This window comes from Drosophila takahashii, chromosome 3L (genome assembly GCF_030179915.1).
Source record: "Drosophila takahashii strain IR98-3 E-12201 chromosome 3L, DtakHiC1v2, whole genome shotgun sequence".
Classification (NCBI taxonomy): Eukaryota; Metazoa; Arthropoda; class Insecta; order Diptera; family Drosophilidae; genus Drosophila; species Drosophila takahashii.
Window position 1 is genome coordinate 3,478,993 of NC_091680.1, and position 283,637 is coordinate 3,762,629.

Here is a 283,637-nt window from a genome sequence, read left to right on the forward strand (position 1 = left end):
TATCGGGATTTATCGATTATTTTTGAAAGTGGGCGCCAAAAATGGCAGTCCGTCGCCCCGAAAGATAGGCAACACAAATTTGCACTGCCATTCCAGTTGGAGTTTATTTTCCAATTGAGCTCATTTTTATACCCTTGTAGAGGGTATTATAATTTCAGTCAGATGTTTGCAACGCAGTGAAGGAGACGTTTCCGACAACATAAAGTATATATATTCTTGATCAGCACCAATAGCCGAGTCTATCTAGCCATATCCGTCTGTCCGTCTGTCCGTCTGTCCGTCTGTCCGTTTCTATGCGAACTAGTCTCTCAGTTTTAAAGCTATCGCGATGAAACTTTCCCGAAAGTCTTCTTTCTATTGCAGGTAGTACATATGTCGGAGCGAGCCGGATCGGATATCTTAAGGCTCCCATAGGAAAATTCAAACAAATATAAGAAAATTCATTGGAATTCCTGGAACTGCACCGAGTAAGCATTACTTTATCTACAAGGGTATATAAGCTTCGGCTGGCCGAAGGTAGCTTCCTTTCTTGTTTTTAAGTTTATTTTTGTAAAACGTTAAATATCAATTAAATGAAAAACACAAATTTAACCACTTCCTAAAAACAATAAAATCGATTGGTAAACATAGATAAAAAGGTTATTTGCATTACCCAACCATTATTGAAACTCGCCTCGACTTATTTTTTTGTATTTTTTTTTTTAATTTTGAGATTATATATATATAATAATTAGATTTACATTCATTTCTGTATCATTTTACTTGTTTTATTTTAGAAATAAAGTAAGCATTTATTACTAATTCTTTTAATTTTTTTTGTTTTGCTTTAGATGTGCATTTTAGTGAACTTTTCTTTTCCATTTTGCTTCGATGAACAATATTAAATACGGGGGCGTACAATCATTTTATAACACAAAAACAAACAATATTTTAAATATACTTCTTAATGAGTCGTTTTCCTTTCGTTTATCGTGTGGAGGGTGTATGGTGTTTGGAAGAGTGGGAGTGGGACGAAATCACGCAAACAACACAAAATAAGGCAGTGTGCCAGTTGGGGAAAGGTTCAATATGCACTCGATATAGAGATATTGCAACGTGACCACTTTTGATATTGAAGCTAGTAAAAAACACAAAGAAAATGCACACAGTACAACAAGCGGAGATGGTTCGTTAATGGTTATCAATTTTAACATGCTACGATTTATAGAATTTTGATTTAACTTCCCTCCTCGATTCGTTTATCCGTATTTGTTTTTTTTTTGTTATCATCATCGATCGTCATTCTTCTCTTGGCTCTGTATAAAAGTTCAGTAAAAAATGCAGCTTAACTAGGTTCTCGTTTTGTAATTCCCTCCAATTTCGTTATTAAGGTAGCTCTCCTCGCAAACGTGGTTTTTCATTTATTTCCATTAGATATCCTCAATTGTTGCAAGCTTGCTTGGGTTTGTTTGTGTTGCTTTCGGCTTTATTTTACATTAATCAATTATTTATAAGTGATAAGAAATGTGTATGGTCATTTCTGGTGTTTAATCAAAAAATTTACAAAGTTGTTGAAACTTTTTGAATGGTGGTTCCATTTCTATCTTTTTCTTCAGTGCAAAAATAACCCCGTCTAGATACTAATTGAATCATCTTTCCCGAATTCTGCTGGAACAGGGAACTGGTTATTGGAAAATATATAAGAGAGCACTGCGAACCTACCTCTCCATGAGCAGTTTTAGGGTGCTGCGCTTAAGTACAAGCAGCATAAAAACGATAATTCCAAAACTTTTATTAATATAGGCGACAAAAAACCAGACCTGGTGAATAATGCTGACGTTTTGCAAAAAATAAAAGAGATCCCAGATCCAATACACGCTCATGAGAGCAGACAACCGCAAAAACATTAGATACCTAAGAAGAAAATTTTAAATGTATATTAGACTGCTTTCCAAATTCTGAATAGGATAAGTTCTTACGTCTCAGTGTCAAAACTAAAGCATTGTATAGTCCTCTCTTCATCTCGTTTAAACTTTCTCAGTTCGCTCTTAACTGTCCAAATGTGAATGACCGTAAGAATAAACATAATCACATTAAAAAGGTTTAGAATCAGTGCTGGTCCCTTTAAAAATATCCAATAAGAGGGCCCACGAGCTGTAGACGAAAGGAAATATATATTTAAGGCTTGGATGAATGTTTCTTCAATTCAAACCTTCCAGCCTGCATGCAGAGTATCCAACTAAGGGCAACCAGTTCCATTTATGGAGATCCTCCTCCCAAATTAGATTCACTAAATAAATTACTCCTGTTGGGAAAGCAGCCATACTCCAAATGAAGGCACTGTATTTAAGAAACGATGAATGCTGACTTCTATTCGTCAATAACTCCCACAAATAAAAGCTTATGACAGAGCCCCAAAAAATGATGGCTATCTCGAAGAAAAAAGTAATGTAACCTGACGAAAAACCGCGAATGTTATTAGTATGTCCTATCATTGAGATCCAATTTGAATTCAATATTAACAGCTTACCTGCTAATAGGCAAATGCGGTTTAGTAAATTAAATGTATCCAGAATGTAAACAATTTCCCCAATGAGCAAGCAAAATATTTTAGAAATAAGACACTTGCCGAGGACATTCCGAAGCTTTCTAACGTAAAGATACACACACAATGTGAGGATGTAGAATATTACGGATATCGCAGTTACTGCAAGTACAGAAACAGAGAAATTAAGGTAACAGCGGTAGTCATAAATTAATACATTTCATTACGCTCGAAGTCCGCTGGCAGCAAATATTCAATGTAAGTGTATTTAACAACCCAAATGGAATTGGGAGAATCCGAATTAATCTGGGGATACAGACAGTAAAGGTCTTTTGGCAAGATTTGCTGAACGTTGTATAAAAATAGGAACCCGTCCTAAAGGGATTGCATTAGAAATGTAGATACTCCTTTTAGGCAGAATGACAAACCTTCAACATTACGTAATCATACTTATTAAAGCTGTTCATCTCAACGCAATGTCCGAAATGGTCCCTTAACCTGAAATACGTAGCAATCCACACAAGGTTCTGGATATTGTGGGACTTTATGTCCCCTAACGTTAAGTTTAGTATATTCAGGGTAATCTCTTTATTAAAGCCATCGTTACATGTTCCGTTTGGTAACATATTTTTTCGCAGGCAGCAGATTCGGACACACGGCATCACTTTACAGACACAGGCTCTGAGGTGGGCTTTTACAGGTTCTGTGGATCCAAATCTTAACTCCTTATAATTGTACTCCGCAATAAGGTTAGAAGGAATTGCGACGTCCTGATATATATAAGTGTCGTTGACTCTTTTCAAATCCGAAATAGCAACGGTATCGAAGTAGTCACAGTTTGGAATATCGGCTGTTGACTTCCTGACACTTGTAAAAATTACTATAATAACGAAAAACTTCAAATGGAGATACATTTTTTATGTAGAAACTTTCAACTCGGAGAGGTAAACTCGACTGACTCCGAAAATACAAGGCTTGGAGCATTTAAAGGGTTGCCCCCAAAATTATTTGCTTTGACAATCAAAAGCACAGAATCTCAGCCATCGAAGTCGCCAAAAATCAATCTCGATATTAGCAAGGGAATAAATATAATCATTCAATTTTCTCTTGGGGCAACGTTCTGAGAATCCGCACATACCAATAATATTGAATAATTCCCTATGCACCCATTTTTCCCCAGACCTAATTCTTACTTATTCCACCTACATTTATGAAAAAAATATATTTTATCAAAGGCAACAGTGCGTATGAGAGATAAGTGACGTTAGAAATGACCACACAAATGTGGAACGTTAATCTTTAAATATCAAATAAATAAAAAACACAAATTTAACCACTTCCTACACACAAAAAAAAATCAATTGGTACATCTAGATAAACATTTTTTTTGCACTACCAAACCATTATTAAAACTCAGCTCGACTTATTTTTTTGTTTTTTTTTTTTAATTTTGAGATTATATATATATAATAATTAGATTTACATTCATTTCTGTATCATTTTACTTGTTTTATTTTAGAAATAAAGTAAGCATTTATTACTAATTCTTTTAATTTTTTTTTGTTTTGCTTTAGATGTGCATTTTAGTGCACTTTTCATTTCTTTTCCATTTTGCTTCGATGAACAATATTAAATACGGGGGCGTACAATCATTTTATAACACAAAAACAAACAATATTTTAAATATACTTCTTAATGAGACGTTTTCCTTTTGTTTATCGTGTGGAGGGTGTGTGGTGTTTGGAAGATTGGGAGTGGGACGAAATCACGCAAACAACACAAAATAAGGCAGTGTGCCAGTTGGGGAAAGGTTCTATATGCACTCGATATAGAGATATTGCAACGTGACCACTTTTGATATTGAAGCTAGTAAAAAACACAAAGAAAATGCACACAGTACAACAAGCGGAGATGGTTCGTTAATGGTTATCAATTTTAACATGCTACGATTCATAGAATTTTGGTTTAATTTTCCTCCTCGATTCGTTTATCCGTATTTGTTTTTTTTTTGTTATCATCATCGATCGTCATTCTTCTCTTGGCTCTGTATAAAAGTTCAGTAAAAAATGCAGCTTAACTAGGTTCTCGTTTTGTAATTCCCTCCAATTTCGTTATTAAGGTAGCTCTCCTCGCAAACGTGATTTTTCATTTATTTCCATTAGATATCCTCAATTGTTGCAAGCTTGCTTGGGTTTGTTTGTGTTGCTTTCGGCTTTATTTTACATTAATCAATTATTTACTTGTTTATCACTTAGTTTTTACAATGGCGTTTTATGTGGGTTTTTGTTTGCTTTGCTTCGCTTCGATTTCCATATTCATATTCATTATCATTTTCATTCCCATTAAAATGTATAAATTTCCTTGGCTCTCTCTGTACTAACATGTAATGTAATCATCATCATCATCATTGGAAACGCACAAATAAATTCTATTTGATTTAATATCAAGAACAAAAACTAACTGCATATATTTTCTTCTATATTTTCTGCTTTGTGTAGAAAATTCGATATACTCGTACATATATATTTTGTGGCTTTCTGCTGCGCTGCTGCTGGTTTTATTATTCAACTTAAGTTTAACTTGTAGCGAAATCAAAACACAATTGTGAAACGACATTTGAAATGAATCTGAATCTGAATCGTGTGGTGTGGTGGTGGTGGTGTGTTATGTAACGTCAATATACATAAACATCGAAAGGATGGAGGATACGAATTGCTTTAATTGCGGCTGTTTTGCGTTTTCTGACCAGATCTCTGACAAAAAACCTCGACGAGTGAGCTTGAAATGTTCGTCTCTAAATATTAAGTAGATTATTTGTTTTTTTTTTCATATATATATATAAAGGCTCGTGTTGATCGAGTTTTCTTAGCACATTTACTAATTGAAACGTTGTCGTGGTGAATTTCATAAGCACAAGTTCATGATCTCGGGTTGTTTGTTGTGTTGTTGAGTGGTGTGTCTGTTTTTTAGGATATCTCACTTAATCTTTATGCACTCTCTTCACTTAAATCAGCTAATTATCTTTTATGTGTTCGCTTTAGATACTTTCTTTTTCGTTTTGCTTGTGTGGTAAAATAAGAAGAAAATGTTTATGGGTTTTGCTGTTTTGTTGCCGGTTGAGCAAATCGATCGCTGGGGCGTCGATCGAAGGCTGCCTGCCAAGATCATCGATCATCTAACGTCGATTGGTTTTGCGGTTGGATTACCAATTGGCCATGCCCGGTTTGTTGAGCGTCATAAAGTAGATTTGACACGATGAAGCACCTTTGGCACTGCTGAAGAATACTTTGTCATTGCGCTCGCAAAGGAATTTCAAGCGCTGCGCCTTTTTGTGCATGAACACACCATCCAAATGGCCGCTCTCAACGGAACGTATCTGGAAAATAAATATTATAAAATTATTATAAAGGGTTTTTAAGGCAAATATACCAGTTAACCCACCTCTATTGCTTTATTGCCCCAGCCCATGATTTGTCCAGTGCCAATGTAGGCCACCGATGTGGGCATCTCGCCCCACTAAAAGCGATTAAAAAAATATATATTAATATACCAGTAAAATAATTATAGAGGGGATTATCCCCAATGACTTGCCTGCAGCACAATGTTCTTGGAAACCCGGCCCACAGTGTTCACATAGACGCCCTCATTGTCGTAGCACAACAGCAATTGCATGCCATTCGAGTTCGGAAGCGCCACAATACAATGCGGAATGATTGCACCCTGAGTCTGCAGAAATAACAAATTACTTAGCACATCAATTAAGACCCTTAAAAGCTAAACAACTTACATGCTTGGGAAGATATATATCGTATACTTCAGCTGAATCTAAATCAACCGCATGGAAACCCTCGGCGGAGCCATAGATCACCTTCAGTCTCGACTGATCCTCAATGGTGAGATCGACCAAAAGCGGGCGATGTTCCAGTTCACCAAAATTCTAGAAAAAATTAAAGTTTTAAAATTCTGCAAAAAAATATCGTGAAAAATTCAAAACCCACCTTAAATGCCATAAATTTGTGATATGGTTTGGGAGCCCATGCATAAATTTCAATAGAGTCTTTTAATGCAATCACTAGGAACTTAATCCTCTCGTATTTGACAATCTTAAAATGTACAGCACCTTGTAGATCACCCACGTTAATCCAACCGTTGCGACGCTCCACTTGCTGTGGGTGGAGATTATTAAATTTAAATATATATTGGGGATAGACTATTGAGAAAACTCACATCGGAGAGTCCATCGGTGCGCAAGATCTTCGACTTGAGCCAGGACAAGTAGTAGACACGCACTCGGTTCTTCTTGCCGGATATGGTGACCAATATGTTCTGGCCCTCTAGCACCTCCATTTGTTGGAAACGGCGTCGCGAGATGAGCTGGTAGACCTGTTACGGATAAACATAATAGTGCATTAGATACTGGGGTTTTAAGAGGCTCAATAAGAACGCGAATTCTTCAGGATAGGTGTTTAAATCAATTTAAAGGTTCCCAAGGAACGCGAATTCTTCAGGATAGTTAATTCAGTCAATTTAAAGGTTTCTTAGGAGCACGATGTCTTCAGGATATTTAATCCACTTATTTAAAGGGGTTATTAAAAACGCTAATTCTTCAGGATAGTTAATCCAATCAATTAAAAGGTTCCTTAGGAACGCGAATTCTTCAGGATAGTTAATCAAATCAATTAAAAGGTTACTGAAGAACGCGAATTCTTTAGGATAATTAATCGAATCAACTAAAAGGTTCCCTAGGAACGCGAATTCAGGATAGCTATTCCAATCAATTACTTACCTTGCCCTGACCGGATCGATCTAGCAGCATTAAACCATTCTCCGTACCGATCAGCAGGTTGACGCCCCACAGCGCCGCGCACAGGATCTCCGAGTTGAAGCGCTTCTTATACTTACGTATCTCGGGCGTATCGTTGGCCGCCTCATGGGAGGTGGGCGTTACGTTGACATTGACATGAGACTCCCGGCGCGAAGGACCAGAGCCGCCGGCACCGAAGCCAAAGGTCAGGAAACTGCGCTGCTTCTGTTGCAGGGCGTACGCGTGCGGGGGCAGGGGATTGGAGATCGAGGCCGAGGACGTCGAGGAGCAGGGCGTCAGGTGGTGCAGGTTCGCAGAGGAGGAAGAAGCAGATTTGTGCAAGAGATTAGTAATACTGCTGGAGGAGCGCGTCTTGCTGATCGAATTCTTGGGCGAATTCTGGCGCGAATTCGAGGACGAGGAGGCGAGCGATATCGTCGATTGGGGCGAGTGATTGCTGCTGATAATCACGCCGCCCACAACGGTACCGCCCCCCAAACCGAGACCGCCGCCGCCGCTTCCGCTGCTAGCGATAAACGATTTCGATGGCGTGGAATGCACGGATGAGCTAATGGCCGCCTGATACTGGTTAATCGATAGGTTTCGATTTTTTCGATTGTTTGTGTTTTTTACATTTCGTTTTATTTTATTTTATCCATTTAGTTTTATTTTTGATTAAGTTTTATATTTCGTTATTGATATATTTCGATTATTTCGATAGTTTTAGTTTTTTGTACATTGGATTTGGTTGGTTTTGGGTTTTTTCATTGTTTTTATTATATAGAGAAAAAAGAAAAATAGAAAAAGTGCAAGAAAAAATTTAAATTAGTCTTCAGATGTCAACTAAAAGTAAATAAATTAAATAATTTAAACATGCAAGACTTTGGGTGTGTGTTTTGGTTTATTTGTGGGCATTACAATATTGATTTGTGTGGTTGTGTGGATGGGTTATGTGTGGTATGCTTAAACTAACAATAAAAGGAAATATAGCCGAAACTCAGACAATGTTAACAGTTGTGGAAAAAAGGCGAAAATGTGTTAGGATTAACAAAAACAAATAAAAAGTCGATATGTGATTAGTCTTTCCCCAGAGGCCATTGGAAAAAATAAATTAAAATGTTGTAAAAATAATTTGTGTGTTTTTGTGTTTTGATAAACTTTGAGAAGACTTATTTACAGTGTATATGTTTGTATGTGGAGAATGTGTGGGAATTAATATAGTAGCACTGTAGACGAAACGTTAGCGACAAAAGACTGACTGCTAAACAACGCAGAAGACAGTGGATCGCATTGGAGGCTCCACAGGTAAAATTATTTAAATGATATTTACAGAGAAAAATTGAAGTCATTCCTAGTGCTAAGGAAAAAGATGTACAGAAAATGTGTGAAAAATTATCTTCTAGATATCCATATCCTTTAAAAAGAAAACTTATCTATACACATACAGAAAATATGGCACACATTGTGAAAATGTGATGAAAAATCAAAAGGTGGAGGAAAAATAAAAACTATACACAAAAGTATTTTCTTGTTTTGGTAGTCGTTTGGATTTGGTTTTTGGTTTTATAAGAGAGCAAATTATACAAAATAAATAGCATTTTGTCGGTTTTTCGGTGGGGACTTTCCATTCATACTTACTATTGTAATGTTTTGTTTGTTTGTTTTTGATTGGTAATTTGTAATTTGTTAAAATATATCGTAGTGGCCATCAGCTCAAACGTTGCGGAAAGACAAAGCACAATTAAGAAGAAGAAATTTGTTTTAAAACGTTTTTGGTTCTTAACTTTTTGTTGTTTTTTATCGTAAATCAGTTTTACTTAGTTCATGCACTTGGTAAGAGCTTCATACGGGCATGCAAATTATTTTGTACTCTCAAATTTTGTCGACCAATTCATTGTTTACCCTCTTCATAATGAACTTTGCTCCACGTCAAAGAAATATATTTATGCTAGAGATGTTCTTTAACTTAGGGATTAGTCACATATATATTTGGGGTTAGGGATAAAATAATAAAATAAAAAATAAAAACTCAAAGTAATTTTCTAAAAAAAAAAAAAGTTTTTAATTGGTAAAAAAAAATTTATTGAAAGATTTTCAAAAATATTCTTAGGTGAGTATTATAAAACCTCTGATTCACTCAAAAATAGATTGGCAAATCAAGGTGGTATTGTAAAATTAATGACTGATAATGGATTTCTTTATGATTCAGTTATCAAACCGGAAGAACTTGAAAAATTCTATTTGCTGAATAATATTCTGATTCACACATTATTAAATATACTTCCAGGTGGTATTGTAAAATTAATGACTGATAATGAGGGTTTTTTATGAAGAACTTCAAGTATTATTTTCTTAACCATGAATCCTAACAAAGATAATGGAAATGAATCGGCCTGAACGACAGACACAGCGAAATATATATTATCACAATAAATAAACTCAACGTGGACACAAGGGTTACGAACGAACGAACGAAAAAAATCGATTAAAACGAGTAAAAGACAAGAGGACGAAAATGTGGAGTATTTATTGGTCATATTACTCACCTCCTCACTGGATGATTTATCATGGCGTGGTGGCGTTGCCGGCGACGCCTGGCTGAGTAGATCCGGCAGGACGCTACTGGTCCTGGTCCCAGGAGTTCCCAATCCAGTGCCATCGGCGCCCACGCCTCCGCTGCTTCCACCACCGCCTCCTCCGCCGCCGCCGCCGCCTCCTCGATTCTGTGTGTGGAATATATATAGTACAGATTTAGCATATCAAATAAATCCAAGTTTAATAAATTAGAGACAGAGAGTCGGAGAGAATAAATGGGGTTATAGAATGTATAGGAGGAGTAACAGAAATAACAACGAAATGAGTCAAAGAACGTACAAGAAATATAAATTCAAGATTCAAGAGCAGCAGCACAAAATAAATGAATGCCAATGAGACACATTTTGAGGTTGCCTAATGATGACCCCTCCACTACTAAGCCTCGAATTTTAGCCGCAAATGGATAATATAGATACAGATATAGTAGATAGTATAGTGGGTGCGGGGTGTGTGTGTAGTATCCTTTTTTCATTTACAGAGCTTACAGACTATAACATTTATATGGATGGTATCGTATCGGTAGTATCGAGTCCTCTGTGTTCCTCAAAATTGTTTTAAAGCTAATAATAACACAGACTTAAAGGTAATAAGCAACATTTCAGTTTCAGCGCAGCAGGCAGAACGTGGCTCAAGTTGCAAAAACAATCTCAATCTCAGGTTCAATGGGGGCGTTGGTGTATTATTTATGTTTCTTAATTAAGTTTTCTTTCTCTTTTTGCTAACCAAACCAGCAAACTTTTTTAATTGATTTCGAGTTTGTCTTTTTGTACAGAGAAAAGCTTTAAAACAATTTTGAGCGAAAGCAATAGAGTTTACAGATGGTACAGAGAGCAGCATTCTAATTTACAGAGTTACAAGAGAGGCAGCATGAGACAGTAAAAAATAAATAAAAAAGGAGATATTAAAAATTACAAAAAAAAAAAGGTTTAATATATTTTTAAAATATTTTTTTAACTGAAGCTAACTAAATAAAAAATCTTTTAAAGTTTAGTATTTCTTTATATTTAATTAAAAATGTAAATCATTATTTAAGAACCAATTTAAATTTTTATTATTTAACTGCTTTTAAACGATCCCTGAAAAAGCTTGATAAAATATCAACCTTCAAGACATCGATATAATCAAATAGATAGTGTGAAAATATCGAAAATATCGATAATATTCAAGCTGTAATCCCTAAGCTGCCTCGCATACCAAAAATTCGATTATAAAAGCTTATCGACACCATATTATTAACATTTAAACAGAAAGTTTAGGATAGCTTCAACCTGCACTACGGGTATTAACTTGAGATCTCATTAGCATTCGATACTTTTGCCTCTTCTTTTTCGGGGTTTATTGTTATATACATTAGATTAGATTACCGATTTTCGACTGTCTACCGGTTATTTGCATTTGTTAATCGTAGTTCTTAAGCATTATTTTAGATGGCCTTAATTACGGTTGCGGTTAGCTTAAGACCTAAAATGGCGTGGGCTTTGATTGATTTATAAACGAAATTTAAATAAACGAAAACAAATGAGAATGCAATTAATTAAAGATAAAAACCAAATAAAACCAAACATGCTCAAGCGATGAAAAGAAGGAATACATATTTTTTTAGTTTAGCCCTAAATGTTTTTTACATCTCCAGCTGTATTTTTTTGATTAGCAACAAATGGTGTGTATTATTTTGGATTTTTTTATTTACGAGCTATTAGTTTTTAGAGTGCGTGTGTGTGGATGTGGTGAGTATGGAAGTAGCGAGCCAAATGGTAAATTTCAGCCTTATTTTTTGGGTAGTTTGGGTTTGGTTTACGTTTTCTGGCGCCAAGACAAAACACAATTTAATGGGATAAATATTTTTGCAAAAAATATTCTTTTTGGTGAGTTATGTTCGCAGCATTTGTTTTTTTGAATAAATGTTTTGCCTCTCTGTTGTTGATTTGGTTGTTTTTTGTGCGAGCTGAGAACGTTTACCTGCTGCTGCTGTTGCTGCTGCAGTTGCTGTTGCTGCTGTTGCTGTTGCTGCTGCTGTTGCAGTTGCTGTTGCCTTTGGGCGCGAGTGGCAGCATTTTGCAGCACAATGACGGATTCAGTCTTTTCGCGACGCGGTCGCAGGAAATTAAAGCTGGCCAGGGATTTGGAGGGTTTCGGAGCAGCTCCCTTGGTGGCAGTAGAAGTAGTTGGAGTAGTAATTCCAGCAGCAGTTGCTCCTGGTTTTCCACTGCCAGTGGCAGTGGCAGTTCCTCCTGGTAGCGCATTCTCCTTGCTTTTACTGCTGATGCTGCTGCTGTTGTAAATGCTGTTCCTTTGGTACACCACACTCGATCGCTGGGCGGGAATGGGTTGCGATGAAGGCGACACCACCGTTCCCGAACCTCCTGAAGTTCCGGAATTACTCGTACCACTCAGCACCGCCGAGTGTCGCTTGGTGAGCGGGAAGAAATCCGAGTTTTCTCGTCGAAAGCCACGCACAAAATTCATCGGCAGTCGGGAATCCGAATCCTGTCGCTTGTGCGCCGTGGATCCTGCTGATCCTTGTTCTTTGGCAATACTTTGGCTGGCACTTGGTTCCGCCGCCGTCGATTTCAGCGGCTGATAGCCCCGGGGAACGGGTCTCGTAATGGCCTCCGCCACACTGGCCCTCTGCAGCTTCGTCTCCACCTTCAGCGTACTCAGCTGGGAGCTTCGACTTAGACTAGCAGTGGTGGTGGGACTAGCACGTCCACTGCCCCTCAAGGCATTGTTTCCTCCTCCATTCTTCGGGAAGAAGCGATCAAAGTCCCAGTCTCTCAGCAAATTGTTTTCATCACCGACAACTCGACGCGATGGAGTCACATTTGCCTGCGATGTGGAGGCGGACTTTTGCAGGCGATTTATGTTCTGTTCTAGTTTCTATTTGTTTTTTTTTTTTTGTTTTGGGTTTTGTTGGATTTTTCAGGTTCAGGGAGTAGTAGTTGTTGTTGTTGTAGTTGTGAGTACGCAGCAAGAGAAGAATTGGTGTTAAGTTGGTCTGTTTTTAATATATATACTTGGAGGAGGAGGCTTCTAAATTTAACGATTAAAAGAGAGAGAGACCTTTTGGAGGTTCGTCCCCCACCCACCAAACACAGCATGGAAAGTTTTTCATGAATTCTGCTCTTCACATTCCAGTAGTAGGTTACTAAATATTTCAGATTTTCCAGAAATATTCGAATGATATATATATATTTGGGGTGTGTGTGCAAATGTGCATATATTCAATATATGTATGTACAATATTTATCGATCGTGTCAACATTCTATGCACCAGTGCATTATAATGTTTATAATAGATGCAACATCACACATGGCTCAATCAGAAAAATATACAGAAAAAACGTAGGTAACTCAGAATTTGGAAAATAAATTTGTACAAAAAAGAGAAAGGAAAAATTCACGAAAAAGATTTCACACTGTTACTATAAAAAATATATATCAAGATTAATTTGGAATTCAAATAAATTTAGTAGGAAAATCAAATCATATTTTAAGCTAGTCTTAAGTAACTCTTTGTTTAATTTAGAGAACCACAACCAGGTTGAACTTAGTTTATATTACTCTGTTTTGGATTTAGTTTAAATCTTTAGTTTTGTTTTTTTTTGGTTTGGCAGACCTTAAGCCCTACAAAAGCTAGTTTACAGTTTTTTGTACAATGCATATAATATTCCTATCCTAATTTTCACTGATTTGCATCTCATCGGAAAAAGTATATCAAAAAAACTAAAAACTAAACTAAACAAAGTTTCATACGCATATGTAAGGATATAGAAGTTGATTTCTGGGGGGGATCGAAGGATGTACTACTTACGCGCTTCATGATCAAAGTTCGATCTCCGGCCTGATCGTCGTCATCGGGCGTGGGTGGCAGTGGGCGGTTGGGCGGCCCACCGCTGCCATGACTCAGGGGCGTTGTCGTATTGGCGTCCTCGGAGACAGGTCCCAAACCGGGCCTATATGAAAATTCGGGTCTGAACATAACGAAAACCAAAGAACGCAAAAGGCAAGCCAAAACAAATCGAAAACGAAAAAAGGGGCGGCAAATTGTGGTTGTCAAATGGAAATGAAATGGGTGTAGGTGTAGGTAGTTGGGTAATTAATGGGGTGTTCAAATAAGTGAGAGACAAGAATGTTGTGAAGTCGGGTTAGTTTTCAGAGAGAGAGAAAGATGATGTTTTGTTCCTAATCACGAACCGCAAATAGGTTTTTTACTTTATATTATAACAGCCTAATCGCGGACATTAAATGTAGTATACTACTAGTTATTTATAGCTATAAATAACGATAATCTTATGAACCGAAATTTAACTTAAACGGAAAATAAAGATTCTTAGAAATTTTCTAAAGTGAATAACGGTAATAAAAACTAAAACCGAGTTGGCAGCTCTGCCACTGTTCTTTCAACACAAATAATAAATTAAATTCTTAAAATTTTTGTATTTAAAAACCAATAAATCTAAAAAAGAAATTAACAATTTTATTAAAATATTTTTAAAATCCCTAATTGCGGTTCCTGTCTTTCAAATTTTCAACTGTGAACTACTTTTGCATCTTCGATTTGTGGAATTTTGCTGCAAACTGCCACGCCCCTTCTTTGTGGTTCTCTACTTACAGCGGTTTGGGTGGATCGCTGGCCAAGAGAGTTCCATCGTTCCGGGCCCGATCGTTGGGCTCGTCCGGCTCGCTGTCCGAATCGCTGCTGTCCAACGGATCCAGCGGATTAACCGGCTGTCCCAGATGATTGTTCGACTGCTGAGGCAGTGCGGCAGCGGGCTTGGATCCACCCGATGCCGACGATCCGCCGGAGGAGGACAGGCCGCTCGACCCGCGATTGTTTCGAGGCGGCGCCTCCGGCTGCGCCTGCTGCTGCTGCTGGGATCCCTGGCCACCGGCGGCTGTCTGCGGCTGTGGCTGTTGGGAGAAGACCACGCCCAATTCACTTAATTGTGCTGCTAACACATCCAAATGATCCTACAGTTTTACAATACATTTGTTTTTTTGTTTTCAGGGGCAGGAGGATTTGTGTGTGTGTAGTTTGTTGTGTGTTGTGTGTATATTTTGTTGGAATTGCACATGATACCACAGGTTTTTTTTATCGATTGGGAATGGGAACGAAAAGTAAGAGAGCATTAGATTGGTTTTTCCTCCGATACACGGTACTTAAAGATAAAAAACGATCAAACACATTTGGATCCAGCAGAGCATTACATTAGAATCGGTTAGAAAGCTCGGTTGTTAGTTTTCTTTATCTACGTTAGTGGGTTGTTTTGGATATTTCCATTTCGAAACAGCATTAGAAACGCATCAATCAAGTAACTCTATGCTCCAGGTATCAATCTACTTTTGAGGTAGGGGTTAGTCAATCAGTTGAGTTAGGGAACCTTTAGAAGTTTAGTTAACAAGTGGCACGTGCAAAAGGTGTTGATCTTGGGGTTTGGAGAGTTACAAAGTGGGTTTTGTGTACCTCCATTATAGTAATTTTGACTAAGGTCCAAAAGGGGGTTTTTTCAGGGGGTTACACAAATGGAAAACAATCGATACAGAGTGCGTTGCAGAACTTTTAGTTAATAAAATCTTATAAACATATTTAAAGCATTTTTATTAGTTCTGAAATACACTCTATATTTATTTTAATGTATGCAAACTTTATAGGAAACTCAAGCAGTTCAACAAAACAGAAAAGATGCGACAGGCTTCAAACTGAAAATCGTAGGACATACCTCAGGTCTCCTTGGTGGTAACTGTTGTCATGATTGTTGTTGTGTTTTTATTATAATATCAAGTGTTTCGTTTTGTTGTTGTAATCGTGTGCGGTTCGGAAATCATACGTTGGTTTAACGGCGCAACGGGATGATGTACACATGAGTCAAATCATATAATATACGGGTTTATCAATGCATATTGGTATTATATGGTATATATATATATTTATATTTATAGATTATGTAGGCGCACATAACATGAAAATAAAAGAGATATAAATTAGGATAAGATATGGTATGGTATCGACATTTACATGGTTTACAAAATATGGGTCAAAAAGTATAATAATCAAACTACAACGAGGGGGCGGTGGGTTTACAAATTACGGGGTACAGAAACACAGAGCATCCTTGGGGGATATACCCCTATAACCATAAGTAATATATGCATTTCCCCTCCCAACACAGAAAGTCATTGCTCTGGAGACCTCCCCTTGGAGATCGGATTTCCCGATTACCGCCGCCGCTGCCTTATCGGCCCTGCCCTTTCGCTGTTGTTAATCTACGCCCGATACGCACCGATGGCTTGAAGTTATTCTGCGAGTTGCGCTGCTGCTGCTGCGGCGTCTGTCCCGCCGGCTCGCCGCACTTGGGGGTCGGTGGCAATGGCCGATTGGCGTGCGGCGGATCCGGCACCACGATCAGGCGCTGTGGCGGCCGTGCCGGCGGTCCGGGCTCCTCAACCTGCTGGCGCTGTAAAGGGAATTTTTTAATAAATTCATTTCTTTTTTAAATAAAACCCTCAAAATATCCCAACCTATGACCTGAAATCGTTTTCAATTGATAAATAAATAGGTACCATAAAAATAATACAAATCGCAGTACAAATAGGTAATACTTTATCATCAAGATCTAAAGAGTTCGCGTTTTCCTTATGAGTATACCCTTTAGAGTGATCGAATTCGCTGTTTCAAATATTTGTATATTTTTTTTAATTTATTTCGGGGATACTTTTTCATAAATATCTAAAGAATTCGCGATTTCTTATGACTATATTCTTGTGAGCTGCAGAATTCGCAGCTTAAAATATTTGTACATTTTTTATATTTATTAAGGTGATGCTTTTTTATCCAGATCTAAAGAATTCGAGGTTTCTTGTACGGATATTCTTGAGACCTGCAGAATTCGCAGTTTAAAATATTTGTATAAATTATTATGTGATGTCTAATCATTCGGGACTGAAGAATTCGCGGTTTAAAACATTTTAATGTTATATCTAACCATCAGAAACTAAAGAATTCGCGGTTTTAAACATTTATAAAAATACCTATGTTAGTTTGACTATTGAGATCTGAAGAATTCGCGGCTTATCTTTATATCTAACAAATTCTTACCGATGGCGGTTTCGGCTGTCGATTCTGCTGCGGCTGCTGTGCCTGCGCCTGCTGCTGGGCGGCCTGTTGGGCCTGCTGCGCTGCATGGGCCGCCGCTGCTGCCGCCGCCGCCGCCTGCTGTTGCTGCTGCTGGAGTTGCGCCTGAGCCTGGGCGGCGGCATGGGCGGCAGCCGCCTGGGCCTGGGCCTGGGCCATCAGGTGATGCTGCTGCTGCTGCTGCTCGGCGGCCAGGCGACCCTCCTGGATCTGCTGGAAGTTGCGGCGCAACGTATCGCCGCCCGGCTGCTGGACAATCGAGCTGTGCTCACCGGCCAGCTGCGGCTCGTCGTCGTCGTTGTCGGAGCCCGAGTAGCGATAGTCCTCGCGCTCCTTCTCCTGCTTGCGCTTCTTGCAGCGATCGATGTGATCCTTCAGCTGGATGCGCACCTGGCGATCTGTGGGCTGGTCCTTGATGAAGGCATGCTTCAGCAGGTTTTCGGTGTAAGGCCGCTGGTGATAGTCCTTAACTGGAAGTAAAGAAATAAACGGGGATTAGTTATGGGTTATGAGTCAAAGAATACCAAAGATGACTCACCTAGCACCGTGTCAATAAAGCCGTGGAACTTCTTGGACCACTTCTTCGATTTGAGCCTGGGCGGCGAGTTGCGCGGAATCAGGAAGAGGGCGCGCATCGGATGCAGATCGCAGAGCGGGGGCTGTGACTCAGCCATCTCCAGGGCGGTGATGCCCAGCGACCACAGATCGGAGCGATTGTCGTACGTGGCGTCGGGATTCTCGTCGCAGGCAATGACCTCGGGGGCCATCCAATAGGGAGTACCTATAAAGCGAGAGACAGAGACCAGTTTAGCAGGTAGGATTGAAAGGTGACTCATTCCACTCACCGATGAATGTGTTGCGCCGGCCTATCGTGCGATCCAGCTGGGCGGACACACCAAAGTCCACCAGCTTCACCTCCGCGTTGTCCGTGAGCAGCACATTCTGCCCCTTGATGTCGCGATGGATGACTTTGTTCGAGTGCAGGTAGCTCAGACCGCGCAGAATTTCGCGACAAATGTAGGCTATCCACTCCTCCTTCAAACTCTGACCCTTGGTGGACTTGACCAGATCCGTAACCGAACCGGCGCCACAGTACTCCATCACCAGCCAGAGCTGATCGTCCTTACCGGGCGGTGACTTCTTGATAAAGGCTCCGTAGTAGGTGGCGATGTTGCGGTGATTCGAGTACTTCTTTAGCACATTGATCTCCAGCTTGATCTCCTCCTCTTCGTCCTCGGTGACGTCCATCACCTTTATGGCAGCCAATTGACCAGTCTTCGTGTGGCGGCCCTGTAAAATAACAAAAAGAGAGTATTGGGTGAGTAATCTGTTAATCTGTGGTAATAAAATGTTAATAAAATATAATTTAAGAAAATTGTTTCATTTCTATTAGATTATCTCTCTCCCTCTTAAAGCTGTTTCAGAAAACTTAAATATAAATGTTTTCATTCAGTTCTTATTTTTAAGAAATGTTTTTTACATGAATAATGTTCAGTATTTTTTAAACTTGTTTGATAGAGAATTAATCTTCACACAAAAATGGAAAAGCAAATGACGAATTGAGCTTGTTCTTATCCATTAATAAACAAGTTTCTTAACTATTTCGTAAAATCTTCAAGAGTTTTCTATTTCAATTAAGGTTTTAAGTTAAGTTAACATTAACTATTAACTTTTTAAAAAATGTTTAATAATAGTGTTTTTTATTATTTTTTTTTATTTTTATTATTTCTTTAAATAAATTAAACGAAATGACGAATTTTGTTTTTCTTATCGGTCTTATAAGTCATAATACAAAACTTACTGGGAAATTAAACTAATTCGATGTGTGCATCCTTATAAACTAACACAACAAAAATAATAATAACAAAAATGTTAATAACAAAAATAATAATAACAACAATAATAATAACAAAAATAATAATAACAACAATAATAATAACAAAAATAATAAGATAAAAACCGCCGGGAACTTAAATTCTTAGAACTAATCCAAATAATTCTTTTATTTTTCCATATACGTACAATGTACTTTTACTGGATAAAGAAAGGCGGAAATGGCAACTATAATTATTAAAAAAAAATATTTAAAAGCTTAGAACCTCTTTAGTTGCAAGAATCTGAACCGATTTGGTCTTGAGCATTGGCAATGATCGAGGTCAGGCCTTCCAGAACTCGGTTCATTACGGCATTGAGGCTGTTTAATGCACTTCAGCACCCTCCATTATGCTCTCTTCTCGACGACAACAAGACGACGACGACAGCGATGACGCTGACGGCGACCATGGAGGCGTTGGCTAGTGCAGCGGAGCCATATAGATATTCTATATATTTTATATAGTCTGTGGGCCTCTCTGCCTCTGCCGCCAGGCGTCAACCAACTGCGACGCATAAAAAGTGATTAAGTAAACAAAAGCAGCCGCACCAGCATCATCGACGACTCCAATGGAATCAAACAATAGAACGCAACGTGGAGTAGAGTGTAAAAGCTAGTGGAGGGCAGGGAACTCTGCCGTCTGGAGAGGAGCATCAACCTCGAGTGGGGTAATGTGTCTGCTCAATCAGAGTGTCAAGTAGTTAAGGTAAACATGCCGCAAATATCTATTCAAGAGCGCCACAAAGGTGACTAATTCAAGGCCTGGAAGGGGGTGACTAAAAAAAGATTCAAGGCACTGAGAAAAAATCATTTTAACTCTAGAAGTGTTGTATACTCTAATTTAAAGAACACTTGAGATTGACTAAGGTCTTTAAGGTCACGTAAAAATAGTATCTTATGAGAATTTGAAAATAACTTTATTTTTAGCACTATAGTTTCATTTCAGTAAACATAAAGGAGCTGCCTTGTTCTTAGTTTCAAATAAACAATCTAAATTTAAGATTGTATATTTTACAATAAACTATAAAATTTGTAAACCAATAAATGAAAGGGTTCTTGGGTTTATTGACCTAAATAGAAAATCTACAGTTAAGAGCGCCTTTATTAAGAACTCTACTCTCTAATTTCTGGCTTTTTCTAGATCCTTGATGAAAACTTCTTCTCTCTAGAGATTTAAGAGCTCCAATTATTTCCCTAAAGTTTTCCAGTCACGTTTGCATCTTTGGTGTTTAGAGCTGGTGTTTAGCCCAACCCCAACTAGTTTCAATTAGCCTGCCACTTTAATCAAACTCGCAAATTGTTTTTTATTCTCCACCACTACTACCCCCTTCTTCCGGCCAAGATTGAGTTGTCCTGACCAACCGGTTACTGGTTTTATTTCAAAAAAGTGCTCCCAGCATCTGGGAGATGCCATCGCATCTCCGTTGCGGATGGCTGTCTTGTGTCGCCTAAGCCGCTTTTAAAGTCATTTTACATTTAATACAGTTTTAATTGAGTGAGCAGGAGCATCGCATCAGGCTGATGCTGCCTGCTGCGGCCCCATCCATAAATCAAAATGCTTAACGAGAGATGATAACAATTTAAGTGACGATAGTCAGACGATGACGATGCGGCTATGAGATGCTAGATGGTATGAAATGTTGCCCGTCGGCTCTTCGATGTTCTCTTTAAGAGGGTGATTACGATTTGGTTTCTAGTTTGCCAGCCCACAAGGGGAAAACACTTTGGAAACTCTATCGGTTCGCTGATTTATATCTGTAATGGCTTCAGGTTGATGGCTGTATTTTTAGGAACTTTTTATGGAGGTTACCTAAGTTTTTGTAAGGTGTTGGTTTAATACTAGGAAATAAGATTCGGAATTCCATTGGTTTTTTACATGAAAATAATACTAAAAGTATTTTTTTGGTATTCTACTTTTTGTGAAGCTTAAGAATTCGCGTTCTTCAATTAAAAAGCTTTTTAAGATCGTTTTTATAGGATATAAATTTTATAAGATAAGAAAACATAAGATTAAAACATAAACAAAAATTAACAGATCTAAAAACCAATCGAAATGATCACACCCCATTATTTCTAGTGTATTCCATAAATCATTTTGCAAAAACCTGTCATTTTCTTTCCGCTTATTGATTAGTTAGACGAGGCGTTACACCATGGCTAGATTCTATCAAAATGTTATTAAAAACCCCAAGCGGGAGGAGCCGGAGAATCTCTTGGCCATCATCGCATCATCATCAGATTCTAACTGTGCTGCAGATTTTATGCAAATTAATGACATGCACTAATGGAGCCTGACTTGTGGAAAAGAACGAAATTGTGCAGAGAGAAATCGATTAGACAGGCTAAAAAAAAATTATGGCAGGAAAATATCTAGCAGGTATTGCATGTACATTTTACCAGGAAATTGTCGTCTTTGATTTTTGAGTGAGTTCAAAATATCTAAGTAATCGATGAAGAAAGATGATTGCCGCAATTAATACAAAGAAAAATATTTGTGAATCACTAAGTATTCAGTACTCAGTGCAGTCGCACTCTCCCCAGGCATTTCTCCACCTCCCTTCGGTTTCTTCTTAAAAGCCCAAAAGCAAATAGAGCTAAACAATCCGCAGAAACAAATAAACAAAGCAACTGACGACGACGACAAGCCTTTTGCCATATAAAGCCCCCGACCGAATGAAGAAAAAAAAAGAAAAATCGCTGAATTTGTAATATAATCAAAATGTGAAAATGTTTTAAAGGTAAAGTCAACAAAGGAATGGAACTCAGTTCGGTCGACTGGTGCTGCAGCTGTCCGATGTTCGGGCTTGGATTTGCCTACCTATGCACAAGAGATGGTTTATGATTACCACACCGAGCACGAGTATCTGTCAGATATACCGGGCGCACATACAATATTCACAGTCACAATAACACTCACAGATATAGAAACAGAAACAGATACGGATACGGATCCAAGCGCAAATAAAATCAAGCGTGAAAAGAAACCCAAACAATAAAACAATCAACCCGATGATATGCCACAAACATACAGATACTTGGGTGCTAGAGTGGACCTTCGTAGTGAGAGATTTCCAGATTTTAATAACAAAGTATTTAAGAAAATAAACAGAACGATTTTATCTGCTTTCTACAGCAATAACACTATTTTTCCTAAGAGTTTCTAAGAAAATAATAATTAATTTTATAAATTTTATAAATTCATAAATTTCTTATTAAAGAATGCTTTTCGTTCCTTGGTCCCTATAAAACCCACAGGTCCACCCTAAAACCCCTTAATGTCTTATAGGAAAACAAAAAAAAATGCATAATCAGGTCGAAAAAAATATTCTCATAAGCATTGTATATAGCAGATCGTAAAAAGTGTACGTAAGAAAAGCATTTGCAATATCTTGTTTTGGAAACTCCACTCCTACCTTATCCCACCCTACCCCCAATTCGGAAACTATGCGAGTCGTGTAAATTGTCGACAAAAATCCCAGCGGAAAAAAATGCAAGAAAAATTCGCAACAGACGCTGACAGAAAAAATATGATTTTAGTCTGCAAGCTGGCTGATAACAGAAGAGGGAAAAAATAAATAAATATATAAACGCAAGTCGGAAACTGACGTTGCATAAGAGGCAGAAAAAAATGCAGTCAAGTCAAGTGCCTCCCCTATAAAATGGCCCAAAAAGATCAACTTTTCGGACATGTTTTTCAAGTTGCCTCAACTTGGCACGCAAATCGCTTGAAACAAAGAGGAGAAAGGGAAATGTATTTCATATATAGAGTGTATATGCACGGTGGAGAAAAGTGAGATAGAGAGTTAGCTGGAAAAAATTGTGTTCTGCCTGCGATAAGGCCAGAAATCCCCACTGATGTTGATGAACCGGGCAAACATGTGTTCTATACGATGATACGTATATGAAATACAAAAGAGGAAATGGAAATGTTTTAATAGATTAGCCGAGAACTGCAATCGAGGAAAATAGGAAATGTAGAAATAGGTCGCAAAAAGGAAATAAATAGACATAAAAACACTTTAAAGGAAAGATCACAGGGGATCCTAGAAGGAAATCACCTGAAGAAGATTGAATAAATGGGTTGAAAATAATATTAAAGGGTCGCAAATTAAAGCTTTAAAAAAATTGATATTCAAGACTATCTATTTTGCCGATTGTTTTTCGATAGACAACGATATTAACGAAAAATTGCACTTCTTAAGAATTCGCGTTTTTTTATTTCTGATTTACAATTTATTAACATAACCTAGACCTAAAAAGCTGATTTAATAAACTAGAAACTCTTGCAACTTCCCGTTCCACTTCTCCCATTTCCATGCAAATTATATCGACAACGAGATGGAGCCACCCACCTGCCACCGGTGGTATTGAGTAACCCAAAACCATAAAGTTCCAACCACATCAAGCCGAAAGGAAACCAAACCGCATTGTACTACCACTTCTTTTTTTCACTTCTTGCCACCTTTCATTGAGCTTTGTGGGCATATTAATTGTGGCAACTGAATCTTGGAGCTCCCACACAGCCACACAGAGGCAATTCAATTACAACACGAATACGATTCCGAATACGAATAGAAAACCACAGCACCACGCCCGTGCGATGCGTCAAGTGAGTAAGTAAGGTTCATATGTGTATGGTATGTGGTATCATAAGTAACCCACCAACCCAAAAACCCACCGAGTGGCAAAGCAAGGCAGCCTCCAATTTGCCCCACTGGCCCACAGAGTTGGGAACCTCCAGTATTTGAGCACCTAATGCAACTCACAGCTGCTGCGTTTGGCCAACTTACGCAACATTTGTGCATAGTTTTTATAAATTTCGCTATTTTTTTCTGCTTTTTGCCAGTTGATCAGTGTGCAAATTTGTAGACTCCATTTGAAAGGTGATTAGGTGGGCTGCTGTGGGGTTAAGAGGGCAATGGCGGGGGAAAGAGGGGCATTGGGAAGGTTAGCGCTCATCAATTACCAATTGTTGTTAGTTTCGTTAATTAACTCGGGTAATCAAAGTTTTTGTTGTGCTGCCCCGGCGAGCAGTTTAAAAACTTTTAAGTATAACCCTCCCGTGAGTGGAGTACAGTGGAACATCGATAGGGTTTTCGTTGGATTTTACAATTCTACTTAGTTTGTTGGTTAGGTATTACTGACTGGATAGACTTAATTATTATACTAGAAAAAGATAACGGAAAAAATTATTTAAATGTATTTTTAAATATTTTATTTCGATTTTAAGTTTCAGAAAGATCTATTAAAGATTTTTCAGATTTTTAATCTTTTAACCTATAGAGGTTCCACTGTATTTGGAATCTGGATCCAAGTTTCTATATCTCGTTTGGTGTGCGAGTGTTTGCAGCTGGCTCATAAAACGCCAATTGAAGGCGAAATAGTGCTTGAAATTTTTGTTTAAATTTATCCCCAGATATATATGGCTCACAATTGGTCAGCAGCGTTCGAAGTGCTTTCCTATCCGCTGTGGGTCGGTTGTGGTGTGGGTCAAAGGTTAGACGGGCCAATAGTTGCATTTACCCTGCTCTATCCCTCTCGCTCTTTCATTGAACCACTTAACAGGCTTTTTAGCACTTGGCTGCATTTCATTAAATTGAATTTTCCCAGCCGTCAGGAAAAGGAGGAAAATGAGTAGGAGGAGTGTGTCTGAGTGAGTGAGTTCGAGTGGAGCAGCACAGCAACGTAGCGCCAGGAAAACGCCGAGTTCAAAGTGTTTGAAAAAGCTTTCCATTTTGTATTATTGCCAGGTTTGCGCTGCTGTTAGCCTCTCCACCTGGTTAACCTAGTTAGTCAAAGTTTGTTGTTTGATGTGCCAGTTATTTTTCGGAGCTAAAGTGCTAGGGTAAAATGTAATTTTGGCATTTACCGTTTACAAATTTATAGGACATCGCAAAACACAGATGTCTAGACAAATTGGCGGAGAATAAATCAAGTTTTACGAGGGTTTAAAGAAAATTTAACCTATTTGGAATACCAAGAAAAGTGATTAAATTTTACGAAAAAAAAACAAAAAAGGCATTCACAGAGAACAGACTTAAGTAAACAAAATTAATTTTAATTGTGTCTCATTTATCAATAGATTGAACGAGATAAGATCCCCTTCTTACAAAAAGAAATAATTTTTTTAAGATTTTCAAACCTCTCAATCTAAAATAATATAATGAGAGCCCAAAAAAAGGGAAGGTTTATACTGTAGCCAAAACTGCTAGACATAAAAATCGAAACCAAATTTCTAAAAATCCCCAAACCACTTCTTATAACCATTACCATTACCGATTACCCACATTCGTAATCAGAACAATTTTCCCCTATTTCACAATCAATTACCAGCACAATTATTGGTTATTCATTAGATTTACCAAGCATTAGTCGTCGACTGGCAATCACAAGAACAATTTGCATGGGCAAATTGTGTTATCAGTGGAATATACCAATATACCTTGAAAATTGAGTCATTGAATCTATTTTCATTGTTGACAGCCCAAAGTGTTTATTTGCCAAGAGATAAGCGGTCGATGAAATTGTGTCAAGAGATAATTTTGGCAAACGTGGAGGGATATTTAAATGGGTGGGTATGTTTGTGGGTCTATAATAAAATACAAATAATGTGTGTTGTTTAACCGAGATAATGACGTCACTTTTGCGTGTCAACATTTTCCGGTTTCCTTTATTCGAAAAGTTCTCATCATATAGGGGTGGGTTATTACTTCCCGGTTTTTTATTCTAATTAATTGAGAGCGAGAGTGTGCCGTCGTCCCTCTGGAGCTGTCAAATTGCGATCCCCATTTCGGTAATTGGAAATTAAATGAATTAAGCGGAAAGATAGAAGGAAACTTCCAACCGCAACACGACTGCGGGTCAACGGGTTCGCTTTTTATTCTCATTTTGTAGTTCCCCCAACAGATCGAGATTGTGTGCACAATTACATGGGACAATATACAATACTATAATGCATATTCCGATGTCACATTGTAAGTCAATATGCAGATAAGGGTTCGCTATTCAAGAAGCTAAGGCTACAATATATCTTGAGTTAGATAAGTTCAATTCCCTAGCGGTTGGGGAAAAGACAAAGGCTTTTCATTGTTGCCTGCAGCAAAGCAAATTATGCATGCAAAATAACAAAACTTTCACTCATAAATTAATTGTTCAGCTACAAAAAGTAGACGGGGGGCGAAAAACAAAACTAAATATGCCCCAAAAAAGTGGCCAACGAAATCATCATGGAATTCCATTAAAAACAATCTCTGAGTAATCAGCGAAATGTTTGCATATTTAATCAAGCCATAAATATTAAAACATTTGCTTATTGCCAAAGTTAACCTTGTAACAAAAAAAACAGGCATACTTGTGGCAATTGCTAAATAATGGCCAAACATAAAGATAAAGAGAGTTATCTCATTTGCTGATTTGTGGGCGGTAATTTGGTCATATGGGTTTCAAAGTTGGTTTTTCGGAGAAGTAGGTCAATTGTCCATCAACTATCGAAATTATAGATCCAATGCTTTAAACGTAAAATGAGTTTCTTGGTTAATAAAAAATTTAATTAGATTATTTATGATATTATAAAACTAGGCGTAGAAAGATAAGATTTTTTAACAGTCCGTATATCTTACAAATTTATTATTGTTTTAAAAGATCTTATGATACCAGATACAACGCAAAAAACACCTAACCATTTACTTTATTAAGTGAATCATAGACTTTTCGATAAACAAATAATAAAGAAATGTATTCCCCTGTTAAACAGAAATCCATAAAATACATTTCCAAATATTTTGCTAAGCTGTTTTTCCTGGTATTCTAAATGAACCAATTAGCAATTCAACATTTGTTTTGCTTTTCCTAATGCCCACAAAACCCCGACCTTTGATCAACCTTTTTTTTCGCCCATTTTTTAATAGACTTTTTTGTGGTTTCACTTTGCTGGAGAGAAGGCAGACCACAAAAATTTCACACGCCGCCTTCGAAAGTGATAAATTTTCAACTTCCAACATGCATATATAATTTAAGCCAAAAACAAAAGCTGTTAAAAAATAAAAAAAGAGCAACCCACGCAGGCAGATTATAAAAAATGCATAACTTAGCAACTTCGACACCAACTCACCGGGCGTTAAAGAAGAAGGGGCAACTTCCCAAGGTCGTTAGTGGTTGCCCACACACATCTGCATATCTATATCTCATATGCTATATATTCCAGCTCTTCGAAACCCCCTCAACCTCAACTTCAATTCGAAGACTTTCCCATCGTTGGTTTGCTGCGGCTAGCAAAATATGCCTTTTCTTTTTTCGTTTTTCGCATTTTGCGAAAACACTCGAAAACGCAAAACGTAAACCAAAAATCTCATTTATTGTTTTGGCTCACAAAAAGTGCCGGGGGAAGGGAGCCGGTTACATACAGGTTGCCTTGTCAATGAAAAAAGTGTCAGGGCTAGAGATTTAATTAAGCGAACAAAGCGAAGCAGAAAGCCCGAAATCAGAAATCCGAAAAGCTGAAAACTGAAAACCGAAAACTAAAAAAAACAGAGCAAACGCAAAGTTAGTGAACCTCTAAAAATACAATGAGCGAGAAATAGCGCAGAAAATGCAGGGAATGGGTAAAGATACAGAGAGGAATCATTTAAATATTTGTAAAGCAGGGAAAGAGAAAGGAGACTAATCTACACTAATAAAAATAAAGAAGCTTTCATCTTCAATATGTAAAAATAAAACTATACAAAATTGACAGACACAACTTTTTTATATAAAAAGTAATCTTAAAATCTTTTTAGGATTCTCGAACTTTAAGATATAATTTTTATAATTATAAGGCTATCAAATTTTCTCATAAAATTTTTTTTTTTTAAATTCGAACATTAAAATATAAGTTCTAAAATCTTGAAATGATACTAAGTATAATCCATTTATAAAAGAAAGTACTATTATTTTCTCAATAAATGTTGATCCCAAAAAAAATTAAAAATCTGGTATATGTATAAGAACTAATATTTTAATAAATATTCCGGAAAAAAAAATCCATACCAATAGGTATTAATCACATTTCAACCATAAGGTTATTAGAAGACTAGGATTAATAAAGATTAGATTATTGTATCATAAATATATATAATTTTTCTTTGCGTGTACCCACTGTGGGAACGTGTCAATGACTTGTGTTTGTTGAATGTGTTTTTGGAGCCTGCCCAACAAATACTATTTGCGTAATAATTAGTTTTTATTTCTTTTTATTTCGGCACTTTTTTAGCTCTGTGACATTGAGAGAGCCTTTTATGCTTTTTTGGGTACTCGTGCACTAATTGCTGCCTTTTTTATGGGTCTGAAGTCTGTGAGTTTCTTCTCTGTATTTTTCTCTGCCTTTTCCTATTGCTTTTTGCTTTAGCTTCCTGCTTGATTTGTTTATTGGCTTTAATGTATTTTGCATGTTTCGCTTGTCGTGTTTTATTTTTATTGACTGCCCTGCAATGCAGTTTTTTCAGCTTCAGCTTCTGCTTCTTCTTTCTGCCTGGCTGCGCCTGCGCCGTTGGTTAATTTTTGTATTTTTTCTTATTTTTCCCCCATTTATTTGCTTGCGTGCTTTATTATCATGTCTCGCTCATAAATATGTATTGTGTCTTGCTGTCTGCACTTGTCTGTCTCCAACTGGAAGCCCCTCCCCCTTTTTCCTCCTACTACAATCCATCTTACATACCGCTTCCTTCTCGAGTTCCCCGTAATTGGGTCAAAGTTCGCCCAGCTATGAAAAATGTTAATTATAATACGACAACTGTGGGCGACTCGCTGTCTCGTTGTTTTTATTGTGTGGGCGGCAAACTAACGGGAGCCAAGCCCCAAAAATAACATTTATAAACATTGCGGAAATTGTGCTTTGTATTTTTATTTGTTTGTTTGGATGCCAACACGTTTATCATATAAACTTTATATGTACTTAGATCATATGAGATTTGGGTTCTGATATCAGATTGACAAGAAATAATGTTGTAGAATTAGTGTGTCGACTAAAAAACTTAAAAATCAACTCACAGACAAAAGCGGTTTAATAACTGTCTTAAAATGTCTTACCATTTAATTCTAGCATAACAAAACATCGTAATTAAGAATATTTCTCTTTAGTTTTAATCCCTTAGTTAAATTTGAATATTTTTTCCCAACTAACTTTGTGTAAAATAAAACCCACAATGAACTTGGAAACATATGAGACTGCAAGTAAATTTCTTTCGGATTTTCTAAACTTTTTCCAAGATTCTTTGTCTGAACTTTGCCTTTTGGCCGCGCTGTTTCCACAATTTCCAGTTGACCACGTTTAAAGTCAGACTTCTCATTATAAGAACCACACCCGAACACCCCCACTATCAAAAAAAATCAGTGCACATGGCACAAAAGCCGTTAACACGTTGCACTTGTACGTGTTCCCTGGAACCGCATGTGGCTAATGATTCCCTACCCCCGCCACTCCATTTCAGTTCCTCTCTGACTCACTCACGGCGACAGTTTGGCCAGCTTATTAAGTGCGATAAAAAGCAAACAGCGCAGTTGGTGCAAATATCAAGTTATCAATAAAACGGAAGTGCCCTAAACAAAACAAACACGAAAGCGAAAAAAAAATAACAAAAAATCTGGAGGAGACGGCAGCAGATAGTCCATAAATCAATGGGGTTTTGGTTTCCCAGAAATGAAATTAAGTCATGCTAAAAAGATCGTCACTGAAATGCTGTGCGAAATACCCAAGAAGGCGAAAAAACCAAGCCAAAATGAAATTATGATTAAGCAGGCAGGCCAAATGGCAAAAATTGGTCAACACAACACTGTGACGTTTGATAAGCTGCTGGGGCCAAAAAAAATGTATAAAAAATACAGAAAAAAGGTGCTTCTCAATAACCAAAGCGAATGTAAACCGGTTGACCAGGCCAGTAAAGTAAAGTCGGCTAAAACCACAGCCAAATAAATGCCAACGAAATGAGACATAAACCGAGCAAGTGGATGGACACCATCCGTTACTTTTCAAGTGCCTCGACGTTCTCTAGTCACATGCAGATACAGATACTTTTACAGATACACAATCAGCTTCAGATACACAAAGAATCTGGGGGCATTACTCATGCTAATTTCACACAGATGATGCTCGGCCACTGTGGAATAACGAACTACTTAGAGCGCCAAAGACGTCGCCGAGTTGAGTTAACAAGTTTTTAAATAACTGCGGGTACACAGTAAATAAATGTTAGGACTAATTTGTTTAGAACAAAATATAAACAGTAAACATTTGTCTACTTTATGTGATGGATTACATATATTTTGCTAAAGAATTCGCGTTTTCATCAAAATTTTTCTGCTTTATGTGAAGGATTTTAAATTTTGCTAAAGAATTCGCGTTTTTATTTAGTTTTTTTTTTTAATTTATACAAACAACAAATAATCTATATTTCCGACAAGTGTATTAAAATTTGATCTGCAAAACCTTAACAGTTTTTAATTGTGTGGGCGAAACCAATTGACAGGCCTTTTTTCTCGCCAAAAATTGCGGCCATAAACATATGAAATTAAAGATACTTTTGAAAGCTGCCAATTGATTGACAGCACAATTTCATGAAATGGTGTAACCGATAGAGCTTAATCCACCTGGAGAGAACCTTATAAGGGCAAACGTGAAAGAGCCTGGTCATTCCGAGAAATTGAATAAAAAATAGATATGGAAATGGAATTACTTAGGCAAATTTCAACTGACGTGCTCAAAACCACTTTCAAATGGAAATTCACCGCCTTGATTACTCATTTCGCAGATATTTAAACTCTGCGATGATTAACTTAGTGCATAGCTTATATCAGATGGGATTTCAAGGAAAAGATGATCAAGTGATGATATGGAAATGAGGGGCTATGTCTTTATTTAATAAGATTCTTATCAGTAAGATATTACAGATTAAAGTATTACAACATTTTACGTTAGTTTCTTTTACAGAAGATTTTTCTACATTTTTTTCTTCCATGAATTGGGTTTTACATCTTTTTTATCCAAAGTGGTAAAACTTTATTGCTTGGAAATTACTCCTTTCAATTCAGCTTCAAACCTAATTCCCAAATCAAATTACCCACTTCGAGGGTATAAAAATACTTTAGGATCTGTACAAGCGATAAACAACAACTTGAGGCAAATCCAGCAGCGGCGGCAACTCAATTTGGTTGCATTCATCACAGAGATGCCGTCGGCGACCCCCACAAAGTGCAACAGCAACATGCAACACAAACAACAACACCCAAGCACAAGAACAACAACAACTTGCCGTTGGCCTCCCAAGCGGTGCATGCCACACTTTTTCCGCTTTTTCTGATTTTCCAAACAGCTAACGGTAATTTACAAAAGCAATGTCTATTTTTGTACCGCCGCCGCTTCTTTTGCTGCCGCTGCTGCTGCTGCACAGTTGTATCTTGCAGATACATTTTAAACTTATAATTTAAATACAAGCACAAAGTCAAGGCATTGTTTAGCTGTGTGATTATGATGATGACTGTTGTGTGGCTGTTGTTTTCGAATACCCTTTTATAGTGTATAAGCTTGAAAATTATTTTTAAAAAAATAAATACATTTTCTTGTCATGATTTTCAGATGATGCTGAAGAATTCGCGTTTAATTTAAATTTTGTGTTTGTTTTATCTTTATAATAATATAAATCTAGTTTTATCTAAAAAATGTTTACTTTAACTAATATGCATCATAGTTAGGATTTTAAGCTTGATGCTGAAGAATTCGCGACTGCATTTAAGTCAAGTTGAAGGTTAGGTTACTAAAATTTTGCCATAAAAATTAAGTTTTTTTTTTAAACTTTAGATAGATGCCTTTGAAGGGTATTTAAACTTCTACTTTTTCACTTAGCCCTCGCTTCTTTTCTTTTTTATTATTATTCCTACTATTATGTACTATTACCCCTGCAGGCAAAAAGCAAGAAAAATGTGTTAATGTGTGAGAAGAATCTGTTCTCGGCATTTTTGTTTTGGCTTGTAGTCATTTTTTGTTTTGTTTCGCCGCTTTAAGTTATTAGACAAGATAGCGGACACAAACTAATTAAAGCGACCAGAACAAGACGGAAGATGAGGCGTCACCCTGTAGATACAGATACTCGTAAACATTTGGTTTTTGCAAAAAAAAAAATAAAAACAACAAAAAAACATACTGCAAAAACTTAAGCGAAACGCAGTCAAGCATAAAGTCTAACGATTGCTAATTATAACGAGACTAAGTGACTCTCAGAAAATGTCTGAGATCATTGCTCTCTCTTGGCGAAAATTTGCTTATGAAAAGAAAGCCATAAAAACTTCACACGAGCGAAATTTGAACACGAAAATAGCAAGTAAATAACAGCTAATATAATAAAATAGAAGGTATAAAAATTTGCTTACCTTGTAGACCTGACCGTAGGTGCCATTGCCCACAACTTCGATGAGTTCAAAGATTCCAGCTGGATCCTGAAAGAGATGGGAAAAATAAGGGGAACATGAGAGATGAGCTAGGGAAAATCAATGTGGAAACGCCCAAATAAAAATCCTTTTTATTTTTTTGGTTTGCCCTGCTCAGCTGCCAAACCAGCAAACAAAGAACCCCTTGAAATCCCCTCTTAAATCCCTCTTGTTTTTTCGGAACCCGCAGCACTTAAACAACCTTTAAACACGAACCAGAACCAGGCAGAGCGATTTCTCTTTGTTTTTCGTATTGTTTGTAAACAAATTATTAAGGTATAACAATACAAATAAGGAGAGACAAGTCCGCAGAGGCACGGGCACTGCCACTGCGTTAAAAATACAAATCCTCGATTTCCAAATTCCGATTCGGAATCGGTTTCCCACTTCCATGCCCATTCTCGATACCAAAAGCCATACAAATTGCATGTGAGTTCATTGACACGCAATTCGTGACACGGGGCGTGACACGAAAACAGAAAAAATAAAAGAGGAGGCAGTTCTCAGTCCTCACAATGCTTTCTATTTTTATTGGAGCACGCAGGTGATGGGGAAAAGGGGAAAAAGGGGGAAAGGGATTACAAAGACGTCCAGAACGACAGGTAAGGCAAATGCCAATTAAAATAACAACAAAAACAAGAACGCCGGCATTTTCAACAGGTAACTGACTTTTTTGACAACCCCAGTTGACGCTTAAAGGTACGAGAGAGGTTGTGGGTTAAGAGCCACGAGGCGCACATAAAGAAATTGTACCCCATCAATATTGATTTAATAGGCTCTCAGCTATTCTTGGAATTTTATTATGGCCTTTTGATAGGCTTATTATCCTGGGGTAACAGAGATAATATCAATATCATACGCCTTATAAATAAGGAAGGAAACTATTTTGGGAGTAAATATTATTGTTCCTAAATTTTTTGATTAATATATATACTTAAAATGAACTATGAACTAAGTATCATATTTATTAAATTAATTTATTATACCCGTTACTCGTAGAGTAAAAGGGTATACTAGATTCGTGCAAAAGTATGTAACAGCTAGAAGGAAGCGTTTCCGACCCCATAAAGTATATATATTCTTGATCAGGGTCACTAGCCGAGTCGATCTAGCCATGTCCGTCTGTCCGTCTGTCCGTCTGTCTGTCTGTATGAACGCTGAGATCTCAGAAACTACAAAAGCTAGAAGGTTGAGATTTCCCACACATATTCTTTGGCTTCCTACGCAGCGCAAGTTTATTTTAGCCGAGCGCCACGCCCCCTCTAACGCCCACAATCGCCCACTAACGATTTTAAAATGGGTCCTGCGCCCACATCTTTAAAGATTTCCGAGAAGTATAAATGCAATTTTGTTGTGTATATTTATACCTATCGAAATGTAGAAGACATTTTTCAAATCGGACCATTCATTAAAAAGTTATACGCTTTATAAATTGTCAACATATATCTATCTCCCTCGCACTCCCTTTAGCTGAGTTACGATTATTAGTCGGGACACCAACCCGACACAGCGTTCGCACTCTTTTTAGCTGAGTGACGGGTATTAGATAGTCGGGACACGAACCCGACTATAGCGTTCTCTCTTGTTAAAGACTATATTTATTATAAGACATATTTCTATATTATAAATTCCGTCTTTTATTATAAAGAACTTTTTTTTAAATTCAAGATCATTCTATTTTTGTTACTATGAAGTATTATAAGAAATCTTTGCAAATTAAATATCATTCTTTTATTATAAGAAAGTATTATAAAAAATCATTCTAAGTTTAATCTCATAAATATTTGGAAATACTTTAGTTTCAGTGTAAAATTCAATTGATGTTCCGCAAGAAAAGGTGGATAAGAGAAGTTAGTAAACTGCAGCTACTGCTCCAAATTCAGTTTGTGCAAAAGTTCCCCAACAAGTTATGCAGAAGAACTCATCGAAAGAAGGTTGATTGAAGTCTTACAAGTTTCAGTTCTCACAAGGGATAAGCGACCAAGGAAAATCCATATATTATTAATAGGAAAATGGTATTAGCCAAAACCAAATAACAAAACATTACTATTGACACCCTGAAACGATTGATTTATGGCGTATCATAAGTTGTCAGCTTTATTCATCTTTAATCTCCCCATCAAAGGAACTGCAGTTTTTCAGCCTACAGGGTGAATTTCTTCATAATTTCCACCCCGCCAACGTGGAAGCTCCTTAAGCTTCAGGAATTAGAGACCAAAAAAGACAAAAAGTCAACAGGCAAAAAAAAAAGAATATAGTAAAAGTAAAATAAGAAACCACGAAATAAACAAATAGGGGAAAATCCAAGGGAAAAGCTGAGGAACTATGGAAGCCGCTTTAAGTAGATTTATGGCTGCACCCCCAGCCCCATTTTCTACCACTCGAAACCCAGAAAAGTGTGTCAAACACATGCGATAAAGGGAAAGGCAGAGGAAAAGGCGAAAAACCGAAAAAAAGAGGGAACAAACAGCCCAGAGACAAAGGAAAAACATGCTGGGAGTGCGGCGGCAATTACTGCTATTTATGGCTGATTACTTCACGTTGTAAAAATCAATTAAAAATTCACGAAAAATGAACTCACTGAATGGAGAGAAAAACGACAAAGAAAATCGAGAGAAAAGTATCTGCTCCAACCGCTCCATGACTCATTAGCGTTGACATGTTAAGCAAAACAAAAAGTAAAACAACAAGAAAACCAACCAAATGAGCAGTGCAATGGGCGAGTGGTTCACTTTGGAGGAGAATACCTGTACAGGTAGCCGTTAGAAGAAAAAAAAATTCTAGACGGTGGTCAACGATCGTACATGGAGAGAAAATGTCATAAAAATAAATGTATGTCGTTATGAAAATCCTAACTTTGAGATCTTGAAAAAATATTTGTCATGTTTATATTCATACTTTTATTTTTGAAACAGTTTCAATATATTTGCAAAATAAATATTTATGTTTCCAATATCATTTTTCGTAAGATCTTTTATAAAAATGTACATTAATTTTGTGTGTTTTGTTAAAATAAATAAAATATTTTACAAAAAATTGCATTCTTATAATTCCACATATAATTTAAATCATTGGGAACTTCTTTCAGTGTAAACGTCTAGTCACAGATGCTACATTTGATTTTTTTACAGTGTAGATTTGGTTACAGTTATCAGTTACCAGCAGGCAAAACAGGCTGGTTCGGATGTTGTTGTTGTTACTTTGGCTTATTCCTGCCGCTCTCTTTGGAAATTGTCCAGCTGCCGCCACATGTGTGCCCCTGTAAGCCCCTCCCCCCTTCCCTACCCCTCAACCCCTTTCCCCTTTGATGCCTTTTGTTTGACTTTAGTTGTTGTTGTTGTTGTTTTTACTCCGGCCGCTATTTGTTTTTGTATTTGTCCAAACGGGTACAACTAAAACTAAACAACCCGTTGGAGGCCGAAAGATCGAGTCGCGGACCAACGCAAACGCTAGAGGTACAATGGAGCTTGGTTTAAAGAACTTGGGAATTCATTAAACTCAAGATTTAATTTGTAAAGTTAAGGTTTCAAGGTAGAACTTAAAGTTTTGCTATTAAAAATGTATTTCCAAACTTCTTAACGATTATAAAAGTTCTATTAAAAAATTATAAAAATACTACTTTATAATAAAGGATTGGTGTTCTAATCATCCCATTCTATTGTTAAAAATATAATACTAAACGAATGATTATTTTCATTTGAGTTCTTTAAATTCCAAACGAATTTTCCTTATCGACAATCTACTGTCTTTAGCCAGAAGTTTGTCGCCTTTAGTCTCTTCGGTTAGTTGCTTCATTATTACAGTTTGCTTGGCCTGGCAAACTGGAATTTTCGTTGTGTTGTTTTGTTTTGTTTTGTTTGTCTAAAAGCGCAGAACTCCCTCCTCCTTCCTCCAACCCCCTGCCATTCCATTTGACCCCTTTCCCCCTCACAAAAAGGCTTGGCCCAGTTAGCAGCTAAAAAAATGCAAAGAGCAGGAGAGTGGCTAAAAACAAGACTGACTGCATATTAGGACGCCCATGCAATTCAATGGAGCTCTGGCTTATGCAGATTCAGTGACTCCACTGAGGGAAATATTATTAAATATTAAAACATATTCCAAAAACCTCTATCGAATTTAATGCTCGGTAATATAATTATTAGTAATTTTTAATCCAGAAATATTTAATTTGTATTTATATTTATCCTTAAAAATTATATATAATATTTCTCTCAGTGTTTCTAACTGTCTGCTTGGTGGCTTAATTTGTGTGGGTCGCGTGGCCAATGCGATTAGAAATGCACTCCGCTGACGTCACAAAAAACCCATTTACCTACATTTTGGCTATCAGCAGAATGAAGCCAACTTTGATTAGAGCTGATAATTTTTCCGACCAATTTCCACATGGAATAGAGAAGATAATTTCCCAATACTCTGGGGAAATTCGCTTCTATAAACACACTCGCTAGCTGCCTCTTCCTGAACTTTATAAAAAGTATGTATTTTCCCGGGGCCAATGTTGTTTTAACCCACAAAAACTGAAACATGTGTGGATTTTTTTCCACTCTTCTGAGCAAATTGCACCACAGACGGACACATGGAAACCGAACAAATGTGGGCGAACACGTTTTTATCGCAGCTAACGAAATGCAATAAATGTTGATTAAAATAAACACACACTGGGGGAAAACAAGAGACTTTTTAAATATGAAACGACCATAGAAATAGCACTACTTAAAAGTCCAATAAATACCAACGCGAATTCTTTAGAAACAACATTTATATGTTGTTTCAGGACGTATACAACTGTTAATCTTCAAAATCTTTTAAAATTTCTTTCGAAAAAGCACCTCTTTTTTATTAAAGTTCCATAAACACATTCTAAATCGGTTTTTCTTTCAGTGCTCGAGTAAAATACACAGTAGGAGCCACACTAAAAAGAAGACAAACCGCGTTTGAATGCTTATCAAAGGGAGAATAAAAGAAACTGCACTGCAATATAAATAACGGGGGGAGTCGTAAAGAAGAAACCAGAAATAATTAATGCAATTTCGCTGCTGATGAAATGCAGTTTGCGGTATCTTATCGGACGAGAAGAATGGAGTTCTTATCGGTTGAAGAAGGAAAAAACCAGAACGGAAGCCTCATAAAACATGAGCCAGAGTGGCGAAAGAAAGAAAACCCAAAGCTTTAAGGACTCTGACCTTTTCTCGTTTTCTATTTCGGGACATTCCACAGCTATCGCATCTCTCCTTTGCCCATTGTGTTTAATGACCTTTAAAAGCCACGCACAGACAGGTCAGCAGAATGTGGCAGACATGCAGACGGGCGGGACTCCACACCCCCACGCCCACTTTCACGCCCCCCTACGCTCGAAAGGAGAAGGCCAAACAAAAATAAAAACAACACTTCAAACAAGAGAAGACACAACACACAATTCATATATTCTCATGCCTGCTGCCATTTTTGCTGATTTTGCTTTGGGTTCGTCGTCATTTTCCTTGGCAGCCAGTGTGTGTGCTCCATCTTAATCATCATTTTCATCATCATCATTATCATTTGAATCCAACATTATCGCCATCTTCAAGCTGTCTGCTGCAGCCAAGATACAAATACATAAATACAGATACATGCGGCTCACATAGATACAAAAGCACGCATGGTGTTGCTCTGCTCGCTTCTGCCTGCCGCCTTTTAATAAAGTAAACTAAACAATTTTCATTCTTGTCTCGTTTTTGTCTCGTCTTCGTCGCTCTGCCATCGACTATGGACAATTTTTCATAAACACACACGAACATGAAACAGCTGGGGCCAAAATAATAGCAATTCGAGTGCTTCTTAAGCTGAGGAAATTGCTCATCTTTATATTAAGAGAACAATCAACGACTTTAATCAGGAGCACATATGAGTCAATGGTCTTTAGTGAAATATGTTGACCTCATTGCTTATAATCTTGGGAAGGAAAATAACTTTTATGCATTTTATTTTTAACCATATTATACTAATATGGTGAATATTTAACTGATCTTCATATTATTTTAATCAATCTATTCTGAACTAGAGATTTCCTTCCCATCTTAGTAATAATTTCCGATTTATACTTGGTTCATCAAGCTTTTAGGAACATTCCCTTTTTACAGACACTAATATTTTGGCCTCATATGTGTGGGGCACACTCACAACCTCAGTGGCGCACATGCCGTAGCAGCGAGGCGACGACCCAAGCACCACCACCACCCCGTACTTCCCATCAACCCTTCACCACCCCCTCTACTTCCAGGCAGAGTCAACAAACGGACACTCACACACACACACTTTCGGTGGGTGCGCAGGGCAAAAGAGATGGCGCCCAACGTGGGGCCGGCGGCGGGCGTGGTGAGTTCCGTTCCGCCACCAAAAGTGGTGAGAGTGGTGAGTGTTTGGTGAAAGAGAAAGGCAACAAACGCATGCGGCAGTGCGTGTGGATGCGGGCGAAAGGGGGGTTAGTGGGGGTTAAGGCGGCCAAAAGGGGGTTAAGACTCGACAAATTCATTGAGAAACGAAACGAAACAAAAAATAGCTTGGCAAAGCGGAGAAGATGACACCGGCCGGTCAAAAGTTGCGCACACCACTCGCACATACAAAAAATATAGGGTGGGTGGCGTCGAGTTGGGTGGTTTTTTGGGCTTTCTTCTATCAGGCAATGAAATCGAAATGCCAATATGCATTTATCAACTCGATTATTATTGTGATTGCTTTAAAGGGGAAATAAAAATGGGGGGAGTGGAAATGCAAAAAAAAGAAAGGAAAAAGGCTTTTTCTGGTTGCCATGGCAAAGTGCGAAAAAAAAACCAACGAACACAAAGAAAATGTTCGCTTTTGTTGTACTTTTAAACAATTTGCATAAATGTGCGGGGGAAACCTTCAAGGGTTTGACGATTGCAAAGGCCAATCGGTTCGGGTTGTATAAGATATTCTGGGGTATTTATGGAACAAAGTTCCTTACAAGGGGGGTTCTTTTCGAATCGTTAAGCTTTAATGTTTAGTACTTCTTATAAGAGATGTTAAATTTGTAAGCTTTTTATGAGTTTTTCGTTTTAAAATCCCAATCCTCAGGTACTGTTTTTTTTTAATATTTTGCTTTTACTCAATTCATCTTACTTTTATATTATAATTTTGATATATTGATATATTTGATATCAAGGTAAAGAAATATAATATAAATTTTATTTTCTTTTTTCAATCCAACTTTTAACTAAAGAAACAGAAACGTAATCAAAGAATTTAATAATTGAAGAAACAGGAATTACTATAATTAGTGGAGAGCTTTTATTGTTAAACAATTTTTTAATTAATTTTAAACGATTTAACTTCTTTTGTATATAAAAAGGCATCGAGGAATTACGCAAACATTTAAATAATTTATATTTAGTAGTTTACTTGAGTTGCTGATAGATGAAGAATGCTAAATTTATAGTCACTCCAATTAGTTTGAATTATAAAAAACATGAAAGAAGATAAGCTAGATTTATGCTTTGAGGATTCGAGATAAAAATTTATCATTTGTTTTTTTTTTCTTTTTAACTAATTCAAGTTAAACAAGTTTTGAATTGGGATAAATAAAATAGCATTCTATAAAAAACTGATTTAGCTCTATAAACCGAATCGATACTGGAACATTTTAGATTGTGTAAATAGTTTTATGAAACGGAAATTGGAGTGTAAACGAACCACACCTGGAATAATAATAATCACGGGGGGCGGTCACTTTCCCGTTAATCGGGCGAGGCGTGTTAATGAACAGAGAGTGGGGCAAGGGGAGGGGGGCAATATTTGGGGCTCTGTTTACAGGGGGTTTCTATTTCTAATAAACCCAATGTATAGACTCACTTTTAGGGCCGTCAGATCGATATCGTCCAGTGAACAGTTGACCGATGGAGCCAGTTGTTGTTGCTGCTGGTGCGCCATTTTGATTTGCTATTTTTTGTTGTTCTTCTGGATCTGGAGAATTGCTGCTGCTTCTTCGCACGCAGAAAGAGGAGGAGAGAGGAGAAATGCAAATGAAATGGGGAAAACAACAATAAGAGCGAAGAACGAAAAAAAAGTAATCTGTATTTCGAATTTAATTTTAATTTAAATTTTATTTACTTCAAGTTTAAGTGACGAATAAAAAACTAAACCCGTGCAATTAACAAACTATTTGTTGCTGTCATACAACTTTTCTCTTTTTGCTTCTTCGCTCTTCTTCTCTCCTCTCTCTCTCTCTCTCTCGCGCTGTCTCTTTTGTGCCTCCGCCACTGCGTCCGTGTGTGTGTGTTTTTGTGACGGAGTGTTTGTGTGTGTGTGTGTTAGTTAACGTTTGGCAAACGGGGCGCGGCTCTTTTTTAATTCCCCAGCACTTTTAAAAATCGTTTTTCGCCTTTAAAAACATTTATTCATCACTGCTTGCTCCTCCTCTTCTCCTCCTTCGCACTGCACAATTATTATTTCTTATTTAGCGGCGCTCCGATAGACCACACACACACGCACACTCAATCGCACACCCACACCAGCGCAGCAGCACAGCCTGCGTATGTGTTTGTGTAGGTAGACAGAAAAATCTGCCACTTCGATTTTCGTTTCGTTTTCGCGCAGGATTCGCGATTTTAGCCACCGGAATCCCGGTTAATTCGAGCTCTACGTACTCTTCACGCACAGCGATGAGCGCCTATCGCTTTTGCATCGCACAATCGGCAACGGTGAATCTCTATTCTATCTAAATCAGAACCGAACCGTGTTGTCTTTTGCGCGACGAGAAAGTAATCGACCGCTCAGCCGAGGCGATGAAATAATAATATTGTTTTCAGAGGTGGCAGCATCGGTGGAAACATCGGTGGGGGCATCGATGATTCTCCCCCTATTAATTACAGGTTTTGAAAGTAGCGTTTTAAGAACAATTTCAAGAACCATTTAGAGTATCATTTAAAGGTATTCAAAAACAATCGTGATGTCCCACAAAATAAATTAAATTTCACTATAATTAATGGGAGAATCACTTTCGATGTTTTCATGATTCCACCTCTAGTACGAGCATCTGGCCACGCTTTTTACTTGGCGGTAAAACTTGAAAACTTGTGACGGTAAGTTATGTTTAATCAGTTTAACACCAAATATTTTTTTTTAAATATAATGGTCTTACATTTAGTTTTACTAAAATAAGCTTTTGTAAGAAATTTCAAGTTCTGTTGAATCTAACATTTGAGTGGCTTGTTTTCCTTGTGTTTTCGTATGGCCGTGAACAGTGCGCATGAAATGGAGTGAAAAAGAGATCCAATGAGAAAATAATCGACCGCACGGATTCCAATTCAAGTCAGATTACGATTTACATGGCAATTTTAGTTAGTTAGTAATTTAAGTTACTAAAAAACTATGGGGGAAACTCACCATATTGGCCGACTCAACGGGGTCCCAATCCAAGGGTCGGGGCTCAGCTGAGTTTAAGCAGCGACACAATCCATTTAAAGCCAGAGTACGGTCCTACGTGAATGTTAGAAATCGCCTATGGCATCACTGGCGAATTCCCCGAAGAGAATCAGAGTATGGTCACACACTCTTCTGGACTTAATGGTACAACTATATAATTGTAGTTATTGATAATAACTCTCCAGTAGAATCATAGAGTAAGAAACTATATAGAGGCACCATTTGCTCTGCCCGAACCTCTGCCCAAGCTCTGCTGAGCCAATTCAAGGCCAAGTTCGAAGCGAACATTGATTTCTCACCGCATCCAACATGTGCGAAGCAACAGCAATAGTGGTGAGAGTCCACATACAAAAACAAAACAGTGAGTGAGAGCGGTGTAGATATATAAAATCCCATAAAACTCACCATGGGCCCAACATGCATGTTTGAATCGAACATATGAAAAATTAGGGAAATTTTCGTTTTTCGCCTAGGTGGCATCATTGGCGAATTCGCCGAAGAGAGCGGCAGAGCAAATGGTGCCTCTATATAGTTTCTTACTCTATGGTAGAATTAATTATTAATGCTGGACAATTTTTTTTTTCTTTAATTATTATTTTTTATTTATTCGCAGCATCCACTTCTCGCTCAGACTCTCTATAAGACGGATCTTGGCCAAAGCCATGCCATGTGCAAGTTGTATTTACTGCATATTGCGTTCGCATTTATTCTATCCATGAGTCTTTAAACTCATTTCGTCAAAAATTAAAACCCAACCTCTATCGTATTCTTTCAAACTCTTTAGATCCTTATGATCCTTTGAAGCCAGTGACTAATTTATTTGTAGGCAACCAATTATTTAGAAATGGCTTTTCAGCATTTGGAATAGTTCCTAATTTTATTTCTGGGCAAATATTTTTGGATTCTTCTTCAAATTCTGTTCAGGGTACAATTTTACATTTCTTTTAGTTGTTTTTTATACTCTCATATTTATGTAACTTTTCGTTGTCTTTTACTTTAATATTTTGTAAGGAAATAGTTAATTTAGTTAAATTTTGAATGTCTTTGATATTCTTTATTAAATCTATAACTGGAAATTGTAATACTATTTTTTTCCAAATAATTTTTGTTGCTCAGTTGTATATTTTGCATTTTTTTAAAGGGATTTAACTTCATTTTCAAGTTCCTGTATTTTTTGTTTTAAATAATGAATCTTCAAGAGTTATAAAGACGTCTGAATAATTGAAGTATCTTCATCATTCTGATTATTTTCTATTGTTGTACTCTCATTGCTAAATACATTTTTATAATGTGCTTTGCAAATTTTTCCAATAACAGCGCCAGTAATAACTATTACTTTACTTTTAATGTCAGCTATTATAGTCTGGCACTAAGGGTCTACTTTGAATAGCCCAATTTTACACTGCATATTTCCCCTTGATAATAACTAAACTCATTTTTAAACTCAGGCTGCCAGGCTGAGGGATTGAAAGGCTGCTTCCTTCTTGTTCTTTAAACACTTTAAAGATAAGTGCTATCGTAATGACGAAGCGGTTTTATTTCCTCGCTGCTTCAAATGTTATTTGGAACAGTTGTCGACATACAAGTCGTCCATTTTTTAATTCCCTACCGGGACTACGATTTTGGGACTCACCACCGGCACTAAGACTGCCGGAGCAGGTTGTTGTGGTGGTTCCTGTACTTCTCGTTTTGCCAAACAAATTATTTCTTGCACTTTTAAACAAGTGGACATAATCGTGTATGACAGTCATACGTGAGGTATTTGAAAAGTTTTCTGTATCTATATGAACTATTTGTAAGGCCTGGGAGTTGCACATATTCTGGTCGCAGACTAAGCTCTGTACTTTAAGACCAGCTTTTGGGCAGGCTATTTCGACAGGCTAGGCTTTCCGTCTAGTTGGCAATCACCTTGAGTTGGTTGACACTCGTCACAAGGATTGATCCCACTAAAATGTTATAATTGGATAATAATCCGCGCGCCATGAAAGCAATCAATTTAGTGGCTGGGGATGTATATTGGTCTTTGGCAGATAGACCGTCTTCAAGATCGGCAAACCCAATGGCTCGGTCGTCGGCCTTATAAACAATTTGAGTCTTAAACTCATTTCGTCAAAAATTAAAACACAATTTCTATCGTATTCATTCAAACTCTTTACAACTCCTTCAAGATTATTATAATTGGTTCCTTTGAAGCCAGGAACTAATTTTGTAGGCAGCCAATTATTTAGAATTGGCTTTTCTAAGTTTGGAATAGTTCCTAATTCTATTTCTGGGCAAATATTTTCTGTGTTAGCAGCTCTAAAGTACTAAAGTAGTATTTAAAATTTCGGTATTCCCCAAACTGTTTAATTGCTCGGGTATTCCCGGTTTTGAAAGTACCATTTTAAGTAGTTATTTCCTGTATTCTTAGTGAAAACAATGGTGATAAATCAGAAAAAAATTATAAATCACAGATAATTAGAGAAACACTTTTAATGTTTTGATGCATCAATTTATTTATGTTTAATCCAGTTTAAATACCAATTATTCATTATTCCGTAGATGTACGTATTTTACATTGGCGACGCAGCCCCTAGGGGCAATCGAGGAGGCAATTGGAAAAGGAAGAAATTCCTCGTGGCGCGGCCGCGGGGGAACCGGAGGGACTCCAAGTCGAGGAAGACCTCAACGTCAACGGGCAAACGGGACTGTTGAAGGACGAGGACGCGGGACTCTCAACCGTGTGGAGAGGGCACGGATCGCCAACGAGCTGGATGCCATGCTCCCAGCCGCAGAGCGGCCATGCTCTCAATGATCCTGCAGCCACCATGGCAGGATGCAGATGCCGATAATCTGGAGGCAGCAGCAGATAAATAGCCTTCCTGGCTGCAAATTGAGGCGGAACAGATCAACGCGGGACAGGAGCTCTTAACAGGGGGGAGCGGGCAAGGATTGCCAATGAAATAGCTGCGACGCTCCCAGTTGTCGAGCGGGCAACGCAATAAACAGCCTTTCGATCCCTCAGCTTGGCCATCAATAAGGCAATCGGCAAGGCCAGCGTCTCCCCAGAGGACAGAAGGAAGCTGGACAGGCTGCTCTTCAGGACGCAGCAGAAGCACCGTCACATGGTGCATGACTTTATTTCTAAAGCCAGCCCAAGTCGCCAAACACAGTTGCGATAAAGTCCTTTCTTGCTGTGTTTGCAAGGAAAGGAACCACATAAAAACCCACAAAAGGCCTAGAATAAAAATTTTAGATATATGCCAAGAAAGTGAATTTATACAAATTATTTTATATATGTGTATATTATTTTTATTATTATTTTTTATTTATCTATTAATTAATTTATTTACTTTTCTTATCTGAAATGCCTCATCTTAGGAAAAACTTAAAAGTTCATAGTGTTAATCTCAGTCCCGGCATTGACGACTGAACTTTGATGCTAGGGAAAAATGCTTTTCAAAATATATTTTCTGTGTTACCGTTATTGAGTCTTCCACGAAGTCCCAAAGCTTACATTGTCTGCGCTGGACAGTGTGGCCAGCTCTTCGTGCTAAAATCATGTAAGTATTAAATTAGTATTTATATGGCTTACATAGTACTCAGTACGACGAAAACTGCTAGCTAAGCATAGGAGTAAGCAAGAGGCAAATAGGTAGCTAAAGCCTTTAGCCGCTGACTTAATTCACCGCGGTACTCAGATAAGCTTACGAAAAGGTAAGGAAATACCAACAAAATACCAGATTTAGCGGATGAATTCCAATGAAAGCTTAGTACTCAGTTTACGGTATTCCCTAAACTGTTGAATTTCTCTGGGTATTGCCACGTGTTGAAAGTTCAAAAGAAAATTTGAGCAATTAAGGTGTTACATCTGAAATTTTACGCAACATTATAAATTTGAAATTGTATTTTGTATTGCTTTTTACTGTTTAAAATTATGAATTACAAATATACTTTCTAAATTTCATTTACAGTTTTGCTAATGCTTTACATAAAATAAGGTGACAACTCTGATTTAACAGCACGCTGTAAAAGTACGGTGTTTTGTGCTGTTAGGCGCAATGGCGTTGCCACTTTGTCATCCGTTCGAATCAGTTAGAGTATTCCAAAAACTTTTAAATGGATAAAATTTCTGAAAAATTTAATTTGTACGGAGCAGTTGATAAACTGCTGACAGAAATTCAACAACTTGGCTATTTAACAGTTCAGAGAATACCCTAACTGAATGAAAAAGTGGCGACGCCATTGCGCTTAACAGCACTTTTGTGCTGTTAACAGCGTGCTGTTAGGGCAAAGTTATCGAATTTCGCGCACCCCTACTGTCACACTACATCTTCCCTCTCTTTCTTTTCTTTTCCAACGAAATTTTGGTACGAAACATCCGCTGCGGAAAAAATTTGTATTGAATCCGTCAAAAAAAAATCGGTCAATTTAACAACATTTATCGCAACATCCAAAAAAAATGTCACCCGAAATGATAAGACCTCCAAAGGTGGCGCTTGATTTACCCCATATTTCGTGGCGTGTTGCGATGGACGGGCGTTAATTGAAAATCTAGCATTTTGCACAGTGTATTTCCATAGTTCGGATTACTAATCTCGTGAATTTCTACTTTGCAGCAATGGGTCGCGTTATTCGTGCACAGCGTAAGGGCGCTGGTTCCGTGTTCAAGGCGCACGTGAAGAAGCGCAAGGGAGCCGCCAAGCTGCGTTCCCTGGACTTCGCCGAGCGTTCCGGCTACATTCGGGGAGTTGTCAAGGTAAGGGCTATACTCTACCTTTCGGAGATGAGCTAGAACTACAGGGTAACTAGTAATCCTAGGTAGACCTCGAGTTCCAAGATATACCCATCTGTTGCATCCCCAAAGAAGCTAGAGTTGAGGCATATCCAATGTCAGTTTGTAGATTTATCAATTGCCACATCAGATAGTTCAAATCAGTGTTCAGTGTTTTTGAAAATGTCATAAACAAGCGTTTTTAATATCTTCCGCAGATTTTACAGTAGAACTAGTAATACAATGTTCCCTCAACTTGCTAGAGAACCCAATCATTGCGTGTCCTATAAAGCCACATTAGATAGTTCATATATAGAGTGTCTCAGTAATAGCTAGTTTACTACTAACAGTCATAAATCAAATATCCACGTTTGGTTTCCATATTATACATATTTCTTACATATTTATTGCTCGACTTTGGTGGGAAGATCTAAGTCTGCAGTAAAACTAGAAAATCTATACTCATATCTTCATATTTCCTATTTGGTATGTCCAATAGAGTAATATCTAAGTTAAATTGTTTAAGAATCCCAATGCAAAGAGGTAACAAAAATGGTATTAGTTTAAATTTATTTTCTTTTTTCATGTTCCGAACTCCCTCTATTCATATTTGCCGTTTATTTTTTATTTTGTTACAAGAAATAACCATCGAAGACTATCTATCCTATTTCGAAATAATTACTATCAATACCTATTTTATACTATACATAACTAAAACTCGCCCCTTGCCTTTTCCAGGACATCATCCACGATCCCGGCCGCGGCGCTCCCCTGGCCGTCGTCCACTTCCGCGACCCGTACCGCTACAAGGTCCGCAAGGAGCTGTTCATCGCCCCCGAGGGCATGCACACCGGCCAGTTCGTCTACTGCGGTCGCAAGGCCACCCTCCAGATCGGCAACGTGATGCCCCTCAGCCAGATGCCCGAGGGTACCATCATCTGCAATTTGGAGGAGAAGACCGGCGATCGCGGCCGTCTGGCCCGCACCTCCGGCAACTACGCCACCGTGATTGCCCACAACCAGGACACGAAGAAGACCCGTGTCAAGCTGCCCTCCGGCGCCAAGAAGGTCGTGCCCTCGGCCAACCGCGCCATGGTCGGCATCGTGGCCGGCGGCGGTCGTATCGACAAGCCCATCCTGAAGGCCGGTCGTGCCTACCACAAGTACAAGGTCAAGCGCAACAGCTGGCCGAAGGTGCGTGGTGTGGCCATGAACCCCGTGGAGCATCCCCACGGTGGTGGTAACCACCAGCATATCGGTAAGGCGTCCACCGTCAAGCGAGGCACCTCCGCCGGTCGCAAGGTCGGTCTCATCGCCGCCCGTCGCACCGGTAGGATCCGTGGTGGCAAGGGCGACAGCAAGGACAAGTAAGCCCGGGCTGAAGCAGGATTCCGGCGTGGCGCAGGTTCCGCCTGAGATCTGGATAGTGGCCGCTGTGCTCCTCTGCGCGGCGCTGTCGGGGAAAATGCTATTCTACATGGAAAATCTGTATGTTGTAGGCATACGCTTGACACGGCGGAATAAAACTTATTTGTAAAAAAATATTTATGATTGGATTTCTGAATTTTATTTGGTTGGGTTTTAATTGGTTAAAAGTTTGTTAGAACTGTGTAAGCTCTATTTATTATATTTGTAAAAACTGTTGAAAAGCTCAGCTGGGAAATAAAGAGCTATATTAATATTCAGAACTGAACTAATATTATGATATGGCTATGTTTAATAGAGATAAACAAATCGAAGACGTACTAAAAAAACTACAAATTTAGAATTAGAAGATTACATTTTTTTTGTATATTGACTAGATTAAATTACGAGAAACGAGTTCCATAAAAAAGGTTACGTTCAATTTATAGTAGAATTTAAATTTATAAATAATTAAAAGAAAGAATAAATAACTAAGATTCTTTGCAATTTAAATTAATTAACTAAAAATACAAAATCGTACTAAATCTGATTTCTGTGGTACAAAAATTTATTGTCTAACTAACCAATTAATTAGAGAAAATAATTTTTAAAGAAACATACATTCCATTAACAAATCTGAAACTTTAAACAGCTTTTTTCTTGATTTAAAAATGTATGTAAATTAAATGGATAAATTGCTCAAGTATTTTAAAGTATTATTTTGCTTACAACGTGTTTCTACGCAAATTATAGACCACATAATTATTTTAAATTTTTAATCGTCTTTAAAAAATATCTTAACTTTAGTATTCGGTATTTAACAACCTGCTAAATACGGTCCCACCGCTTGGTATTCAAAGAAATCCCCCAAACGGTCAGCCTAAATGTTGTTGGTGTGCGCGGAGTGAAAATAAATCGAAGTAATTTCCGAGCGCTGCAAAATAATGGATCGCACTTTCTACGAAGGCTGGCTAATTAAGTCGCCGCCCACCAAGCGCATTTGGCGAGCAGTAAGTTTCGCCCCAAGGAAGCCCCGAAATGGGGAAACTTCTGTACTGTACGGGAAAAACCCACACAAGTCCAAAGGAATTTTCCTGGAAATCCCAGCTCAAAAAATTCCAATCTAATCGAATCAGAAATTCCAAGTGATTAGTGAAATGTGAAGAGAAAAGAAAACCGCAATTGGCTAACGGTAAACCTAAGGCCGGAAGAGAATTACCGTAATCTGTGTCCATCGATTGAGTCACGAAAAGATAAAAAAAAAGAAATGGATAATGGAAGTGGCATTTTTTTTTACAATTACACTAAGCCTGTATTGGTGTGTGCATGTGTGTGAGTGTTTGTTTGCCGTTGTTGTTTGTGGTATAATTCAATTCATTATTAAGCCGAGGGATTTGGATTTGCGTTGCCATTATTCCAGTCGATTGGAATGCAAACAAGCTGAAAAGAAAACCGCAGCAGAAATTGCGAAAATGTGAATGAAATTTTACGATGGCTTCTTCCTCTGCGCTGCGTTTTTCCTCCTGCTCTTTCTCCTCTTCATCCTCTCCTCCTCCTCCTCCCACTCTCTTTCTGTTTATGTTTGCTTTTCGCCTTGGCGTGGGAACGTGTTTTTGGCGCTGGTCTAAATTTACGCTTAATTAATTTTCCGTTTAATGTTTACTTTGGGGAGTCGTTTGTGTATTAAATTACCATTACCGCCAACTGTTGCGTTTAATCAAATTTATTTTCTCCCGTAATTCGTGTACACACGTACGTACATATTTGTATGTATGTTTTTATGTGCATATGTAGCTTGTTTTTTATGCCCACAGGCGATAAGCCACATCGGATCAAGCAGAAAAACAAAAAAAATGAGCAACGGGAGGCACAAAAACAATGACGCACTTGTCTTTCCAGATCCTTGTTGTTGTGTAGTTGCTTTCACTAGAGATGCACATGATTCGTGTCACGTTATAGTTTAAAAACTAGTTTTTTATACCTTAAAAATTAGAAAAAATGTTTTTTAATATTTCTACGCTTTCTGATATATTTAATTTTTACCCTAAAATAATTATTAAATTTCTAAAATTCTTAAAACCTTCGTGACACGACTCCTTGCTCACGCGCCCACCTCTAGTGCGTACATTTGAAACCACTTATAATGGATAAGTTCCAAGAACACCCAAAACGTTGATCAAAAGGTCTGCAATACAGCATTTTTCAATTACAACAAACCCAATTTATGGTTTCACTGTACTCGTTTTGTTTGCTTTTGCTTGGTCACGCAATAGCGGTCAAAATAGTAGTATTAATGCCACTTACATTACAAAATCTTTTAATATTAATATTTGTATACAACGAAGTATAGAGACTATTAAAGAAAATATATTTCAAGGTTAAAAATCTCATTTTTTTATCAATCAAAAAAATCCTATCTAAAATTTTAAGGGAACAATAGAATTTCAAAGAACCCCCAAAAGCATGTAAACAAAACATCTTCAACATTTTCAAAAATAGCAACTTACATTGTCGTTTCTATTATTTTGAGCACCGTTGTATAAACAAACAATAATGATGCCTCAAGAAAATAAGCTGCGTATTTCCAGCGCCTCGGGGTGCCAATTTCTGGCTTGTGTGCGGCATTATGTTTATTGTTTATAATTCAATTAAGCGTGATATTATACAGTCCGAGGAGAAACCCATCCATTATCAGCTGGAGTTTTCGGTTTACAGTTCTCAGCCGGGTTTCGAACCACCCAGCTGTTTTGGCAATCACTTAACGGTAACGTGGGCGTGGGGTGTTGATTCGTTGACGTGTGTGTGTGTGCTTGTCTGCTGATTACCCAAGAAAATGTCAATGCAAAATATGATTCGCGGAAAAGCAGCGCCGCCACTGCAGTCTCTGTTGACTCGGCTTCATCACCCGCTTACTCACCACCAGTTAATGTTGAAGCAGATAGTATAGTCAGTCGTTGAGCTGATCAGCCGGACTCTACCCCCATATCACCATCCATAAGGGTATCTTAATTCACAACACAAACAATATTAAACTCGTGGTGAACATTTATTTCCAACTCATTCTGTAAGCATATCGTAAGAAATATTTTTATAGCCGATACTACCAAGGTATTTTTTATTACTTCACATAATTATAACAATAATAATAGTGTATTTGTGAGCGTGATAAGTGTTCAAAATAAATAATATATTATTAAGATTACTCTCCATATTTTTTTTTTTGTCCATTAATTCTTTTCATATGTATGTTTCAAATTCATTTGAATTTTATTTAGATTTCCAATGAAAAATACATTTTCAATATTATTAGCTAGAATTTTAAATTCTACGAATTAAGTTTTAACATTTTACAAAAGAAAAAAAACAACATTTATTTATGCCATGCCTTCAAATTGTTTTTTGAGCAGATGACTAATTATCTCTATAAGTTGGTCATCATCTTTTGATGTACGAAAGATTAGAATTATAAATAGATTTTTCCACTGGGAATGTAATCTTGCTAAGTTATCACAAACAGCCTTAATTTTACTACATAATTTTACTAACATAATAAAAATGAAAACTGTAAATCCCCTTTTCATTTAGCTTTGCTTCTTATAAAACTGATAATTCAAATGAAAGGGGGAATTTTTAGTGATAAACGCCATAAAAGCGCTATTTATGTTCTATGCTTTATAAGAAACAACAAAATAAATACTATCAAGTGTTTTGCAAATTTAGGTAATACCCAAATATAAAATAGACATGATACGGTAGAATTCATTAAAATAAATGCCATGACCTAATATGGTACATTAAACTATTAAGCAAGTCTCTTATCTGTAAAAGAGGCCTTTTTAAAGACTTTAAGAACTCTGGTTTTTCAGGCCCTTCTACCATCCTTCATTACTTACTTACTTACACCCTTTTTCCCCCATTTATCTTTTTGCAGCGCTGGAGGCGTCGCTGGTTCACGCTGAAGCAGGGCGAGATACCGGAGCAGTTCTGCCTCGAATACTACACCGACCACAACTGTCGCAAGCTGAAGGGCGTCATCGATTTGGATCAATGCGAACAGGTGGACTGCGGCCTGCGGCTGGAGAATCGCAAGCAGAAGTTTCAGTACATGTTTGACATCAAGACGCCCAAGCGTACATATTATTTGGCTGCCGAAACGGAGGCGGATATGCGCGATTGGGTGAACTGCATCTGCCAGGTGTGTCATCTACACGATACCAAGCAGTCGAATGAGTTGCCATTGGGAGCAGTGGGTGCAGGTGGGTCTACATAGGATTTAATTTAAAATTTCCCCCCTTTTAATGTATATTTATTTCTTGTTTGTAGATGAAAACCGCACCCAGCACACGAGCTCCAGTGGCGGGCTGAGCAACTCCACTCAAAATACGACCACCACTTCGCTGCACTCCTCCGCTGGAACCACAGCGGCCCAAGTTACTGGAGGAGCGGCCCAGCTGCGACGCACGGCGGTCATTGAACAGCAACCGTTGCCCTCGCTGCCCGGCAACAACAACTCGGACTCGGTGTATGTCAACACCGAGTACAGCAATCGCGAGACGATGCTCTGCGATGCCAACTTTGACCAGCAGGATCTGCTCTCGGCTGCCCAGCAGCAGCCGCCTCCATCGCCGGCCACAGCGCTCTATTTGAATCACAGTGCTTTGATCCAAGCTCAGGCAGCAGCCGCAGCCGCCGAGCAACAGCAGCAGGCTCGCTTAGCTGTAAACGCCAATGGAGTGGTGCGTAAGCTACCCGAGCATCTGGTGCTCACGCAACAAACCCTCGCGGAGGCTGCGGCCCAGCAACACAGCAGCGTACAGGCCTCGCCCGCTTTGAGCACCGCCTCCGGACCGTATATACCCATCAGCGAGTGCTTCTCGGGCAGCCCGCGATTCCTGCCCGGAAGTGGAACTCCCGGTGCCGATGTAGCCATACCAAACAACCCCACCACGCCGCTGAACAACTTGGACCCCAAGTTTTACGATACGCCGCGAAGTCATAACAACATAGGTCTGAATCTGACCAACGATCAGTCGTACTCACCGAAGATCACCAATTTGAGTCTGGTGAGTGGGAGGAATAGGTTTATATATATATTTATTTGTTATTAACTATTGTTATGTTCTTTTAGCAACAATTGGCCAGCACCAATGCTAGTAAACAGCGTTCAGATTCGGATTCCGAGAGCGTTTTCACCGATGACGACGAGTGGGCCCATCCTTTGCCCCTGCGCGAGAATGTGGATCGCAGCACCCGACCCTCGGATAGTTCCATTGAGAACGAATCCTTTGTGCTGACCTACTCGCAGCGTTTCTCTAAAATGCCCGAGGAAGGTGGAGGATCCATAGTTCCTCCGACTGATAAGCATACCAAGCTACCGGGAGCCGCATCTCTGGCAGAAGCTGGTGACCAAGGAACGCTGGACAAGCTGGCCAAGGTGCTGAAGAACAAAAATAATCTCATATTGGACTTCAAGGAGAATGAAAAGTGAGTGAAAGTCAAATCCTTCTATAACTTAACTAATAGTTACTATGTTTTATAACAGAATTCCCCGAGATCTGCCTCAACTGTCGGACACGGAAAACACTTCGCCGGCCATTGTGGCCCGTCGCCATGCCCACTCGGCCTTCATCGAGGAAAGCTACGACATTCCACGCTCCCACCAGCAACCGTACTACAATGTCAACCAGCTGCTGGGCGAGCGACCTGTGACCAGTCCGCACAACTCGAATCCCATTGCGGCCTCCACACCGAATCTCATGGCCGCCGGCGATTTGCCAACTGCCATTTTGACTGCAGCGAATCCCGGTGGCGCCGCAACGGCCAATTCATCGCCCACCAGTGCTCGAACGTTGCCCCGGCATTGCTACACCAATGCAGCGCCCACCAAGATGGAGGGCAATGTGTTTCGCTACGATTTCATGGAGCAGGCCGACTGCCCGCCGGTCAATCGCAAGCTGAAGCCGAAAGGTGCGACGGGAGGATTACCCTCCGTGGAGGACAAACCGCCGGAGGAATTTCCGGCCAAGCCGCCGGTGGGCGTGGAGCATTTAACCAGCAAACTGGGAGCGGCACAACTGCAGCAGCAGCCGATTGGCCCGCCCAGTGTGGACAGAAAGTGCAAGCCGAATGCCTACAAGTTGGGAACTTCGGTCACCATGTCGCCGGCAACGCGACGCTCCTCGGGGGCCCCACTCTCCATGGTGCTGCCGCATGAAACGGAGATCCATTCGCCGGCTGCCAATGCCTATTTTCACGAGACCCGCACTCTGCCGCGCCAGCAGCATCGGCAGCAGCATCCCAACAGTCCCGGCAGCATGTCGGTGCAACATCAGCGCACCGCCTCGGCAGCGGCGGCCATGGGAGCTTTAGCTGCTGCATCAGCTGCATCCAAGCAGCAACCAGCGGCGCAGGCTGAGCACAAGTTGCAATATTTCGATCTGGATGTGACTAACAAACCGCCTCTGCTGAATAGATCCAGCATGAGTGTGGGTAATTTGTACTCGCAGGGAGGAAACGCCGCCAGTGGAATGCGACTGGCTGGCGTCGAGAGCGGAGGCGGAGCACGGGCGGCTCCGGTGCCGAGTAGCGTGGTCTACCGATCGGTGGACTTTGTCAAGACGGAGGCATTTAAGAGGATTCGCGAGGAGCGCGAGAGCAGCGGCAACAAGTGAATCGTAGAACACACATGACAACGTGCAATAAGGACAGAGGATTCGAAAACTTTTGTAGTGCCTATCGGGGATCAGCTTCTCAGCCAGTTCCCCATTCAAAAACAAAAACAAAGTGCAAATTCCGAGTGGCTTTCACATTCGTAAAACATTGTCGTCAAATTCACAGCCCATTTATCCACATATCTAGCTCGTAAGTCTGTAATTCTCGTAACGTATCTGAATCCATGTCGTTCGTATTTAAATCGTGCTTCCAACACTTCCATGTCTAATTGTTAAGCTTCCGAAATCAAAAAAAAAATGTAACCATGACAAACGATCTTAGTGCTAATTTTACAATGCAAAACAGTTATTTTATACACGCAAGCGAAATATTTATATACACGAATTTTATATGGTAACAAATTATTTACAATTTATAAATGTAACACACGTGTGCGACCCAAGCTGTAGCTTGATTTTGTGCTTTAAAGAAAATATATATACATTAATACCAAAAGTTAAACGAGGGTTTCTAGCAGGGTTCGTAAAAAACCACACACTGTAAAAAACTGTGTTTTAATAACATGCTAAATGTAAAAAAGCTAGGTTAAAAGAAAGTTATTGACTTGTGTGTAAAAAATTGTATCCTACAAATGTTAGAAACATAAATAACACACACATGTCATTTGTGATATTTACACGACGTGTTATTAACTCGACTTATTTTTTACACAGCGTGTTTTTACCACGACGTGTTTTTTACACAGCGTGTTTTTTTTCATCTTTTGAACATGTGTGTCAATTTCCGAACCCAGGTTTCTAGAACGAATATTGAATTTCAGTGGTTTGAAAAGTTTTTAAACTACCATAGCAACCTTTGTTTTGAGTTGAAACAAAGTTAGCCCAGAAAATCCTGGCAACGCAGTAGTCGCCACCAAACAAACGGTCATTATTATACGGATTAGTCAGTAAACTAGTACGCTTTAGAGTTCTTTACCTTCAACCTTATTATATATTTGCATTGCCACAATGTCGCTGGTCTATATCACCCATCACGATGAGAATATTCTCGGCTGTGAGCAGGAGTTTGAGAAGGCCCAAGGACCCAGGGAATCCATTTTTGTCTACAAGAATCGTGAGGATATTTTTTTAAGGATTTTTCTTTTATATATTAATTTACTCTTTTTTTTAAGCTGTTGTGGAGCGGGCCGCAAATTATGCCAGGAAGTTGCGCGAACGCCTGAACGATGAGGACAAGAAGCTGTCGGTTGTCCTGCAGACGGATGGCACTCGCGTCCTCACGGAGGCCAAGAAATCGCTGCATCGCACCATGGGCTGTGCCCACACTCCCATCGATCCGCCGTGCGCCTATTTGCGCAAGAATCAGGGCATCAAGTGGCGGCGCGAGAACACCCACAAGTGTCCCAAGATGCCGCCGATGCCCCCGCTTCCACCACCCGGCAGCGGTGGCCACAAGGCGAACCTGGCGCCCAATTTCATCAAGCGCAACAAGATGTGCGCCGCACAGACCATTCCCTGTCCACCGCCACCGCGCTACATAGACACTCCCGTGGGCACTCGTCACAATCTACTGAATTCGGGGCTCGTGCCGCAGTTTATTTGCCGCAAGGATTTCGGCAAGGTTCCAGTTTACCTGAAGAAAACCAAGCGCATGCTGGCCGACATGAATGCGGTGTGTTCGAAGGAACAGGCACGTTTGCTGGAGCTCTGCCGTGGCATTAAGGGCTTCACCAGGACCTCCGTGGATCTCGGAGGTCCCCCACCGATGCCGGGAATGCGGGTGATGGCTCAGCCGGAGCGCAATGAAATCCTAGAGGGCCTGCGGCTGAGCCTCACCGACATGACCAAGCAATATCAGTCCATGTCGCTGCTCATCGACAGCATCGCCAAGCGGCAGCGCAAGAGCAAGCTGGAATCGGACCTGCGCCAGGTGGAGCAGGATATTCTGCTCATCGAGACCACTCCCATTATCTATGTTTCCGAGTATTAATTAATAATCTAATGTGTGTTGGCTTCTAGTGGCCGAGTGAGAGGGATTCACTTGCTCCGCTTTTAGAGGCAGACACACAGGCACAACAAAAAAAGCTTGATAGTTTAAGGTTGAGAATAAATTTAACGTTTATGTAACTAAAATTTCCACGGCGAAGCTTCCACGGCAAACGGGGCATGTAAGATTTCTGTCGGAATCGTAGAGTTCCTGCAGGTTTTCCAGTTCGAAGAGGATTGGTCTTTCGCACAGGCTGCAGTAGCGACGCTCCAAGCTGGGGGAGATCTTTAAAGGGATTAGAGTTAGGTTTTTACCATCATAAAAGTAAATTCTTACTAGAGCCCTGCGTGAATCATTCAAATGAAATTTCTGATTTGTTTATTCAATTCTATGTGAAATAAATTGAATGTTTTTCTAATTCATTTCGAACTGAATGAATGAATTAATAGGTTTTATGAATTTGACAGATTTTTTTTGTGCTTTCTTTTGAGAACAAAAAGTGGAACATTTTTAACAAATTAATTTTAACTGCATAGTAAATAAAATTCAGGCAGATTTAATCACAAAATTATGGCCCTTTCTTCTTCAAAAGAAATTGTCGTTTTATTTATTTCGGAATTCATGCCATTCATTCATTCAATTCTATTAAACTTAATAGCTTAAGGTCCCGTAGCTATAGCTAAGTTTAAGTTCGTCTGTAAATTTTAAATTATAGTCGAACACTTTATAATAATAATAATATTAAACTCAAAATTCTAATTAATTAATTCATATAAAAAAAAATTCAAAAGAATTCATTGAATTTATTTATGCAGGGCTCTAATTCTTACCTAATTCATTCATTCAATTGTATTAAACTCAAAATTCAAATTCATTCAATTCTATTAAACTCAAAATTCTAATTAATTCATTCATATAAAACCAAAAAAATTCAAAAGAATTCATTGAATCTATTCATGCAGGGCTCTAATTCTTACCTCCATAAAGGACACAATGCAGCGCAAAGGTAGCTTCTCCATAGGATCATCAGCTATTACAGGATTTCCCAGTTTGTTATGCAAAACCTGTAGATGTGTTTCTATTTGCTCCACAAAAACTTTGCTGGTGGCACCCAAAACATGGTCCTCAGTAAACTCAGCCTTTAGTTTGTTTATCACTCGTTGGGCTTCCTCGAACATACATTTTATCACCTGCTCTTGGAAGGGCGTCTTTTGAATCAGTAACCCCAGAAACTGCAGCCTAAGTCTCACGTGTGTGATGAGTAGCATCGCCAGAAGCAGCTGCATTTCATCCTGGGTGTTCTTTATGTGAACTGTAAGCTGGAGCAAACCCGACTGCAGGTGAAGAACGGATTGAAGCACATGGTACTTGAGTTGCAGCTGCTGAAGCTCCGTTTCAGTGGCCTCCTCCTTAAAGAGAAACGAATCCAATGGAGCAAAGTCCATGTATCTCTGCCAATTCTCCTCGGCAAAAACATGAAGACGGAGTTCAGTCAATAAATCTGTGTGGTTATTAATGGGTTCATTGGTTTTCAAGGTACTAAGCTGTTCCAGGGCATCCTGTTTGCCCACCTTCAGCACTTGCACAACCAACTGCTGCTTCTGGGAAACAGTTTCACACAAGTACTCTTTGTTGCGGTAGAGAAACATGGTCATTAGGTTCTTGTTCCTGCTGGCGGAGAGTCCCATCACCTGAAAGTCCTGCAGACCATCTATTAATATCGACTGCATCCTTAGGCTCAACTGGTTGTTCTCGTTCTCGATTTGAATGCGTTGCAAGAAGCTGCTGGCGGTTCCAGCCACATAGCTACTGTTGTCTAAACTGCAGAGTCCTGTGATTTTACCACCGCCTATATAGAGCCTTGCTGACTGATACTCCTTATCCGCCGATCTTGGCAAGCACCAGGTTAGCAGATGCGCCGCCTTGCAGCAGGTGATGTAATAGCAATCTTTGGCGGGACATTCGGTAATCACTGCCATTTGCAAGCCCAGGCGATCTGCCTTTTCCCACAAGGGTTTGGCTAAAGACAGTCCAGAAGTAGCTTGTGTTGAGAGGTGATAGAGATGAATGAGTCCATTGATATCGCCCACTAGGAGAAGGTCCTTAAAAACGTGCAGGTAGCAAATGCGACCCAGCGAGGTGTCCGTTTGTCGGTGACTCACCACGCTTTTCACATCGTGGCTCAGGGTGAGCAACCACAAACTACCAGAGGCGGTTCCAAGGATCAAAACAGCCTCCGATTCAACCGGCAACCAAGTAAACATGGTGATCCAGGCGCGATTTATAAGCGCCTGATACTTCTTAAAGTTCGTCACCTTGGACATGTCCATTGCGGGCAGCAGGTTATCCCTCAGCAGCACAGCGATATTCAGATCCTCCAGTCGATTCCAGCGGCTGTACTCGGCGGGTTTGCTCATCAGGCTCAGGGAACCATAGGTATTAAGCGAGCCGAGTAGAAGATGTCCATTGGCTAGCAGCTTGGGTGCTCCCTTAACAGCCACCAATCTTGCAGGTGGCACAGAAAGCGAGCAGACAGCCGTGTAGCCCGGATCCAGGGACAAATGCTGGGCCTCCAGGACATCACAGCTATCGTATATGGCCACCAGATTCAATTGGTTGGCCAAAGCGTCCAGGGGTCGCAGTTCCTCAGCTTTGGAATCCAAGACAGATACAAAATAGGGAAAGGGATCCACGACCATGAATTTGCTGTTCAACTCCAGGGTAACCACATCCGATTTGGAACCACTTAGGGCCACGAAATCCTTGACCGAATGGCTGTTTACAAAGTCGTGTACGGAGTCCTGACGAACGAATCCTTTGGCCAGGACCGGGAATTCCAGATTAGCTAAGGGAATAAAATGAAGGATATTAGTAAAAAGTTTTTTAGAAAAGGATTATGATACACAATTGATAAAAACCTTATTTTATAGGGTTAAAAAAATATTTGATACTAGCTTATTATTATAGTTTTTTTAGATATTAGATCAGAATCTTAACAAAATTAAAAAATGTATAATTTTTTAAACTTTTTTGCTAGTGATATTACATTAAAATCTTTAAACAATTTACAAATTTCTTATTGAATATAGATCTTAATATATAAGCATATCATCTTTGTATTATTAAACATTTCTATAACTTGAGGTACTAATTAATTAAATTAACACTATGTTTAAACATAGGTCAATTTTTTTTAGAGAAATAAAGATTATTATTTAAATTAAGTATTATGCTGTTTTAGTTACTATTACATTTCAAACTTTATCTTTACAAAAATTCAGATAGATTTCAGTTACTTTTCAAGTACTTTGTTGGTGCGAATAATGCGACCAAAACAAATCGAAAAATCGGCTATCACTATCTTTGCCGTGTTGGTGTGACTATATAGCACTCATACACTCACATTTGCCGACATCTTCGGCGCCGTCTGAAATTTCTCCCTCAGTAGTTTTTGTCATTTCGTAGCGCTCAGTTTAGTTGAGAATCAAAAGTCCAGCGGAATGGCAACCAAAAAACTTGGAATGGTGAGGACTCCGTGTAGAACCATGAAGTTTCCCAAATAACTGCGGTTTTCTCTTTAAGGACTTCGTGAAACAGATGTCCGAGTACGCCAGCGGGCACAACGGATTCGACAGAGTCTTGAGAATGGTGAGATTATAAACAATAAGTGCAACAAATTGAAGAAGAAAAACAGCTGACTCTGCCGCCAGTGATGGTATTATATAACATGGCTGCTTACTATCGATAAGTACGACTTTGAAATGCCCATCTCTCTTGGAGGCCCGTAGAAATTTTAAAATTACATATTTAAAACTATTTCTTAATGGATTTGAAATAGTTTATAATACTACTTTATTAAGTTCCATGAGTTTAACTCTTATTTTAGTGATTGCTTTACCGGTTATAATCTGTTATAGTGAAAAGTATATTAAAAAGTATATAATTCTGTGAGTTATTTTCCAGAATTATGAAACTAAGAGAGTAATAGGTTTTTTAAAAATAACTTAAAACTTTATCCACAGATCAAAATCACTGGTGGAGGCGATGGTCGCGCCGTGGGAGAGTTCACTGTGGCCGAGGAGCACTTGAATCGACAGGGAACACTACATGGCGGACTAACGGCCACAATTGTGGATAATTGCACCACATACGCCCTCATGTCGAAAGGTAACATACATTTCATTTTGTACTAACAATTTAAAACTAAAATAAACGAAATATTTTAAGGATCCCATCCTGGAGTTACGGCTAATTTGAATGTCAGCTATATTGCGGCGGCCAAACCTGGAGAGGTTATTGAAATCGATTGCAATACTGTAAGGGCCGGCAAGAAAATGGCCTATTTGGATTGCCTGCTGAGGCGTAAATCGGATGGCAAGATCATCGCCAAGGGAGGGCAAGTCAAGTACATTCAATTTGACAAGGAAAAGCTGGATTTTTAAAACAATTTATCGACCTTTATGGAAAATAAATAAACTATTACAAAATTATTTACGTTACTTTCGTTTGATATGTTCCATATAGCAATCCATACTTTTGATATCATTCATTGAAAAGCGGATCACAGCACTCGACGATAAGAAAATCAAGTTGGTGATTTGTTGTAGAGCAGCAAAATAAAAAAATAAAAAATTCGATAAAGAAAAAATAATGGATGAAATAACATTTAAATCCGGTGATTACGCCATGAGCGTGCCAAAAAGTTTTTTTGAGGGCCAACCAGAGGAGCTGAGCAACCTACGGGAAATTCCAAGGAAGCGAGTGCTGGTGACACTGTTCAGGAGAAAGAGAAGGTTTCCCAGGAGAAGGTTACCAGTGTGGCTAGTGGAAATCATGGTGCTGATGAGTCTAATGAGTCTGCTGATATGAACGGTAACATGACGAATGAACAGGATGATTTAACATATTGAAGTTTTCCCTTTCAGGGTTGAGTGCTGTCGCTAAGCCCTCGGGAAGTTCCACTTTGAAGAGGAAAGAACTTTTGAAGGAGCTGAAGGCTGCCAGTGGATATGAGTCTCAGTCCAGTGAATCTAGTGAAGTTTATTCTAAGATGCTAAAAATGTATAAAAAGCAGCTGGAGTTGGACAATAACACTTCCCCGCTATTTCCTGTGCCTGGAAATTCGACTTTGTATAATGATATCGACTTAGACGATTGAGAAAGCAGTGAAGGAGTATTAAAGATTTTATTGGAACAATAATTGAGTAGTTATTGAGCATTAAATATTTGTGGACTATAACACAATTTTAAAATAATTTCAAAATAACTGATGGCAAATTTAATTTGAAAAGACTAATTTTATCGATTTCTTGCCGGTTGTTTTTGACAACCTTTCGATAAATCGATTGCAGGCTAGTCGGAAAAACAGCTGTTGTTTGTTTTGGAATTGTTATTGTTTTTTTTTTAGGTGTTACGTTATTTTGTGCGATTTGTAAGCTGATTTCGGAGGCATTCCGGTCGAAGTTTGGTAGTTGAACATTCCTTTACTGTTTCATGACTTCATTTAATTTGTGTGTACATTTATTTTGATAATTGTAAGTGGTTTGCTCTCATCAAAAGGCGGAAAACTGCACTCGAAGATAAAGAAATCAGATACTGAAATAAAATCAAAGCAATCCATTTACAATCTACATCTACAACTTCTGCTTCTGCAGCAATCTAGTCTAAGTACTTCCATAAACGTATATGTATTAACCCTCTATCAAGTACCTAATATAATCTTTCCTTGAAAAAACTATACAATAAAAATGGATTGTTCTGAAATTCCTTGCTAAAGAGGACTTGACACTTAAGTGCCCGATACGACTATCTATCTATCTATATCAATCAGTCTATTTACAAAAATGTATCTAGTATTTTTCTAATCTTTCCGAAGAAATCAGAATTTCTATTGCAGTTGAATAGAACCCAACGGATCGTCTATAGAGCAACATCCATCAAAAGCAAAAAATATGGGAACTCGCAAAAAAGGAGTCGAATTTGCCAAACATATCACCGAAATTATAGCCAAATCAACGGGTTTTGAAAGTCACCTTCAAAAGGTAAGATCATTAAATACCTACTATCTAATCTTTTATCTGATCTCTCCTAATAAAGGTCAAGATTGTGGATGGCGGCGATGGAGCCTGCACAGCTGAACTGAAAGTGGACAAGGATCATGTGAATGTGTACAAGTTTATGCACGGTGGCTATATTATGACTCTGGTGGACATGATTACCACCTACGCTTTAATGTCGAAACCCTGTCATCCCGGCGTTTCGGTGGATCTTAGTGTAAACTTTTTAAATGGAGCCAAACTGGGCGACGACGTGGTGATTCAGGCCAATCTTTCCAAGGTGGGCAAGTACCTGGCCTTCATCGACTGCACTTTAAAGCACAAGAAGGACGACACGGTGATAGCCAAGGGCACCCACCTGAAATATATCAAATTTGAATAGACTGTATATTGCGAAGGATTTTTAATTACAATTTTTGTAATATCGGGAGTTGCTTTAATAAAGTGATATGGCATTGGCATATTGTTAGATTATTTTAAAGCTATTTTGATTTATAGGTATTTCTAAAACATAAAAACTTTTCGAAACTAAATTTGTTTTAAAACAGTCTTGGAATTTAAATGTTATTTGTTAAAGATTTATTTTAAATGGATTTTGAATATTTTAAATAGTTTTGTCTGTTAAAAAAGGTTTTGATATTATAAAGATTTTTTGGGTTGTTTAATACGGGCAAAAGATAAACTTTTCTAAGTTTCTAAATTATTTTTTCCAGGTGTTAGGAAAATATTTCAAAATTCTTAAGGACTTGTAATTTTTTTTGATTTTAGTATTTAATACAAACTTTTCCAATTATCTGAAATATTCCAAATAAATTCAAAACGACTCGCTTATTTATGGAATATTAATGTGCTTTATTTTATTACATGTGTAGCAGTACATTGTTAGTTAATTGTCAATTAAACATGCTCATTGCGCAATTGCCGGTGTGTTTTTTTATTTTTTCTTTTTTTTTTTGCGTTTTGATTAGAGTGAGTGAGTGGCTACTACGGATAAACGTGTACATCGATATGCGTATTTCTTGCGGCTGAGATCCTCACTTGACCAGAGACGGCGGGCAGTGGGGGCAGCAGGCCTCGGGGGGCGTGAGGGGGTCAACTCCCGGGGGACAGCTGACCTCGCCGCATCGTTCCCTTAGACAATTGACCTGACCGTGGAAACAGTTGCACTTGGTGCAGACATCCGGTGACCAGACTTCGTTATTCAGCCGCGTGGTTCCCTTGTCGTCGACGCAGTGGCTCCTCTTGGGCTTGCTGATCACTTGCTGCGGAGCAGGAGCCAATTGAACCACTTGAGCCACCGGTTCGGTATCAGCGGAATTGCAGGATTCCTCCACTTTACGCAGCTTCTTGTGGAGTTTCTTCAGTTCCTTCTGGAAACTGCCAATTAGTTCTTCTAAACCGCTAACCCTTTCCTCATTCACATCGTAGAGGGATTCCAAAGGACTATCATAGCTTTCAGCAGTGGTGGTGATATCCTGAAGATCCCTCTTCTGCCGGCTACTCCTCTTTGTATAAGTTTGTGGTATATAGGAATCAAAGATGGCCGGTCGACTATTCTCACATCTTCCACACTCCTGCCACAGATAAAGATTGATCCCAGCTATATCCTCGCACTTCTTGTAGCCACCCTGATGTTTGGCCAAAATGAACACATTCTCGGTTACCTCATCGAAGTTATCACCCACATCGCATAAAACTCTACCAAAGTTGGCCTGTTTGATTTGGCTTAGCTGCTCGGGTGAGAAGACCCCAGGATTCTCGTAGTACAAACGATCGCCATCCCGCAGGCGTTTGAATTGTTCGACCAGGAGGCACTGGAAGAGGGGACCCACCTTGCCACCCTCCACCTGATCCTCTAGTATCCCACCCAACCAAACATCCACATTATCCGGATGCCCATAGAGATCCTTCATCTTCCCGCGTATCTCTGCGTTGCTGATCTCACCTGCTAGATCATCGAAGGTCTGGGCCTCTGTAAGATTGCAAAGCTTCCGGTAGACATTATAGCCCGGCATTCCGTGATCCCTGCCCCGCTGGATATTTATGGCAGCCAGATCCAAGGCTACAGCATGAGCTGTTTGGAATAGCTTCTCGGTGAGTTCCGTATTGAGGTTCTGATCGGGGGTCTTCAACTTGGCCGGCACAGCCAGAAAGCCCCTCATCAGGGGATCCACTCCGCCCTCATAAGCCAAACGCCAGGGGGCAAAGAAGGCCTTGTGGAGGAGCAGGTGACCCTGGGGAATGGGCTGGTAACTCTCATTCAAGCGATGCAGTATAGGATTGATAATAGTGTGACCAAATCTCAAGGCAGCCGTGGCAAACTCATTGGCTATACTGGGATTCACTTGGGGATCGTAACCCTTGTACTCACCCATCATCTTCAAGCCACTCTCACCAATTATCAGGGGTAACCACTGCTTGAAAGTGATATGTTGCATCTGGGCACCGACTATCTTACGGGATTCCTGGTACAAAGTATCACCATCCCAGTGGGAATTGATTTCCTTCAGCTTCCTGGCTATCCTATTGTGCTCCCTCATCCAAATGGTGTGCATGGCCAGCAGGCCCACCTGCTCATTTACCCTTATGTCTCCCGAGACAAAGCAACTCATCTGGTTCTCATCCAGGTTTCTCCTACAATCCATGCCATCCTGGGGCGCCGCAAAGGGTAGCATGTCCTTTTGCTTGGGAAAGTGAACCCCCACCCTAAGTAAACCCTCTTGGAAAGTCAGGTTCCTGAGTTCCTGGGCAAAGGGCGTACTATAACCATAGACCTGGGAAGCATCTATATACGAGGTCAACTGATTGATTTGCTCGCGATGTTGAACGCTGTCGAAGAAGAGGGAGGTCATCCCGGAACCACAAATGGCACTGGATCTCACAACATCAATGCAACGACGATTTCGTACCCTGGGATCATTGGGAGGCACCTCGATGGGATAGCAGGGTGGCGCCATCTCACAGCTCTTCTTGCAATCGATGCCATCCCAACTCTCCGAACTCACCGAGGGTATGGCATGATCCAGATCGTGATCGAGGAACTGACCCCATTGCATCACCATGTGCGTGATCCTGGCATCGGGGGTAATCTCTTTGGTGGCCACTATCGAAGTGGAAACCAACCGTGCACTCGGTTTCGCATGACCCGAATACAACATACCCTTGGTCCAACCTACGGGCATGCTGAAACCATTCTCATAAATGGGTTCCGCCAATCTCCTAAAGGCAGTGAGTGAAGCTCCCCACGTGGGATGCTGTAGGTTATTACAAGTACCATCGATACTCCTGTATCGCGAATGGAAACACATATCCGTGCAATTTGGCATCTCACGGTGCTCCATGCAACCCGATAGCTCCGCCACCAGATGCAGGTGCTCCCTGGATAGCAGATCCCTGAACTCGTACTCCTCGCTCTTCATGGTCAGATTATCACCCTCCTGAACGTGTTTCCGGATATTCACCAAAGTTCTTTCGTAGATCTCCGCCGCTCGCGCCAATTGCCTGGCTTCGCCGGTGGGAAAGCGGAAAACCCTCAGCAGTTCACCATAGTTGGGTGGAGCCTTATCGGATCGATTGGAGAAGAGCATGTCCAGGGTGTTGTTGATGGCCAAGTCGATTTCTTTAGCGGCCTCTGCGAAGGCAATGCGTACGTAACGATCTCCTGGCGCCAGATCCACATTGTTTCTGAAGGGGGAAGAAAAAGAAAAGGGTTAGGAAATAAGATTAATCAAAGAAGCAAGTTGGTGACCCCAATATTTAGTTTTGCATAAGGAAAAACACGTTATTAAAGTGTGCCAGAGATAGAATTTAAAATCCCTTATGTTATGTGATAAAGATAGCTTTTGGCGACCCCAAACCGAAAGTTAGATCTACAAAAAAAAGTTATTGGTGACCCCGATACCTAATATTTATGATGTGCTAAACGATGAGTTTGCAGATCTTTAATTATGCAAAAAAATACCTTATGGTGACCCCGAACAGTTCTATGCAGACACTTAAATAAATAAAAGATTTAAATTGGTGATCCAGGTTTTCAGTTTTGTTAAAGTGCTATGTCATTTATATCTAGTTCTTAATGTAGAGTTTAAAAACTATTTTATTTTGTGATAAAAATGTCTTATGGTGACCCCAAACCATAGTTTCCCTTGCCCATGTAAAGGACATTACTCTACCAGTTTGCGATTTAATTTCTGATTAATCTTTATTAAATGCCTGAAGGCCCAAGTTGACACCCCCAATGGAGAGAACACAAAGCGTTGAAACAATCAAGATATCTTAGGGAATTTGCACATTTTAATTACCATAATGCCAGCGCCAGGAGTCGCCCGAAATGGCCGCGTTGTCTAATAAAAATGCCAGCCAGTCTATTTCCCTGCCTTTTTCTTTCCAAGCACAAAAATTATGCTGAATTCTTTTTGCAAAAAAAAAAATCCGCGTTCTGTGCTTTTTGCCTTGCAACTCTGAGTGGGGAGGAGCGGGAGGAAAATGGGCCCAGCATTAACAACAATTCATGCCTGGCATTCTGCTGCCAAGGAATGCTCCTTTAGGAAACTTTCGCCTGTGCAAACTTTGGCATTGTGCAGCGGAGGCGACGTTGTAGGTAATAACTTAACGACCATAATACACCCTGTTGCACCAGAAGTCTGGCACTATCAGTTGCCACTGGTTTTGGTCCTGGTTTTAGTCCTCCGCCTTCAGGCAGTGGATATTTGCGGAGCCAAGGACTACATATTTCCACGCTGCCATTCTGCGGCTGCCCTTTTGCCTGGTCCTATTATTTTATTATTTTTGTTGTTTTTTGTGCGACTCGACGGGGTGTCCGTTGTTCTACAGTTGACAATTGCCCACGGTATTTTGGTCATTGATAATTTTGCACAAAGTTTTGGGAATCATTCTTGCCATTATTTCAGCAGATAATGGTTTTTGGTGGGGTTCTTCAAAAAGTCTTAAAGTCAAGGTGCAAAACTTTAAGGAGACTTTACTATAGAATTTAAAATTGTGGTAGTAATCTTTGTTGAAATTAAAAAATGTATTTAAAATTTATTGAAAAAATAGCTACTTAATAAAAATTGTTGAAAAAAAAGATGTTGATGAAATTTACACTGGAAAAATGAAATATAGCTTGTTAAATACAAGAAAAAATATGCAGCCAAATTAAAAACTATTTTTTCAAATTATGCTATTTTTTATAACAAATATTCTAGGATATTTAGTATTGACATATTTTTAATAACGAAATGTTTTGTTATAAAATGATAATTTCTTTAAATATATAACTTTAAAATACATTTTTCAAATCCTTAAATCATATTCGGTTTTTATTTATATTTAATGAAAATGTGAGGTATATATAATGATTTATTATATTTTTTTTTATTTAGGTAATAATATTTAAAAAAAAAATGTGTCACATTTACACCTCAAATAAACACGTCTTAATTTATTTTATATTTGAAATTCATCTTATTACATATATCTTATATTTTATTTTTTGTATGAGTAAATAAAGGGATTTTTTAATTTAATTTTATTATTTTAATTTTAAATCCAATTAAATTAATTTTATAGGAAGGGTATCCTTTCAGTCACCTCTTTTAGTTGCCTAATTTGGTGCGAGGTTTTTTCGTTGGTCCTTCCGACTTCCGACTTCCGCCGACTCATTCTCACTCTCCCTTTTCGTTTGCCACATGCTGCGGCGTACGGCAATGTATTTCCGTGGTTAGCCTTTTTGCCAGCAGCAGCAGCAGGATCACAGGAGCAGCGGTGGCGCCACCTCCTCCTTCTCCTCCACAAGGAGCAACAACAAAAATTGCAGTAACAGGATAAGCTTTTGTTTTACGCCCAGCATTACCCACAACTTAGGCGGATTTCGGTGTGTTTTTGTTGTTTCTGTTATTTTTGTTGCAGTGGTTTTCGTCGGGGTCTTTCAGCGGTTTTCGCTTTTCGCTCTTTATAGAGGGGGTTAGGGAATCCGCCCCCAGATCCTTCTTCCAACATAGTTTTTCACTTTTGGCGCGCTGCTTTCTCACACTTTGTCTAGTTTTTTTTCTTGATGGCAGATTTTTTCTTTATAATTTTCCACCCCCGCTGCTTTGTTGCGGTCTGGCGACTGGGTTTTCCCGGCATTTTCCCGCCGTAATGAGTAAAGTTTCTAATGCTGCCGGCGCAGAACTGTAAGCCGATTCAGCTTCCGTCCTGAGTCCTTCGTCCTTCCATCCTGACACTAAATGCTCCATGCACACAGCCCGCACACACATGGAAATCCCCCAGATTTCCACCATTATCCAGCAACCGCTTTTCCTGTGCTGCTGCATTATGCATCTGGAAAATGGCTGTGCAAGCAGAAAAGTAAGCCGCCATGGCGGTTCTTTTGTGGGCCATCATTGGTCTCCAGTTATTCGCCAGTCGGCGGTTAATGGCCAAGTTGGTAATCCACCCTTTTTTTTCACCACCTCAAATTGATTTACGGCCTGTGGCGAATGGATGGATGCAGAGACCATTTGCTCAATAAATTCACATCGTGTCGCCTTTTGCGGAACAAACAATTTCGAAAACTTCTAAGGCCGCCAAAGGAGTGTGAAAGTTGAGGTACAAGATGGGTACAAGTTCTAGTTTCGATGCACCTTAAAAAACAATCTTTTACCTGGAATTAATGGGCCACAAAATACCGCCTGCACATTAATAAAAATGTCTTAAAATTAAAGTGCATTAAGAAAATATAAACTAAATATGTCAAGTATCATTTTAAATTAAATAATAATAAATTGACTTACATTTTCAAATTCTAGTTTCTCTGCAGAGGGATGCTAACATTTTAAATGAAGGGGGAATTTTGTGAAGATTACCTTTTAGTGTATAAAATATTTAGGTGAAAATCAATTGAATTGAATGAATTCGTACAAAAAGATACACTAAGAAAAAATGTATTAAAAGTATTTAACTATTTTTTTGATATAAATTTATTTTCTACAAAAAATTAAGCTGACAAATTTAAGTATTTAACAATGGTATAATTTAAATCATGTATTAAAAAGTTATACAGATAAATTGATTACTTTTTTATATTTATGTATTATAAATAATTTTTTTTTTACCTTGAAAACATTTTATTTAAAACATATTTTAGTGTCCCATAATCATAATTATTTTATTTATAATCTTGACTTTAATTTCCACCCTTTTTTTGTCTTGTCCCAAATGTCTTATCTCAAAATCTATGTTTTATTTAGTGTGTAGCATTTCTATTTCTTGTTGCAGCCAGCAACTTGTCAACTCAATTTCAATTTGGGCAATTTGGATAACTTGTGCGGTTGCCTCAGTGAGGAATTTCCACTGCCTGCCTGTGTCTTTTGCAATTTTCTCCCCGAATTTCCCCCCAGAAATTTCCCGCATGTAAGTGTGAGTGTGGCACGTAGCTCTTCCGGGCTTAGCACGTTTTTCAGTTTGGCAACTGGCAACAGGAAAACTGAAAACTGGCGATGGCGGCGACAACTTTTGTGCTTTCCTCCGCCGCCTTTTGATGTTCTTGGTGCATATTTTATTTGCAGTTTAGCTGACAACACAGTGGAGTTTTAGAGTTCCAAAGCTAGGAGCTTGTAGATTGCAGCTTGAAGCCTTTGCCTTGGCAACTGGAGAGGATTAGCAAGTTTGTGCAGCTGTTAACTGCTTCTGATAACAGCCAGTCGGAGTTTGATGTTTATCCTCCTCGTTCGGTCGTTCGTTCATATTCTCTCTGGGTAACCCTTAAAAATTCCCAGGATTTTTCCTGGTTTCCAACCACTGTGCAGCAGCAGCAGTTTAGCTGGCAGCTTTATTTTATGGTTTTATGTTCTTTTCATAGTTTTGCGGAGAGTGGTTTCCAAGCAATTTAGTTCAGTGGAGCTCCGCAAGGATTAAGAAATCATTTGAGGCATGCAGAGTCCAAAAATATGCCAGCAATTGTAAAACATTGCAGTCTAATTTTAAAACAAATTTTGTAGCATTTAAAATAGATTTTAAAAATTAAATAATTATAACTAATATTTAAATATTCAAAATAAATTGTAAATAAAATTGTTTCAAATATAATAACACATTTTTTAAATAAATATTTGTTTTTCTATACTCAGAAATACAGGAAATACAGTAAATACAGGACACCAAAATCATACATTTAATTTAAAATGCTTTAGCAAGTAAAATTAAAAGTAATGCTGCCAATAAAGATTTTAAAATATATACTCCACTTACTTTCTCACATCTCCAGCAGCATCGTTAAGTTAATGTTCAGTTTTTCTGCGGCTCAACTATTTTTCAATTAATTAAGCAACTTTACCGCGCACTTAAACGCATTTTAAGTGCGTCCTCTGTTGGCAGAAGCAGAGGCAGAGGCCTTTTCTTGCCACGATTTTCCCCCACAGTTCTTTCTTTCCAGCCTTTGAGCAAAAGTTTTCCCTTTGATTTTAATGGAGTTTTATGCAATCCGCCCTTCACACCGCCGACAGCGCAATTAAAGTTGCGGTCGCTGCTCAAAGTTGAGCTATTTGATTTTGATTCGGAATCTTCCGTTCCGTTTGGCTCACCTGATGGTAACGAGGGCGGAAGCGGAAACGCGGCCAAACTGATTCTTCAGCTGACACTCGTAGCGTCCGCCATCGGGGATGGTCACATTCTTGACGAAGAGACTGCCGGCGCCGCTTATTTGATATTTCTCCGTCAGCTGCACATTCGGATCAATGAGCCGGCCATCGTGGCGCCAAGTAATCTGAGAAAATGCAGAGGAAGAAATTTTGGTATATTATTGTAAGTCTAAATATAATATAATAATATTTTTATGAAACATCTTAAATATAAATAAATTCAATTTAATATACTTTATTACTAGTATTTTTAAAGCTCTTTAAAAGCTGTCTAAAAGTATGCAACGAAAAAAAGAATTTATTGCGACGGATTTTCGAATTTGTAGGTGATTACAAAATGTTTGCAGATATTTATTATTAGTAATACTAATTCAGTATACCTTATCACTAGTTTATTTTAATCTCTCTGAAAGCTTTTTAAAAGTATGAATCAAAAAAGAATTTAATGCAAAGAATTCCCCAGTTAATAAATATTATTGCATACTTTTGGACACCTTTATACAAATTTACTTCCAAAAATAAATAAGACTATTATTATTATTATGGAAATCTTTTAAGCCGCTTTGCCAGACAGTTCTGATGATGCAACCAAGCTATAAAATCAATTTTAGGGATATTTTTTCCGATGGCCAAGCGGAAAATGAGACCGAAAAGGAAACGTCAACAAGTGGCGGGTAAATAAAAAAGTTTCCGATTCCGTGGCCAATCTTGGGTAAGGTAAGTATGTAAAGGTTTACCTGCAGTCCGTCCTCCGGCTGATCGGCCTGGCAGGGCAGCTCGATGGTGGTGCCCGTAATGGCCGCCAAATTGGTGGGCTCGATGGCGATATGCGGTGGCGATTGCGACCGTTCCACAGTGATGGTGGCCTCCATGCTCGACTCACCGTTCTCATTCCTCGCAATGCAGCGATAGACACCTGGGATAATGTCCAAGGAAAGGAAGGTATCGAATTGAAATGAAATGTAAACCGTTTTTCGCGTGGAAAATCACTTTCCCTACTTACCGGCATGCTCCTGGCGGGCCGAACTCACCACCAGTTCGGTGTTCTCATTTTCCAACTGCAGCTGGGGCGTATTTTCCGCCAGCAGAACGCCATTGAACTCCCAGTCGATGGTGGGCAGCGGATTGCCATCGGCATCGCACTCCAGCACAAAGGCCTTGCCCAGTTTGATTGTTTGGCTTTGCGGGGCAGTTAAAATTTCGGGCAATTCTGCAAGAGTGGCAAGCGGTGCAACGGGGCGAATGAGTGATTTTCGAGCAATTTTACTGCGCTCCAAATGGCAGCAACAAGCGGCTAAAAGCGAAGGGGTTTTTGGGTTTGGTTTCTATGAGTCTTTTGTTGCCACGGCACCACCAAACACCAAACGACCACCACCCACCCAAATTCACGCCCTTTGACCCGCTTTAACCGCTGCGCACTGGGAATTAATTTTTAAAAACTTTTTTAAAATCACAAAAGGGTTTTTATAAATAAATTCACAACTTAAAACCAAATTTTAAAAGATATACTTTAAATAAATACAATTGAATTTTATACTGAAATATTTTCATAGCCATTTTAAAATTAAAATTTTGTTATGAAATTATTTGGTAAAGCAAATATTACGAAAACGTATTTCTAATAATTAGGAAACACAATATTTCCGAACCTACACATACTACCTTATTTAATATCAATAAAATCAATATGATTAATGTCAAATTAATTTTTAAAACTTATCAATTAGATATTTTTTTTCATTTCAATTGTTTTTTAACTTGTATTACTTAATTACTTAATTACCTATTTATGTTTTTTTTATTTACCTATTATTTTAAATATTTTTCTGATTAATTATTTCTCACCTTTTACCTTTTTACTCCACTGCACTATAGGCTGGATGACCATTTTTTGTGGCCTTAATTAATAACTTAAAAACGAAGCAACAATTTAAAGGTATTTTTTTTTAATTGCATATATAATATTAAATTTATGTTTTTTATGAAAAAATGGGCATGGTCACGCCTTTTTTCAAAAAAAAAAAATTTTTTTTATGACAAAAATAAACTTTAAAAATTATATTTTTTTATTGTTTTGCTTATAATAAAAAGTATATAATTACCAAAAAAAAATTGAGTGCCTTCCATTTTTTTGTTAAGTGCAATCGAGTCTTAATTATTAAAATCAATAAAGGAAACAAAAAAAATTCAAAAATACTTTTTAACAAAGTTATTCTTTTGAAAAGATGGTGTTAAAAAATTTTTTAATTACTAATATATAATTAGAAAGATACCTGTATACCGTTCATTAAAAATATCATCGCAATTGAGATTTGTGCACCAATTTTGCGTGTGTTTTGCCGTTTTAGGTCGAGGCCTTTAAATACATATTCAAGAAAAAGTGCGCAAAAGTGCACCTTCAAATAACATTGATATGAACAAGAATTGTATTCCCTACAACCCAGTATAAATATTAAGGTGAAACTAGGTCACATTCTCTTTGTTTGTCTATTTAAAGATGAGTTTTTATTTCGATTTGTTAAAAGTTAAAGGGGTATAAATAAATTGTCAATTGCAAAGAAACCGAATTATATTTTAACACTTAAAATATACAAATAATTAGTTTAATACACTCTCTTTCGATGCCGTAAAGCACCGGTTGTTATAATCGTTCTAAATTGCTCTTTGAATTAATTTAAAAGTTCTTGTTTTTATTAAATTATTTGATCCACGTGCGCCCGTCACTGCCAACAGCTGTTCTAACAGCCTGTACCTTAACAGTGCGAGACTCTGTTAAAATTTCTGGTATGTAACATTAAAGTCTGATGTTATCCTAACAGAATGACATCATTGGATCCTAATTTTAAGGACTTTCAAAAAATTACTTTTGGCCACCTAAAGTTGTCATCCAGCCTATAGTGCACTGTACTTTCGTCGCGGCCCTGGGGGCGTATGCGTAATATGAAATACAAAATTCTCGCAGCATACTTTTCAGCGCGGCCGCCATATTTATTAATATACGAATGTTTGTGTTTGCTCGAGTGTTTGCCCGTGTCTGTTTATGCGTTTGCCGGGTTAATTATGCTGACCAAGCGCCATGCCTGACTGCTTAAACAGTTCATCCGCCCCGTAGTCCCCTCGGAAACCCCTCGAAACCCCTTGATCCCCTAATCCCCATTCACCGTTCACCATTCACCATTTTTCGCAAAACCGCAGTGCATCGCGCGCAATTTGTGCGTGCCCTCGCCGCACATAATAGTTTATAATTTTTGCACTTAATTCAGCAAAATAATGCATAAATTTCGCACTTCATTTTGTGCCGACAACCACAAATTATAATGAGCCATTGTGCATTGTGCGCTGCATCAAGGCGGCGGTGGATGCACTTTTGGCCGTCTGTGATCTCCATTCCCCTGGGGCAATATTTAGGAAGTATATATATATTTCACTCCCCGTTGGCCGTTTCTATTGCGCCATAAAGTACAGTCACGTACAAAACGCTCTCGAAATACGGCAATAACGAATGGAAAAACATAAAGAGCTCAAGTGCCAAGTTGTTTCGGGGTTAACCTCCTGCCGGGATGCACTTCTTCGGTTATTTAATGAGCAAGCAGCTAAAAGCAAGAAGCCAGTAGCTGCGAAGCGAGAGCGCTTAATGTGCGCCAATCAAACCCAGAGCAATTTATTTACTATCGCATAAAGTCACTGCACTGAAAAAAAAAGCAGAGGCCAAAAAAAAAAACAAAAAAAAATCGCAATCACAGAAAAAGAGGAAAAAAATGTTTAATGACTAAAAATTCTCTGGAATAATATTAATTACAATAAAATAAATGTTATATTAATAAGGCAATTTTATATATAATCCAATTGAGTAACCTATAAAAAATATATATCTGGTAAAATATTACCCCATTTCTCCCAAATAAAAATCCTACAAATTAGTTACATTTTTGTTCCCAAAAATCGCCAACTTTGCCGAGTGCAAAAATACAAAACTTTTGCGATTTGATTTGTCTACATGAAGTTCCATCCAATCACCGACACCACCTGCTGTCAAACTTGTCGCAATTTTCCTATTGGGAAAGTGGGGTTTCCACTAGTATTTTTTCCGCCGGGGCAAACTCATCTGCAAAGTCCCAATGCCCCAATATCAGTTGAGTTTGGCGTGGTCAGTCTCGATGGCACTCCCCAGCCTCCGGAATCGTTGCCATTTCCCATTCCCAGACGAAAACAAATTAAATCGACTGCAAATTGAGTAAAACGCGACAGTTGTGACTCGTATTCCGGGTGCAACTGTGTGGCTGTCACAGGGCGATGGCGATTGCGAATGAGATGGAGTGTGGCCTTTTAAAGAGGGGGGATTCCATTTGGAAGAGGACCCAGGAATTCTACAGTGATGGTTAGTACTTGGGTACTAATTTTGTTAATAAGTGGTGGGATTCTTTGGCTTACTTTATGGGTGTAATAAATAATTTTTCCAAAAAGCTTATATTTTATGCTAAAGAATTGGCGTATTTCGTTTTTTGGGTTTAATTTTCTAGAACAATTTTGTGAAAAATTCAAAATAATTCTAAAGAATTCGTATTTTCTTTTTATTGATTTATAACAATTGAAAAACCTGGAATAAATAAAAATACCTCAGTAATAACTTAATTTGCTGTACATAATGCTAAAGAATTCGCGTTTTCCGTTTTATTGATTTAGAACTGGTAAAAAATCTTTGAAAAATCAAAAATTAAATCAGTAAACTCTAAACTTATGCTGTAAAATGTAAATTTAATTATTTTGTTCATGCCAGCTATTAACCACTGATTTCCACCCCATTTCTCTGCATGTGAGCAAGTACCTTTTTTAGCAAATATATATCCCACTCAAAATGTAGCATCTCTATAAAATGTACTCACCCTTCAGTTCGATGCGGGCCGAGGCCTGGACGCTGCCCAAAGAATTGCGAGCCTCGCAGCGATACGTGCCGGCGGAGAGTTGGGTGGGCTGCAGCAGGAGGAGGCTGCCATTCGCCTGCAGTTGGAGGCTGGGCGTCGACTGCAAGAGTTGGCGGCCATTGACGAACCATTGTATGTCCGGCTGTGGCCAGCCGGAGGCGGCGCAATCGAGGAGCACGTGTCCGGAGCCATGGAGGGCCACAATTTGGTCGCGTGGCTGGTGGGTGAAGTGCGGTGGCGATGGTAATGGTGATTCCGATGATGGCTTCGCCTCCGCCCACACCTGATTGCTGCGGGCATCCAGAGGCGAATCGAGTGGGTGGCTAGCGCCATTAACTACCAGGCGGACAGGTTGGGAGCGCAGTTCGTCCATCTCATTGATAGCCACGCACTGATAGATGCCCATGTCGCTGGGCTGCACACTGCGGATGAGCAGACTGCCGCTGGGCAGGATCTCCGCCCTCCTCGGTGGCTCCTCTTCAATCTCCACCTCCTGGGTGTTGTGCATCCACGTGATCTGGGGGCGTGGCAGGCCGCTGACCTCGCAGCTCAGCTCCACCTGCTCCCCCACCGAGGATTGGGCATCTTGGGGAGCCACCAGAAACTGCGGCTTGGCTGCAAAGTAATACCATTTCAGAGAGGGGCCATCAATGAGGCATTAAAATGCAGCTGCGGCGCATATCAGAAATCATGCTTCGAATCGTGTCTGGGGCTTTCAGGGAAATTCGTTCGACTCAATTTAAAGGAAAATTTATTGAAATTGAAGGTGAGCTTATGTGTTTGAATAGTCAATCCAATTCATTTTTTAAGAGGTAAATTTACAGAAATATTTGTTAAACTTTTAAAACCTGTATTAAACATTTTTTTTGTTTTAAAAATAAAAAGCCACTTTTTAAAATATTTATGTTTTAAGCTTTTTTGAGAATTTAAAGTAATTTTAATTATATTGTCAAAGAGAATTCTTAAAATGTATGTGAAATTTTTTACAGATTTGACATAACTTTTAAATGCATCGTAGAAGATGTTCTATAATTTATATTTAATTCTTTGGCACCATTTAAAGTTTTCACAGCATTTGAAATTAACTAATGATTGGCATCATTGTACCCGTCGGACAATGATGCCAACTTTCTAAAAACCGCAACTAAAATGCTTAAAATGTTTTAAAATTTAAAATAATTTTTACAATTTCTACAGATTTCTGTGATCTAATAAACAATCTATAATAATAACCCAACGATTTATATTTTTCTTGGTATCCATGAAAATCGACCCCTTTTACTAAAACTTACCGCACTTGAAGTGATGCTCGCCCAGGCTGGAGAATCCCTGATGTTGAAGCAACTGGGGAGCGGAGCAGGTGAGCGATATGGACACCAATTGACGCTGGACATCCAGGTGCCAGCGGCGCCAGAGCGAGTAGACGCCACAATTGCAGTCGATGGCATTGCCGTCGAGTCGCAGGCGCTTCAAGTTGTTCAGCCGATTAAAACCATCCACGGGCAGTTGGGTCAGCTTGTTGTTGTACATGATCCTGAATGGAGAACCAGAGGACAGTCCAAAAAGTTAGTGACAGGAGGCGAGACACCCACTTCCAAAAAAAGGGAATCATCATCGACTTACAGGCGATTCAGACGCGGCAAGTTGTCAAAGAGGCCGGCGGGCAGCTGCCAAATGTCATTGTTCTCCAGGAAACTGAAAGGGGAAAGGGACGAAAGTAAGTAAGGCGATTGCTCGAACGGGGATCCTTAATTAAGGCGGGTTCACTTACATCGCCTCCAGGCGTGGCATTCGCTGGAAGATGGCCGTGGGTAAGCGGCTTAGCCGATTATTGTTCAGATAGAGGAACCTCAGCGCCGTCAGTCCATTGAGTGCCCCATCCTGCAGGTAAGCCAGCTCGTTGTCATTGAGGAAGAGCGTCGTCAGCTGGGCGAGACCACTGAACGCGTTGGCCGGCAGCTCCTCGATGTGATTGAAACGCAAATCTCTGCAAAAATGTTTCCCATGAAAGGGGGAACACAAGAACACAGCGGAGAGATAGAGCGTTAGTGGAGTGGAGTGGACAAAGGGGGCTGAATGCGAATGCGATTCCCAGATTGCAGATAGCAAAACGTTTATCTGATGGATGGATGCGAAACGGGTACAGAGTGAGCGAGGAGGAGAGCATACTGCACTCAGGAAAAATATATTACCCGAATTTAGTATTGAAATTTAACAAAATGTAATTTAGTACGAAAAATGACAAATGATTGGCATCATTGTTTCAAACTGACAATGATGCCAATGCTGTAAAAAATGCAACTCGGCCAATGATGCCAATTTTCTTAATAAGAATGAGGGAGAACAAGGAATACGGGGATTCTTAAACATAATTTCTCCCAGTGCATTGAAACTGGAAGACTTGCAGTCGAGGGTAAATCAATTTTTGGTTCTGGCAAATTGCTGCAAGTTGGCAATGCCAATTCTCGTCATGCGGTCTGCTCTTCTGCTTCACTCCTTCTTCCCTCTCATTCTCGCACTATGTGGGTGTTTTAATGGGTGTTTGGGTGGGTTTATTTTTTGAGGGTGCCAGTCAGGTGGGTGGCTGGGATATGGATTGTGTTATGCAGCATTGTCATATGCAATTAGTGCAAAGAAATGCCGTTTGAGGAATTAAGAGCCTGCAAGTCTTGGCTCGCACCCCCTAGTTTCAAGCGAAATCCAATTATTTGCGCCAGCTAAACACAAACTTAAATAGTATACATATAAAGTATATATTCCCACACCGGAGCCGCAGTTTATCCGCCTCTTAGAGCGCTTGATAAACCGTTCTAACGACATCCGCTTGATATGGCGAAGCTCTCGCTCTCCAAACAACAACAACATACTCGTTTACACAAACATTTTGCACACATTAAAAATTAATTACAAAAAGTTGATGCTCGCATAGTTTATGCGACAAAGCAGCCAAGCGATAAGCCGGCAACCCCGGCAACCAACTGCTATACGGTATACGTATACGGTACACCATATATAGCATATAGTGCAGAGTTGGGAACGGGAACCTAAGCCACGGATTGAGGTCTCTTCGCATATGCCAAGCTCACGAGCTGCCATTAGCAACCAGTTCACTTAGAGAAATTATATTAAATTTAATAAAAAACATAAAATGAAATATTTTTGACAAAAGAAATACATTTTTAAAACATATCTTAAGAGTACATACTTTCTCAATAGAAATAACTCTAGTCCTTAATTTGATAAATAGATTTAAGAACATTTTTCATGATAAACAGGAATCATAAATAATTCCAAAAATTATCGAAAAATAGGATTAGGCTTTATGTACAAAAATCTAAAATCTATAAAAAATAAGGTCATACAATTTAAACAAAATATTAAGGAAAGTTAAGTTTTAAAAAAGTAAAAAATTAAAAAAAAATTTTTTAAACTATACAAATTGTTTTAAAGATATAAAAATGTTTCACAAAAATATTTTCTGATAACCAAAAAGCTAGAATATTATAATATTAACACCGAATTCCTTTTAATGTATTTTAATTTCTTAATTTAAGAAAGCATGCTCTACCCCAAATTGCACTTTAGAAAAGCCATAAAATATTTTATCCGAGTGCAATATCTGGTTGAGAAGCATGTTGGCTATAGGATTTCAGCGGGTTAAGGATGTAGCTGCAGCGAGCGGTTAAAAAAGTTTCTAATCAACTCATGAACTTTGTTGCTTTTGCTGTTGCTGCTGCTGCTTTTGGCCGGGTTTTAGCTGCTAGCTGGTTGCAAATTCAATGCGGCAGCGAAAAAGTTTCTTGGCCAAAGTGAAAATTATACCGAAAATTCAGCTGGTGTTGCCTGCTGCCTGCTGGCAACATCGTTTACCGCTGGCAGATGTTGCAGCTCTCTTTGTTGGCGCAATAATTATGACCCTGTTGTTCTTCTTCTTTTTTTTTGTTACCCCTACCTTACCCCGTTTTTTTTGCAAAGCTTTTGGCCAGAAGCTAGTGCAATTGGAGCTGGGGCTAAAGTTGTCTAAACAGAAATTATGTTTTGTGGCCACTGTAAACATGCAACGCACAAAGTGCAACCAAACTAACTAACTACCAACAGCAACTAACGGCGGCAACAACAACAACGGCAACAACCTGCAACCCTAATTGGTGTCAGCATTTCACAGTGTGTCTGTGTTTCCTATGTGTGTGTTGGCCAAGTGCATTCGTGTCTGTTTCGGTGTTTGTGTGTCTGTGTCTGTGCCTCAAATTGCAACTAAAGACGAGGATGCAACACACACAGGAAAAAAGGCAAAACCTCGCACACAGGACAACAAAAAAGGCAACACAAACAACCTACGACAACGAAAACAACTTAAAAATCCAGAACAAGATAGAGCTTTTAAGTCGAGGGGTACGACTATTAGGTACCCATTAATCATGAAAAACATCATAACATGTAAATGATTTAAAATCACTAATAAATCCTATAGTTTAATGTTTAGATTATCGTAATGTGATGTTTTTATATTTTCAAAGGACCTTTAATGGATAGATATAAAATCATGTGTGTCTAAAAGTATTACAAAAACCTTAAGAGGTTGAAATCAATATTTTAAAAAAATTTACTTTTAAGGTTTTTGGATAAGTGCCGAGATTTTGTATCTATATTTTCATGGCATCTTTTTAGACACCTTTTGTTGGGTAGTAATTATTAAGATTATTTTTAAAGTATGAATATTTTGGTATATATATAGCGATTTAAGGATAAAACATTTAATTTTGCATTCTTTTAGACACCTTTAATAAAGATTTTAGTCCGCTAGATACTTATTATTGCAAAGGAACCAAACTGAGATGAACAGATGGACTTGGTTATCGACTGATCAAGACTAAAAGCACCCATATATTTTAACACCTTAGAACCCATACTTTCTCTTTTTTTGTATACCTTTCCTCTCTATAAATAAGGGGTACAAAAATCCAGAACAACACTAAAACCACTCACACGTAGAGCTTGAGGCCCCAGCCCAACAATAGCAGCAACCACAGGATGGCGGTGGGTGGCTGGCTCAGATGGGTGGTTGAGTGGGTCATGCATACGCCCAAATGGAGCCACATAAACAAAGCAGCCACCGCTTTTCCACTTCTCACTCCTTGGTTTCAGCTTCGGTTTTGGTCTTGGCTCCATCTCTTGCACTCTGGCTATGGCTATGGCTATGGTTATGGCTACGGCTCTGGCTCTGGCCTGATGAAAGACCCAAGTCCTGAGGCCAGTCGACCCACTGGTGTCCATGTGGTAACCCCGCTTTCAGAGCTACACTCGAAAAAAATGTTCCTTAACTTCAAGAAAATTTAACTATCAAAATATAAGGTCCAAAATTAATTGTTCCTGATTTTTTTGGTCCTGAACAAGATACATTTTCTTATTACAATTAAATAATATTCGAAAATTAATAAAAAAAAAATTTTATTTTTTTTAAATTTAGGCTTTCGAAAAAATTTGAATACAAATAGTTAATTTTTACTTTTTAATTCTTTACTAAATTTTAAATATAAATTCTTTTATATTTGTAAAGTGTTTCCTAAGTTGTGGTATATATTAAAAAAAAGAGTTGCTCCCTTATTTAAGCATCTACTTTTATAATAGAAAATGGTTTAACCTAACGTATTTTACAGATACATTTTTATAAAAGTAAAACAATATTAAAACAAGAAAGGAAGCTAGCTTCGGCCAGCCGAAGCTTATATACCCTTGCAGATCATTCCTATTAATTAACAAATCGCAAAAATGTTCAATTTTCTAATATTTCTCATTAATTTTCCGATCGTTCCTATGGCAGCTATATGATACAGTCGTCCGATTTTGATCAAATTAAAATTGAAATTCGGAAATATTTAAAAAGAGTCATATCCTAGAGTAGAAGATAATACAATAAAAACCAAAGAAGCTAGAATTTATTTCCTATTACTTTTCCATTAATTTTCCGATCGTTCCTATGGCAGCTATATGATATAGTAGTCTGATTTTTTAAATAATTAATTCGAAATTCAGAAATATTTAAAAAATAACATCCCCAAAAGTAGAAGGTAATATTTCAAAAAACACCGAAGCTAGAATTTTTTAAAGTTTTTTTTTTCCGATCCTTCCTATGGGAGCTATAAGATATAGTTGTCCGATCCGGTCGGCTCCGACATATATACTACCTGCAATAGAAAGAAGACTTTTGCGAAAGTTTCGTCCCGATAGCTCAAAAACTGAGAGACTAGTTTGCGTAGAAACAGACAGACGGACAGACGGACGGACAGACGGACAGACGGACAGACGGACAGACGGACAGACGGACATGGCTAGATCGACTCGTCTTGTGATGCTGATCAAGAATATATATACTTTATGGGGTCGGAAACGTCTCCTTCACTGCGTTGCAAACTTCTGACTGAAATCATAATACCCTCTGCAAGGGTATAAAAAAATGGGCAAAATAATAAATAAATAAATTAGTTATTATTAATTAAAAACTCTTCTTTAACCCATTTGAAAAATTTCCCAAATATTTTTTAAGTGCTTTCAAAGTTTTGGTAAATATTTTTCTTGGTGCAGCTAGTTGGCAACCTCATGCAGTTTGCGGTGGGTCCAAGGAAGTGGGGCAGCAAGATGCAGGCTGGGATGCGGGTGGCAGCAACAATTTGCAAAGTTGCTCGCATTTCTCTTTTGAAGGAAGGAGTGGAAAATGGTGGTAAAAGGAGGGGGTCTTTGTGCGAATGCGGCTGCTTGATCCACATTTTTGCCCACTTCTTGCAAACTCCATTAGCCCCGCCACCAACAGTCAACAAGGAATATAGCCACATCCAGGGCCTCAGCCGCAGCCACCAGCCACATTCAGATTCACATCCACAGTGGGTCAAGCCGAGAGCTGTCGGGCAGATGGATCAGTCTAATTTGAATCAACATCAACAAGGAAACACGGCTTCTTTTGCCCTTTGACTCAGACACCGCTATCGTATTTGCACAGCCGACGAGTGCTTTAAAATTCCCAGCCACTTGGCGAGTCCCTTTCTGCATAGCCAACACCTCTCCACTTTGCACCACTGTGCTGCTGCTGCCACCACTTGCACTTCCACTTCCCCCACTCACTCACTCTACCCAGCCTCTTCCGCACCCACCACGTGTGACAAACGATGGTCCACTTCAATGTGCACACACGCTGAGTGCGTGTCCGGGTTCCGGACTCTCCGGACTGTGGACTACGGACTCTGGACAGTGGACTCCGGAATCCACAGTCCGATGCCTCATCGAGCCTACCCAAATGTGGCACACTGCGAAAAATTGTGGTGTAGGAAAAAAATACAGGCCTTTAACTTTTAAACTTCACAAAAAATCCTAAAAAGTAAAACAAATAAGTATATTACTTTGTTTTAAAAAAATAGTGAGTTAATGCGAAGATTTTTCGAATTTAATTTCAAAGAAAATTCAAACGTAGAAATAAATAAACAATTTTTTAACGCATTCCTATCATTAAAATTATTATTATAAAAAAAACCAAACTTAAAATCTAAAAAAAAATCTACTTGTAAAAGAACTAAAACCATTAAAAAATTAATTTTCGTTAAAGTATAAAGAAACCTATTTATAGAGCCAATCTGTACAAATGTTTATCTATAAATGTTATTTAGGCATTCTGCCAAAAGTTTACTCCACTATCTGCTATCTGAAATAAAAGCAGTTTACTCTGGGTTCCAAAAAATATTTTTCTTCACTGCTCTTTATTTATAGAATTATATAAAGATAAGGAAGTATATACAATGGATTTTATGACTTATCTAGAAGGTTTGTGTATTTTATTTATATAAGTTTGTTCAAGTAATTCTAAAATATAAACAGATTGGGCTTTTAAAATATTTTAAAAATATGGAAAAAATGTAGATTTGATAATAATCTCAAATTTAATATTTAATTCTTAAAAATAAGAAGTTATGTTGATATTTAAAAGTATAATATCAAAGCAAAACAAAAATATATTAATTTCTTTATCTCAATTGCCCGAAATAATTCTCCATTTAATTAAAGGAAAATTATATTTAAAAGAACTAAAACCTAACCCTTTTGTTCTCAGTGGTAATATGCCGGAACGGAATATCCCACTCCTGACCAAGTGCGTGTTGGAGTTGCTGCCTGGATAAATGGGGATTCAGCGGGGTGCCCGTTGCAATGGCCTCATAGAGCACATCATGTCAGTTGCGCAACTATTTACGGAGCTGCTAAAAAAAAAGCAGAAAAAGGGAACCAAACGGAGACATAAATAACTGGGATGCTCCGGCGCAGAGAACTCAGAGCCACGCCCCAAAAAGCCCACCTGCTGCGATGCACACGTCATTTTATGTGCGCGTGTGTGTGTGTGTGTGTGCGGAAACGGAAATTGAATCTTGAAACTTCTTTTCAGCGCATGAGACACTTCCGCCGGCCTGAATTTTGATAATGACATTTGCATTTTCGCATTATTCGATATTTTCAATTAAATTTCAGCAATATGATGGTGAGTTATCTGTATATATATTCGAATATACGAATGTCCTGTGGCGCCGCGAGTTTGGGGATCCATTGATGCGCCTCGAATATCCTTGGTTTGATTCCGATTCCTCTCTCGCTTCCATGTCTGCACTTAATTAATGCATATTATTGACAAAGGCATGTTCAACTCAACTGGCATGTTTGTCTATTCACGCATGCCTGCACACCCACACTATAGCACAAACAGGACACGCCACACATACACACATAGTAGCGGTGCACACATTGCGTATACGTAATATGTACGCTTTGATGTCCATGACGAAAATTTATGGTTAGCCCAAAACTGAAGCCAAGAGCGATATTTTAAAGCGGCGTGCAGACAGTAAATTGAATGAAAACAATTAGCATTGTGTAGGGTTTATGGTTAACCCATTGACGCCCCCCTTAACCCCTCCTCACCGCCCTGAAATTTCCCTCGCCGAGGTGGAAAATTTGGTTCGTGCTCAGCGAGCGTTAAGCTGTTTAGTGGCTTCACTAATTTGATTTCAATTAGTTGTCACAATTAGTGAAGGAAAAACCGCAGCAAGTAAATTAGTGGGGATTTCCTAGAGGGGGTTTTGGGGTATTTGAGGAAAATTCGGCATTGCATGTTTGTGGTGTCCGCTTTGAGATTTCAGTTTGATTATTTCGCCTCGAGTGTGGTTTTTCAGGGGATTCTGAATGCCTTATTAAGGAGGAATTTTGGCTTAGTGAGATTCGCAAATTTTACCCATTGAAAAATAAAGGCAGAAGTCATGATTTCTGTGATTTGAATTTTAATCCTACATAAATTATAATTAAAATTAATTACAAAATAAAAAAAAATAACAAAAAAACGTAAAATATAAAATGTCTTAGATTAACTTAAAATTCTAGCGCTCCTTAAAAAATTGCGGAATTTTCCCAATTTTTGAAAGAAATTCATTGAATCATCATAAGAAAATCCTATAAATAAATGATCAACTTATAAGTTGATAATTATCAATAGATCACCTCTTAGCCACGTTATAAATGCCTTACTTCAAAAATGGTTTCCTGATTCTTTAACCTTTTTCACCCCCACTTCATTTGTTGGCCCTTTGTGACTGGTTATAAATGCATTAAAGGTTTAATTTTCTCCCTGGAATTGGTTTCTGTTCTGCTAGCTTTCAGCGTCAGTTAGTTTTTATCATTGAGTCAGTATATTTTCCAGTTCATTGCATTTTCATTAGAGTTAACGCTTACGCTTCGCTTTTTTCCGCGTTCTACACACAGGCACATACGCGTTTACCCCATCCTCGCCTCCTTTTTTTGCGCCATAAAGTATGCAACATAAACAAGGCCATAAAGGTGGGTAAAAAGAGAGGAGGAAAAGGCTGCCTTATCAGTGGCATCAGATCAGCTGGCACTCCCTAAACCCAACACCCCATCATCCAAACCCCATCCCCATCCTTGCCAGGTTGTTAAGGTGATTCCGGCTTTGTTGAGCTTGTTGCCTTGTGCTCTGATTATGATTTGTCTGGCTTACCCACCTGTACACCTAACCTCCCATTCCATCCACCACCTCACGTGTGCCTTGCAGCTTAGGCAGCATCTTATGACGCCTCCTGCTCCTCCTGTGCCAGTATAAATCCTTTTACGGTCTGCCTGGTCCCCTGGCTGCCTTTATGGCAAATGTGACAATAAAAACATGATTTAACTTTGGCCTGCCGCACGCTCACATCCGCACCCACGCCACCACAGAGACCGCATTCGCCAAACAGAGAGAGAAAAATGTAATCTGCCCTCAAAAATAAATTACTAGAGTTTGAAAACCTTTCATAGAGGTGTTAAAAAGTATGCAATGGTTAAACAACGTGATCTTTTGTAATTAAAATATATTATAATGAAATTTGTTGTATACACTTAAAAGCACTAAACGTCTTAATAAGGTGCTAGGATACATATCATTATTTTCGATATTATGAAACAAAACAGTTTTCTAACGGTTTGAAACTTTTATGTAAGCACCCTAAAAGTATGCTTTATAAACCAATATAAAATATAATACTCCCAAAAATCTTTAAAAGTGATTGTATACCTCCATAAAATTCTGTAAAAACTTAAAGCCGCTTAAAAAATCTAAAAATTAAATCTATAAAATCATAAATATTTTTTACACTCTCTTTTCTGACTCGTATTTTTTTTTCAGTGCCCCATCACAGACTCAGATTGCACATTATTGTAATAACATGGCTTACAAACACGCAAGCAGCAGCAGCAGCCGGAATAGCAGCAGCAACATGGCCAGCAATAACAACCAAAAGGAATAAAAGTGCCTGCAATGGCAGGGCGCATCCTTGCATGCCAGCAGGACGACTCGCATTCGCATTTGCCATCACATGGCCAAGTATCCTGGGTTGCCCAGGTGATTTGCCAGTGACGATAGTCCAAAGGACTCATGACAATTGCTCTGTATCTCAGTGTGAGTGTGTCTGCATCTGTGTGTGTTTTTTGTGGGAACAACTTGGTAATGTAATCCTTCAGCCGCTCGGCTTCTCGGCCGTTTATTTTTGCCCAGTGACATTTTATTATTATTAAACAAAGGACACCCCCTCCTCTTAACCCTTGACATTGTTTATCTGTGTGTGTGTGTGCGTAAAAGTTCAGCTGTCAGTCAGCCAGTCACTTTGTCAACCTGACAGTGTGTGTGTGTTGTGGGTTAATGGAGATGGGCGTTACGGGTTAAGGGGTTTAAGTTAGTTACCCTGCTGTAGCCGTTCTTTCATTTATTCCTTTCCAACTCCTTTTTGCCACTCGGACTTATTTTCGAGCCTTTGCAGCTGTGATTTAATTTTCGTTCTGTTTGCTTACCCCCAATTTCGCTCACTTCTGACGATGGCTCTATATCTCTAACCCTTTATCCCCCCGGAAAATCCCCGAAAATCCCCGGATATCTCCCTGTTCTCTGCTATGTGCTAGTCTGTGTGCTAAACTGTTAATGTAATTGTGTCCAGTTAGTAGGACTGTTTGAGATACTTAGAGCACTTTGCGTAATTGGCTCGGAGTGTGCATGCATAAAACGCTTTGTTTAGCCCCAGATGGAACAACAAAAGATTTCGGCCCAAAGAGTTTAGAAACTGTAGATCAGAGCTTAATGAATTTTACCTGCAACGGCAGCTCCAAAATGGCTGCAATAAAGTGAGCTGTAGTTTGGAATAATTAACATCTTTAGAGGGACATTGTATTCCTTGGGGAAATTAATATTTTAAAATCGGGTTTCAATTTAAAAATTTGTTAACTTGTTTTAAATGCTTTTTAAAGAATTTGGGAATATTTTTTAGGTTTCTATGTCAACTCATTTTTGAAACCAATAGAACTTCCTGATTAAAAGAGGCCTTCTTTTATAGGTAAAGATTTTTTATAGAAATTTTGTACTAATTTATATATTTTTTAAAATTATTAGATTTAGTTTTATAATTTCTATAGAAAATTGTACTTAATTTTATAAAAAATTTCAAATATTAAAGTACCTACTTAAGTCAAATAAATTATTTTAGTAGAAATTGTGATTTCTTGAATTCTTGAATTTTGATTTTTCCTAACTAATAATAAAACATACTTTTTTTCTCAATCTTCACAAGGACAACAAATAAATCCCAGCACTTTAGAGCCATACTTTATGGCTTAACGGATTTCACCTGTACCGAAAAGTCCAACAGTTGAATCAGTCAACCGGCATCCGAAAAGTAAACTGCAAAGCAATTAACATTGTTTCCCCGAACTGACAAAGAAAGAAACTTTTGCTCCGACAAATCCTTTGGGCTAAAGCTGTGCAACTTTAAGGATTTGGCAGGCGGACAAAAAACTACAAAAACTACGAAAAAAGCGAAGTGCGACTAGTGAACTGTGTTCGTGGTGCGGGTGACTCGCCTTTGGCCAAGTGTAAACGATAAAGGATCCGCCCCGTCCACTGACCAGAACACAGCCAGGACAATCAGGACAAGCAGGACATTCCAGATTCCGGAACTAGGACTGCAGCAAGACCAGTTCGTCCGCTCACACGGAATTGATATGTGGCTTGGCTTGGCTTCCCACCGATTCAGCTTCACCGAGGAGCTGCATCCGCCGCCGTGGCTTTTGTTGCACTTATCTGACGCTGCCGTTACGCACAAGTGGCTATGGTGAAGATATGTAAGTGCACTGAAACAAATCAGGGCTGCATTTCAACAACATCCTAACTTTAGGGGAGTTGAAAAAAATATCTAGGTATTTAAAACGACTTAAAAAGGTGTCTAAAAGTATGCAGTAAATATATTCAATATATATTATAAAAAATATTACAATTTTAAAAATAAATTGTTGCATACTTTGAGACACCTCTGAATTTAAGCTTATTTGAGTATATGATTTTTGTATGTTTTCGCATGCATAACTAAAGTTTAAATAAAAATGTAAAAATTCTAAAATTAATATATTGCAGCTTTTTTTAAACATCCTTTCACTTAAAATTACTGTCGCTTCAGTTCTTTTTTTATCAATTTGGTTTTTGTAAAACAAAAATATTCAAGGTTTATAGTAATGAAATCTTAGTAAATTTTGTTTAATTTGTTATTAACTCAAATTAAGTTAACGATTCCCTCAAAGAAAATAAAAATTCGTTTAAAAGAGATGCTATATCTTGATATAAAATAAGTCTAGGAAAATATTTTTAAAAAATGCTTAAATGGAAATAAATGAAATCTTTAAAAATTCCATCTGCCCATTTCTCTCACTGTCCCTTGCCACATCCTCCCCGTTTTGGGGGCCACCACAGAATTGTTATATTCAGTAATTATGTCCAATAAGCGACGAAGCGTGAAGCCAACGCCATCCTCCGGATCTACCAACACCCCACCCACCGAAACCAACCCACTCCCTCTCCCACCGGAAGGAAAACGTTGTCGTTAATGTTGTCGTTATGTAAGCTAACCCAGTTTTAGCGTCGACATGGCATTTCCTTCCTTCCTGTTCCTGCGTTAAATGCAATCCTTGAGCAAAAATCCGCAAGGAAAGAATGAAAGGCGCCCACTCAAGTTGGGTGTTTTTAAGGCATTGGGCTTTCGGTTTTGGGTTTGGGTTGGATAAAGATTGCTGACTGCATGACACGCCAGAGCAGGCAGCATAAGTTAAGCCACGTGCAGAAAATTCACTTCCGTCCCACACACACACACGCACACACACACAAACTCTCAAGCAAAAAGGACTCGGAAAGAACAAGAGGCATCTAAACTTGCATTGCATACTTTTGGGCTGCCACCGAAAGAAAAACTCCTGACAGCCGAGGGAAAATCAAAAGAAAAAGCAAAAGCGGCAGAAAAAACCCCTTGGAGCATGGAAAAAATAGGAAAAACCTAAGAGAAATGCCCGGGCTACAAATTTCTTCTGCCTTCAAATTGCTGTCTCACTTCTCTGCTTTTTTTGCAACTCTCCTGTTCTCAAGTTTTTTTCAAACACCAAAAACCTATCACTAAGATTGGCCATCAGTATGGTGTTCTTTAACAAAGCTAAGTGAGTATAAAATAAGTGAAAAGTAATTTAGTTAAGTTTGGTATAAAAAATAGGTATTTTAAGATAAAGTTTAAACCATTTATTACGTTTTCTAAAAGTATGCTTTAAAATATTTTCAATGAAAATAATACTTTGTGTTTTTTACTGCATACTTTTAGACACCTTATTAATTATTTGCTATTTTTCAAGCTTGATATGATTTTATTATTCTAAAATTATATTAAAGTTAATAGAATTATATATTTAAAAATCCTATAACTCCTAGTTACCAAGTCTTTATTTCGAGATGATTGTTTTTCTGACATTGAGAACGCCTTTCGAGCCTTACTTTTTTGTTTTGCTGGGCTGCTAATGTGTTGTGCCTCGAATGCTCCTTTAACTGCAGCTCATCCTACTTCCTACAACTCAGAATGCTCTTCCTGATCCTGTCCCTTGGTTTCAGAAAACCACCTTCCCATCGACATTTCCACAGGTGTAAATGTCTCACAAGTGCACTTTCTACACATGCAATTGCCAGCCGTCTAAGGGAGTTCTCCTCATCGTCGTCCTCCACATCCTGCTAAGTCCTTTCCCTCCGAAAAGCCCACCCTCATCATCATCCTGGCTGCTCGTTCTGGCATGCTTAAGCTGCTTCCAGTTTGGCCAGGCAAACACCTTCATGGTTAAAAGTGGCCACCTAGAGGAGCTTCGGCTCCATTTTCCCTACCATTTCGCCCTTCAATATATAATTCTCACATTTTCAGGCAGCACACACAATTTTTTGCCACTTGTGTGGGTGTGACTGTGTATTTTTGTTGAAATAAATTTTATTTAAACTTTCGCTGCCGCTGGTTATTTTACTTTTTTTTTTGTATTTTCTGCACCATTTTGGTATTATTTTTTTCTTTGCAACGTGTGAAATTCAATTATACAGCAGATTTATATGTCGAGCATGGAGCTGGTTGCATGAGCAGCTCTTCGTTTTTATTTGAGGAGGAAAACTGAGCCCACACACACAGCATACAATATACATGTATGTGCGTTATAAAAATGCAATGAAATCAGTTCGCCATTCAAGTGGAAACGGTTTAATATGCGTATAAAAGGCGAATATTACCCAAAGCCCTTTTGATGCAGTTTTCTATTTCAGCTTTCGATGGAATATACGAGATAAATATTTTTGGTTTGGAGAGGTGGATAAAGGCCTTCGTTTTGGTCCCAGGAAATTTATAAATATTTAATAAAAAGTCATATAAACCAGACAGAAGTAAATTAAATATTTTGTTACTAATTGATATCTAACGATTTTTAAAAGAATAAAATTAGAGGAATAAAAGCATGAATTAGGTCGTCTAAAAGTATGCATTAAAATATTTCGAATGAAATTAATTATAATTAATTGTTTCAGATTTTAATAGCTAGATATTTTACTAGCAATTGCCTAAATATTTGTAAAAGAAACTAAAAATATAGAATTTTTTATTTTACTACTCTATCAACCAACATTACGTATACTTAATATTAATTTGCAACCAAAGGAGCTATTATTTTTTAAAAATATCTGAAAGGCTCTTTACCAATTTGAATAAAATAAATTTTAAATTTGCCAGCTTATCATTAAGTGCACTACGTATACCTAATGTTCATTTGATGATTTGGCTTTCACCTCACAAACACACAGCCGAGAAAAGCTTCAAATTTGCTAGCATATTACGCATACGCCATGCTGTCCGCTTCCCACCGCCCACAGTCGCCAGCGTTTACATTAACATTATTATGCATCTGTCTGGGCCAAGTTCCGTATTCCGTATTCCTGACTCTGACTCTGGCTAGCTGCTTGTGCTATCTGCTATCTGCTGGTTACGTGGTCCGCCACTTGGCTCGGACTTAAACTTGGAACCCCAACCCACTTGGTTTGCCGCCTGGTTGAGCAGTGAGCGAGTCGGGAACTCCTTTTCCTTTGCTTCCACCTTTAAATACCCTTTGAGAGAGTAGTGGATTTTTTTAGAAAACACATACAATAAATAAATATGTTTTAAAAACCTAAAATTAACTTTGGGCCGTGAACCACAGTAGTTAAATAAAATGAAATGATCCTAGTAAAAAAATTTTTTAGATAATAGCCATAAACATTTAAATACATTTTATTGGCTAAACTAAAAACATTTTTTTTAATTTTAATAAATAAAATACACCTTTACACCTTGTTTTTAGAAAATAAATTGAATCTGTCCTGTTTTCTATAAAAATGTGAACGTATCTTCGAATTCGCTGGATTTAATATATTTAAAAGAGCATTTCTTATTCCGTTTAGCAAATTGGCCTTCTTGTTTTTTCCTTGTCTTGGCCAGCGCCTGCTGTTGACTGTAGCCTGGGCCACATGACGGTGGCATTGGCATCTCACCTGGCCAGGTGGTGGAGCTAAAGGGGTGGGGAACGGGGATTCCGCATCTACCAGTTGTTTTGCTCCTTTTTTATTTGCGCTCTTATTCCTTCGCTTTTGGGCTTCGCTCTGTTGCCATAGCATACTTATGGGTAGCTGCTCCTCTTCTCTTCTACTGCGATTCTACTGCTACTGCTGCTGATGCTGCTTGTTTCTTATGCTTGACCGCCAGTTGCCAGGCTCTGCACTGCGAGAAAAATCTATGTTCTTCTTTATATAGATACAAAATCTAAATTTTTCTACAGGTTTTTTATCATTCATTCTCTTTTTATTCTTAACATTGGAATAAAGTATTTTATTTTTAATATTTAAAAAATTGTACAAATTTTAGAAACATTTCTAGAATAATTCTAATAATAATGAAAGGATTCCTTTTACTTTTGACTTCACTTTAAACCTATAAAACTTTCTGATAAAATGTATTGTTTATATAAATTATTTTCTTTAATCTCAATACTAAAAAAAAAATTTGTAATGTTAAAAATTGTATTAAAATTTTAATTTCAGCGAAATCGATAAATATTAAATTCTATTTAACTGCAAACTAACTGACTACCTATATTTAAAAGCCAATAAATCTTAAACATGTCTTGGCAGTTTAGAACCTATTATCCTTGACTTTTTCTCTCAGTGCATGCCTGTTTTCCGTGTTCAGTGTCCTGTTCTGTGTCCGTTGCACATGCCGATTGCTCCACTTTGACATGTTGCTGCTTGCCACAGCCCCGCCCCCTTTCTCCACAGCCTTTCTCCATTTCTCCTCGGTGGCAAAATAACTTTGCTTATAAATTGTGGCATGTGTTTGTGTAGCAGCGATGATGTTGCTGCCACTGCTGTTGTTGGTGTGTTTTCCACACAGCTTTTGCTATCTTGCTACTTTGCATTCTTTGCTCCGCACTAACGAGCATGCGAAATGACAAAGCTGGTGGGCGTGGCATGGCCCCGCCCCTCCTCCTTTCGCAGGATCTGACATCCTAAAGGAGAAACTGCTGGCAAATGAACCAAGTGGCACTTTGTAGCATTAAAGAGAGGGGATGGTAAGCAGAAAAAAACATGCAACTTTAAATGCAAATTGAGGGGGAAGGAGAAGGGAGTTTCGGGAAATCAATAGCAGATTTTTCTATGTCAAAGTGAAGCGACTCGACTGGCAGACAGATTCCTTGGCGGAATATCTCTCGAATCCTTCGAATCTCGACTCTGGAATCTCGACTTACCCATTTTCTACTTCTGCCAGTGACAGTGAATTAAAAATGCATACGCTTTGATTGGCAAAAACTTTGCCTTCGGGGATTTCCCTTTGATGTTCGTATGCTATACTCGATATATATGCGTTTTCCCTCAATCGTTCAGCTTTAATCAGTCAAAAATGCAACTCCCCATTTTCCCATTTCGAGTGGCTTTGCTGGTCTACCGCTTCATTTGCATAATTACAAATCATATTACAGATTGGGCGACTGAAAAGGCAGTAAAAATCATCCAACCTCCCACATTGTTCACATACGCAATTTAATTTTATTTCCATGTTTTTCCTTTCTTTTTTTTTGGGCCTGCAAAAAATATGGCAACAATTGAAAAGTCAAACCAGACTGAACTGCTGCTAGGGCACAAAAAGCGTAACAACAATAATATTATATTTCACAAAATCCTGACAAGTGGGCGGGGTAAAAAAAAAGAAAGCGAGAGAAAGAGATGGATGGTGGGAAAGCGAGACAGCGACGTTTGAATGCTCTTTGATTGATTGGTAATTGAATTCGAAATGCATTTAGAGGATTTATCACTAGACAAACGCAGACTGCCTTTGATTGATGGCCCCGGCGATCTTAGGAGGATAGGTTTTTTAGATTGCAAGCACCACTTTGGGAAATTAAATTCAGGAAGGATAATTATCTTAACACGTTGACTTTTTAATTTAATTTAATTTATTTGTTTTCAATATTTAAATTAATTTACCAACTAAAATAGTTTTAATAAATAGCTATAAATGATTTATTTTCTTTATTCACCTAGAAAATTATGTAAATGAATAATATCATAAATCTTACAACACTTTTTGTTAAAATGTTTTTCTGTTTTATTATATTGTACTCACATCCGTTCTGTTATTACTAACAATGTTTTCCTTGTTTATGACACTTTTTAATTATAAGCCTCATAAAGCCATAAATGTCATTAACCAAATTAAATGGTCGCAAATCACTAAATTAAGCCAACCATAAATACAGAAACATCTTTATCAAGACACCAAATGTATGCATTAATATTTTAGCCAGAGGAGATTAACACAGTATTTAATAAATTTGATTTATCTAATGAAAACAAAACATTTTTATAGCTCCGAATTTATCAAAGGCTCATTCTTTTTCATTAGAAACCACATAAAATAGACAGGAATAATTTATTTAAATATCTTGCATAGAAAATGGTTATAGAATACAATACATATTAATAATTAATCTCATTAGCAAGTTATTTAGAGTTTGACGAGCTGCATAAAACTCACCATAACTCAACACCAAATCACAAATCAGACAGAAATCAGACAGCAGAAACTTGCACCGACAACTTGCCGGCTGTTATAATTATCCCAACACCCAACCTATAGATATATATAGCCCAACATCCTGACTATTCATCCACACCTGAAGCCCGGAGATCCGCCTGCCTTTTCCCAACCGGAAACAAGTTCTCTGGGCTGTGGAATCTGCTATCCATTGGTAACAATTTCAATATTTCCACGGACAAATAAACAGCAAATGTAAATGCAAGAGAGAGAGTCCTGTGCACAAAAAGGAAATTTATGCATATTTAATAACAACATGGCAGGGAGGAACCAGGATCTGAAACAGGAACAAGGATATGGAGACGACGACCGGCTACAAAATACAAGGCATTTCTCACGCATAAATGCACCCGACGAGATGAGAAATTCAGAAAAGTATGACGGTAAAATATGGGGGTTTTATGAAAAGGGGGTCTGGAGATCCCCCTATAAACAGGCTGAGAGAGGAGTACACAGAGGGAAGAGATCAGATTAATATGTGCTGGTCAATTTTATATTAAAAATCAAGATATTCGTATCATTTTGATATTAATAAAGATTATTTTTATCTTAGCTTACATTATTTGTCCAAAAAATACTAAATTTGGTATTCTATATGAATCATAAATCAATCATATCGGCTTTTTATTGATATAAAATAATGTTGATGGGGTCAATTTCATATAAATTTTTTTTCTGTGTAGAAAATACTGGCCGAAATGAAATAAAAGCAGGAGCAACAGGGGAGTTGAAACATTTTTGCTAGCAAAATAGTTTTCGCAAATAGTTGATGCCCAAAAAAAAAGCCATGGCAAATATTCATGTTCATGTTCATATATATATATCTCTATATATATACGCTATGGTATATTGTCCAAAAGGGGCGGTGCGGCGGGCGTGGCAGAGCCAGCGAACTGGACGCTAATCAAACTTTTTAATATGCCATGCATGCAACGTGCGGCGACTTTTGTTTTGACACACCGCATTTGTGGGCGGCAAGAGGGGAGTGTTGGGAAAGGAGGGGGCGTGGCAAGTCAGTCCAGCAATATATGAGATATATTTCATATGTGCATAATGCCCGAGTTATTAGATGGCATGTGTGGCAGAGAGATGCTGCCGGAGAACAGATTTAGTTCATATGCCTTGACTACATCTGCGTTTTATGTGCTCGTCTTTTCAACAAATTGTGCAGTGAGCGAAAAAGTGTCTACGAAATAAATATATAAAAAACAGTTTAAAATATACTTAAAAAAAAATGCAGATGATTTTTATTAGATCTCTGGGATATTAAGATAAACAATTTTAAAAATCTTTCAAAAAAGTGCTCAAAAAATATTTGGTCACAAACAAAATTTAATCAGATTAATTTAATATCCTATAGGATATTGTATATTGTATTGTAGTGTATACACTTTATTATTTTTTTATGGAAAAAAGTAATATAATTTTTAATAAATAAAGGAGAACAAACAATTATGAGATAAGAAATCCAATCTGATATTAATATCTATATAATTTTTTTCCCCCACCACTTTCTTTTCCATTGAAAACCAATTTTTCTCAGTACTTAAAAGCAAAGTCGGTTTGAAGGGGGTTCTGGGAATAAAAGTGGGTAAATCCACTGGGAGAGCTCCTCAATCCCGGGAATAATGACAAAGCAACTGCCTCCACGGCGGAGGAAGAAGAAGAAGTAGAGGAGATGTGTGCTTTATGGGAGGTCAGCTAAAAATGCATCATCATGAAATAAAATCAAGTGCATTTATTTAGCTCACAGGAAAAAATGGGAGGGAAAAAGGGGGTGCTGTTAGAAATGCCCCCTAAAAAACGCCCCTTTTAACAGCTGCCATGTGAGTGGGCGTTTGGAGGCGGTTGAAGGCGTGGGGGCGTGGCAAGATGAATGATTCAGGCGAATGGCCGCCGTATGTTACACAGTTTCGACTTCCATTTAGTTGCCAGTTTAAATACACACGGGATGTGAGGGCCAAAAAATGTTTGGGCCTTCTTTTGTTCGAGGCAAGTCAAGGATATAAAAAGGATGTTTTTCGGTGGGTGGTGCAGTATTTTTTATGACCCCTCCATCTCCATCCCGCAAGAGAACTTTCAATGGCTGCTGCGAAGGCAGCGACTTTATGCCTGATGGATGGACACTTTGAAAGAAGTGAAATGTGGCTTAGGCCTTGAGAAGGTTTTCAGCTGCAGCAACATTAAATTGAAGCGAAAACGCCAACGGAAGCTGAAGTGTGCAAAATAGAAAAGGAATTTGCTGAAAAGGTTTTTGAACGTTTGACAGCGAATCTTTGAATGGAAAACTACAGGAGGCGATCTTAAGGATCGTTAAGAAAATGTACAACAATTTAAGATATTTTGGACGGAGAAATAGTAAAGAAAAAATTATATTCACATCCATGGAGTCAATACATTTTTTCTCAATTTTTTAATATTTAAAAAAATATTTTATAAATTTTTTATGAAAAAGTATTAAAATATTTGTAAAAAAAATTAAAATATTTACGAATAACATTAAAAAATCTATTTAAAATATTTATACAACAAAACTAAAAGAAGTTAATAGAAATTTATAGAAACGAAACACTTAAAAATACCCATTTATTCTTTTGAAGATCCATTCGAAAATTAATTTTAATTTTTTGTGAGAAGATGAAAAATTTTAAGTTTTATAAATTATAAATCTTAATTAAATAATTCGTATTTTTCTCAGGTGTCTTCGTTTCACTTAAAATTCCCCTATTTTCGCAGCTCTTTTTTCCTGCATTAACTATTTTCCACAACGTCTCTTTTATGTTTGGCCGACATTTATCTCCACTGACCTCCGGACAGAAATTGTAAACAAAATTTGCGCCATTAAGAAAATGAAATCAAGAATATTTTCATGAAGACCCGAAAGCTGGCATGTGTGAGCCATAAAATGGTAGACTGTCTCTGCGCCTGGGAAATTTGTTGTGTTCTCATATTTTTGCGTCGACTGCCGAAAAAACATTTTTGAGAATTATGGAAAGAAAGCAAAGGAATCTGAGTAGACAGAGCAAAATGCACAAACATGTGCTTAAAGGGGGGAAAAACAACGGGAAGAGCAACTTTTAGACACATGCAGTAATAAATGAAACAAATTAATTAAAAGTGTGCAACGGGTCGGCTGCGAAATAAATGAAAAGCGAGTGGAAAAGTTGTTCTCTCTCTTTTTTTTCAGATTTTTTCTATTGTTGTGTGCGGATGCGAATGCTGTTGCTCTCGAGGCATGATAAATTATGCAGCCATCACCTTATTTAAAATGAAGATTAATTTAAGTACTGCCAAATGCTTTTCCTCCTCCTCCTCCTGCAATTTTTCCAGACTTTTCACCCATTTTGAGAAATTGTTTGTGTGGCGAGCCAAACAAATGGCAAAGGATGTGATTCTCTGAGTGAGATTGCAAATGGATGTGAGGATTCTTTGGGGGAAGTGCAGGCAATGATATGCAAATCAGACATTATACAATAGAATATTTAACTACAAAGGCATTGTTGTTTGTTGCACATAGTTTCGCTTTGTCCCAATACGTTGGTTAACTCAATTATTAATGGATGCAGTGGTTGCATATTATTTTGTTTTTTTTTTCTATATTTTAAATTGCTAACGTTAGCTAACCATTCAAACTTTTGGCACCTGTCAAATAGGAAATATAATAAAATATATTTATTGCTTTGTGTCAATAGCCAATCAAATGAAATAAAAAGTGTTTATGTGAAAGGATTTAAAATGTTTTGGCAGCTGCAAATGTTTGTTCCACATTTAATCATGCAATTTATGAGTTCTGCCTGTTCAATATTAAAATCAAACACTTTACCCCTTTGAATTTAATGGATACAATTTTGGTTTAATTTATAAGTTTGTAAGTTTAAAAAGCTCTTCATTGCCTCATTAATATTTAATTTTGCTTTTTTTTCAGCAGTTTATATACAAAAAGTCATACAAAAATAAAATAACAGTCACTTAGATAAAATTAATTAACAAAATCGATTTATTTGGGGACTCCAAAATCGTTGACATGTGCAGTAATTGGTTTCACCTATTTTCCCCAACAAGAGAGGTTTTTATGCACCTGTCAGGAGTTTTAAAATCCTCCAGTAGGTGAAAAAGGAAATGCTCTTTGATAATATTATTCCACCATTTAAAATGTATTTTTTACAGCTATAAATTCCCCTAAAAAGTCATTAAATTATTTTATACAAGTTTTCATATTTTTACGAAAACACTTTACCACCAACTTATGACAACAATCTGTAAATAATATTCCCCCGTTTGAGTGCTCTTTGGACTTGTCAAAAGCCCCATAAAATCGATTTATTTAAGGCTATCCCGAAATTCGTTGACACGTGAAGTGAGTGGCTTCACCTATTCCCCATTGGTAAGGATGCATTTTGCACCTGACAGTGGAAATCCTGCGCTTTTTCCCCGCATTTTCCCGCGTTTCCCAGCTCAACCCACCGTGGAAATTGAATTCTCCGTAAATACCACGAAAATCTTGCTTCGGATTTCTTGTTTTTCTGTCCGTCTGTCTGATGATAACTTGCCGCCGGCTACGGCAGCTGGTGAATTTTACCAGGATGCGAGGATGCGAGGTTCGCAAGGATGTTTCGCCGGGGTTTTTGGGGACATGCCGCACGACGGCCCGGCCTACATAAATATGCATATGCTCCACAAACATTTGCCAAGTTGTATGCGATGGGTGGTGGTTTGCCCCGAAAATTCATGCGAAAACTGCTGACATTTTCGAAAATAAATGCAACGTCAGAAATATTGCACATGCATGCAAATACGCGTCAGGCGGCAGCGTGATAAATATACAAATCCCAGTCAGCTTTCGCCGGTTAGACATCCGTTTAATTGAGTCAACATAGCGTAGCTCAGCGGAAGATTCATGGGGAAGGAGGTGGATTCCCGAGGAGGATTCCTGAGGAGGAGCTGCAGAAAGGGGGCGTCAAATTAACGCTGTCAACTTTTCGCAGCGTGCACAGAAAACATTAAAAACTAATTTATGGATTTGCAAGCCAACTCCCGCGTTGATTTATGTACACTCAACGAATAGGAAGGAAAAACTAGAAGCCAAAGTTGGGCAAAGAACAAATATTAAAAGTCCATTTGGCAGTCACGTTTTCTACTTCTGATAAATGAATTCAAAATGCTCCCTTTACTTAGCCAACTTTTTGGGACAAATTATGCGTTTTGAATTTTACAACTTTTTAATTTTTGTTTTAATAATTAAATGTTATTTAAATATATTTATATTGTTAAATATTTATTTCGGTACAACTTTTAATTTTGATTTGAATATTATAAATTTTAAACAGCTTTATGATTATTTTGATGGCAAAAATGTTTTAGGTCATAATTTTAAGTTTTTTGTTTAAATATGAATTGAAAGAAATAAATTGCTGATAAATTAATGAATTAAAATTCAATTCGCATTTTTAGCTTTCATAACATGAAAAACCTTTTAAAAATGTTCATAGAATTTTAAATGTAACTTTACTTTTTGGTTTAAAGTTTTACGATATTAATAGATAATAGATATTAATATTAAGTTGGATTCCTAAGAAATTTTCGGGATATATTTTTCTTTATTTACATTTTTATGTGAAGACCTCCTCCCGAAGCTAATGGATTACTTACAGCGTTTGGGTATCCTGGGGCACTTTGGGCACGGCGTTGAGTTTGGCGCGGATGCAGCGCACGGTTCGCTCCAGGCAGTTGCATCCGGTGGGGCAGTAGGCGGACTGGACTCCTCCGGAATAGAGGAGGACCAGGCCGAGCAGCTGCAGCAGGAGCAGCGGATATCGCATTTCGAGGGCAGTCAAAACTCACGCACTTCTCACCAAAATGGATATTATTATTATTTCAAGAACTGTTCAAGGCAAAACAACGTCGCGACGATAATCGCCTTCCACGGGCGGAAGTTTCAACCACTCGCTTATCCACTGGCTGTTTATCACCGAATGTGGTCCCTAAAACACTGTGTTCTCCAGTGCGGCTTACATATCGCACACAAAACTCACACAGCTACACAAAGAGAAAGCCAAGAGATATCAGTTGGTATCGTAAATAATTTGATCTGATTTAGCATGAAGTCCTATTAAACTTGAAAATATTTTGATGTGCTCCGATAATGTGTTAAAGGTCATTAATTTATTTTAAGACATTTTTAAGATTTTATATGTAATTAAATAATAACTATTTAAAAAAATCACTGTTTTTGCCACATTTGTAATAAATGTGTATTAAAAAAAAATCCAGTTTATGAAACTAATTTTTGGGATATTTGAAAAAGCAATTTAAATAATCATGATAAAGGTTTTTTACTAATAAAAGTATAAGTGTTGCCTTGATCATTATTTATGCTATGATACATTTTTAATTTTTTAAATATTTGAATAAAGATCTAAACAGAATAGGAAATATGAAATTAAAGTTATATTTTTAAATTTTTCACAGGTTTAAATTTAATTATTAAAAGTAAAGTTGTTGTTTTTAAGCAGTAACATTTTTTAAGTATTTTTGATTAACGTCTGGCAAAGTTATGTATAAAAAATATTTTTAAGATTATTTGTATTGCATTTAAAAATTCACTGGTATTTTGATTTGAGTTCACAAAATTTGAAAATGTCTTCTCTTATTTGCTTTGAAAAATTACCAAAAAATGTCAACGATTTAACTGATATTTTCTCTCAGGGCCTCCGCGAAATGTTTAATTTTAGAACGCTATTTTGTTATTAAACGAGTCCGGGGAATTTCCGAATTTTCGACCGAGTGAAGTGAACTGCACGCGCCAAATGCCGACTAGCATCTGAGCGCCGAGGAACTGAAAACTGAAAAGCGGAATATGAACCGAGTCGCCGAGTTGCACTTCGGCAGAGGCGGAGGCAGAATCACAGGCGGCAGCAGGGGCAGAGGACTCCGTGCCGGATGCAGACTGTGATAACATTTTCCTGAGGCTGAGGCACTGGGTTCTTTGGGTTCTCAAGAGTTCTCGATATTAGTTGGCCGGCAGCATGTGATTTTTAAGCCTATATGAGGCCTGCATGGGACGGATGGATGGCGCTATATCCCATATGGTATATACTATATACTACCTATATCGCATATCGTATCAAGGCCGAAACACTTGTGTGTTGCACCGGCATTTTCAATGTATTTTCAATGCGGACGCAAAGCGAGCAAAACAAAACACAACAAGCATACGCCACGTTGCACTTGCACAGCATCAAATGCTCTGCCATCCTCATTTTTAATGCATGAGTGGGGTGGCGGTCCTTCATCCCTCATCCCTGCTACACTCCATTTGTTTTTCTATCCATAGAGCGGTGAGGGGAGGGGGGTTCCGATAGGGGGCGTGAAGTCATAGAGGGTCTCTGCACATCCGAAACTGCTCGCTTAAGCGGTCGGTGATAAGACGCGAAATCAAATTTAAAAGCTATCAATTTGATATTAGTTCGGGGACCGGCGAAAACCCTTTGGGGGGGAGCGAAGCGCATTCAAAGCGTGCCAGAATGCAGAAAACGGAGTTTCATTTTTGTTTCCGAGCGGGATTCCCCCACAGAGAAAGAATAATAGAAGATATTTTAAATATTTTACATACTAAAAGCTTTCGATTTTATATTGATGTTTGATAAGCGTAATTTGGTTAATTAAAAAGCATTTATTATGTAGATAATATTATGCATTATAGATCATATATGAAGAGATATCACATCTTGTGTATTACAATTTATGGATTTATATTAATGTATTAAAATATAGGTACATATTGTTTTTATAAAAATATAACTTTATTTTTGTATGCAAACAGATTTAAATTGTTATATTTTTGGTTTTCCATTTATATTTTTAATACATTTCTACAAATATTTTTAGGTATATGGAAAAAGTAAAATATAAATATAAGAATTTATGTTTATAGTAAAGGTTAAAGGATTTATGTAATCTAGTAATTTTTCAGAATAAATAAATCAATTTTTGTCACTGTATCCTATTTGTTTTTTTTTCGAACATATGCTGCAGCTCATAAAATTTCTCCGTTTTGCTGCAGTTTTCATTTTGCCTCTATTTTTCGGCAGCACTTTTTTGGTTAGCTGTCGAAGTTTTGAAATCAATTTGCAGATGATTTATTATGTTCCATAGGAGGAGGGGGGTCGGTAAAGGGGATCAAATGGGGAGGAAGCTGTGCATACGACATCGCAAAATGACGTTGATGAATGCCGCTGTGTATTGTTTTGCTGTCAGTTGCGATCAAATTTCTGTTTCGGGGCATCGAATTCCAGGTGAAGCGGAAAATTTGCAAGTTATGCGACAGTTTTATGCGCCCACTTTTTCGATTGGCCAAAAAAGGAAGCGAAAGGAAGTACAAATCTATTCGCAAATTGATTGCATGTCTGGGGAAAATAGATTTTCTCGAGGAATATTTCAGTTGGGCAGGGGAAACAAATTTATTTAATGATAAATTCAATGAATTTTTTTAGTTTTTGATACTTAAATTATTTTAATTTTCTTTTTTTTAATTTCGAACAATAAACCGTAACAATCAGTTCTTTTTGCCCATTATTTAATTTAATTTAAATTTTGGCGCCCCCGAAGCGCCAGTCCACAGGGTGTTTCAAAGCTGGTCTACAGGGTGCTTCCACTTTGGAAATAAACTTAAGAAGGTTCTATCGAATTATCGGCGCCATTTAACCATCTCTAGCACAGCTGTTGGTTATCGCTGTTATCGATAGCAAACAAACAATAAAAACATGGGCTTTAAAATAATAATAAAGCAAGCTTATATTTAAAATTTACAACTAATAGAATTGGACTTACTAAATATATTCATTATTCTTTGTACTCTCTGTGTTTTTACAAAAGTGTTGTTAAGGCGCGTTAGCCAACACAGTTCGATAAACAGATGTTTTTCGTTTGCCTTATCAAATAGAAATTGTATTTTTGCGAGCCGAAAAGTGCAATGTTTAGCAGCTGAATACTTACTGATATGTCCAAGCGCAACCAAATATCGTACGTTAAGCCGCAGGAACCGAGTTTTTTGAGGAAATTAAAGGAGGAGATTGGCTACAAAGAAGGACCCAGCATAGAAACCAAGGTGAGTTTTCTGGTTTCGAAAAGGGGGGAGAAATCTGTAATCCGGGCGGAATTGTAATGTAAATCCCGTAATAGCGCCAGCGTTTGGAGACCGACCAGGAGGATTACGATTCTGGGGAGGATTCCCGGCCGGAAAGGGAGGACGAACTGCCGCAGGTGGTGGTCCTCAAGCCAGGAGATCTCTCCGCCGAAGAGGCCAAAACGGAGAAACTGTTGGCCGCCAAAGGTCGGTACATACTTACGTACATACATATCTACGTAATACATACTTACACGCTCGCACACATACAGACATACATACAAACAGCCAGCGGCAGTTGCACGTGTGTGCGTAGGTAGGATGTTGTAGTTTGTCTTTCAGTTTAACTTTTCAGTCAGAATCGAGCGGTTGTCTTCTTCTGCCCAGCGTTACATATATCCAATAGATATACATATGTACGTTTGTATATATGTGCGCGCGTGTGTTTGTGCATTTTTGCCAATGAAAATATAACGGTAGTGCATGAACAGCCGTTTTTTTGCAAAAAGTAGGTGTGTTTTTTTTGAAAGGCTGCTTAAATTTCCCTTTTTTTTAAAGCCCCCGTTGCCATGGTAATCGAAGTAATTTCCGTCCCAAAGATTCCCTTTTTTGCCCAGCGGAGCACCCCTCACACAGACACACTCACACACACACACATAGAACAGCTAGCCGACGAGGCATACACACTGACATTTTCATTGGGGGCTCCGCTAAAGCAAAACATGTGATGAAAATCGTTGGCAAAGCGGGCGGGCCGATAAAGCAGCCGGCAAAGAAGTTAACAACAGCTGCCGCTCTTCCGCTCCCCCCCCCCTGCTCCCTCCGCCCCTGCAGAAAATCGGGTGAAAACAACGTGGGCAAGAACGAACGGATGAAGGAGGAGGCCAAAGCGGAGAGACAATGATGAACGAAGCAGAAGCAGGCGAGCAGAGAGAAAAAGAGCGGGCCAAAGTGGCTTGACGACGTGGTGGAGGCGAGGGAGGAGGAAGAGGGGGTGAGGGGGAGGTGAAGGGGCGGATGAGGAGGCAGTGGCGGGGGCGGCGGAGCAGCGGGGGCGGGTTGCGAATCAGTTGGTGGAGCAGCAGGAGGAGGAGCGGCGGAGGCGGCGGGGATTTACCAGGGCCGAGAAAAACATCTTGTGGGTGCTGCTTGGAAAAAGGGGGGGCTAAAGAGGGGCTAGGGGGGTTCAGTGGGTGGTCTGTTCTGATTTTCCAACCTTCGTCATGCTGCAATTTTTCAAACCCAGATACATTTTTCGATCTGTTAAATCGTTAGAAAAACCAAATACTCCACACTTCTCTTTTTATTGAATCTAAAAAAAAAAATAGATTATAAATATTTAAGATAATTTAATTTGTTAAAATTTTTGAATCCATTTTCTGAACCAATTAATAAGTGAAAGCATCTTAATCAGCATGAACTTTCGTTTTCATAACACTTTATGCTATTCTAAAGCCCAGAAACATTATCAGATCGAATAATGTACCAAGTTCAATGCAAACAACCTTATAACAAAATATAGAATATTAAAAGATTTACAATTTCAAATCGATTAATCCTTTATTATGCTTAAAAACGTTAAGATACTTTCAACACATCTCCAAATAATACATCTTCAGTATAGAATGATCACTGACATGACAAGATAATGTCAATGAACTTTGTAAAAATTCTCAATTATTCATTTAGAAATATTGTAAGTTCTCCAAGCTTTTACTAATTACCTTTTTCCATCTTCTCCAGAATTAGCCGAAAAGCGTGCGGATCTGACCCAGCCCATAGTCTTCAAGCAGCGTGTCAAGCAGACAAATTTCGAGGAAGATAAGTCGCCCTCCGGAAGCAACAAGAAGTCGGAGAAATCCGGAAAGAAATCAGAGAAATCAAAGAGCAAGAAATCCAAGGCCGCCAGCAGTAAGCTGTCCTTCAACGAGGACGAAGAGGACGAGACGGCCGAGGATTGAAGATTATTCGGCCATAACTTCCACTAGCCAAGTTAACCCGCAGCGAATGATTAAGGTGAGAGATTTAGGGCAAAAACTGTAAATGATTGTTAACTTAGCTTCTAGTTTTTCTTTGTTGCCATGTGAATTTTGTAGGTTAAATATCGAGTTTTGCATGTGTATAGTATCAGTAGCCAAGTCAGAGTGACGCAGCCATTATGTTAAACAAAGGTTTTAGATTTTGCATCATAATTTCACCGAAAAAGTTCTGAGTCTTGCAGTAATTTTGTTATTTTTAAAAGCTGGACTGCCCGTTATATTTCACATTTAAGTCCAAATTACATTGTATAATTTTAATCTGAATCTTGTATATGTCTCTATTTTATATACATTTTACTGTACTACCTATTAATGCTTACGAAAAAGAAATAATTTTCTTACTAATCATAGATAATTATTGAAACTTTTAAATAAATCTATGAGATATTAGATCACTATAAATTTTAGACATCAAAAATGCATAAATACTCCTACATTAATCCTACTGTTTTTCAAACAGATAAAATAGTATTTTCAAGCATTAAAACATTTTTTAAAAATCTTATTTGACTTCTTAAATTAATTGCCAATTTACATAATCAAGATAGTCAGAGAAAATTGAGAAATCGCTTTAAACTAATCCTACTTTGATGCCACTTTTTGTTTAAAATACATTATTGACTCATTTTGAATCTCTATTATTTTGCAAAGTATACATTTATCGTTAGTCATACAAATTGGCACAATATTCTTTTAGTGAGTCACGCCCTAATATCTTTATGCAATTTCATACAAATTGCTTTGTTCTTTTTTTTATGTAAATAAGTTTGATTCCGAATCTGGATTTTACCCAAACTTGTAATTAAATGGTTTTAACAATTATTAATTTTTGTATTAATAATTGTAATGCAATTGGAAATTTAAAAAAATTTATATTAAAAAAAAATAAATAAGATTAAATCAATAATTTGATTACCTAAATAATTATTATTTACTTCAAAATAAATTAAGTACAGATCATTTAAATTAATCCAATTTAAAAAATTATTGACATCTTAAAAATAATATTGTTTTTTAGATGTTTTACCAAACCTAAAATTGGCAAATTTACTTTCGATCAAACTTGATGAAAATGTATCTTTAGGTTAGTTCTAAATACCTAGGATCCAAATTTCGGACTTATCGGCTATCTTTTAATTTCATGCCCAAGTTGGTAATTACATCTCAATTTCACGATCAAACTCATTAAATATGTATCTATTTATCTTTAGTTTCGTTCCGATAGACCATCTTTTAAAGATTTTTAAACCGAACCGTCGCAGTAATTTTCGCCCAACTTTTCAATCTGAAATATGAATTGGCTAATTTACTTGATATCGAAAAAGGTCACGTGTATGTATAACATAAAGTGCGGCGATAGTTGGGTTCCCTGGGTTTGGGTTTGGGGGTCGGGGGTCTTTAATGGGGATTGGTTAGGTCACTTACTCCTCCTTACTCCTCCCGGATGCCCTTCGACCTCTACAGACCGATTCGATGATGATGATCGAGGGGGGTGGGGCGGGAAAGGGAAGGGGATGGAAAATGCGCCACAAGCGGGTTACTTTCAAATTTTGTACTTGCATATAGACCAAATCGCACAGACATACACACACACCTACAGACTTACTTACATACAGAGCCTTACATACGGACATACATATTTAGTTGTATGTATACATATAGATAGGTATGTACGGTTGTATATATGCCGGTGGCCGTGGGTGCGAAAGAGAGGGGCAGCGTAATCTGAAATAAGTTGGAGGAGAAAGAAGAAGCATCAGCAAAAGTATCGTGATGAGTATACAGTTTAAGACGCTAGTATGGGTTAGTATGTGTGCGAGTGTGTGTGTGTGGGGGGCGAGGGGGCCGGGCGGCGGGATAGCTGCAATTTGCCATATTCATTTGCGATATTTAAAAGCCATTTACGAATTTTTGCGCGCGCTCTATTTGAATTTCTGCACATGCCGATTCGCATAAATCCATCAAAGTAAAACCGGCGACAGCAATGCCGTTTCAGTTTTGTTTTGTTCATTTCGTTCGTGGCGCGCGTACAATTGTCAAATTTGTTTTCCCTCCCATTCCACGCCGTTCCATTCATGCACACACACACACGCAGTCCTGGGCACATGTGTGCGGGCCATGCGCCTCACACGGTTATTCGCTATTTTAGAGAGGCCATTGAGAGAGAGCTCTCTCTTTCTCAGCCGGCAAAGTAAATGTTTTTGCGGTTTTCTTGTAACGAAAAATAGGCAAAAATGTAATTAAATGCATGTAATTAATTGCCAATTCGGCAATCGCCAGGCGTTATCGATGACCGATAGTCGATAGCCGATTAGGTTGTGCAACCCTGCGCGCGACCCGGCTGTTCGTTGCAACTCTGTTTTTGCTTTTTCGCCTCACACATTTCCAGTTTGCCTTGTCTGCTTGTTCGTTCGCTCGTCTCTTGTGTCTCCGCCTTCGGCGTTCTTTCCACTCAGTTTTTTTCTCCAACAAAAAAAACCCCACGCAAAATTTTCGAATTTTCCCCGTGTTTTTTCGCCACGAAAACGATCCTAGATTTTTCGGCCAGTATTTATTTTGTTTATTGTGATCAAGGGAGCAAAAGGGAGGCGAAACAAAACAACAACCTGCCGAGTGTGAGGGAAAATGTGAATGTAAGTGGCGGCTGGGGAAAAAACAAACAATGCGAAAAAGCTGTAGGAAAATGTTTTCACTAGTTTGAATAAAAAGTATAATTTTAAAAGTAAGGTGAGATCCAACATAGAAGCAGAAAAACACACACACAAACGCAATCAAGCGCCGCACACACACACACAGACAAACACTAGCGCAAAAACACGCTCCTGTACCAAAAAAGTACAACAACAACAACGGTAGTATACTCCACCACGCCGCCAGCCGAGCAACAAAAACAACTAAAAAAAAAAGCTAAAGCCAAACGTCGTCATCCGTGCCGCCCCCCGCCCTCCGTCCCTGCCCCTTTCCTTCCATACAAACAAACGTACATATATATATTTATATGCCGTTGTATATATAGATTTGTATGTGCTAGCGTTGTGTGTGCGTTTGTGTCTGTATGTATGTCAATCGTTTTGTTGGCTCTGCTCGGTAACTGTTCGTTTGTACATACAAACATTTCATATAAACATATAAATATATATAAGTTTCCATACTTGTATGTATGTATAGTATATAGGTAACTTACATATATATCGGCAAACAATAACTCCCTTGCCCTTTCCTAGTTTTTCTCGCAGTGTAAATCCATTTACATACTTACATTACATATTAAATTGTATTTTAGTTTTAATCCAATATGGCAGCCATTTTGTATTAAACCATTCTTTGAACTTCCCCTTCCTCCTCTTTCCCTTCTTTTGTTGTTGTTGTTGCTGGCCCGCCTTTTATTTGAATTCACCTTTTTAATTCACCTAGATTTTCAAATATTTTTCGGTGATTGTTAATTTTTTTTTCGTCTCTTGTTCTTCTTGTTCCGCAGCCCCTTTCTCGCCCTCCTCTTTCTGCAGTTTTAGCTCTTTTTATTTTTACTCTTTGCCCGCTGCGCTTTGTGCTGCTCATTCGTTGCTTTTTGATACTTTAGTTTTCTTTTACGTGCCAATTTTTCCGGTTGGTCTAAAGAAGAGCTCCCCATTAAAATTTGTTTCGAAAACCCAATTTATAAGAAAGAGATCCTAAAACTAAGTTTTTCCATTTCCATATGATTTCTTGCAGAAACACAAACAGCTGGAAGATAAACCGACTTGGGCACATTCCACGGAGCAGAGAACGGACCTCAAATGACTGAAGTCGATGTCGTTTTGCCGGAGGGCGTGGCCGAGCCCACGACAAAGCTTGCCAGCGCATCAAGTTCCCCCAAACAGTCCAAAAACAGTCCAGATGACGATGATGAAAAGTGTGAAAAGCGAGTGGTGGCCACAGAGAAGCTAGCGGAGGAGGAGGAGGAGGAGGTCAAAGAACAGGAGAAACCGCCTTCCAAGGAGAAACTTCAGCTCGACAAGGACATCGCCAAAGAGGATGTGGCCCAGGCCTCTCCACAAGCTCCTCCTCCAGCGCCCGAGGAGGAGATAATGGAGGTGGACGAGAGCGAGGAGAACGAGGTGGAGGAGCATGATGACGAGGACTCACAGATCACCAGCACAAGCAGCTCCAAGGAGCCCAAGCTGGACGAAGAAGAGGAGGAGGAGGAGGAGCAGCAGGAGGAGGAGGAGGCCACCACAAATGGAGACGGAGATCATGAGCCGGAGGAGGAGGATGAGGCCGAGAAGATCGGCAGCACGGCGGAGAACAGCTGCGAGGCCGAGGATCCCCTGGGAGCGGCGACAGTCCAGGAGGAAGACCTCGTCAGCGGGAAGAAGCCACAAGCAGATGGCGAGGAGAGCCTGCCCAGCGAAGCAGAGGAGCCCAAGAAGCAGGAGAATGGCTTTGCCAGCAGCCCGAAGCAAAAGGAGAATGGTCAGGCCAGTTTAGCAGAGGCCAAGGCGGCTGCTGCCTCCTCCGATGGAGGAGCAGTGGTCAACCTGGACGAGGACAGTGACGAGGAAATGGAGGAGGAGCCGGCCAAGCCCACCGAGACGGCAGCCAAACCGGCCTCCTCCTCCGCCAGCGGTGGCGAATCCTCCGACGATGCTGTGCTGATAGCTTCCGATTCGGATACAGAGTCACCAGCTCCACCGCCGCCAGCTAAGAAACTCAATCCAGTAGTTAAGGCCACGCCGCCGCCGCCAATGCAGGAAGATGATGACGATGACGACGACGATGACTGCGTCGTGATTGAGGATGACACACCGCCAAGTATTTCACCCAGCGGCAAGCGCAAGAGCGACCTGGATGACCTGCAGCTGCAGCCGAGCCACAAGAGGCAGCGCAGTTCGACGCCCTCGGGAATGGGACAGCTGACGATCAAGGATGCCCGCTCCCTGATGCCACACGATGGTAGCTCGACAGGCTCGGGACCACGGGATAACATCTATCCGGTGACCATAACGAATGCTGTGACGGGAGCGGCCACCAATCTGGGTGTTGTGCCACCCAAACTGGTTCCCATGAGCGTGAACCCCGTGCAGCTGAATCCCCCAACGCTATCGCTCACCGGAGGACTGCCCAGCATGACCAACAATGCTAATCTGCTGCCCGGTTTAACCGACGACATGTTCGTCCTGGAGGCGCCCTCCTTCATTGTGCCCTACATCTACGAGAAGCCGCCGCACGAGAACATTTGCGAGGTGGTCAAGGCCATTGAGACCAAGTATGCGCTGTCCGCCGAGGATTTGGCCGAGGCGGACAAGGGCGACGAGTTCGACATGATGACGGAGCAGAACAAGGAGGACAAGCCAGCGGATCAAGCGGCGTCCTCTTCTGCAGATGGCAAGAAGAAAAAGAAAAAGCGCGGCGACGACGAATCCTGGTCGGAGCAGTCGGACGATGATGATGACGAAGACGATGACGACGATTCGGAGTCGGGCATGCGCACCAAGGTGCTGATCAAGGAGGCCAACGACGACCTGAGTGCCCTCAAAGTGGCCATCAAACCCGCCGCCGCCTTGGCCACAGCGGGCGGAGTGGCTTTAAATAACCCCGGTGGCAGTAAGCCAGGTCAGGAGAACTATTTCGAGAGTCCCTTGGGCAAGTTCTTCATGGACATTGGCGTGGGTCTCGTCCAGGAATACGTTCAGGCGGATCTCCTGCGTCTGCAGAAGCGCAAGATGCGCAAGGCACAGGTGCAAAATTCCAAGGAATTCGAGATGGCCATCAATGCGCTGTCCGGCAATCTGCAGGCCTCGAAAACGAAAAACGCACCCTTCAAGTTCCGCATGAAGCGCTGCGAGTTCTGCAACTTCAAGTCCGAGTCCGCCATGGCGATGGCCAATCACTACGAGACGCCGCACATGAACGGAGTGCTGTACAAGTGCAATTTCTGCACCTTCGAGATCCGCAATGCCACGGAAATTGTCTACCACATGGAGGCGGTGCATAATATTAAGGCGCGCCTGATAAAGCCACTGCCCTACCATCAGTGTCCCAACTGTGGGTTCGAGGACAACGGCAAGGCGAAGCTGGCGCGCCATCAGCCCGTGTGCGCCAAGAAGTTCCGGCCGGAGTTGAACTTGGCGCCGCCAAACGACTGGGAGGCACCGGCCAAGATACCGCGCATCAAGCCGCGTCACGGTCTTGTGGGCACCGCCACCGCCTATCAGGTGGGTTTCTTTAATGAATTCTGTTGAGATTTGTATTTTAATCTTAATCTTAATCTCTTTCAGGCCATGGCCGCGCAGGCGGCGGCACAAAAGGCCGCTCTGGCCAACATCCAACAGCAGCAGGCGGCGGCGCAGGCCAGGAATAATCTGCAGGCAGCCGCGTTAGCCGCCCAGAATGCGGCCAAGATGCGACAGCGAGCCCCGCAGCCGCCCAAACAGAATATGGTGCGCAATCCGGCGCCCGTGCGAGGAGGCAACTCGATGAATGCGGGTCTCTCGTTGCCCAACAGCTACCAGCTGGCTGCCGGTCAGCTTGTCCAGGTGAGCTAAGTTGTTAGTCTACAACGTTTTATTTATTTGTAATTATTTAAATGCTAAAACTTAAATTAAAATTGATAAAACTATCTATATTGTTAAAAATACTTCATTATTTTCTGTTATTTTTCATTTTCTACATAGGTTAAGGATCTTTAAAACTTGTTTTTTATTTTCATATTTTTTTAATAACATTAATTCTAATGAAGTTATATTTGTTTGTTATTATTTAAATGCTAAAACTTAAATTTAAATTGATAAAACTATCTATATTGATAAAAATACTTTATTATTTTCTGTTATTTTTCATTTTCCACTTAAGTGAAGGATCTTTAAAACTTGTTTTTTATTTTCATATTTTTTTAATAACATTCATTCTCAGAATAATTCTGCATTTAGTCATTCATTAATTTTTGCATCATATTATTTTTCCATTATTCATCTTAAATACATTTCCGTCAGTCTTTTGTTTTCTATACCTTAAGTATTTTGAATTAAAATTCCTTCCTTTGTATTGGTATATCAACATCTACATTGTAGTTACCTCTTACAAACCGGTTTTAATCGAATAACTATTTATTAAAGCAGGCCTCCAAGAAGCCAATGGCCGGACAGCCCAGCATCTCGATAACGCCATTACCTCGACAGAGCTCGGTGGGCGCCGGAGCGGGTGCGTCGTCCAGCAAGGCGCCCCAGGCGGCTGCAGGGATGAAGCCCGGCCAGAGTCCCAGCGGCAACAACAAGGCGCAGTTTGTCATCTGCGAGATCTGCGATGGCTACATTAAGGATCTGGAGCAGCTGCGCAACCACATGCAATGGATGCACAAAGTGAAGGTACAGCTGAGTTTCAATTTATCCCGATTTTCTACATTACTAATGAAAATAAATTTTTAAAACAGATTCATCCCAAGATGATCTACAATAGGCCACCATTGAATTGCCAAAAGTGTCAATTCCGGTTCTTTACGGATCAGGGATTGGAGCGGCACTTGCTGGGCTCACATGGCTTGGTCACAAGCTCCATGCAGGAGGCTGCCAATAAGGGCAAGGATGCCGGACGCTGTCCAGTTTGTGGAAGGGTAAATAAGACTCATTAATATTTCAATTGAAGGAGCCATTTTTAATCACCTGTATTTTCCCCTCCAGATGTACCAATGGAAGTTGCTGAATCACGTGTCGCGCGATCACCACATGACCCTGAAGCCCGCCCATCTGTCCTACAAGTGCACCGTCTGCACGGCGACCTTCGGCATGTACAAACAGTTCGAGACGCACGTGTACACCGCCCACAGTACCGTGGCCAGGAAGGCGATGGACAGCAAGAAGAACAGCGCGCAGTCCAGCGGGTCGGGATCCGGAGCAGGGATGTCGCGCAGTTCGTTGGGAGCGGCCAACGACTCGCTGCTAAAGCCGCTTAAGATCAACGATGAGATCACCATCATACCACAGCCCGCATCGAAGCCACGCATCACAAATATGGAGAGTCATGTCATAGGTACGTGATTTTCTAAATCAAAAACAATTGTAGAACATTTTAGGCTGTTTAAACACTATAAACTTTTTCTTTTAATGATGTAAAAATACTTCTAAAAAATACCAATTAATATTTTGTTTGGTCAAAACTAATATGTATCTGATTTGTAATCTTTTGTTGATTATTTCTATTTAAAATCGGTCAAAGTAAGCAACTTTTCTTACAAAGTTAAATCATATAACCTATAAAAATAGTTATATTTATGACAAAGCAGCTTGGAATTTTCTAATGATTAGTATTATCTTTAAAAATGTTCTGGCTGGCATTTCCCATAATGGACGTCTATTTATAAATTTTTTTTTATCTTTGCAGATTAAAATGAGCGTGTTGGATCAACCAAAAACCTAATCTCGCAAAAGTTTGCAGCATTGACAGCGCTTTAACATTAGTTTTGTTTTTAAGCCGAACGCGACCTTGCCGCCCAAGGTCACGCCCTTTTACTACTGTAAGTCGAATTGTATAAAGAGCAAGATTATAAAAGGAAACTGAAGCGGATAAGGAAGAGAAAAAGGAGGAGCAGAGTGGAAGGCCGGAGTGTGTTGACCACCTGACCTGTGACCCCTGACTAAACTAGAGTAGCCCGTATTTTGCTGCGGTTTAATCACAAACAACCAACCAACACATCCAGCTACAGGATACGCGATACACACATAACGCTAACGGCATAGATACAGATAGAGATACTAGTTACGGATTTTAGTTACATACGTTTTTGGAGTGTGCACATAAGTTGAAGTTGTAGCTACTACTAAAATATACCACATACACCATACATATATATATTTAATAATTATATTTAAAGCATATTATGAAGAAGCCGCCAGAGCGCATCGTCAGCATGATGACTATGTAAATTAGTTAAAAACTAAACTATTTATACGAGAACTACGAGTATCCAAATGTGTGTTGCAGTATGTATATACATTTTGAATAGGTCCCTCTGCCCCCCAAAGTAATTGGCGTTCGGTTTCGCTTTCGTTTCGTTCTCCTCTCAAATCTTCTAGCTTATTTTTGCGCGTAGGCGAGAGAGTTACTCGAATCGAATCGAAACGAAACGAAGCGCACGGGGCAGAGGACTTTTCTACACTGATCTGAGAGACGTTCGACATTTTAATTTTTGTGTACAAGTTTAAACTTATATTTATATTACACATTATCTATTAATATTAAAGTATATATCATCTATTACCATCTAAGATCCCCCATGTACTACAGTTATAAAGCAAAAACAACCACACACAACCAACAACAAACCAACAAACTGAAAATGAGAAAATTAAAAACCTAGTTAATATAAAAAATGCCAAGATCATGGATGTGATTTTCATTGCACTTTTGATGAGAGGAGGAGGAGAAGGGTTCCAGACGGGCCTCTTAGTTTACCGATCCATCCGCCGACGTCAGAGGTGAGAAGTGATTGGAATGCTTTTAGCATTCGCCACTCACATGACTACGATGACCACCTCGCACCGACCGGAGACCAGATAACACCAGTTGGAAAGACAGACGCCTCATTTACCTAGCACTAATGCGAAATTTATTTTTACTTTACAATAGAAAAGTGAAATTCCAACCTTGTGATGTCCGGTTCTTCTTGTCGTCCAGTCTTTTCTAGCACTGTAGTTTTACTTAAGTAAGTAAGTCTGTGTTTGTGAAGCCATAAAACTAAGTATATCTATAGTATATTTATAGGTTGTATGGTTGTTTTGAGAGAGCAACGCACTGCATTACGATGAGAGAATCCTAATCCTCGGGCTCCGTCACCTCATTATCGGTGGCCGGATTGATGGGCACCGACTGGCCGATTTGCGACGATGGCGGAAACAACTGAGCAGCATGCGTGAGCTTGGCCAGCGCATCCTGATCCAGGATCTGTGGCTTATCGGCGGCACTGGTGTTGGAGCGGCTCAGCTGGTAGAAGGCGGTGTCGCTGTGCGTGATGTTCACAATGCTACCGGTGAGGGGCAGGGTCTCCAGCAATTCCTGGGGGCTGCTGAAGGCACCCAGATTGACGGGTGCAATTCCGGTCAGCACTTGGCCGGTGACGTTCGTCTGGATGGGTAGCGGAATGTTGCCCAGATCGATGTGGCTCTTGTTGCTGTGCGTGTCGTAGAAGGTCAGATCCACGCGCTCCTGGCTCTCGAAACTGGTGTCATTCTCGCCCACCTCCGTCAGGATGCCAATCTCATAGACCACCGCCTTGACCACATAGCTAAAAAAGAGGAAAATAAATCCGAAAACCAGTTAGAAACCTTTCTACGTGGTAAAAATATCTATTCAAAGTTTGATAATAACCAATTCTGGTTATTTCTAACTAACAAAAATCTATGTTTTGTGTTATTATAAGTAATTAACACTATTTTGGTGATGACGAAAAATCACAATAAATTAATATGCGTACTAAAAATGCTTTCAGCACTATTTTGTCTCCTTTCATAGGGTGTAAAGTCCATAATAACCTTATAAATAGAGTGTGTGTACCTAGTAAAATCAATTTTATAATTATGTTTATAAACTATGGTATTTAAATTATATTATAATGTTTAAATACTACATTCGGTTGTATGATACATTGTTTGTAATAGTATTTAATCCTATTAATCTGTACTAAGTAGTTATTTTTATAAATCTGCTATTAAAATTGCAAATGTTCTACAATATTTTATACTAAACTGTATACAATAGTATTGAATCCTCTAAACTTCTAATAAAACCCACAAAATAATTATTTTTCTAAATACTGATATTAAAATTCTATTATAATGTTTTAATGTTCTTCAATATTTGATATTAAATTGTTTATCATGGTATCAAATCCTATAAAACTCAAAGTTCTAAGACTAAACTATATTTTCTTTTCCAAAAATTGATTGAAATTAATATTATATCATTTGTGGCTTACAGATTCTTGGGCGTATCGTTGACGCTGGCCCTCAGCTCCTCGATGGTGGCGTTATCGATGCCCGAGCTGGCATCCAAGACGGGCAGGGAGGCTCCGATGGCCAACAGCATGCCGAGCACGGCGGCTCCAAACACAGCCTGGTGGACCTGCATCTTGGGACTTAGGCTTGGAGGCTTTTTTGGTGCTCAAGGAAGACGACGACGGCCTGTGCTGTGTAGCTCTGTGCTGGGATAGTGGCTCCGGTGCCTCGCCTGACTTTCGCGCGTTTAAAGTTAATTAGTGCAGATCGGAGCGCTTTTATAGCGACGGCCGTTGAGCTGGGAGCTTCGGCTGGCGAGGCGCGATTCCGCGTAATTATCGGCAACTGTTAATTGCCCGACAGGTTTGCCACTCTCCGGGGCCTCCAGTTCGCCAGTTCTCCAGTTTCTAGGCACTTGGCTTCCGTTTCGAACTGAAACTGGCGATTGTTTTTCGAGGGACTCTAATTAATTGCGCTCGTTTTGGGAGCGTGTCCCAGGGACTGTCCCCCAGACGAATCCCCACAAATATTGACCATTGGCTACTAAGGCTGCCTACGCAAATCTCAGGCTGATGTTTACTTCTCGGATGTGGCCAAAAATAAGTCCATAAACATTGCACCTCACGGGTGACGCATTTGTCGGGATTGGAGTATTGGGATTATTGCATGTGGCCTGGACACGCGCCCGTGTATTCACATTACGCATACGCCCCGGCTGACGTAGGCATGTGCTTTGACCGCAAAATCTTCCAAATCTTTTGCATTTTAATATGCAATGTGAGAGTTATCTTCGCATCACATGCTAAGTTAATATTACGCATACGCCCGGTATGATAACAAAAGAAATATCATCAACCTTTGGAAGATCACTTTGTGCTAGAAACTAAAGATGGATTTCATTTCAATTTCTTCAAGCTTAATACAGTCAAACTTCAATGTGTAGAAACAATGGATTATTTTAAGTTATCTATGAATATAATATTTAAAGTTTTTTAGACATTTTTTTAAAATGGATTTTTGAAAAATATTTGTCTAGATGTTTTGAAACTTTGCGATTTTATAAAGTAATATATAAAGATATTAGAAATTAAGAATAGCCTGGTAAAAATTATATAAATCATAACTGAAATAATCTTTAAATAAATGAATTAGATAATTTTTTAAATATATATCACTATGGACGGCAGTCCATGTAGTGACGAAGCGCACCAGGAGAGTGTGCGAAGGCGACTACTATTATATAGCCGCAAAATTGAAAATCGGCAGTGATAGTCCGATCGTAATGAGTAATACACCAATCGAAAGGTATTGCAAAAACTTAAAGGATTGCATACCAAGACTTTAAGAAAATCAATTGGCTTGGGAGAGAGAGCGGTGAAAGTGAAAAATTGAAAATTTCGAAATTTGGAGCTGTTGGGGCCGGTGGGGATAAATGCCCCCTCGCAATGTTTTAGTTGTATTCCTCTTGAAAATACCCGTCGAATGAGGGGTCATTTGTCAAAATCCGACTCTCCGTTCAAAAGTTATAGCCAAAATAAGATTTTCTTCTTCTTCCCAAAATGAAAATTAATTTCTGTTTGTCCACTTGTCCACTTGTCCACTTGTCCACTTGTCCACTTGTCCAAAACATGTTTTTTAAGTTTTGAAAATTTTATATGACGTTCATCACATCGATATAAAAAACTTTTGTTCTACCACTTTTGGAAAAACTCGCTAGTTTAGCGGGAAAACAGCTATAAATAGCTAAAATTCGGAAAGCCGTAACTTCTATACTACTAAAGCTACAGACTTGTGCTGCATCTCGTTTGAAAGGTATTTTTAAATGCTATAAACGCCTTCTATATGCAATTTGTGTAAATGTAATAATTAAAAAAATATGAACAAAAGACAATTTTTTAAAACTTTTTTTTTAGCTTTTTTTTATTTTTCTCAAAAACGGCTCTAACGATTTCCTTTAAAACCTTAAACTGTATAGCCCTTGAGATTCCTTAAATTTTGGTATATAACACATTACTGTAAAAAGTCACGTTTAAAAGTTATTTTTATACGAAAATAGCCACTTTTGCCAGCTCGAACAATTAACGCTCCCTGAGTATTGAATTTTGTGGGAGGGTATCCGAACTGTATTTTAGGGTCATAGAATCAGTAAATTTGCACTTAAGAGTTCCATATAGGAATCTTTTGTTCTACGACTTTTGGAAAAAGCCGCTACTTTAGCGGGAAAATAGCTAAAAATGGCTAAATTTCGTTAGTTTTTAAGTTCTACACTACTAAAGGTACAGACATGTGCTATACCTCGTTTAAAAGGTATTTTGAAATACTTCAACGCCTTTTTAACTTAATTCGTTAAAATACAATAGTTTAAAAATTATGATTTATGACCAATTTAAATTTAAATGTTTATATTAGCACCTATGAGAGCAAAAGTAAACAAACAAAAACTTCTGATATCAAATAAAAACACCTCTTAACGAGGTAAAAAACTAGTGACGATCGCACCTTCAACGTACAAAAGTTCTGATATCAACTTTTGTGACGAAAAATGATTTTAGATGCGACTAAATAAGTACGCTACCTAAAATTTATTCATTCGGCACGCTACAACAGAAAAACATTCGTGTAGATATTAAATATTTGCTAAAGCGGGCCGAACGAGTAAATTTTAGGTAGCGTACTTATTTAGTCGCATCTAAAATCATTTTTCGTCACAAAAGTTGATATCAGAACTTTTGTACGTTGAAGGTGCGATCGTCACTAGTTTTTTACCTCGTTAAGAGGTGTTTTTATTTGATATATTTGTAAGTTAAATTCAATTAAACAGGGTATGACGATTTTTAATAAATTTAACTGACACTTAGGAACTCGCAAAACTCCAAAATCTGTTAGATATATCATACAAATTCAGTCCCCTATTTCGAAATTCCGACTGTACCGAGAAAATGCTGACTCATAGCCAGAATTAGTGTTCAGATGTGGAGATATTGCGCACATCCCCCGCCTCATGCCCCATAAATCTGTAATCAAATTAAAAATTTTGAAGATTTTTATAACCCACCGGGTATACGAGTTATCCCACACTAGAGTTAACCGCCTAAAGCCGCCCAATCTCCGGCATAACCAGCCAGATCTTGACTTTCATTCATGACTGCCTGGATTCTTCGCTTTTTTTTTGGTTTGGATCTGCAGTCTTTCTCCGGCGAATCGAAGCGGCAGTAAACGTTTTGCGGTTTTTCGATATGGAGGCAAATATCGGTTTCCAGGCACGTTTCTTCAACAAGTTTTCACCTCAGCATTGGACCTTTTGTTTCAGCGGAAAATTTTCGAAATTAATTTGCACATTTCGCATATCAACTTTGTGCCCCGGTGATCTCATGGCGACCGCTCTAATTATGAAGTGTTAAAGAGGCGCAGTAGTAATTGTAATCCAAAGTGCAGTAAGTCCAAGGAATGCAGAAAATGAACTAATGATATGATATGGTATATGATACAAAATATCATATCTATCATAAATATTTTGCGGTTTATAGCGCGTGTTTTTCGAATGGACATGTTTTCTTTTTTTATACCAATTGTTTTGGCCTTTCAAAGTCTCCAGACTGCTTTTGTTTTTATTTTGATCGGCTTCTTGGAATTATATTTGGCGTTTGTTTTAGTAAATATATGTTAATTCCCACAATTAAGACAATCAACTTGGCTTTAACATCGGCGCTTTCAGATGAGTCTCAAAAACTCCTGGGTCATATAGCACATTTGAGACGCTCTCCAATTCGTAAATCCTTGGGATCACTATGGACGGCAGTCCATGTAGTGACGAAGCGCACCAGGAGAGTGTGCGAAGGCGACTACTATTATATAGCCGCAAAATTGAAAATCTGCTGTGATAGTCCGATCGTAATGAGTAATACACCAATCGAAAGGTATTGCAAAAACTTAAAGGATTGCATACCAAGACTTTAAGAAAATCAATTGGCTTGGGAGAGAGAGAGCGGTGAAAGTGAAAAAGTGAAAATTTCGAAATTTGGAGCTGTTGGGGCCGGTGGGGATAAATGCCCCCTCGCAATGTTTTAGTTGTATTCCTTTTGAAAATACCCGTCGAATGAGGGGTCATTTGTCAAAATCCGACGCTCCGTTCAAAAGTTATAGCCAAAATAAGATTTTCTTCTTCTTCCCAAAATGAAAATTTAATTCTGTTTGTCAGTTTGTCCACTTGTCCACTTGTCCACTTGTCCAAAATATGTTTTTTAAGTTCTGAAAATTTGATATGACGTTTATCACATCGATATAAAAAACTTTTGTTCTACCACTTTTGGAAAAACTCGCTAGTTTAGCGGGAAAACAGCTATAAATAGCTAAAATTCGGAAAACCGTAACTTCTATACTACTAAAGCTACAGACTTGTGCTGCATCTTGTTTGAAAGGTATTTTTAAATGCTATAAACTCCTTCTATATGCAATTTGTGTAAATGTAATAATTAAAAAGATATGAACAAAAGACAATTTTTTAAAACTTTTTTTTTAGCTTTTTTTTATTTTTCTCAAAAACGGCTCTAACGATTTCCTTGAAACCTTTAAACTGTATAGCCCTTGAGATTCCTTAAATTTTGGTATATAACACATTACTGTAAAAAGTCACGTTTAAAAGTTATTTTTATACGAAAATAGCCACTTTTGGCAGCTCGAACAACTAAAGCTTCTTGAGTATTGAATTTTGTGTGAGGGTATCCGAACTGTATTTTAGGGTCATGGAATCAGTAAATTTGCACTTAAGAGTTCCATATAGGAATCTTTTGTTCTACGACTTTTGGAAAAAGCCGCTACTTTAGCGGGAAAAAAGCTAAAAATGGCTAAATTTCGTTAGTTTGTAAGTTCTACACTACTAAAGGTACAGACATGTGCCATACCTCGTTTAAAAGGTATTTTGAAATACTTTTTAACTTAATTTGTTTAAATACAATGGCTTACAAATTATGATTGACCAATTTAAATTTAAATGTATATATTAGCTCCTATGAGAGCAAATGTAAACAAACAAAAACTTCTGATATCAAATAAAAACACCTCTTAACGAGGTAAAAAACTAGTGACGATCGCACCTTCAACATACAAAAGTTCTGATATCAACATTTGTGACGAAAAATTATTACACTCGTCATTAAATAGACTTTCTAATATTTTTTCATTCGGCACGCTGCAATAGAAAATGCCTGTGAAGGGAAAAAGGCTGGAATAGTCTGCTAGGGCGGGCCGAATGAGAAAATATTAGAAAGTCTATTTAATGACGAGTGTAATAATTTTTCGTCACAAATGTTGATATCAGAACTTTTGTATGTTGAAGGTGCGATCGTCACTAGTTTTTTACCTCGTTAAGAGGTGTTTTTATTTGATATATTTAAGTTTCAAACTAATTGATCTGAATTCGCAGAAAACTGAAGGCTTAAAATATTATCATTAATTAGGATTTTTGGTAGAAAATGGGTTCTTAAAAGGATATAAGGCTCCATATAAAATAAAACGTTTTATTTTTAATGATACTTAAACTGTATTATAAAAAAAGAATTGTATTTTTATTATAAGGAGAAACATTTAGATAACTCATTTCAGATAAGAACAGTGGAAACTTTAATAAATTTAATGTTCCTTGATTTTTTTACGTTTTTTTTTACAGTGTCGAATCTCAGGAGTTGGCCAACAAACAGAACACGAAGGAATAAAAAATAGAATAGGTTTGAGCCCAAACATCGAGGGAGTAGCACGCGCAGGCACCAAAACAAGTTCGGCAAACCAATCTGCTTTTAAGTGCTAACTGATCGTTATAATAAAGCTTAGCCGCAACTTTCGGTCGGCCGTTCATTCGGAAAACTTTAAAAACTCGCCGGCCACTGGGCCGTAAACTTATTTCCGATCTGAGCTTGGAGCCGAGCACAACGCATCCCAACCGGAATCAAACAAATCACCAGCAGCCAGTGGCCATGAAGTGCACTTTGCTAACCACCGTGAGTAGTGATATTTTCAGGGAATTATAGATGATATTATACTGGAAATATATAAGTGGTGTATCTGAAACTGATGTGATTTCGATTATTTAATAATCATTATTATGAAATAATCCAACTGTTTCTAATGATTCATAGAGATATTTTTAATTTTAATTGAAAAATTCAGTTAGGATCTCTTGAATTATTATAAAATCCCCTATTATTTCTTTCAGTTGCTGGCATCCCTGGCGGTTTGCTCCTTGGCCGCCCCCTTTGATTTGGGTGATCTCTTCTCGGGTTTCCAGCCGCTGGAGAAACAGGATGTGGTGAAGCGACAGGTGCAGGCCAATCCTGATGCCGAGCTGAAGCAGATCTCGTTTCATGGCCTGATTGGAGATCTGGAGGATAGTCTTTTCCAGTCTGCGTTGAGTCTTCACCAGGCTAGTGCCCCGGGCAGCGAAGTGGAGGAGGTGAAACCGGAATCCCAGGTGGCTATCGCAGAGGATGAGGAGCATGCTTTGACCAAGCGATCGGATGAGAGCACACCAGCCACAGATGCTGCGACATCCCCATCCTCCGATGACGGCCTGTCCCGCAAGATCCTGCTGCAGACCACCAGGAAGGTGCCGAATAGCGACGATGGTGTGCCCGCCCATCTGATCATCGATCATGTCTCGGTGCAGCCACACAATGGTGGTGCCCTGCCGCTCATACCCACCTTCCAGGTGCACCACACCAAGCTGATCTCGGCCACCATCAAGGAGGATTCGAGCAGCGACAGCAGTGATGGCAAGCAGACCAAGATTAGCATTACCAAGACCTCGATTACGTCCACGGCGCCCATTGAGAGTGTGGAGGAGGCGGTGGCTCTGGCTGGAGCTGCCACCAGTACCACCGAGGAAGCCTCTACCTCTAAGGCGGAGGAGAGCACCACTAAGGCAGCGGAGAAGGAGGAGGGCTCCACCACCATCTTGACCCTTGTGAGCAGCTCCTCTTCCTCCTCCAGCACTTCCACCACCACCACCACCACGGAGGAGCCCATCCAGAAGCTGAAGAAGGACGAGGAGAAGCTCAAGGAGAAGGTGGCCGAGGTGGAGGCCGATCCCGTCATCCTTTCGGCTCGCGTTTAAGCCAGTCGACCCCTTGAGCCCTCTAGTTGTAACCCACACTCTCATCCTCCTCATCCAACCGCCAATCTCACATATTTATGACACGCCAAGTTCAATTAAAGTCATGTGATTCGATCTGATGCGAAGCTTCTTTATTTGCATTTCAAATTCACACACAACGCGGGAATCTCTGCCAAATTTGAGGCTCTAATTGCTCGGATAAACAGAGGTCTTAATGAAGCTAGCGGTTCAGCCAGGCATGAACGATTCATTCCCAGAATCTCCGGCGGGAAAAACCTTATAGCTTACCTTATATGCAAATATTACTAACTGTATATATATTTTCACCAAGTGATCTTCAATTGGGTTAATTAAATATTGCCAAATTTCTGAAAACTATCCAATCAATGTGTTAATCAGCCTCGATGACCAACATCATTAGTCAACAAATTGCGAACCAATTGTTTGCTTTCTGATTATAAAATTGTGGTGAAAGCGGAATGAGGTTTTATTTGCCTTTGATAAAGTTAACTTCCTAAACAAAGTACATATATAAGCAATACCTTTTAAATCAACGACCTTGTATGCTTAAAATTGTCTTTGGAATAGATTATAAATTTTATATTATTTTAGGTGTGAATATATTTTTAATTGTTTGCCTATTTAAAAGAAATACGAAAAGGGAGTGTTTTTTTGGATCTCTTAAAATAAAATGCACCTTAATAAATAATATTTCTTTTAAGCAATATAATACTTATTTTAAAGTTTTTATCTGAAAGTTTAGTCTGTTAAAATGGCAATATGTGTATTTTTTTTTACTACTTCTTAATTGGTACTTTTTTACCTATTTCCAGAAGCATTTATAAAAAATGTTTACACCCCTGAGGTCATAAAAATGGTAGTTGATTCAATAATATTTTGAGGTGTGAATTATTTTTAATGGGTAACCTTAAATTTTTCATTATTTTTCAGAAGCATGTACAAAAAGTAAACATTGTTTATCAAAATAATTACCGTTGTTGTTGATTGTACATTTTTTAGGTGCTCTTTTAGGTGTATTATGAATCACCACGCGTGATAAAGAAATCCCCTTTACCCACACTCAATCACTTACAACTTCTAGAGGTGATAACCCCCTGAAAACACGAGCCAAAAAGCTGAGCGTCCAAATATCAAGTATACGCAAGGTGAGCGAGGGAAAATTGATAAGTGCGACAGAACTTGGCGTTCTGATAAACTCATCATCATCAGCTGTGAGTTTAAATTTAGTTCCTGCTAACTGGGCGCATGTACCTTTTATTTATTATTTACCCAAACTGGGGGCAGGTTCGCCTATATTTGCGCTCTGATATATCTATGTTTTCCGAATGATAAAGCTAAAAAGCTCGCTGATAAGGCGGGGGCATTCAATTTGTATTACAAAATAAGCAAAATATTTGCACATTGCTATTGTGCAATTGCGGGTAGTCAGAGCGATCCATGCTGGTGCTTTTGATAACAGGTGTAACCCTTAAAATTTCATTAGGTTTATCTTATCGCTTTTGAAAGAGCGAACGGAGCGTTTTGGAGACCCCCTATTCGATGGCCATTCGATGGAAGAGCTCAGTTCGAAGGAGGCAGCCGGCGGATTCACATTTTCCACCTCCAAAAAATAGAAAAAATCCCGCGAATTGAGTTTCATCGGTGAGATAACGATTTTTGTGATTTGGTGTATGTATTGTTTATGGCCAACATTGCGTATACTTTATTGAAGTGAAGTGAACTTAAGTGAAGTGACGACAACGTAATTTCCTTTTCGGTGATTCATCCAATCGAGAGATTAGACAGTAGTCCTCAAGTTTCGAATGTAGAAAATGGCCCAGGAATGATTGAGCTATCCCGATTTTCATATGCTAAATACCCCGAAAAAACTAATCAAGCTGATTAGATATCTCTCGCAATTGACGAATTGTAATTTCAAATTGAATTTATAGCCCCAAAGCGTGCGTTGTCTTATCGAGTAGGCAATTGGTTGGCCCAGCGATCACAGGTTGCACAACCCCCGGCTTTATAGTATAGAAGAACCTCATCAAGATGGCGAGCATGGGCACTGGGTTTTCCAAGTGCTTCATACTCTTCATGGCGATTGTCATACTCGTGAGTACCATAAAGATTATTTTAACATTCCTTTCGGAATAGTCGAACGATGGATTGATGGATGAATGTATTTTTCAGGTCCAGGGAGTCGCCTATTTGGGCCTGTCCATCTGGGGCATCACCTTCCGGGAGTGTCCGGATGGGGTTACTGACTTCAGCTCAAATCCCTTCAAGTATGCCATGGAACTAATCTACTTTGCACGTGAGTTACTTTGGGATCTTCGATCTTAGTACATACATATGTATCACAATTTGTAAAGGTAGTTCCAGATCAAAGAATATATATTTTAAACTTTTTCGATTTTCCTAAATTAAATCTTTAAAATATTATCTAATAATAAACTGATATGAAAAAGTAATATTTTCGAATGTTAAATCTGATAGATCTTTTTTTATAATAGTTTGATATTAAGAGCTCTAAGACTAAAATACCTCATTAAAAATATTTATTACAAAGAAAAAGTTTTAAATATAACTTTTCCGATTTATCTAAACTGCTACTAAAAAAATAATAAAAAAAAAGAAATAATCCATACCTTTAATTCTTATTAAACAGTTTGAAAAACTAATGTTTGAATCTGAAATATATTTTCTTATAATAAACTAATAAGATCTTTAAGATTAAAATACCACGTCTGATAAATAAATAACCTATTCTTTAAATTCCCATCAAACCATTTCGTAACAGAGCAGGACTGTGGTGATCCGGTGCTGAAGATAGACAAAGTAGAAGTGGATTTAAACATAGATTGGGGAAAGTCCTCCGCCATAACCGACAGGGAGTTCATCTTCATGATAACCTATGCTGTGATCAGTGGCCTCTGGGTGGCCACTTCGGTGTTGGTGATAAGTGAGTTTCTCCAGGGTCAAATATATATGGGATAGTAACTGAAGTTCCATTCCAGCCACTTTGTGCAATCGCACCACCAAACTGATCTCGGGAGTCGTCTACTGGCCCTGGTTTCTGTCCGTTCTGGCCGGCAGTATCCTCGATGTGGTGGCCTCGGTGTATCATGGACTCGACTTGAGTCATACAACGGTAGAGAACACTCATTATACATATATCATAATCTTTGTAAATTATAATCCAATCTTTTCTAGTCCATGCAAGAAGCACTTGATTACATTGGAGTGGCCTACAGTGATACCACCAGCGACATTTGGACCTTGATGGAGCCCTTTGGAGTCTACTTCTCGACGCCAGCAATTGTTCTTTTGTGCCTGACCAGTCGCGTGGCCATTATCTGGCTACTGAACATCATTGGCGCCAGCTTCTGTCTATCCCTGTCGGGCATAATGGCCCAGCAGAATGCCGCCAAGGCCGCTTTGACCAGCAGTCAGGCTCCCACTCGCCAGCCGACACCTCAGCCTGTGGTTGCGCCAATCCAGCCAGCTTTGGTCGAAACAATTCAGCCATCGGCTCCGCTAGAGAGCCCTCAGTATCCGGAACAGATCCTTCCCAAGCCGCTGCCCATTTTCGTTCCCTCGGAGCAGCAGCAGCAGCAGTTTGCACCCGGAGATCGCACCACTCTGCAGTCGCCGGTGATGGTGCTGCCACCGATTGTTCCACAGCAGCAGCAGCCGCGGGATGTAGTCTCGCCGCAGCCGGACATCAACACCTATCGCACCACCGAGGCTCATCCCGATCGCCTCAACTATCCGCCCTCGGAGCCATCAACACCGCGGGCTCCTTCGCCGGCTGTCCAACAACTGGCGGTCACTTCGCCCCTGAACAATCGCTACAGCGAGATGTATCCGGCTCCGGTTAATCCGCGGGTCAGCGAGGAGCTGCGCAACCAGATGCCTTGGTCGTACACCAGCATGGTGACCAAGCCACCGCCGCCGCCACGCAAGCCGCAGCTGCAAGTGCAGATCTATCCACAGATTCCCGAGCCAGACTACGCCGATCACTAGATATTTTGGGAGGAGCGGCTCGGAGCTGATTAGGCTTTAATCAGTCTGGAGGCGCGGTTGTTGTTGGAAGAGTTGTGTGTTATTGTTAACTTTATTGCATAAAGCTAAAGCTGATGGCCAACTGATTGACTTTTACTTTCATCTTTGTCGGGTTGAAAGCTTCCTTTTAGAAGGCTTTTCTTGTAGTGGCTATGTTCTGCTACTAGTTTCAGGGCTTCACTAAGATCCAGCTCAAGTTTTTCGCCTCTACTGAGGTGCACTTCCAGTTTGGGGGCATCCTGCTGGACTGCCTTTGCTCCCACCACAATGATAAGAGGATGACCCAATCGCTTGGCTTCCAGCAAACGTTTGCCTATGGTCAGTTCCTTGCGGTCGTCATGCAGCAGCTCCTGGTGGCCACACAGCTCGCCCACATTGAGCAGCAGTTCGTTCTCTATCACCTCCGCTGCCGGTTGCTCCCGGCTGCCTTGCTTGGGTCCTATAACGCACACATCGTAAGGAGCCACCAGCATGGGCCAATGGAGTTCCTGGTCGGTGGAGAGGACCTCCAGAGCTGCAGCAATAACCCTGGTGATGCCGATGCCAAAGCAGCCCATTAGCAGCGTTTGTGGCTTGCCGCAGGTGTTCAAGAAGGTGGCGCCCAGGGGCTTGGAGTACTTGTCGCCCAACAGGAAGGTGTGGGCCACCTCCACTCCGCGTACATCCTTTAGATCCCTGCTTTTACAGCTGGGACAGCTGTCTGCCTGGCTGTCCAGCACTTCAGAGTTGCCAGCGAAGCCGCAGGAGCTGCACTGCAGCAGGGTATCCTCGCCCACGGGCGAAACATAGTGGTATTCATGGGAAACACTGCCACCCATCATGCCAGTGGCGGCATTTACTGAAAATGGGATTCTAGATTAACAGGATTTTCTTTACTAAATGTTAAGTATGGCCTACCCTTGACAAAAGGAACCTCTAGCTGTTGAAACAACCTGTTGTAGGCCACACTAACTATGGCGTACGTTTCCCTGGCTGTTTCCTCGGAGACATCAAAGGAGTACATGTCCTTCATCAGGAATTCCTTGGCTCGCATCAGCCCGAAACGTGTCTTCAGCTCATCCCGGAACTTGGGACCGATTTGGTATAGCCTCAGGGGCAGCTGGCGATAGGAAATGGGCGAATTCGTGGCCAGCATGGCAGTCACCGCCTCCTCGTGGGTCTAATCAACAGATATAAGGTTAAATTTGAATGGGAAACTGGATAGTAAACTACTCACTCACTGGACTCATGAGGAACTGCTTGCCACTGCGATCCCGCACCATGTAGAACTCGGATATGTCGCCCTCCAGTCGTCCTGTCCTCTTCCAAAGCCCCGTGGGCGTCAGGATGGGCAGGGTGATCTTCTGGCCACCGGCCAGTTGCATGTTCCTCTGCACCAGGTCAATCAACTTGTCCACCGATCGCTGCGCCATGGGCATTATCTGGTATGTGCCATTACTGCCCGACTTCACCAGTCCCAGTTCGGTCAGGAGCTGGAATATTCAAATATTTAGATAATACTTCTTTCGTAACATTTTGGAAATGGATTACCCACCTTTTGGCTGCGGGACAGCTGCTCCGTGGGCTTGACCACCGCATTTTTGGGCGTAATGAGAGCCGGGCAGAAAATTCGCGAGGCCTTATTCATGTTTTCATTTAGTTTACCAAGTTAATTAATTGCTATTATTCCATAAAAAGACCGGTAAAGTAAATGTGTTTGAGCAATTCGATATAAACCTATCGGAAAGCAGCTGATCGACGTTTGCTATTCATCGGCGCGTTCACACTGCCCGATAGGTTTCGACGAATAATCGGCCCGTCAAAAATCGATGACAGTCTTGTTTTTGTTTTGGTTTTTCAAGAAATTCGCATAAAAATGAACTCGAGCTTTCAGGACCTGTACAAGAAGGGTCTGGACATGGGCGAGCAGCAGAAGCAGCGCCAGAGGGACCTGCTGAAGCAGCAGAAGCTGCGCCGCCAGCAGGAGCAGGATGACTCCCGCCCGCTGCAAAAAGCCGGCGAGCAGAAGCCGCCAAAGAAGAAGAAGCACTGGAAACGTGCTGGCCACCAAAAGGGAATCCCCTACAGACCGCAGCTTTCCGAGTGGCTGCGCCACAAGCCCGAGGATCTGGGCGAGTGGCTGCTTGTGCCATGTCCCGTGGGCAAGCGATGCCTCGTGGTGGCCAGCAGGGGCATCACAAAAGCGTACGCCAAAGGCGGCTGGATGTTCATGGATCTGCGATCCTCGCTGCCCGGCGACTGGCAGCACCAAAAGTGTCAGACAATCCTGGACTGCGTTTATGTGGCGGATGCGGACACCTTCTATGTCCTGGACGCCATCTCGTTTGGCCAGCAGGACCTGCAGCAGTGCGAGGCATCCTTCCGTTTCTATTGGCTGCGCGCCCGCTTCGAGGAGAACGACTTCGCCAAGATGGGCGAGCACAACGAGAAGCCCTTCGTGCTCCTCGATCACTACGACTTCGAGGACACCTCCGCCCTGGAGCAGCTCCTGCACAAGTACCCGATTTTCCCCGAGAATAAGCCCGCATTGGATGGCTTTCTGTTTTACCACAAGGAAGCGAGCTATGTGTGCCAAGTGACTCCCTTGGTTTGCTGGCTGTTTCCCTTTATGATGCAGGACATTCTGGGATTGCCCGTGAGTGGGAGCTATGCCACTCCCGAGGATTACCAGCCCGGCCAGGCTCTGCAGTACATGGATGAGTTTGACCGCAAACTGGAGGAGCACAGGAAGCAACTGAAGGAGCAGAAAAGGGTTGTAAAAGCTAGGGAGCAGCCTGACAACACCATGGAGGCGGAGGAGGCGGAGGACAGCGATGAGTATGCCAGCCTAAAGGGCGTCCTCGATCATCAGAGGCGCCTGGAGCTGGGTGAATTCGACATGGACTGCGCGGAGTCGCCAGCAGCAGCTGATGGCTGTTAGGCGGTGTGGGGGTGGCTTTCCCGCGCAGGCGCTGTGAAAACGCGGCCCTGGACAAACAGCCTCAGCTCGCGCCCAGGAAAAGCAGCCCAGATTGCAGCAAATAAATTTTTATAAATTGTTAAAAACTAATATCTAACCAAAAATGGTCATTCAACGCAGTTGGAAAATCCCCACCGATGTGGGGGGCTCCCTAAGCAGCAGCGGCAACAACAACACATCAGCAGCGAACGAAGTGCAGCAGCGTTCCTCTCCGGGCATCCAGCTGCAGGCAGCCAACTCCTCCTCCGACGACTCCGACTGCTCCAATCAGACCACACATTCGATGGACACACGGGTGGCCAGTCCTCCGTTGGAGGGCGTGAGAAAGCAGGCGGAGAAGGAGGCGTCAGCGGAAGGCAACACAATCACCCTGTCACTGCTGGGCGAGTCCACATCCTCGGATGCGGAGGCCTCGCAGGTAACTAGGAGCCTAAATTCATATTCAAGGGGGAATCTAATATCTATTTTTTGCCACAGAAATATGTAACCACACCGGAAATGGCGGAGAACATGTTGCAGCGCATTCGCCAAAGACTGGGTGGCTCGCACAACACCGAGAGTGGCGGCAGTGCAGAGTCCGCCATGCGAGCTTTGGAACTCTTGAGAATCAGCGTACAGCAAGCCTTCGATGCGGAGGTCAACGAGATAATTAAACGATACATGCAAGTAGGTGTTTAAGGCTACTATTAAACCAAAACTCTCCCTCTAATTTTGTATTTCCTAACCTAAACCAGAACTACTTTAAGCCCGCCTTTGGCAACATCAAGGAGAACCTGGGCCAGCACTCGGTGAATGAGGAAACGCTGCAGAAGATGTCATCGTGTGCTCTGCTGGAGAATGCCAAGGCTCAGTACACGAACTTTGTGCGCCAGCAGCAGCGCCAGGCACTCAAACGCACAGCCAAGCAGGAGATTAGCCCAGTTAACAAAGTGTTTGTGGCCACCAAACCGATGCCCTGCACGGCGACCACCGAGAATCAGAACCCACAACCTGCAGTTCAGCCTCAACAGCTGCAACAGCAGGAGTTGCAAACAGTACAGCCCCTGCAGCAAACACAGGCGCCAAACCAACAGCCACATCGCTCCACGGTTACTCCGCTGGTGGGTGGCACTCTGCCCACTCCAGTGCGCCGTCAGATATTCTGGAACACCGCACAGATCTCGACCACCACCAAGTTCGTGCTGGATGTGCAGGCCAACCTGGCCTTTGGCTTTGGCACCGACGGCAAGGAGCGGTTGGCCAGCAAGCATCCCGAATTGATACGCTACCTGCCGGATGGCGAGGACAGGGAGTGGCTGGCCACGCGCGGCATTATTCCCGCCGAGAATCGCAGCTCGCGGTTCTTGTTTCTCATCTACGACGAAGTTTGCCGGCTGCAGCAAACGCACGATCTGTATCGCCACAAAAGCAACATTGATCTCAGCATGATGCTCACGTTCAGCGTCACCGATGCCATGATACACAAGATGCGGCTGTTCTTTGTGGATCTGAATATCAAGAGTCGCGGACTCATAACCAATTCGTATATTATGCCCAGCCAGCAGCAGTCGGGAAATGCCAACAACAGTCATCTGAGGAATGCCCTGCTCCAGGGAGCCTCAGCTCAACAACAGCAGCAGCAGCAACAACAGGTAGCCACGCCGCCGTCTGAGGAGGCTGTGCTCAAGGACCTCCCGGCTGCATCGCCCACTCCCTGCCTGCAGGGTCAGGTGGTGGGCAGCACAACGACGCCGCTGAAGACCAAACTGGGGGCCAGTTCCACGCTCAGCTCCTCGCATGCCACACTCACGGCCTTGCTGAACAACGGAGGAGTTGTTGTGGCAGCGGCTCCGGCAGGCAATTCCGCACCCAGCACCATTGGGAAATTTAGAAATTAATACAAGTCAATTAGATTACGTTTAATACAATTCCTTTGCCAGTTGGTTAACAGTTAAGAGTTTAATAATTTAGGCTGCCCTTTAAATTAAATGCAATATTTTCATTCTGTACATTTAAATAGAAAATATGAGCAATAAAGAACACAACTTCAAATAAATATTTGCTGTTTATTGAAACTCAATTTGATATACATATAATGTGGGTCTCTTTTTGGTTTTTCTACAGTTATTTTTTAAATATAATAATATATATATATATAATATGTACGTTCATATAGTTCACATCTGTGTGTATATTGTTTTACATAGTGTACGCAGGTAATGGCTAAGTTATTTTCTTTAACAAATAGTAGATTTGTATTCTTATAAGCCTTGCTACAGCCCCAATCGGCACTTTTGAAGCGCAATCCTCCCCAGATTCCAGATATGGTGTTATTTTTACAGAGTATTTTCCAAAACACTCGATACCAAAACTCTCTCTCGGCCAAGTACAATAAGTAGTCGTAGTATTAGAGTTATCTAGTAGTAGAAAAGACCGAAAAATACCTAAGAGTAGTTGATAGCAGCTGACTTTGCCGGAAAAATAGCTCCATCAACGAGTAGAACATTAGTGAGTAGTTTTCTTTAATTTTGAGATAGCACAACCATTTTAGTTTTCGTTTACCCTTTAACTAGGTATATAAAACAACAGCCAGATTGTGAAGAGTAATTAGCCAACCGAAAAAGAACGGGAATATATATATATTTCTTTTTACCCTGACTACCTTGACAACTAACCAAGTACTTACAAGATACAACAATGGATTATCTGGTACTCTAAGTATTCTTTTGGGTTTTCTTTTTCTTTTAAAGCAACATCTAACAATAAGAAAAGCCCGCAGCTGCCCTTGAAACAGATATGCGGATATTAAAGAAAGTCGTTAGGTTTAAGGACCTAAGGACTTTTTTAGCCATCGTGACTGGCTTTAAAAGTGTTTAGGACAGTAAAAGTTCCACAATGTCCTCTCGTTGCAGCTTAAGTACTCAGGTGTAAGCGTTGTATAAATAAATCTAGATGTGTTTGTAACTTTAGTTTGAAACTCCAAGTCGTTAGGCTGAACCGCTGATTAGATATTAGATATTCGATTTATACACAAGTTCCGAAAATGTAAATTTTTCACGAGATTGTCCTGTTCTGTGTGTGTGGCTTTCTGCTGAAAAATCTTCTTTGATAGTTTTTTCAAAGAGCGTGGGAAAATGGAAAGAGGAAAAACAGGATTAGAGGGGGTTGTCCTTAAACTCTGCTCTGTGTTGCAATCAAATGCCCTACCATAAAATGACTACAGTAAATTCGTCTTAATCACGCTTTAATCGCACTCAATTCTCACACGCACACACCCATAAAGATTGTCGATTTAAACTAGATTTCATTTTTGAGATTTGGGGATTTTTAGATATTCAGATTTTCGGATTCTTAGAGGCTCAGTTTTATAGATTTCGTGTGGAGCAGTTGAAACCTTGGCGGGGTTATCAGCTGAACGGATAGTGATTTTTCTAGACTGCGCAACATTTAACTAACACTTATTTCGGTTATAAGTAGGCCCTTTTGTTTCGCTACCAAGCTTTAAATCCCTCTCTCTGTGGATTATTCATTCACTTCGTTGCCTCGAAATTTCAACATTATTGTTTTGGTGCCCGTTTCGTTTCCATTCTTCAAACCCACCTTCCATCCATCCATTCAAATTGCGAACAACATTAAACTTTCATAAAACACAACAAGCAAAATATATATACTATATGCTTCTGGTACTCCGATTCCTCAATTATTGTGCTGTCTGTGATATAAGGGTACTCCTCGTACTCCCCCCATTTGTAGTGCTGCATTACCTGTGTACAAACATACCCTACTTACAAAGCTCTCTCACCACGAATATATAGTGTTTAGTGTAACATAACCTGCCAGCCCGCGCTAAGCTCAGTTAACTAATAACTAATACATACAGGGAAATATTATCTCGGGTTAACAATATGTGGTATATGGTATATATATAATATATGGTGTCCATATCTTAGGCGCTAACAAATTGAGCTTGCAGTACTTCCGAGGATTCCAGGGGACTTCGATCTCCGCACTGCCTGTGAACTGGGACTACTACTACCATCGGGTTGTTCGGTCAGGGAGAGTTGTCAGAATCGGAGCCTCCGTAGCTGTGCATCGGGAAGAGCGGATACCAACCGTTGATGGGCTGCCCGATGCTCACCTTGTCCAGATTCACCTCCGTGCCGCCCAGTCCCTGGTTGTGCTCGAAGCCCACGCACCGCTGCCACACCATGATGACGATGTTCCGTCCAAAGACGTCCGAGCTCTGCATTTGCATGGAAATTCGTTATCGTTATGCGTTATTCGTTTGGGTAATTACATGGCGACGGCGGCCAGTAAAATTATGGCGCGTGCCCAACGGGGCGCATCCACCTGTGACACCTTAACCCTCTGTGTACCCAGGGATCTTTAAATTATTGTAAAATAAATACATAAAATAAAACAAAATATTACATCAAATAAATAGGTACATATTTTTTCTGGATTATAGTTATATATTATTTATTTATATATGTTATACCTTTAAAAAAAATAAAAAGAATTTTAATAAAATATAAAATCTTCCAAGGCAGAATTATTGCTATGAACTATAGTCTTAACTTGAATTCCACAAAGTCCATTAAACAATTTGTAAATCTTAAAATAGGAAAAAATAAGCATAGAACTTTAAAATAATTTATTCTTATACCTGTTATTATTGTTCATAGAAAAAAATGTGATTAATTTACATCAGCAAATCCTTTTGATCAAATTTTCCTCTATTTTTTAGAATATATAAAAAAACTTTCAACTAACAATATTTATATATTTAGGGCCGTTTTATCTTCCGTTTGTTAAATTTAAAGTAGGATTAAATCCTTGAAATCGTTTGGACAATCAGAGTTTAAAACTGTTAAATTTAATAGGTGGAGGGAAGAACGGCCCTTAGTTCTGCGAACCTTTCAAATCCTGCAGTATAAGTATTTTTAGTTGACTCTAAGGAAATTCCATTAAAAACCCATTACTCAGTAAACCCATGGAAAAATTTTATAATTCAAATGGAATTTGGGTTTTTAGCAAGGGACTTGAGATCTCCGCGGTATACAGAGGATTAAGGTGGGCCATCTGTCGACCACCTGCTGGTCGCGGAAATTGGCCTTGTCGATGCGGTCCGGCCAGCAGCCATTAATCGCATTACAATGCAGGCAGCAGGTAATAACATCCTGACGTGGCCATGGTCAGGCATCAGTTCGGTGGCATCGCCATCCATCCACCATCATCATCCCCGCGTCATCATCATTATCATCGTCACCAGGCGCTACAACAATGGGCCATTTGCTCACCTGGTACTTAATGGTCTGCCGGTAGATGGGCTCCGCCGCGTGGCGCACAACGCGCGTCTTCTTCTTGTGGCGCAGGCGGTCCCCATCCTTGATGTAGCACTTCACATAGGTATCCGGCGGAGTTTCGCAGTCCTCGTTGACGATATTACGGGCGCAGATTAGCTGAAAACGAGGTACAGTAAAAACGGGGCAATAAAATATGTGTGTTTAATGGTCAGCTCCCAGGGACTCATAAGCTGGAACTCAACTCCCTAGCTCATAACAGTCGAATTCCTATTGCAAACCCTTGTAAGCTGGGTTATAAAAAGGGTATATCAACGTTCATAAAAAGAAAATATATCTTAAGGGAACTGAAAACTATTGAAGAAATAATGGAATTTAAAAAGCTGAAGACTTATTTAAAAATGCATTATTTTAAACCATTTTTTAAAACCTTTTAACATACTTATTTATCCCATTTTTCCTAACAATATTTATTGTAATATTTATTGCGATATTTATTATAATATTTATTGTAATATAATGTATATATAATTTACAATATTTATATATATATTTATGATCTAGTCCTTGAGCCAATAACTTTAAAATAAAAATCTGATTTTAAAGTAAAATTTTTAAAATATTTATATAGAATGAAACCCCTATTAATGTTGCTAAAATTGCTTTTATATGAACTTAACACATCTAAAATATATTTAAGAAGTTCGCTAATCAATTGAAATTAGGTTAAATTTACATTAAATAAAATAAAATTTTCTTTTAGACTATAAAATAAATTTAGTTAATATAAAAAAAAGAACAAAAACAAAAAAACATACAACATTTTATAAATTTAAAAAATTTAAAAAATTTTATACATTAAAAAAAATGTTTTTTAAATGTTTTTAGGGATAAGTTAATATATTCCTTGTAAGTACTCTCGTCAACTCACCTCCACCTCCACATTGCCCTTGATCTTGACGAATCCCATCTTGAGTTCCCCGTACCGCGCGGTGGTCAGGCGGTAGCCCTTCGGATGGATCTGCGAGGGTCCGAGTTTCAGGCCGTAACTGGACTCCCCACCGGTGATGGGCGAGGTGTTGACATAGCTGCCGCTGAGGGTCTTGACCACACTCTGCTTTCGCTGCGGACTATCCATGCCGGGATTATCCACACCCAATCCCAAACCCACGCCGCTCCTCTGATAGACGCTGCCCTTGCGAGTGGGCGTGCCGCCCATGGGCGGTGTTTCGGTGACCTTGGCCACATACATGCTGCCCTTCCGCTGCAGAGTGGTGGTGGTTGTGGGTGGGGCCAACGGAGCCTGGGATTCGCTCAACTGGAAAACGCTGCTCTTGCGCTGCTGCGGCATTTGCTGCTGGCTGGTGGCCATCAGTTGACCCTGTCGACTCGAATCCTGGGCCACATTCGACACGGAGGCGGCCTGTTTGAGCCGCGAGAGCACCTGCTTGGGACTCTGGGGCGGCAACTGGCTACCCGATCCCTTCCAGCGCGGCCTGTAGCGCTTATCCTCGTCCTCGGATGGCGGACTGGTGTCCGCCTGGCCCACTCCCATGGGCAATTGCTGCTGCAAGTACAGCTGCTGCTGCTGCTGCAACTGCAACTGCTGGAGTTGCTGCAACTGTTGCTGCTGCTGTTGCGACAAATCCAGAACGGAACTCTTGCGGCTATTCGGTCCGCTCGGCAATCCAACGCGACTGGCACCTGAACAGGTTGGAAATCACAGGTTAGAGTCTTTCCTTGTGCAATCTTCAAAACGCTTTTGAACTCAACTCAAATTATCAAGTATTACTGGCAGTGATGGGAAAACTATAGTACCATTAACTATATGTCTACCTATCTAGAAGGTAGAAGGCAAATTACCGCTAAAGTATATCCCGATAAGGTGGGAATCCTAATTCTCAAAGACTTCGATAAAGTATTTCATGCATTCTATTGTCATATTGAAATTATCTAAATATATTGTTACATTTTTAAGGCTAGTAAATAAATATTTTTTAGAATGACGATATTCACTAATACTGGGTAACTATCTAAATAAAAAAGTTATTTTTCAAACTTCTTATGAAACCTTATTTTTTTTAAAAGTTACACTTTTAAACTGATTATTATTATCATTTAGATGAAATACTTATTTTATTTACATTTAAACTTAAGCCTTTTAAATGTTTTATAATTTGTTAACCAAATTTCATTTTGAAAACAGCTTTTCCTCAATTGACATTAACATTTTCATAGTTAAGTATTAACTTCTCCTAATTTCTTTCTGAGTTTTCCATCACTGCTTTTCCGGGGACGTAGAATGAAAGGGTGTTACAGGACTAGGACTAAGAATAAGAATAAGAAAAAAGGGAAAGCTACACTGAACAAAGCATGCAGCTAAACAACATCTAAATCAGTATTGATTTTGAAATTCAGTCGATTTCTTTTGTTTAATTGCTTATTTTATAATGTTTTCAAGATGCCGGCAATGGATTTGGACACTGCCCTGTTGACCATGGGTAAGGAGACTAATAACTATTATATTCCATATTCCATTTAAGAGATCAATCTTAAAGGTTACGGCTGTGGTCAGGTGATAATCTTCGCTGTGAGCTTCTTCGTCTACTTTTACTCTGTGTCCGAGTCCATGAGTGCTGGTTATCTCGTCATTCTGTCCTCCTGCGATTTTGCAACTACCGGAGGTGACAAGACCCTCTTGGCCAACTCCCTGCTGGGAGGAATGGTGGCCTCTGGCCTCTTCATTGGCCTCGTGGCGGACAGATATGGCCGAAAGTTCACCATTCGGCTAGCATTAATTGGTGCCCTATGCTTCTCGTTTCTCTCGGCCTTAATGCCGGAGCTCTATTCCATGGCTGTGATGCGGATGATTGTCGGCATTTTGTAGGTTGAATGGATCGCTCAAAAGGAGTTCGCGTTCTAATTCAATCCCCTATACCATCCCTAGCCTCTCGGGAGTTGCCTCTTTGCAGGTTGGCTTCCTGACCGAGTTCCATGCCCCCAAGTGGCGCCCTCTGGTGGTCACCCTTTGCAGCCATTCCCAGACCGCTGCCCTCATGTACTGCCCCCTGATGGGCATGGCCATTTTGCCCACAAATTTCAGTATAACCCTGAGCAGCAACTACGATATGCGCGCCTGGCGATTCCTAATGATGGTGATCGAAATTCCTGGCTGGATAGGTCTATTGGGCATTAGTCTTGTGCCAGAGACCCCGTACTATCTGATGTCCGTCAATCGTGAGGATAAGGCCATTATGGCCCTCAAATGGATATGTCGGATGAATCGGAAAAAGTGGGAGGACTTTGAAATATCGGTAGCCGAACTTCCAAGGGCCACCATCGTTGCGGGGGGCTTCTGGAAAGAATTGTGGGACGAGAGTATACGGCTTTTCAAGCGACCATATGTCGGCAGATTTATGCTCTGTCTGTGGTTAATTTTCGGAATATTCTTCGTGTAAGTGCTTTAAAACCCAAGTCTTAGAGATAATTAGGTTCTGTATCAAAAGTTTTGTAGGTATTTTTTATTAGGACATGTTTGTTTGTAAGTTAAGGTTACCCTAAGAAGTAGTTTCTAAGTTAGGGTAACCCCAAAAGGTAGTTTCCGAAAAAGGGGTACCCTAATAAGTAGATTCTAAGCCATGGTAACCCAAAGAAGTTTTTGAAATAAGGTAACCCTTAAAAGTAGTTCCTAAGTTATGGTAACCCAAAGAAACAATTTTGAAGTAGTTTCAAAGGGATTTCGCGAGGTTTTCCTTTTTCAGATGTCAATCAATATCGATTCTGTTTAACTACTTCGCAGAGCCATTGGAATGGGCATCTGGTTTCCGGTTATCCGCAACATGGACAACTCGGGCCACCACCGGTTTTGCTACCTGATCCATCATAACCCAATAATAAATAAGCATAACATACGGACGGCGAACGGAACGGACACAGGGGTGCCACATTGCCACGATGTGATGAGCAACTTCATCGATCCCATCTACTATGCATTGGCCTACATGAGCTGTTTTATTCTATCCTCGCTTTTGTTGCAGTGCATGGCGAGGAAGTTCGCGATTGCCGTTCACATCGCGCTGGCCTGTATCCTTGGCTTATGTCTTAATTTCCTAAAGCAACCGACCATGGTGCTGATCTTCTTCACGCTCATGATGGTTCTTCCCGGGGTCCTGATCCCTCTGGCCACCTCGGCCCTGGTCGATTGCCTGCCCACCCATCTGCGAGGCAAGGCAATCTGTATGGTGCGATCCCTGGCCCGTTTTGGTGGCGTCTTGGGCAGCACTCTGGTTGGAATGCTAATGAGGATCACCTGCGATGTAACCTTAAACATTTTCAATGTCGCTCTGGCTCGTAAGTTGAAGGTTCTGCCTTTCTGTCTTAGTTTCTAAGGTTTGGATCTTAAATTAATATCTTTTTCTCCAGTTTGTGTCGTGTTGGCCGTCTTTCAACCCAAAGGCATGCCTGCATCATAGCAAAATTACGTCTATATATATATATTTTTAAGTTTCTTAGACGAAGTTGTATATATCTTTAAATAAAAATCTTAGCCGTAAAGAATTTTAATTTGTAACACATATTTTTAAGACCAAAAATTTCATGGCATAGCAATCCGTATTGAGGTTTCAATTCTTAATTCTTTCTTCTAAATCTTCTAAATTATACATTTATACACTTAAAAATGTTCTAAGGATAAGTGACATCGATGACATGTTCGCCGAATGGGGTAAGTCCTTCCCCATCCGATAGATTACTTTAGTGATTCTGATACTTCTGATCCCTTAGGTTATGGCAAGATGCAATACATTGTTTTATTTTTAAAACAGCTTTCTCACAACTAGGAAGTCTAAAACGGAATGTATTTGAATTGGTTATATTATCGAATTGACATTAATAGTTTCATAAATTCTTTCTGGATTTCCCGTTACTGGCTTATCGGGACTAAGAATAAGAATAAGAAAAAAGGGAAAGTTACCCTGAACAAAGCATGCAGCTAAACAACATCTGAATCAGTATTGATTTGGAAATTCAGTCTATTTCTTTTGTTTAATTGCATATTCTATAATGTTTCTCGGTCATTGTTCCTAATTAATTTATTGAGTTTTCAAGATGCCGGCAATGGATTTGGACACTGCCCTGTTGACCATAGGTAAGGAGACTATAAACTATTTAATATTCCATAGTTTTTATGTTTGATCTCTTAAAGGTTACGGTTGTGGTCAGGTGATAATCTTCGTTGTGAGCTTCTTCGTCTACTTTTACTCTGTGTCAGAGGCCATGAGTGCTGGTTACCTCGTCATTTTGACCTCCTGCGATTTTGCAACTACCAGAGGTGAAAAGACCCTGTTGGCCAACTCACTTCTGGGCGGAATGGTTGCCTCCGGCCTCTTCATTGGCCTCATAGCGGACAGATATGGCAGAAAGTTCACCATTCGGCTTGCATTAATTGGTGCCCTATGCTTCTCGTTCTTCTCGGCCTTAATGCCGGAGCTCTATTCCCTGGCTGTGATGCGGATGATTGTGGGAGTTTTGTAGGTTGAACGGATCCTTTAAAAGGAGTTCGTAAGAGGTCTAACCAAATATCACCTTTAGCCTCTCTGGAGTTGCTTCTTTGCAGGTGGGCTTCCTGACTGAGTTCCATGCCCCCAAATGGCGCCCTCTGGTGGTGACCCTTTGCAGCCAATCCCAGACCGCTGCCCTCATGTACTGCCCCCTGATGGGCATGGCCATTTTGCCCCCAAATTTCAGTGTAACCATTAGCAGCAACTACGATATGCGTGCCTGGCGATTCCTAATGATGGCCATGGAGATTCCTGGCTGGATAGGTCTATTGGGCATTAGTCTTGTGCCAGAGACCCCGTACTATCTGATGTCCGTCAATCGTGAGGATAAGGCCATTATGGCCCTCAAATGGATATGCCGGATGAATCGGAAAAAGTGGGAGGACCTTGAAATATCGGTAGCCGAACTTCCAAGGGCCACCATCGTAGCGGGGGGCTTCTGGAGAGAATTGTGGTACGAGAGTATGCGGCTCTTCAGACGACCATATGTTACCAGATTTATGCTCTGTCTTTGGCTTGTTTTTGGAATATACCTCGTGTAAGTTTTTTAAAATCCAAGTCAAAGGTTTTGTAATCATTTTGTATTACTTCATTTGCTATTCATTATTGCTTGCAAGTTAGGGTAACCCTAAGAAGCAGTTTCTAAGCCATGGTAACCCTTAAAAGTAATTTTTACAATATGGTAACCCTTAGAAGTAGTTCCGAGTTATGGTAACCCAAAGATGTAGTTTCGAAAGGATTTCGAAGGGGATTTTTTTTCAGATGCCAATCAATATTGATTCTGTTTAACTACTTCGCAGATCTATTGGATTGGGGATCTGGTTTCCGGTTATCCGCAACATGGACAACTCGGGCAATCACCAGTTTTGCTATCTGATCCATCATAACCCAACATTAAATAAGCATAGCGAACGGTCGGTGAACGGAACGGACACTGGGGAGCCACATTGCCACGATGTGATGAGCAACTTCATCGATCCCATCTACTATGCATTGGCATACATGGGCTGTTTTATTCTATCCTCGCTTTTGTTGCAGTGCATGGCGAGGAAGTTCGCGATTGCCGTTCACATTGCGGTAGCCTGTATCCTTGGCTTATGTCTAAATTTCCTAAATCAACCAACCATGGTGCTGATCTTCTTCACGCTCATGATGGTTCTGCCCGGTGTCCTGATCCCTTTGGCCAGCTCGGCCATGGTCGATTGTCTGCCCACCCATTTGCGAGGCAAAGCAATCTGCATGGTGCGATCCCTGGCCCGTTTTGGTGGCGTCTTGGGCAGCACTCTGGTTGGAATGCTAATGAGGATCTCCTGCGATGTAACTTTGAACATTTTCAATGTCATTCTGGCTTGTAAGTTGACCGTTTTCCCTTTAATTTTAAGGTTCTGGGACTTAAGATCACCTTTCCTTCTACAGTGTGTGTCGTTTTGGCCATCTTTCAACCCAAAGGCATTCCTGCATCATAGTGAAATTACTAGTAAATGGAAATTACTAGTATTAATGGAATAGAAGGTATGAACTTAAGGTATGTATGAGGTTTGGTCTATTTTATGTTTCTTAGGCTTCGTAGGTACCTCTGGACGTGGTTGCGACTTCTCCTGGCTGCTAAATGGTACTAAGAACATTTCTACTTTGCTTTATGTTTCACCATTAAGCTTTAATCAGGAGAGTAAGAAGTCTGTTTGAAGACGTCCAAGATCTGATAAGTCCTTAAAAATTAACTAAAATTCGATGTATCTTTAAATAAAAATCTGATCCGAAAGGAATTTCTATATGTAACACTTATTTTTGAAGGCATAGCAATCCGTAGTTAAGTTTCAATTCCTAATTCTTTCCTATCTTCAAAATTAAAAAGTTTTTATACATTTATACACCTAAAAATGTTCTAAGGATGAGTGACATTGATGACGTGTTCGCCGAATTGGGTAAGTCCTTTTTCATGCGGTAGATTTTTATAGTGATCCTGATCATTGTGATCCTCTAGGTTTTGGCAGGATGCAGTTCGTTGTTTTATTTTGCTGTTTTGTACTGCAAGTGTGGATAACCAACGAGCAGCTGGGCATTGGAGTGGTACTGGCAGGAGCCAGTTGTGAGCTGGAAATCCACGATAAGCGGCTGGCCTGGCTAATGGCGGGAAATTTTACAGCTCAGCTGGTATCCTGTTTTCTATGGGGCCAATTGTCGGACGTTCATGGAAGACGCAAAGTGATTTTGCTTACGGGAATCTGCTCAAACTTATTATCCATTCTTTCGGCTTTTATGCCAGAGTTTTGGGGATTCTTTGGCCTGCGTATATTATCAGGTTTCTTGTGAGTGGGAGGTACTTTCCCAGATTCTAAATTTATTAATCTTTAAAACCTTTCTTTCAAAGTCTCTCAGCTTCGGTGGTCAGTTGCCTGACCTACATGAGTGAGTTCACAAAGGTTTCCCTGCGACCCAGAGTGCTGACCATTATGAGCTATGCCATCGGTTTCAGTCTTATCTATGTGCCGGGTAAGAATCGCTTTGCTAACCTCTTCGGATGATCGAATTTCTCATTTTCTAAGCTCTGGCTGGTGGCATTTTACCGCTGGATATCAAGGTCAGTGCCTGGCGTATCCTGCTGTTGCTCAACCAGTTGCCCGGAGCCATAGGCATCATCGTTTTGATCTTCCTGCCCGAGAGTCCCAAGTACTATCTTTCGGTTGGCGAACAGGAGAAGGCCATGAAGGTAATGGAGAGGGTCTGCCGGATGAACAAGGGCAAGAATGCTACGCTGGAAAGTTTTGGGGTGTCCTCACTCACACAGCCTCGCTTGCGCCACAAGTAAGGATTAAGATTTCAGTACCCACTTTCGAATTTTAATAAATTTCCCATGCCTGCAGGTCCATGTTTTTAGGCCCTTGCCAAGATGTCAAGATTCTGATGACTAAATATTCAAAATTCATGTGGATTTTCGCATTCGCCTTCTTTAGCCTGTCTGGACTGTGAGTTGAAAATGTATTAGTAAGGCTTAAGAATTCGCGGAATCTGAAGAATTCACAAGTTAACTTTTGTGATTATTATGAAAGAAGAATTCGGAAAACCAATTTGAATTTATTTTTTATTTTTAATTTATTTAATAATATTTAATTTTATTTTATAGAGCCTTCGCTCTGCCTATTTGGATGTTGCGGATCAGGGTTATGACGAGTCAAGAGGAAAAGCCGGAGACGATATGCAATCTCTTGCAGGAGAAAATTACGAGTCCAAAAGATGTGAAAGTTGGTAGTGGTACTTATAGTACGGGTAAAGACACTTCTTACTACTTTTTGTGTTTCTTATAGTGCCATTTAACCTATGATGAAATGGAGGATCCTCTTATTCATGGTTTCGTTGTCCTCAGCCTTTTCATTGTCACCAGCCTTCTCTTGATTTGCCTTAATCGACGAACACTCGTTTTGCTTTTTATTTCGATTGCCATCCTGGGATGCGCTTTATTGAACTTTGTGAAGGCGCCTCTCCTCATATTAATTAGCTTTATGGCCGTAATCGATCCACCAATGTGCTGCATCAGGTTGACAAGTTCCCTGCTCATAGATTTCATACCCACTCATCTGAGGTAACATCTTTATGTTGTTATTATTATAATATATTATTATATTATTTGCAGGGGAAAAGCCTTTTCTATTACCCTTATGATGGGTCGTTGTGGTGTCCTGATGAGCAACTTGTATGTGGGCTACACTTTGACACACGTCTGCTATGCCACCTTCAATAGTTTTATTCTATTGCTCATAGGTAAGCTTTGACTTCTTACTAAAAATTATAGCTAAAAATTATATCCCAATAGTTTGCGGTATCCTCGTGTTCTTATTACCAGCCGAATATAGAATGGATAGTTTTTCAATGTGATGAGGACTCTTGTGTAAATTAGTAAATAAATATACCAGATGTGAATTAAAAAGGCATTCCTCTTACTTATCTTTAGGTATTTGGGAAACTTTTTGGAAAATAAAATGATGATGGGTTTTCCCTATCGGCCCTGCCAATCAGTCAATCAATCATTCAATCAATTGGGCGCTCACAGCACGAAGTACAAATTTGACGGCAAAAAGGATTATGGCCAAAGTTCAAATATTTTTGTGCGCCAGCCAAAAAAATAAAATAAACGTCAAATAAACTTGGCGACAGCTGCGTTTATATGGTCTCTCGAGTTTTTATTTTTCTGTGTGGTGTGTATTTGAGCCCAGCGGATATGAAAGTGCGTAAAAGGCAAAACGGAAACGGAAGGCAAGGCAATCGCTAAGCGGCTTAATAATAACTGTCGAGCAAAAGAAAATCGAATCGAAGGAAAGGCAAAGCAAAGTAAGGGAAAGCGAGAAAACATATTGGCAAAGACAGCCGAGACTTTCTTTTTTGCTGAGCAAGCACAATAATAGGGACATCTTGGCAGCCAGGTTCCCCAGCGAGTATAGAGCTGTCAATTCCGTATACAAATGGTATATATGGTACATATGTATCCCCAAGTTTGTAGAGGACTTTTTCCAGACACAGACGCTGCTTATTTTCATATTTAACGGCTTGTTTGTGGCTCTGGGAAATGCGAATGAGAATTTCGGCTTTGTTCTGTTATCGCGTTTCATTTTTTTTTTTTCAGTCTCTGTGACTTTTCATATTTCGCTTCGCTTTTTTGGGAAAAGTTAATTTCAAGGCTGAGCTATTTCGACGGGGCGTTGAAGGGTTTATGAGGGCGGCGAACTGTTACCAACAGGTAATAAGGGGTTTTCCCCTTTTGAGCTTTGCATTTTAAACTCAAATTTGCCAGCGAGTTTCGGGCTTTTGTTCGTTTTTTTCGGAGGGGGGCTGTGAAAATAGCATCTATAAGCTTTAATAAGCCCCAGTCTACACAGGGGAGAAGTTTTCATGTCCCAGGACGACGACGACGACACTCCTCTCCACTGGATTATCAAGAGAAGTACGTGAGCCTGGATGAGTGTGTAATGAGATTTCGGCTTTTTCGCTTTTCGGCAGCTCGCAAAACATGCATGCGAGTACGTATATAGACGGTTACTACTAAGTAATTGTGTGTAAAAGTGGGCGTTAATTAAGTGGCATGCATGCAGCTAGCTGGAATCAAGAATTCCAGTTAAATGGCGCTAATTAAGGTTGTAGAAAATCAAGAAGCTGAAGAAGTAGGCAAGCTGAAACCAAAATGCCAAACGCAACTCAATCTCAACTCAAGTTCATTTTGCATTCTTACCAGTGGTGAGTGATGGTGTTTTCTATAGAGTGTGTGGAACATACTGTAGTTTCTTACTTTTTTGTTTAAATATTTTGCAGCAAAGCTCAATTTGCAGGTATTCCTATTTTTGGTTTCTTGTATAATTTACAAAAGGTTTTAAGGTTTAAGGTTTTTGGTTTTGCAGAGTTTGCTGGTTTCTGTTTTCTGTATTCTGGATTTCTACCATTTGTGGTTGCTCTGGTTGTGGTGCAGTGTGAAGGGTGAGCCCTTTTCATTAGATTAAGCAAAAGAATTACGAGTAACTGACAGGTGCTGAGGGCTTTAAATAAGTGGCTTTAGTTAGTGCTTTATGCTTTTGTTTATTTGATTTTGGATTTAATTAAGTTTAAGTTTTGTGTGGCTTGCTGTTTGGTTGCTGGGCATTTGCATTTCTAGTGTTTTGTCCAGTTTGTGTAGGGTGTGTCAAAGCTTTGATAATGCGACACCGATATTGTGGCTAATAGTGGGAAAGATATGGAAGAAGTTATTAGAGAGAGACAGTTGTAAATATATATGTAAGAAGTAGATGTGTAAGATGCAATGTCAGGTTTAGTGGGTGTCCACATAGCATAGAGCAGCAAGGCACAGTTGGGTGGTTTTTTGTGGGGGATTTAAAAGAAATGCAGAGAGAGAGAGACACAGGAACATAGCGGAGAGAAAGAGAGAAGGCAGCAAGAGATCTCTTGCTTTGAAGTATTCCAAATCATAATAATATAAATAACTTAGGGTTCCCACACAAATTCTGATGATATCAAATAATTTCCATGAGCATTTAGCTTATAGCATAATTAAGCGTGATAAGCTAATAGAAAATATAATTTCTTTAATTAAAGCTAAAAGTAGTGGACAATTTTGAAAAAGTTTTAAGTCTCTCTTTGATTTCTTCGATCGAGCACATGGCGCCCGAGCAGGGACCTTTATAACATGAATGGACATGTAGAATCAGTCGTCTAATTTTGCTATTTGCCTTGTGTTCTTGGGCATTACGTCATATCATCTTTGATAGTTCTTCCAAATGTTCCAATTTTTGTTTAAAATCCCCTCTACTCACGTCTCGATCCCATGCGCTTGTGCTGCTCGGTGCCCAGACTCATGGTACGCCCCAGCTCGCCGCGGACAGCCTTCAAGGATTTCAAGATCTCATCCGGATCGCGTCGAGCCACGGACGAACGGCGCCTGCCCACCAAATAAGAGGTGGGCGGCGTGGCCATGGCGTCCTCCTCCAGCCGATTCTTTTCGGCATCCTGGAAGCTCGATCGACGCGAACCCGGCAATGAGCGCGAGAAGTCCTTGCCCAGCTGGTAGACCTCCACTTCCATGGTTTCCGACTGCGAGGAACCGCGTCGCGAGCCAGCTATCCAGGCGTGATCCGGATGCAGCAGCGAGGTTCCATCTCCGATGGAGTCTACGTCATCGGAGTTGGAGCGGTGCATATTATAATCGCGACGCAGCAACCGGGTCACATCGCCACTCGGAGCTCCGGCGCCGGCTGCAATGGAGCCGCGAGGCGAAACACTTGGCGATTTGCTGATGCTAATGCCACGCAGACCCTTGGTATCGTCCAGCCGACACCAGATGGCCTGGTCGTCGAGGAAGGCCTGCTGCAGCTCGATGCTGCATTCACCGAGGAAAATGGATTCGGTGTGGGGTACCAGGTCCCACAGCTGGATGTCTATGTAGCGATCCATCAAGGTGTCGGCCTTCACATGACCGAAGGTCAGTGTGGCGTTCCAAATGGGATTCTGTGTGGGTCGGCTGACCTCCGTTTGCTGCACGCTGCCATCGCCACTGCAGAAAGGGAAAAGTATATAACGATTGTTTATAAAGTATAGGTAACTACACTATAAGATTGTTCTTAAAATTTAAAAAAATGGTAGGGTTAACATGGCGCCCGAACAGGGTAATAAAAGTAGTGAGGCTAACATGGCGCCCGAACTGGGACCTTATAAGCATATTTTGTGGTTGTGAATGCTAAGATTAATGAACTTTACTTTTGTTTATTTTAGAGCTTTTCTTTAAAATTAAACAAAAAAGTAAACGCCCAAACTGGGTCATCAAACTAGGAAACTTTTTAAAAAATATTTCATGTTAGTGAATTTTGAGACTAGTTAAAGAAACAAGGTTTAATTTATAAGACAGTTTCTTCCAAAACTTTATTATGTATTAAAGTAGTAATGGGAACATGGCGCCCGAACAGGTTCCACTTATAAATATTTTATGTTTGTGAATGCCAAGACTTGTAAATTTAAAAATGAATACAATATTTCATTATTTGTTAAGACTTGTAAATTAAAAAATATTTTAGTTGACTAGAGACTTTAGAGAATGTAACAAAATGGTAACGCTAACATGGCGCCCGAGCAGGGTTGTTTACTCACCATTTGGGCAGAATGCGGACCTTGGCGTACGCCTCGGGCAGATTGCCGTGTCCGTAGGCCTCGTCCCGCAGTGCCAGGTCATCGCCGGCCATCAGGGAGACGACCAGCTCGTTGCGCTCAGCATGGTACCACACCTGGATCTGCACCCTTCCGGTGACGAGCTTCTCGCGGGCAATTTGCTCCTGGGGTGGGTGGGTATCAAAAACGCTCGTTAGTTCACGGGTCTCAAAAATAGCTCGGTCTGCGATTGCCTGCCGCTCTATTCAACTCTTAACAATCGCTAGGAATATATATTATGGTATGTATATTTCTAGATTTATCAGCCTAGTGCCTAAACAAAAGCATTTTGTTCGCCTTTTTGCCTATTTACAGTTGTTCGGCTGTTGTTGTTTTCTGAAAATTTGCGTGTTTGTTTCGCTTTTTTGTTGTTTTTGTGTGTAACTGCGTGTGTGTACATAACTGAAGAACAAATTAAAGCAATCAAAACGTAAATAAAACTAATTAAACGAGTGAGAACGAAGGGCTGGTGGTGGCGGTGGTGGTGGGCAGGGGGTGGTACATGGTGGAACATGCTAGTTAAATTGCAATGCATCATCCCCCTCGGGGGCTAAAAACACAAACACAAATACGAATACGAAATACGAAACTGAAAAGCAGGCACACATAAATATAATGCAAATTATGATGTTCGCACACTGGAACAGTGAGAACACTGAAAACACCGATGTGCATGTGTTCGCTATTTACAAAAGGAAAGGCACACACATGCACAGATAAACAAAGAGGACCGCAAATGCAATCTGCTCGGGGGCCTCCAGTGTCTAGTGTTTTGTATGCCCCAAAACGGAAGTCATTGCGGCGCAGTTGTGCATGAAGGTCCTGCGATTGTTGCTGAAAAACTAGTACTATGTTACTATACTATATAGATATGTGCACCAAGAGAAACTCAACTGGGAATTTAGGTTTTTTTTTTCAAAGCTAATCTAATATGCTTTTTATATAATGGAAAAAATTCTTTTAAATTTAATAATTAAATATTTATCCTTCAGATAATCTTATTTCTCCTCCAATTTGTAATGATAAATAAATATAAAAAATTTCTAGGGTATTGAAATCACTTAAGAAGGCACCCAAAAGTATGCAGTAAAAAGGGTAACCTCGATTTCGCATTGAATTTTGATTTAAAAATATTTTCTAGCATACTTTTTGACACTAGTAATTTTTCTACTAATTTTTGATCCACAATTGCTATGTTGTATTCTTTATTTTGCTATAATTTCTCCAAATTGATTAGTTAAATAAAAAAATTCATGACCCATTGAAATCACTTAAGATAACACCTAAAAGTGTGCAGTAAAAAGATTAAATTTAATTTTTCTTTGAACCAATAGGAGTTCTGGTTTACAAATATTTATTGACTTTGTTTTAAATGCTTAAATTGTTATCGAGAGTAATAAATCATTTAAATAAATGGAATCTGCTCTAGTAAATTCCCCCTTTTGGTTTATATTTTGTTCGCCGTGTTCTAGTAGTTGGTAATATCGTGGCTTCATAACATATTCATGGCGTGTACATGCGCAGCAGCAACAACCACACGATTCCGAATTGACTTTCTCCATGGCGGATCTGCAGCGGAAGCCGCCATATTGCAATAACGTGTTGCGAGCGGAAATGGAGCCCAAAACACACACACATACACACACTCTCGCATTTCGAAACTGCGAACTGTTGCTCGGCGAACTTTTTACGAGCGAAAAAAGGAAAAATATTACATTATGCCGCACACTTTTCATCTGTGGAAATCGAATTCGTGTTGGGACTGCCTTATATGTATGTATGAAAGTCTCGGGGTTGTGTTTATTTTTATCTACAGGTAAGCAGGCACATGTACTTGCTGGATTATTGGAGTTTATCAGGCATCAGGCAGGCGTCGCGGCGATAAAAGCCTAAGCACTTGAAAAACTTTGAGGCCCTTCGTCGTCGATAATAATAATGATGGAGGCTAAGGTCCCCCCAAGAAAATCCAAGAAATTGTTGTTAAAAGTTTTCTAATTTCCAGACATTTCCAGCATTTTATGCCTCCCAGCTGTCAATTAAAGGGCGACAGCACCTGTTGCTGACAAGTCCGCCAAGACAAAAGTCAGCAGGTTCGTTTTTAGGGTTCGAAATAGGGATCCTACGCCCACTTGACACCTGCCTTGCTGTTAGTGGTTTTTCGGTCTCTCTTCGACGTTTTCCACAAAGTTTTTGGGTAACCACAATTCCCCCTTTTTTCGCCCTGGAAGATAACTCAAAGTGACACAAAAGTTTGCGGCCAAAAGTTGCGTATGAATAATAAACAGAGACATGCCAGTAAATGGGAAGATGGAAACACATAGACATATAGACAGCTAGGTGGTATATACAAAAATTAAACACTTAGTACAAGTGCCATATGCTATATGCTACGGATTTAACAGGATATTTTACAGGGGTGGAAACAAAGACAAGGTTGCTTGCTTTCAAATTGATTATGCTTTTAAGAGTCGTATGCGTTATTTGTGGGTTAACTGATTACATTCAACAGATCAATCAATCAATCAATCAGTCAATCAATCGCGTGGAAAGCAGCACAGCTCAAGGGTCAATCACTCTGTCATCAATTTATGATAATGATGACAGTCGTATTACTCTCGCTTTTAATTTTGTACATATATTTCGATTGTTTCGGTTTTTGTTTTTTTTTTCGGTTCGATTGTTCTCCTCGCTTTTAGAGGTCTTCTTTTGAGTTTTTTCGGTTATTGTTTTCTGCTTTTTTGGTTTGGTATTTTTCTGTTTATAGCCATAACTCGTGCCAGCTGGGGTTACATTGGTTGTACAGGAAATGAAAATTGAGTTTTTGAGTATACAATCAGCACATGTCTGTTATTTATATAGTTTATAGTATATTCGTAAGTGATTTTAGTTTAGTTTTTTTTTTAAGGAGAAATGCTAATCGGTTTAAGATTCAAGAGCCACTAAATGCTAGTCAAACTTAGGCGTAGGTTTTAGATATGCAAATTAGGCAAAATGCAAACAAATCAAAGTGATGTACTCAAGGAATCTAAAGGGAAATCAGAAATCAGAGAAAATTGCAAATCAGGAGAACCAAAGAAAGAAACGAAAAATACTTTGTATGGTGTTTTTTTTGTTTACCCTGGCAACCCTGGACAAAAATGTATTCCTGATACTATAGAAAAAATAGAAATCCTTTCTTGATCGTCTCTATCTAAACACGAACATCAGTTACATTAGCGCACAATAAGCTTTTGTTTCGACGGATAACAAAATGCAAAACTGAAAGGATTCGTTACGGAAAGTGTGTGTGTAGTATGTATGGTACAGGGTTTTCGCTTCGGAAGACGAACAAATACAGCACTATATATATGGTTTATGGTTCACAGATATATATACTTTTATTTTGTTTTTGCGGCATAATTAAAGAGTAGTCGGTATTGGGTATAATGCAAAGCCAAAACTGAACAGACAGATCCAAAGCCAAACGAAACGAAGCGGTGGAATCGAGACGAAAGTAAAGGTAAACATTTGCTAAGCGAAAGCCAAACAAAAGCTCATAAATTGACAGACAGAGAGAGCGAGAGGTGGAAATTGTGTACAGCAGGGGGACAGCGGAGAGAAAAACAGGGCGTATACGTAATAAATAAAATGGAACCAAGGTGGAAATAAACGCAGCATTACATGAAACCAACAGAACAGAGGAAGAAAACAAGAGAAAGCGCACTTTACAATACATATTGACTGAGGAAAGGGCTTTACAAAATATCTTATAGAACCTAGCTATGTTACACTGGTTGTTGTTGTTGGTCGGGGTTTTATTATTATAATAGTTTCTAAGGATATTCTGAATACTGGGTGCTAAAAACTGTACAAAGGTCTGAGGTCTATATACTTGGGTTCTTTTGGGTATGCTTAATGAACAGGGTACTTGTGATAGAGTTGCTATTGTTAATTTACCATTTCGGATCTGATGGCTTCGGGGGGTTGTTGGGTTGATTGTGGGTGGATCGGTGGTTTAGTTCTGCGGATTATGCGGGTCTGCTGCGAAGGGAAATATATAAAGCAAGTCCAGGCAAGAGTTCGCGATTCGTTTTTGTTTTGCAGTTAAATAGAGAGACTTTATTTTTCACATTTTTCTTTTGTTAGCCGTTTTGTTTTTTTGTTTTTTTTTCAGTAAGAATTAGGTTTTTAGCACATTTTGGTACGCTGGTATACGCATTAGTGACTATTAACTGGTTGTATATAGATATATATATATTCAAGTATCTCGTATAGCGTAGAGTTTGTAAATGTATACATATGGATTTCGATTTCGAACTAATATCTCAACCTCGAGCTGCGGTTAGTGCATGTAATCTAAAAATCATCATCAGTTTTTTGTTTCACATTTCCATTTCCCAGGGAGCTCAGCTTTCAGGGACCTTTAAAGGTATTTCTCTTTATAAATTTAGTACATAATTTCAGTTTACAGGTATGTTAGTTACAGTTAGAGTTAGAGTTACAGTTACAAGTTACGAGTTACGATTAGGTAGTCTATACAAAGTGTGTCTCGTGATCGAAATCAATGTTAAGTTATCACCCATCTGACAGGAGTTACATAGCTACAAAGCATCTGCATTTTGTTTTTGTAAGGTAAACGATTAAATTCAGTTAGCTCTTTTTGAAAAAATGATTCTACACTCATCTCTCTCCTCCGTTTAGCACTTCGTTATTGTGTTTCTTAAATACGAAAAACGAGTTTGTTATATAAGGTTTTTTTTTTATGTAGGTGGGCTCCACAGTGTTCGCCTTTCACTTTCATTTTCACTTTCGATTTCTGACATTTACAAACACAGCTCTAAACACGGACATATAGATCAAGAGAGAGAGTACGGGGTGGTCTACAAATGCGCACAACTCTCGGACTTTAGTCGTGTACCATACAATAATATATAAGGTGTCATCTCAAGTACTTTTGGCTTAAAAACACATTTAAACATTTCAACAACAAACTACTACTTTTTGTCCTTTTTTTGTTTTTTTTTTTTGGGTTAATATCCAATTTGGTTGGTTTCTCCGATTTAGCTTACGAATACATATACATATATAATATATATCATAAAGTCAATAACATTTAAAACACACACAAATATTGTTAAACTCTGTTCGCTACAAATTTGCACTAGTAACATTTATAAAGATTTCGGTTTATCTATAAACTATATATTATAACGGGCCCAAGCTGAGCCTTTACATTAGTTGTTTGCTTTTAGTGATTCTCCGTAGGTCTTGTTCCTTTGTTATTATTGTATCGATTCGTAGAGCCTATAGAGTTGGGTTCTACACAAGCGGGTTTCTTTCGGTTTTTCTGGGTTAGTTGCTCAAAATTCGTTTCTCGAGTGGATCGCCCAGCGGAGAGCTGAGATATCATAGACACGAATGTTACGTTAAAACTTCTTCTTTTATATCTTAAAACCCTATTGTTTGGTGCTTTGTTCTTACTGTGATCCCGCTGGGCAATTGGATTGCCCGCGAAGAAGTAGAAGGTTGAACCAAGGAAAAACAGACTTTGGAAACGAAAAAATATTACGATACGCACTGTATCGGTATCGACTTCTTTGAGCATCCTCCATACTCCTATCAATATAATCGCTTAGTGGCTATTTAACCGTCTATTTTAGCAAAAACTATCGATATTATCGATACTATCGAAATTAGAGAAAGTAATCGACAAATTACAAAAACAAAGAAACTCAAAAAAAACAACATTTAGTGGAAAATTTAATTTAATTTGAGCTTTAAAAAAATTTTGGTTATTCTTAAGAAATATGAATATATATATACGTTAGTTGGGCATGTTAGTAATATATTTTTGTAGTTTCTCGAAATCACTAAGTTCTACCAACACCGAAAAATAAATATATATGTAAGTACATCTGGTGGTTATATGACAAAGAATATAGCAATGAACACATTTAGCCATTTCGCATGGTTAGTAATCATAATTTGTAGTGGAATATCAAATATATCAAAAGTAAATCAAAACGAAAATGAAGGGGAAACACATAGAAAATCAGGAAATATATATATATTACTCTGTTAGCTACGGTAAGTATCAGGTATGAATGTGTTACCAAAAACGAAAGAGGTCAAAGGAAATCGTTGAATCAGTGACTAGAAAAGGTGAGTTTCATACGAGTATTCATATATATATATAAAGGTATATATAAATTTATATATATAGCATGGAAGCTGCAATCAAGTACGAAGAGTTCAATTCATTTCGTGAGCACTTTGTGAAAGCTGAAATCGTGTGGAAAACTGCTGCCAATGCTTAAGCTGCATTTAATAGCTATTTTATATCGTATGCAATATGGTTTTCAGTTTTTGGTTTTTAGTTTTAGTTGGGCTTGCTGCACATAGCTCGGTGTATTTATCATTTAGGCGGTAGTATCGTTAAATCTTTAAATCAATATATAGTATGTTCACTTCCTCGACTGCTGCGCGCAGCTTTGGTTCTCTTACTCAAATGATTAAAACGAAATAGTTTTATACCGGAGTTTTTGGTAATTTCCGTCTAGTTGGCGATGCTGGTGATTTGTCTGTGGTGGTTTCGGGTTCTGTTTTTTCGATAATTCGAAAAGTTTTGTCGCGATAAGAAGTAACAAGAAATGAGAGAGCAACAAACGAAAATTATGTGAATGTCATAGCTGTTTACTTACAAAATGTTTTGGGTATTATAATATGTACAGGGTATTAGTAAGGGTTATATTTTGAGAAACCTACCTGCTATGAGGCCGAGGCCGACGGGACCGTCTCCGGATCGCCGAGGTCCGCTCTGACCGCCGGCATTGCCGGGCGGCAGGTTTTCGTCGAACAGATCGCACATTCTGAAATCCGTGGCATGCTCCACCAGCAGCTCCACAATATCCCCGGTTCGGTCCATGATGGAGCACACCTCCTCGAAACTTCGGTCGATTAGCGACATTCCATTCCACTCAAGTATCTATAGATAGTTATTATAATATTAGATAAATCTTGAGAAATTAAAAATAATAATAAATAAATAATAATAATAAATTTATTTATTTTTGTATTTTACATAAATGTATATACATTTTTATTACTTTAATATTTGTAAAATAATATTATTTTATTTAATGTCTCAATTAAATTTTATTAAAATTTGATTTATATATTAAAAATGTTAAATTTTTTAATTTAAAATCAATAGTGAATCTATTTATATATATTAAATCTTAACTTTTGTGCCTTAATAAATTAAAAACATATTTAGTAATAGCATACGTATTTAATATTTAATCTTCTCATTTGATCCTTGATAAATAAATTTAAAACTTATTTACTATTTTCTAACTGCTTTAATTAGGCATAATTTATTATCGTGGTTTTTGGTTGCTGTGTAGCTCTAACATTCCGTGCCGAAAATCATCAATCATGAGCTATTAATTTACGACTGGCAGCTGGCCGAGTGTGCACTGCGGTTGGCCGCACTTCAGCACCCTTTGAGCCATTACGAATCAAGGCTTAGTGTGGCTTAGACTGGACCCACTACCAAACCCATACCATCACTCACCTTGTCGCCCTGCTGCAGGCCATTCTTCTCGGCCGCTCCTCCTGGAACGGTCCACACAATGTAGGCAAACAGACGGCCATCGGCTCCCGTTTTTCCGCCGACGACGCGCATCCCAAAGCCACGTGCTGCAGGGAGAAGACAATGTCAGATTTAATAAGAGCCCGGCTCACACGCACACTGGGCGATTAGAGGACGGAATAATCAATAGTGAGGCGGCGTCCCCCCTAAAAAAAAAGAAAAGCGGGGATTGCGACTAGGCACGTACACTCGCAGATACAGATACAAATTTCGGGCATGTGGCAACAATTTGCGTTGATTTCATTTGCACTTTGCAGTGGCAAACCGAAGCGAAGCGAACCCCGAAAATCCCGACCAGCCCACGTTGCGTATACGTCATGTCGCCCGCCTTGATATTTGTGTTTGTCTACCAAGTTTTGGTTTTTGCCCAGTCAGCGATTTCTGTGGATTTTCCAGCATTTTTCTTTCTCCCAAATTTGACACAAATTTATTTCTTCAACATAAACCTGAACCCTTCGGACATTTATAACAATTTAAGTGGACAAAGACGTTTAGGGCGACTGCTTATTTGACTTATAAAATATTTATTCTACTTATCATAAATCTTTTAAAATTTTATAATTTGCTAAGAACACAGGTAGTATTTTTTTGAGAACTACTAGAATTCGTTTGCCGAAATCACAACAATTTAATTAATTAAATTGCAATTTCGGGGGAGGCTGCAGCTCAGTTCGGTTTTAAGTACTTATCATTTGGCGCAGAAAACTAATTTCAACAATTTGTGCACCGAAAACTTGGGCAGGCGGATTTCCTGTTCTGCAGACAATGGCCAGGAAAGTTAACCAGCCACCGGAGGAGCGGCGATGACAATGAAATTGTGTCTACAAAGGTGAGAGATCTTCAGGGAGCAGGAAGGGGATTAAAGGGAAAAGGACGAAGCCGGAAGGACAGCCTGGCAGGTCCAAGTTTTGCGCAGGAAATGGCGGCAAACTTGGGCAGTATGCAATAAAATGTTGCGCATCCGCCATCCCTGTTGATTCAGGCGCATTGATACCCAATTAGGATAAGGCGACATTTTCCTTTCCACCCGCTGTTTGTTTGAGTGTGTTTTAATCAAAAGTTTTTTCCACGGCCATCCTCGCCTTAAGACTGCAATAAAAACGATATAAATAAAACGCAAATCCTTTTGCTGACAGCAGCGAAAAGGCCCAGATTATTCGATGACGCCACGCTTTTCTGGATAACTCGCGATTTGATGCACTCAGAAAAAAGAGCCCTAAAAAGAAATATGTAAACAAACGTAACCTATCATTTAATAATTGGGAAAAGATTAAATTGTCACTAAACTTTAAAAATCCACTTAAAAAAGAAAAGATTATTAAGAATATCATTTAAATAATCGGTATAAAATTCCTACTAAAGTATAAAAATCCATTTTAAATGGAAAATGGGTTAAACAAATAAGTGAATGGCTCCATTTCACCTAAACTTTAAATTCTTTTAAAATAATAAGATACAAAATATGCTGCCGAGTAATTGTTCAGAATTACAACAGAAATTGTTTTTGTTTATTTCTAGAACGAAATAAATATTTTATTTTAGCTTCTCACTAAGTGCAAAAAAACAGTTTAATGGTTAGATGTTTTATTCAATCTTTGTTATAAAAATAATTATTCAGGATTAAATTCCCATCTCTTTTGAAATAATTCTTGATTTCTAGCAGTAAATAAATATTCCATTTTAGTTTCTCGCTGAGTGCAGTCATTTGCCTTTAAGCCCGCACTTAACATGGAGCTGAGTGAAATTTTCGATTCGTTTTGGCCATAAAAATCATGAGTGGAGGTAAGGTAAGGTCCTTGTTTTTGGCCATGTCCAAAGTCCTTTTGTCTCATTGTCCAGTGTCCGATGGCCTTTTCCTTTTCCTTTTGCGTACTTTCGCCATTCCTCGGACGGTTCAGACTTTTATGATACAATTTGTTTGCCGGATGGCCAACGATTTTTTATGTGGCCATCATTGGGATTTAATAAGCCGCCCGGCACAGCCACACAAAGGTGTGTTGTTTATGGGTTTGAGGGTTGGGGTTCGGGGCTCCGAAGGGTTTATTCCTATTTGGGGTATCCGTTTCTTTTGTTGGCCGAAAGGGCCATAAACATGCTGGCAAATTGAATCAACATTTGTATGTAGGTCATTAGGTTGGCTCACTCAGAAGTTTCACTTTGAAAGCCTATAGCCTTTAAGCCTATCACATTTTTTTGAAAAAATCATTTCTCTATGAATTTTCCTTTAATTGGAAAACTATCTCTAAGCTCTCTGCCTTAAAAAGTCTTCTCCCTTTCGTTTCCTTGGCAAGTTTTTAATTTGTGCCATGTCCTTGCATCCTTTCTGCCAGGCAGACACACATGCTGCACATCCTCGTAATGGCATTAAGTGAGCAAACTTTTAGCTGACACACATTGAACGACTTAATCGATGCACACACCTGCATCCTGTTTCCCAGGATCCTTGCATCCTTTTTGCTTCCTTGCTTTTGCCGGTGAAAACTGGGAAATCGAGTCATGGAGTCATGAGCGTAAGCGATTTAGTGGCTTCTATCGGTTGCTATAAAAATTGTCTCTTAATTAAACTAGCAAAGCGAGAGACATGCAAAGATAGCACTAGTATCCACTGACTGGCTATCAGGTTTTCAGTGGGCTAAACCAATAAACCAGTTTAAGACGAAGAGCATCCTTTAGCAAAGAGCACGGAAAAAAGGAAATATGTTAGCCATATATGAAAAAAACTTATTAGCTTTTATTATTTTATATTTAAGGTTTTTAGCAAAGAAAACGTTTTTATTATTAACTAATTACCAAAAATATAATTTTATAAAATATACAGTTTGTTACACAGCAGTTGAAAAGGTTCTTTAGTTTAAAAAGGTTATTATCATTGTTTAACTTTAAAGTAAAGTAAATATTCCTAACTTGTATTGTATAATAAAATGTAATATACTTTAATAAAACTAGAAATAATGATAAAAATTAACTAAATTATAATAGACTTGTAATATTATATTATTTTATAAAATTATTATTTATCAATATATTTTCTTTGTTTTTCTTGGTGCACCATGAGGGGAAATGGCTCGTTTTGAGTGACTTGAGAGGCGGAGAGCTATGAAGGGCAGCCAGGCGAACAGTTAGATGTGATGGGCGCCAAGTGGGCGTGGCACATGGCCACCTGTGGCTGAAGAAACGAGAAAACCTAAGCACGCAATGCCAAAAACCGGAGGTTCGTGATTCGCCGCAATAAATGGATGTGTGTATGGATGTGTGTGTTTGTGGCTCATGAGGCTGCATAAAATTTCATTAGGCGTGTTAAGGCGCCATTTGCAGCTACACCTGGTTCTTATCCTGGCCATAACCCCCTGCTAACCTCCTCCTAACCCCCCTCTAACTATTAACAGTTGCTATCGGAACACTTAAAGCGATGCATAATTGAAGAGCCCCGCTGAAATTCGGTCCTTACAATTGAATTACACGGTTGCCAATGGAGAGCCTAATTAGCCATGCGAATGCAGCGGACTAATTAAGCTCACCTGCTTGCACCTGAACCGGCGAATGTGAAATGTTAATGTTAGGGTATGGGTTCGGCTTCGGGGAAAAAGTGTAGCTCAAATTACAAGGCGAAGGCATCAACATTCAGTCAATATATCAAGGCGAAATTGCAGCACAGCTGCCACAACCACAAGCCATATCCTTCGTCCTCGTATCCCTCATATATATATACTATATGTCCTGTGGTTAAGGAGCTGAGGATAAGGATAAGGTAGACGTACAACAAATACCAGGAGCAGCCAAGGAAATGGTTTAGCACATTAAAATTCCACTTGCTTCGCTGCATATCAAATATGCCGTTCTAAGCAGGCACACTAGATATACTTGGTATATATATATATAGACAAGAGTGGGTTTAACTCATGATATCGCCTGCATATATAGTATACCCAACCACCCACATTCCGCTGCTGCAGCTGCTTGTGCGTATTTGTTGGGTATTGACATTTTTTTATGATATGCAAATTGAAATTTTATATTAGCAAGCGCACGTCGCACAGGTGGCTAACCGATGGAAAAATGCTAGGAAAAACTCTCGCCGTGTGGCGGCTAGTTATTTTGATTGGTATTATATAGGCGCTCGTTAAGAGCTCTCTCGAGAAGATCCCACTAAATGCCACGTACTCCAAGGGAATTATGAGTGGTTATCGAGGGCGATTTCAAGGGTTTACTTTGGTATTTGTGAGCTTAATTTATTTAATAAATTGATTAAAAATTATCGATGGCGATTTCAGGGGTTTACTATGATATTTGTGAGCTTAATTTTTTAAAAAAATTGATTACAAATTTAGGACTATTTGTAAGAGTAATTCATTTGCTTTTCCAGGAATATTTCATCATTGAAAAGAAAATAATGATTATATAGCAGCCAGGACAGTTCTGTGAATTTTTCAATTGCGCAAAGTCATAGATATAAATGTGAGATGAGTTTTTAATAATGAGTATGAAATATTTCAAAAGCAAATACTACATATAGGTATATATATAAACAAGCGAGTGTTCAAGAAATTGTTATTTTATTTCCGAGTAATTTATTTGCTATTCTAGGAATATTTCATCATGAAAAAGAAAGTAACGACTAACCAGAAATGATTTTTAATAAAAATATTTTTATAGGCACTTAATTAACAGTTCTTGGAATTTTTTCGTTTGGGCGCAGTCATAAATATAAATAAAATAAAGATTTGAGTATTCAATGTTCAAAAAGTAAAAAGTAAGTAAAAATTTGATTTACCTTTCGAAACTTTTTCACAATATTTATCTTTATTAATCAAGGATCCTGATTTTTATATATTTTCTTAATTTAGTTAAGCAGTTTAATACATTTTAGGTCCTACTTAATTTTCTTGCTTTGTTAGATTCTCTTTCTTGACCATACTTTCTACTTCCGAGAAACTGGCAATCAATTTCTACTTGGAGCTGTGCTATTTCGCAAAGTTTTCACTTTCAACTGTAGTCTGCTGTCCCCTCAACCTGTTTTTCTAGTTACCAGTCTTCTGCCAGTCTTTTGAAATTTGAAATTTGGCTTTGCCCTTGTCGAGAGTGCATCTAAGTGTCGAGGAGGAAAATGCCTTTTCCTTTTACCTCCCCCTCCTGACCAAGCAAATGTTGGCTACTTTTTTCAGCTGCATTCGACTTTGGCATGTGTTCATGAACTGGGAAGCTGGAAAACTGGGAAAAAGAGCAGGCCATGCATGCATGCATATGCCAAACATTCGGGGGCATTATTATTTATGGCCAGCAAGGCGTAAAGTTTTCCATTCCTTCTGTTCGATTTTTTGTTGATTTTTTCGTTGCACGTCCTCGGGGGAGGCAGAAATGCCCCATTTAAATTTTTGCCTTTGAATCCTAATGCCCACGTTCCTCCTGCTATTTTTTTTCGTATTGATTTTCATGCTCCGAGAGTCCGCTGTCGATAATTAAAAATTCATTTGGCCTGCTGGCCCCTTGAGGTATGCAACAAAAATGCATATAATTAAAATACATCCACAGGAAGTGGGAAACAAAGCGAGCGAATAAAAACCATGGCATATACGTAGATATTCACACACACACAGCATACCCTTAGAGCCAAATGACATTGGCCAACAATGCCGAACAGCTAAATGTTGGGGTGTCCTTGCTGCAACTGGGAAATGGGAAAAGGGATGTGGAAACTGGGAGCCCAGAGCTCCTCTCTCAGTTGCCTTTATGTCGATGAAATCCGCTCAGTTGCTTAATCTGCTACCAGTCAGCTTCCGCTTTGGGTTTCATTAAGGTCCACGGGGAACCAAACCACATTATCCCTGCTGCCTGCTGCCTGCCGCCTCCCGTAGCTCCTGCACTTTGCTACTACGGGGGAATTAAGGTACCAAACCAAACCCACCCACAGATACACCCTCGAATACCCACAACCGACTTCGTCGCTGCTCTGTCGAATTAGCATAACCAAACGTTGTAATGAGTCCTGTTTACTTGCCCATTTCCGGTGCGGTTCCAAGGGCAGGACAACCGAGGAACCGAGCAACCGAAGCCGGATGGGCGCGGACAGGCAAACCGACCTCAATCTCCATGGCACACAGAAAGAAATTACTTATTCACTTTTGTAAGAACAAAAGAATTAATAAGTTTCATGAAAATCACTTAAAATTGCGTCGGAAAGTATGCAGTGAATAAATCTCTTGGACATCTAGGTTAACAATATATTGTTGCATACTTTAAGATACCTTTAAAAATGATTTTATTTCCCTTTAAAAAATTGACCAACCTTTATCGTTAAAAAATCAATATAAGAAAACCTGTATATTTGTGGAATATTTATTTTGTAGTAAATCAATTTTTAACACTTTGTTGCATAATTTTGGACACCTTTATAAATGAATTCCACGTAAAAGGAAGATTTCTTATTTCTTTCTAAAAGTTGATCATAAATTTAATCATAAAATATTATTAGAAAATCTGTAAATTTTCCTAAAATTTGTTCTGTATCTGCCGAATTAATTTCTACAGTGCACAGTCCCACACGCACTCTCACCCAATCCCGGCCACACATTTATCTAAGCCCCGGGGGCTTCCAGTGCCTGGTGTCTTAGTCTCTAAGCCCCAAAAACTCACTGCGGTGCGCCTTGTCCGTGGGATCCCGGCGCAGAATGATGCGCCGCTTAGATGCACAAATCGGCCCCGAATCCACGTCGTGTATTACGATCCTAATGGCCTCGCCGTCCATTGATGTTTGCCGCCGCGGCGCCTCCAAATCCTCCAGATTGGGGCCCGTGAACGAGGCCATGGGCGGCGGAATCGAGGATGGCGGCACGGCCGGCAAAGCACCGCGATTCTGCAGCATTGCTATGTCGGGTCTGCATAAAAAGAGATAAGATTGGGTGTAACTCTTAAATTGAATGTTATGAAGCTAATGATTTGGGAAATATTTTTAATCACATGTTATCACTATACTGAAAAAATTATTCATCTTGAATTTTAAAAATATTATTCGCACTTTTTAGAAAAAGTGTTTTTAATTTAAATAAATATTGACAATTATGAAAGATTTTTTTTAGTTTATATTTAAAATTTAGAAAAGGCTTCGTTAATTTTAAATTCATGGCGATTTAAAAAAAATCAGGGAGAATATTATAGCATACTGGCATTAAAATAAATATATTTTTAATCAGTACAATATAAACCTGGACTCCAACAGCAGTAAAACTAACTAAAAATCACCCTCTGTAACAAACTGTAACAAATTAAAGTTTTTAGATGGTTTCAGGTATTAAGCCCATATTTTTTTCAGAATTTTAAATTCCCCCCAATCGTTTCGACCCTCGAAAAAGGTTAATACTTACAGCTGGGAGCCGCGTCGCCGCATCCGTCGGTCATCGTCGACGGTGAGCACGGGGCTTCCCTTATCCGGCGAGCCCGGCGAGTCGTCGTTCTGGATGTCCTCCGAGGGATGTGGCACCCGGAACGAGGGTCTCCTCGAACCGGGCAGCTGGATGGGCGGCATGATGCCCCCCTCGCCCGGCGACCTCTGCAGCTGAGTGGCGGGCGTGGCGCCACCCTGCGTCAGCCCGGGGGCAAACACATCATAGGCGGACTTCCTGTGGGGTCACAAAAAGGAAGCAAGGTTAGATTTGATTACCTTCCCCTTAGAAATAGCTCCCCCTTACCTGCGCGGCATGGCCGGAATGCCCAGGCCCGCTCCATCCGCCCCCAAGCCCAACGCCGGTCCACCGCCGCCCATGCTGCCACCCACGGGTCCCGTTTTCATGTCGTCATCGTAGCTGTGCTGTCGCGCCACCCGCGATCCCCTACGCGACTGCATCCGGGACAGGGGCGCGCCGAAGGGGGGCTGCCCGTCCTGGCCATCGCCCCGCGGCGGACTGTTGGAGCGACTGGGCGCCATGCTGCGGCCACCTTTCAGTTGCTAAAAGGGAGTTTAAAGGGTTTTTAAATTTAAGTTTTTTTTAAAGCTATGATTTCTTGTTCATTTTGAAAAGTTTTTAAGGGATCTAAATCCTAAACTTTACGAGGTATTGATTTTTAATGAATGGATTTATAATTGACTTTTTTATAAATATGTATACTTTTTTTATACTAGAAAATAATAAATTGTATGTATCCCAAACCAAAATAAATAATGATATTGAATCATAACGTTTCACATTCGATTCTAGCTTTTTAACAAAAACATCTTAGTTAATTGAAGAACATATTATAAATAAAATTCATTATTTAATTACCCCATAACATTTATTTATTTGTACACAATAATTTAATTGTTAATAGACTATTAATCTAAAAGTTAATCAAAGTGGTTAGCTGAATAAAAAATAATAATACAACTTTTGGTCTAAAAAACATTTAATTTTAAATATAGGGCATTCACAAACTTTTAGACAAATCCGAAAATTTAAACAAACAAAGTTATATGAGCCATGGATAAAAATGGTAAAAAGGTGTGTCTAAAACCGGAATTTTTTTAAATAGTAATTTAAAGCTTTGTTCAAGACCTTGAAGGAACTCCTTTGACCTAAAGTCAGTGCCTTAAATATTTTTAAAAGTAAACTGATAGCTTACCCGTTCCAACTCTTTCAGCGAGGCTGGCGAAACGTCTGAGTGGCGTCGTAATTCAGGACTCCTCGGCGGTGCAAGGGCGGCTCCATTGCTGGGCGCCAGCGTTTGCGTGCTGCTGCCCAACTTGGCGTCCGAGTGCCGGCGCTGCAGAGCCTCCAGGACGGGAACGTCCAGCATGGAGTCCGTCGAGTCCTGTGGAATGCACACCCGCGAGGCCATTTTCCGGCGGCACACGCTGCAACGCCACATGGTCTGGGGAAAAGAGGATGAGGAAAATCAATTTCCATTGCTGTGGCAACAGGGGGCGGCATCAAGTACACGCAGCGTTAATTAAAAATTGTCCAGCTTAGCGCTGGAATCTATTTGTGGCCACGGCCGAGCACAACAGCGTCCGCTAATATTTATTAGTGGCCAGCGGAAAGCGAAAGCTCAAGAAAACCCATTATGCTGGGCAGCGAAAATAAATATTAATTACTTTCAGAACAAAACTTTTTCTTGGCCCTCGGAGAACCCCGGCGAGCGTCGAGCACGTTTGCGGAAAAATCCTATTTCCAGGACACACACCCACACAGGGAAAATACAGGGACACAGGTGCGCCGCCTGCATTTTCATCCTCCATCATCCCCTCAAGTCCGCCTCGCTGCATTTTCCACTACCTTTTTCCTTTTTCCGCGGCACGCCCGCACAATGCTCGTTACATTTCCACCTGGCTGCTGATTCATTTTGCCCAGCGGCTTCAATCGTCATGTGTGTCAGCCACGTCCTTTTCGTCCTTTCCTGTCTCTCCCTCTCCCTTTTTCCTATTGCCGCCCACTTTTTCCCCCATATTCAATGGCTGCCCCGGCGGAAGCTGCCGCCATTGTAATTAAGTCGCTGCACGCAGAGAAACCAATAGGAAATGGTCAAAAATTAGGATTGAAAGGTAAGCAAAACAGTTTTAAAAAAATATCTGATAAGTTTTTTAAGCATTGAAAAGTTTTAAATAATTTTAAACAACATTTTTACAGAATTATGTTTAAATGGTAAACAAAATATATATGTGTCATGGAAATATCTGATAAATTTTAAAATATTTAACATTAATGAGGAGACTTCAAAACACTTTATAAGGTGTTTAAAAATATGCAATATTATTTTCAAACAGCAAGAATGAATTACAAGTTCCGATATGGTTTTTTTGAAGCATATTTTCAGGCAGCTTCAAACATAAACACTAGCATTTCTTAATTTTTTCTTTTGATTTCATTGCAGTATTATTGTCGTTTAAGTTTTTTAATAATTTTTATAATGAAAGGAAAATTTTTAATTTTTTGCCCATTTTTTCTACGTGCACCTATGCACATGGCCTGTACTGTACGCCGCAGCTGCAACTAGAGCCCGGCTCTGGTTTATTGCCTCTGTGTGCTCCCCAGTTGCGTGCTCTGTAATTACACGGTGCTGCAGTGCGGCAGTGTGGCAGCCAGTTCATGATCCCATCGAGAAATCGACTGAAAAGTTATTTCCTAGCTGCCACAACAGCAGCAAAAGCAGCCAACCACACTGCATGCTCATGAAAATTTAAGATTTATTTTGCGTTCATCGCGTATGCAAAGGCGGGCGGAAATCGATTTTGATGTGAGATGTGAGAGCTTAAGTCTAAGCAGCAAGTCGAGCATGAAGCTGGAAATAAGCCATACCACATTTCTTAATAATCAGCAGTCATGGGAAAATATATCTGAAATTTCGGTGTGTCATGTGATGGCAAAACCATCAAAATCTATTCAAATTATGACAATGTTGTCACAAAGTTTTTGAGATTTTAGTATGTGGCTCTAGTGGCTGGAAACTAAAAGTGTGTGTCTAAATAAATAAATAAATATATGCTAACCTACTTATTAGGCATGAAATTATTTCTATAAATAGGCTTTAAATTTCATTTAATTAAACGTAATATTTGCTAGAGAAATATTCAATCTTTTATAATTGACCAAAGGTATTTTTAATTGGTAGTTTTGGTTTTGGCAGGAAAAAATCGAAGCCCACATTCAAGCTTTTAGATTGGGGTGAAAATAAATGTGGGTTTGAAAATCCTAACCCTAGTTCAATTTTCTGCACTTGAAAATAAAAGTAAAATATCGTATTCCTAGCCTATAATCTAAATGCGAAGTTTAAGCTTCCATTTCCCTTTCTCCAAGTGGCTTAAACAAATTCCCATTTGGCTTTACCCACAGCAGCAGTTCATGAACAATCGAATGCCTGGTTTGTGCCCAGTGTTGTATGCTCTAAATGATTATTTCAGCCTTTAGCAGAGGAGCCTCCAAATGTCCAGGGATGGGACCACCGCAATACAGGACCCATTACTACACCCCATACCATCCCACCGCCTACTCATCCATCGGGTAGACCCATAATTACACTGGGTGGGTATATAACAGGCGGTTGTGTGTGTTGTGTAGTCAACGCCCATGAACATCAATTTCAATTAGCCAAAGTGGCCAGGTTGACAGACAAACGTTAAATTTTATGTTCAGGGCGTTGGCGTGGCTTCTTGACAAATTACCACAACTTCGGGTGAAGACAATGTTGCATGGTGTGGTTATCAATGATCATTATGCGGCAAGTGTTGATAGCAAAATCGGAAAAGGGATGGGGATGAGTAGAGAATCCGAGATGGACAGCAGTGCAACCGAACTCCCCGGACTGCCGCGGGTATGCCATTTAATCTCGTTAATTCGGCCTTTATCTTGTTAATGTCCCGCGATGAATAGGCCGCAGTTAAGCTTCGCAGTTTCCCAGGCCATCGTTCATTGTCCATCGACCATTGTCACCGAACGAACCCCTTTTCGCCACAGCCTGTAATCTAATTTATGTGCACTGACCCATGCCCATTCTATTCCCCCTTTGGTCCACCCACCAAACCACCCACGCAGTCATTATCACGGCAAAAAATTGCAAATTCCCGCTTTGTTTGCGAAATCGAGTTTAAAACTTTGAAAGGCTGAAGAATATGCTTTGTTCTTAAATCACAGCTGACGAAATACAACGTAATGTTATAAAAAATATCGTAATTAATTAGTTTATAGAACCATGATGCTTAAATGCATTATATGTAATTTTCTCACAAAATTTGTATTTTTTATAGATTTTTTTTCCAATCAAAAATATTTCTTCAATATTATTATTATTATATTTCTATTGTGTTGCCTTGTTTCGGACAAAGTACTGATTTTTTGTGGGAAATTAAGATTTCGGACCTGTGAAGGAAAAAATTGTCGAATATTAAAGTTTGCAGATTAGAATGCCAATGGATTTTAGATTTTATTACTAACTCAACGCGGTATGACAATTTATTGCCTTGACAAAATACTGCTTTTTTAAATAAAAAATGTAAATATATGTACATATAACTTAAAAGTTTTCAAAAAATCAAGAATTTTGTAGTGAAAAGTAATGAAAGTTTTGCGTTCCTTAGTTACGTGTTTTTTTTAAATATATTTCCCAGTTAAAATTAACTTGATTTTAAGTCAGCTAAGGTAACAAATTTTCCTATTAAAATTAATTATAACACCTTTTATGGTGAAAGTTTAAACATATCTTAAAGTATTTTCTTTGACCTGACCTAGCTGAAAGTTATTTCCATGTTTAGAAGTCATTTTCCCTCAGTGCCCGACGCCCTCGCCTGTTTTCTTATTAATGAAGTGCCGCAGCGGCGGCCGCTGTGTTTATTTGTGCCGCGCGGATGGCGCATTGCCTAGTGGCCCGGAAGGTGCATCCTGCATCCTGGAAACCTCTTTCCATACCCTATATACCCTACCCTGACTTACCGCATCCTCGTGCTCGTCCAGCTTGCTGTAGCTGGCGCAGTCCTCGCACACTCGCTGCTGGCACTCGAAGCACGTCTTGTGGTAGTCGTCCGGCTTGAAGGACTTGAGGCACACCCTGCAGGCGCCGGCCCGTCGTCCTGGCTCCTGCTTGGCCGCTGCCCCGCCCCCTCCTCCGCCTGCCGTGCTGTTATTGTTGTTGTTATTTAAAGTGCTGCCGGAATCCTGCTGCTGCTGCTGCTGTTGCTGCTGGTTTTGATAGCTGGGCGAGCCGTAACTGCCGCTGGTATCCGCATCCGTCGGCACCAACGAGGGGCGTGGCGACATTTTATTAACTTTGAAAGGGGAGAGACAGAATGGGAAAATGCATGGGGTTATGTAATCAATTACTGAGGCAGCCAACCAACCAAACCCCTTGGAAACTTGTTGATTTTCCGCTGATTGCATGGAACTGACCCACAAATGCAGTGTGTTCAATCCCCATTCTATGCTTAATTTGTTGTCAGCGCACATAATTTGTTTGGTCCTCGCTAATTGCCCAAGCAACAGGCTGGCAGGCAAATGCAATAAATAAAATAATAATCGGCTAAAACGGAAATTTCTGACAGCCTTCGTTGCCCATTAAATGAGAGATGGCCGAAAGGAAGTTGTGTAAATGGCAGCAAAATTTGATTATTACCGATTGGTAGTTAATGAAAAATGTTAGTGGTCAACAGAGAAGTCTTTAATATTTATTATTTGTAAGCTATGGAAATTATGATAAAGTAGTTTACAAATTTATATTAAAATTCTATTTTAATTTTATGAAAAAAAATGTTTCTGTATATTTAAAAAAAAAAGCAAAGTTTAAATATCTAATAAAAATATTAATGGTGCTTATTTACATTTTCGAATTTCGATTTTCTCTTTTGGATTTTTATGTCAAGTCGTTTTGCCTGCAGGACTCACCAATCCTTTTTCTTACCCCTTTTCTACTAGTTTAGGTTGCAATATGCAACACTTAGGAATAAAATATTCACCCTGACACATTAATACATATTAATATCTATTAATAATACAATTTAGCCAGCAAATGTTATGATAAGCAGGGACATTTAAGCAGTCGGAAATGTAAATAAAACAAAGTTGATGACTTGTATAATTTATGAACTTGCCCGTGAGACTAGAGCACTCTACTAAATTACATAAAATCACTTATGCAACATTTGATTTTTCATTCTAAGTGGGTTTTTTTAATCTGCAGCGGAAAAAACCTGACAAACTGAAGCCTTTTTCCCTCAACTGGCGCACACATTTATATGATTATATATGTGCTTTATACACCGGGTGTGTGTGTTTTATATTCACATACATATATTTCACCCTTGAGAAAATGGTGAAAAGTTTTATGCGGCCCGGAAAAAGTCGCGGTGCATTAGTCACAGTCAGGAGACAAGGACAAAGGAGCTCTTTTGTTGTGTGTGCCGCCTTGCATTGCTCATACGCACAGTTGCACCTTGTGCTTTTTCACCTTTCGGCAACTCACGCTTGACATTTTCAGCCGTAAAAGTGGCAAAGCAAATATAACAAAACAATGCTAGGAAAAGCGAGCGAGGAAAAACCTTTTTCTTTTTGTTTTAAAAAGCGATTTCACCTGCTCAAGGGAACACTCAGGTGGCAGCAGTAGCAAAAAAGATAAAAGAACCCTGCACAACTATTAAAGGATTTTGCAAGTTTTTCTGCTTTTAAATTATGTGTCAGCTCTTCACTGCGGTTAGCCACGAAAATCTGGAAATTTGCCAACTATCTGGAGGGCCCTTTTCTGCAGTTGCATTTCTTTTTTTTTTTTAGTTGTTTTAAAAGATGGAAACACGAGTGGCGAAAATATTTGCCCAAATTATGTGCACAAATCTGTCTCGCTCGCTTTTACGACCCCTGACTAAATAAATATCGTGAAATAAGATTTCATTTCGTTCTAATAAATCGAATGGCTTGGCCATAAAATCAACAAGCCACAGATTTCGCTTAGCTGGTGGCCAACTAAAATGTGATAAAAATAACACCAGAGTCAACACAACATTCTCATGTTTCCCGCTGCTTCTTTGACTGCTACTAAAAAAATACAGCAGGGCTCAAGAAAATAGTGACGTAAGAAATTTGAAAAGTTACTTCAATAATTTTCCATTAAAAAAAATCAACCTAAAAAGAAGTATAAAGCAATTTAATTTTTTTATTTTTACGTTAAAAATTTTTAATACATTTTTAAAATCAGCCAAAATCTTTTAAATGCAATTTATAATTAATTTTTAAATAAACTGATATTATAAATATTTTCTTAACATATTTTTTCGAAATTTATTCATGTACTTATCTAAAAAGTTCGATTCCTATTATTACTTTGAACACGGCTGTAAACTACGGCTCATACTGAAACAGAAGTCACGGATTTTATTGACTTTCTCGCAGCATTTATGGACCCCCATAACAATGACAGTGTGTGAATGTCGACGACTTGGCATTGCAGCAAACCACTGACCCCTTACATTATTCAATATGCGATGCAAACGAGCGTGCGGAGCAAATATTGCGTATACGCACCGTTAGCCCCCGAATGCTCATTGCTGAAAGTTACGTGAGCACGAGCACTCGCAAAAAAAACAAGAAAAACAAAAAACACACCCACCGCACACAAAGTTTGCACAAAGTTTAGCTAGCAAGCAGCTTTACGGGCACTTGTATGAAAATTCATGCCATAAATTCGCATGCACTTACGGCAAGGATAACCTAAGGGATAACCCTATACCCACACATATGTTCTCCCCTAATACTTACCTTTGTCTGTGACGGTGAGCAGCGAGGAGGAAATCGTAGCCTTCATCTTGTTCAGGGCCCCCGTTTGGGAGGCCCCGCCCCCAGAATCCGCTGCATGTTGCTGCCGTTCGCTGGTCTGCTCATCGGTGGCCACCATCTGCGGAAAAGTAGCAGAGGAAAAGTGGAAAAGGTGAGAGGTTAAAGGTTAGCTAAGTAAATGTGGATAAATATTGGCGTTGAGGAGCTCTGAGTTTGATTTGCGGCAGCTGTAAATCTTTATTCGGGTCTCGACTGGCCATGAACATAAAACGGGAGCCAAAACGACGAGATTATTGGCCGTGTATTACTGCGCCAAGTTACCCGCTTTCATCAGCTAAAAGTCTTATGCAACTGTTGGCTTTCGATTTTAGTTAAAAGGACCTAAGGCTATCTGGGGAATATTCAAGCTATAACAAGAGGGAACGTTATAGTCGGATGCCCCGACTATCAGATACCCGTTACTCAGGTAAAGGGAGTGCGAGGGAGATGGAGATAGAGATAGAAAACGTTGATCACGCATAACTTTTTAACGAATGGTCCGATTTGAAAAATTTCTTCTACATTTCGATAGGTATTGATAAACACAATAAAACTGCATTTTTACTTTTCCAAAATATTAAAATTTTTAAAATCGTATATAAGCGATGGTGGGCGTTAGAGGGGGCGTGGCACCATTTTGAAACAAACTTGCGCTGCGTAGGAATTCCTAGAATCTGCATGCAAAATGCCAATCTTCTAGCTTCTATAGTTTCCGAGATCTCAGCGTTCATACGGACAGACGGACAGACAGACAGACAGACAGACAGACAGACAGACAGACAGACGGACAGACGGACAGACGGACATGGCTAGATCGACTCGGCTAGTGATCCTGATCAAGAATATATATACTTTATGGGGTCGGAAACGCTTCCTTCTACCTGTTACATACTTTTGCACGAATACAATATACCCTTTTACTCTACGAGTAACGGGTATAAAAAATGTACACATTTTTGTAGTGTACAATAATTATTTAATTTAAAATAACCTCTTCTTTGGTCTAAATAATTGAATAACAGTTCTTGATTGATTTTTATTCAATTTTAATTTTTGTGTATTCCTCAGCTTGACTAAACTAGACGAATTCTCTACCTGAAAGCAGGTTTTCCCAACAGCCAGGTTATTACCCTGATGTTTCTTAGATTTTCTCTGTTTTTTTTTTGCGCAGTCATCACATCCACGCAGGTGAAAGTAACGCGGTGCTTTTTATTTGATTTTTTCCTGTATTCTGCTGGAGGCGTCTGAAGCGCAACAAATTGCCAAGAAATCGTAAAGTGTGGCAAGTAATTTTTGATTAAACAACGGAGGACCAAAGGCAGAATCCAGCAGCCGGAGAGGCTTTCAAAAATTGCCGTCATTCTTTTTAATGCACACACCGAAACCTGTGAGAAGGGGGATTCACCGGGCTTAGCTGTCTGTGTGTGTATATGTGTCTGTGTTTTTTCCCGGGGAGAAGAATAACAATTGGAGGCGACTAGCCGACCAGCCGAGCCCCGAAAACATAAGTGCTGCCCTGCTCTGTCAGCATTTTATGAAGTGGAAATTTTCTATTTGCCAAAGCGCCAACGAAACCGGAACAAACGGCCCAACAGCACCGTTGAATACACAGAGAATAAAATGTTTATTTGGCTGGGAAGCACACTTAGACTTTTGGGTACAAATAAGAAAAAAATCTAGATTTATGGGAATACAAATAAAACACTTTAAAAATATTAGAAATACAATTTTTAATCCGTAAAATATTTAAGATAGAACACTTAATAAATTAAAAGATTACATATTAAAAATGTATTAACTAATTTTATTTAAGTATTTAAATTGATATTGATTGCACTTGAACTTAAAATAAAATCAATAGAGCCTTGAAATATAGTTTCTAAATGGTTATTACTTATTGAATAAACCAAGTATTCCTAACTAATTATTTCCCTTAATACACCTGTCTGTTTAATATTTAATCTAACATCTGGTAAAAATTCTGCCATAGATTATAATATTTTTCCGTATGCACTAAGAACAGGCCTCATATAGTGCAGCCTTCTCGTTCGCACAGCGCAAATTACGCTAAGTGCTTTTGGCTGCAGCGTTTTCGGTTGCCCACCTTTAGGCGGGAGGGGTGAGGATAGGGACGAAGGGCTTTGGGGGGCTAAGACTAGGGGGATTTCGGGGACTATAGTCCCAGGATTCAACTCTCTCTGGCAGCAACTAAGCGGCATCTAGTGTCAGATTATGGCCGCTTTGTGCTCAGCTTGGGCTACATTTTTGATGATGTCATTTGATGTCGGCCTGGTAATATTCATGCTGCGGATTTATGGGCCTCCTTTGCTCCTTTTTCGGTTGGGCCAACCCATGAAATCTTAGTGTAATGTATAGTTGTTTGTTTGGGTAGTCTTCTTACCTTCCTTCTAGACTTAAGTATAGGTATACCCCTAGTACTACCCAGAAAACCCCACTTAATTTATGTGCTCAGGTGTCTGACGCCATTTTTCTTACGCCAGGGTAAACTACTCTGCATTCCTCACGGTTTCACCTCCTCACACAATTATTGCCGTGTTAATTTTGTCATTTATTATGATTTTTTTTTCGTTGGGTCTTTTGGCGTCTGGGTCTTTTGGCCCGAAGCCGCAAATAGTTTCTTGTTTAGTGCCGAAAATTATGTGTTGACGTTTAAGAGCTGCCGTTCTGAGTTTCTCGCTTTTCCCCTCGATTTTCCCTCGCTTTTCCGCACGCTTTTTCCGCACCACAACAACAATAATATGGCGCGCAATATGTGCGCCCTTTATGGCCGCAAAGTATGCTACATAAAACAGCAGTCAATGCGAGAGGAAATGGAGGAGAAAGACGGAGAAAGTCGGTCGGGAGAAAGTTGCGCCTTGTCAGCCATGAATGAATGCGTTTGCATTCCGAAAAGGACAGACATCTCCCTGCAGCCGCAAAATGGAAATGGAAATCAATACCAAACTGAAATGAAAGCAGCGAGCAAATACTTTGCCACTTAAAAGTTGCACTCAAGTTTATAACGAATACGAATGTCTTAAGGAAAACGTAAGGACACTCTGCAAATATATCCGTATCGAATCCATAGTGTGGGATAATTACAAATAAATAAATGTTTTATTTGTTAGGGTTTTTTTTTGCAATTTCTTTAGTTTATTTATAGTTTTGCAAAAAGTTTTTACACATTTTAATTGGCTGTCATATATATTTGCCACTTTTATTGCTCCCATCTTGACACTCTGAAATTTATCGGGTTTTAAGAACTCTCTACAAAAGTTCTGTCTGCCTCACATAATTATTTGTAAGCTTTTGGAATGATAATAAAAAGTGTAGGCACAAAGGAAATAATATATTTATTGAATTATATTTCAAGGCGTAAGAGGAATTTTTTGTAATTTTACTAGTGCCATTTAATTATTGTAGAAATATTAAGGAAATTCCTTTCCACCTTGTGAAGCCAAAATTTTATGGCTTCTTAAATTGAATATATTAGTTATTTATTCGTTGTCAATGTTTTAGCGAATTTCTTTTAACTTTTTTATTTTTCCTTGTGTAGTAATGAGTTTTTAATTTTTGCCTTTGCAATAAATAATTTTTTAAAAACGTTTTCCCCTATATTATACGTTTTTTGATATATTTTTTTTTACATTTTTCCCTGTGTATTAAGTATTATAGTTTCTGGGGCAGGCACGTGCTAGTCTTTGGACTCAAGGCTCCGGCTCCAGCCCCGAGTTGCCTGTTGCAAGTTGCCTGTTGCTGTTTATGGCCTGCAGCCAGGCGCAACAATAAAGTGCAGCGCACAGACAACACAGGCGACCGACTGGGACACGTGTGGTCAGGATAAAATGGTCAGAATGGTAGGAACGGCATGGCCAACAGGATGGTCAGGATGTGTCCGCAGGCGAGTCCACAGCTAGACTGCAAGACCACAGGCAAATGTGTAACGAGCCAAGTGCTCCAGTTGCTAGGGAACTTTACTTTACGGCGGCAGGACTATTAAGGAAATGGCTGCAAATAAACTGCAGGAGGTTGTCCCCTGAATACCCGAGTGAGTATGAGTATCCTTTGATGTCCTGTCGCCAAATTTCAAAATAACCCGACTGCTGAGTTTTTAGGCATTTGAATGGCAAATAGAAAAAGTTTGCCGAAATCCTTTTGGCCAACAGACTTGCTAACAGACTGTCAACGGCTCATCATTGTCTTGAGATGGGTTCTGGGATATCTTGAAGAAGTTGGAGGAAAAGGAACGGCACTTTGATTTCGTGCTTCATTTGGTCTAATCAAAACTTGGCCAAAAAACACAAAAATCTGCAGCATTTAGTTGGCTGGCATTTTGCGCTTGTCAGCCTTTAATTTCCAACTTGGTTTTTATTAACTTTGCAAAGAATTTTGTGCCAAACAGGAATTTTCCCTGGAATTTACACTTCGTCCTTCAAGGCCTTTCTCGCTTTTCTCCCTTTTTGTTGTTGTGTGTTATTTTTGGCTTCACACGCCCATGTATAATTTTATTCTTTCTTTTTCTTTCTGCTTTGCACAATACCGAAAACAATTTCCGTATTATAAAAAGGGACACCGAACCCAAAAGGCAAAAGGCAGGTGCTCGGCGCAGGATAATTGAACCACTTCGATTGCCGCCAGTCCGGTTGCGTTTTTATTTTGTGTTTGTATTTTTGCGATATTATTTTCGGGGCCGCTCATAAACAAAAGGGAAAATCGGTCAGGCGGGCAAAGCATTTAAAGGGCTTTTTAATTAAAAAGTTTTGTTTGCCCTTTCGCCCGGCGTTTGTTTTTGAAGCCTGTTTGAAAAGGCCTTAAACGATAAACCAAATTTAACCTGCAGCTGTTTAATGTATGCAATTCGGCGGTATAATTATACTAGAATAATATTTACAATTAATTTAGAAATTAAACAGTAGGAAACACTTGGGGAAATAATTAAAATCTATCAATAAACGCAAAACTAAAAATAAATTCATAAGAATTTTAAAATATTTTTATTTAAGAAAAGAAAGTGTTTAAAGATTTACATTTGAGTACAGATATGATTTTCTTAGACATATAGTTAAAAACGTTCAAAAACTAAAAAAAAACTTTTGTAATAATTACTTAATTATAAATGTTTGTGTTTAAAGCTTTTGTCTTCACTGGCATTTCTTGAAAAGAAATTAAATACAGATAAATGGGTAAAAACCTTCAAAAAAATACAATAAACTCAATATCTTAATTATAACTTAATAATAAATTATTCAAAATAATCCAGCTATTTTTAAAGATTTTCTCTCAATTGCCAGAATTTGATTAACGATTTACATTTAAGTAGATGCACTTCTTGGGCAGCTGGCAAATGAATTAAAAATTCGCCTTTTATTGCATTTCATTTGCCGCTCATTATCATCAGGGAATAAATAAAGAATCACAATCACAACTGGCGAATGAAAATGAAATTAAGCATAAATTACGAGCTTCTGCCAGTGACAGCAATTCCCGAAAGCCGCCGCTCTCTGTGATTTATATATTCATTAAAAATCGAAGTGTCACTTACCTTTTTCATGAACGACATCACATTTGTTGGCAACATTTTGATGGCTTTTTTACTTCTGCTTTTTTCCTTGATGGAGAATTGGTTTTCGTTTTTTCGTTTTCGTTTTCCTTGTGTATTTAAAGTGCAATTAATCATGCATCCGCCGTGTTGGACGTTGCGTATACGTTATGTTTGCTTTGTTCTGCTGCGTTGGTAAGCCGCTTTAAGTCATTTCGATTTGGATTGTTTTCGTTTGCGTTCCTCTTGGCCTCTTGTATTGTATGCGATGCAGGCCATTTTTCATTGGCCATGTAAATAGGCATTGACATGGGGATATTGGCATTCCACCAGCATTCTACATGTTTCTCTCGATCTCCGGATTGATTTATGTGTGCAGCTCTAGTTCCACTTGGCCTGGCTTTTAATTAACTTTGGCCATAATTCACAAACGTTGTTATTATTATTATTGCCGCCGGCTGCAGCTGCTCCTTTTATTTGGCGGGCAGAAAACATGGAAAAGTACACCGAGAAAGAGGCGGAAAATTATAATTAGTCATTTGGCAGTGGGTGAAAGTGGGAGAAAGTGGTAGAAAGTTGCACGCGGCGCTTAAAGTGCTCAACTCACGGACGTGTAATGGTCCGCCCGGCTTACACCGTACTTAGCTGGGCTCCATAAATTTCCCTACGATAACCATCAACAGTGTTTTGGGTCTAGAACTCATACACACACGAAAAGTGGTGAAAAGTCGAGCGGCAAAAGTTTATAAGGCGGAAATAATGTGTCGCCTGGCATGCAAAAGTCCTTTTTCCTTTGTGACCTGTATAATAACAAGTTGGTCCTGTTAAGTGGGTTAGCCGAAATGAAACCTTAAAGTTAGTGCCCGAAACTGATTTTCAATAAGTCATTTTGGCTCCAGTACCAAGTTTAAGCTCTAATATACCAAAGTTACTCAAAATCCTAATGCACAGAACACAGAGAAAACTTTTTATAGCCATAACTAATAAAAAATATAAAGAAAAAATTATTATTATATATTTTAAATGATTTAAGAAATTTAATTATTGCAAAACCCAATTTTTAATAAATCATTTAATGAAATTTTTATTCAAAAATAATAAAAATAATAATATTAATTTTCAAATTGTAAAATTGAAATGGTTGATTTGTGTTTGGCTTTTACTTATCATTTATTTAGTGCTAATCAAACAAATCCTTTAAAATCCTTTTCCATTTGTATTTCCCCCACTGTATAGCTGCCTTGTTAAGCTCTTTGGCTGACTGATAAGCTGCTCTAGCAGTGCAATCACAATGCTTTGGCCAGCTTATCGGGCATTCACTGCATCGCTGGGATGTACTATACATATACAGCACATAAAAGGGGAACTGAACTCAGGGCTTTGGCTTTGCTGTTTGCCTGGAAATGGAATTATTAAATGAAATGACCCACATAGCAATTCAATTGTCGAGCCATCCGCTCGATTTGAGCTGCATCGGTCTAGGGATGTATGGGGATATATAGGGATATATACACTGGCATTTGCAATTCCCAGTTCCCAATTCCCATTGATGTTGCCCGAACAACGGATTAAAAGCGAAGGGATGCCGATCAAGTTTGAAGTTGCCAACTTTTCGGGCAAGTCATTGGCACAGAATGCAGTTAGTATGCATTCCCCTCGTTTTTATTCGACCATTTTGTGAGCATTTGAAAAGTTGATAAAAAGTCATTCGACAAGGGGAATGTGCTTACGCCCAATGAAATTCCCGACTTGTTGGGATGAGTTGCCAAATGAGTTGGCCAAGTTTTCAATTTTATTTGGGGAAAAACGAAAAATTAGTTTTTTATTTTTTAATTATTTGACGACTTTAAAATATATTTAAAATATTTCCAATTAAAATACTCAGTTATCAATTTAAATGCATTTTATTTTTGAACACAAAAAAAAGAATTAAGATAAAATTCTGAAAAAAATTATTTGTATATTTAGTTCTCAGACCTCTGACTTTTTAAAGACTTTAAATACTTTATTAATTTTTAAAAATTCATTTGAGATGTTTACTTAACGCCCAATGAAATGCCTAACTTTTTAAATGAGCTGGACAAGTTTTAAATTGTATTCGGTGGAAAAGTGAAAATTAGTTGCCGCTTAAAGCTGTCAAAATGCCAGCGACAGGACATGCATTCCGCTGTGCAAAATCAGGACGAGTTGATTTTTGGGAGGAAGATGTAAGGCAAAGTGTTACAAGTGTTTGCTCGGGGTAGGTGGAAAATGGGCGCGGAAAATTGGGTGGAAAAGCGGCGGGAAAGCGACGACAGGATTTCTCTCTGTCCCTCTCTTTTCCTCTCGTGCTTACACAAGCTTAGCGCGCAAGGATGTGCTCATAAATTGTAACTTTCCGTTGGCAACGTTGTTGGTGTTGGTAACAAGCATGAAATCACATGAACACACACTCTCTACGAAATCAACAGGACGAAAAGGACGAGAAGGATGCTGGCAAAGTTCCAGCCAACTTGGTCGGCTGTAGTTGGCACCCAGTTAATTAGCGCGAAATTGGGAGAATGAGTTTCCGAATCGGGCTCTGGGCTTTGGGCCAAAAGGGAAACCGCCCCCGGGCGAAGAGCCTTCTTCGTCCTTCGTCCTGTGCATGCTAATGAAACTGATCAGATTGCCATTAGCATTAAAGGTCAGCGTGTGTGTGAGGACGAGGGAGTGCGTCTCTGTTTAGTTGGAAATAATACATGCATTAAATAAAGTCCAACAAGATTTATCACCCACACGCTTAGATCCTTCGCAGGACTTCGGGACCCAAGGACATCGCAATTGTCACGCACAGGCAAACAAAGCTGGGAAAAAATAGAAAATAGAAAAAAACAAAAAACCAGGCCGTAACCGAACCAAATCGTAATTGAAACGCTCGAATATAAAATAGACGCTTCTACACCGGAATAAAAAAAGGTTTTATTTAATTTGGTATAACTCTTGAAATGTATTTCAAAAAATTAAGTAGTTTTATGTGTAATTTTGTTTAACTTTTTTTGGAAAATGAATACTGAATGACGGTAATAAATGGAATTTTATAATCATTTTTAATCTCTTATACAAAAATGCATTTTAAATTCAATATAATTTTTATGTCTATGATATAATATTATAATACTTTCATTTAATATTAGACTTCATTTGATATTATTTCTATCGTAAAGTATATTTTGAAAATTCTATTTTATATTTTTCTCAGTGGATGTCTAGTTAGAATTTTTTCAAATTTGTTTATTTTATTTTTGCTTGTGTGATGTTGTGTGTGGGGCTGCGGCAAACGTTCACTGTCCCTCGATTTATTGCGACTAACGTCACACAGGGTGTCAAAGTGAATTGTTATGCCGGAACGTGCATGGGACACAAATTAAGTGCAGGCCAGTCCGAAAAATAAATGGAGGAAAAAATGCGGCAGAAGCAATTCCTCAGCCAAATGAAGCGCAACAGCTTTTGAAACGGGGAATAAAAAAAAAACAGAGAGAGAGAGCATCCAATTGCAGTTGAGAAATCGCAGCGCAGTTCATAAATAAAGCGGACAGCAGGGGGCATCGCCGCCAGAACCACCAGAATAACCAACAGTCGAGTGCTGGGAAAATGGGAAACCGACCTCATGAATGGCATGAATGAAGCGTTGTCAACAAAGCCAAGCGATGGGGGATTTCCCCGGCGAGTCTGCAGATTACAAACCCAGTGTCCCGCGTCCTTTATCCTTTTTTTCCTCCTTCTCCTTTTTTGTCCTGTTGCTCGGCTTGTTAACACACTCCGTGCTCCGTTGTTGTGAAGGATAAGGATTCCGATCCCAAGGACCAAGCTAGGAGACCACAGAATAAGATGAGTGCCGAGTTACCCACTCCATCTTCCATCTACTTGAGGTGCCTTCCTGTGTGTGTTTGTCACTTGAAACTATGAAGAATCATAGTTTATCGATCTCGGGGCAAAATTAATTTGCCTTGCCAAGGAGAACAAGCGAAAGTTTTTTGAGGGGAAAACTTCTGCAGAGTAGAGCAACTTTCAACTTTCATTGAGGAGGAGGACAATCCAATGACACGTGCAAGCTGAATTTAAATATGAACTCGAGGAATTCCAAACTTTCAACTATCTGACTCAATAAGAAAATTAATAAAGTTTACTCTGAATGAGTATCGATTTAATAGAATTAGTTTTAGGTATTGCATTTTAAAAGGGGTTCAGTGCTAATTGGTTTTGGGTGAATATTTTTGTAAATACTGGAAAAAATTTAAATGTGAATTCTAGGAAATATAAACTTTGATCTATTTAATAAGATAGTTAATAAGGTTTGTTCTAAAAGAGTGTCGATTCAATAAAATTAATTTTTTTAAGGCTTTTATAATTTAATTATTGTTACAAATTTTATTAAATACTTTAAAAGTATCCAGAATATTTATTATATATTTTATTCTCCCAAAAATTTATTAGTATAACTCAGCTAGTAGACTTTTGTTTCAATACCTACACATATTTTATGATTTATTGTTAACAGAGTTTTTATTCTGAATTAATTGATATTATTTTGATATGTAGCTACTCGATTATCGTGCAGTGTCGCGTTGACAAGCGACATTGTTGGTCAAACAGGATTTTTAATGAACCTGCGACCGCGGCCTGTTTGCTCTTTGCCATCCCGCCAAAAGGACATGGACATTCAAGTGGCAAACGGACGGGATACTGGATACTGGACAGTGGCTACTGAATGTTGGCTACTGGATGTCAACGCCATGACTGGCTAATTGACAGAGACGGGCTTACGTGACGGCTACACGATCTTGCTGCCGCCGCTTGTTTCCTGCCTCCTTGAAAATCCTTGGAAAGGTTTAATTGCTGGAAATAAACAGAAGAAGTGGGGAGGGGGGATGTTGTGGGCTGACCGAACAGATTGCTGCCTGTGATTCTGATTCGGATTCGTATTCGGATTCCCATTGACATGGCCATTTCCATTTACAATTTCTGCCAGGATTCTCGGGATGCAGAACACGTACGCGTCGAAATGAAATAAAACTACGCCCATCTGAAAAGCGTTGAGCATTTCGCAGGCGGAGAAGGAGGCGAGTCGAGTACAAACAAAGGCTGGTAAACGTTTAAACTGCTGCCAAACTCAATTATTCAAATGGCTGTGAAGGAGTGGGGGCGTAGTAGGCGTGGCAGGGGGCATGGCTCTCATGTGCTGCCTCAAGTGGCACTCGCTTTGCGGTCGCACACGGCGATACTTGCAACTTGACGTTTAATCAAAGCAAAAGCAAAACCAGCAAAAGCCAAAGGTAAATGCCTAAGCAAGAGTCCTTCAGCAGGCACATGCCTCGATTTCCGCTCAAGGACCTCCGTTCTGCGGTCTGGCCACAAAACTGTTGACACGTCGTTCTCCATATCCTGTCGACCGACTCTATACACATATCCCGACTTTCATCTTAATTGAAATCGAATCAAAGTGTTTTCACTCCAACAAATGAAATTGTCTGCTGCACGCATTGTGCTCGAGTTTTGTTCTGCCTTTGGATTTTGTATTGTGGATTTTGGCCAACTGTTGCCACCACACCAACTAATGACCTGGCATTGTGTTCTCGAATCTGATTCTCTGGTTTTACACTCAATTTGCTGGTATTGTAGCCTTATTGTTTCATAAATTATTTATTAGAAAATTTTATTTACTCTTGGTTTGGGTTTCTCTTTTCCTTTTCTGCCCAAGGGAATTTTACCAGGCTTTGTTTGTGGGGTTATTTGATTATGAGCTCGGAAACTAGGACATGCACTTCACAATGCCAGCAGAAGTTGCGTGCCACCATTTGGGCCACTGGATTATGAAACCAATATTGTTCCATCCGAAATGCGTTTGATTCCCTTCTTCAGATCTGATTATACAAAGCCTGGTTAGTGGGACTTATTGGACAACGGAATAGCCCTTCGTCCAAAATGCATTGGGCCACAATCAAACATCAAACGACTGGCGAGAGTGCTTAGCAAATATTACGCATACGCCCTGTTTGCCATTAGGAGGAATTACGCATACGCCGTGTGCACATCGGCCATTACAGCAGTGCGAGAAAAATATTACTAGGTTTTTTGATTTTCTATATTTGAATTGGAAAAATAAAGAATTTATTGTTTTAAGTACAATTTCTAAAAATTGCCTTTCCTATTTAAAATTATTTAATTAAAACCATCTTTCGAACTAAGAAGTAAAAATAAAATTTTTGGTCACATACTTTTAGGCGGCTTCATAAGGGATTTATAACTGATTTGGTAGTCAAAGGGTTTAATTTATTTTACTACTTATTTAAGTGCAAACAAATCCTCATTATACTTTCATAAAATTTTATAACAAAAATAAAATTATATTTATTTATTATTTTTAAATGCAAATTAAAATGTTTTTGCCGTGCAGAGCAATAAAGCTCTAGCCAAATCAACTTGATATGGATATGGGCACAAAACCCCTGAGCTTGCTCATTAACGCTTTGTAAAATGTGCAGCTCGACGACTATTTTCTTGCATGACAACACGCAATTCTGCCACGCCCCCCATTCCACTAAAAAGGGGGCAGGAGGATGGAGGCGTCGCATTTATGATGTCGAGCCAACGTGGCAACTCATTAGGAATGCGTGAAATTCAACACACTCTCATCCGAATTTAAGGGCGTATACGGTGCGTATTTTGTCGTAAAATCAGGGAAATGCTACTTAATTTCCTTATTAAGACATCATTTCTAGGCATCCCTTTGATTTATTCGCTGCAAAAACTTTATATTAATTACGCACGGCTGGCATAGAAAATTAAATCAAACGGAGTGAAGAACAAAAAAGTATGCGGTATAAAAAGCGAACCTCGTAATAACACCAAAGCCCCGACAAACCAGACAAAAAAGGCTTAATGGCCGTTAAGCGATGGCACGACCGTAAAGATTTTTTTGTTTTGGGGGAGACTGGGAATCCAGAGAGCAAAGTGACCGCAATTAATTAACCACAAGGCGGCAAATGCCGCTGGCAATAAAAAATAATTATAATTATTTTCAGCAAGTGCTCGCGACTGATACACTCATAAAACAAGAGCTAAAACCGGAGAGATTGTAGACAAGCCTTTAGAGAAATTATTCTAATTTGAATTCATATTTATTTGAGACCAATTTGCCCTGAAATCAAAGAAATCTTATAAAAGTGTCTAAAAGTAGGCAACATAAATTTATCTTTAGTAGAATATTTCTGAATTTAATCATAAATTCAGAGAAAATATGGAAATCACAAGGTTTTTGAAGTAATAAATAAAAGTGTCGAAAAGTATGCAACAAGAATTTATTTTGAATGGAGAATTTTTTTCTCCACATACTTTTAGGAGCATTTATAAGAGAAATTAAACCCCTTATTATTTTTAATTACAAAATTCGATGAGTGTAGCCCAAGAAAGGATATATATTTGGGGGAATAAAAATTCCGCAAAATAATACAAAGTGCTAGGCATTCATTGCGTAATTAAATGCCGGCCCAAAGTGAGCAGGGCAAAGGTTAAGCTGACTGGCTGTCAAGGCCCGGCCTTTGTGCCTCGCTTTCCCGAACATATTGCCAGTTAATTATTCAGCATATGCATGAAGGATGTACCAATGTCAATGTCAATGTCGAACTGTCGGCCAACTAAACAAGCAGTAACCGTAAAAGCAGCTAACAGCTCAACGGCCTCATGAACTTTTGCAGCGCATCTAATGCGAATTCAATGTCGTCCTGGCCTTCGTCCTGGAATCCCCCCACCGCCCAGCCTGCCTTCAACTCGTCCTTGGAAGGACGACCTCGTGGGCCGTCAGCAAAGTCAATTAAAAATATGAGCGCAAACTAAATAAATTGTCATAAATATGCAAAAGAGCTCACAAAATACATTTTCTGGTTTGTCAAGGACACGTGGCAACCTGATTTCAGAATTTAAGCCATTTTCTTGCTCAAATATCTTGTTGCTTTCAGACATTATGCATAATCATGTCTACCATCGATATCCATATGACTTGGGCGTACGCTGTCATTACTGTTATTACTCGCACTGTCGTACAACAGTTGTTGTGCTTACTTATCGCAACACTCGCACACACATTACATGTGTCTCGGCTGTCGCAGCTGTCTGTCTGCGGTTCTGCTGGAAAGTGGAAAACCATTTCCCCGGCGCCTTCAGCTGTCTCCTACGGATCCCAATACCATTTTCATTCTCATTCTCCTTCCGACATTCCCTGCATGGCACCACAGCAAACAGGCGGAGTCCTGTAAATTGCATTGCAAAATACTCGAGGATACACGGAGGAAAATGGATGAATTTAATCTTTACACTTAGTTTTATACGTTTTTTTAATTGTATTTACTTTATTATTGGATTGGATAATTATTATAAATAACCTGATGTGTGAATAAAAACCGGTAGACAATTAAAAACAATTCAGTGCATGGGGAAAGTAATTCTTTGAATGGCCGAGTAAAAACGCATATGGGCCGTTCTTTTACAAACCGAACAGATTTGGCCAAAAAAAAAATTTCACATTTTTGATTTGCCTGAAACTTTTTTTACACGTACTATTCGGAAAATAAGTAAACACGTGTATCAGGATTTGACCGAAAAAAAAATATTTTCCTAGTTAGAATTTTTTTAAGTGTGCCAAAAATTGTCAAATTTGAAAAAGTACCCTCTCATTGAAAATCTGTATCTCCGGTTATATGAATCCAATTGACTTCATGTCTTTTGCATTAATTCCTCTGAAACCTCTCCTTTCAAAATAAAATTACTTAAAAAAATTTTTTTTTTAATTTCTTAAAAATAAAAACAAAATAAGATTTAAAAAAATTTTTTAACTATTGCCCCCACAAAAAAAAATTTTTTTTTTTATTTTAATACTTGCGTCATATTGTTAGTTACAATCGGTTTTTGTAAAAAGTTGGAGCCACTTTTAGTTTTTAAAATATCGAATTTGTTTTAGCAAGGCCTCGGCTTTTTTCTATGAAAAAACGTCGCAGCAAGTAGATCTACTCTCTCACTCTTATCGGATCCTAATGGAATTTATGTTTTCTCATTGTTTACTAGTCCTTTAACAATTGTTAATGATTAAAAGTTAAGTTTTAAGTTTTTTGACAATTCTGAATGACAAAAAGTAAAAAGTCATTTTTTAATCAATTAAAAACTTACAACTATTTATTTAACCATCTATTTAATAAACAATAATTTAAAATTTATTTTATTTATTATTTTTTTATATTATGTAATTTATTAAACATTTTAAAATATTTATTTTTAAATAAAAAAAAAAAATTAATTAAATTTTATAATTTTTTATTTTTATTAAATAAATTTTTTTAAAAACTTAAAAAAAATATTTAAAAATGTTTAATAAATTACATAATATAAAAAAATAATAAATAAAATAAATTTAAAATTATTGTTTATTAAATAGACGGTTAAATAAATAGTTGTAAGTTTTTAATTGATTAAAAAATGACTTTTTACTTTTTGTCATTCAGAAATTGTCAAAAAACTTAAAACTTAACTTTTAATCATTAACAATTGTTAAAGGACTAGTAAACAATGCGAAAACATAAATTCCATTAGGATCCGATAAGAGTGAGAGAGTAGATCTACTTGCTGCGACGTTTTTTCATAGAAAAAAGCCGAGGCCTTGCTAAAACAAATTCGATATTTTAAAAACTAAAAGTGGCTCCAACTTTTTACAAAAACCGATTGTAACTAACAATATGACGCAAGTATTAAAATAAAAAAAAATTTTTTTTTTTGTGGGGGCAATAGTTAAAAAATTTTTTTAAATCTTATTTTGTTTTTATTTTTAAGAAATTAAAAAAAATTTTTTTTTAAGTAATTTTATTTTGAAAGGAGAGGTTTCAGAAGAATTAATGCAAAAGACATGAAGTCAATTGGATTCATATAACCGGAGATACAGATTTTCAATGAGAGGGTACTTTTTCAAATTTGACAATTTTTGGCACACTTAAAAAAATTCTAACTAGGAAAATAATTTTTTTTCGGTCAAATCCTGATACACGTGTTTACTTATTTTCCGAATAGTACGTGTAAAAAAAGTTTCAGGCAAATCAAAAATGTGAGCCAATAAAAGGTGTTCGGTTTGTAAAAGAACCGCCCATATCATTCTCTATTACGAATGCAAATTTTCTTGCAACACTTAACAAATCTGTGTGGCCGGAAGGTCAAATGTCAATCCAGCAGACAGACAAATATTTAATCCCCACAATCGCACACAATCCCCGCTTTCCACCCCCCAAACCAACGCCGAGTTTTTGCCCTTTTCTGTTTTATTATTTATGAAATATTCAGCACTTATATTCATTAATTTGATTGCGATCCGAATTGATGCATTTTTCATACGGTCTGCCAAATTGGTTTTAACTTTCTAGTGAAACGTTAAAGTGAACGAATTGAAATGGCAAATTGGACTAATTCGCCCTGATGAAGCACTAATTATACGCGATTTTCTGTGCTCCGATTTCCATGGTCTTCTTTCTGTCCGCGGGGTGTATTCAATTAAATCCACAAAAGCCAAAGAGAAACAGGGGTGGGGGGATATGTATTGATTACAAGGTCGCTGGGAAAAATCAACATGAATCGTACTGGTAATTTATGACAAATCGAGTAAAGTAAACACCATGCTGCGTTTGATGTTTTCCTTGTGTGTAACATATTGCGCATACGCCGCGTGGCCAGCGTCTTAGCCTCAAGTCATTTTTCATGATAATGTATTTAACATATATATTAATCAAAGAAAGGGGGTGAAGGGGAGGGAAAGGGGGGAAACCACAGCGAAGGCATTCTGTTATTGAACCCCACAATTTAAATTGATCCACAAGCAATAGCAAAGCAATAATTGCTGTGGTTTTGGTTTTGCCAGGACGAACAGACACTGAAAGACGCCAGCCGAGGCCATTATTCGACCGCACATACTTGCCAGGACTCTCTATTCACTCCACTCTGGGCCCCCGGAATGCCGACGGGCATCGCATATTGTTCGGGGCCCTCGATTCTGCAACTCAAACCTAATCATCTGCGCACAGTAATCCCATCATTTGTAATGCATACTCACGAGGGGTTTGGGGTTTGGGGAAGGAACACTGGGAAAAATATATCCCTTGAATAGGTCTTTAATTGAATTTCATTTCTAGTATTATTTTTATGAATTTAATAAATTCCTGAATATTTAATTTATTTATTAAACTGCTATTTGCTTGAACAGAATTCTTAAGAAATTTATTGATTATATTAATTTTTATATATTTATTTGTATTAACTCTCTGCAGAAAAATCCATGTTAAATCATCAACAAATTGAAAAAAAGGATTTATATAAAAACCGAGCCAACCAATTATCATATTTTTATATTATTTATTTTTTGTATAATTTTATTTAATCCATATTATATTATTTTCCATTTGTATAGTTTTTCCTGCTATTTTCCCGTGTAGTCTCAAAAATACCGCAGTAAGTCGTAGGTAGGCCTCTCATCTGGCCATTGTGGCAACAAATTACCTGTGCGATTTGATTTCATTTCCGTTCTCCAGCCACCGCCTTCAGGTTCTTCATCTACAGTTTCGCTTTCCGAAATTCGACAATGGCTACACCTACAGTTTCAGTTCCAGATCCTTTACCATCTAAATCATCATCATCAGCCTCGTCGAATTGGCATCATGCTGCTGCTCCATTTGTTGGGCGCCGTCGATGTGCATTCGGTTTTTTGGCTTTCGATTTGAAATCGGGCTGCGTGGTTGGAGGAACTCTGCAAGGATATATGAGAGATGGGAGGTTGAGAATTGTTGTGAGCATGTCCTGGCATTAGACAGCTGTCGAATGTGAAATGTGGGGCATAAATCAAATGTTATATTCGCTTGGGCGGAAAGCTCTACCTCTCCGCCTAAACTGCAATCAGGCAGCCACCCAGCGTTTCAAATTCATCAATTTTCATTCAAATGGAATCAATCTTTATTACAATAAATTTAATATATTCCTAGGAGAATAATTTAAACCAATTTTTGAGTTTGCAAAACTGAAAATCTGTAGAACTCAACTTGTTTTCGTGGGGTTTTATTAAAATAATAAAAGAATAAGAGAAAAGATTTATTTAATTTAATTTTAATAGGTATTTTTAGTTTAGTTATGTATTTAAAGAAATATTTTAATTTAATAGGGGCTTTCAATCTTTACATTTTATTTTAATGGTATTAAACCTTATTATTTTATAGGTTATAGATTTTTTTTGACTTAGCACCATACTATTATTTTCCATTCAGAAACTTTTATTTATTTTTTAGTTTAAGAAATATGCAAATTTAATTGAGAGCTTATGACACTTGCCATTATCGATTCTGTTAGAAGGGGCCCCTTTTACGAATAGCCTCTCTATTAATACTTTATCACAACAGCTGACTTTTCTCCATTTACGCCGGGTACTAAGTACCTACTAAGCCCCCAAAGTGCAGAGAAAGTATATTTCTATCATAAATTCGGCTGACTTGGAAACTTTTCGACGGCTGTGGCATTTGCGGCCCTGTTGCTGTGTAGCTATGTGTATATAGTACATATATATTAATAAGTATTATATAGCCGGGATCTGAAGCCTTCTTCTTGCGGCTGTTGTCGTTACTCTCGTAATTATGAAAGTTGGCCAACTGGGCTGCGGTCGCGCGTTTTGTTCCGTTCCCTTGGGGCCTTCAAGTTCCTCACAATGCTCCTCCTTATTATTTCGCCGCCCTCAGCTATGCAACAGCAAAATTGTTTGTAAGTTATATAAGGAAATTGAAGGATAACCATAGAGAGCTCTATAGTGTGGGCATATTTTTAGGCACATCCTCTCATTACGTTCAAGTGACAGAATTTCTGTGGCCAAAAACTTGGAGCGACTGTTGTGTTGTTGAAAGTTTATTTAAATTAGTAAATGAGAAATGTAGTTGTTGGCCGGAAGTTGTCGTCCTCGTCGTTGTCGTTGTCAGTCGTCGGTCGTCAAAAAAACAAGGGCATAAATTACACAAAGGCAGCTGAGGACTTAGACCAAGTCCAAGTCCATTTTCGGCAGCATCAAAGTCACTCGAGCACATGGAAAAACTTGGACGAAAAGTATGCAAAAGTGAGGCTGAAATTATGAAGCACTGGCAAATTCGTTCAAATTTTGCCAGACAGCCAGGACGAACAGGACGAAAGTCAGCCAGTCAGTCAGACATCCTGGACGATTTTGTACGTGCCGGGAGCTCTGGGAGCTCTGGGCTCTGGCAACTGGAAAAGTTAACCCACGTAGCCACTTCACTTCGCTTCGATCCCCTGCTAACTTGTTTTTGTTCAATCAACAACAGGGCTATATTGCTATTGCCAGGCATTGTTGGTAGTTGTTGGTTGTTGGTTGTTGGTAGCCTCCACTCACCACTCCACTCTTCATTCAGATTCTGAATCAGCCTTCAGCGCCGCTGTCGCCCGCTTGTTTGTCTAAGTGAAGTGAAGTGTGCCAAAGATATTTTCGCCCGATATGCGTCCAGGCATTTCGGGTTAAGGCCTCGCCTCCCTAGTCACTCTTTCGGTGTCGGATTTTAGTTGTGCACTGCTAAAAAGTGACACCTAAATAGCTCAAGTGCAATTTTGAATGGAAAATACTCTATTAAAAACACATCCTAAAAAAATTAAATTGCTTTTTTTAATAATGTTACAAAAAAAAGTTGGATATAAATCCCAAATTTATAATTTCAAAAGTTATTTTGGAAGTATACAATTTATATTAGGCTTATTTTCAAACACCTAAAAGTTAGCAAATACATTTTTTTAGGCAGAAAACGTGGCAATAAGAAACTTAATTCAATTAAATAATTAATAAAGCTGAAAGAAAACACCTTACCAAAGAATATGCTCACTGTATTCCCTCAGAATAGGCAAAGAGCTGCTTATGGCCAAACCAAATGACTGTATCACTCAATAGGCAGAATATGACAAAGAGAGTACTTGGGCCTGATGGAGCAATAACCAGGCTGGCAAACAAGTATTTCACTGGGAACTTGGAACTCAGAACGCCGCTCTGTCTAATGAGCCATCCTTTCAGCCGGATTTCGCTTCCTGGCAGCGGAAGAGCACCGGACACACGTGTGCCTTTGATTTGAATGCGACAAAAGAAATTAGTTACAAGTGCAGGGGTTTCTTTTGGGAAAAGGGGGAACGGAGGGTTTCAGGCTCTACAGATTATGTGGAACAAATACAATCAGGCGTAAAGCCACTTTTTCTTTGGAATGTATTTTCATGGATTTTCCTTGTTTTAATAGCTTGTTTTGAAGATGTAGCAAGGTCTTCACAGAAATGACATGTTCATAAAATCTCTAGGGATTTTCCAAAAAGATGTTTAGGTGTCGTAAAATATTTTATAACAAAAATCATAACAAACAACAGAAAATGGCAATTTATTTTGCTTTATTGTTATGTTAAAGGCCTCCAGAGATTTCATGTAAACTTTAACTCCTTTAACGAAACAAATTCATTAAAATATATTTCGTTGTCTGATCAGTTTTATTCAGGGACCGTAATCATTATAAGTGAAAAAATAAAAATCTTCATTTAATGATTATTTTGTAAGCGAAAAAAATATCGCTCAGAAATAATGATTATTATGTGAGCGATATTATTTCGCTTAAAAATATCACTCGAAGTGCGATTGCAGCCGTTCTGTACGGAATTTTACAAACTTTTAAATTTCTGCTTGTAGGTAGAACCACGGAGCACACATCGAGTTAATAAAAGATGGTGATTTCTTTGTATAAACTTTTTAAAACGCGGTTTTTAGTTGACAAGAGGTATGCTTAAATACAAAAAATTGTATCAACCTTAGAACTTTATGTCATTTATTTATTAGTAAAACAACTTGACAACTATTCCACTTAGATCCAACCCGACATGTGGGCTGGGTGCTAGTGTGTTGGTCCACCGAGCTGTAAGCACGAGTTCGAATCCCACAGAAAGTGTTTTTATACAAAAAGTTTTTTTTGTTTTTTTTAAGCGGTTTATATATAGAAAATTTATTTTTTTCTTAACGGAATATGTGCTCCGTGGTTCTACTTACAAGAGCACGTTTAAATCTTTGTAAAATTTCGCGTAGGACGGATGCAATCCCACTTCGAGTGATATTTTTGAGCGAAATATATCGCTCACAAAATAATCATTATTTCTGAGCGATATTTTTTTCGCTTACAAAATAATCATTAAATGGAGATTTTTATTTTTTACTCAAAAAAAAAAATCATTATTTTCGGTCCCTGGTTTTATTGGTTTATAGCAAACAAATTCTATATATTTCAAAAAAAAAACTCAGAGGATTCAGAAGCTCAAATTATTTAGTCTGCATATGGAAACTAAATGAATAAATTCCCAGAAATTGTTGTGGCCAGCGAGAGCAAAGCCAAGTTTTTAATCCAATCATAAGTTATTAGCACCCACTCTTTTTGAGCAGGAAAAGCTCAAAGTGGGGGAAAAACAGGAAGAAAAACCATTCACTTGTGGAGTGACTTTTTTGCTACCCATTTTTGCCATGAGAAAAAAAAACTTGATTCATGGACCGCACTTTTTCCTATGGTCCACCAACCCACGAGAATTGTAGGCAACATTCAACGAGGCGTGGATCTGGTTGCCTTTCGGAATTGAGTCCCTTTTGGCTGGCCAAGGATATATGGAGAAGTATATGTGTGTGAACGCTGTGCGTTGACGGCAAGTTTCACAAATGATTTCACATTTTTGCATAAATAAATGTCAAGTGTGCGTTGGGGCATGCGGAGCCATAGAACCAGAGATCCAGAGAGTTGCTGACAGTTTTCTAATAAAGCCAAAGGGAGCAAAAAAAACAGGATAATCAGCAGCGGAGCAACAAGTTGTACATATATCGTATAGCCCACATAAATATAACCATATATAATAGAACACTGATAAAAATAACGTAGTAAATCCAAAGATTCAGTTTAAATATTTATCGCTATGGTTTAAATTCATTGCGGTTTTTATTAATTTTGAAATATGGAATTGTTAAATCTAACTATTATAGTTAATTTTAATATTTTTAACTTTGATTTGGAAATGAAATTCCTTTTTTAATGACGTTAAATATTTGAATAATATAAATATGACTATCATTCAATTTAATATGGATTTTAATATTCTTAAATTTAATAATGCAATTTAATATGATTTATTTTTGAAATATTTTGCTTTTTATTTTATAAAAATATTTATTTACCAGGGATTCCATTTTTTATCAGTGCATAATATATCCCTGTGTGTGTCCACTTTAGCTTAGCAATAATAATATCCTTGGCTGCCATTTTTCAATGTGCCTGTGTGTGTCTGGGATTTTCCCACATGAAAATGAAAATGACAATTTTCATTCCTCTCGCTCGACACTCGACACTCTGTGTGGCATGGGTGCCATGGTTATTTTCGGATTTCCCAGCAACGCTGGCAATTTTAATAATGTTTACTCAAGGCGTAGAGACGACTTCTGCTCCTCCTCCTTCCCCACTTCCTCGAAATAAATAATAATGGAGCAGCAGAAAATAAAGGAAAAGTAGCCAGTAGAATGCAGCGAGGCATGCCAAATGACAGCTGCTTGTAAATGGGAAAATGGAAAATGCCAGGAGCCTAATAAGCTGGCCATAAGATGCAACAGCAGCAGCTATTGCAGTGGAAAAATCTGACAACAATCTACGTGTTTTTCTATGGAGGGACATTCCTGGCCATTAGAAGCATAATTTATATTCCAACCATCTGAAAAGGGGTTCGTCCATTATCCTTTTGCCAACAGGCTACACAAAGCATTTATATAAATATCATTTTAAGCTCCCACTTGCTGCAGCTGCTGCCTAATGAGCGGATTAAAGTGCCTCAATAAAGGCGTCTCCGAGTTTCCTGTTCTTGGGAAAGGTTTTTCCCGGAAAAGCCAAGGCTGCAACTCAAAGGAACATCAACTAGTGGAATTTGCGCTCGCAAAAGGGAGTCTTCTGGGAAAACTAAATTGCTTCAAGTCCTTGGCAATCAGATATCAAAATCAAATAGTCCTTGAATATTTTCGAAGTCTCCTTTATGTAGAAGGATGGAAAAGGGAGTTTTTGGTAATCAGATTTATACAATCTAATATTCATAGTTGATTTCTGCAATTTTTATGAGTTTATTATGAGTAAGATTTTAAGTTTCCTTAATGAAAAACAGTTAAATATTTAAGTAAAAATTGTTAAAATCAAGGGAAAAACTAAACCCAACAAAATTACAACACACACATTTTTTTAATATTTTTAATTTTGGTTTTTAATTGATTTTAAATAAATAAACCTTACAAATAACTGAGTAAAAATTATATTTACTATAAAAATGAGAAAAAAATCTAGTATTTTGTCTTGTATTTAATTCTAGAATAATTTTTCTTGAAAATAAGTCCATTCACATTGCGTATAAGCAATAAGTGCTTTTTGTCCCCCTTTCCTTTCCAATTTCCTCTCAATATTTACAAAAAAAAGGGAAAAGGCTTTGATTTGCATGCGGGATTCTTTGAGCAGCCTTCTCGTTTGTCGAAATACTTTTGCCCAGAGACTCAGAAAAACATACGTATATGTAATATTGCCTCCATGCGTTTATATTGGAATATATTGATTTACCTGCTATCAAAGACAGCTGCGACTCGCTTGGGCTTGCGCTTCGGCTTCGCATTTCGCATTTGTGTTTGCACTTGGTGCGAGGACCAGGACCACACAATGCCAGGACCTTAGAACCTGCCAGGATACACATACAGTGTTTGATTTCGCCTTTATGCTCCAGTTGCCAGCCATAAACGCAATAATCAATACGGATTGTCGGGGCGCAAAGTGCCAGGATGGCTGGATGTAAAGATGTTAGGATGGCAGGATGCCACAAACGATTCACAATCCCACATTCATTTCGAGTTCCAACCTGCAAGTGTGGCCAACGCCGCCCGGGGGGCTCAACAAGTGCAGCTACAAGTAAAGCTAAGGCCACATCATTAACATTTGGCTTTGGCGCGGCACTCAATGTCAAGGCAACGTGACTGGCGGGATGCTTATAAATACTACATATATAGTACATGGTATATCCGCACATAGGTGTGCGTACTTCTGTATGCCTAAGGTCACGAGGGCTAGACGCACCTCAAGTATTTTATTTACAGCGCTTGGACCTGAATTGTGTTCACGTACGCAGCTTATTTCGAAAGGACCTTCAGGAAAATGGTGCTAAAAGCTATTTCTCGGATTTAATTGACCTTGAATGATATTTATTTATAAAAAATAAACTACAATCCAGAGCACTTGGATAATTGTATAACAACTACATATTTAACAATTAAAAGTCAGAAATAAAACTGTAATAAAAAGTAAGATATATAAAAAAAAAAAAATATGAATTGTTTATTGAACAAATGGAATTTATCTCTTCAATTTTTTAGAGTATTTTTGGGTATTTTTGAATAATAAATTGAATTGAATTCTTAATTTATTTTTATAACAATTTTTTAATAGGTAAATTTGTGAAATAAAATTGATATCAAAGTACGCATTATTATTATCCTATTATATTTCCCTTAATTTCCTGGTTTCATATTTATTATTTTAACCCTGTTAATTTCAGCTTCGCATATGGAAATGTAAAACCATTAATTAAAAGTTAAAATAGAAATCTCCGTTTGTTTTTCTCTTTTTGTGAGTTCCTGTATAAACAGCTGAATGCTCAACTTATCAAAATATGGAAATCATGAAAGGCATCACGTTCCCAGAAACAGTATATCCTTTGACCCAGAAGAACTCGGAGAACATTTTTAAAGTAAATCTGACAAGCTTGCCTTTCCCACGCAGCTCGCTGAGGTATTTTTAGAAATGCTAATAATTCACTCGAAAAGTGTGAGCTGCGTGGGGGTCGTCCCTCCATACATTTGCCGACTTAATAAGTTGACAGGAGCAGTCAATCAGTGTGGTGGCATTGGCATTTCCACTTTCTACATCCCACCTACGCAAAAATACACGAACTGCTTTTGCCATCTGAGATTTTCCCCCATTTCCCACACTCATTTTCCACTCCTCACCGCACACACATCCTGTCGTCGACAGCTCATTTAAAAATCATTGTTAGATCTGGCAAACTGTATCTTTAATTAGCCCAAGGACCTCGGAGAACAGATTTCATTGCCTGGCACATGTTAAATGCAAAATGGGTCATAAAATCTACCAACTAATGCGCTCCACAAGTTACACGCATTTTTCGGCTGTTGCTGCCTGTTGCTGGGAAAAAGGATTTTCCGGGGGGAAAATGGAATGCGAATGCGAAGCTCCCTCTCTGTTTGTGCAAAACGTTACTTTGCGCAAAATTATGCAAATTTGATGTGCGTTTTGTTTGGCCAAAGCACCGCCTGCTGTGTGGGTTGTTTTTGGGTGGGTTTTAGGTTGGTTTCTGGGTGTTTCTGTGGCGGTTGCACCACATGCCAAGACCTGGGCAAACAAAAGTTCCTCGGACAGCAGACAAAGTGCATGGCAAACAGAGCCACTTAGAAACACAGAGCAGCCAGCACACATATGGCCAAAAAACAAACGAAACGAAGCTCCCAAAGAAACCAAACATTTGTTTTTCAAGCTCAGAAATTTAGTAAACTTTTTGGGCTAAAACTTCAGGTGCAGGCCCTTAAATATTCTTCAGCCCCCTCGAAAAATCGATGGCCTCCAGAAAAATAATTCCCCTTTCCGCTTAAAAGAAAAATCCCAAAAAAAAGGACTACTAATCTGATCAAAGCAGCGCAGCTAGCAAAACAACGAAACAATTTCTGCAGCAAATGGAAGAAAAACACGAGAATCCGGCCAAGTTTTTCGGTTACTTCGTTTGTTGTGGGTGGCCAATGGGAAAATCGGCAAGAGAACAAGAACCAGGACCTTGTAACCGGAAACCACTCACACAATCATGGCATACACACACACCCATACACACGCTTGGGCTGGCAAATAAACTGCTCATTATTATGCAAAGTTTTCACTTTTTCGCTATCTGCGGAAGTGTAAGTTGAGCAACTTCACTGAGGGCAAAAGAGGCTGGCTTAAAGGTAATGGAAAACTTTCTTAAATTAAGCAATTTGTAGAATGGAGGCATATTTAAATTTTCTGATACGTTTTGTAACTTGGAGAATTTACAGGCTGTCACTGAAATTTGCAGAGTTTTACAATAGCATTTAAAGGTGTCTAAAAGTATGCATTAATTTATTTTATCACAGCATTCTTTTAGGCACCCTAATAATAGATTTAAGGATTTTTTTAGGATTTTTGATTTTATTAGGGTTCTTAGAGAATAGTAACTTTTGTAAGTTTTGAAATTTCCGATTTTAAAACCCATTTCTTTCTGTGCTTTAGTCCGCCAGGAGCAACAGTCGGTCGAATAACAGAACACCCCGTTTCTCCCCCGATTTAATTGGGCCACTATACATATGTTTGTAAGCCGAGTGGGAGTGGCCCAAAGAGACGCTGGCATATGGCCAGTCAGTCGACCCCAAGCTTTATATTTCGCTAACGTCCTCGTCGTCGTTTTCCGTTCATTTTCTGGCTAAGCACACGCCTGGGATTTCGCCTGGCTGGCTAGCTGGATGGCTGGCTGGCTCATCGACCAACAAAAATGACTGCACATAAAGTGAACTAAACTCTGCGGCCGAAGCGAAATACGGAATTCAATTTGCCGCCGGAATGGGGCGGCCGGAATTTGCCAAAAACGACGCTTAATGCGCCACAAAAATGTTGCTGCGCCATGAAAAATGAGTCAAACAAAAAAAGAAAAAGAAAGAAAAAAAATAACGAGCTAAATTTACACACATATTTGATTTATGGCCAAGCTCAGCAGCCAAAGTGAAAAGTTTCGAGTTTTGCCGTTTGGCTTTGCCAATTTTAAAGGCCCTGCGATAAGACTTTTTGGAAGGCTTGCCACCAATCAGCATATGCAGGGCCACGCAAACAAACACAAACAAAGGCGAACTCAGACAAACAAACAAACGAACATTAGGGTGATCCTTTTGAATAGAAAGGGTGCCGGTTAAAAAGAAATTAAAGGGGCTTTGTAATCACTTAATTTAGGTGTCTAAACGTTTGCAACAAACAAATATTTTTGAACCCAAAAAGTCCTTTAGATTTATTCAGAAAAACGCTTTAAAGGTGATTTCGAAACTGTAGTAAAAATAATTAAATAATTTACCACAATAATTTAAATATATCTCTTACTAATTTTGTATTAAAAAATGATTTAAAGCTCGATGGCTAAAAAAAAAAGTAATTTATCTACAGAAAGTTCCTCAATTTATATATTTACCACAAAAATAATTTTATTATGATTTCGTTTTTATTTTGGCTATATGATAATTTTTAATAACCAGAGATAAGGACTATGAATTCCATGGAAAATCCTCCAGCCCACCCTAACGAAGACTCAGCGAGAAATATGCAAATGTAAGAGCCCGTTAAACATGCCAGAAAAACACGCCTCAAAAACAACTGGCAACAAAACCAGAACGTAATTGCCTCGTTTCATTTTTAATAACTGTCAATCCTTTTGGCTGTGTTTTCTGGGAGCGGCAATTGCCATTTGCCATTGCTATTGCCCAACTGGCACACAAACCGCCTTGTAATTTGCGCCCAGCACATGAGCTGTGTAGTAAACATCGCGATACAAGGATACCAGTATAGCCGCAAAACCACAACAGCCACGAAAACCCAGGAACAACAAAGTGAAAAAATGTCGACTTTGTAGTAGGGAACACGAGACACCCAACAAACAAAAAAACAGAAAAAAAAAGAAAAAAAGTTATGGAAACCTGGGTATGAGATACTAATACCCTGCGAAGGTTGAGCCCAGGCAATCAAACTAAATTGAATACATTCCCGATTTCGATAAGAAAGTTATAGTCTTCGGCAGACGATAGACAAGCCAGATGGCAGATGAACCCAAATTGGGGGGAATATTTATGCAATAATAAAACCCAAAAATATTTACTTCTCGAACCCTCGAATGTCTATTCATAAAATGACTTGGCCATAAAGGGTATTTTATTGTCAACGAACCGCAAATAGTTTTTGCCCCATTTCCCTTTTTACAGCGCTTTTTCGGGGGGGTTCGAAAAGTTTTGCTTAGCTCGTTTGATAAATGTTTGTGCCAACTTTTCGCCAAACTGTTGCTCTTGGCTCTCGGTTACCACACTGCATTGTAGCGATATTGGTGAATGTCAGCCAAAATATAAAAAAATAGGAGGAAACCAACCAAAAAATAAGGAAAATTTACCTAAAACTTTAGGCAAACAACGAGCTTCCTTGGACCCAAGGTTCTCTGCGCCCCGAAACTTTTACATTTCAGTAAAATTACTTTCGATTCTCAGTAGCCATTTTTTCGTTGTTGTTGAACTTTAAGCTCAGCCTGTTGCCCATCGGATGGGCACATGCATTAATCATCTCGAGTACACAACACCAACGGCCAGTTCAGGAGGTTCACCCAGTTCAAAGTGTCAAAACTCCCCTGCAAACGTGACCCTCGGGCGCCAATTACATTAATCAAAGCATAAAGCGTAAGCTGCACTCATAACACGACTCTTAGCTGGCTCAAATATTTCATTAGGCCAGCCCATACAACCCAATACATAGGAAAATCCACTCCACTCTCGACCCATCGAAAAGGGCATAAAATGTCAATTTGGCGCAGAACTCAGAACTCAGAGCAAGAAAAGCCAAACAATGCGGCAAATTTTGTTTGCCAACAGAGCACACAGAAAACGTGGTGCTTACCTTGATTATGCAAAAAAAGGTTAGATTTGAAAAGAGTTAATGGGAAAAATGTTAGCTTTTATTAGTGAAGTTAAATGAATTTATTATTTTAATTTTAGAAAATGTAATTATTTTTTTGAAGAAATTATCGGAAATTAAGTTAATAAAACAGATCTTACATTTTCTAAGCAAAAACATTTAACTACAGTAAAATATTTATTTAATTTAAGTGAAATATAGTTTTTCAATTATATTTACGACCTAATAGGTATTAAACGTTTTTAAATACCCCTTACAAAATTCTAGAAACCTTTTTTTTCCGAGTGTGCTTAAACTGGGAGTATTGGGTTGGCGTCAGCAGCCAGAGGAGCCATTATCAGCTGCTTTGAGCGATTACACGTTGGGGGAAAGGAAAGGGAAAGGACTGGGAAGGGACTAGGAAGGGACTAGGAGGAGTTGGAAACTGGTAGGTGGGATCTGGCAGAATGGCTCCGGCTGAGTTGGACGCGGGTCAGGGTCGCGTTTAACAAAATGTAAACACAGCGCGGCCAAGTAACGTTTTGCCTTGGTTATCTACCTTCTGTCACTGTCTGCCTGGATATCCTATACATATATCCCTATTCCCTAGTCCTTGGTCCTTCGACCCTCCTTCACCTCCTCCTCGTCTTCAGTTCTTCAGGTTTTTTGTGTGGGCCGGATATTAAGGATAGTCCGCGTTACGGTAATGACAACGCCAACAGCCGGCGGACAACGTAGATCCAGAATGAGACTTTAAATGGCACAAGGAAATTGTAAAATTTGTAGCATTTTGTCACTGTCTCTGTGTTGCGGCGATTTGGCCAAGTTAAGACAAGTGGGCGGATCCCTTAGGATTTCTTAAGCTCACAGGGAGAATTATCTAAATTAGACTGTCAAATAAAATAATGTCTAGGAGGAAGAGAAAGGTAAATTATTCTTTTTGGAACGATATAATTAAATTTCTAAGGTAAAGAAATGATTTAATTAAATAATAAATAATAAAATAATGTCTCAAGTAAAGAATTTTTTCGGACCAAACAATTGAAAAGTGAAAACTTGATAACTAAATATGTAAATTATTTTCTGAATCTGACAAAATCCTCCAACTAACTCAAACTTTAATATAATTTATTATGGTCTCTCCCCAAAATTTCGAAATCCTATTAAAGCTACAAGACATAAAAGTAATTTACGTCAAAGCTGACTTTAATTCACTCAAAGTTCACTTTATTTCCCGGGAATAATTCAACATTTTCCGGATTAAAAAGCGAGCGAAAAAGTGTAATTTATTTCTGCCAGCCAAACACACTTTTTTCAACCCGTTTTCACCCCGTTGGATAGTTGCTTTTTATATATACTATACTATATAGTACGGGAACCTTAACGAGAAATTGTATTTTCGGGACACAGAGTCACGCATCCACATATGCAAATTACCAGTGAACAAGAGCTGTGCTCCAAACTGCTGCTTTCGTTTTCAGAACTGTGGGTAAACATTTTAATTGAGAATTCGTCGAGCCGCAGAAAGTAAATAGAGGAAGAGAAGTGTGTGTGTGCAAACGACAAGTGAACGGAGTGGAGCGATTGCGAATGCATGACAGCATCCTGAGTGGGTGGAAAAGTGTGTGAAAATTTGTGGGGTATAGGTTGGAATTTTCCCACCCAATGCCCTTATCCTTCTACTCCTTCCACTTAGAACCCTTTCCGATTTTTTTTGTTCCACATAAACCTGCACTTTGCACATTTTTGCATGCGTAACAAACGAAAAGGAAGCGAATGAAAAAAATGGAAGCCCTCCTGACTTCCGTGATGAGTGGACATGCCAACGAAATTCAATTAATTACATTCCCCACTGCAAGCTATACATAGTATTATGCACTGTTAAAAAAAATTGTTGTTTTTAGATTAGAAATTATTTGATATATTTGAAAGGAGAAAGCTTAAATTCTTTGAAATCACTTTAAAATGTCAAAAAATACACTCAAAAGTAGAATGAATTTTGAATGCATACTTTTAGACACCTAATTTGACCTTTTAAAGTGATTTAAAAATAACTATTTCCATGCCATCACCTTTGCAATATCTGTATTTATATTTTTATGAAGTAAGCTAATTTATATTTAGCATCGAAGAATTAAGTAATATTTTTAAAGGAAAAGGAAAATGTTTTTTTAAAGGTTACACAAATATTTGTATTATATGTAAACACATTTAATAGTTTCTTTCTTTTTAATAAAAAAGGGCATTGAATTTATAAATGGGATCAACAGAGATTGTTTGCTCTTATCACAAGGAATTCGTTTAGTGAGTAAATATATTAAATCAGATAAGAACCTTGTAAATATGAGCTTTAAAATTTATGTATTTTTTTCGCCTGCACCAGTATTTTTTCTGTTCTTATAAAATGGGATGATGTCGGCATAAAGCCAAATACAACAAATGTGAGCGACTTATTTAAAAATGTAAAATAAATATTTGCGCCTGTGGCCAGCATCATTCACTTTATGGGCTTTATGTCGGTTATTTGTTTACGCGTTTTTTATCTTTGGCCCGGAGTTTCGCTTTTCTCTTTTTTTTGGTGCCCTCCGCTTGTTTGCGTCCGGAAAAACCCGGTCGGAAAACGGGAAAAAATTCGCTCACTTTGCTGCTGCGCTGCTTTATTAAAAATTGTTGTGCAAATGAAGCGGCAATTTGGTATTTTGCATCTCGCACAATCCGGGAATCGTTCATTATTCACTACACACAAGCGAAATAAAGCCAAACGGGAGTCGGGAATAAAGTTAATTAATTTTTGCTTTTGATTAAAGCGCAACCAGAAACCAGAATAAGCCAAAGGCGGCTAAGCAGAGCCCAAAAAACAAAGGGCTTAATCCTTTTTTGTGGCGCAACGGGGAACCCATGGCGTATGTGTAATGCCCCGTGTGCGTGTTCAACATTTTAAACATTTTGACTTTGGAGACGGAACATTAATGAATACATTTTAAGGGGTAAAAGGGAAATGCTGGCCAGCAACGTTCAGTTGTTTAAAATGCCATTAAGTTCACTGGGTTGGCCAGCCTGTCAGCATTTGCCTGCTGTCCATTTTCCGGCTTTTCCCCCACTTTTTGGCCCACATTTTCCGCTGCGAGCTGTCAGCATGCATAACTGTTGCTGTCAGGATTATGGCTTGTCATATTATGTATTATAGAGTCTTTTATTTGCTTTCAATTAAAATGCGTGTGTCACTCGGCTGCGCATATAAATTGCCAACAAAATAAGACGCAAATTTATGCAAACGATCCGAATGAGTTTTCTTTTTTCTTTGCCAGTTTTCCCTAGTATATTTGTTGTTGTTTTGGCTAACTTTTCTGGGCGATTTTGTGTGGAATCTGAAATGAGTTTTGCCGCTTGATTTGCATATCCGCAGGAAAACAGGAAAACTAAACAACTTTGTTTACTCCCTTCGAATCCCATAAAAAACTTTTGCCCAAAAACAGTTCGAAAATATCAATACAAATTGGTAGTCTTGTAAAGACAATCAAATGAATTTGTAAAATATAGGATTGACTTTTAACCTGCCGATGGTAAAACTAGTTTTTATGCTCTGTTATATGAGTGATATTTAATTGATGCAAAGTTTTGTAATTATTAATATATTGCAGTGACTTTTTACTCAGGAATGGAAAAGCAATATCTACTGACGTGGCATTGCTTATTTAAATTGGAAAATATTGTTCAGGTTAAATCTTTTGGTTATTATTTTATTTATTTAGTTTTGTTTATTTATTTTATAAATTTTTAATGACATTTAATTTTTAAAATTTAGAAAATATTGAATTAGTTATAGGACAATTTGCCATTAAAATGATTTACTAATTGCTTTTAGCCACCAGGGAAAAAACTATTTCTATCAACAATAACATTAATTTTGATTACATTTTCTAAATCAATTAAGACACTGTCATTTAATGAATAATGCGGACTGTAATATATTTATTCTAATAACAGTGAAAATAATGAAAATTGACAATAAATTGAATGAAAAACTAAAGTGCAAGAGGATAAAAAAGTAAAATTCAATTATACGCATGAAACTTAATTAATAAAATCAATGATATATAATCTAATCACAGAATAACTTCTGTTTAATAAACATTTTAAATATTGAGTGAATTCTGAGAACTAAGGGAAAATTACTTGATTATCTTGACTATGAAATGTTCAGAAAAATTTAATTTTTGCCCTGCCCACTCAATGGCGAAGTGCGATAAAATGAAGTTTTTGTAATAAAAATCAAGCGGATATTAAGCTAATGCCTTTGACCTTAATGGCTAATATCTTTTCGCTTTTTTACGCTTTTGTTTCTGTCTGTGCGGGTGGACAAAATGCTTATTACTGATTGATAGGAATCTAAATTAAAATGGCGTAATAAAAGCACTCGGGAGCAGACCTCGACCAGACTGGAAAGGCGAAAAGCGAAAGGCAGGTATAAAATAAAGTGCAGAGGGTTTTTTTGGGGTACTGGGTATTCGGGCTCAGAAAACTTTGGCAGGGCTTAGGGCCAAGAGTAATGACAGTTGGCTGGCCAAAAAGGAGGAGGCATTAGCCAGTCCCCTCACCCAAAACCCAAACTCAAACTCAAACTGATTGCCATCGATATGGCAGGCGGGTCACGTTCATAAAGTCTCAATCGAAGGGAATATAGCTTAGCCAGGTGCCGGAGACAGCTTAAAGATGCTCTATATATTTATCCCTATCCTTATTCCGAACTTAAAGCTCAGCCACAGGAAATATAAGAAGGCCCCCGGGCAGCTGCTTAACTTAATTATAAATTAATTAGACGGGGGCCCGGGAACATCAAAGTATCAATAATTAATCGCCTTGATAATGTTTTCAATTTCTTGCTTCATTAAGTTGTTTTATTTCGCAGCCTGCAAGGTGTTGGGCCTGCCGTCTTTTCTCTAAGCCCCTGAGGGCTAAGACATAAGCCTGGTTAATACATTTGGAATTGACTGAAATGGGAGGGGGTGGTGGCCCCCAACATGAATCAATACATTTGGAGTAATGGTATTTTAGAAAATTTAAGCACTGGCTTTTGGTGGCCATTTTTAGATTTTTTGCAAAAACTTTTCCATAACAGCACTTAAAAAGTTTTCAATAACAAAATCAAGGTTTTGAAAAATCGCTAAGCCTTCAATGGCTTTTATATGTATTTAATTTTAGCTTATGATGGCTGTAATTTACTCTACTATTACAGAAAGCAGTGGGATTTAATTATCTTTTTATTTTTAGCATAGAAATTTCAGCTTTAAAAATCCTTTCTTATTTAATTATATAAATTTAAGATGATGATTTTCATTCTTGATAATCGTTTTCTAATTTAACAATTAAAATATCCACTTTAAAAATCCTTTTTCTATTTTATAAAAATGAGTTTAAGAACTTTTAGCCTATATCCTGGCACATGTGAATGAACACCCAGCACAGACGGAAATAAAACTGAAACCGGATGTGCGCCTGATGGCCAGACCGGAAATTAAACTATTTGCTAGCCTGCCACGCGAGTCCTTTCATAACAACACCGTTTTCAAAACACACACACTGATTTAACTCACCTGCTAAACAATATGATTTTTCTGATTTAAAGTATTTGTAATATTTTCTACGGGGAAATGTATATATTTTCAGGTGGCTCTGTTTTTTTTTTGTGTTAAATTTATTCGTCACTTATTTTGGCTTTTGTTTGGCCAACACAGACACGCACAGAGGGACACACACACACGCCACGCACACCGCCACACTCGCGCACACGCACACACCTTGGCCGGGGGAAAGAAAGTTGGAGCAGAAGCTATGGTTTCTATAGCCTGGGTTCCTGGTTCTGGTGCCCAAGTTCTCCTGGCCACACAGGATATCGGGATATGTCAGCCTCCGCGTTTGGTGTCCTGCTCGCGAGACGGCTCAACTCGAACTGTGACGAGGCTGGCACTTTTGGTCCTTCGAGCCGAAGGCTCTGTGTTCTCTCTCCCTCTCTCTTTCTCTGCCTCTCTCTCGCACTCGCCGTTGATGGCATACACCCCTCCCTTTCGCTCACTGGAAGTCCTGCCACCAGCTGGCCCAGCATTAAAAAGTAATATCAATTTCCACCTTGCCAAGTCGCACACGAAAGCAACAGCTAAGCGATTTCCCTGGATGCGGATGCAGGCACATCCATGCCCCGCCCCCCACCGCCCACGCACACACCAGCTATAAGGTGCGCGCTCTCTATCCACCGAAAAACACTCGGCTATGGAAACAGCAGCAGCCACCGATGTCTACACGAGCGGACAAATGCGAACGAGTGGAGACTTTTCATAATTGTTGCATGCCCAGCCATGATGCTGATGGCCATCATGATGTCGATGGAGTTGTCGGTGAAGATGATATTTTGGGGTATTTGAAAGATAAAAGATGAATCTCTAAAACTAAGAAAAAAATTGGAAAAAATCACAATATTTAAAGAAATAAAACATTTATTTGTAAAAAAAACATTTATTTGTAAAAAATGTTTTAAAATCATTTTTTTTTTGTTAAGATTATTTTTTAATTAGTATCATCAGTGTTTTTTTCGAATTTTTTTTTTTTTACTTAAAAAACAGGGGAAAAACAATTTATTTAAAAATTAATAAATATATGAAAACCTTAAAGATAATAAAAGAGACTTTTTTAAAACATTAAAACTTCTTTTATATTTCCAAGCAAACATAAATTGTTCGGAGAAAGCAAAAATTAAATTCTTAAAATTTCACAAGTCACTTAAAAAATGCTTTAAATGGTTTAACATATATCTTAGATAATGAAAATCGAATAAATAATGTTAAAAATATTTAGAGTACTTCAAAATAAATCTACAAAATTAAAAATCAAAGAAACTTTATAAAAAACCAAAATTGCGTGTATTTTAGAGTGCTCAATAACAGAATTAATTGCGTTATTTTAGCAACTTGGAGTTGACTTTGTCTGAATACAAACTAAGCCAAGCCAGCCACCCATACTGGCACACAGACGCTGGGAAAAAGCGCAACAGGACCAAAATAATTGCGCGTTAAACATGTGCCAAGCAACAGCCGAATAAAACACAGAGAGAGAGCAGACAAAGAAGAGAAAGCCTTTCACCGCGAGAGCCAGCGACATTGAAAGCCGAAGGAGAAGCCGAGGCCCAGAGAGTCCAGCTGGAAGTGGGAATGTTCAACTGGTTGCGTTTCACAAGCAACAGGATACGCTGGAAGGCAGGAGAACATCGCCGAGGACGATGAAAACATCGCACGCACACCACCAAAAACGCACACAGTCGTAACTCGCAGGACCTGCAGCAGCAGGGAAAAAAACAGAAGCACAAGGAGCCAAAGGATCTGAAGGAGCAGGAGCAGCGGAAGCGGCAGGAGCGGCCAACCACATAGAAGCAGTCGCGTGCTTTAAGCTTGAATACCAAAACAATTTGAGCGCACAATAAAATTCAATGGGCCCCCAAGAAAAGTGGAAAAAGGGAGCTGCGAAAAAAAAAACAGCTGAGGAGGCAGCTGAAAGGAAAATGTGCCAATGCGCGGAGGAAAAAGGGAAAATAAGGGGCGTTGCGTGTGAAAGGAGCAGCGCCTGTTGAAGGACGAACGGCATTAGAATGCTGCAAAAGGAGGCGCTCACTGATGGACTTAAAAAAAAATCATTAAAAACACTAAATAAACGGTTTACAAACAAAAAAAATTTTCCTTTATAACATATCACATATTTACACCTACATAAAAAGATAATTTTAAAAACTGATTAAAAGTAATTTTTTTATTTAAAAAATAATTTTAAGGATGAGAGCTTAAATCATTTATTTTTGATAATATTTTATATATTTTAAAATGGATTTAAAAATGTTTATAATGGGAAAATAACAATAAGAAAACAATTAATTACATATATATTTGATACAGACATTATATTTATTTTAAGTATGATTTAAAAAATCTTATAACATTTTCGGCTTTTACGTATTTTTTAAAAAACTTTTTTAGATCGAATAGGATACGCCATCTAAAGTGCATATTATATAAAAAGATTTTTGACTTTTTTTCTGTAATATTCTTTTATTTAAATAATATTTATTTTTAATTTTTTTGCGAGTGTAGCCAATGTTACCTGTTAGCCAGCCAGTCATCGGGGGATGTTTGGTTTGGACCTGTTCGAGAATCCCCATCCCAACCCACTCCATGTCGAAGTCGGGAGGTTGACTGGCGATTTCGCAGGCCCATCGAAAAGGTATGCAGCGTCTGTCGATTAAGATGCCAGGGTCTGGGTATTCGGGGCCTGGTATTGGGGGGCTTAGGCCGGGACCTGGCTGCCAGCTTATCAATTTGTATGCCTGCAGATATTTATTTATGAATATCCTTTGGACCCTCGCCGTTCGCTGCTCACTGAAATGCTGAAATGGTGAAATGCCGCGTAATCCTGACGCACACCTTTTGCCTTTCGGCCAAGGGTCCTTCGCCAGGTCCTGTGCGTGCGTCCATTTTTCTCGGCTCTTCTTTATGTGTTTCTGTGTCTCCATCTCCAGTTTCTCCTTCTCCTCAACTTTTTTTTTATATGGCCGAGCCTTCCGTCGTTCGCCTTAATTTTATTTTTATTGCAGATTGATTTTTTCAGATTAAGTTTTTCATTTTACAGGCGACGTTATTTCAACTGGTGAGGGGCTCTCCAAAGAATCCGCTTCAATTAGCACTGCACAACAGAGGGGAAAAAAACAAAAAACATAAAGCAAACAAAGCAAAAGCGAGCCCCCTGTTTTCCCCTCCGTTTGCCCTCGTCACACACAGGAAAACTCCAAGTAAAAGTAAAACATTTTCATGCAAATGCTTTTGTTTAACCACGGAATATCCCCGACATTTGCACACATTCTCGGGGATTCTCGGCGAGCAGCCAGCGCGTGTGAGAGTCTTGCGGCCAAAGTTTTCGCTCCGCACGCTCGCAGCCAAGAGCAAACAAAATCAAACCGAGCGCAGTAAAGCAAACCAATATTGACCCACGGTCAGGCGGTGAGACAGGGGGTCCGGGGTTAGGGGTCAGGGTTTGCGACGAGGTTGGATCGATGACCAAAAAACCAGATGGACCGCCTTGCTCGAGGCCCCAGGCTCCTGACTTCGAGATATATCAGTCAGTCATGGGAGGAATGCACGATTTGTAGCCTATTATTGGGGGCTTAGCATTGAACACTTTAAAGCTTCTATATATGTTTACGTTTTAAAGTCTATTTTAGTTGTGAAAATATTTTCCTAAATCAATATTTATACCTTTAAGTATTTGGTAATTGATAGTTTTTTTAATATTTAAATTAATTAACTTAATTGATATTATAAGTAATAATCATCTAAAAGTGTCCCCTAATTAGTTGGAATATTTAGATTTATTGGTTTGAGCTATGCATAATTTTAAATTTCAACTTTGTATCTATAGGTTTTAGAGTGTCCACAATAACAATCTTTCTGATTTCATCTTAAAGTCCTTAAACTTTTTAATCCTCAGAAAAATTACAACTCTTTTATTAAAACCCATTTGCTAGCAAATGAATTATATATAACTATGATGAAAAAAATTCCCACGTAAAACACCCACGTCTCAATGAGAGAATTTATGACCCATAACATCTGCTTTGAGCTAAGAAAAAAAGAAAAACAAGAAAGGAAGCTAGCTTCGGCCAGCCGAAGCTTATATACCCTTGCAGATCATTCCTATTAATTAACAAATCGCAAAAATGTTCAATTTTCTAATATTTCTCATTAATTTTCCGATCGTTCCTATGGCAGCTATATGATATAGTCGTCCGATTTTGATCAAATTAAAATTGAAATTCGGAAATATTTAAAAAGAGTTATATCCTAGAGTAGAAGATAATACAATAAAAACCAAAGAAGCTAGAATTTATTTCCTATTACTTTTCCATTAATTTTCCGATCGTTCCTATGGCAGCTATATGATATAGTGTCCGATTTTTTAAATAATTAATTCGAAATTCAGGAATATTTAAAAAATAACATCCCCAAAAGTAGAAGGTAATATTTCAAAAAACACCGAAGCTAGAATTTTTTAAAGTTTTTTTCTTCCGATCCTTCCTATGGGAGCTATAAGATATAGTTGTCCGATCCGGTCGGCTCCGACATATATACTACCTGCAATAGAAAGAAGACTTTTGCGAAAGTTTCGTCCCGATAGCTCAAAAACTGAGAGACTAGTTTGCGTAGAAACAGACAGACGGACAGACGGACAGACGGACAGACGGACAGACAGACAGACGGACAGACGGACGGACAGACGGACAGACGGACATGGCTAGATCGACTCGTCTTGTGATGCTGATCAAGAATATATATACTTTATGGGGTCGGAGACATCTCCTTCACTGCGTTGCAAACTTCTGACTGAAATCATAATACCCTCTGCAAGGGTATAAAAACCCAGCTAATTGCCTGCCATTAGATTGGCTTAAAAATGTATTTTGCGATGGCCAACTGCAAGTGCAACTGCCATTGAGTTGGATTGAATGACCAGCTGGAAGTTTATCCCTGACGGTTATGTCAACTAAATGCGTAAGCTTATTTTGCATTCGCCATGACACTCAATTAATGGCGACAGGGCCAGCCAGGAGGGAAAAGTGCCAAAGGACCAAGGGCAGCAGGACCAACGACTGAGTGCCGGGGACCGACGACTGAGGACCCAGGACCAAGGACCAGGCATAATCCTTTGCCCACTTTCAATGGCTACAACTTAATTATGTGGAAGCCCTAAGAAAGACAGCCGAGCACTTGACGCTAATGCCGGGGCCACTTGAATCTCAAATCCTCGCTCGCCAACAACCAAGATGGCTGAATTAAGAGGAACCAAATACTGGATGTCATCAACTTGTTTTAGCTGAGTTTCTAATACTCTTTCGTAGGGAAACCTATAAATATGATTATATTTAAAAATACATAAGACATAAAATCAAAATAATCTTTATTATATTACTATAATTATATTACTATATATTAACTATAATATATTTTTATAAATATGTATATACCTTGAAAAATTATTAAAAAAATAAAACCAATGAAGATTGAATGTCTAACTGTCCACATTCAAAATAAAAAACTTTTGAGGAAAAGTAATCAACTATAAAATATTTTCCTCTATTCCAATTTCTATAAGTATTCTCAAAATTCCCTAATAATTTCGAAGTTCCTCTTGTGAGGGCATCAGGAAAGGTCTAAGAAAACACAACTTAAGTGCTTCATTACGATTTTAATTTGGCATTTTACCTGCCCGAACACCCCGCTCCTCGCCAGTTTAGGGCCAACTTCGTCGCCAACTTGGTCTTCTTAATTAGAACAATTTGCGAGGACGACAAGTGGTCTTGGCATAAACTTGAGTAAATGACGCAAAAATCGCGACAGCCAGTCATTGTTTTCGTTTTCGACCTCGTTGTCCTCGTTGTCCTGGCCGCTTTTTGTTATTTTGTTTGAATGTTCAATGCAAATAGTTTGCCAGACAGATTTTCGGCTAGCCCTGTATTTTTGCCTATTTACAGCGCAAAGTTAATTGAATTTTCACACCAAAGCCAAGGGGCTAGAACAATGTGGTTCAAAGCGCTTTATTTGACAAAGTAATTAACTCTGAATAATGTGCCGGGAAATTGCTGTCGAGTGGGTCATAATTTGTGAGAAAGCTGGAAAGCTGGGCTGGAAATTCCTTTTGTTAATCAAAGAAGGCGACAAAAAATGAAGTCGAATGCCTCAACGTGGCTTAATCAATTGATATCGATCAGTGGGAAAGCAAAAGCTGGCAGGAAAGTGAAAAGTTCACACCACCGAAGTGAAAGCAACAGTTTGACTTATGGATTGGGCGGGGTGAGTGGGGTGGTTGGTCACTGTGTCCTTTGGCAGGGGTAAGTGGAAATGGCCCTGAAGGATGATGACCAACTTGTTGCTCGTCGGCCACATCAAAAGGCAAAAAGCCAAGGAGAAGTACGCACTTTGCGTGGCTCCCTTGGGGGCTTCGGCTAGAACAGTTTAGGAAACCTCTATAGGGCGGTGATCAAAGGATTTAGACATAAGTCCATAAGAACTGACCTTACTTGAGGTTTTTTTACAAAATATAACAGGGAGCGGTAGAAAACTTTAACAGATTTAATGATAAATTTAAACAAAAAATCTATTGAATAACTATAATATTATCTCATGCTAAAATAAATTAAAAACAATGTTAGAAAGAATGTAGAACAAATATTATTTTTATTATCACACTAGAATTTAATGGTAAGAAATTGTAAGACAATTTTTGGTTCTAAATTATGAACTTTAAAGGCTAAATAATAAATAATAAATAAATAATAATAATAATATTACATTCTTAATGTAATATTAAGAATGTTAATATTAAGAATGTTAAGAATGTTAAAATAAGCAGTTACTTAAATAAGCTAAGTGATAAATTAGAAAATAAATAATATTGCTTAATATTTTTGTAAATTCAAAATAAATATAAATAAAGACATCATTAATTAATAGAGATAATATAGACACCTAAATCAACGTAAGTCCTAGCTAGACTAGCACAGCTGCTCTCTTCCTCCTACAATTATTTCCTATTTTTGTCCAGGCTAAAAACCGAAATTCGCAGAAATAAATCTCAATTTTCTCGACTGACCAGCGGAGGACGCCTTATTTGTAGCGCAGCTCAAACACAATTAGACGAGCGTGGAAAAACCAGTAGAGGGCTCCTGTGACAAGGACCAAGGAGCCAAGAAACGAAGAACCAAGGACCAGAACCTGCTGTGGACTACGATGACGATGAGGGGGCGATGGGCGAAACTTTTCGCTTTGGTAAGCAACTGACGCCATTTTAATAACGCAAATTACAGTCAGCGTTGTATAAATTTAGTTCGCAATGGGTGGTTGTGGATTCGCGAGGGTGGTGCTGTGGGTGGTTCGGTGGGTGATATGGTGGTTCTCTGCTTTGCTGGGCAACTGTTGCTGGCACATATTGCAGCTGTTGTGGAATGTTGACGCTGTTGTTTTCGCTGTGGCTGCCAGCCAACAATGGCCAAAAAGCACAACACCAACAAAACAACGCAAAATAGATGCATAAATTGCCATGGATATAAGGCGAGTTATTAAAGGTAATGGCATAGCTTAATTGGGGGAAAATATGTATGTGTATGGCCATCGATTCAATAAGGACTTTAAGCCCTTCAATGACAATTGGCAGAATGGCTATTGAATTTTCAAACAATAGATGATTACCTTAGCTTAATTCTCACAAAGAGCTCTGTGTGGGCGGATACTTAAGCCCTTAATTAAACCAGTGAATGGGGGGATCATTCTCATGGAGGACTAGTTGAAGTCACTGAGAGCTGATTAACAATGGCCGCTTTTACCACTTTGATTGGTGATTATTGACTTAATTGTGACAACAACATTGTGAAAAGGAAAATCGAATTATGTCTACGGTCTGAAGCTTTATAAAGATACTTAGTTATTTAATCTTTAAACAATTATCAAAAATATTTATACTATCATATAAAATGATGCTATTTTTGTTACCAGATATTTTTTCTTAAATAAAAACAAAAAAATATATTTTTTAGTCGACCTTTGTTATATGCCATTGATAAGTTGTTAATAGCAACGCTAAACTATTTTCTCCGCCTTATTTGATTTATTTATATCCAAGGTAAACTAGTGTATTGTTTACATTTTAAACTACAGTGGAGCTTCATTACATCAAACCGTAATCAATAAAAAAAATTCAAAATAAAATGAGTCTTTATAAAAAATATAAAAATTAATATTCCCGGATTAAATTAATAGAAAATATCTAACTGCTTTAAGAAATATTTAAAATATATCAAAAAATATTATGATATTTCAAAGAAAATTAATATTATGCTAGTTTCACCGTATCACCTTAGCACTCTAAAGCGAAAGAGAGAAGAGTAAACAGTTAAACATTTTGGAGAGAATTACTTAAGAGAGCTTGTTTATAGAGACCGTAGGAACTGAACATTTCACATTGTTTGGCGTTGTTTTCATCATGGAATAATGATTCACATAACCAGAATCGAGCGTCTATGAGATTAGAGAGTCCAAAGCTCTCTCGTATCACAACATATATAATCAACGCATTCCCCGTCGACTGAATTCAGTGCTCTCAAAATGTTTGTTCTAATCGGTTTGCTGATCGGTGCTCTTACCCTCGCCGCTTGGTGGGTGCACCAAAACTATTCGTATTGGTCGCGTCGCGGAATTCCTCACGATCCACCAAATATTCCGCTTGGTAACACCAGTGAACTTATGCGTACAATGCAACTATCGCATATTCTCAAGAGAACTTACTTTAAGTACAAGAATAAAACCGATGGACCCTTCGTGGGATTCTATGTGTATGCCAAGAAATTCGTCGTAGTCACCGATATTGATTTTGTCAAGACCGTACTGATTCGGGACTTTGACAAGTTCCACGATCGTGGTATATTCCACAATGAAAAGGATGATCCGCTGACCAGTAATTTGACTACGGTTGAGGGTCAAAAATGGAGAACTCTACGGCAGAAACTAACACCGACTTTTACTTCTGGAAAAATGAAGAATATGTTTCCCACGGTTTTAAAAGTGGGCGATGAACTTATTCGGGTTTTCGATGAGAAGATTTCAGGATCTAAAACCCTGGAAATCACAAATCTCCTTTCCCGTTTCACCGCCGATGTGATTGGCGTTTGTGCCTTTGGTTTGGAATGCAATAGTTTAAGGGATCCCAAGGCGGAGTTCGTGAGGATGGGCAATTCGGCGATTAGCGAACGTCGTCATGGCAGACTGGTGGATCTACTGCTATTCGGGGCACCCAAACTATCCGCCAAACTGGGCATTAAGACCTTGAAACCAGAGGTTGAGGATTTCTATATAGATATTGTCAAGGACACCATCGATTACAGGGTAAAGAACAAGATTACTCGAAACGATTTCATGGACATGCTGATAGACATGAAGCTGAAGTACGATAATGGCGATAAGCAGGATGGTCTTACGTTCAATGAGATTGCAGCCCAGGCCTTTATATTTTTCTTGGCTGGATTCGAAACGAGCTCTACTACCATGGGTTTTGCCCTCTATGAACTAGCCTGCAATCAGGATGTGCAGGATAAACTGAGATTGGAAGTTAACTCCGTGCTGGAGAAGCATAATGGTAAACTGGACTATGATAGCATGCGAGAGATGATCTATCTGGAAAAGGTTATCGATGGTGAGTTAATATCTTAGAATATCTTATAAAAAATGTTCTAAAGAATTCGCTTTCTAGAAACCCTGCGGAAACATCCTGTGGTGGCCCACTTAGTACGCATTGCCACGAAACCCTATGTGCATAGTAACCCCAAATATAACATTGAAACCGACACTGGAGTTTTGGTTCCCACTTTGGGCATCCATCACGATCCCGAGTTCTATCCGGAACCGTAGAAGTTTATCCCGGAGCGTTTCGATGAGGATCAGGTGGAACAGCGTCCTGCCTGCACTTTCTTGCCCTTTGGAGATGGTCCCCGAAACTGTATTGGTCTGCGATTTGGACGCATGCAGGTGGTCGTTGGAATGGCTCTTCTTATCCACAACTTTAAATTTGAGTTGCATCCGAGTAAGACAGAGGTTCCCATCAAATACAAAGTGGGAAATATATTGTTAAGCGCCGAGGGAGGAATAACCTTGAATGTTAGCAAGATATAAATCTAAAGTAATTTATTTTGCCAGATGATATTTTATTGAAGTTGTTATTAGCAAAAAAAAATAAATTCCAATACATTTTTAAATTTTATTTTAGCTGTAAAAATCCTTTTAACTTTTTCTACGCCTTGAACACCAGGCAAAAATGAAAAGAATACTTTAACGTTAATTAAAACCAGGTGCTTTGTGTAAATTCGGAAGAAGAGTCTTAGAAATATGCAAAATTATTGTTCCACCAATCAAATAGAAATCTATTTTAATTTCTAAGAAACGAGCTAAAGACAGCGGGCTTCCGCAGGAGCACTTTCAAAGGATATTCAGTAGCAGATAGTCTCTGTGTGGGACAGCAGTGCACAGCAGGAGGTCCTGTGAGCTCCTTTCTTGTCCTCCTCCCGTCCTTGTAAAGCCATAACGCTTGGCAGCCGTCCAACTATGGAATATCCGACAATTGTTGCCATGGCTACTCAACTGCTGTTGCTGCTGCTGCCACTGCTGCTGCAATTTTGCGTCATATTGTTTGCTGATTTCGTTTCGGGTCTAAAAATAAACAACTCAACTCGATTTCAGGCAGTGGCCCCCGAAAAACCACCCCGTCAAGTGGGCGGTGGGCCGAGGACCGCCAATCAAGGAATGGCCGCCGCTTTGGCTAATGATAAGCCTTGTTTTGTTGATGTTGTTGATGCTCTGCTGTTGTGGCTGCCATAAAATCATTATGATTGCGTATTATTCTGTCATTGATTTTAATTTTAATGTGGAATTTATCTTGCGCCGGGGCGTAATGCGCTTAAATGCGTATTTATTATGCTTCGCCGGGTTCAAAATTTGATGGTGAGTTTAGCTCGGCTAATCAGTTTGGTAAGTAAATCAAGTCCGAGTTTGGAAAAATGAATAATGTTTTTATTTAAGTTCTTGAACATATTTAAATATGCGTATATATATAAGTATATCGGTATATCACTTGTTATGTATGCATGTATTATTTATTATATAGACTTTTATCCTTTTTTGTTGCAAAAAAATTACACATAGTTCATATGACGTGATTCAGTTTATTCTGGTATTGTATTTAAATGAAATCTCTTTTAAACGCAACGCACAAAAATTGTTCAAGCCAACATATTAAATTAGATATTTAGGTAATTAAATTTAGAATTAATCAAACAATAAGCTTAGTTATGGTAATTAAGTTTGATACTAACAATAAACGTACTCATTAAATTAATATATGAATTGTTATAATGGAAACGTTTCTCTTTTTGTGTGTTTAAAGCGCGTCGATGATAATAAGTATACTTTAAGCTTACAATCCAAGTTTAAATCAGATTATTGCAAATGTAAACAAGTGTGTCGAGTGATGATTAACTTTTGCTCTGCGGGTGAAATGTGTGAAATTTTAGACTAGATCTAAACGTAGAGTATATATAATTCGCTTATACAAAAATATATATATATATATTTATTGGTGTATTGAGTTCCTTTCGCATTTTGCAATTTTGAATTGGGGTTTCTCTCTAGTTTTGGTTTTCTGTTTCCTAATGAAATGTGTCCTTCGCTTAGTAATTACATTTAAAATTTATTTTATTGAGCCCTATACACTCAAAAATATGTCCGAATGCTTGGCATGCTCTCTCAATTTACAAAATACACTTAGCCGAATATATGTATGCATACAAAAGGTGAACGATTACAATTCCGAATTGCGTTAGACACGGTTACAAAAAGTGTGCGTTAAGTACACGCCGCAGGATATTGAATTATACTCTTTACGAAGTAGCTAAATTAATTGTTTTTAATATATTTTCTTTAGAATTAATTTAAGTAACGGAATTCGCTGTGCCTAAGAATGCAAAAACAAAAAGAAAAATATGAATATATATTTTTGCTAGCATTTAAAATGAAATTGATCAGAGTTTAAATATATTAATTTAACTGGTTTTGTGGCTTCGACTACTTTAAAGGCTTTTTCTTTCCTTGCAGGAAATACTTCTCAAATTGTGTTTAAAATATTTAATTTAATTTCGCTTTAGAATTAGAATTAAGCACTGCGTAGGCTTTAAATAATTTAATTCATTTCATTTTAAATAGAACTTAAAACAAAATTACTGAATGTGTTTCACTTAAGAGTCGTTCTCACAACAAGAATATAATTTTTTTTTACGATTTTCATAAATTTTTTCTTTAGCTTATTTTCTCTGTTTTCCTTTTGCCGCTTTCTCTCCTTCTTTTTCATTTTCTGCAGATCCTGATCCTGATCCTCATCATCCTGGACTCAACTCATTCATTCTCTTCCATTCGGTTTTAGTTAGTTAGATTTCACTCGCATTATTCTCAAATTGGAATGACCTTCATTAGAAACATGTACTTTTGTTTTTTGCTTTTCTCTCTTTATCGATCTTTACAACATTTTCTGTTTGGTTTTTGTTTTGTTTAGGCTTACGTTTTAATGATAGTTTATGATAAGTTTTACTTGTTATCCTTTTCTAAATGTTTTGGCTGTTTTTTGTGGTTTTTCTTTTTGTTTTTCTTGCTTATATAGGAAAGGGTGCAAAAGTATGGTTTTTTGGAGTGTTACTCCCGGCAATTTTGGCATTGTTTTTTGTTTTTCTTGGAAATAGTAAAGTTTCGAAATTTCAACTGACGTTCAAATGTTTTAAATGCATTTAGAAAATAAATAGGATTTTTGTTTTGTTTTGTGTGTGTTTGCTTTCTTCGAAACGAATTCTTCAGGAATATTTTGAGAAAAGTGAGCACCACGCTGGATTGTGTGTTTGTTTTTTCTTTTTTCGATACGGAACAAAGTTTGGGGAAATATATAGATGTGAGTTTTTGAAAATTAGACAGTAAAATCTCCCGCTGCCCAGTTCATCTTGTAGTCGTCCATGTTGAACAGATCGAATATATCGCCGCTGGCATTGAAGGCGTCCACTGCTCCACTGCCGCCGCTCCCATTGTCCACGCCCATTCCTCCTACTCCTACTCCTCCTCCTGCTCCATTTACCATCCCCGTCGACGTTGCGTATTCGCCGTGTTGTCCCGCCTGCGGTTGAGTGACCGCCTGCATGAAAGAGTTGAGTGTGCTCTCGAAATCATCGCAATCCATTGGTGTGCCATGGCTGCCAAAATGCCCGTTCATCGCCGACGAGGACGACGAGGATTCCAGGGAGCCATTAACCCCGGGACTATTGCCATTGCCGCCGCCGCCGGTGACATGCTGACTCAGCTGGGCCACAAAGCTATCCGCATCGAAGTCCACATCGGCGGCACCCGGATTGTTGTTGTTCAGCAGCACGCTGTCCGGACTGCTGGCATCCAGCAGCTCGTTGATGGACGGCTGCAGGCTGGGATTGAGATCGCGTCGCAGGTTGTTATTGCTGCTGCCGTTGTTCTTAACCTCCGAACTATGACAATAGCCACTGGAGTCGTCGCCCATGTCCATCTCCAGTTGCTGCGACATCAGCTCGAGCAGCTCGTACTCATCAAAGTGATTGAGCTTGGCATCCGGACTGTTGGGCTTCTCGCTGTGGCAGCTTTTGGGCGGCGTACTCGGCGGCGGAGTGGCATGATGCTGCTCGAGGAATATATCCAAGGTCTTGGCCACGCTCTCCGCATCGATGGCGCTTGAATCCGCCTGCAGTGGCGAGCCCATGTCTATGTTCTCGATAAAACCATGATTCGTCGTCGGCTGCTGCTGAGTGGTGAAGGTGACATGCTGCTCATTCGTATCCATGGCCATGTCGAGAGTTTGGACAGGCGTCGCTGGAGCCTCCAACTTGGGCACCAGCGGCACTATGCTGGCTCCACCCGCCGCCGTTGTGGGCGTGGCCACATGGCCATTAAACATGGTTAGTTCAGGCAGCGGCGTTATGGGCTCCAGAGCGGCACTCTCAGGCAGTTCGCCCTGCTTGATGAGTATGTCCAGAACATCGCTGACCTGTTCGGATTTAATGCCCGCCGACTTGCGTTTGTTTAGCGGGGGAGGAGCTGCAGCAGGAGCGGGGGAGAGCACCGGCTCCTCCTTGATCTTCACCAGCGGCAGGAGGCCATTCAGAGCGGCCGCCTTGCTGGCCGCCAGCTGCTTGGTGGCCTCTTCGTACTGCGGTGGAGGTGCTGGCGTGGGTTTGATGTCCACTTGGATAAGTTGCTGCTGCTGCTGTTGGACAGGCTGGAATTGCTGCTGCTGCATCTGTTGCAACTGCTGTTGCGTGATGATGGACTTGGCTTCGATGGGGAAAACAATGCTGGGCAGGGAGTTTGTGCGTTGGTGGCCATTCAGCAGCTTCTTGGGCTGAGCAACAGGAGTTGCTGTTGCTGCTGCTGTTGCTGGTGGAGGAGGTTGAGGTGCTGCTGTTGTTGTGGTGGCCGTTAAACTTATGTTGCCCAACGTGTGCGCCGTCATGTGCTGATCGTTCAGACCCACCAGGAATATGGTCTGATTGCCCTCGTTCCACAGCAGTCCCAGGTTATTGTGATGCTGCTGTTGTTGCGATGTTGCCGCCACCGCCGTCGGCTTGGCTGCTTGCAATATCGTGGTATTTGTATTGCTCGCTGGCACATTGGATTTCTTCGCTGTTGTTGTTGTTGTTTTGGCAGGAGCGTTGTTTATGTGATTGTTGTTGTTGAATGGAATGAGTACAGTTTGTGTCTTTTGCGTGAGCAGGCGCACCTGTTGCTGCTGCTGTTGTTGCTGTTGCAGTGCCTGCTGCTGTTGCTGCTGCTGTTGCTGCTGCTGTGCGGCTGCTGCTGCCGCTGCCTTTTGCTTCTGGATTTTGGCCTCCAGCTGCTGCTTGACCACCATTTTCTGGTTGATGGGCGGCGGATTGGTTGAGGAAACGTTGCTGGCTGGCTTCTTGGCTGCGGATCCCTGCTGTTGCTGTTGCAAACCATTCACCTTATGGCTATTATGGCTGGAATTGTTAGCCTTAACCGTCACCTTGGCGGGAATGCTCTTCTCCACCTGCTGCTGCTGTTGCTGTGGCATTACAGTCAGCGTTTGCTGCGGCCCATTGGAAGTGGTAGTAATAAGAGTAATCTGCTGCGTGGGCAGAGCATTCACCACCTGAGCGGTGACCGTCTGCTGCTGCTGCTGCTGCCGCTGGCGAATCTTCTGCAGCTCCTGTTGCGATCGCTGCAGCTGTCGCTGCAACTCGTCAATCTTGCGCTGCTGCTCCCTCAGCAGCTCCTCGTTGGTCAGTATGATGGTGGCCGTTTGCGGCTGTGGAGGCAGAATGGTCTGCAGCGTCATGGGATGCGTGTTATCCAGCTGCTGCTGCTGCTGCACCACATCCATCTGCTCGTGCTCCATGCCATCGGTAACCAACATGGTAACCGGCGGCGGCGGCTGCTCCACCAGACCACAGTTGCTGGTGTCCATGGCATCGCTGATGGTGATTACTTCTGTTGTTGCATTGGATGCAGAAGTGGCAACCACATTGCTTTCCAGTGGCTCCAAAGGAAGATAAGGTTTCAGCCGCTCAATAAGATGAGGTTTGGGTCCCGATACCGGCAGATTCCTGCGCTTGAGATGCTGCTTCAGATCCGAAACCTTCATCTTCTCCAGACGGGTTAGATCCGTAATCGAACTCGTTGAGGATTCGGCATAGCTGGTGGCCGGACTGGGCGGAATCGAGGAGCTGATCGAAAGCGCCGGCGAGGGCAGTGGTGGCGGATGTTGTTGCTGCACAGCCATCGGTTGATGATGCTGCTGCGGTGTGGCAATCAGCGACAGCGTGGGCGGCGTGGGAGTAGCCGCCGGCGTGGGCGTGGTCAGCATGGCATCGCCAAAATTTAAAGGAGCTCCGCCCGAACTGCTCGTTATGGAAATCGTATTGGGCAGGCTGATGGGCGCCGGCGCTGGAGCGGATTGGGAAGCCAAAGCGGGCACTGTCTTCGTGGTTACCGTTATGCTGTTGTTATTCGTCGCACCAGGAACTCCTCCAGCTCCAGCTGTGGGAATCATAACACCCGCAGCCGCCGTCGGAGGAGGAGGAGGAGGTATAATGGACTGATTCTTGTTGAGGTTCTCCAGGAACTTGAGCAGACAGTTCTGCTGCTCCAACATCAGCTGATAGGAGGTCTCCTCCGGCTGCGTTTGATCCTGCTTCTGGCCGGCGGCACTCGGTGGTCCCTTGTACTCGTGGAATTTAATGGTTCGCGCCTTGGACACCGGCTTCGACTTGGATTTCTTCCTGTTCTTATCCTTCCCGGGAGCATCGGACTTCAGGGAAACGGGCTGCAGATGCAAACGTGTTGTGCTGCTGCTCGTCATCGGTGGCGGTGGCGGTGAGGCGATGGAGGACAGGGGACTCAGAGTAGAGGTGCTTGAGGCCAGCGAGCAGGGCGATGCCAGCATGGGCAGGTACTGATGATGGTGGTTCAGCGTGCCCGTCACACTCTGGCACAGTTCCTCGAACAGATTGGCCGTCTCCTGCTTCACTTTTATTACGGAATTAGTCACTGGCAGCGGTGGTGGCGGCGGCGGAGGTGGTGGCACTGGTGCAGGCACCACCACTGGCTTCGGTGGCTGTGGAAGCATTTGCGGTGAGCTGACCACCAGTTGACCAGCTGTGGGCATGGTCAAAGCCATCGTCACAATGCCCGCCGAGGCAGCCGCCGCCTGCAGCACATCGGTGGGTGAGGGAGCAGCACTGGTGGCCACCACCATTGCCTCATCCAAACGCGGCGGCGTCTGCCGCGTATCACTCTCCGAGCTGAGCGAGTCCTCATCAAAGGTTATATAGCTGTGCGGATGCTGGGGCCGCGTGAGCAGACCTTCGCTGGTGGCCTTGAACGAAACGAGTCCCTCCTTGACGATCTTCTCGATGGGCTTCTCCGTGTGCAGGATGTTCTTCTTGATCAGCTCCAGTGGACCAGGACGATGCTGGATCTGCGAGTTGAGTTGATCGGCCAGGCGAGCCTTCTTCAGCATGCGCTGCTTCTCCGCCAAACTCGGATCGATGTGACACTCGTCCTCCTCCAGGATGTGCAGCCTCTCCAGATCCTCGCGATTCGGCCGCTGCTGGATCTTGGCCTTCAGCAGATCGCTCGTCTTGGCGCGCTCCAGTTGCTTGCATTGTTCGTGAATAGCGGGCGAGGTTTTCAGAGCTGTGGAAGAAAAATACATTTAAATTAATATAATTATTATAAATTAAATTGAATTTAAAAATAAAATTTATAGCCTATAAAATTAATTAAATATATAAATATTTTTAAATGCGAATTCTTCAGCATTTTTGTTAAAATATTTAAGAACGCGAATTCTTTAGCATTTTTATAAAAATATTTATAAACGCGAATCCTTTAGCATTTTTATTTAAATATTTAAGAACGCGAATTCTTCAGCATTTTTCTTAAAATATTTAGGAACGCAAATTCTTCAGGTTCTTTATACTAATTACATTTTATTTATAGTTTTATAACTAGCACAAAAAAGCGAGTTACGCTCTAAGTGATTTAAAATGTTATTTGGCAACTTTCAGTGGTTGAAGGACTCAAAACATTTCCATTAGCTCAATGTGGCATATGTAAACATTCCGCATGAGGAGTTTTCCGCTCTCAGACTCGCTCATCAACATCTAATAAATTTAATGCATTTCCTAGCCAAAGCGACAACAACACCCTACTACCTACTATTTGGCTACACAAAATGTATTTCTGAGCCAGTGCCCAAAAGTTGGCTCAGCTTTTTCCTCGCTCTTGGCGCTTCGACATCGCTGCAAAATTTATCATTTAAATTCAAATTCACTTTCGGCTGCGTTGAGGGCTTTGAATTAGTTTGTAAATTTGCGTATTTCCAGGATTCTTTTCCTTGGTTTCGCTTTTCGCTTCGTTTTTTTTCTCCATTGCTTTGCGCATAAATTTGAAAGCCATTCAAATGAAATGTTCGACGGCAGTATTTGCATATCCTTTTTGGGGCAGCCAGCCGATGGATGAATTGGGCGCCAGCAGATGCTCTGAACCGGCTAAGTGAGGTTAATGTGTATTTTATCGATCTGACTAAGCGGCTAAATGCTGTGACCCGGGGGCAGGAATAAAATCTGCTTTTCGGACGCGCATCTACTTACATGGTATGATGCCCTGCTCGACGAGTTGCGAATGTGGACGTCGCACCATGAGCTTCACTTTGAGCGCTGCAAAAAGATGGAAAACCAAAGAAGCAAGTTAGTTAAGCTGCACTAAATGTTAGTAACTAAAGAAAAACAAAACGAAATGTCGAAAAAATAATACAAATTGTATTGAAACATTTTTTATTTAGATATAGAGAGGTAATGAAATGTACGGATTTTATACGCGAATTCTTAAGCAGACTTTTTATATTTAAAAATTTTGTATATCATTTTGCTAAGAAAATCTACCAGAAAATACCAACATACCAGATTATTGTTTTAAATGGTAATTTACATTTAATAAAAAATAATTTTAACAACTTTAATATTAAATAAAACTAAGCTGTAAATTTACTTAGGCCTAGTTAAACTTTAAGAGATATTGATTGAATAATTGTTGAACTCCAAGTTAGGTGTTGCCAGAAAAAAGTTAGTTAAGCTGCACGAAACCCCACAACTTGTTAGTAACAAATCAAAAACCACAAAAATCGTAAATTATAAAACAAAACGCGCTGCGGGGGGCAGCGAAGGAGATCAAACATAGGAATCCCATAAAAAAGTGCTCGAAACAGCTGGGGGAAATAATTTTTGGGGCGAAAAGTTTGCCTTTTCCTAGCCTTTTGACAATGCCAGGGCGCAATGGCAATAAATGTCGAGAGCCAGCTGCGAATGGCAAAAACAAGGCAGCGCGAAAAAAAAAGGAAAAGTTTTTAATATCTTTATGTGCGGGCTATTATGGTGTGAATATATATGTATGTATTTTCCAAGAGTAAAAAGTTCGGGGCTGGAAAATTAAATATTTAAGCCGGGCCAAAGTCAAAGTCAAAAGCGGAGTCTGTTGGCGACGCCGACGAAGGTGTGGCCCCATGGGGCGTATGCGTAATAATCTGATTAGATTGCCACTGCTGCTTCGGGCGGCTAAATAACAGATTGATGTCAATTAACTTGGCATCCACAGTCAATGGAAGCCGCCGAGCAGTAAGGACAAAGTGACAGACTGATGGCAAAATAAATAATGGCAAATAAGGAAGGAACCTCCTACTTCTTCTTAAGCCCCTCGAATTGACTTTGAAAGATGAGGAACACAATACTCTCACTCTAATTATAATCGCCAAACGTATAAAATAATCAATTAATAGGGACATTATCCTTTCAACATTAAATCCGAAATGGACGATTAAATGCGTGCAAGCATTGTGTGTAATGTCATTTTAGTCTCCGGGGAATGTTTTGGCATATTAAGCATACGACCTGCTGTCCGCCTAATATCATTACCTTCAATTAGCATTCCGAGCACTGGCGAAATTGATTCACAAAATGGCCAGCCAGCCATGTAATTAAAACGAAATAAAGCCCATTAAGGCGCAGGACACGGAAGTGGGCGGAACTCATCTATCTATCGGAAGCTGTGGGTACTCTGGAAACTCTGGAGGTAAATAAAGCCGAAGCCAAAGCCGCAAATGAAATGAAAACACAAAATCTTATGCCCCTACGGCGATTCGAAAGGCAGCAAAAGCCACCCGGAGGGCAGTGCACTGGGTGTTTTTGCGGTTACTAACCAAGGCCAGGAATGTGAGCTTTCAAGACCGGAAATGTACAGAGATGCAGTAGGAGGAAAAATTCTTATATATTTCTTAAACATTTGTTTATGGGGTTGATTTTACCAAAGAAAATTCACTTGAATTCCTTCTGTTAAATTGTAAAATATTTCGTTTTCTGTGTTAAAAATTATTTAGCTATTTTTAATATTTTTATTGCATTTAAAAATATTCATATTTCTTTGGAGCAGTTGGAGGTCACTTAAACCAAAATCCTTTCTTAGCACAAATAAATATTACGGAAAGAATATTTGGTAAAAAGTTGAAATCTGTAGCTTTTATGGTTTGAGATCTGTTTTAAACCCGCAAAAAAGGATAGCAAGAGTTTTATATGTATAGAAAGGTTATTAAAATCAATTTTAAATATTTTATTTTTATTAAAATCAAGTTTCTCTTTTTTATTTTATTTTTTTAGAGTGCATGCAAATGCATTGTCCTCTTTGGTCATGTTGCACTTTCGACTTTTGCGGCTTGTATGTGCACATAGTGTGCAATCTAAGTAAGTGGGTTAGCAGCCAGTAGAAGCCTTTCCCTCGTTGTATTTAATTTTCGATGCTGAAAATGAAAATGCCCAGGCGGCAGACGAAAAGACACACAGCAAAAAACACTTGACGCCACAACAAAGTCGACATCAAAGTGACGATGACGTTATTAAAGTAATTTGGGCTCTTTGTCGGAAATCATCATAAAAAGCCAACAGAGAGCTGCCAAGGCGCGTAATTGTCTCAGAAGACGAACACGACGGCGGTGGCAGCTGTTGGCGATTTTACGATTGAAGTGTGCCACACAAAAATGTGTGTGCAAAACACCCAAAACAAAAAGTAAGAAAATAAAGAAAATAACCGAAAACAAATTCTGGTTTTTGTTTATGGCAGTGAGCGAAAAATACGCAAATTCTTTTTTCGTTGGCCATGTAAAACTGGAAAATCTTCACGGTGACGACACTGTTGTCGCCCCCGTAAATTAATTATGCGCGAAATATTTTCCTTTACTCTTCCTCCTCGATACAAAACACACCTCCCACCTCCTCCCCACACACTCGATTGATAAAAACAATAACATAAATTCCAAATTAAACACATAAAAGTTTTATGCGAAAAGCAATAAATGTGTGTAGACATGGGCAACGAGTTTCTTATAGAATTCCTTCTCCTCTTGGCATTTTGTTGCGGTTAGCTGCCCTTCGCCGAGAAAACCCAGTGCCTGTGGCGAAGGTCAGGTAAACAATTGCCGGGCAAAATTAAAATCTGGCCAGAAGGAGAACGGGGGAAAACTGGGTGAGAGAGAAGGAGAACACCCACAATTCTACATGGCTAACTGTGTGTTTATATGTTGTATTATAAAATCGATTACGTGATCAACGTTGCTCCGACTAAACGAAGACGCCATCATCCCGGGCTAGGCAAATGCATGAAATGGCAACCAAGGGGCAGGCACAGTGGGCTAAATATGAGATTGGAGTGCTCAGAAATGAGGGTTGGGTTTTAGTTGTTCAGAAAATTTAAATAATTGGTTACACAATATAATCGGCAAATAAAAAAAATTAAACTAAAGAGATAACATTTTTTTAACACTTTTTCGATATTATCGATAAAATCGATATTTACCGATAGGTGTAAAAATTTTTTTATTTACAATATTGATATATCAAACTTTACGATTTTTTCTATAAGAAGATAAGTTTGATATTTTTGTCGATATATCATATCGGACTTTTCCTTTCAATATGCGATATAAGTATTTGGGATACGTCTTTTATTTTTCTTAGGAACATAACGTGTATATCTCTGTTTAGTATATTTCAAAAATATTTTCAATAATTGGCAATAATTTATTCCTTAAATAAAATTAATGCAAGACCATTTCCTATCTCAAAAACCAATGCAATGCCCAACGAGTGGCATGTGAAAATGCCTTTACAACTGTCGCCTTGCCTTGCCTTTCCGTTGATTTCCGCTCTTCTCTGCGCTTTTCGAGTCGCGTGCAGCGTGTTTATTTGTCAAAACATTTTTGCAGCGCCGCCATCATTGACTGCCAGCCATGTGTTTATAATAAATTTTTTTCACCAAATTGTTTACACACACCCTGAGAATTGAGAATTCAACTGACCGCCGAAAGGCAGAGAGGAAGAACTGGTGGTTGTTGCTAAATATGCAGTTTATTTGTTAGATAACTTTTGTTCGAGCGCCTGCCGGAAATTTTCACCATACATTTTTGGCAGTTTTTGGCGAGAAATAAACCTTGCTTTCATAAATATTTAGATTTACATTTGCATTTGCATTTAGAGAGCCTTTTTGGTCAGGGTCATCATGAACATTATCGTCCATTTCCGGTTAGACCTTTAAAATCTAAAAATCATGCAAGTGCAGGCGACAAGAGCTGTCAAAACTATTAGCGACTATGCAGCCATATATTTCTATATATTCTAGAATATATATATATATACACTACAGACCCAGTCTGTCATCTTTGGCCATTCAAAATTAATAAGAATATTTCTCTTCACTCAAAATGCCAAGCAAATATGTAGGCCAGCCAAAAAAGAACGGAACGAAACGGAACGGAAAACTGTTGACAAAATACAAAAACCATTTTTTGAATGAGTTCTCGACGAGCTAATGGGCGTGGCAGCACCTCAAGTGTACGCCTTAAGTGCCTGTTGCGCCGTGACAGCTTCATTAAAACTGTGTGCGCCATGTAAGAGCAGACCACTGCCCCCCAGGCGAACGTCAATAATGAGTGGAGAGTGGAGAGGCCCTGGGAGGATTACGATGATGATGATTCTGGCGATGATCGTCGTGATGGGCAGTGGCTGGCATTTATGACTAAGCGGGAGGAACCAGAACCAGATGACAAATGCCAAACAGCCGCCGAAAGATGGCCAGCAGCGTGGGCGGCAAAACATTGGGTAAACAAGAGCTGAACTAACAACTAAAGGGTTTTGGGTAAACAGTGAAGAGTGCCTAGAATATTTTAGAAAAAATATAGAAAATAAAAGTTTAACTTTAACTGCATGCAAGCCATGATTTCCCTAATATTTGCATTTATGTTCTAAAAAAATTCCATTAAAAAATATAAAAGGCCTGCCATTGTGTTTCCAATTTCAATTAGAGCATAAACTCTATTTCCAATCAACTCACATTCTTTGTTCTTGTCCATGGCCGGTTGCAGCGGACTGGAATCCACAATGGCCTTTGGCGGCGACTGTCTGGCATCGTAACAATCCGAGTTGTTACCATCATCGCTGCTGCCCAGAAACGTAGCATGCAAACGCTGCTCACCTGAAGCGAAAGATACAAAATATTAGTAAACGTTTATTTAATAAAAAGAGAAAAAACTACATTGGAATATTTAAAGAACAAATGAATCACATAAACTAATAAGATAATATTTACATTAAATACATTTAAATCCAAAATCTAGTAACAAAATTTAATAAATAAGAAAGTATTTTTGAATCCTTAAAATTAAATATTTGTTCACAACACTGGAAGATTTACAGAACAAACTAAACTCACAATAATAAATAATAAAAACACATTGACATCAAATAAATTTCAATTCAAAATTCAGTAACAAAATATAAGAAAGAAAAAGGTCTTTTAAAATATTTCTAATACTTTTTTCCTGACCTCCAATTTACTGAGCATGTACAACTTAAACTTTACTTTAAATAACAAAATATAGTAGGTTTAAATATTTCTAATGTGGTAGCCAATCTCAAACTAAAAGAACATTAACAAATTAAACTCACAGTAAAAAAAATTTACATTTAATAAATTTTATCACTATTCTAGTAACAAAATATAATGAATAAGAAGCTCTTTTTAAATATTTCCAATGCAGTTTTCCTTAATCTCTAGATCACAGATCATTAACCCACCCTCCGACATGTCGTCGTAGGCCTCGTGCAGCAGTATTATGTCCTGAAAGGTGTGCAAGGCCTTGCCGCTGAGCCTGGTGGCCAGGAGGCCACTGCAGGCGGCGCTCGAGATGAGCTCGACGGTGGTCAGCGGCGATGTGGAGATGGTGGCCAGCAGCGAGGAGCTGCCGCTGGCACTGTTTCCGCTGCTGCTCCCGCTGCTTCCGCTACTTCCGCTGCTCAGGCTGTGCAGCGAGGCGGACTTGACCAGCTGGCCGACCTTCTGGCTGCTGCCGTTGGTCGTCTTATGGGTGGTGGCCTTAAGGGTCCGCGAGAGACTCTTGGTGGGCGACGTCGAGGTGGATTTGTTGAGGAACCTGCTCGCCGTCGCTGAACCGCCGGCTCCCTTGGCGCCACTGGAACTGGATTTTGAGTTGGAGTTGCTGCAGCTGCTGCTGTTGCTACTGGTGCTGCTGCAGCTGCTCAGGCTGCTGCTGATGGACTTCTTCGAGGAGTTGGAACTGACGGACGAGGCGGGCGAGGCCGACGACGACGAGCTGTGGCTCAAGATGACCGTCTGCTGTTGCTGGAGTGTATTTGTATTGCTGCTGGCGGCTAGCTTGGTGTCAATGGTTATGGGTATGACACTGGTGGCCACCAGTTGGTGATGCTTCTGCTGGGCCAGTTGATGATGATTGTGCTGCTGCGAGTGCGTATGCGTATGCGAATGCGAATGCTGCTTGCTGGTTGCTGATCCTGCTCCTCCTCCTCCTCCGCCGGCTGCTGAGCCCTGGAACCAGCTGGGAAAGTTGCCCTTGAGCGTGTCAATTAGATCCTGATCGAGCGTTAAACGCCACGATGCAGGTCCGCCGTCCACGCTTTGCGTCGACTCTGCAAAGGGGGAAAAAGAAAGGGGAATAAATTAGAATTTAAATTCTATATTCTAAAGTAAAATATTCTAGAGTAAAATATTTTAAAAATATTTATATCTTGATTATAAATAAACGTATACATTTTTTAAATATTTTAAAAGTTTGTACACCTTTATACTCAGTTTAATGATTTTATATCAGTTTAAATGCCTAAATCATATTCAAATATTCGTAGTATAATTCCTGAAATATAAGATCTCGACCTTTTAATATAAATATTTCTAAAAATGTATCTTTAAAATCAAATTAATAATGTTACCAACATGGTCTTTTTTACAATTAATTAAATATTATTTCATTTAAATATTAACCAGAATTATGTACAGTTTATTGTTGTTTGAGTAATTATACCCGTTACTCGTAGAGTAAAAGGGTATATTAGATTCGTGCAAAAGTATGTAACAGCTAGAAGGAAGCGTTTCCGACCCCATAAAGTATATATATTCTTGATCAGGGGCACTAGCCGAGTCGATCTAGCCATGTCCGTCTGTCCGTCTGTCTGTCTGTCTGTCTGTCTGTCTGTCTGTCTGTCCGTCTGTCCGTCTGTATGAACGCTGAGATCTCAGAAACTACAAAAGCTAGAAGGTTGAGATTTCCCACACATATTCTTTGGATTCCTACGCAGCGCAAGTTTATTTTAGCCGAGCGCCACGCCCCCTCTAACGCCCACAATCGCCCACTAAAGATTTTAAAATGGGTCCTGCGCCCACATCTTTAAAGATTTCCGAGAAGTATAAATGCAATTTTGTGGTTTATATTTATACCTATCGAAATGTAGAAGACATTTTTCAAATCGGACCATTCATTAAAAAGTTATACGCAATCAAAAATTATATATCTATCTCCCTCGCACTCCCTTTAGCTGAGTTACGATTATTAGTCGGGACACCAACCCGACACAGCGTTCGCACTCCCTTTAGCTGAGTGACGGGTATTAGATAGTCGGGACAACAACCCGACTATAGCGTTCTCTCTTGTATTTCATATGTGTTACACAAAAAAATGAATCCATTTTTTCTTGTTAAACTTTTTACACACCTCATAAATAATATAATTTAAATCCACAAATATATTTAAAATAATGCATAAATATCAAATTAATTTTGCTAATGAAGTAGTGAGCTATTTTTGCATTTATATGACACAAATCCTTTGTGGGATTTAAATTCCACCCACATTTAATAGTTAAAGCCAACCCAATTCATTAATTTGCAATGTTTTAAAACGCAGTGTTAATTTGATTTTCCATTCTACAACCCCATTATCCGGTTCTCTCTGCCACACTCACATTTATTTATTTTAATGTGGCTTTTCCGATGATGTTTCTCTGTTGCTTTTGCTGTGCTGTCGCTGTGGCCACTGGTGTGTGCTAGTTATTTATGCTAAACACTGCCAAGTAACCTAGTTTGTTGGCCCAATCCCCATTCCCCACGATCGCCCCCGCATAGAAAACATAGCAAAGCGCGTACTTGGTATTTATTTTTCAAATTCTTTTCTATTCGCTGGGGCTGTTCGGCCGCTGAGCTGTTGGGGCTCTAAGTTTTCTATGCTGATGTGATTTTGCGGCACTTTTTGGCTTGGGAATTGCCTCAGCAGAGACAGCAGGCATGGCAGGGATATGGGATATACATAGATTACAAAATGTATAATTGCAATTTGCCGAATCACTGGGCGCACTCAGCTGCACTTACTCGTACGTAACTGGTGGCGACAGTAATGCGACGAACTGGGCGAACTGCGAATGGCGAAATTGCGCCGAAAATCTTGGCAAACGGCGACATTGCATCATGCGAAAGCGACATTCCCAGACACGCCTCAACATTATGCAATATTCGGCGATATCTGGCGACTATTTTAGACCGTGATTGTCGGTTAAAAATAAGTATCCACCCAAAAAACCAAAAACTCTTTGCTGACTGACATGCACTTGTCAAATGTCCACCTATTTCTGGCACTAATTTCGGTTTCCTCTTCCTTTGATTCTAATTTTTGGCTTGGCTTAAAAAGGTTTGCTTACATTGTCGTTTTCCCGAATTTTGATATTTTTAGAATGAGAATTAGAATATTTAGACGCGAACTTTCGTCGCAATTGTCGCATTTTTAGGTCGCCTCCAAATATCTTTTCCTAACACTCTGCGTGGGCTGCAAAACATGTCACACTTTCCGTTTTACTTGTTTGTTTATCTAAACTAAATTTAAAATTGCTACGCAAATAAATGGATAACTGTGCCGAGGAGCTGTGCTGTGTGCTGCATTTGCATTCGCTGCGACATTTATTGGTCATTAAGGCGAGCGCCAGAGCCAAAGAAAAGCGGCAGGAAAAGCGATGGCAACGGCAGCAACAGGCGAGCAAACAAACAAACAAAACAAACATACCAGCCAGCCAACCGAGCAGCAACAACATGCTGCCCAGCAGCAGGATACACAGGAAAAATGAGATAACATTGACCTGACTTCAGTATATTTTCATTTAAATCCCTACTTATTTAGTATATTAAAATAAAAATTCATATCAATCTAATACTATAAAATAGGGCCCATTAAAATTTGGAGGTTGAACCAAAAACAAAAACAGTTTAATATTAAAGTCCAAAAAACGACCTACAATTTGGAAAAAGGTCCTAGGTTCGTACTAAGTTCGTAAATGAGAGTTTGTTGCTTTGAAAACCATTGTTTTTTTAATTTTAATGAATAGCATTTGATTAAGCTTAAAAATATACATGAAAATATTTGTGTTATTTTATAAAATGTTTAAACTAAGAATATACATAAATAACATTTTTTATTATTTTTAATATTATTGTTTAAATTAAATTAAATTTTTTAATTTTTTTCTCTTTTCTTTTCAGTGTACTTTTAATGCCTGCCCCAATCTTTGCGTTTGTGTTCTGGCTCTGTGTGCGGTGGCGCGACATGTTGTCCACACGCAGGCACATGCTTTTTGAGTTGGGATAAACGGACGGACGGCGGACGAGGACGAGGGAGCCACCAACCAAAGCCATTGCCAAATTCTATTTTCGCGCCAGCAGCGCAAGCGAATGCAACTGGTTTCTCTTGGCCAAGACATCTCCACCCCGAGTCTCCTCCGTCCTCTGTCCTTCACCCTTCACCCCACCGCCCACCGCCCTTCGCCTCTTGCCCCGCCCACTTATCTTCTACCCGGCGGTAACAACGCCGCCTTGGCCATTACAATTTGTCAACTGGGCGTATGCGCAATGCTACTGCCGCTGTTGCTTCTGCTGCCGAGAGGCAATGACAAAACAATTGAATTGACAAAGGAACCGAGAATGAAAAGGAAACCGCTGCTTCAAAGCGAAAATTAATGAATCGAATAGAACAATTGAACAGGCGAGAAATTGCCCAGAATTAGTTGGCTTAAAATATTTCAACTGAAAATAGAAAAAACAATTGCGGAATTGGCCATTCGCTAGAAATAAACTAGACATTAGTTTTGTAATACTTAAGATGTGAACGAAAATACGAAAAAACTAACAAAAGTACTAGGGATTAACAAGTATGTTAAAATGTGTTTATCTTTTCTGTTGAAAATATTAAAAATTATTATTAAATAGTTTAAAATAAACAGAAAATTACTTTTGAAAATATCGTCAAAAAAAAAAAAAATAAAATATATTTAGTAGTAAATAAAGCAAACATCCAATTTAAAATTATATTAGAATATGTTTCGTTTTCTTGAAAACTGTATGAATAAAAATAAAATAGATTACAATAATTAGAAAATTAATTGGTAAATAAAATCAAATAAAATGTATTTAAAAATTAAAACAAACATCCAATTCTAATTTTCCCTTCCACTTGTTGCCATTATGTAAATTATAATCAAAGGCCAACCCCTTGATGAATCAATAAATAGAACAAATACACACACACTCGGCAATTTTCCAGAGATGTTGACAAAACCATAACCTTGAGCGGGAAAACTATACAAACACAAACCAACCCAGATAGAGAGTTTCAGCCAGCCGTAACAGTTGAAAAATAAAGGACTTTGGACCCAAGCACTTAGTTTGATTTCATGGCCAGAAGGAGGACGAAGAAGCTCCAGCTCCATGGCCAAAACTAATCATTCAAAGCGGAGCGGAAGTTGTGGCGGAAGTTGTAGCCCAGTCTTCCGCAGCCGCAGAAGTATGAGGGTGTGTGTAAATGGGTGTGTGTGTGGTAGTTTGGTATGGTTACTTCAGAGTAAACATCAATTATGTATGCTGTATGCCAGCAGCCATACACGAATCAACGCGCCGCAAAGTATGCTACATTGAGGTTGCCCACGCAGGCATGTAAGTGTGTGCGTGTGTGTGTCTGTGTTGGCCAACTTCCTTTTGGCAAGACAGGAAACAGGATGCTGTTAACGTTACAATTCGACATAATCGATGCTTGTCGTACGACAAGGCTCGCATTTAACCTGGCAATTTGTCTGCGGCTGCATAAACATTAACTTTCATTTGCAGTTTATCTTCGCAACCGCGCAATAAATCAAAATGTGGGCAAAATAAATAAATTGATCCTTGAAACCGAGAGGGAAAAAAAGGTACAAGATAAAGAAAGAAATATTCATTGAAAAATTTATAAAATTTAAAAAAAAAAATTCCCAAATTTTATTAATAACCGAAATTTATTTCAAATATTTTTTAAAAAATAGTTGCCTTAAAAAAAATTGATGTAAAATAATTTAAATTGTATAATATATCTTTCATAAAAAAAACCATATCCATTTCATATCCATATCCCTTTAAAACTCATAATTTGCATGTCTTATCAAATGACTCATCGCTTAAAAGATGGCAGTGGCATTTAAATTATGAGAAACGTGCTACCTGCCTGACTTTTGCACCTCGAAAATTGTAAAATCGTGACCACTGCCATTGTTTATTGTTTCGATTTAGCGAAAACAATCTGCGAGATGCGACGTTTACATATTCATTTGAATGCCAATAACAGCTGCAGTGGCAACATTGCTGACAGCTTCGACAAGCGAGGATTATGCAAGCGCCATGAAACCCCCTTGCCACCAAAAAAAAAAAGTACAAAAAAGAAACCCCCAAAAAAAAGCTAGAAGGAAAATCAAATGGATCCGTGGGGGAAACATCGGAGCAATAACAAACAGAAACAGAAAATCGCTTGCCATGTGTCGCTGGGTGGGTGTATAATGTATAATGTACATTCAGATGGGGCTGCAAATTGAAACGTATATTTGTAAACAATACGCAGACGTCATAGACAAAACTCATTTAAATGGGAAAAACATCCAGCAACAACATTTAAGCGGAAAGTACTAGTACCAAAGATCACTATAGCTACCACAGCACAAATTAAATGTATAGTACACGAAAGCCAAGAAGCTGCGTCGATCGTTTGAGTGCACTGTGAAAAACTTTGGTGGGTGATATTTATTGTTTCCGAATTTATGTTTTATTTTTTAGATTTTTATTTTAATCCATTCTGGATGATTTGCACTACTTCCAGTATTTTTTGGCTAACATTTTATAGAGTACTTTTGATTGGGGATTATTTTCCATTTGAACTTTATAAATATGAATTATTTTGTAAAAAATTAAAGAACTGTTTTTTCTCTGTGAATAAACAACTAAATGAGCTATCTACCATTTTGGTCATAAAACTGAAAACATGTTTTTCCACTCGCTCAACGAACCAAAGATTAATACAATAATATAATAAAACAATCTATGGCGAACGTTATTTTATAGTTTTTAATATGCATAAAGTGGTATTGCCTTTTTGGTGCAGCTTTGCCAGAAATTTCGCATGTTATCGCAGCTTTGACAAGTGTCAGGTAGCTGTGGCAACAACAACTAAACAACCCAACAACGAAGCAACAATGAACAACATGTGTGAACGAAAATAACAACAAATTTCAGGAGCATGTTCAGAGGTGCGGGGAAATATCAATGGACAAATCAGCAAAAGCAAAACATTTACTCGAAACTGGCATTGAAATTGGAAATATTATTTTGGTCGAATCTGTTACGTTTTTTTTCTTTTTGGGCCTCTGGCCTTATCAATGAAATGAGTCATGGCAAAGTTCGAGTTTTATGTGGGGGTTTTTTGCAGTTTTGTTACAATATGAAACCATTTTGTAATACTATTTATCAGCTTGTAAAAAGAATTGATGAAGCTTTAAAGATTTCTTGAAATTTGTTATTATTTAATTAAAATAACTTACAAGTTTTCTTATGGCAAATTATCGTTTTTAAGCAATATTTAATAAATATTTTTATTTTTTAATTTCTGTTTTACACCCTTCTTTAAATTTTTTAATCAAAAATAATAATTTATTATCACAACTTTCAGTGGGTTTAAAAACTCAAGTGCTTTTCTTATCACTTTGACTTTGTTTTTTTTTTTAATCCATATAAAGCTCAATTAAATCGTTCCGAATGCTTTAACTTATAACCATAAAACCTTTAACTTTATTTAGTTTACATTATTCACTTCAACTGCAGTTAATTTCATTATTTAAATATAAATTGAATTCCACAATTTTTGCGAGAAGTTCACTTTTAAATTAACTGTCAAACTTTTGAATTGGCTTTTATGCTTGAATGGCTTTTAAATCAATGCATGTTGTTAACTCAATTTTATGCTGCACTTGAAACTATAATATATTTTCACACCTTTCAATAATTTTCAACGCTTTCGTGTGGCTTCTTATCACTTTTACTTATTTATTCTTGGACATTTTATTTTGTTTTTGTTTATTTTGCGGCTTAGTTTAAATTTCCAAAGCACTTGCATATCAGCACGGTAAACAAAAAGCCCAAGATAACACAAATCGTTAACTGATTCATAAAGCCATTATCAGTCGTAGGTGTGGAAAGGCTTCTGAAATCGCGTCCGGCGTGTTGAGAGCAACCCGGCAAACTGAGTAGGTGAAATAAAAAACAAAAAACTGAAACTGGTCGAGCGGCTAATGTTTTGGGGGCGCTGTTCGATTGTGGAAATGGCCAAGTGACGTTTACCTGACCAACTGACTGAGTGACACAGGTGGGCGTCATCGACTGGCTTAACTGGCATTATATGACAAGCTCTCACTCTCTCACTCTTTAAACTAAAGTTCTGCGCTGCACGGAAAGAAATGTGGTGATTAGACGTCGGAAGTCTTTTTTTATTACTTAAAAAAAATAATTAGGGATGTAAACTATTTTATTATGTTTATCAAATTAATTGTTTAAAATTCTAATATATTTGTTAGAGATCCTTAACATTTTTCTGTATGGCCAATTTTAGGTATATATGTAAATACTATTTTAAAAAATTGAAAAGGCTATTTTTATCAGTGAAATTATTTTTTATCTTTTATAAAATGTATTAGAAAAACTTATTAAAGAATTAAAAAATCCATTTCTATCAGTGAAAAAGAAATTATTTTTAGCTGCCTGTGTTGACAAATTTGAGCTTTATTGCGTTGATTGTTGCCGCAGTGGCAGTAGCAGTTTCCAGTTGCAGTGGCAGCTGCTCCTTCCTATGAACAATGGCTGCTAATAAGCGCCAGACGGGCAGTGCAACTGAAACTGAAATTGAATTAAAGCTGTTTTTGTTCAACTGTTGCATGCAAATGAGTGGCGGCCACGTCGCCTTCAATGCCTGCGGTTTCCATGCAGTTGTTGCTGCAACTGAGTTGATGATGTTGCTAGTGCTGCTGGGCGACGACGTTCTCTTCTGCTACCTGCTGAACCAAACAATTGCTGGACAGCAAAAGTCAATTGGGCAGGCACACATGCGACAACAAACACAGAACACCGAACACCCCAAACACCCACAAAGCACAGGCTCTTCTCTGCTGTCGGACATGTTTTGCATACAAAGACCCCGACTGACGTTGACTGGTCTTTTAGGTAGGTGCATGCGTGAGATGCGTGTGTGCACTCGGCGAAAATATCACAAGGATTAAGAAAGTGTTAAAAATAAAAATTCCGGGATCAAATCGATATGCGCATGGTAAATTTCTGGTACTCAATACGCATATCATTTTTACCAAGCAATACTGGTAAAATTGATATTCAATAATATCATTTGCCGAATTCTCTCTCTCTTGGAGATTCTCTGACTAAATTCAATTACTTATTTAAATATTAAATTACCTACAAATTATAAAAGGGTCTTTATTCCAAAACCAAGATTGATAAATATTCCAAACTGCAAGTAAAAATCTATTTTCCCAGTGCACTTGTGCGGCTGCCACAGGATGCACTTGCAGGAAGGTAACACTTGAGCACACAATGGGCAGTGGTCAGTAGTTGCGCATTTTTGCCCAATGCCCGGCACACTGGACGACTGATTGAATTGAAAGTTAATTAGAGTGAGAAGACAGGTGTCGAATGGTCGAATATTCCAGGAAAGTTTGTGGGTTACTCCCTTCTTTCCAATGAGTTCCGCCTATAACACCCCCTAAAGAAAAAGCATCTCGTTCTCATATAAATAGACCCAAAACGACCGTGTTTTTCGTTAAGGGTGTGGCCGTCTGTGTGGGTAGTGTCCTCAATTAAAATTAATTATGCCCAAACGATACGCTCAATAAAATTTAATTTGCGAAAATATGAGCCAAGAAAATGAGCCACATAGGAAAATGTGACATTTAAGTGCCGGGGGCCAAGCGTCCTAACAGCAAACAACAAACATACACAGTCGGTTCTAATAATTGAAATTGAATTTTCAATGATAGCAAAAGGCGAGGGCCCAACGATGTATGTAGATATGTATCCACTATATTCCCACCCCCATCAGCAGAGATTTTCGGCAAACTATTTATAATCAAGAAGACTTGCTTGGTATTTTTTTGGCAACTGCAGCTAGCTATTTTTCAGGATTTTTTTTCTGGCAATGCTTTATGCTGGCACTTCTAAATACTGGACCACTGAAATCCTCTAGCAACCTATACTTCCGTTTTATTATATCTACATTTTACTATTTATAACCACTTAACCAAAAAAGCAGTCAACAGTTTGCTCCAGAATAAACACTAAACACTTGACCGGATTCTCGCTTTGCATTCAATTTATTTGACTCCTCACTCTTCTGTTTTATCAGAAATCCAAACGAAATTGTATTAAAAATAAATAAAATTAAAAGTGTAAAATGCACAAACACACATATACAAACGACTTTTTGGCCGTGCTGCGTGCCAAGTGGAAAATATTTCGCAAGTTTTTCTACACATTATTGTGTGAAAAATACTATATATATATTTAGTGTAGTGTGTATAAAGTCGGACGCAGGCAGGCTGCCTGTGTGTTATGTTTAGTTTCGTACATTCAATTCGCCATTGTTGTTGCCTTTTCTATTCTATTGTTGCCGGCAAAACAAAATAAAACAATAAAGCAACAGAAAGAGTGAAAAAAACAAGGCATAATAAGCAGGCAAGAACAAAAAATAAAAATAAAAATAAAAAGAAGCATAAAGAAGATGAAAATGAACATTTTTTGGCAAACAATTCAGGGCTAAATATTTTCATTGTGTTGTTGTGTTTTTATCACAACAGCATAGAGCATATAGCATGGGTTCGTAGTATCCAAGTGGCAACAGGAAAAATCTAGATAAAATCATCAAGATTCTAGCAATTTAAAGTCCCGCATTATTTGTGTGCGAATCATCTGATTTATTTTCGGGAAGACATCTTTGTCTTTTTTCCTGTTTGTTAAATTCAAAGGGATCATAAATATTTTTGTATTCATTTTAATGTTAATGAATAATAGTTTGAATATATTTGTGGCAATGCTTTAAAACAATAAAAGTAGAAAAAGTAAACGAGGCTTTTTAATATTGTTAAATTTAAATTACAGTTTACAGCATTAAATAATTGCAAATTAATACTTGACCTAATTTATTATTTAAAAGATTAAAAAAATCTGTAGTTTTCAAATTTTGTCACATTTAAATTAAAGTTACCAACACAAAATATTTGTCAGTAAATTCTGAAACCTACCAGGTTACTTAAATTATTAAAGGATAAAACAAGCCAAAGTTTCCAGAGTTAAGCCTCCAAAGAAAAAATCTGGTGAAATTTTGGGCACCTAATATCTATCCCCTCAAAAAACTAAAAACATCCCACCTTTTTGACGGTTATCCTTGAGACGTCACCAAGTTATTAGTTAAATATTCAGCACTAAGCCAAGGTAAAAGTTAGCTTAGTTCAAAGGGTTTTGGTTGGAGGTTTCTGTGACTCAAACGCACACACGCACACATTTAATTGCAAAAATGCTTAATTATGCATGAAACACACATTCAGTGAGAGATGAATAATTCATGGCAAAATGGAGAATTCGTGGATCGGCTTTTCTCTCTTTCTCCTCGATTAAACAGCGCGCGTTGCTAAAACAAACAAACAAACAGCATAAGCAGCAATATTTTGTAGCTCCTAATGACGTACGTCGCTCTTTCCAGACGGCAAAAACAAAAAAAAAAAGAAAATTGGGAAAACTTTTGCCTGTGCAATTTGCACGTCAACATTTTTCCAAAACACCAAAAAGTAATACTAATGGCAAGCACAACAATATTTTTAGCAGCGTCGACGGTCAAGTTTGTGTTGTGATATTGTAAAGAAGCCTCCAGTGGCCATACCCTTCCTACAAATCTGAGAAACCGAGGACATTCGATATGAGAACGAGGTGAGAATTGATTGGACAAGGTCATCATTAGCTAGAGATTATGGTAAACAAAGTAGAAATTCCCTAAATTTGTAAGATCAAAAAAAAATAATGGAAACTAGTAAGGTATTTATATCACATTAGCTTTCTTTCCACAGCCCCAATTATTTTTCGTTTACTTTATCTTTGTTGAAATATAAATTAAATTTTTTTAAGTATAAAAAATATACAACAACATTTGCCTAATTTTAAATATAATATTGATCCATTAAAAAAGGACCAATATAACTAAAAACTAATTAACTAAACCAATATTAATATTGTATTAATTAATAATATTATAATTTTATCTAATATTCTTATTTGATATAATTATTTTCGCAAACATATCAAAAATATATTGTTTAACTTGAATTTAAGATCCTTAAGATCCTCTTTGCCTTTTTGTTGACAAGCTTCACTGTTTTTCTTACTAAACATAAATACCAACTCATTCTCCTCGCATAAAATCCAATTGATTCTGGCACAAAGGAAACTCACCTGCAAAGATACAAAAAGAGAAGACAATAATTAGCCAGAAAGCCAGGTAAAACAGACGCATGTAATTTGTCTGAGCTGAATCAATATAAGAATCAGAATCAGGGGAAAAGCGATTTTCTTTTTGAGGAGACTATTCGCCTGTGTGGGTGGTCAACCGATTGCGCATACGACACGTTGGTCAACGCACTTTCCAAGGCTGCCAAAAAAAAAAAAATGAAAAATAAAAACCTAGCAAAGCAGCTGCAGTTCGCCAGCCGCTAATCATAATTTTTGATCTACAAATTAATTAGCATTCGCACGAGTGTGATTGCAATTTATTGGACACCAATTGAGATGAAAACGCGCATTTTCATTCATAAACATTGCGAAAATACTAAAGAGTACTAAAGGGAACAACGCTCAATTTATTAATTGCTAGCAAATGTTGGTCGTGTGTTGCAAGAGTTTTAGCGTTTGAGATTGCGATTGCCATATTGCAATTATGTCGTCATGTTTGCGTCGCCGCGAAAGTTCAAAGTTGCAAAATCTTTAGAACATAAAAGTTTTTCGCACGTTCCGCACATTTTGCAAAAGGGGGAAAGGGGAGGAGATTTTTCTAGGGGGCTGTCACTGTGTTGAGAATTATTCATGGCGCATATTTCAACGGTTTGGCAATAACGCCCCCCTCCTTCAACCTTTTCTCTTCCGAGAGAGCTGAAATAAATAATTGCAAATATTATTGGCCACTCAGCGCATGCCAACAATAAGGACTATAAAAATAGCCATCGAAATTTTGCAGTTCGCATAGTTTCGCAATAAGTCGACGATGATGATGATGACTCAAAAACTGCAAAACCGAAAATTATAACCATAAAAAAAATGTGTAGGAAATTATGCATTTTGGCAGTCGGTACTTGGGCATCGGGGGATGATGAACTGGGTATCTGACAGGTTGAGTATTCTCTATAGAGACTCTAGTTCTGGTGGGCTGGTCAATTGGCAGGACTTTGCGTCTCGAGTCAATTAGCCGAGCGATTCGAAACTATTTCAAGGCCCTTTACGAAAACCTGAATAAAACCAAAACAAATCAATTTGAAACACAATATTCTCTGGGTTGACAGTGATAAAATCATCAAAATAATCACATGAATTCTGCATTATTGCGGGTGGGAAGTAAGTCTAAGTGGCCGTACTTATAGTACTTAAACGTTTAATTAAGCTGTTAAATATTCTTTATTTGCTTTCGGCTGCCAAATAGCATTTAATTGATACTAGGCGCACTTAAAACGAAAAACTATTTCCCATTGAAACGATGTGAAACATAATATTCGAAAAGTTTACGACTTAAATTTAAATAAACAAATGAAAAAAAAGACACAAAAAAAGTCAGCAAAAATATAATGGCAAATAAACCTTTAATAAAAAGCTTGACCAATTTTTATATTTTAGTGCTATATTTGAAGACTCACAGCTTTACATTACTTTTGAGCTATAATTTTATTGAAAGAAGTGAAAAGAAATTGTATTCCCAGAAGGGTAATTAATTATTTTTAAACCATTTGCCCAGAAATTCTCCTCCTGTGGCTCAGTTCCTTAAATCTTTTCCAGCCCTGTTGAATGGCACACAATTTATTTGGCAGTTGTTGCAGGCGAAATCGTCCAACCAACCACCCACTAACCCACCCACCAGGTGGTGCGGCATTGCAACTGTTGCTAGGCGGTCGGTCGGCTGTGTTTGTGACCGCCATCTGCCCACTGGCAGCCAAAAGCAGGCGCAGCGCCAATGCAGCAAACCAAAACCGCACGTCACCCGCACATACATACAGTCATGGGCATTACAATAGCTATTAAAAAAAAACGAAAACAAACACTTGCAGTGGGCTTTTATTTCTTGGCAGGCGGTGTCGTGTGCTACGGGTCATTTCGACTGAATTATGTGACTGCAAAAAAAAGGGGGATTTCTGCACCGATCCATGCGAAACGTGGAAAACATTCAATGTGCATTGTAATCACATCGAAAATTCCATTGTAAATTATTTAGAACTTTGTGTTTTATACATCGTACATGTTTTTGGCCCTGAACAAACCGCAGAAAAATGTGTAGAATATATAGAAAACTTTGTCTGGCCGGGATTAAATGCAGTGATGCATGGTGCGGCAATTGAGATTTAATTAAAAACTTAGTGGGCCAGCCACACTTTGATTTATGATTTAAGCCAAATAGTTTTAAAGCGCCGGCGGCGGCGGCGAGATATAATTCTCCTGTATTTTACATGTTAAATTTCGCGTAATAACAAAAATGATATATAGAAAATAATCATAATTTTCACACTTGAAAGAGCGACACAAGACGACGCGAGACGACGACGCCCAGTCCGAATCGCATCTTATGCATTATTTCTTAATTAAATTTATTAATTGCACACAACACGAGCCGACGGCCGTACAACGGGGCGTATGAGCAATGTTCGCCCCCGCAAACGAGAGATGGAAATGAAAATTAGCGAGTGAGAGAGAAAGAGCGGGAAAAACGAGAGCAAGATAAGCAAAGAAAAGCCATTCGAATGATTCATTAACGTGCCGAAAACTTAAGTGTGCTAGCAGGTAAACCGCTTCTCAATGACGCCGAAAGGCTAAGAGGAAAAAATAATATAATAATCTGGCCAAAAGCCATGTAAACAAGGCTTACAAAAATGGTCAACAAAGTTACAGAATTTTAAAATTAACATTTGAATTTTAATAATTAAATTTGGCTTTTATTTATAGATTATTAATAATGCTTCCATCTTTTTAAAAAGTATTTATTATTTTGATTTTGTTTATCATTTAGATATTCTTAAGCATATGCCACTTGAATAAAAGTAACCAAAAATAGTCACATAAATCACCTAAAAAGTTTTCACTTTTCACTTGATCTTTTCGCACGTCACTAGGGGTTTTTCAAGATTTTCTTGAATGACTGCAAGCAGCCACCGAGCATCCAAGCAGCAGCAGCTGTCAGGCCAAAAGTATATCACCGTCATTTGAATCTGTCACAATGGCGAACTCTTGGGCATTTGTCACCCACTCACCTTTGGCCCCCCTGAATTTCTGAATTCCCCGCCAGCCCAAAAAAAACAATTAGTCGCAAGTAGAGCGAGCAGCACAAATCTCAAAAAATATGTGTCATATTCGGCCAAAATAAATACAAAAATTATATTTTTGTGCCACGAATATTTCAGCTATTTTTGGTCTAAGCAAACAAAAACCCAGCGGGACTTCTGAGTTGAGTATCTCTTCCAAATTTAATTAGGTTCACTAAACCAAGGAATGCAACTGAAAAAGCCACAGGGGGGAAATGGGAGGGGTTTTATTCTGAGGGTCCTTGGCCAAATGCTTTCCATGACAGTTGTCGACTTAATTCAATTAATTAGATGGCATTTCTGAATGCACCAATTTCACAGAGCCAAAGTTGTGCGCGGTAGAAAAATGTGTAAAATAAGCAAATATTTTGCAATTAGAAAATACCTTTGTTAACTAGGGGGATTCTCTGCACTGCAAAGAAAAGTTGAAAGTAGAAAAAGAAAAATTAAATATATTTATCTTTAATATGGAAAATAATAATTTTAAATAATAGCAGCTAAAATTAAATTCAGTTTAAAATTGATATTTGAGTAATACGTATTACATTTGGAAATTATTTTTTTGAATTTAAATCTAATGCAGATTTTTCATGGTTTTCGAATAATTTATATACATTTAGCGCCCAACTTGGGGCCTTTTAAATATGAATATTTTGTTTAAACATTTTCTTTCTGTGTTTAAACCAAAACCAACGCAAGTAATTGCCTTTGAAATGCATGCATTTAATTTGCCCACATTTAATTCAGCTCTGCAAACTTTTCAATTTAAACTTTTTGGGAATTTTTGGGCAAATATTTCATTGCATAATTCGTATTGTGTACACACTTTTTCCATTTGCAAGCGTCTCATTTTAACTTTTGCCTTCCTTTTTTCCACCCAACAATTTCTCTTTTGCGCCCGCTTAGAGCAAACATTTGCATAATTTAAGTTTGATGTGGAAAGTTACGTGTTTGCCAGCGAAATGACAACAAGAGTTGGCTGGGTGAACTCAACGGCTCAATGGAAAAGCAGCAGGTGCAGCAAGCAGGTAAACAGCCACCCACTCACGGAAAACGAAAAACGCCTCCCCAAAATGCAACATTGTCGGATGAAAAATTGAGAGCTTAGCTGCATTTGCTATGGCAATGTTGCCAGGGAAAATCAGCTAAATCAGGAGCAACCTTGTCGATTCGCGGCTACAGGTGTTTGTTGCTGTTGCACATGGATTTGCATTTAGATACTGTACGAAATTCTCTAGTAGATTATAGCTATGCGAAAATCATAGCAGTGCGCATTTAAAACAAAAAGAAATCGAATCAAAAAATAATTCATCTTAAAAATAATGTACTTTGTAATATATTTTGTAAATTAAACCAAAAAATGGTATTAATATTAAAATACAATTTTTTTGTTTTTTATACAATAGGCGGTTTTTGAATTTAGTCAACTTGATTTCTATAACTTTGCCCGCAATTGTAAATATTTGTTGGCAATTTTCGCTGGCGCTTTTGGATCTGTTGTAGTTTGTGCTGTTGTTCAGTTTTTGGTAATCTGTCTGATTATTTAACTTGCGCTAAATACAAATATTTAGAAAATATTTTGCGGCAATTTTTATGTTATTTTTCTTGGCAGCTCGCATATTTGGATATTTTTCCCCGCTCTTCACCGCCGAAAGAATGAGGGTCATTAAGATACATATAGATACGGCGGACAAAATCTTATTGTTATATATGAGATGTCTATATGGTGAGCATTATTCTTTCTAATTTATTCGACTAGAGCTTAGAGAAGCGCGCGTGAATAATTATAACTTAATGCTCAAGTAGAGGTCAAAGTGGGCATGTCTTCTTAGATCGTCAAAAAGTGGAATACTTAAAGGCCTTGAAATTTCATTTCTCTAGATAACACCCACCCAAAGTGGCACCGTTTGGACTGCCTCAATTAATCTGATAATTTGCAAAATACCGGCCGGCAAAGCTAAAAATACCAAACACACAAACAGGAAAAATAGAAGAAAAAAAAAACACAAAACTAAACACTTAACAATACCGGAGGCGTTGAGTGCCGAACATTTGTGCAAACAGTGATTAATAAATTTTAGGCTTTTGCACAATAAAACTAGCAAACATGTCAGGGCAACAGCTGCTTAGACTTGAAAGAATATCTATTTTATTTCCAAACAAAATGTGCAAACAAATAATGACTAGGCTTTGTATTGTATTCGAGTAGTTTTAATAAACACAAACACTTTTACAAAAAAATAAAATATCACACACCTTTATTTAAAGCAAAAGAATATTTTTTCTCACAAATATTGAATTTAATATCTTGTAGTAATTTTGAACATAATTCAAATTCTGTTCTTGTTGCGTACTTGTGTTTCGCATAAAATGTAGCAGCTCCTCATTAAATCAGCTAATTTTCCATTAAGCTAAAAACAGCATCCAATTTACCAGCCATCAAAATCATAAATTATAAACATCGCCCCGAACCGAAAATAAATATCTCAATTAAGAGAAGCGGGTGAATGTGAAACATGCCTAAAATCGCAATAAATAAACAAAACGGGCAAGAAATAAATGGAATTGTCGCCCAAAGAAATTTGCACCGCAACCGAGGCGAACAAAGTGCAGCGCCATCTGACACATGAAGCAAATTAAGAGTACCAAATGGCTAGAAAACAAAATATAAAACCAATGCAAATGACGCCCACAAACGTTGGAAAATAATGAGAAAAGAAAAAAAAAAAAGAAAACTGGACGAGACGACAGTCCGTCATTTGATAAATTCGCATGGAATGATTTTAATTAAAAACCTGTAAATCTCACTAAAGAAAACCAAACACAACATTTTTTGTTTTCAGACCGCGTAATAAAGTTGTCAAATATTCTCCCCCGACAACTCGAATATGTGCATAATTATGATGGATGTGCGTGCGACATTTGTCAATTGATGGCTTCTGTTCGCCTTTGTTCTAAAATGCTGTGTTCTGTTCATTCATATGTCCCCATGTGGGCATTAATCATTTTTGTTTATGCCAAAATCAAATTCAAAGAGCGGGTAAGAGGAAGGGCAGGGCAGCATTCTACTGTCTATTCCATTGGCAATTTATTAGCATTTAATTTATTTATTACGCCTGCTGCTTTCGTGCACTTTTACTGCTGTGACAAATCAATTAATTTGCATTTTCCAAAACGACATTTTCCTCTGCCGCTGGCAAAAACAATAAATCGAATTTAACAAAATATTATTGACAGAAAACAAAGTGTATTAAGTGATAGTCTAAAGCTTTTAATTCAAAAATCAAACAACTTAATCCAAGATATTATTATGAAGTCAAACAAATATTTTATCAATTTTATTAAAAGCGGGATTAAAAATCTTAAATGGTAATAAATATATTACTTTTTTCTATACAAAAAGGTACAATAATATTATTTTCAATAAATGTCCCTGTAGATTATTTTAGAAATAAAAATCAATCAACTTAATATCAAATTATTATGACCTTAAATAAATGTTTAATAATTTTTATTAAAAATCAGAGACAGAGATTACAAATTTTAAATTAAAAAAATACTTCTTTCCTCCATAAAAAGCTACAAATAGTATTTCTTTCAATTAAAGTCCCATTAGATTATTTCTGAAGTTAATCATCGGATTCGAAATGGCCTCTTCAACATCGAAGAGGCATGCCAACACACCCACTAAAAATGCTCGAAACCTCTACAGATCTCTATAAAACATCTATATATACGCTATACTTAGTGCCACCTTAAGGCAACGTCAAAGGTAAAAACTTGGAAAATCTCTCTCTCGAAGGAAAAAAAAAGTGAAATGGGAACGCCACAAATCTCCGTCCGAAAATAGATGGGGACAAAAAGAATGAGAAAGACAGACAGGCGGACGGATTCGGATTTGAGTTGACTTCTCTGCGCCGGCGGCAGGCGAAAAGTTGGTAACAAAAGTAAAAGTTTATTGAGGCATTCCATTCTAAGCTGATTTGTTGTCCAGCTGCCGAGGCTTTTCTTTTCGTTCGTTTTCCATTCAATGGAACTTTTTTCTTTCAGACATTGCACAAGGGCAACAGTTGTCAGCTGCTTCGCTGCTCCAAATATTTACATGGAATGGGTGGTAGCCAGATTTTCCCCCTGAGAATTCGTGTGTGTGTGTTGTGTGGAAGTAAAAAAATTTTCCACGCCGGACGGCGTAAATCAAAAGATGGCACAGCCCACTCTGCTCGACTTCTCCGACTGCATTTCCCTTTGAAGGCAACTGTCAAAGGTATTTGACAAGATTTTCGGCAAGATTCTCGAGTATGCGGTAAGAGTTTGAAGCGAGGATCCCTTTCTGCATTCCTAATCTTTGCGGGGAAAATGTGCCAATTTTTTAATTAGGTCTTAGGGAAATTTTAGGGATTTAAACCATAAATATTTCTTAGGATAATATTTTTTTAGATTTAAATACTTAAAGGTTTAAATCTTTTATCTTAAACACAAACCCTATTAAATTATCTTTTTAATGAAAGACTCAACCCTAAAAAAAGAAGAACATTTTGCAGAAAAGCCCAGCATTTTGGTCGCAAGGCCTTGTCGTTTGTTGACACTTTTCTTTATTCTTATTTTTATTTTCATTTCGCATTTGTTTTGCGTTTGAAGTTATTTACATGTGTCGCCGCCTGACAATTGACAATTCTGTCTCTTTCTCGCCCGTTTCCTGTCTCGTTCCCTCTTTTATTTTTTGTTCAGCTCCCTCGCGCTCATAAAATGCCAGCGGTTATTTGTTTTATTTTTTTCAGCTAGTCTGGGGTATTTTTTTTGTCTTCGTTTTTATCAAACGTTCAAAATTTGTTGACAACATGTTGCGACTGATTGTTAAAGTCGCACTCTCTCCCTCTCAATTGCCCGTCTCTTTCTAATTCTTATTGCCATCTCGCTCTAACTTCCAAGTCAGTTACAGCTGAACAAATCGATTGATTGATTTCTCAGGTGTGTTCGATTGCGCTGACAGTGACAACGATAAAGATTCGACGATAAAAAAAGTGGCAATTCGGACGTATCAAAGCTAATACTTTGGCTTTTTTAGTCAATTTTTTTTTTAAACATATTGTAATAAAATGTATTTTTTTATTTTTAAACATTTTCTTATCAATAGTATTTGGTTTTCCTTACTAGGCTGTATAATACAAGTAATAATCTCCCATGTATTCATCTACCTATTGCTTTTAAATGCTTCTAACGATTGTAACTGATAAAACAAGTTATCTTTGGAATTTCCATTTAATTACTTCCTTTCTCCATCGCTTTATAACCATTTCCAAACATTTGTCACGTTCTGGCACTCATTTGATTCGCATCACTAACTAAAAGCTGGGTCGGTGGGTGAAGAATAACGTTTAGTTTTGTGTAACGCCATTTTATTTTTATGAGCTTCGCATGTGATACTCCCCTTGTTTGCATGTCTGCGTGAGTGAGTATCTGTGTGTGTGTGGTCATGTATCTTTTAGTTTGGTTTGGGAATGGCATGGTTTGGGTGTGTTTGCATTTGGCGGCTAACAGCGGTTTGATTGAAACGCTGATTGTTGGAGCGTAACAAATATTTACAAATGTAAACAAGAGGGAAATAAAACTAAGCCTCAAAAAATTAAATAAAATTCTTGCAGTCTTCAAATGCATTCGTTTGCGGTTAGAAAACAACAAAAATAAAAAAAGAGATTGTAATTAAAATAGGCTTAATTAAGTAGAAATATTTTTTACTGTAATATAAATTTTTTTATAATAAATATCTTGCCAATTTAATAATTTTAAAAATATTAATTAAACAAAACCATGAAAAAATAGGAAAATATTCTGTTCTTTTCGGTACTTCTTTCAAGACTTCATAGAAAACCGACGAGATCAATGAGCAATTCGCGACCTAAAACCTAAATACGGTGCTATTTTCGCCAATGCTCATTTAGGTACGCAAAAAATACGCTTGATCTATGCTGATCCGATTCGATGCCATCCACAGATCCACATTCGCATTCGAGTCCACGTCCCCTCTCGATTTCGATGCGGTCAGCCGCAGATGTATAGAAAGCAATGCCAAATAAAGATTCAACTAGAGAAGGACTTTTTGCGGCTGGCCTGTAAATTAATTACAGTCGTCGGGTCGGGGCAAATAAAAGCCCAAAAAACAAAACAATTTTCCAAGCAAAACCAAAAACTAAAGCCGAAAACAAAACGAAACAGCAAAACAAAACATACACAGACTCGACTTTCCGAATAGAAAAAGGGAAAAGTAGAAGTCACAGGGAGGAAAATAATAAAAACAGCAAATAAAATTCTCATTCTCGTCTGACGTTTGGTTTTTGCATTTTTTATGCAGACCAAGCAAGAATAAAGTAGAAAATTATCCAACAGACAACCCGAGTCCTAAATAAACAAGACCAAAAACTGAACTGCACGGACATGGAACCCGTACTTCTCTGCTGGGCTGCCTGCTATTTTCCGATTTTCCGACATAAGCGGACAAGTTAAGTTTCGAAATTATTCGGGCAGGCAGGCAAAAGACCAAGGAAAATGCATTAGAATCTGCTTTTCATGCATGTAGAAAAAACAGAAGAAAAAAAGGGAAAAAATAAAGAAAAGACGACGGCGTCGACAAGATGCGTGCCAAGTTATTTGCATTGCCGCCGTATTATTTGGTCTTATTTGGACTAAAAAAGCGGAGGCCTATTGCCATTGCTCAGAGGGCTCAGAGAGAGTCTGACAATGCTTAGGATCCCCAGATCCCCGAGTCCCCCGAAACCCCGGATCCCCGTTTCCCAATCTCAACTGACAGTTGGCTCGTGTCGATAAAATGTTGCCGCCGCGGCTTTAAGTGCCATCTCGTTGGGCCAATCTATTTTTATTTGGCCGCCGGACGTTGCAAACAAAAACGCCTCTACAACGTGTGCAGCATAAATTTGAATTAAGAAGCGTAAAAATAAAAAACGCTAAATATTTTTAAGCACTTCGAGAGCCATTAAAAAAATGCACGACACTCGAATTAAATAAAATTAATTTAAGCAGCATAAATATGTTGCATGCTCTCTCTAGTGGGGATTAATTGTGGAATTTCAGGAAAAACAAATAAATATTCTTTTAAACGGGCTTATCAAGTCTTGTATATGGCTATATATTACTTGTTGCTATTTAAATGTCACAGAAAAAATTATTTTAAATTTAATTCCACACAAGTTTTTTTTAAACCGTTTTTTATTAAATTTTAGGGAATAAAAATTGTATTGTAAGCAACTTTAATTCACAATAAAATAAATAAAGCATATGGAAGAAAAAACTATTTTGTAAAATAAAAATATTAAGACTTTTCAACGTAGACCAATAAATAAACACTTTAAATATTTTAATTGCCAATAATAAACTTTGATTTCCCTGGAAAACCTTTTCTTTGTGTCCATTTCAAATAGAAATCCACTTGTGTCGTACATCATACATTTTATATGCTCCGAAATGTTTACAATAAATGTATATCCAGGCAATTACTTGGCAAACTTTTCCACTTTTCAACAATCTTTTTCGAATGGGGAGAAAACGGCAAATAACAGACAGTTTAAAATCGAATTACTCACATAATTTATATGCACAACCTCGGACGAGCACAAAGTTGGAATAGAAACGAAAGGGAGGCGACAGAAGATATAGAATGCTAAGGAAAAATCCAAAACCAATGCAAAACTTTCACAGAACGCCCTCGCACTTTCACCTTCCTCCCAAAACCCCACCCCCTAGATTTTCCCATTCCCCCCACCCTGATGTTTGTTTGTTTGTTGTTGCTGCCTCCGCCCATTCGCCCATACAATATTTGTCCTTCATTTGAAAGTCAAATGCGTGTGAAGCAAAGAAATCTGTTGCTTTCTCGACCAACCGACTAACCGCCCTGGGGTCTCAAAAAAAAAAAAAGAGAAATATAAAATAAAAAAAAAACATACAGCCTCCCTCGCCGCGAAGACAACAAAATTATTTTATAGAAACGGAATGAAACAGCCGAGACAAACCAGAAGAATGTATGAAAAACACAACATAAATTCTAAAAGGCTGACAAGCATATAAAAAAAAGCATACACCACATATAGTATAGTATAGTATAGTATAGGATAGCATATAGCACATATAGCACCGTCATTGATATAAAAACTATAGAGCGACGGGAAATTGGGTTAAAAATAAATGCAGGCCCATCAAAATTTATGGTTATGATGTCGCTGGCTCTGTTCAAGCAATTAACAACAACGGGAGGGAGTCGAAAAATATAATTTAAACCCTTGAGGTGAATAGGTGGGACCCCCTTCGAAGGATTCATAAATAGTACGAAAATATTAATTAGGTGGAAATGAAAACAAGTTTAAATTTTGGAACAATATTCATAATATATTAAATTTTAAAATGTTTTAAGCCAGTATAAAACAAGTATACTTTTTTGAAAATATTCAAAAATACTAAACAACTTACAATAAATTGTTAATAATAAATTTGAAAATTTACTGCTTAATAAAGTTTTTTAAAAATCAGAATATAATTTGTAAAACTCACAATTCAATTTTAAACAAATCCCTTTTTCAACTGAATACATTTCAAACAATTGCTGCTAATTAAAACTAGCAAAACGAAAATACTAAACGTTTAATCGGTGACTAATGTACCCCGCCTGCAATGGCAGCCAAATATTTAAGTTAACAACACAGCACAGCATAAATATAAACATAAACAATTCCGATGGGAAATGCGCAACTGAAACCAATAAAAAAGTCAAGCGAAAGGCACACAAAAAAAAAGAACTAAACAATGGCGAATCAAGAAACAGAAGCAAAATAAGGGAATAAAACAGATTTATGCAAATCAACAAATTTCCACTAATTGTAAAAAGAAACTAGATGGCCGAGGTTATTGGCCAGGCCCATCAATTAGGCCAAAAAAGAACACAAGATGGCCAGGCCATATCTATCGGAATGGGGCATTAACATGTGATTTGGCTGGAAAGTGTTAATTGCCATTTGATTGTTTCACATTTTCACAGGCCGCCGGCAGCAACATCGACATCGCAATTTATGCAAAATCTTTGTAAAATATTGGGCCATGTCTGGGCTTACATTTTCATTATGGTGTCCATATTTCTTATTTATTTGTTTTTATGCTTTGGCCCCAGAAAAATTGGGACACAGCTTCTTCGCCCGCTAATGGCAAAATATTAGCAAGATGTCAATGAACTGAAGTGTCTGCATGTGTTTTTTACAAAAAAAGGCAATATCTGCCGCCTTATATCACAGCAAATATAAATTTATTGGGCGCAAAGTTCAACGTTCGCGGGAAATTGTTGAAAACCAATTTTAAAAGTGAGAAAATACAGATTTTTTAGTAAAAACCTTAAGTTAATATTTAATAAAAATATTTAAACATTTTCCAGGAGATATTTATCTACTTTAAGCAGCCTTCTTAACTTTTATCCCCAGGGAAATGTAATTTTTTTATGAATTTACTTTTCTTTGACACTTTTCCCAATAACCGTTAAAAGTTAGCTTGCTAAATAATCTATGAAATGGACCCAAAAATGTTAAACTTCAAGTGTATTACCGCTTTTATGCACAACAATTGACTCCCCAGAGCAAAAGTCATCCACACCCGAAAGAAAACTAACTTTCCTCTGGGACAGCAGCACATCTGATTACGTATACGCCCGGTTAGCAGCTTTGGCCAACAGCCAAAAACCGACTTTGATGCGTTTTTAAGTTGGCTCTTTGAGTGTCAATTTTTTTTTTGTTGTTGGCCAAAACTTTTCCATTACTACATCAACGGCATAGTACACACTTTAGGCCAGGGGACAGAGGGCAGGACACAGGAGCTACGTTTTTGGGGTCAAGTCGACATTAAAATAGTTTAGGGATTTGTATTTATGTTGATTGCATTGTCGGGCCAACTAACTGGCATGTGAATGGGATTTGTGGGGGGAAATTGAAAAGTTGTGTGCTGCCAGTTCCCAGAGATTTGTGCCATGTCAGCGAGTGTAAAGTGCAATTTCTTTCAATGCCAAGCAAAGACGACAATTTCGGGGGAAAAAAGTGCTTTATAAAAAATAGTTTAATATTAAATTATAAATATTTAGATAAGATAGTCATATAAAAATATCCTTTTTTTTAGTTTACCCAAAATATGTGTCTGTTAAAGTTCAAAAATGCCAAAGAGTCAAACATTAAATTGACCCCCAACCAAGAGCAAACATTGCTGCAGGAAAAAAAAAGCAACAAAAAAAAAACAGAATAAGAGAAAAACTCGAATCGTGCAACATGCACCTGTTTCAACTTCAATTCGCGAGGTTTCTATTTTTATATATGGCCTGCAGCGTCTGGTCTTTATTTCTTCTATCCGTTTTTGCTATTTTTTGCTCGATTCCCTTTTTGCCATATTTTTTCCTGACCCACATTGACACTATATTCATGTTTATTAATATGCATCAGACAACTTTGCCCCAGCTGTTGTTGTTTGCTCAACGGAAATGAAGTTATCCGACTTTGCCGGCATTAATTGCCTGGTACAAGAGCGAAAAGTACTCTAATTAAAGGGAGCTGCTTATGAGCACAGCGAGTAATTGTTCGCAAAATGAAGTAATTAGCCATCAAGGGAATAGGTGTTTTTATGTGCAAGACATTTTTTTAGGTATTTACATACTCGCATTTCATTTTAGCACTAAAACAAGTCATTATAAACAAATTAAACCAGATTAAATATGTTACTGACTATACGTCATATTCCCCAGTAAGATACTTTTTGTGTGCACCCAAGAATCGGTTTATTTTTCAATGATTTATTTTCTGATTGTTATGCATAGCCAGCCGAAAAAAATATATATGAACAATCTCCGCTTAATTTCAAACACATTTCACGTAGATTTTCGAGATATTTTCTCGGATCCCTGACTAATTAGCCACTCGAATCACGCGTCTTTTTTCAGTCCTTTCAATCTCTCGTTTTCTTCTGTTTCTGGAAGAGCCATCGCATCGAGTCATCTATCGCTCAGCTGTCTCGACATTTATCTTTATCGAAGCGGCATTATAAATACAATGACCACACTTCTTGACATGCCATGGTCAAATTTTTGTGCATTTGTCAAAGCGAAAATAAATCACAAAACGCCAAACAAACAAAACGCAACGCAAATGACAATTTCTTTTGGTTTTTTTCAGTATTTTTTTGGCAATTGCGTTGCGTGTTTGGATGCTTTTGTTTAGAAAGAAGTGTTCGGTTGTTTTTATGCACTCGAAAGCAAATGGGGAATCTGACATAGTTTTCAGCTCAGGCAGAAAGTCGACAGTTTGAGATATAGATGCCATATAGTCCCGATTCCGTTGACAGCATAAAAAGGCGTTGCTAAAAAAGCGAATTATATGCAAAAAGCAAATTTCATGCCACATTTAAAATAGCCACTGCAATGTTTTGTAATTTATCAACGACCGCCCGCACCAGATATCGCATATATAGTATCTACACTCATAGAAATTTTTACCCTAAATCGCCCTAAAAAACTGACTTTTCGCCCGTGGATTTAGAAAATCGCCCATAAATCGTATCCGCTGGCGATTCGCCCGTGTATTTAGAAAAATTTTCTAAAAAATCCCGATGGAAATTTGGTTTAATTTAGGGTGATTTTTCTTGAAATAAGAAATATTTTCCTGTTTTTAGGGTGATTTGCCCTAATTTTAAGGTGTATTTTTCTAAAATTAAGGGCGAATTTTCTGTTTTTATAGGCAAATGCCCTAAAAAATTAGACAAATTAAAAAAAATCGTGTTTGAGCATGCTTAACTGAATTTGGGAAGCATGTTTTTTTTTAATCGTCTATATTCTGGGAACTGGGACTGCTTTAATTAAACAACACCGGCGGAGGACACCGTTTCATATTATTGTATTGGTGTGTAGTTTATATGGGAGCCGGGTTAAGAGGGGGGCCCGATCTATACAGCACAGCCGTTAGAACTGAAAAATCATGTTTGTAAATGAATTAGGGAAATAAATATGAGGAGAAAAAACAACTTACTTTTTTTGGCCATGGCGAGAATCGAACCCACGACATCTCGGTTTAGAGTCTAACGTCCTACCGCTGCACCACAGACCCATCGCGCAAGACGACGAACAAACTCTGCACACATCTTATTTTCTTGAGGTCTACGTTATAATATGACTAAAGGCAACTAAACCGTATATTTTTTTCCTGACGACTGTGACAATTAGTCCCGTTTTCTTGCCCGCAAACACAAAGTATGCTTTTAACTCAGAACTCCCATACGTTTTTAAGGTTTAAAGACTACTTTAATTTAAAATTCGGACGAAAAAATGTCCTCAGTATTATAATGTTTACAAAAAAAAAAAAAAACATAAAAATCAAGTTGAATCACACAGGGTTCGAACCCACAACCCCACGACCTTAGTCCTCATATAGCAAAGTTGAAAGCGCAAGTGATTAGACCGCTGGGCTACCGAATTTCACACTTTTGGAGTGATTTTTAAGGCGAATCGCCCTTGTATTTAGAAAAATTTTAGAAAAAAAATTAGGGCAATTCGCCGTTGGATTTAGAAAAGGTCAAAACGAAGCAAATCGAAAAAAATCGCCCTAAATATTAGAAAAATAGAAAAATTAACCCTAAAAATATTTTTTTATGGTCACCTGCCTTAAATTTATGGCAAATTTGTCGTGAAAATAGAAAATTTTTCTCAGTTCAAAGGCGAAAAATTTTTTAGGGCGATTTTCTAAAATGTAGAAAATTATTTTTATGAGTGTATATAGCGGCTATATAGTATATATGGTGGCAGGCGTGTGACTGCTGCTACGATGTTGCAATGTGCAATGGCCACGGCGAATGCAAAATGCAGACATTTCTTGACACTTCTCTAAATAGTTTTGCGTGCGACGCAGCAGGCAGGGAAAACCAAAAGAAAATGCGAGGAAATTCACAAGGAAAAAGGGGGGTTGGTAGGTAGATAAAACGCACACGGTCACTCGAGTGCCAAAATGTCCCCGCACGCCATTAAAAATGTTGCGAAAATTACACAGCAAACTGAAAGGTGTTCTAATGAGGCGTGCGCCGTACTACTTGGTGTTCCCAAAAAGTGTGTGTATATTTTAGTGGGTGTTTTTCTGGTTTAAATGGGACTGGTTGGTGGATAGATAGGGGTGCTGCCCGAGTGAGCTGTCCCTCTATCTCTATCTATCCCCACATAAAAAATAATCATAAAAGTTTAGCCAATGTTTATGGACTGGAAAGCAGCTAAATGGGTCCGTCCTGAAAATAATTATATTATTTCCTGACTCAAAGTTTGGCTACTATATACTATATTTTGTGTAAGATAAATGTAACTAGTGGATCTTTATAATACATTTTAAGTTGGATTACTCAGTTTATTTTTAAAAATAAAAATCACTAAGAATGGAATGAAGAATAGAAAAATATTTATAGAATTTTACTGAGTCATTTACAAAATATAATGAGATTATACAGCTTTCATATTTTTATTTGTATACTTTTTTTTGCATCAAAAGTAGTGTTTAATTTTCCTAAATACAACTATTTTAAAGTTCTTTAAAAATCTAGTTTAAATCCCAGAAATAACTTGAACATTTTTCCAATTTAAACAAAATTTCCTCTTCATTTCACCTGAATTACTTTGGACAACCTTGCTATATTTTCGTCAGCATTTTCCGTACTTAGCCCAGCCATTGGCCTCGATTTTAATGCTGCAATTTTCATTGAAATGAGTTCAAAATCAAGGTCGGCGCCGCCATCTCGTCCCGGCTACGGTCATAATGGTCATGCTACTACTACATCATCCCGGTCTCGAGAAACTTGGGTCTTGAACTCGACCCGAGTGCGAGATGCCATGAATACAAATTGTTGCATTTACAATAAAAAATTCATGGGATTCCATTTCAATAAGCGAAACGGGCGTATAAATGCAGTCGAGGGAACCGAAAGGCACGGCGAATCAGTTTATTAAATAAAAGGCAATGTGAAACATGAAGAACGACCTTTGGCAAAAAAAAAAAGAACAGAGAGACAGACACACGCTTCTCGCATGAAAACTTCACTAAATTACCAAGAAAAATATTTGCCAATAAGCCAGAAACAAAAAAAAGAAGAAATTTAACGGTTCCGATTTGCAGGGAGGTGGAATAAAGGGGAGACAGGTAATTTGTTTATCCAGCGAAAGGAACACCTGCAGATTGCCAACTCGAGAATCCAGAGACAAATCCCTCTCTCTTCTCCTCTACTCATTCTCTGTATTTTCTCGCATTTTTCCGCGATTCTTTTGTGCGATTGGAATGCAGTAGTTTCCAGTGGCAATAGCGAATTATTGCGATTATTGCGAGGAAAACTGAGAAAATCAGTAGACACAAAGGAGCTTTTGGGAAAAGGAAAAAAGATAACTTAGATTTGCTGCAGGTTTCGAAAAGTATATCTGCTTGAATTTATTTGTAAATAATAAAATCATACTATATAATTATTTTTAACATTACATAGTAGTTAAATAATCATTTTTATTATTTTAACAAAATATTTCTGGTATAAATAAAAACTATTATTTAAGCTCGTTAATCTTTCATCCTCATTTTCAAATCCAAAACGCCCACATGCAAACTTAATACCCATTTGTAAATTATTCCGACATTGCTTAGATGTATGTAGCATTGCGCCCACCCCTTTTTCTCTTTTTTTTTTGGAAAATCAACCACCCACTAACCCCCACCTGTTTTCCACACACCCCCTCACACGCCCACCACATTGTTTATTTGCACAAATGCGTGCGCTTTCGTTTTCCGAATTTTCCAACGAATTTCTTGGCCAGCAAAAATTGCAAAACGAGGTAAAACTGGACAATGTGGGATATATAGCGCTGCCATACGCTGGGGATTTACATATATATTCACGAAAAACTGCCTGTTGCTGTTGTTGTTTGGGCTTTTCATTCGAGAACATGTGTCTGCAACATGCAAAAGTAATGCACAACAAGTAGACGGTGAGAAAATGTAGTCCTTTTTGGGCGATTTGAATATAAATGGAGTTTTATAAAATATTTAATAAAATGAAAAAATTTTTTTTGGGAATAAATTACGTTTATTAAGAAGCTGTAATGCTAACTCGAGGTTAAGATCCAGTTAAGTTTATTTCATTTAACTTTACTTTATTAAAATATACTTGAAACTTGTGTAATTCTAATTTTTATAATAAATATTTTATCATTGATATTATGAAGATTACTCCAGTGTAGCAGAACTTCTCCACTGTTTTTCCCTTAAAAAATCCTACGATCGATTCTCATTTTCTCTCTTTTTCTCGTGTACATGGATTTTGACTTTGACTGGACGCTGCCATTTAATGTGTGTAAACATTGCGCAAGCTAAAAACAACAACAAAACAAAAGCAGGAGTAATAAATTTCTATATTCATACGCCGCGTTGTACAAGAAGCTCACCCAAATAAAATCGAAACAAAAAAATGTGAGGGAAAAAGTGAGAAAAAGTGGAAGGGAGGAGGATTTTCTGGCTGATTCAGACAACAACAGAAATTTGACTACAAAAATGGGCAAAATGCAAATATACACACGCAGTCGTCAGCCGCAAATTTCCATGTGTGCGTTTGGCTTTTTCGGCAATTTTGCGGCATGTTTTTCACACATTCGCGCGCTGCGAGGAAAAGCAAGGAAAAGCGAGGAAAAACAATCGAACACGACGCTCTGGCTGCCATGGAAAATATGGGGAATATGGAATATCAATATTCATACTCTTATTCGTAGTCGTATTCCTATTCATTCCATTCGATACGATACGATACATGATGATGGTGATGCAAGTGCAAATTTATTTGCCACTTTGTGTGCGGCTCGCCGAGTTGTAAGTGAAATTTTGAATTCCCAATTGAATGGACGGCTGGAAAAGCAAAAGCCTCCAAGTTGATTGATTTTCCAATTGCAAACTGAGTGCTTTTGAGTTAGTAGTTTTGGGGGCTACAGGGAGAGAAAAAAATGCAACCTAGTTCTGTCCTCTTTGATAGGAAATAACAGCTTTATGTTAGTAAATTATTAAAAGAATATTTACTTTAAATTAATTATAAATATGCAATGAAGAACAAGAGAGAACTATCAAATACTATCAAATAAACAAAATGGGGTGCGAACTGCTTGCATTTAAAATCACATGAAAATCATTCAAAATGTTTTTTTTTTTAACAAGAATAAATATAATTTCCAGACGTTTCGCGTAAATTCTACCTAAAATATATTTGTGAGATATCATGGTTTCACTAGAATTATAACTAATTTTTTTCTGTGCACAAAGCAGTTCAATGAGCTTTGTCCGTTCAGTCAACGAGTGATCCCCAAAAATTCTTCGGCTGAACAACAGAAAATGAAAATTCTCCCCCCATTTCGAACTTACAGTTCAGCACGATTTTCCTTACCCCCCAAGAAAACGGCAATCGAATGAGATGTCAGGAATGCCCAGAGCCAAAGAGAATTTACTAGATAGATGGTAAGGGGTAGCCTGAGGAAGACGACTGGAAATAGCCCCAGCGACACTCATTTTAAAGTGTTTAAGAGCGCTCACACGCAGAAAACACACAAAACGACAACACCTTGTGCCCCACTCAACACTAAAAATTACATTGAAAATGGTCATAAAAACGAGGAAAGAATAAAAGAAAAGCAGGCTGGAAAGGGGAAGCAGTCTGCGTCGCTTTTCTTTTTCATTAAATTTAATTTTATTCAGCTAATTTTGCCAAGCAGTCTGCTGGCCCCTCGTTTATCATGTAAATAAAAAAGCCATAAACGAAAAAATCTAAATGAATTTTCCATTTTTTCTGTAACATTCTAGTGCAGTTCGTCTAATCACTATATATCAAAAGGAATAAAAAGAAATATATGTATGCGCAATAGATTGAAAGAGTGTCAAGGCTTGGAAAATTTTACGTTCCGATTAGCCACAAGAAATGGAATTTTTTTTGCTCCTCTTTTCTATTTGCTATTTGTAAACAAGCTTGCATTGTTGTAAACAAGTCGTTTATATGGCCAAGATGATTTGGCTTAGCCTGCGCTGTTGTGTTCGCTTGTTATTTTAGTTTGATTAATTCTGGGTATTAGTGTAATTTATTTATTTTTAAATGCTTCAGGGGATAGTTTATTTATCGTGGCTTTCAAACAAGTGGCGGTGGATTTAAGAAGATAAAAGAAGGGTTTTCCTTTAAAGGCTAGATTGTTCGGAATCCCAAATATAATAATTTTTATTAAAAATACCTTTTCCTAAATGAGTTGCATTTTTCGTTTTCTTCTGTATGAAGTATAAGAATATTTTTAGAAAATAAAGGGATTTCTTTTAAAGGTTGGATTGTTGGGAATCCCAAATATAATAGTTTTTTCAGTTATATATTTCCTATCTGAAATAAAAGCCAAATGGTTACGAAAGACCTCTTCCTATATGAGTTGCATTTTCCGTTTTCTTCTATATCAAATATTTCCCGCATGATTTTCGATTCCCCGGCTGCGTTTTTCTGGGGTTCGCCCACGCTTTGTTTAACTTTGGCATATATATATATAAGTATATGCTGGGTTCCTCGATATATTATATATTCATACAATGTCTGCATTTGTTGACAACATTTTACAATGCTTTATTTTTAACAGCTCGTTAGCCAAGGCGGAGAAGGGCTGTGGGGTTGGATGGGTGGCAGTGGGGTGAGGCGTAAAAGGGGGCGGGGGAAGGTGGGCTGGTCAGTTTGACATTGAGCGCGTGCCAAGCAGAAAACGCACGGCCAAAAGGCTGCAAAACGAAAAGAAAAAAACTCTGCCTCCCCTCATTAGGGACAACACTTTTGTTTAATTAAACTAAATTAACTGGTAGCCTTTTCAAATTATTTAATTTTAACCTCATATTTAGCACACTATTATTTTGAAAATCTTAAGTATAATAAAATTCTTTCAATTTTCAAGTGAATACATTTATTGATTTAATAAATAAATATATTTAAATTCGAAGTATGATTTTCTATTTGAAGCTTTAATTGTATTGTTTTTAAAAGTTTAAGTCGAACGAATTGCAATAAAATAATTTAAAATAAAATAGTGCACATTAAAACGTTTCTAATAATTCCAAATATACACATTAATTTTAAATGATACTCATTAATTTTAAAAAAGGAAGCTCGATGAAAACTCTTTAAGAACTAATACTAACACAAACAAATGTGTAATCCAAATTAAATCTTTTATAATTCAATTTACGGCATTTAAAGGTAGCCACAAAATATAAAACAATTTGTGTGTGAAATGCAATCGAAGCGAATGTTTATGGCTCATTTCGCAGGATCCGTGAAAATAATTAAAATGAAAATCCACTTTGAAATTAAATTAGTTTCCTGCGGAAAAAATATTTTGACATTTCCGGTCACAATTTTAATGTTGTCAAAAATGGCGGCGAAATCCATTTTTCCCTAGCTAATCTCGAGGCCTATTTTGAATTTTTTGCAGCCGGTGGCGTTAGCTGTCATGCTTTTCCACTACTGCTGAAAAATTTTAAGTAGACGCGTCAGCGGTTTTTCGTTATAATTTTTTTTTTTGGTAGCAGGAAAAACTAAGTGCCCAGCAATTGCTGCCCCTGGGCAAAAGAGCAACAGCACAACAGCACAAAAATTAAAACAAACAAAAAGGAGAGCAAAGTTAATGTCAGTCAAGTGGGAAAAACACACGGAGGGGTTGGGTGGGTGGTGGAAATTAAGCATAAATCTTTCAATTGTGTTTGGATTTTGGGCCGAAGTTAATAGCCAATCGGTTAACGAACCCACCACTGCCACCGCTGCACTTTTCCGGCCATTGTTTATACGTAGAACATAGGTAGATATATACACAGAAAACAAATTGACAAAAGATCAGTTTGATATGTGCTGGACAATTTTCATATCATTTTGATATGGATAAAGAGCATGTTTAGCTTATTTTACATTATCTGTTTAAAAAATACAAATTTGGTATTTTATGTAATGTGATAAAATATCATTTTGATATGTTTGAATCATAATTCTGACATAAATCGGCTTTTTATTGATATGAAATAAGGTAGAATTGATCCTATTTCATATCTGTGTTGTTAGGTGGATAGATTTTTGGATAGGTTGGATGTAAGATCTAGGCATACCCTCACAATGTTTGCAACATTTTGCTGGTGGCTCATCGCTGGCGGCATCGGCAATGACCGGCATGGTCCCCGCGAACCACGAAAAACCACTGCGGATACTTCTTCACGGGTTGATACTACACAGCTCGAAGATCGGGCGTTTTGGGGATTGTTAAAAACACATCCTTGGGTTTTTTGAGACACTTGAGACTTGACACTCGCGCTTCCGACACAACCACCTGCTGTTGAATCTATGATCTCTCTTTTTTATTTGATTTTTGATGTTTTATAATTCGTTTTAGCAATGGAATGTTGGCATTTTTAGATCGTAACACTTCTTAGGCTAGACACACTTGAAGATCAGTTAAGATCGTTCGGTTAGGCGTTAGATCCTCTCTCGGTTGGCTATAGTCCGCTACTGACGGACGGTGCTAATCGTTCTGCTGTCTGTCGTCTGTGTGGGGACGTCACGCCAGGCTATTTCTAGTCTTTTTTGGCTTTCACATTGCGCTTTTCCGTGGAAATCGTCTGTGTTCGTTCGAGAGACGTTCAAACGTGAAACCTCCGCAGAGACCACTGAGTGTGGATATTCCGGGCGCACGCCGATCTGCTCCCATTTCGAACATCGAATTCGAAATCTTCAAAAATCTTCTTCGAAATCCCCGCCGCAGCATCTCGCCACTGTTAGATAATTTGACTTTTTCACCATTTTTCCTCAATGAAACAATGAACTTTCACATTTCCTACACAAACAACAATTCTAAACGAGAGAACACACGGACCCGCCGCTCTTTCACTCTCGCAATTTCGAAAACGTTTTTTCGAAAATAGAACTCATGATCCTCTCAACGGAGAGAGGCGTCCGGCAATCGGCGATCGGCGCACGGCTCTTAATTTCGAAAAGTTTTCTTCAAAGTTTTCGGTCTATTTTCCCGAGCACCCTACACTAAGGAGAGTTGCTCATTAGTTCAGGTACTTGCGATCCTACAATCGTTTGGGTTTCCTTTCTAAGTGGGTTTCTGGGTCAAGGCGTCTGCACTTAGTGTATTATTTTCTATGGGTTCAGTTACGAAAAAGAAATGCGCGAAGGTCTCTTAAAGGTTGAAGATGATTAGAAAGTAAACCTTGGTTGTCACAAGTTAACAATTAATGGGTTTTTAAGTAATACTTAGTATAATATTCGCTGAATAGGAAAATAAAAATTTATACTCATTGTTAGTCATATGATTTTTAGATCCTTATTTGATTCTTCATAGAACTTTAGTTCACAATCTACTCACAATTTCTTAAAGTTCAACGCATTCTAAACGAATCGAAAAGTCCCAAATAAATATAGCCATAGCCTAAGCACTTTAAATATATTTTATTTATGACTGACTTCCTAAAATATATTTCCCCATTTCATTTTTCCAGTCCCCGCGACACCTTTCTTTTATTTTTCCCACATTATCAAAAAGGAGCAACAAAAAAAGATATGCCAAATGAAAAATGCGAAAAAAAATGAATATTTATTATTTGGCCAACATCCAAGGCAGAGATCTTAACTGCAAAAATCCTTTGCAAACACAATCCAACGACCTTGAAAAGCAACGTCGTCGTTTCGGACTCTGAAATAACTTTCGCCAGATCGCAGCATAATTTTTTGTTGCCAATAAACAAATTCACAAATTGGGCAATTGGACGTTGGGGAATCGATTTAAGATATAAAATATAATTTATGATGGCTGTAGAATTTCTAAACACGAAGCCGAACTGTGAATTGATTCGATGTCGATTGTGGAGGTTCTAAAGATATATAGAGAGAACCACCTGCATGACTAATCCCTCCGATCATCAGTATCCCCCCATTGAATTTGCTCTTTTTCGATTGATTTTACGGCCGAGGAATGCTGCTGGCAGAGGAAAATCAAAGTAAATTGCAAATATAATTGTAGAACAGCGCGCAAACTAATTGGGTTAAATTTAGCACAAATATACATATATTTTTTATTATTCGCAAATAGAAAATATACATTTAAAAGAATAACATAAAATCACATACCAAAAGCAGCAACTAAAAATAAGAAAATTGACTCAGCACAGTTGTTTTGTTCGCTTTGATTTAGCGACACAAAATTCTTCGACTGACGAATGCAGAAAATTGTGTAGAAAATCATTTTTCAAATTTATGGCCAAATCGGGCGCAAACGTCAAAGGAGACTTTTGAAAACCCCCCGGGGAAAATCGGGCAAATGGGCGGCAGATTTACCAGGCATCATCTTCGATTGTGTCATAGTTGTGGGCGGGTTTTTATGACGCCTGAAGTCTCTCACAACTATTCCCAGCCCCCAAATGATACAGTGGGTATTAGATATAGATTATAGTTTTAATTTTACAAAGGGTATAAGTATGTAGCAGGATTTGTGTTTTTTATAACAAATTTGTTGCTGCATACTTTTTGAATACCAACGTTTCTTTCAGTTTTCAATTGAATTTATTATTTTAAAAATATTATATTTGTGATTAATAAATCAAAAATATTTACAAAAGGCTTTTATATAAAAATTTATTTTTAATTATTATTATTACTTTAATTCACATTAAAAATAAAATTCCACGAAATTGTAAAAATTTAATTTTTTTAAAGTACCTATTACCGATCTTTTACTTATACCACGCACTGTTTAAATGTTTAAATTTTTTTGCCTTCGATTTCTCCATGCTTTTTTTTTTTTTTTGCAGTCTTCAATTTAGAAATTGTCATAAACAAAATGAAGCATTTTTCCTGGGAAAATATCGCCCATTTGAATTTTCCCTTTGCTGCGCTTGCACACACAGTTTTCCCATTCTCCATGCTGCAAGTGCAATGTCAGGGCCAAACAAAAATGCACCGAAAAAAAGGGAATTTATTGGCGAATTTTTCGCCGTTCGCACAATTTTATATAGTGCACATGCTAGAAACATAAAAAGATATGTGTGCACTTCCATCCGAATTTAATTGTGGCCACTGTCAAGCACCTCGCCCAGGGTCACCGACAAATAGTTTGGCCACTGAGTTATGAGTGGGCTGACTTTTATGGCCCACTGTGCACCCAAAAGCGTCCCCCCTTTTCCTTGCTTTCCCAGCAGAAATGCTGCGAAAATCCATTCCACTCCCGATCGTCTTAATGCAGGCATTGCTTATTTATTTTTTGGATTTTTTGTGCATAAATTATAAAGCGGGTAGCATAAAAAATATGGGAACAAGGCACCAAGACAATCGCAAATCGAGCGCGTCAGAATTTTTGGCGTGGGCGAGAAAAGTTTTTCTTCTTTTTTTCGGCGCAGCAGCAGCAGCGGCGGAAAATTAAAAAACATTTTTCACCGTGCGAAAGTTTTTTGGGTGCTTTTACTTTGACGTCGTTTCATAATGACGAAACGGCACAGCGAGCATTTAGTTTTAAAACAGCTATAAACAAAGATCATTCGAAGACAGCGGGAAATTTCAAGAGATCTTTCTTAATAGCGCTGCAGATTTTATAAAAAATATAAATCAAAATAATAAAAATTCGAATAGAAATTAGGCTTTACTACTTCTTTTTATATTTTATGCAGTAAAATTATAATACATTATTTCTGTTATTTGGGTAGAGATTGAAGTAATTTATTGTTTTAACTGTAAAACTGAGATTATCCGCACATATTTCTTTGCTGTCATTAATTAAAAGCCCTTTCCCCAAGGAGTCTAAATTAAAACAAAAAAAAAACTTAAGAAACAAACAGCCAATTTTATCGCCTGATTTCATAATCTTGGATAATTTATGTGATTACTTAAATGAGCAATGTTAGATCGTTCAAAATAAGAAAAAAACTATGCCAAGAACATCTAATTGGTTGAGAAAAAAAAAACACGAAAAAGCTGAAATATTAAATCTGTCTTGCACACTGACTGCGAAAAGTGTGCTATCGCTTTTGTGGGTGGCCAGTAGCAACAGGTAGAGGGTGTAAACTCTTAGCAGGCACTGTGGGGCGACAACAAACCACAAAATAAATAAAAAGGCAAACAAAAAAAATAAGAAATGAATGCCTGACAACACGGAGCACAGCCGCTGCAATAAATAAATATTCAAATCGGCTAATAATATTACAAAATACACACCAGTTGGTGTAAATAAGCCTACAGATATAAACGAATATTTCCCACACTTTCCTGAATACTCTTTTTAGGGAAACTAAAGTATTATAAATAAAATAAAAGTAATAAATAAGTATAACGAGAAATTGAATTTCTTATCTTAAAGTGAGTTGAAATATATTTCTTATCGCGTTTTTATAAATATAGCTTGGCATACATTTTTTATCGATACCCGGTAATATGCTTACAGAACTCATGGAAATGATGCCTTCCTGCGGTTTCCGGATGGAAAACACAAATCCATAAAATGTAATAGCCCAGAGACTGAAACCTCAACCGCCGCCCACTCGGTAATTATTGTATCATTTCTCGTAAAGCAGGTGGGCTAGTTTATTTTTATTAGGAGAGAGTACAGTAAAGCTTGTATAAATTAATTTAGTTTTTGTAAAGTGACTTTAATTTAAATAAAAATTGGCGTATACCAAAATTTATCGAGAAATCTATTGAATTTTTTTTTATAAATGTCTCAAAGCCGTATAAATCTTTGAATATCTTATTGAAAATATGAGTTTGTTAATTTAACGATATTAATTAATTAAAAAAATGTTAAAAATTATTGTTTTCCATAACTATTAAATTTAAAAAATAAATAATGAACCTGATTTTACTACTTTATTATACAAAGTACATGACTTGTTTAAAATTCATAGTATTACCTAATGTTTTTGTATCAAAATGTTGATCGTAGCCAAATTTCACTGTAGTTTACTAAATAAATCACGTTATTTCATTTGATATTTCGAAATTTCTTAAATTATTTTTTATTTTTAATCCGAAAACTTCAAAACTCAAGAGAGAAAAAACGTCCAATTGGAAAAAGGGCGTTGCATATTCGAACAAAAGGAGACAACAAAAACTGAATCGAAACGCCGGCAAAACAAAGACGCGAAGAAGCGGCCCAAAGCGGAGTAGCGAAAAGCGACGAAGAGGAGCCCAAGAGAGATGCGAAAACTTTGCGAATCTCTCGCACAAAAAAGCGGATTAAAAGCAGCCAAATAGATATACATAAATGCAATTAAATAAAATGGGGACCACATGAAAATTGCAGCAAAAATCAAATTTAGACAAGAAACTCACGCACCTCGCGCACGCACACACTCTCAGGCACACACGCACATTTATATAAATAAACAAAAATAAAAAAAGCAAAATTACCTCAGCGCACGTTGTTGTTTTTGTTGCTGCTGCTGTGTGTGTGTAGTTGTTGCTGGTATTTTTCTTATGATATTGTTATTCTTCCTGCAGCTGCTGGTTTTTTCGCGATTTTCGCCGTGTATTTTCGGCCAGCGATAAGGCCAAAAACTTATTGCACATCGGAGGAGCGTTTGAAGGCGCGGGGCGAACTTTTGACGGTTGTTAAATATTATTTAGTTTTTTTTTAACAAATACGCGACGGAACGGGAATCGATTATTTGTCTACACTATCGATAGGCGATATCACACTTCTGGGGTGACCAGAATTTGAAGTGCCTGCAAATTGCTTGGCGCTGCCACCCCGCATAATTAACTCTGGGTGTAATTAATTTAAATTTTAATCTTGCTTTAAATTTAACTAAAATAATACTGAGCAATGGTAAAAAAATATATTATATACCAAAAATACCTGCTTCCATTCTTAATATGGAACATACTTAAAAATTTCCACAACGACTTTAAACATTAAAGGTTAATTTTAAATATAACAAAATATTAACTGCATTGTTCTAGTAGTTCTTCTTACCTTACTTACAATTTTTAGACAGTAACCAACAATAAAGAAGTCAAATTTTACATGTTTAAGTTCCGTGAAACAACAACTAGGCAATTCAACATTTTAGGGAATATCCAGATTATAGTTATATAACTTTTCTAATTTCCCAAAAAATTAAATAAATTTAGCTAAAAAGTAGCTACACCTGTCTTCTAGCCAGATTGCTCTGCACTGCCCACTGGCAGGGTTGCCTTTCGCCGATACCGATAAGTGCAACCCTATAGAGACGCCGACTTGGTGTAAAGAAAAAACGAAAATCTTTTTAGCCACTGAGTAAAACCCGAAAAACGTGAAAAGACCAGAGAAACCCGAGCTCCTGGTAAGTGAAAAGTGGTAAAGAATATCCAGATAAACCCAAGGTTAACAGAGAAACCGCCAATTGCGCTTTCCTAGGTTATATCTTCGCAGGAAAACGAGGAACAATACGAACAAGATGTCGGACATCTCCAGCGAGGACCTGCGCCGCGAAATCCAGTCGGTGCTGAAGGATGCCGACTTGGCCACCATTTCCGCGAAGAGGGTGCGCGAACAGGTGGAGGGAAAGCTCAACTGCTCGCTGCTGAGCCGCAAGAAGGAGTTCGACAAGATCGTCATGGAGGTGATCAACGAGCAGCAGGACGAGGAGGACGAGGACGATGACGAGGGCAAGGATCCGGACGCGGAGCCCGACGAGGAGAGCGAGCCCAGCGAGGAGGAGGACCCCAGCAGCAGCGAGGAGGAGGCCCAGCAGAAGAAGAAGCCCGGCAAGCCGGGTCCCAAGAAGCGGCCACAGCCCACCAAGCACAAGGCGCCCAAGAAGAAGCGCAAGACTTTGAATGCCGACGATTCGGGCACCGAAAGCGATGCTGGCTCGGATTCGGACTACGAGGTGGTCAAGAAGCCGGCGGCCAAGAAGAAGGCAGGCAAGGCTGCCGGCGGAACCACCGCATCCGGTCGCAAATCCACCGGTTTCACGCGGGCCTACAATCTCTCACCCGAACTGAGTGCCCTCATGGGTGAATCATCGCTTCCTCGGCACGAGGTGGTCAAGAAGGTGTGGGCCATCATCAAGGAGCGGGATCTATACGATCCCAAGAACAAGCAGTTCGCCATCTGCGACGACGAGCTGATGAAGGTGATGAAAATCCGACGTTTCCGCACCTTCGGCATGCTGAAGCACCTCAAGCCGCACTTTCTCGACTAAATCCGACCGATCCTCTCCAGATGCAAATATATATAGATGTACGCAGCCTCTAAACCTTTATCCTAAACTAATTGTAACTTTCGGCTCCGCTTGGATTTGTTTGTTCCCACACACAACTTCTACACACACACACCTTTTGATTAAGATTTAGTTGACGCATGTGTTTAGCATTAACCTAATTAGGACGGGTTTGATATATGCACTTTACGGCATTTTAAGAAAAGAAAAAGAGTTCATTATAATACCAGGAAGCCAACGAAGATGAACGTGAAAAATTATATAAAAAAATACAAAACGAACGTAATACATAAAGTGTATGATTTTTTTATAACAAACTCGTGTAGTTTACATTTTATAAAGTATCAAAGAAAAAACATAACAAGTTTAAGGCAAAGTATCGAGTAATAAAAGAGAAATAGACGAGTGATGCATCTGAAAGGTGACTTTTTGTGGGCTAAAAGAGGGAGGTAAAAATCAATTGCTCAATAAAGAATTCTCTTTTTTATTGTTTTGCGTTTCTCACAAATTTCTTACAAACATTTTGTTCACTTTTCTCTAATATACATATTAGGTGTATATGCAGTGTATATATATATAATTCTCGATCTGATATATATGCCAGCGTGTATATAATTGAATAAATGGAATTACTTTGCACTGCATTTCAATCAACACTCGCTCATCGGGACGAAACGAAAGTACAAAAGTGCCATAATCAAAAGCGGGGGGCATAAACGATTAACAAATTAAGTACGTAAACAATACGAGCGCTAAATCGATTGCTTATTATTTAGGTGTTTATAGTTCAAGAAAGGGATTAATCAGATTAAAATGGTACAGAAATATGAAAATATTGTAAAATGTGAATTTTAGCAGTGATTTTCCACTTGAACATACAGTTTTATAGATTCTTATCAATTCCCTTAATAGATATTATCAATTCCAACTATTTTACGAGCTTAAAAATCACATCTTTTCAACTATAACCCAGTCTAATTAATAAGCAATCGAAATATCTAAAATAAATTCAAGTAACCGGCTATAAAAACATTTCAAGGGGTTAAATTCTTAAGGGGCAAGATTAGTTTAGGTTTTTAGAGAGTCATTGGGGGATTAGTAAACAGAGAGAATACTCCTGCGGCTAAAGCGAGTGTGCTAAATACTATATCGAAGACGTTAAATGCTAACGAAAAGCAACCAAGAATTCCGCTCGAGCTAAACTAAGCAATACAATGGTAATAGTAACTTTGTGTTCTCCTTTTCCATATCGTTTTGTGTGTGTTGCGTGTGTGTTTTTGTGTGTGTCAACAATTGTTTTAAATAGTTTTACTTCTTCGCAAAGACAATACTTTCGTTGGCGTTGTTGTTTCTCCTAATTGCTGGTGTTATTGTCCGCGCATCTGTCGCGCACTCTTTGTCCCTTCATTCCTAGTAGCGATAGTAGTTGGGCTTGAAAGGACCGGCCTTGTTCAGCCCCATGTACTTGGCCTGCTCGTCGCTCAGCTCCGTCAAATGGGCATCGAAGGTGGGCAGGTGCAGGCTGGCCACATACTCGTCCATCTTCTTGGGCAGCAAGTAGACGTCCGACTTGTAGCGTCCGGGCGGTGCATTGAAAAGCTCAATCAGGGCCAGCGCCTGGGTGGCCGAGGTGATGGAGACGGCGAACGAGGGAATGCTGGAGCAGCTCAGGTTGACCAGCCTTCCCTCGGCCAGCAGGATGATGTACTTGCCCTCCGGCCAGATGATGTGATCCACCTGCGAGCGCACCTTCTCCCAGGTCAAATCGGGAGTGCGCAGCCCGTTCACATCGATCTCCGTGTTCGAGTGACCCATATTGCACACAATGCAGCCGCTCTTCATCTTGTCCATGTGCTCGCGCACGACCACATTCTTGTTGCCCGTCGCCGTCACCACAATGTCCACGTTGCGGATCACCTCGTTCAGCTTGACCACGCGGAAGCCATCCATGCTGGCCTGCAGGGCGCAAATGGGATCGATTTCGGTGATGTAGACAATGCAGCCCTGAGAAAAGTTAAAGAAAAGTTAAGTCAAACTAACTTCGGTTAAATGGTTAAAAGAGAGAGCGTGGCTCACCTGTCCCTTGAGCGCCTGAGCACAGCCCTTGCCTACATCGCCATAGCCGCAGACCACCACCTGCTTGCCGCCGAACATCACGTCCGTGGAGCGCTTGAGGCTGTCCAGAATGGACTCCTTGCAGCTGTACAGGTTATCGAACTTGGTCTTGGTCACCGAATCGTTCACATTCATCGCCGGCACCGTCAGCTTGCCCGCCTTGGACAGCTGATAGAGCCTGTGCACCCCGGTGACGCTCTCCTCCACGATTCCCTTGACCAGCTTGAACATGGTCGGGTACTTCTTCAGCATCAGGTGCGTGGCATCGCCGCCGTCGTCCAGTATCATGTTCGGCTGCCAGTTCTCCGCGTTCACGCAGCGATCGATGCACCACCAGAAATCCTCCTCTGTCTCGCCGCGCCAAGCGAAGATTGGGATTCCAGATTCGGCCAAGGCGGCGGCCACTTCGTTCTGAAAATAATCGAATTTTAGTGGATTTTTATTTAGGGAAAAAAGGGAATTTTATGTGAATTAAATGAGATAAATAATTCTATGATTAATTTATGTATTTTTGTCTCAGAATAGCATTAGTTTAAAAATCACCTCAAAATATTATTATAACATACATTCCCCTTTTCTTAACCTTTTTCTACTATACTGCTAAAGTTAATTAACTTTTGGTTTTACTAAATACCTAACTCATTGTTATTCCATTAAAAATCATTAAACAAAAACTTAAATGACTTGCTAGCCTCTTCACGAAAATAAATCTTTGTCTCCGTCAACGTTTAAGAAACTAATTAGCACAGAAAAATGCCTTCATCATTTCTAAAATATTGTTGAGCTTTAGATTAAAAAAATGTTGATAACTTAACAAATATTATCCTATTCATTTTATGTGTCAAAGGCTATCAAAAATTTTACTGTAGATTTATAGATATTTCCAATCATTTAAAGAATTAAAACTGACTTTTTTTATGATACATCGAACCATTTAAGGCGGTCTAAATATGAATCAATTTAAATATCACTATTATTTTTAAAAAATAAATGCATTTCAAAATTAATTGAAGGCTATTACAATTATTGTCTAAAAGTTAAAAAAACCCCTTATCTATTTGGCTGATAAATCGAGCCACCCTAATGCGGTGTAAACATTGGTAATATCTGACTTATATCGGACTGATAGGAAATCGGGCTCCACCCTCGCTAAGCAGGGCACTCGGAACTCGGCTGATAAGCCCCAGGTGATGCAGGTGAATCAGCGTGACAGGCTGACGGGTGCGATAAAAGTTTCGACGGACTGACGAATGGATGGGTGCATAAATGAGCAGGGGGAGTGCCCCCGCACTCGGATCGCTTCATTAGAGATCCCATAAAATGTTTAGAGCCAGCAGACTCGTGATAATTGCATCAGCTACGCCGCAGGATCGAGAAACCGCAGCCGAATGATGAAAACTGAAACTGCGTCCATAACTTCCACTCCGCAACGATGTGGCGACCCAATTCAGGGCACATCAATTACTCAGCGATTGCCAAACACTTGAGCCGCGGGCGCTTAATTGATTAACATGGCTTGATTGATCATTTGTTTGCCTCGCCTGGCGTGACAACAATTGTCGCCAAGCAGCAGATCAAGTGACCAAACTCGAATATAAATGTGAATTTAAATAAATGTTGGAAAATTAGTTGCGATATAAATGCAGGGAAATTCGATTAGCACGCCATAAAAAAGGGGTTTTAAACAATATTATCTACACTTTGGAAATGCTAATTTGAGCACATGACAGGGAATAATAAAGATACAAATTAAAAATAAAGATTACAAATATTTGCAGCTCAATTTGCAGCTAGTTCTGTTCTAAAAAATCTTGAATAAATTTTAAAATGTATAAAAATGATGAATATACCTGACCAAACTGGAATAAAAATGTTGGAAAATTAGTTGCGATATAAATGCAGGGAAATTCGATTAGCACTCCATAAAAATGGGGTTTTAAATAATATTATCTACACTTTGGAAATGCTAATTTGAGCACATGACAGGGCATAATGAAGACATAATTTAAAAATAAACATTACAAATATTAGCAGCTAGTTTTACACAAGAAAAATGCAAAATCTAGTTAATAATAAAGATATAAATTTAAAATAAAGATTACAAATATTTGTTTTGTTCTAAAAAATCTTGAATAAGTATAAAATTGTATAAAAAATATAAATATACCTGTTTTGTTATACAAAAAAAAATGCAAAATCTAGTTAAAAACCCATGGCATTTACAAACAAATGGTGATAAATAAATTACTAAACGAATGATGTGGCGCTTTAGGTCTCACCTGCGTGGAGTAGATGTTGCAGGCGGCCCAGCGCACACTGGCTCCGAGTTCCACCAGCGTCTCGATGAGCACCGCCGTCTGGGCGTTGATGTGTGTGCATCCCACGATCTTGGCATCCTTCAGCGGCTTATCCTCGGCGGCCCGTTTCTTCAGGGCAATAATTCCCGGCATTTCCTGTTCCGCAATCTCGATTTCCCTCCTTCCAAAAGCATGCTGGGCTGCTATATTCCTCACACAGAAATCGGAGCTGCCCTTGCTGTTCTTTTGCACCTTCTCCCGCGGCGGCACATCGTCGCCATCCTCGCTGCTGCCCGTGTAGCTGGCGGAGCTGAAGGAGTCCGTGGAGGAGGCACTTAGCGAGCGGCTCCTGTACCGGCTGGTCTTCTTCAGCGCCGACGATTGCTTGGTAGCCGGCGGCGGAACCACCACGCTGGCATCCTGGGGCGCCGGACCGGCCAGCTGCTGCTTGTCGCCGCCTCCGAATCCGGGATCCACGACCACAGTGTCGGCCAGGTTGTTCATGATGGGTTAGGCTGGGGATTCCTTGCTCCTTGGTTGCTCTATTTGCTCCAACAGCTTCTGAATTTCCACTAGGCAAATCCTTCACCGCTCCTCCTGCGAAACGACCGCCTGTGATGTTATGTAAAACCTAGAAAACCAAGCAGGATAAGTTGCAAATCGCTACTATATATATGCCCAGATCTTAGGGACTATACTAACCACACAATCACGTGATATATCGACACAAATTGCCAATTTAATTGTGTTTTTTTTTTTTGCTACTTTCGGTCTCCTTTGTTTCACCTCTCCGCCTTTTGTTGTTGTTCTTCTTCTTCCTTCGCTTTTCAGGGGGGACAGCTACGCACTTTGGATCCGGGGTTTTCTGGGCTCTCCGGAAGGGGGGGAAAATGATTTAGCCGTCGGTCTTTGGCTCGACGTTGTTTGTGTGGCGACCAAGTGGGGGATCGTTTGGCGATCGTCGATTGAATTTGATTTTTATCCAGAGAAAGAGAACTAAACCGAACTGAAACCGAGGACAGCGAGAAATGCGAAAATACCAAAAACCGAAGAGGCGTTATCATTTCTGTGCAGTGCGGTCACACGGGAAATGGAAAAAGTAACGGTTTTTCGAGAAAAAAAAAGAGTTTGTTTAATAGTAATTTATAATTATACATATATTTTAATTTCATTTGTTTTATGATATAAATGTAAAAACAAAAATGGTAAATTTAAAAAACAATCCAGTTGGTTCGTCCATGTAGCCTGCTCCTACCGTCTACCACGAATTCTGTTAAAACAAGGAACTTTATATTCGATCATCATCATGATCACAGAGGACTTACCGCTCCATAAGCAGTTTTAGGGTGCTGCGCTTTAGTATAAGCACCATAAAAATGATAATTCCTATACCGCGTTCTGCATATCCTGCCAAAACACAGATCTCCCAAAAAGAACTGTAGCCTTGCAAAAAATAAAAAACACCGAAGAACCAAACCGCGCCCATGATAACAGAGAGTCGCAAAAACATTAGATAACTAAAAAGAAAATGAAAATGTATATTAGATTGGGTTCCAAATTCTGAAAAAGAATTCTTACGTCTCAGTATCAAAATTGAAGCATTGTATATTCCTCTCTTCATCTCGTTTGAACTTTCTCATTTCGCCCTTAACTTTCCAAATGTGAATGACCGTCAGAATAAACATGACCACTTTTAAAATGTTGAGAATCAGTACTGGTCCATCTAAGTAAATCCATATCCATGAAGGGGTCGTCCTAGCTGTAGACGAAAATAAATGTATGCTAAAAGCTCCTATAAATGATTAATTAATTCAAACCTTCCAGCTTGCATTCAGAATAGCCAACTAAGGGCAACCAGCTCCATTTATGGATATCCTCCTCCCAAATTTGATTCATTGCATAAATAACTCCCGTTGGAATTGCAGCCATGCCCCAAACAAAGGCACTGTAGGTACCAAACGAGGAATGTTCACTTCTATTCGTCAATAGTTTCCACAAATGAAAGCTAGTAACAGATAACCAGAGATGGTGGGCTATCGTGAGGAAGTATATGCTGTAACCTGACAAATGTTCACGAATATTAGTAGTTTGCCCTATAATTGAGATCAAAACAAAATTAAATATAAACAACTAACCTGCTAATAGGCAAATGTGGTTAAGTAAATTAAATTTTTCCAGCATGTTGTGAAGGTGCACTATGATCATGCTGAATAAGGTAGAAATAAGACACTTGCCGAGCAAATTTCGAAGCTTCTGAACGTACAAATACACAAACAATGTGAGGATGTAGCATATTACGGATATCATTTGGACTGGAAGTACAGAAACAGAGTAATTAAGGTAACAGCGGATGTCATATATTAATGTATTTTATTACTCTCGAGGTCCCCTGGCATCAAATATGTATAACAAATGCGTTTAACAACCAATATTGAATTGGGAAAGTCCGAATTATACGGCGGGTGGAAGCAGAATTCTCCGTTGTACAAATATTCCTCAGTGTTGCATATAACAAGGTGTCCGTCCTAAAGAGCTTGAATTAGAAGCGTAAATATTGATTTCAGATCAAATGACCAACCTTTAGAATTCGGTACTCATCTTCTTTCACAACGACGATATCTTTGCACGTTTGGAATTGATCTCTAATCACGACCACCTCGGTCAAATTTAACAGTGGAGCCGTTCTTACCTGTTCAACAGTTAAATTCAAGCCAAATAGGTCATTTAAAGTAATATTTGAAATTGATAAACTAGTTTCCTGATTAAATCCATCGATACATTTTCCGTTTGGTAACATATTCTTTTTAAGGCAGCACATTCGGACACACGGCTTCACTTCACAGACACAGGCTCTTAAGTGATTTTTCACAGGCACTATGGATCCACCTCTTAACTCCCTGTAATTGTACTCCCCCGTTCGATTAGCGCTAATTTTGTTGCCTTTATATAGATAAGTATCGTTGACTCTTGTTAAATCCGAAATGTCAACGGTATCGAAATAGTCGCAGTTGGGAATATCAGCTACTGAATTCCTAACAATGGAAAATATTAAAATTGAAACGAAATATTTAATATACAGAGACATTTTTAAAAAGAAACTTTCAACATGCGGAGGAAAACTCTACTGACTACCAAAAAACAAAATGTTCTGCTTATAAAGCCTAGCTTTGAAAACAATCTCCTAAAACGGCAAAAACAATATCGATCATTGGGACTCGCATGGGAATAGAAGCTAAAAAATAAATGTATAACATTTGTTGAATATAAAAATTGTTTTTGCGGCCTAATAGCAACCTGCTGAAATTCTGCACACGCCACAAAAATCGCCCAATTCCCTGTACACCCATTTTTTTATGGAGATTTTTGCGATTATAAGAATTATGTAGTTTTTTCCAATAACTGAGAATTCATTCGAGACAATCTTATTTAGCGACATGGGAATAAGATAATGTTATCAAAAAGTGTTTGTTTATTATTCAAGTTTATTACCCGATTAATTCCTACAATTTTTGGAGAAAAAACTGTTTTTTACTGACATATGTACTAGACTCCTGCATGAATACATTCATAAGGCCTTTTGAATCATTTTCCCCAAAAAGGTGTACATGTTTTGTTGTACACCTTTTTTGTGAATGTTGTAGAATGCTATGATTTTTATATTTGTGTGAATGGTGTACTCACTCACAATTTTACTGTACACCTTTTTGTGAGTACAGTATTATTGCTGTACAGTATTCCAAGTGTACACTGAATGATATTAAAATTTTTTTTTGATAATTTGGATTCAAAAAGTTATAAATTGATTTTTATTCTACAATCCTGAATTCTTTAACTTTCTTTACCTCTAAGCCACACTTTTATCAGAAACAATAGACCATATGGGACAACCATGTTTTCACATATAAGCTGATAAATTCGGTGTTCCATTTTTCGATTATAATTGATAAAGATATGACAATTTAAAAATTAGTATTGGCCATGGTGCTTGAAATTGGTTAATTGATTAATTTATTTTCCATTCATCTTTATTGTCTGTGTCGGTGTCTACATTTATGTTTATTGTGTCAATATTGTAGTTTAAGAACATAATTTGATTAACCATGTCTTCATTAGTACCAATTTTGCAACGTTTGTCCGAAATTAAATTTTTTGCAATGGAAAACGCTCTTTCCGACGCTGCACTGCTTGCAGAAGCCGCAAAGATTTTGCAGCTTGTTTTAAAAAGCAGTGGGAACTGATCCTTTGAAGTGGCCCACCATTGAAGGATGTCAAATGTGGAGTTGAATCCAACGCGTACATTTCCGTATAAGTATATTTCATTATTAATTTTTTCCAAAATATTGCGGTCCTCGTTGGTTGAGAAATAGTCCGAAAATATGGCATCGATCTCATGGTCGGGTGAAGGGATATGGTTTTCCAAAGAATCAGAAGCATACAAATTCATAATGGTTTTTATGTCGCCAATTGTTTCCTCTTTTTCCTCTTCGGAAAACTGGGACAATTTGTTGGTTTGCGGGTTTAGAAATAAAGCCATTCTATGAAACTTTGTTAAATTTTGGAGAACTACATCTTGAATAAGATTAAGTAACTTAAATTTGGTATTTTGAATAATTTCCGGATCATCTGTGTCTAAACTGCAAATTTTTCGTAAATGATTGATATGTAGAATAACCAAATGCAATGTTGGTTCCTTCGTAGCTTCTAATTTTTTGGATGCCATTTCAAAATGAGACAGTAATTTTATAAGTTCCCTTAAGTTGCTCAAACTTATTTCCGCTACCTTTTCCATTTGGTTTTTGTCATTTAAAATATTTAGAATTTGAATCCAGTTTGTTTCTATCGACTTAATCAGGTAATATACGGTGTTCCAGCGTGTTGGGCAAAAACTTTTAAGGGAAATGTCCAAGCTTGAATTCATTCCAGATTTTTTAAAGTATTTTACGAGCTTACTGCATCGTTTAACCAATTCTTCTAGTTCTGGAACTTCCTTTATTGTTTTTTCAATTATATTATGCAACAAATGGTTGATGCAAAATATATGTGGTAGTCCACGAAATGCCGATATCATGTTAGAACCTCGATCTGTAACTATGATAGGTTCGTCTAGTTCCAGGTCACATTGAAATTCGTTCAAAATTTTGGAAATTTTTCGTTTTATTCTTATGCCTATGGATATTCTTTGTTAAAGCAAATTTGTTGCTGTGTTTTTACTTACCGGTACAAGATTCACCCTTCATTGATTTTATTGCCAATAATCGATTAACTAAACTCCCTTCTTTGATAAAATTAATGGTAAGCGATAAATAGGACGTTTTTAAATGGTCGTCAGTCCAAATATCTGTCGTTATGCTATAGCCGTGAGTTTTATTTTTTAAAAACTTTATTTTTTATCTCCGTGAAGTAGTCGAAATAAATTTTCGATATGTTTCTTGAGATAGTGGTTGGTTGGGGCAATAACTTATTAATATTTACATTTTCCCCAAAGGTGGCACCGACTTTAATGAGAAACTGCGCTAACTTTTTTAGTCCTGAGTCGTCAATTATATTAAAAGATCGTCCGTTTTTTAAAGTCCATTCCGTTATAATTTTTACTCCGTAATGTTTTGTTGCCAAATCCACTTCCACTTCTTCTGGCCCAGCTGTCCTCTTTGTATTATCTATTATGTAGCACTTATGTTTTACAAGGTTTGAAGTACTTTTTTTAAATCGATAAACATTTTTGCAAGTTCTGCAGCACACAACACTTTTTAACTCTTGTCCGTTATGGTCATCAATTTTCCCAAAGGTGTTCCATACCTTGCTGCTTCCTCGTTTATTGGTCACGGTGTATTCTCCACTAATTATTTTACATTTTATATTTGCCATCTCGGTCTTAGACAATTCCAGCTAAATGTACCACAAATACAAAAATTAACCATCAATCTTACAAAATTTGATAAATATTCTTACGGTTTCCATTTCCATGCTTACGAAATTATTTTCATACAGTTTCAATATTATTGTTGTACATGACAGTAAGCACACTACTGTTCATATGGAATTTTTACTGAACACCTTTTTTATGAGGTGTACAGCATGAAAATCGATGAATGATCGTAGCATTCATTTTTAAGGTGTACTCAAAAAAGGTGTACTCATTTCAGTTTGCCTGACACTGTGCACTACACACTTAGTAGACTTTACAGTAAATGTTGAGTACAGTTAATACTGTACAGTATGTATAATTCAATTTGAATAGATTCATGCAGGAGTCTAATATGTACCTAAATGCTTAGGTATAATTTTGCATATCAGTCTTTAAATATTTAAAAATTTAGTTTATTTCCAAATGACAACGCATTGGTTGGGAAAAGATTTGACAGTTTTAAAAACCATCCACCTGCAGTAGTCCTGGGATTGCACTGAATTCTGTCAAAACAGGGAACTGGTTATTCGATTATTATTTTATTCACGTTAGACTTACCTCTCCTTGAGCAGTTTCAGGATGCTGCGCCTGAGGATAAGCACTATAAAAATTACAATTCCAAAACTGCGTTCCATATACGCAACACAATACGAGACTTGCTTAAAAAAACTGTAGCTTTTCAGAAAAAGAACAAAATCCACAATCCAAATAGAGCCCATGATAACAGAGAACCGCAAAAACATTAAATAACTTAAAAAGGAATTTAAAATGGATATTATGCCAGCTTACAAAGTTCTACAAAGGATTAGTTCTTACGTCGCAGTGTCAAAATTAAAGAAGGTTCCTGTACTCTGCCCATCCTGTTTAAACTTCTTAACTTTCCTCTTAACTTTCCAAATGTAAATGACTGTCAGGATAAACATGATGACTTTAAAAGTGGTTAGAGTCAGGACTGGTCCATATGAGTGTATCCAAAAAGAGGGCACAAAAACTGCGGAAGGAAGGAAATAAATGGTAGAAGCTTAGATAAATATTTATTTAATTCAGACCTTTAACCATGCATCCAAATCGACCCATATGGGGCATCCATTTCCATTGATGGAGATCCTCCTGCCAAACTTGGTTCGCTATATAAATAGCTCCTGTTGGAACAGCAGCCAGTCCCCAAGCAATAGCATTGTAGATAACAAACGAGGAAGGTTCATTCTTATCCACAGACGTCAATAATTTCCACAAATGGAAGCTTATAACACACAGCCAGAGATTGTAGGCCATCCTAGTGAAGTATC

The 283,637-nt window shown here is 38.7% G+C and overlaps 24 protein-coding genes and 1 long non-coding RNA gene across 49 annotated transcripts; 16 read left to right on the forward strand and 9 right to left on the reverse strand.

Annotated features, from left to right (window-relative positions):
* Positions 1-3,947: 3,947 nt before the first annotated feature.
* On the reverse strand, positions 3,948-41,174 carry msn (serine/threonine-protein kinase msn). 10 transcript variants are annotated; one of them, XM_070215914.1, is made up of 19 exons: positions 41,023-41,174; positions 40,229-40,359; positions 32,324-32,389; positions 17,901-18,345; positions 17,594-17,836; positions 17,020-17,525; positions 16,205-16,378; positions 15,644-15,664; positions 14,536-14,834; positions 13,735-13,876; positions 11,883-12,800; positions 9,875-10,051; positions 7,311-7,913; positions 6,752-6,907; positions 6,523-6,690; positions 6,312-6,461; positions 6,116-6,250; positions 5,966-6,040; positions 3,948-5,900 (listed from the first exon to the last, which is right to left on the reverse strand). In XM_070215914.1, exons 2-19 carry the CDS (start codon positions 40,304-40,306, stop codon positions 5,727-5,729), a joined length of 4,530 nt encoding a protein of 1,509 aa, XP_070072015.1. In that variant the 5' UTR covers positions 40,307-40,359; positions 41,023-41,174; the 3' UTR covers positions 3,948-5,726. The 10 variants fall into 10 exon arrangements, with proteins under 10 accessions (XP_070072015.1, XP_070072016.1, XP_070072014.1 ...); XM_070215915.1 differs by having other exon boundaries at positions 7,311-7,553; positions 14,536-14,894; XM_070215913.1 differs by having other exon boundaries at positions 7,311-7,907; positions 14,536-14,894.
* A 4,839-nt stretch (positions 41,175-46,013) lies between these two features.
* On the forward strand, positions 46,014-48,090 carry RpL8 (ribosomal protein L8). Its single transcript, XM_017156235.3, has 3 exons — positions 46,014-46,149; positions 46,399-46,538; positions 47,292-48,090. Exons 2-3 carry the CDS (start codon positions 46,401-46,403, stop codon positions 47,922-47,924), a joined length of 771 nt encoding a protein of 256 aa, XP_017011724.1. The 5' UTR covers positions 46,014-46,149; positions 46,399-46,400; the 3' UTR covers positions 47,925-48,090.
* A 738-nt stretch (positions 48,091-48,828) lies between these two features.
* On the forward strand, positions 48,829-55,130 carry dos (daughter of sevenless). The gene is made up of 5 exons (XM_017156214.3): positions 48,829-48,967; positions 51,889-52,213; positions 52,281-53,020; positions 53,086-53,441; positions 53,500-55,130. The coding sequence occupies exons 1-5, from the start codon at positions 48,902-48,904 to the stop codon at positions 54,626-54,628; spliced, it is 2,616 nt and encodes an 871-aa protein (XP_017011703.2). The 5' UTR covers positions 48,829-48,901; the 3' UTR covers positions 54,629-55,130.
* Positions 55,131-55,484: 354 nt separating this feature from the next.
* LOC108067261 (enkurin) lies at positions 55,485-56,761 on the forward strand. Its single transcript, XM_017156217.3, has 2 exons — positions 55,485-55,742; positions 55,801-56,761. The coding sequence occupies exons 1-2, from the start codon at positions 55,637-55,639 to the stop codon at positions 56,616-56,618; spliced, it is 924 nt and encodes a 307-aa protein (XP_017011706.2). The 5' UTR covers positions 55,485-55,636; the 3' UTR covers positions 56,619-56,761.
* On the reverse strand, positions 56,186-60,159 carry LOC108067260 (uncharacterized). Of its 2 annotated transcripts, XM_070215919.1 has the most exons (4): positions 60,019-60,159; positions 57,866-59,460; positions 57,593-57,805; positions 56,186-56,900 (listed from the first exon to the last, which is right to left on the reverse strand). In XM_070215919.1, exons 1-4 carry the CDS (start codon positions 60,071-60,073, stop codon positions 56,748-56,750), a joined length of 2,016 nt encoding a protein of 671 aa, XP_070072020.1. In that variant the 5' UTR covers positions 60,074-60,159; the 3' UTR covers positions 56,186-56,747. The 2 variants fall into 2 exon arrangements, with proteins under 2 accessions (XP_070072020.1, XP_017011705.2); XM_017156216.3 differs by having other exon boundaries at positions 57,593-59,460.
* On the forward strand, positions 60,006-61,105 carry LOC108067264 (acyl-coenzyme A thioesterase 13). Its single transcript, XM_017156219.2, has 4 exons — positions 60,006-60,139; positions 60,198-60,263; positions 60,638-60,782; positions 60,843-61,105. The coding sequence occupies exons 1-4, from the start codon at positions 60,116-60,118 to the stop codon at positions 61,055-61,057; spliced, it is 450 nt and encodes a 149-aa protein (XP_017011708.1). The 5' UTR covers positions 60,006-60,115; the 3' UTR covers positions 61,058-61,105.
* An 875-nt stretch (positions 61,106-61,980) lies between these two features.
* LOC108067250 (acyl-coenzyme A thioesterase 13) lies at positions 61,981-63,145 on the forward strand. Of its 2 annotated transcripts, none has more exons than XM_070215921.1 (3): positions 61,981-62,082; positions 62,491-62,656; positions 62,712-63,145. In XM_070215921.1, the coding sequence occupies exons 2-3, from the start codon at positions 62,567-62,569 to the stop codon at positions 63,051-63,053; spliced, it is 432 nt and encodes a 143-aa protein (XP_070072022.1). In that variant the 5' UTR covers positions 61,981-62,082; positions 62,491-62,566; the 3' UTR covers positions 63,054-63,145. The 2 variants fall into 2 exon arrangements, with proteins under 2 accessions (XP_070072022.1, XP_017011691.2); XM_017156202.3 differs by having other exon boundaries at positions 62,006-62,082; positions 62,498-62,656.
* A 401-nt stretch (positions 63,146-63,546) lies between these two features.
* Pxn (Peroxidasin) lies at positions 63,547-102,049 on the reverse strand. Its single transcript, XM_017156200.3, has 10 exons — positions 101,898-102,049; positions 100,880-101,266; positions 77,983-78,198; positions 77,835-77,906; positions 77,504-77,745; positions 76,173-76,826; positions 72,293-72,499; positions 72,027-72,205; positions 71,233-71,414; positions 63,547-66,355 (listed from the first exon to the last, which is right to left on the reverse strand). The coding sequence occupies exons 2-10, from the start codon at positions 101,047-101,049 to the stop codon at positions 63,706-63,708; spliced, it is 4,572 nt and encodes a 1,523-aa protein (XP_017011689.2). The 5' UTR covers positions 101,050-101,266; positions 101,898-102,049; the 3' UTR covers positions 63,547-63,705.
* Positions 102,050-104,089: 2,040 nt separating this feature from the next.
* LOC108067245 (uncharacterized protein KIAA1143 homolog) lies at positions 104,090-106,369 on the forward strand. 2 transcript variants are annotated; one of them, XM_017156192.3, is made up of 3 exons: positions 104,090-104,336; positions 104,411-104,561; positions 106,098-106,369. In XM_017156192.3, exons 1-3 carry the CDS (start codon positions 104,229-104,231, stop codon positions 106,313-106,315), a joined length of 477 nt encoding a protein of 158 aa, XP_017011681.1. In that variant the 5' UTR covers positions 104,090-104,228; the 3' UTR covers positions 106,316-106,369. The 2 variants fall into 2 exon arrangements, with proteins under 2 accessions (XP_017011681.1, XP_070070352.1); XM_070214251.1 differs by lacking the exons at positions 104,090-104,336; positions 104,411-104,561 and adding an exon at positions 104,693-104,862.
* Positions 106,370-108,774: 2,405 nt separating this feature from the next.
* MEP-1 lies at positions 108,775-115,743 on the forward strand. 2 transcript variants are annotated; one of them, XM_017156188.3, is made up of 7 exons: positions 108,775-109,026; positions 110,105-112,587; positions 112,651-112,908; positions 113,488-113,736; positions 113,802-113,981; positions 114,049-114,397; positions 114,749-115,743. In XM_017156188.3, exons 2-7 carry the CDS (start codon positions 110,170-110,172, stop codon positions 114,751-114,753), a joined length of 3,459 nt encoding a protein of 1,152 aa, XP_017011677.2. In that variant the 5' UTR covers positions 108,775-109,026; positions 110,105-110,169; the 3' UTR covers positions 114,754-115,743. The 2 variants fall into 2 exon arrangements, with proteins under 2 accessions (XP_017011677.2, XP_044250264.1); XM_044394329.2 differs by lacking the exon at positions 108,775-109,026 and having other exon boundaries at positions 110,170-112,587; positions 113,491-113,736.
* A 204-nt stretch (positions 115,744-115,947) lies between these two features.
* Positions 115,948-117,520, reverse strand: LOC108067244 (uncharacterized). The gene is made up of 2 exons (XM_017156191.3): positions 117,339-117,520; positions 115,948-116,648 (listed from the first exon to the last, which is right to left on the reverse strand). The coding sequence occupies exons 1-2, from the start codon at positions 117,488-117,490 to the stop codon at positions 116,180-116,182; spliced, it is 621 nt and encodes a 206-aa protein (XP_017011680.2). The 5' UTR covers positions 117,491-117,520; the 3' UTR covers positions 115,948-116,179.
* A 5,699-nt stretch (positions 117,521-123,219) lies between these two features.
* On the forward strand, positions 123,220-124,581 carry LOC108067203 (uncharacterized). Its single transcript, XM_017156121.3, has 2 exons — positions 123,220-123,350; positions 123,566-124,581. Exons 1-2 carry the CDS (start codon positions 123,327-123,329, stop codon positions 124,460-124,462), a joined length of 921 nt encoding a protein of 306 aa, XP_017011610.2. The 5' UTR covers positions 123,220-123,326; the 3' UTR covers positions 124,463-124,581.
* A 1,897-nt stretch (positions 124,582-126,478) lies between these two features.
* Positions 126,479-128,612, forward strand: LOC108067268 (uncharacterized). Its single transcript, XM_017156226.2, has 5 exons — positions 126,479-126,577; positions 126,656-126,779; positions 127,266-127,427; positions 127,483-127,616; positions 127,679-128,612. Exons 1-5 carry the CDS (start codon positions 126,515-126,517, stop codon positions 128,489-128,491), a joined length of 1,296 nt encoding a protein of 431 aa, XP_017011715.2. The 5' UTR covers positions 126,479-126,514; the 3' UTR covers positions 128,492-128,612.
* ProRS-m (prolyl-tRNA synthetase 2-like protein, mitochondrial) lies at positions 128,540-130,204 on the reverse strand. 3 transcript variants are annotated; one of them, XM_017156225.3, is made up of 4 exons: positions 130,065-130,204; positions 129,751-130,002; positions 129,428-129,689; positions 128,540-129,368 (listed from the first exon to the last, which is right to left on the reverse strand). In XM_017156225.3, exons 1-4 carry the CDS (start codon positions 130,155-130,157, stop codon positions 128,596-128,598), a joined length of 1,380 nt encoding a protein of 459 aa, XP_017011714.2. In that variant the 5' UTR covers positions 130,158-130,204; the 3' UTR covers positions 128,540-128,595. The 3 variants fall into 3 exon arrangements, with proteins under 3 accessions (XP_017011714.2, XP_070070333.1, XP_070070334.1); XM_070214232.1 differs by lacking the exon at positions 130,065-130,204 and having other exon boundaries at positions 129,747-129,864; XM_070214233.1 differs by lacking the exon at positions 128,540-129,368 and having other exon boundaries at positions 129,552-129,689; positions 129,747-130,002.
* A 64-nt stretch (positions 130,205-130,268) lies between these two features.
* On the forward strand, positions 130,269-131,458 carry Snup (snurportin-1). Its single transcript, XM_017156237.3, has one exon. It carries the CDS (start codon positions 130,386-130,388, stop codon positions 131,448-131,450), a length of 1,065 nt encoding a protein of 354 aa, XP_017011726.2. The 5' UTR covers positions 130,269-130,385; the 3' UTR covers positions 131,451-131,458.
* A 134-nt stretch (positions 131,459-131,592) lies between these two features.
* On the forward strand, positions 131,593-133,524 carry LOC108067276 (AF4/FMR2 family member lilli). The gene is made up of 3 exons (XM_017156236.3): positions 131,593-131,907; positions 131,967-132,155; positions 132,224-133,524. The coding sequence occupies exons 1-3, from the start codon at positions 131,593-131,595 to the stop codon at positions 133,364-133,366; spliced, it is 1,647 nt and encodes a 548-aa protein (XP_017011725.2). The 3' UTR covers positions 133,367-133,524.
* Positions 133,525-135,081: 1,557 nt separating this feature from the next.
* Positions 135,082-181,238, reverse strand: Fife (regulating synaptic membrane exocytosis protein fife). Its single transcript, XM_070214234.1, has 16 exons — positions 181,195-181,238; positions 178,439-178,905; positions 172,840-172,975; positions 170,032-170,363; positions 166,232-166,480; positions 165,322-165,578; positions 164,998-165,252; positions 164,270-164,511; positions 157,562-157,686; positions 156,751-156,970; positions 156,520-156,584; positions 149,950-150,131; positions 148,623-149,359; positions 137,703-138,475; positions 136,769-136,930; positions 135,082-135,711 (listed from the first exon to the last, which is right to left on the reverse strand). Exons 2-16 carry the CDS (start codon positions 178,571-178,573, stop codon positions 135,520-135,522), a joined length of 4,062 nt encoding a protein of 1,353 aa, XP_070070335.1. The 5' UTR covers positions 178,574-178,905; positions 181,195-181,238; the 3' UTR covers positions 135,082-135,519.
* On the forward strand, positions 139,077-141,349 carry LOC108067239 (putative transporter SVOPL). 2 transcript variants are annotated; one of them, XM_070214615.1, is made up of 5 exons: positions 139,077-139,272; positions 139,330-139,654; positions 139,719-140,225; positions 140,571-141,132; positions 141,194-141,303. In XM_070214615.1, exons 1-5 carry the CDS (start codon positions 139,233-139,235, stop codon positions 141,272-141,274), a joined length of 1,515 nt encoding a protein of 504 aa, XP_070070716.1. In that variant the 5' UTR covers positions 139,077-139,232; the 3' UTR covers positions 141,275-141,303. The 2 variants fall into 2 exon arrangements, with proteins under 2 accessions (XP_070070716.1, XP_017011666.2); XM_017156177.3 differs by having other exon boundaries at positions 139,082-139,272; positions 140,571-141,121; positions 141,194-141,349.
* LOC108067240 (organic anion transporter 3-like) lies at positions 141,760-144,050 on the forward strand. Of its 4 annotated transcripts, none has more exons than XM_070214617.1 (6): positions 141,760-141,917; positions 141,975-142,299; positions 142,361-142,867; positions 143,130-143,680; positions 143,746-143,841; positions 143,900-144,050. In XM_070214617.1, exons 1-5 carry the CDS (start codon positions 141,878-141,880, stop codon positions 143,793-143,795), a joined length of 1,473 nt encoding a protein of 490 aa, XP_070070718.1. In that variant the 5' UTR covers positions 141,760-141,877; the 3' UTR covers positions 143,796-143,841; positions 143,900-144,050. The 4 variants fall into 4 exon arrangements, with proteins under 4 accessions (XP_070070718.1, XP_070070717.1, XP_070070720.1 ...); XM_070214616.1 differs by having other exon boundaries at positions 143,891-144,033; XM_070214618.1 differs by lacking the exon at positions 141,760-141,917 and having other exon boundaries at positions 142,222-142,330; positions 142,386-142,867; positions 143,891-144,035.
* Positions 144,100-146,332, forward strand: LOC108067241 (synaptic vesicle glycoprotein 2C). 4 transcript variants are annotated; one of them, XM_070214620.1, is made up of 10 exons: positions 144,100-144,254; positions 144,314-144,638; positions 144,701-144,822; positions 144,876-145,134; positions 145,194-145,295; positions 145,454-145,571; positions 145,635-145,909; positions 145,961-146,088; positions 146,141-146,215; positions 146,279-146,332. In XM_070214620.1, exons 1-9 carry the CDS (start codon positions 144,221-144,223, stop codon positions 146,200-146,202), a joined length of 1,425 nt encoding a protein of 474 aa, XP_070070721.1. In that variant the 5' UTR covers positions 144,100-144,220; the 3' UTR covers positions 146,203-146,215; positions 146,279-146,332. The 4 variants fall into 4 exon arrangements, with proteins under 4 accessions (XP_070070721.1, XP_017011672.3, XP_017011673.3 ...); XM_017156183.3 differs by lacking the exon at positions 146,279-146,332 and having other exon boundaries at positions 146,141-146,261; XM_070214621.1 differs by lacking the exons at positions 144,100-144,254; positions 146,279-146,332 and having other exon boundaries at positions 144,348-144,649; positions 146,141-146,263.
* Positions 181,239-189,803: 8,565 nt separating the features above from the next.
* Positions 189,804-192,594, reverse strand: LOC138912994 (uncharacterized). Its single transcript, XR_011418555.1, has 2 exons — positions 192,327-192,594; positions 189,804-190,226 (listed from the first exon to the last, which is right to left on the reverse strand). It is a non-coding gene; the product is annotated as an uncharacterized lncRNA (long non-coding RNA).
* A 22,654-nt stretch (positions 192,595-215,248) lies between these two features.
* LOC108067269 (probable cytochrome P450 6a19) lies at positions 215,249-217,073 on the forward strand. Its single transcript, XM_017156228.3, has 2 exons — positions 215,249-216,531; positions 216,589-217,073. Exons 1-2 carry the CDS (start codon positions 215,448-215,450, stop codon positions 216,744-216,746), a joined length of 1,242 nt encoding a protein of 413 aa, XP_017011717.2. The 5' UTR covers positions 215,249-215,447; the 3' UTR covers positions 216,747-217,073.
* Positions 217,074-218,037: 964 nt separating this feature from the next.
* Mrtf (Myocardin-related transcription factor) lies at positions 218,038-265,509 on the reverse strand. Of its 2 annotated transcripts, XM_070214748.1 has the most exons (6): positions 264,949-265,509; positions 246,144-246,170; positions 230,588-231,457; positions 229,845-229,985; positions 225,065-225,130; positions 218,038-224,105 (listed from the first exon to the last, which is right to left on the reverse strand). In XM_070214748.1, the coding sequence occupies exons 1-6, from the start codon at positions 265,010-265,012 to the stop codon at positions 219,838-219,840; spliced, it is 5,436 nt and encodes a 1,811-aa protein (XP_070070849.1). In that variant the 5' UTR covers positions 265,013-265,509; the 3' UTR covers positions 218,038-219,837. The 2 variants fall into 2 exon arrangements, with proteins under 2 accessions (XP_070070849.1, XP_017011653.2); XM_017156164.3 differs by lacking the exon at positions 246,144-246,170.
* Positions 265,510-270,992: 5,483 nt separating this feature from the next.
* Non2 (upstream activation factor subunit spp27 homolog Non2) lies at positions 270,993-272,451 on the forward strand. 2 transcript variants are annotated; one of them, XM_017156207.3, is made up of 2 exons: positions 270,993-271,149; positions 271,224-272,451. In XM_017156207.3, the coding sequence occupies exon 2, from the start codon at positions 271,264-271,266 to the stop codon at positions 272,011-272,013; it is 750 nt and encodes a 249-aa protein (XP_017011696.2). In that variant the 5' UTR covers positions 270,993-271,149; positions 271,224-271,263; the 3' UTR covers positions 272,014-272,451. The 2 variants fall into 2 exon arrangements, with proteins under 2 accessions (XP_017011696.2, XP_070070850.1); XM_070214749.1 differs by having other exon boundaries at positions 271,033-271,149; positions 271,198-272,451.
* Positions 272,452-272,495: 44 nt separating this feature from the next.
* On the reverse strand, positions 272,496-277,464 carry AhcyL1 (Adenosylhomocysteinase like 1). Its single transcript, XM_017156206.3, has 4 exons — positions 277,146-277,464; positions 276,426-277,074; positions 274,108-274,557; positions 272,496-274,035 (listed from the first exon to the last, which is right to left on the reverse strand). Exons 2-4 carry the CDS (start codon positions 276,945-276,947, stop codon positions 273,442-273,444), a joined length of 1,566 nt encoding a protein of 521 aa, XP_017011695.1. The 5' UTR covers positions 276,948-277,074; positions 277,146-277,464; the 3' UTR covers positions 272,496-273,441.
* Between the last annotated feature and the right edge of the window lie 6,173 nt (positions 277,465-283,637).

Coding starts and splice junctions, on each gene's coding strand:
- msn (XM_070215909.1), bottom strand. CDS start 40,306: ATGGCGCACCAGCAGCAACAACAACTGGCTCCATCGGTCAACTGTTCA. Junction 15,665..16,204: donor AGAATAACTTCAAGCCATCG/GTGCGTATCGGG, acceptor TCATGACAACAG/TTACCACCAAGGAGACCTGA. Junction 6,691..6,751: donor GCACCGATGGACTCTCCGAT/GTGAGTTTTCTC, acceptor CTCCACCCACAG/CAAGTGGAGCGTCGCAACGG.
- RpL8 (XM_017156235.3), top strand. CDS start 46,401: ATGGGTCGCGTTATTCGTGCACAGCGTAAGGGCGCTGGTTCCGTGTTC. Junction 46,539..47,291: donor ACATTCGGGGAGTTGTCAAG/GTAAGGGCTATA, acceptor TGCCTTTTCCAG/GACATCATCCACGATCCCGG.
- dos (XM_017156214.3), top strand. CDS start 48,902: ATGGATCGCACTTTCTACGAAGGCTGGCTAATTAAGTCGCCGCCCACC. Junction 48,968..51,888: donor CCAAGCGCATTTGGCGAGCA/GTAAGTTTCGCC, acceptor ATCTTTTTGCAG/CGCTGGAGGCGTCGCTGGTT. Junction 52,214..52,280: donor ATTGGGAGCAGTGGGTGCAG/GTGGGTCTACAT, acceptor TCTTGTTTGTAG/ATGAAAACCGCACCCAGCAC.
- LOC108067261 (XM_017156217.3), top strand. CDS start 55,637: ATGTCGCTGGTCTATATCACCCATCACGATGAGAATATTCTCGGCTGT. Junction 55,743..55,800: donor CATTTTTGTCTACAAGAATC/GTGAGGATATTT, acceptor CTTTTTTTTAAG/CTGTTGTGGAGCGGGCCGCA.
- LOC108067260 (XM_017156216.3), bottom strand. CDS start 60,073: ATGACAAAAACTACTGAGGGAGAAATTTCAGACGGCGCCGAAGATGTC. Junction 59,461..60,018: donor CGCCGAAGATGTCGGCAAAT/GTGAGTGTATGA, acceptor TTATTCCCTTAG/CTAATCTGGAATTCCCGGTC. Junction 56,901..57,592: donor GCATTGTGTCCTTTATGGAG/GTAAGAATTAGA, acceptor ATCCCTTTAAAG/ATCTCCCCCAGCTTGGAGCG.
- LOC108067264 (XM_017156219.2), top strand. CDS start 60,116: ATGGCAACCAAAAAACTTGGAATG. Junction 60,264..60,637: donor TCGACAGAGTCTTGAGAATG/GTGAGATTATAA, acceptor CTTTATCCACAG/ATCAAAATCACTGGTGGAGG. Junction 60,783..60,842: donor ATACGCCCTCATGTCGAAAG/GTAACATACATT, acceptor AAATATTTTAAG/GATCCCATCCTGGAGTTACG.
- LOC108067250 (XM_070215921.1), top strand. CDS start 62,567: ATGGGAACTCGCAAAAAAGGAGTCGAATTTGCCAAACATATCACCGAA. Junction 62,657..62,711: donor TTGAAAGTCACCTTCAAAAG/GTAAGATCATTA, acceptor CTCCTAATAAAG/GTCAAGATTGTGGATGGCGG.
- Pxn (XM_017156200.3), bottom strand. CDS start 101,049: ATGCGATATCCGCTGCTCCTGCTGCAGCTGCTCGGCCTGGTCCTCCTC. Junction 72,206..72,292: donor GGCCCGCCAGGAGCATGCCG/GTAAGTAGGGAA, acceptor ACATTATCCCAG/GTGTCTATCGCTGCATTGCG. Junction 71,415..72,026: donor AGCCGGAGGACGGACTGCAG/GTAAACCTTTAC, acceptor GCATTTTCTCAG/ATTACTTGGCGCCACGATGG.
- LOC108067245 (XM_017156192.3), top strand. CDS start 104,229: ATGTCCAAGCGCAACCAAATATCGTACGTTAAGCCGCAGGAACCGAGT. Junction 104,337..104,410: donor GACCCAGCATAGAAACCAAG/GTGAGTTTTCTG, acceptor ATCCCGTAATAG/CGCCAGCGTTTGGAGACCGA. Junction 104,562..106,097: donor GAAACTGTTGGCCGCCAAAG/GTCGGTACATAC, acceptor CATCTTCTCCAG/AATTAGCCGAAAAGCGTGCG.
- MEP-1 (XM_017156188.3), top strand. CDS start 110,170: ATGACTGAAGTCGATGTCGTTTTGCCGGAGGGCGTGGCCGAGCCCACG. Junction 112,909..113,487: donor CTGCCGGTCAGCTTGTCCAG/GTGAGCTAAGTT, acceptor TATTTATTAAAG/CAGGCCTCCAAGAAGCCAAT. Junction 113,982..114,048: donor GCTGTCCAGTTTGTGGAAGG/GTAAATAAGACT, acceptor TTTCCCCTCCAG/ATGTACCAATGGAAGTTGCT.
- LOC108067244 (XM_017156191.3), bottom strand. CDS start 117,490: ATGCAGGTCCACCAGGCTGTGTTTGGAGCCGCCGTGCTCGGCATGCTG. Junction 116,649..117,338: donor AACGATACGCCCAAGAATCT/GTAAGCCACAAA, acceptor CCTCTTTTTTAG/CTATGTGGTCAAGGCGGTGG.
- LOC108067203 (XM_017156121.3), top strand. CDS start 123,327: ATGAAGTGCACTTTGCTAACCACC. Junction 123,351..123,565: donor AGTGCACTTTGCTAACCACC/GTGAGTAGTGAT, acceptor TATTTCTTTCAG/TTGCTGGCATCCCTGGCGGT.
- LOC108067268 (XM_017156226.2), top strand. CDS start 126,515: ATGGCGAGCATGGGCACTGGGTTTTCCAAGTGCTTCATACTCTTCATG. Junction 126,780..127,265: donor GGAACTAATCTACTTTGCAC/GTGAGTTACTTT, acceptor ATTTCGTAACAG/AGCAGGACTGTGGTGATCCG. Junction 127,617..127,678: donor TCGACTTGAGTCATACAACG/GTAGAGAACACT, acceptor AATCTTTTCTAG/TCCATGCAAGAAGCACTTGA.
- ProRS-m (XM_017156225.3), bottom strand. CDS start 130,157: ATGAATAAGGCCTCGCGAATTTTCTGCCCGGCTCTCATTACGCCCAAA. Junction 129,690..129,750: donor AGCAGTTCCTCATGAGTCCA/GTGAGTGAGTAG, acceptor TCTGTTGATTAG/ACCCACGAGGAGGCGGTGAC. Junction 129,369..129,427: donor AGAGGTTCCTTTTGTCAAGG/GTAGGCCATACT, acceptor TCCCATTTTCAG/TAAATGCCGCCACTGGCATG.
- Snup (XM_017156237.3), top strand. CDS start 130,386: ATGAACTCGAGCTTTCAGGACCTGTACAAGAAGGGTCTGGACATGGGC.
- LOC108067276 (XM_017156236.3), top strand. CDS start 131,593: ATGGTCATTCAACGCAGTTGGAAAATCCCCACCGATGTGGGGGGCTCC. Junction 131,908..131,966: donor CGGATGCGGAGGCCTCGCAG/GTAACTAGGAGC, acceptor TTTTTGCCACAG/AAATATGTAACCACACCGGA. Junction 132,156..132,223: donor TAATTAAACGATACATGCAA/GTAGGTGTTTAA, acceptor AACCTAAACCAG/AACTACTTTAAGCCCGCCTT.
- LOC108067239 (XM_070214615.1), top strand. CDS start 139,233: ATGCCGGCAATGGATTTGGACACTGCCCTGTTGACCATGG. Junction 139,273..139,329: donor CACTGCCCTGTTGACCATGG/GTAAGGAGACTA, acceptor TCAATCTTAAAG/GTTACGGCTGTGGTCAGGTG. Junction 140,226..140,570: donor ATTTTCGGAATATTCTTCGT/GTAAGTGCTTTA, acceptor ACTACTTCGCAG/AGCCATTGGAATGGGCATCT.
- LOC108067240 (XM_070214617.1), top strand. CDS start 141,878: ATGCCGGCAATGGATTTGGACACTGCCCTGTTGACCATAG. Junction 142,300..142,360: donor CGGATGATTGTGGGAGTTTT/GTAGGTTGAACG, acceptor TATCACCTTTAG/CCTCTCTGGAGTTGCTTCTT. Junction 142,868..143,129: donor GTTTTTGGAATATACCTCGT/GTAAGTTTTTTA, acceptor ACTACTTCGCAG/ATCTATTGGATTGGGGATCT.
- LOC108067241 (XM_070214620.1), top strand. CDS start 144,221: ATGAGTGACATTGATGACGTGTTCGCCGAATTGG. Junction 144,639..144,700: donor CGTATATTATCAGGTTTCTT/GTGAGTGGGAGG, acceptor TTTCTTTCAAAG/TCTCTCAGCTTCGGTGGTCA. Junction 145,296..145,453: donor TTCTTTAGCCTGTCTGGACT/GTGAGTTGAAAA, acceptor TTTATTTTATAG/AGCCTTCGCTCTGCCTATTT.
- Fife (XM_070214234.1), bottom strand. CDS start 178,573: ATGATTAATTGCACTTTAAATACACAAGGAAAACGAAAACGAAAAAAC. Junction 166,481..170,031: donor TGGACGAGCACGAGGATGCG/GTAAGTCAGGGT, acceptor TCTTTTCCCCAG/ACCATGTGGCGTTGCAGCGT. Junction 150,132..156,519: donor GGAAATTACCAAAAACTCCG/GTATAAAACTAT, acceptor CACCCACCCCAG/GAGCAAATTGCCCGCGAGAA.
- LOC108067269 (XM_017156228.3), top strand. CDS start 215,448: ATGTTTGTTCTAATCGGTTTGCTGATCGGTGCTCTTACCCTCGCCGCT. Junction 216,532..216,588: donor TCTGGAAAAGGTTATCGATG/GTGAGTTAATAT, acceptor TTCGCTTTCTAG/AAACCCTGCGGAAACATCCT.
- Mrtf (XM_070214748.1), bottom strand. CDS start 265,012: ATGCCGGTCATTGCCGATGCCGCCAGCGATGAGCCACCAGCAAAATGT. Junction 229,986..230,587: donor CTACGACGACATGTCGGAGG/GTGGGTTAATGA, acceptor CTTTCGCTTCAG/GTGAGCAGCGTTTGCATGCT. Junction 225,131..229,844: donor CATGGACAAGAACAAAGAAT/GTGAGTTGATTG, acceptor ATCTTTTTGCAG/CGCTCAAAGTGAAGCTCATG.
- Non2 (XM_017156207.3), top strand. CDS start 271,264: ATGTCGGACATCTCCAGCGAGGACCTGCGCCGCGAAATCCAGTCGGTG.
- AhcyL1 (XM_017156206.3), bottom strand. CDS start 276,947: ATGAACAACCTGGCCGACACTGTGGTCGTGGATCCCGGATTCGGAGGC. Junction 274,558..276,425: donor GCAACATCTACTCCACGCAG/GTGAGACCTAAA, acceptor GATTATTTTCAG/AACGAAGTGGCCGCCGCCTT. Junction 274,036..274,107: donor CTCAGGCGCTCAAGGGACAG/GTGAGCCACGCT, acceptor AACTTTTCTCAG/GGCTGCATTGTCTACATCAC.